Below are 216,780 nucleotides of genomic sequence, written 5' to 3'. Positions count from 1 at the left end.
GAGGGTCACCTGTCATATGTTTGGCGGCTTGTGCCATCTAGAACTTTTGGTATGAGACAACCTATAATGTACGTGCCTTCTGGCCATAGATAAGTACTGAAGTTATCTATTTTCTCAAAAAAAAAAAAAAAAAAAAACAAATAATTGTTTTATGAATTCTTTTGTTTAAAGGAAATTTGCACAACATAACAAAATAGCAATAAAAGACTATTGTCTGAACCAAATGAGCCATACAACATCAAAACTCAATCTTTGTCTTAAAAATATTTGTACAACAAACACTAAATAACTGTTGTCTAAATCTAAAAGTGGGACAACGGCAAAGTAATAACAGTTGTCTGAATAAGAAAAAGAGAAAACAGCAAAACAAATTATGTTGTCTGAATTAATTGAAAATCGGGAGAACGTCACACTTATACTGCAAATTGTGTTGCCTGAAGCAGTCTCACACAATAGAATAATTCTTGATGTCGTCTGTTACTAAGAGATGACAGTTAAAAATTCTGCAGTTGTTGGAAGTGTGTTGTCTGATTGTATTATTGGCATAGTGTAAGTTCATTTTTTGTTTTTAATTCTTTTTCTATTTTTGTGCGGTAAATTACAATTACAAATCTACAAGTCATAGATTTTAGTACTTGATTGCATGGTAAATTATTGTTTAAGGCTACGAAAGTTAACCGCAAGCACGCAAAAGGACTGGGTCGACTCGATGGCAATTTTACAAGGCATTCACATGGATTGCTAAACTTGGTTAAGCGATTTCGGGTCGCACTGAGAGCATTACCAAGTGGGATAACAATCCTCCATTTCCTATTGCATCCATAACTTGCAGGAAATTATAGGGATGACTTGACTTAAGGTGGACAGCAACGGTGCCTACAATAGAAAATTAGTATGGTCGACTAGATCGATGAGCAAAGCATTAGGCGCTAATTCCCCTAGTTGAACCCTCCGGTCAATCTTTGTCACTATTCTCTTGTAGCTCAAGGTTCAGGCTCTATGTCTCCCCATAGCAAAATATTACTATTAATATAATAAATGGAAGGAAAATGATTTGTGGCCTCAATCTTAGGTGTCATGCCATGTCATCTACACAAATCACCTATTTGTCAAATCATGTCATGTCATTATTGAGAAAAAGACCATCTTATCCTTCAAAAATCTAATGACTCTAAATTATTTTGGCTTTTTACCTCAAAAGTTATTTTGGCTTTCTTCTAAAAAAAAATTAAAAATTTGGCTTTCTTTCATTTTTTTTTCATTACACTCATGCTTAGATTTAAACAACAATTTTTTTTTCTTCAATCAAGAGTAGAAAAAATTTCATGTAACTCAGTTAATAGATTTGCACGTACATTCGATTAATAGATTTGTATAACACATGTATATGAATTCAACCTTTGTTAGATTCCTGCAAATTTTAAAAATATAAGGTGAAAAATACATATTCATATGATTGTATTTATTCTTTTGTTCATTGTTTTCTCTTTATGTAGCTAGGGTTTAAACGTTAAATCTGAATTTATTATTTTTTTGTTTGTCTTTCCCTTATATTTAGATTGCAGATGTTAATTAATAGCTGCTAACGTGTAATTTTTTCGTACCTCTTAATTTAGACATAAGTATTTCCCAAATTCAATTAACTAATGCTATATTTTTGTGGATGAAATTAATCAATATTTGGAAAGAAAAGTTAACGTCTTTTTCTTGACACATAATTCAATATATTAATGCCATTTGGGAAGAAAAATTAAAGGAAATAATTTAATTAAATGAAGAAAAATATTGATCAAAGAATCTGTAGACATATCTTTTAAATTAATATATAATTAATAACTGATATTTTTTTTGTCACCTAATTAAATTCATTAATGTAATTGATTCACCCCTAATTAACATCTAAAAGGAAATGTAAAAGGGTAAAGTTAGTGTTGAAATAGTATGATGTGGCAATATATATTATATGAAATTGAAAATAAATTTTTATTTACTTATATGGCCTGACACCTAAAATTTGAGGCCACAAATCTTAGGCCTCATTGAGGCCCTATATCATTGGAACCTCGCGTGGGGCTGTGCTTCCCAACTAAGTTGGGTTCCAAACCCCCTTAAAAAAAAAAAAAAAAAAAAAAGCCCAGCGCTTACTATCAATTATATATATTGCACTTGCTCATAATCAAGCAGTACAAGCAGTACTTGAATCATACTACTTAACTACTTCTACTCATTGCTGGAATTGATACTTAAAGAAGCTAGATCTGTGAAATTAATGGCGTCCTTACATAGGATGCTGCTTATGCAACTCTGTCTGATGGGACTGGTTGCAACTCAAACGCTGCCACCTCAAGCGAAGCTTTACTGTCTCTACTGGTGCGGTAATGTCCAGATTCCATATCCATTTGGTATAGGTGACGGTTGCTACCTACCAACAAATACTCGATTTAACCTCAGTTGCAATTTATCCACCACTCCTCCATCAACACGCTGGACAGGTATTACACTCACAATTACCGACATTTCGCTTGCGGAGAGTGAGCTGCAAATTATCACTTTCATAGCTAAAGAATGTTATAACGAGGAAGGCGAGATGACGTACAGCAAAAGCCCTTCTCTCCGCGTGTCTCCAGCTCCTTACACTATCTCTGACACCAAAAACAAATTCTTCACCGTCTGTTGCGACACATACGCACTTTTCCAAGGCTACCGGGACGAAAAGAGGTTCCAAACAGGGTGCATGTCGTTATGTGACGACCGTGAGAACATTTCAGACTCTTGCTCAGGCGTCGGGTGCTGTGAAACTGCTATCCCTAGCGGACTCAAAAACCGTACCATCAGGTTGAGTAGCTACTACAACAATTCCTATATAATGGGATTCAACCCCTGTAGTTACGCCTTCATTGTGCAAGACATGGCCAGTTCAGTTTCTCCACGAATACAAGTTTTGAGCATTCGAACAACACTGCAAAGCTTCGGATGATTCTTGATTGGGAAATTGGGGAAGGGCCATGCAATGCTGCTGAAAAGAGGGAGGACTATGCATGCTAAAATAAATAGCAAGTGTGTCGGACCACTAATGTCGAGTCTGAGGAGTTTCGTTACTATTGCCAGTGCTTGCCAGGCTACGAAGGGAACACATACCTCGGTTGCGAAGGTATATATGGTTATTTATCTCAGCAAACTTCCAAGTAACAACTTTCCAAGAGCCATTCTCCATTATTATCAAGTCCATAATGGGTTGGTTTTTATTTTTTATTTTTTATTTTTATTTTTATTTTTTTTAACTCAGTCTAGCTATATATATATACATTTATAGCAAATTTGTTTTTCATGCATATATGAATTTATGGATATTCTGATTCCTCGATCTTTTCTTCTATCCTAGATATCAATGAGTGCATCCCTACAGTTAATCCTTGTGTACTTACATGAGCATTTGCCAAGCATATTTAGCTATAATGAGTCACGTTCATGCTACCGCCAGCGGTACTAACAACCACCAAGGGTGTGACCTACGAAAGCTGCTCACCCCCAGATCACTGCTCACGTACCGCGCCAAGATCACTTCGCTGAACCATCAGAAGCTGGGAACTGAAGCATATCACTCCCACATCGAAAACAAAGAAGAGGTCAGCCTCTTCTTCACCTATAAAAAGTCCACTCCTCTCTCCTCATTAATTACGCATTTACTACTTACCTACTGTTATCCTGTCAACACAAATACATTGATTGACTTAGGCATTAGAGAAGAGAAGACCGCCCAACGCGGTCTCCCTTTGATGCCCTTTGTATTTCATTTGATAGATAACGGAAGCCATAAAAACATCACAAGTAGCGGTCCGCCCACCGGACCAGCGTTAACCAAGATTTGGCTACTGCTAAATCTTAGACATTAACACCTTGCGAGAGTGGAAAGTGCCAAAATTCGCCTGTAGGAAATTACTCTTGTACATGTAATACTAGTGGGTACAAAAATGATGGCCCGATGCATTGCATTCCATATTCCAAAGCAAAGAATACTTCCCTGCAATTTCATTGGGTACGTATTATCATCAAATAAAGCTTAAACCTCTAACATTAATAATTTATTCTTTGTGTTGACAGGTATGCACGGAGATTTATTTTGTCACGCCCCGAATTTTGAATAAATAAATTCAAATCCGAACGTGATAACTTAACAAGCACAAGAAAAACACATAGAAAATTTTTCATTTAAACTAAACAACAAACAAACTGAACTCATAATGTCACACCGACTCACTCTCTAGAGTCAAATATCACATCACCAAGTGTTTACAAATTAAACCGAATAACAATTCAATAAGTAAACGCACCCTCCACACTCACAACACAGCGGAAGACTAGAACCAAAATACCATACTACGTCCGAGCTACGACAGCAACAAAACCTCAGCTTCGATGATGATTACACTGACCTGCACAATAACCCCTACACCATGGAATAGTGCACCGGGATTGAACAAAACAAACCTGGTAAGCTTGTTAAGCCCGTATGAGTAAACTCCAATAAAATGACTCACGTCACGCATGCTTATAATTTCTCAATTCGTGAGCTAATTAAAGCAACAACATTTAAGATCCCAAACGCAACCAAACATACAATCACACTAGGTAACAATTAGTAATCCGTGCATCGAAAGTTTAGTTCAGGAGATCACCAAAGTCACCCAATTCAAATTATAGTAATCCCTTTGTCGAATTTTAGTTCAGGAGATTACAATTAAAGAAAACAATAGAATTCTTAGAAATCCCAATCTCACGTAAACACAAACGAAAAACCCCAAAAACCTTCCCTGAACAACGACAGACTCGAGCTCAACTGAATCGTAACCTGTCACCTCTGCCGAGGTTCAACCTTACGACCAAACTTCAGACCTTTCGGTCCTCAAAATAGAAATCCAGGTTACCACTGTAACCTTCAAACTTCATACCTTTAAAGAAATCCCACACGACTCACAAATGTCACAACATAACTCCAAATCACTCTTTCAACAATATAAGTCATCAAATATATCTCCGGCATAGGTAAATATTTAATTCAATAACCTGAATGAAATCACCAAAATTCCACATATCACAATGCCACACCATCCAGATATATATATTCCACGTAAATATATATATATATATATATATATATATATATATATATATATATATATACGTAGTCATTCACGCAGGAATGACCACTAATACCAACTATAGTTCATAGGCATTAAAACCAAGAAATTCATTTTCATTACCTGTGAGCCTTAGCCCTATGAACCGTAGTCGATCAAGTTCATATTATTTCAAACAAAACTTTATTTTGAAAACAATTTACAATTATCAATCAATTCTGACGATTAAATAACTCGGTTCGTAAATGAACCACATGAGATTTACTCACCTCCAAATCCTGCTGCGTCTTCACATAAATCAAGACAAGCACAAAATCATCCATACTCCGCTCACACAATTCCGTCAATCACCTAATCACATCAAGGTCACACTCAATACAACACAAAGCACACAATTCACAAAACACAATTATACGACGATCCAACAGTTGGATCCTCATTCAAGACCATCCAACGTCTTCAGAACACTTCTACGATCAATAAATCAAAACTACAAGTCGATCGAACTGCCGAATCCTCACGGATCGAAAACTGAAACGAATCGAAAACCCTAAAACCCTAACATGCTCATACGATCTCCAAAAATTACAAACTATATATCGAAATGCTTGTATCGACGAGTAGGTCAAAATCAGGAACAGAAACTGTCCCTGAGGTGGCCGGAAACCGCTAGAAAACACCACCACAGTGGCGGCACCGCTGCCAGCCCAAAGTCGAAATTTGGCAAAACTTCCAACACCAAAGTTCCTCATCTCAGCTCCAATTGAAACTTTCACAACTAGCACAAAATCTGAATCGAAGCCATATGGCCGGAATTTACCTCGCAAGGTCTGAAACCCAAAGAACCCTAGATTCCCAATCTTCCAAATTCGAGCTCCACAGGTTGAATAGTTGCAAGCCGTTTTGTGGAGAGTATCTACGTCCTCTGGGCTTCAAAAGCCCCCAAGGATCACCGACAATAGTGGCTGGAAACGTGATCTCCGATCTGGGCGATTTGCAGCGCCGCCGCCTATCTTTCCAGCCTTGTAGCGCCGCCTACGGTGCTTTCCACAACGAAACACCACCACATACATGTAGAAGGGATCAAGGAGAGCAGAATCCCCATTGGAATCGAAGCAAAAGGTGGCCGGACGAGCGAGAAATCGGTCGACGAAGGGAGAGGGCGAAACTGGCTCGGGACCGAAGAGAGAGAAAAAGTTTCCCTTTTCAGAAACTTCTGATTTTTCTTATTTTTTTCCTATTTAACCAAAATGGAAACTTTTTCCGACGGCCATAACTTCTTCATACGAACTCCGATTTCCGCGTTCCACATATCCACGAACTCGTATCAATGCGCTCTACAATATCCGTGAAGGAAGTTTTCACAGAATCCTAACGTATAAAAAGTCAAACTTCGTAACCCCCTAAAACGTGCACTTCGAATAATTATTCGTCCGAAAATAATTCCACTCCACCCTCGAACCATGAATTCGTACAAACGAACACTTTATTAATCCCAAGAAACATTTAGGAATTAATAACAAATTTCTGAGGTCTTACATATTTACTGTAGATACTCCTCGAACAAAAATTATATGAGAAAATTATACAAACAGTACCCAAACTAAGGCCGACTCCTAAATTCAGTACCCGACTATGCAAAACTATCACTTTGGTACGTACCCTAAGTTTGAAGCCCTACCCAAGAATGGTACACGCCATTCATAATGGTGTTAACTAATAACTGCATGCTATATTTAGATGGGTATTTGGGTCATTTTGTTATCTAGACCTTATCTCATGCAAGTCCCTTCTTCTTCCCTTCGTCTCATTCATCATCTGGGTTTTGAGCTTTCTGAGCCTAGAAGTTACTGATGCCCTCGTTTCTAATGTCTTCAAAAGATGAATCGGAAACAGAGCCTTGTTGCAGAGAAAAGCCAATGCCAGAGCACCGCCGCTGGTGGCTGCGAGCTCCGTCGTCCGATTCCTCTTCCTCTCCTCAACCACAACCATGGATGACCCATTTTCGGAGGTGGGTTTATCTTCATGAGAGGTTTCTTCATACTCATGTTAATCGAACCAACAAACCAACATGAACATCAAACCAAATGGCTCAATAATATCCAGAAAACCCAAAATGCCTGCAGTCTAACTTTGCATATCCAATTCTACAACTTCAACAATTCCAGAAACATCAAATCATCAATTTCTGCTCACTGTTTCATGTCATGGCCTGAAATTGGTCAAGGAAGACCAAAATCACCACTCTGAACAGTGAACCATGGTGGTTCAGTAACTCCAAAATTCCAATTTATGCTAATCTCCTCCAAACTTAAATTCAAGTATATAGTAAGGTAGAGCTCGACAGCAAAAACAAGTTTGAGACCTGAGTTGAAACCAAACGTTGCCGGAAAACTCAAACATCTTCTCCTCTTCGATTCTCTCTCCCAAGTTGACAGATGGACAAGAAGGTACCACAGCCTTCTTCAACTCCCCAAGACGAAGCTACTGCCACTGGTCTAGCTGGCAGTCGTGGCCGAAGTCAGAAAATATGTCAGAAAACTCAGGAAGCTTTCGGGCTTTGTCCTGTTGTCGTCACTGCTAGTTCGAAGAAGGGAAGACCAGGCTCTGATTCACACCACAGCGAGGAAGCTAACGAAGCCGGTGTGACTTAGGGTGGTGGTTGGAGAGTGAAGAAATCGTCGGTTCCCCATCGGAAAAAAGACTGATCGACGTCAAAGTCGGTCTGGGTTTGCAATCTGATGCATGTCGAGCTAATCCAACACCTATTAATTAACCAATTCAATATTCAATCTTCCTCTCCCTCCTTCCTTCCGTATGATCACACAAACAAGGAGCAATTATGGGGGAGAGGATATCTCACCTGTTGCACACACACACACACACACACACAGATTACAGGCATTTTAATGCGCGTAATTATGTTCTAAACACTAGAATTAAGCTAATCTCCAAAGTGATTATTATGTAATTAATCTATTTTTATTTATATTGTAGTAAATAAGAGGAGTTGTGGATTTCGGAAGAAGTTGTGCGAAATTAGAGCAAAATGGGGTTTCCGACAAAAGGACGAAAAGTCAACTGATTGACCATCGGGTCAACCAAGTCAACTTGGCCTAATAGCAAGAAGTCCGAGACCCAAGACCAAAGAAGCATACAAGTGAAGGCTCAAGCCCATTTGTATTACATCTTTGCATCCAAATTTCAAATTCAATATTGATGTAATGACAATAATAATTAGTGGACCACACACCTCACACATATCACACATGTGGATGAAGATATGTACTTGTGTTTACACTTGGCACACACTCACTTACACTTTTGTCCTCCTATTTTTTTTATATTTTCCAAATGACTTAAATACTGTTTACTTCCTATACTTATAGGGTTTCATCGTTTCAGTTCCTGACCTTCGAATTTCACCTAAAAACTCCTCAAACTCTCAATTTCCTTTCAATCAGTCCCTACAGTCAAGCTCCGTCCAAATTATCGGTTAAATTGCTGACGTGGCATTTTTTACTCGCTGAAATGATATTATACCCTTCCCTTATTTTTTTAATTTATTTATTTTCTGTTTTCTCTATCACTTTTTTTATTTATTTTTTTTTACCTCTTTCTACATCTTCTTCTTCTTCCAGCTCTTCTCCAAGATCCAAAATAGTCTGCGCCAACCAACCAAAATGACCAACCTCCCTCATCTTCTTCCTCAAGATCGACTCATCATCATCACATGAACCAATCTCTCTCACCACCTTAACCCGAAGAGAGAGAAAGAGAGATGCAGACCCGGTTCTCAGCCCTGACCCAAACCCTAAAGTCCATGACCCGATCCTTCTCCTTTCCACGTCGTCAACCTCCTCCTTCCAATTGCCGCCAACCCTGGCAGACCTCCGGGCTCGCCTAGCCGCGGAGTCTCCCACTCTCACTGAATTCGTAGAAGGCGAAGGTCCGTACTCTGTGGAGGTCGGCACGAAGAAGAAGCAGCTGCCGAAGTTGAAATGGATGAAGGAGTCGATCCCCGGCGGCGAGAAGTACAAGTAGATTAGGAAGAAGCTCAGGGAATTGAAGCTCTACACGATCTGCGAGGAGGCCAAGTGTCCCAATCTCGGCAAGTGCTGATCCGGCATCGCCACCGCCACGATCATGATTCTCGGCGACATGTGTATGCGGTTGCAGGTGAGGTGTTCGACGAAATGTGTGTGAGAGATGAGGCTTTCGTGTTTTGTGGTTGAAATGTTGACTGGAAATGTGTGTAGGTTTTGTAATGATAGATAGAGGTGTGGGATAATTATCGTGGGCTGCTCTTTCATGGTCATGGGGGCATTGGCAACGGCGGCCATGGCGCCTGGATCGGGACTTTGAAGGGATGGACCGACCCTCTGAGAGAGAGAGAGAGTACATATCTAGTAGTACAGAAGAGAGGAGAGGAGAGAGAAGGCCTATTCTTTGGAAGATCACTAATCCGACGAACAACGAAGAGGTAAAAGGGGAAAGAAAAAAAAAAAAAAAGAGAGAAAAAAGAAACTAAATTAATTAAAAAAAATAAGAGAAGGGTATAATAGTCATTTCAGCGTGAAAAAAATGCCATGTCAGTAATTTAACTGACAATTTGGACGGAGCTTGACGGTAGGGACTGATTGGAAGGAAATTGAGAGTTTGAGGAGTTTTTAGGTGAAATTCGAAGGTCAGATACTGAAACGATGAAACCCTATAAATATAGGGAGTAAACAGTATTTAACTCTTTCCAAAATGTTTTCTAAACTTCTAATTCTCTACATTTTTATTAGGTTGTTTAAGTCTTTTCATTTTACCCATTTTCTACTTGTTTTTTAGCCATTGGATCTAGGGTACAAGTCCAATCATGACCCTAGAACCCAAGAGGGTATTTAAACACCTTTGCACACACACGGTACAAGCTTAAGACCCATTTTTCTACACCCTAGGCATTTTGGCCGAATTTAGAGACCTCTCCTCCATTTTCCATCTTCTCTCTCATACTCTCTCTCCTCCATTTTTAAATCTCTTATCATTTTCTCTCAAAATTGGAAGAAGCAATTAAGGGGCTTTCACTTCACATCATCAAGGCTTCATCATCACCACAAGGGATTTTGGCTTTGGTAAAGAGTGGGGGCTTAATATCAAGTTGGGTTCATGTTTGCCTATAGCAAATTGTGAGCTTAATTTGTGTTCCCTCTCTCCTCTATCATTTCTCTTAATTTCTTATGTATTGGATGATGTATTTGAGTATGGGTAATGAGTAGTTCAATTTTGGGAGTTAGGGTTGTGAAGCCCTAACTCATCTTGTATAAATATTGATGCTTTAATTTTAATAAATGCAATTTTCATTGTGTATACTTTAAATCCGAATTTATTGGTCCTTAGAAGCATGTTTCTAGGCTTTGTCAACTTTTGAAATTATGTTGTGGGCAATTGTGATGAATAGATTGATAAATTGACAACTTATTAGTCTTGTGGCATCTAGGATTTAAGTGAGGTGACCATTAGCTAGCTTAATTGTAGCTAAGCTTGCTTGGGTCTCTATTATCTTGCTCTCTAGGCCTCTAATTTTGGATATTGCGGCCTTAACAGGCGTAATGCTCAAGTTAGAGAGTTGATTGTGGCCTTAACCGGCATAATCGATACACCGAAAGGATAATTGGTTTAGTAGCCTTAATCGGTACTAGATACGGGACTCGATACATATAGGAAATGCATGCATCTATGAAATTGACATTGATATTTGTAAGAGAGTTAGTGTGAATCACCAGACACTCCCATGTTTCCATTAATTTGAAATCCAAATTTAATTTCTTGCTTGATAATTAGTTGTTTGCTTTTATTTTAGTTTTCTTTTAATATTAGTTAATTCTCAATTCAAAACTCCCAAACAAAATTCTACCTTCCATTGTGCATAACTAATTTGGGCTACAAGTTAGTGGCTTTGAATAGGCTTGGTGTGAGCTAAACCGAGCATTGCCGAGGCTTGGTGCATTGTGAATATTATTTTACTTTATTTTATTTTTATTTTTCATTGTATGTTTTTGAGTTATTCTAGTGCCAATTACCTTAGTTAGGTTCAACACCTAATCCCCGAGGTACGATAAACTAAGGTCCAAATACTTCCCTTACTTGACACGATTCGTATGCTTGCGAGAGTTTATGCATCAAGTCACACACACACACACACACATACACACATAGAGAGAGAGAGAGAGAGAGTTGGTATATTAAAAAAAAAAATCTGGGTTAAGACCGAGTGACCAAAATATCCCTCAAAATATGCCACCTAGCACAAGACTTAACGCCGTTAATAACAGCGTGTACGATTCTTGGGTCGAGTTTCAAATTTGGGGTACCAAAGTAATAGTTTTGCATAGTAGGGTACTGAAGTTAGGAGTCGGCCTTAATTCGGGTACTGTTTGTATAATTTTCTCAAATTATATATGGAATCTCGTTATTTTCTTCAATTTTTTCTTGAAAAAAAAAATTCATTATGCAAGCTATTAATCTTTTCTTTCATTTTGTTATGCTGGAACTTTTTGAAGCCCCACCCACAAATCACAATGGGTAAGTGCAAGCCAAAAGGAAAAGATCTAGAAACAGTTCCAATAAGTTGAAGACTCGGATGTAAAATGACAAAATAATTTGAATGCGACTATGTATGAGCATATTTTTCTGAAGATAAAGACCTATGTGCTTGAGACACTAGAAAGGAAACAAAAATATTTTTATTTACCTAAAAAACCATCTTTACCAGAAAATGTACCGTTTCAAAATACTCCGCGCAATAACTTCCTGAAAATTATAGGGACGACTTCACTTCACTTAATTATTCGATAGAGAATCTAATTTCCAAACCACTACTGGTGGTTACGTTAATTTGGATGGGGATTGTTTCTTGGAAGTTAGCTTCTTGTATATTTTTGCTGTGTCTTTTCCCTTTGTAATGTATTGAACCCAAAAAACTGCTACCCTATGTTCACACATGGCAGTCTTGCTTAGCTACTGATAGCAATTGAATCGTATTTTAGACAATCATCTTCTCATCGATTTAGCTGTTGACTTTTCCATGTAATTGAATATTATCAAGTGGGATTTACATGGAGGTAATTACCAAGTTGGAATATGCTTCCTGGAACGATCGACTTGCTCATCTTCAAAGTGCATGGACTGAAAAATCTCCGACAGTAGCTTCTAGAGCTTTGATGTTTGATCGTGTAAACTGTAGGTGTCCCATGGGATTTAGTATTTAATGGTATTTTACTTCTTTAAAAAAAAAAAAAAAAAAACTAAAACATTGCCAATTCGTATAGTTGACCAGATAGTCAATTACCACTAAGGGAAGAAAACAACCGCGCAAACTAAGAGACCGAGTCTCTTCCTTCCTCTACGCCTATATAAGGGTTAAAGGCCTGGCATAGTTGCTATAGTACCACCCAATTTGTAGTTCCATGGCCTCATTACATGACAGGATTCTTGTTACGCTGCTCTCTTTGTTAATGTTAGTGGCCGCAACAACAACATTGCTAGCAGCGCAGACCCTAGTGCCCCCTCCTCAAGCCAAGCCAGGATGCCGAGAAAAGTGCGGTGATCTCACAATCCCATACCCGTTTGGCCTAGGCGAAGCTTGTTCCATGCGACCCGAGTTCACCATCACTTGCGATCAATCGACCACAGCAACCCCATCAGCAAACTTTACAAACAGTACCTTCACCTTTCCCATCACCATTACTAACTTTTCCCTTGTTGACGGTGAGTTACAAGTAATGCAGGACATAGCCAGAAGCTGCTATGACGAGGAGGGCAATCATACAAAAAGGCGCAGTTCACTCAAGCTGCCTCCTTCTTACACCATCTCAACCAAAAACAGCTTCTTTACCCTTGGATGTAACGTTTTAGCAGTCTATCAGCAAGGTGTGGATGTGGACTACCAAATCGGAGTAAATGTGGCCTTATGTATGGACATTCTTGGCAAGGAATTGACCGAGGCTTGCATCGGCGTTGGGTGCGCCCAAACTTCCATCCCTAGCGGACTGCAAAACATTTCGATTGGAGTGGCTTCACTTAACGGGTATAACGCGAGTGATCCCTGGGAATCAAAGTACAAGTGCAGCTACGCTTTCATCGTTGAAGAAGGCAACTTCACATTCGCACCGAAAACAAGTTTTGAACAACTGAATACAACAAATCAGCAGCTTCCGGTGGCTGTTAATTGGGCAATCGGGGACGAGTCATGTGCAGTAGCGAAGAACCTAACTGATTATTCGTGCAAAGAGAATACTATTTGTGTCGACCGGAGCACCATCACTAATGAGACGGCTGCAGGTTACATTTGCCAGTGCTTGCCAGGCTACGAAGGGAACCCATACCTCGGTTGTCGAGGTAATTAATTTTTTAATGCTGCTAGAAATTAAAGTTCAATTTACATATTGTACTTACGTATTCATATTGGATATAAAATCATGTATTTCAGATATCGATGAGTGCACGACCTCATCAAGGGACCCCTGCCCGAATGGAAAGTGCGTAAATTCACCTCCAGGGAATTACTCGTGTAAATGTAATAAAGGGTTCAGAAACCAAGACGACATGACTTGCATCCCATATTCCTGGTCAAACAACACTTCCCTAAAAATATCATTAGGTAAGTTCGCGTATTTAAATATTTGCCATACTTTTTTTTTTATGACAAAATATTTGGTAGACTTGGTCCTTTCTAATTTCAGTCATATTTTTAGCCAGTATAGTTAGTCAAACTCTTTGACCCTTAGGTTTCTTTTGGTTCGCAAAAAATAAACATTGGGAACAGAAAATTGTTCATTTCTTGAGTTTGGGATGCAAATGAAAAATATGGGGGAAATGATTCATTTCAAAAGAATCACATTCCCCCTTTATTTCCTTACATTTATTACTTATAATACATTTAATTTTATTACATTAATTACAAACTATTTAACAACTTTTTGGATAACTTTTCTTATATTACCAAATATCAGAATGAAAAGTTCTTCAGAAACTTCATTTCACTTCCCATGAAAAAGATAAAAGAATTACTTTTTTTTCCGCAAACAAAACGAGACCTTAATTAGTGTAGATAGCAAAACAATGTACTACATGATTTCTTTTTGGTATACCAAAAATTACCTTTAACATTCAACCCCATAAATATTGATATTTCATTTTTCAATTAAGTGCAGGTGTCAGTATAGGCTTCTTGGTTTTAGTGGTCTTAATTTCGTGGATGTATTGGGAAATGAACAAAAGGAGGCTCATCAAACTCAAAAAGAAGTACTTCAAAGAAAACGGTGGCTTAACATTACAACAACAACTCGCTAGTCATGGAGGAGCCGTGGAAACAACAAAAATCTTTACAGCGGAAGAACTTGAGAAGGCAACAAACAATTACCATACAGATGAGATTCTTGGTGAAGGAGCCTATGGAACAGTTTACAAAGGAATTCTACCTAATAAGAAAGCTGTTGCCATAAAAAAATCAAAAATTGGCGCCCCAACTCAAAGTGAACAGTTCGTTAATGAGGTTATCGTTCTCTCTCAAATCAACCACAGGAATGTAGTAAAACTATTGGGTTGTTGTTTTGAGACTGAAGTACCTTTACTAGTTTATGAGTACATTACACATGGCACTCTTTTTGAGCATATATTCAATAAGGGAAAAGGATCACCACTTTCATGGGAATTACGATTGAAGATAGCATCGGAAACGGCAGGGGCACTAGCTTACTTACACTCCTCTACTTCCACACCAATCATACATCGAGACGTGAAAGCAACAAATATACTATTAGATGACAATTACACGGCCAAAGTGTCCGATTTTGGAGCTTCACGTTTCATTCCTCTAGATCAAACTGAACTAGCAACACTAGTGCAAGGGACGCTTGGCTACTTGGACCCTGAATACTTTCATTCCAATCAACTGACTGAAAAGAGTGACGTTTACAGCTTTGGAGTTGTCCTAGCAGAGTTATTAACGAGCAGAGTGGCACTTTCTTTCGCTAGACCTGACGCAGAGAGATGCCTAGCAAGTTTCTTTGTTTCTTCAATAGAGAAAGATTGCTTGATTGAAATTCTTGACGCTGACATAGTGAATGAGGGGAACATAGACACAGCAGAGCAAGTTGCTTATCTCGCAAAAAGATGTCTAGGGATAAGAGGGGAGGAAAGGCCTTCAATGAAAGAAGTGGCCATGGAGTTGGAGGGAATGCAAAATACAGCGAAGCATCCATGGCGAAATAATGCAAATTTATGTCCCGAGGAGACTGAGTACTTGCTGGGGTCACCTATCAATCCAGAAGCTTACATTGTGAATGTTAAAGGTGATGGTGATGACGGATCTAGTGGTACAACCAGTGGGTATGACAGCATGCAAATTCAAATGTTAATGCCATACGATGATGCGCGATGATTCATTACACTGAGTTTTAGATACTTTGTTTCAATTTGGGTCCTCATAAAAGAAAGGGGCATTTCATTATACACCCAATTTCTAGAATATTTAATGGAAAAAAACCCACCTATTATTTCTTTTCAATCTACACCCAATTATTGCCAACTAGGATAAAATATTAGATTTTATTTTTCAAAGAATTACATAAATTGCCATAATTTAAATCTGACAAACATAAATCAACTAGCAAAATTAACGTCATCTTTAATACCTTAATTGTAGATCTTTTTTATTGGTCCCATTATTATCGCAATTTTCATTAAATTCATCATGATTGCTAGAATTATGGATCTTTTTTTACATGCATAATTTTCTGAATTCAAAAGTTATATAGATTTAAGTGAATGTAATATTTACTTTTTGATAATTTAAACTTTCTATTTTAAAAGTAACTTTCTGTTTTACTTGCAACCTAACCTAAAGGTAGAAGTTTAAAGTTTTTAACCCAACTAATAGATAGTATATATTTTTTTTAATTACAACCTAAAGTTAGACAGGTATGTTTAGCTAACTTGATTTCTAGAATTTTTCATATCAACCTATTTATTAGAATCATTTTTAACATCAACCTCTTTCTTAGGTATATATGCGTATACCTATATAATAAGCTAGGTATCTGATCATCAAAACACTTTTTCTAGTTAATTGATTTCAAGTATGTATCTGATATATAGGAGGTTTTTTTGTATGACACAGACATCTCTATATTACAATTTTTTTTTTTTTTTTTGTGTCATACCTCTTTATTAGGTTTTCTACTATATTATACTTATGATTGTAGAAGATACGATCTTTTTTTAGCTTGAAGGTTTATGGTATTCAAGCCTCACTTTCATCTAATTACTTAGTAGGTAAATTAGAAATGTAGTAGTTGAGAGTAAAAAGCTATCATGAGATTAATATGACAATATACCTAAAAAGAAGAAGAAAGTAATCCAAGAACAAGATACATACCTTACAATTAGAAATCTTTCGAGAATATAGAGAGGCACCGAATGTGAGCCTAAGAGTGAAAACACAATAACAAATTTTTTTTTTTCCCATTTCTTGACCCCATCTTGAATATAATCCTTTTCTTTTCTTTAAGAACATTTCTTTAGTTGTTCTTCATAGACACAAGCGAGAAGTATCATACCTGCTTGCCCCTCGCCCTTTCTTTCAAGCAAGAAAAACATTTTCTCCCAGTGATTGAATCCAAATCTCTTTCCATCTCTTGAAACAATAATTGACCCCATCAAGGAAAAGAAAATTGAAATTCTATTCGAAAAGAAAATACCTACATATAAGGAAAACAAGAATTGAAATTTGTGCTGGAAATGAACTACTATTGTAATGAGCATATGTAGAAATATAGACTCAAGTCAGTAATCAAAATATAAAGTAAGGAAGAAATTAAGGACGTAATTGATTATGATAATTAAAGTCCAAATGAATTTATTTTTTAGCTTAATATTTCAAATTCAAATGGATGATAAGATTAAGCAAGATACTTTTTTTGACTCTCCATAATCAGAAGGGCATATTAGGTATATCAAAGAATGAGAAAAACTATTAATTATAGACATATACTCTATATGGAAGGTTTGCTTATGTAGAATGGGTGTAAATTGAAAGAAAAATATCTATGGGTTTTTCTCAATAGACGCTTATATTTTTGGGTTTATATCTAATTTTCTCTATATGAAACTATATGACTTGATACATATTTACGCAAGCGTACGTATCATTGTCAAGATAGGGAAGTATAATGCCTAAAGTTATCGTACCACGGGGACTAGTGGCTAACCCACAATCCGACTAGTGGCTAACCCACAATCCTTGGGTAGTCGGAACTAAAGTCACTAAGCAAAGAAAGGAAATAAAACAAATAAAATAAAATAAAATAACACTAATCTAAGGCACCAAGCCTTAGCAATGCTCGGCTTTGATTTTCACCAAAGCCTAATCAAAACTAAGAGCCTAGTGGTGGATATGCACAAATGAGTGGAAGAGTTTAATGTTTGGGGGTTGATTCTAACTTAACAAATAATAATGAAATGTAAAGCAATAAAAAATAAAAATGAAATGTAAACAATAAAAATGAGAATGCCGGGTGTTAGGAAGGTTCCTTCACCCAAATCTCATGTGTCGGAAGCTAATCTAATATAGATGCATATTTCCTATTTTGGCGGTAGTCGTATCCAAGGCGGTTCAAGGCTCAAGGACCGAAATTCCCTTTCATGGTATTCCTACTCCGGTTCAAGGGCCGTAGGGACTCACTTGGCATGAATTAGAGCTGGTTCAAGGGTCACTAATTTACATCAAGAGGCGTAGAGATCGAGGAATTAGACTACTAAGCGACCCGCCCGCGCAATCACGCAACGGGTGTAAATCACCATGCTTATAACCCCTCGAATACGAAATTGAAGGTTTCTAGCTTAGGAATTAGAGGGAGTCAAGCCCCTAACTCTATCCTAGACATGCTCAAAATACACACTCTAGAGTTGACTAGGCTCCTAGACATGCATTTTAACCCAACAAATATAGATATAAGCATCCATCATATGAAAATTGCGTCATTACATTAAATTAAACATCTTTTACACAAAATTTGGGTTAGGGACACAACCCTAAAACCCAACAAGAAAATTACTCACAACCCATAATTATAAACATCAAAGATACAAAATTCAAAGAGAAAAGATTATAGAAGTGTGGGAGAACACAAATGTAGCCACAATTAGCTAGGAAACTAATATGACTTCCCTTGAATTACAACTCCCACAAATACCTAAAGCTTGAATCTTGTAGCTCTTGATGAATCCTTGATGCTTTGGGTGAGTAGCTCTCTAAATATCCAAAAGAAATTATAAAGAAAAGAGGAAAATGGGAAGAGAATGAGGAGAGAGAGAGAGCAGCCCAAAGGGGATGCCTCTGTTTGGTGCGGCGCTGTAGGTGTCTGAGAGAATGGAAAGGTATCGAAAGAATATATAGGGTTCTTTGTGTGGCTGAACGAGTAGACACGCAAAACGGTCCAGTGTGGTGCGTGAGAAAGAACGAAATATAAGAGCAAAATATAAAGGTTGCTGTGTGTGGTTCGTGAGGTGAGAATGAAAGGATGATGTGTCAATGTATGATTAGTTGTGATGAGTGAGAGGAAAGAGGATGTCACGTGGAGGGTGGAGAAACAACATGCAGATTTGCTTAATTAAACAAAGTTAATTAAGCTGCTGCTTCTTCCTTTCATATCTTCCATTATTATTTTTTTCTTTTTTTTCTTTTCTATTTTTCTTCCTTTTTCGCCACACTCTCAAGTGACCACATGGGTTGGATTCCACTTCATTGACACCGACCACACTACAACGGTGTCGACGATTTCGTCTTTTTTGTCTGAAATATCAAATTTCTCTAATTTCATGTCATTTTAACTCGATTTCCGCAACTCCGCTTATTTTCTGCAAAACAAATAAAATTGATTAATCACATATTAATTGACATGAGAATTAACTTATTTATAGTGTTTTAGATATAATTACACACATATAAATGCGTATAATCACTATAGTATGTAGTTTTATCATTTTGTGTAAGTGATTAATTTTAGTCGTGTGTAGGTTGAAAAATTATAACTTTAGATGAGTGAGTTTCTGTTCCAACCGAGTCATGATAGGTTGGTCCAAAAATGTAGAGTACCAAGTCATGATATGTAGAGTACATCTCACATTAGACATTTGTGACTTTGTCTAATAATTTATAAACATTTGTGTCTTTATCATTAGAATTTGGAATATGTTATTTACTAGGACATCTAAAGAAAATTTCAACTTACTCTAATATGAAGCCAGATAAACATATATACTATATCTAGGAAATCAAAAATTTTAGCGCTCGCGCACACACACATAAAGTATACATGACTTTCACCTCAAAAAAAAAAAAAAAAAAAAAAAAGAAGAAGAAGGGATTGCATACGTACATGATTCTAACAGCACTACTCATATACCTTTTATTTTACAAGACACGGGAATGGTCAAATTGGAATAGAGAGAACACACACAATTAAAAAAGGCCGAAGAATATTTTGTTGAGAATGTGTATAAATACAACTCTCACATTGGAAAAATATAAATTTACTTATGAGTTTATAAAGGTTTGGGTCACTCCATCCATTACTAATTTTCCATGCTGACGTCATACTCTGCACTGATAATAACTATAAGCATTTGAATGTGACTCAAGAGGGGTCTGTACGTCCCTTTGGAAAAGGAGGTAAGGTTTGCCAAAGTTCTCAGTATTTCATCTAGCTCCCTCTCTATTTCTTTCATGGTAGGCCATTCGTATCCTTTCACACTTAAGCATCTTTCGGCAAGCTTCCCAACTTTTTTGATGATCTCCCAGTTTCCATCCTTGATTATTTCATCATCAAGAATTGGACCCAGCGCGCGCAGACCTTTTTCTTCAATTGTAGAAACAAAGAGGTTGGCCAGGTTTCTCTCTACCTTGGATTTATCAAAATGAACTGCATTCTCGCTTGTCAGTAGCTCCACGAGGACAACTCCAAAGCTATAAACGTCACCCTTTTTTGTTAGTGTGTTGGACTTGTTTAAGGGTAATGATATTTGAGAGAGATTGTAGAGAGAATTGTAATCATATTATTGAGAATAGGAGCCCTATATATAGGGATTACAAAGTACATGTTCTAATGTTACAAGGAATACTAATCCGAGTAGGATTAGGAATTCTAGAACATTCTCTCCTATTACTACTCCTAGTTTGATTAGGCACACAAGACTTGATTTTCCTTCACCACTCCCCCTTGTGCCGCTCAAACTTGGTGGTGACGCTTCATTCGTTGCCTTGTTAAAAACCTTGCTCGAGTGAAAAACCCTATGGGACAAAAACACGCTCGAGGAGGAGAAAAAGAGTACAACACGTCCTCTACTCTTCGAGATCGAACATGTAGACATCATAACTCCCCTTGATGTTGATATCTCCCCCTGATTGCTACAATCATGGGAGTTCGGACAACTTTCTCAATCCGATGCTCTTCACATGTTTCTCGAAGGTGGATTTATGTAACGACTTAGTGAACAAGTCCGCTACATTATCCTCTTGATCGGATTTGATTCACTTCAATCTTTAGAAGTGATTGTTGTTGCTGATTATAAAAGAACTTGGGCAATATGTGCTTGGTGTTGTCGCCCTTGATGAAACCTAACTTCATTTGTTCAATACAAGCTGCATTATCCTCATAAATGCATGTAGGTTCATTCGTGATAGACTTCAAACCACAACTTCCTTGAATATGTCTAATTATAGACCTTAGCCATATGCATTCACGCACAGCTTCATGTAGAGCAATAATCTCTGCATGATTTGAGAAAGTAGCGACAAGGGTCTGTTTTGTAGACCGCCAAGATATCGCAGTGCTTCCCAAGGTAAAGACATAATCCGTTTGGGAGCGACCTTTGTGAGGGTCAGAGAGGTACCCTGCATCAGCAAAACCCATCAAAACATCATTGTCGTTTTGAGGGAGGGGAATAGGGTGAGGCCGGCCACCATGGGCGGCGGCAGCAACATGGCCGGTGGTCATGTTGTGGATAGTGGCAATTTTCCTTTTGGGGTATGGTCCCAAATTTCCGTCATTCCTTTTCTTTCTGTAGGGATAAAATAGGACCATATCAATCGTACCTCTTAGGTATCGAAAGATTGTCTTTACACCAATCCAAAGTCAGTGTGTTGGCACATAGCTATGTCGAGCTAACAAGTTCACTGCGAAGGAGATGTTCGGTCTTGTGCATTGAGCTAAGTACAATAATGCACCTATTGCACTTAAATATGGCACTTTGGCTTCTAATGATTCTTCGTCCTCATCCTTTGGACGAAACAAATCTCTTCCAGGCTCAAGACTCTTGCCGATCATGGGAGTACTCACAGGCTTTACTTTATCTTCATTAAAGCGCCTTAGAATTTTCTGAGTATAGGCAGACTGATGGATCAAAATCCCATCACTACGGTGCTCGAGTTCTAAACCGAGACAAAACCGTGTTTTCCCAAGATCTTTCATCTCAAATTAGGATTTTAAGTATTTAGCAGTTTCCTTCAACTCATCTAGAGTTCCAATTAGGTTCATGTCATAGACATAAACTGCTACGATTGCAAATCCGGAACTTGTTCTTTTTATGAACACACATGGGCATATTTCATTATTAATATATCCCTTCCCAATCAAGTAGTCACTTAGACGGTTATACCACATCCGTCCGGATTGTTTTAATCCATAAAGTGAGCGTTTTAATCTTATTGAAAATGCACTCTGTGGTTTAGAGCCACTTGATTTAGGTAATTGAAGTCCATCTGGGACCTTCATATATATCTCTGAATCTAGATCCCCATAGAGATATGCTGTAACCACATCCATAAGCTGTATGTCAAGTTTTTCAGAAACTACCAGACTGACAAGGTAGCGGAACGTTATAACGTCCATTACGGGAGAATATGTCTCCTCGTAGTCGATTCCAAGGCATTGTGAGAAACCTTGCGCCACAAGGCTGGCTTTATATCTTACCACCTCATTTTTCTCATTACGCTTTCTAACAAAGACCCATTTATGGCCAACAGGTTTTACATCTGGGGGTGTCTGTGTTATAGGCCCAAATACTTGTCTCTTTGCTAGTGAATCCAATTCAGCCTAGATCGCATCTTTCCATTTAGGCCAATCTGCTCTTTGTTGACATTCTTCGACAAAGCGAGGTTCGATATCATCATATTCTATAATTCCTTTTGCAACATGATATGCAAATGCATCATCAATAGCCATAGAATTTCTATCTATCATCTCATGTACACTAGTGTAGTTCATGGAGATCTCTTTATTCTCTAGAGTTGGTTTTGACATTGGAGTGTCCCCCAATGATGTCTCTTGGATATAACCATAATCCGGAATATTCTCATGAGATGGATTATTTACATCGATGATTAATGAATTATTTTGTGCTAAACTCGCTTTCTTTCTTGGGCGAGAATCCATCGAACATATAGGCCTCCCGCGCTTTCTGGCAGGAGCTGTAGGCCTATCCACAACGTCACCAAGGGTGGGGACGTTGGTGCCATACTTATGTACTCTTGAGGTGGTGTCATGTCCTCTAATTTTAGGGACATCAATCCTTGCAGGCACGTTTGCAGCAGGTATGTGTGATCTCGTCACTTAAGCGATATCAGAAAACTCATCAGGCATCGATTCTGCTATGTTATGAAGATCGAGAATTCGCTGCACTTCAATTTCAAACTGTACGGTTCGGGGATCAAGATGAGACAGAGTGGGGATAGACCACAACAATTCATGTCGGTCCCGTTGAACATTTATGTTCCTATCTCCTCCTAACGATGGGAAGACTGTCTCATTGAAGTGACAATCCACAAATATCGCGGTAAAGAGATCGCCTGTCAAGGGTTCTATGTAGCGGATAATGGTTGGAGAATCATATCCAACGTAAACACCTAATCGTCGTTGAGGACCCATTTTGGTGCATTGTGGCGGCGCAATAAGCACATATACTGCACACCAAAATAGGCGTAAGTGTGAGACATTAGGCTCATACCCAGTCATCATCTAGGACGCAGAAAAGGGTTGAGTGGCAGTCGGCCTCAGACGAATAAGCATAGCTGCATGCAATATTGCATAGCCTCAAGCAGAAATAAGGAGATTGGTGCGCATTACCAATGCCCTAGCGACCATTTGTAGTCGTTTAATGGCTGCTTCTGCGAGACCATTCGGGGTGTGAACATGAGGAACTGGATGTTCAACTTCAATCCAAATGGACATGCAATAATCATCAAAAGTTTTTGATGTAAACTCCCCAGCATTGTCTAATCTTATAGACTTAATAGGATGATCAGGGTGGTGAGCCCTTAACTTAATAATTTGTGCTCGGAGTTTAGCAAATGCAGCATTCCTTGTGGACAATAGCATGACATGTGACCAGCGTGTCGATGCATCAACCAACACCATAAAATATCTAAATGGTCCGCATGGTGGTTGAATAGGTCCACAAATATCACCTTGGATTCTTTGTAAGAATGGTATGTTATCTTTAGTGTCCTTTGCATAAGATGGTCTCGATCCTAATTTTGCTAAAGAGTAGGCTTTACAGAACAAATAATGGGCTTTAGAAACAACCAATAAGGATTTTGGTTGAGCCACAAAGGACTTGAGAAGTAAAATTTGGAGACGAAAGAGCATTGGTGGCGTCAAAGCCACCCTTGGGCCGCAGGGGGACGGCGGCGCCGGCCAAGGATGGCCGGATTTGGGGGTGAACGGTCCCGTGAGGCGCATGTGCTCTTTCGGAGTCCAAAATCTGATTTTTACTTCTTTTCGTTCTGAAAAATGGATGTCCGTGTGAAGTCTTTAATATACGGATCATCATATCACGACCTGGGTGTCCCAAACGGTCATGCCAAAGCCTATATGTGTCGGAATCTCATAAATCATCTCTCATAACATAATTGGATTCAATTATTTGAATAGTGGTTGCATACAACCCACTAGATTGACACATAAGTTTCTCTAAGACTCGTTTATGTCCGTAGTCATTATAGGTGATGCAAAGGAACTCTTGTCCATTCTTACAATGTGTTTCCACATGAAAACCATTGGCTCTTATATCTTTGAAGCTCAATAGGGTTCTTCTTGTCCTAGGAGCATAAAGAGCTTCGGTGACATTTAAAGTTGTACCATTTGGCAACAAAAATTGAGCTGGTCCTCGACCATGAATCAATTGAGATGATCCAGCCATCGTAGTCACAGAAGATCGAGTAGGCGCCATCCATAAGAATAGCTGCCTATTTCGAAGGATGGTATGTGTAGTTGCACTATCCATGAGGCATTCTAGCTCTACGGGAAACATACTGAAAAATAATAAGGTTCGAAATTAAAATATGTCCAAGACATTGAATAAAATAAATCGATACTTTATTAATAATAGCCAATGATTACATCAAAGTTTCTTGACCATAATCTAATCCAAAATAAACATCAAATCGTAGTCACCCTATCCGTTCGGTAACTCCAATTAAATATGACCAGGGAAGTAGGGAGAGATGTCGGTGGAGCATTGCTCTCTTAAGTACCACTAATCTCAATTACGTTCCTAGACATCATATTTAATTAGGTGCGCCACATAAGATAGAATTAATACAAATTGTCATTTATTGATTAAGGCATATTGCCATTACATAATTCTTGGAAAATAAAATTAAGGACTATACTAATCAAAATCTGCAGCATCCTTGTGCAATTCTTTGTCAGATTTGAAGTCCGCTATGGTGAGATTGACATTGGCATCATCACCATCTTCTTCTTCTTTGGCAAGATAGGCTTCATGCTCTCTAAAGTCTCTATATGCCTTGTAACGTGCAGCTAGTTGATTGCTTGCATTGCATTGCTTGAACCAATGTTCAATAGATCCACATCTATGGCATGCATCATTACGATTTCCACCCTTGGATTGAGATGCATCTTGTGCATGGGGAAGGTTTTGATGTCCTTGTTGGACAATGGTGCCACCTCTATGGCCGGTGGCCTTGTGTCCCCCTCTCCCATGTTGGCCTTTGTTGCCACGTGCTTCCGCTCCATTTTGGAGGTTTCCTTCCTTTGTAGGGCGGTTATATGGACCAAGACGTCCGTTGTGTCCCTTATTTTTAGGGTTCCTCTCCTTGCGCCCTCCTTTGGGTGCATTATTATAATTCGTCTCTTGAACGCTCTTAGTTCCTATAGGCCTTGAATTATAATTCTTCATGAGGATATTATCATGTTTTTCAGCTACAGACATAACATTAATTAGCTGATGAAACCTCGTGATCCGTCCAGTATTATATTCGGATCGATATTCCTTCGATAGCAAAATTGCTTGAGACGGGGAAGGTGGAGAGAGTTTTCTTAATTAGCTCTTGCTCTGTAATAGGCTGTCCACAAAACCCCAACATAGTTTTGAGGCATAGAACTTCTGAATTATATCCAGCTACAGACTTGAAGTCGGCGAATCGTAGATTGCTCCATTGAACTTTCAAGTCGGGGAGGAGGGCATCCTTGACATTACCAAATTGCTCTTCGAGCGCAACCCATAATTCTCTAGCATCCTTGATTGCCATGTACTCCAATTGGAGTGATTTATCCATGTGGTGTCTCATTAAGATGAGAACGGTGGCATTATTTATAGCCGTACGCTCAAATATGAGCTCGGGATTTGGTGCTTGGATTACGGGTAGGATCCCTTTTGAAGTGAGATGGTTCTCAACATTCGTGACCCAACTATGATATTCTAAGCCAGTTGAGTCAAGGATAGGAAAGTCAAGTTTTGACATCCTGAAATAAGAAGAAGAAATATATTAGTTTTGGAGTTAAAACTTCCACGATAACTAAATAATAAGATTTCCGAGCTATACTACCAAGAAATCGATTTCCAATAATGATTGGATTAGACCGAAACAATGATGTTTATATGGTCATAAATCGATGCTTGCGGACGCTCTTAGTCCGAAGTCTTACGAACACTTTTAGTTTGTTAATTGCGTGAATCCCCACGATTCCGCTTTTCAAGAATCGAACCCACGTTATAAGAAAGGTGGGATATAGAAGAAGGGAGGTTGCAAGTCCCCGAAGAAAAGAAGGAGGAATTAAATTCGGAAAGCGGGAACTTTAATTATAGATACTTGTTAATTCGAAGCTTGAAACCTTGACTCTTGAACTTATGAAGCTTGGATTATTTTTTATCAATGGAAGGAACTTTGGATGGCTTGGTTTTGATGGTTGCAGTAGGTAGTAGTTGCTGCCGAAGGTTGCAAGGGGTTGGGCTGAAAATAGTTGCTGCAAGTCCAGTTTTGGTGACCGGTTCGGTGGCTGTTTTGGCTAGCCGAGGGCTGCAGGGGCAGCAGAGATGCGTGGCTGTCCGAGGGGGCTGCAGGGACGTGCTGCACAGTGGGCGGAGGTAGCAGCGGCGGTAGAAGATGGTTTTGAAGATTTTTCTGTTTTGGTTTTGTGGTTAAAGCTCGTGCTGATAACGTATTTAAGGGTAATGATATTTGAGAGAGATTGTAGAGAGAATTGTAATCATATTATTGAGAATAGGAGCCCTATATATAGGGATAACAAAGTACATGTTCTAATGTTACAAGGAATACTAATCCGAGTAGGATTAGGAATTCTAGAACTTTCTCTCCTATTACTACTCCTAGTTTGATTAGGCACACAAGACTTGATTTTCCTTCAACATGACTGAATATATTCGGGGTCCAAGTATCCCATTGTGCCCTGCATTAAAGTTGAAAGTCGAGTTTTGTCGTCAAGAACCAGTTTTGAAGCTCTGAATTCTGACACTTTGGCCGTAAGTTTCTCATCCAACAGTATATTCGTTGCCTTGACATCTCGATGAACAATTTTCATGGTGGTGGAGTGATGTAAGTATGAAAGTGCCATCGTAGTTTCTGCTGCTATCTTGAATCGTTGTACAAATTAAAGTGGTTGTCTTTTATTTTTATGAATGTGGTCATAAAGAGTTCCATTACCAACAAACTCGTAAACTAGCATGCATAGGCATTTTTGTCTCCAAACAACAGCCTAGCAGCTGCTAAAAATTAAGGTCATGATGTTGAAAGCTTAAAGGTAAAGCAACAATGGCGAAAATTGAAACCCTAACTAGAGGTTGAAGATGAAGAAACAGAGAGAAAAGTAAGAGGTAGCTGGTATTGAACTTTTGGTAATTGTACAAATGGTTGCAACTAATTACAGTAGGAGAGATTTTCCCTATTTATACTACTTAGCTGTTGGATGCACCTTTGACTTTCTTGACTTTGACTCTTTTATATCACCTTAATATCCCCCCCCTTCAAACTGATGGTTAGGGACCAATGATCAGGTTGCATAACACAGTGACAAGAAACAAAGATACTTGCTTCAATCTGCAGGGATTAGCAGCAGCCAGTGCATTAGGTCCATGAATTGATACACCTGTCTCATTTCGTTTTAGGCTCATATGGAGGATTAGAAAGTAGATTCAAAGTGAAGTCCCTCAATATAATCCTGACTTTGCTGATAAATATTACTAGTAGTATAACCGTTGATTGCAGGGTAATGCTGCTGTTGAGCGAGACCAATAGTTGACCTGAATAAGATATTTTGATGAGAAAAGCCACTATTTGTCTGGATTGGATTGCTGATTTGATGATAGACTTGGGGCTGATCAGAAAAACCAATATGCTGACCAACATTTGCAACATAGGCATTGAGAGGCAAATTAATTGGCATGCCATGTGCAAGAATTCAACTTGAGCTTATAGGCATGGATTTCGATGATGGAAAATACTCCATTTGTGCAACCAAGATGAGAGGAACTTGAGTGAATAATTAATTAATCTTGAAGTAATTGATGCTATTATGAGCAACCATAGCTGTTGGACCATTCTCAGAGTCGATTATTGTCTATATCTGTAGGTTTTAGCACTGTGACTGAGTCTCTTGCAGATTTGACACTCAACAACAGAGGTGGTAGCCTCAAAACCATTCTTGTAATAGCATATGGAAGCACTGTGCCCTGGATTTTCACAAATCTGGCATCCAATGGGATTGTTGAAAGATGAGTTGTCGTTGTTTCTTGGACTATTGTTGTCATTCCTATTGTCATGGTTCCTGTTAGAGTTGTTTGCTCCCTTGTTTGGAAAATTGGGATAGCTCAAATTGTTTTCTGTAGAGCCGCCGTCAGAGTATGAGTAGTTTGGAGCTTGTGAAAATAAACCCTGCTATTGTGAAAATGAACCTTGCTACTGTCACACATTATTCTGAGAGATTGCCGATAGTAGTTGTGTTGAGAAGCAGGAGTATAACCACAATTCTGAGCCATGAATCCCCCATTTTGAGTTATAAAGGTGCCATTTTAATTAGGGCATGAAACGACTAGTTTGAGGTGCATAACCATAAGAAGGTGTGGGTGCAAATAAGTAGCTTCCATAACCAACATTGTTATTCAACATGTATCTAGTATTAGGCATTGTCTGAGAGAGTGGGAGGCACCAAAATTGATAGTAAATGGAAATCCCTAATATATTTTTATCCGCCCCATTGCCATCCCTACTCTTATATCACCTTAACACCCAGAAGGTCTCCCAACATATTAACGAGTAATAAAGAATTATTAATAATTCTTTTTTAGGGCGTTAGCCCGTACATGATTAGTGATTCTACTTCACCTTAATTGTTTACTCGCTAGTTATCTATCAAATGTAGCATAGCTAATTACCCGATGCAATATTCAACAGGTACCAAAACTGGAAAGAATGGATGAGAAAGTGTTGAAAATGATCTGCAACTATCTAAAGCCAGAAATATATGCTGAGGGTACCATGGTTTTTCACATGGGAGACCCACTTGATAGCATGCTATTCATTACAGAAGGTACTATACTGACCTACAAAGCTACCAATACTGATAGTCAAGCTCATGAAAACGCAAAAATGGGTCCCTCTGCATCCCCATCAATTGGCACCCTTGAGAAAGGCAACGGAGAACAACTGCTGCACCGGGCATCACAAAAGAAGGTGAATTTAACGGAGGTCCCTAGCTCTGCCGACAATGTGAAGTGCCATACGAAAGTAGGAGGCTTTGTTCTCATATATGGCCAAGGACTTGAGAACTATAATTTCCAAATGTGAGTACTGGTGGAAATTAAGCATTAGTAATCCTAGCATGTGTGGTTCTTGGACCAAACCAAATGCTAGGAATGTGCAGCAGAAACCTAGACTGAATCCCCAGTACTAGCGTAGTGCAGTGCCCTTGGTACCTAGCTATATATCTAGCGTTTGTAAATATTTCTCTCGTAAGGCTACTTGCTTGGGTTATTTTCAAACTACTTGTGTTGTCGATGTTTAAAGATGCTTTGTAGTTCGTTATTGTCAGCAGTATGTAGGGTATTTTGGTAATTTTGGTATGTTAGGAGTATGTAGGTCCATGTAAAACTGTAATTGGTAACAAAGTCTGTAACAATGTAGTCCACTCAGTAAAACAAACGCTCTCCTTTTCTTCGTCTCCCCCTTCTTCCTTCGTTTTTCTTTTTCAATAAACCATGGATTCTTTCATGGTATCAGAGCCAGGTTGATTGGTGACCTGGATGCTCTTGCTTCCTCTATCTTTTGCTTCCGCATTATCAGTTTCATTCAATTTCGTTTTTTTCCAATTCCAAGCCCTAACCCCCAAATTCACTTTTGCTCTCTGCCATGGATCCTTGCTCGAAGCTTGAGTTTTTCACTAGTGATATACGACTCAACCTCTTGAACTCCACCAGTATTTTCATGCCTCAATTGATTTAGAGTGATGTACCTTTTGCCGGAGACGGTGTGGAGAATCTCGAAGTCGAGGAATTAGTTGTATATGGTTTGAACAAGAAGAATTGAATGATTGTTTTTTGAAAAAGAAGAATAAAGTGAATGTTAAAGAAGAAGATTTAGTGAAAATTTAAGTTTGTTTTCTTTTTGGAAGTATTGTTCTGAGTGAAGGAAGTGTCTGAATTTGGAGATGCCTAAATTTGGGTTTGTGTTATATGGTATTGAAAAATTGGATGTGGAAACTAGTGAGGATGTAGAAGTGGGTTTATCAGGTTTGGCCATGAGATTTGGTTCGAGTAATACAGAGGAAATGAGATCCATGAGGTTTGGTTTATTAGGCTATGCTGAAGGACGACTAAATGAGGATGTACAGAGGAATACAAAGTCTATAGAAAGTTCCATGAGAAGTGGGGTACTCATTTGTGCTCAATCTAATGCCGTTGTTGATAAGTTAGTGTAATGGTTTATAGCCAAAGCAGGTGTGCCTTTTCTGCCTTGGTTTTGGGTACCACTGCTGTTGCTGCTGCTCCGATATTTAGAGCTATTAGCACTGCTATTCAACACCCTTAGAGCATTGAAGTGTTGTCTCCTGCCAAAGGGCCTGAGATTCTGTTAAGAATCTTTACTGTCTCTTGCAAACTTTGTCTTCACTTTATGCTGGAAAACAAAATGGTGTAGGTAATAAGGAGTTTGTTGCTCCCGATTTATCACTATGTCAATCTCAGCAGAAGAACCATGAACTCAAGGTTATTGGATCTAAAATTTTGGAGCTTATGTAACTATACATGAAACTGAAGCGCATAATTTCTCTTGCTGATGGTATTGTCACCAATGCTTATGAAGAGTTGAGGGCTTTGACTTGTGCAAGAGGGTGGTGTGAGCAGTATTTAGGGTATTTTGGTACGTCAGGGGGTGTTAGCAGTAACTCAGTCTCGGTGGTTTCATTAATTTATCTCAACAAGGTTTGGTAAAACAAAATGAATGACTTCGATTCAGTAATATGACTATTTGAGCCCAAAAGTAATTTTGGCAAGATCTGTTAGTGGATTTAGCATAGCGGGCTGATACCTGCGGCCCAAAAAATAAGCCTACTTGGGTTTGGGTTACAGCTTCGCCCATTCCGTGATCCATAAGGAAAACGAGCCCTAATTGGAGTCAAGTAGCGGAGATTGAATAGGAAACTTCAATCAATAATCCTTCTATGGCAAGGAACAATTGAAACCCTAGGTATAAATACCAGGTTTCAAGGACGAATTACAGACAACTCTCAAATCAACTAATCATACAGATTTTCAAAGCCTCTCCGGAGCAAACCTACTTGCAACCCAGCAAAGCAAGGGTAACGCCCTCACAACCCAGCGAAGCTAAAGTCATGCTTTAGCAAAACCCGTGCTTTCTCCAAACTTCCCAGTGATTGCTCTGCTCAACCTACAACGTTGAGTATCGATTCGGTGTCGCGAAGAGATCAAACCAAAGCCCTTATCCGTAAGGCAAAAAGTCCTTTTCTGAAAGGCAATAAAAGAACCCTGTGACGAGGTTGGTGCTCTCCCTGTCCACAGCGCTCGAGAAGAAGTCAGGTTAAGGGATTCTCCGACTACTGCACCCCACGGTGCTAGCACGCCTGTATATACACTCAAAAGAGACAGTTTGCACCCATACTGGTTTTGGAGCCAAACATTTTGGCACGCCCAGTGGGACTTGTGCATAGCGTTTCTTCGTGAATGTAACCATTGGGAAGTCAAGTGAAAACCCTTACCAAAAGGTTTACGCTAACTGCTCAAAGCATAAGACCTCCAGTTACAGACCGCATTCTCGTGCGGACTGTCGTGGTCTTTCTGAAGAACAAGTGACTCACTGGTTTTCTCACCCCCAATCATCCAACATGTCGACTGAATAGGGAGAGAATCACCCACCCACTACTGAGGGTCAGAATGTCACTATTAACCAGGCAAGTGAGCCTGTTAACACTATCGTTGTCTCCAATGCTGCGGAAAGTGAAGAAAGAGAGGCTTTCGTTCCAAAGCCTATTCCAGAGGGAGCAACTTTCGAGGAAAAGCTCGCGATCATCATGGAGAATAACGAGAAACATCGTAAAAAGGTAGCTGCTGACTTTGACAGGGAAATCGCAAGGACAGACCAGCTTATACGCGAACTAGATCAGCGCATTGCCCAGCGTGTTGAGGATATTAAGCAACAAATCGCACGATCAGAGAATGCAGTATGGGCCCATGCCAGAGGTATCGCCGATGAGCATTATCAGCGCCAACAGGAAGTCATGGAAGCTATCGGGAGCCAAGCCAAGCAGACTGCGTCAGATTTAGCAGGTCTTCGCAAGGATGGTTCTAACCTTGCAACAGAGGTCGCCATGCAGAGAGCCGAGTTGAACCAGGCTAAAGAGGTATTGAACAAAGCTTTAGGGGATCCTAACGCCATCCCCGGTTCACTTGGCAGCCCTCCAGTTTTGGTAAATATATACCACCAAACACTCGGGAGAAGGCGAGCAGTAGTACGGCCACTCAGTCTACAACGGCCACTGCCGCATCAACCAAGAATAAGGAAAGGGTCTTGGTGATCAGTGGCAACAAGGCCACTCCACCAGCCCCGCAAAAGGATAAGATTCGGAAAATAGGTGAAGGTACTCCTGCTGATCCTGTTGTATTTACTCAGTACGACAGCGACGGGGCGGAGAATGTCTATCATGAACTCCCAGACAATTACTATGGCATTGACCAGACAGACAACCCGGTCAAGATAACAACTTTGGTAAAGGATGTACCCGTGCCAGCGGTAACTCTTCAGCAATCTGCTAATCCTCGGACCATTCGCCTCGGAGAAGGAATAGCGACTGCCAGCCAGGCTATACCATTGCAAACTGGTGATGCCTTCTCCTCCTCCCGGGGTCAGATTATGTGAGACGCGATGTAATGCCCCGTACCTTAAAGTCTTTATTAGTTACTTTTTACCGTGGTTGACCGAGGAGTGACTTTTTCTTTAGTCCAGTAAATTAGAAAATTTATTTGAGATTGTCGTAGAATACGAAAAATCGAGTTCGTGGACACGTAGTTTGTTTAAATTGGATTTATATCGGAAAAGTTATGACCAAAAATAGAAATTTCTATTTTTGGCATGGCTTTTTGTTTGTGAGCTTCTATTTGTGGAAGGAGGGCTTATTAAAACAGATGGAAGAGAGAGAAAAGGGAAAGAATCAAAAAAAGAAAAAGAGAGAGAGAGCACGGGTAGAACCCGAGTCACCCCCCCTCCCCCTTTTTTCTTTTCTTTTCGCCGTCGCACTCCTCCGGCGAATTCGTCGCCGTCCGGCCACCCCAAGACACATCGTTGGGCACGGCGTGATCCTCTCTTCCTTCTCCTTCTAGCTATGTAAGTATTTCACCTTGGGTAGCTTTGGTTTTGGAGATATGAGGAGAATTGCAGAAATGGAAAAAAAATGGATTTTTGCTTTGATCTCAGTTTTCCGGCGATTTCCGGTCGAATTTCTTTGGGTTTTGGTTGTTGGGGAAGTACTGAATGTATTCCTAACCTTGTTGCAGCTCGTTTTGATCGGTGGAGGAAGATTTGAAGGTGTTTGAGACTGTGAACAGTACCGTGAACAGTAACTCTCGAATTCTTGGGTTTTTGTTTGATTTTTCTGGATATTCCTACTTGAATTTGGTTGTTGTTGCAGGTTCAGAGATAGTTGTGTGGGTTATGAAGTTGATTTTGGAATAAATGGGTTGATTGGAATTGAATTTAATCTTTAAGTTTGTGTTAAATTTGAAATTGTTGGATATTGAGGTTTTGTTGGTTTTGGATTGTTGAACATGGTTGTTGGATTTGTCATGTTGGTAGTGTTGGGTGAATTCTCTTGTTAAAGGACTATTGTGAATTATTTGTTAGGTAGTAGAGTGAATTTGAGAAGGTGGAGTTGGAATCGTGAATTAGAAAAAGGGAAAAATTAAGAATGATTGTGGAAATTTTTGGAAGGATTTATATTATCGATTGGTGGTAATTTGTGATGAAGGAGGTGAGATTAAATTGATTTAGTTATCGAAAGGTTCTTGTGAAGATTTAAATTAAGTGAAGTCCTTGATCGATTGAGAATCGAATTAAAAAAATCGGTTGAGTAGTTTGAGTTAGAGGGCATTGAGATTTTAAGGAATTATAGAATTAATCCCAAATTAAAGTGTGGGAGTTTTATAACAATTTGTGAATAACGGATGCTTATTCCGAGGGAAATGAGTTGTTTTTGAGAGTATTTCCTTATTATGGTTAATTATATCCATGCAATTGTGACAGGACGTACTGAGCCCTCGAGCGAGGAGGACACAGGCAGGCAGCAGGGTTAGCTGCGGGATTCACTTGTGAGTGGACCTTTATTTTTATTTAAATAATGCATGCAGCATGGTATTAAGTTTTGAAATGTGATTTTATGGAAAGAAAAGGATTAAAAAGGAAACAGTTGACAAGGAGGCCAGTTTGGCGCATGCGTATCTTACCTAGTTGGCAGACCCTTCTAGGTAATAGTCTGGTTGGCAGTCCCTTCCAGACTACAGCTCGGTTGGCAGTCCCATCCGATGCGTCATCTGGTTGGCAGTCCATTCCAGATGACTTGAGGTAGTTAGTCGGCAGTCCCGTCTACTACATGTGGCTAGTTGGCAGTCCCAACTAATCACCGCCTCCTACTCCGGTTGGCAGTCCCTCCCGATGCGTCATCGGGTGGCAGTCCCTCTCCGATGGCATGAGATGCCTAGGAAGCAGTCCTTCCTAGCCATCAAATGAGTTTCATGGAAAAAGGATTGAGTTGGAACTTCATAGGGTTCAGCTGCATGATGGTTTTGTTAAAAAGAGAAATGGGGAAGCATACCATAAATTGTTTTGATTCTAGTTTCGGTTTTGTCCACTCACTCTAATAGATTTTATATGTTTTCCCCTGGGCCCTTCGTTTTCAAATGCCCAGATTTCAGATTAGCAGAGATTGCGTCCAGGCTCAAGGACTTTGGGAATCAGCGCTTCCGTTTTTGTCCGTAGGTTATTACTTAACCTACCTTGTATGATATCGGCTTAGTTTTAGTGTTGCTCTGATAAACCTTTTCTTTTGATTTTGATGGATGTTGTTGTTCGGATTGTGGTTGCTTACGGAGGTTATATTGGGATTTGAACTTTCCGGATGTAATATATGTGCTTGGATTGTAAATATGATATTGTAGGTTGAGTAGAAGTTAATGTTGTAATCATATCCAGGTTTGTGAAATTTTTGGGTAGCCCATATTTAGGGGAGGTTCTGCCTAATTTTCGGTAGGATTTCGCTTAATGTGGGCCCCGCAGGCTCGTATCCAGGTAATTGGGGTGATTCCTGGGTCGGGTCCTGTCACGCGAAGAGGTTGAGGAGATGATCAGGCTGGCTAATCCTAGGGCCCAACTCAATGGAGTTTATGAGGGGCCTTTCCCACCGCATATTATGCTCGCGCCTTTTCCTAGAGGCTACAAAAATATCATATTTTCTACTTTTTCAAGGGAAGGCACTGAGAATGTGGCAACTCATCTGGCCAGGTTTAGGGTACAATGCGGCCAGTATCAGAATGATGAAATCCTCAAGTGCAGGATTTTTGACACTTCTCTTTCTAGAGCTGCTTTCAGATGGTTTTCTAAGCTTCGCCCAGGATCATTGGCTAATTAGCCAGCAATGGAAAAGCTCTTCTGAGAGACTTTTGGGGCCATAGAGCCTGAAGTTGACCTGGCTTCTCTCACTTAGATGGCTCAGCAGCCCATCGAATCTGCCATAGCGTATCTCCAACGCTTCCAGATTCAGAAGGCCAAATTGAATATGGTATTACCAGAGAAAGAGCTAGTTAAGTTGGCCATAAAAGGCTTGGAGCCTCGCCAGATAAAGAAGCAACATGGCAGCATGATCCAGTCAATGGGAGAACTCATCACAGAGGTAGGCAGCTTTGAACATCTTCTCAGAGAGACTGACGTGAGGAAGAATGCGTCCAAAGGGACATATGTGCCAGGAAAACATCGCACAGTAGCGGCGCTGAGCTACCAGCCGACTACTTATGATCCTTACTACCACCATCATAGTGAAGAAATTTTCCAGGATGAAGAAGAGGAAGAGGAGAATGATGTCTCTGCTTTTGAGTTGACAGGAAGGAAGAACACAGCCTTGAAGCAACTGAAGATATCCAAGGAACCTGTCAAACTCAAATCTGTGGCCTTCACCAAACCTGAATTCGCGACTTATACATATGATGCCAATAAGGCATATGAGATTTTAGATGAGATGATCGCCGCGAAGATGGTGAAGACAGATTTTGGGCCTTTCCCTCGATCAGATCAGCTAAAGGGTAAAAAATACTGCAAATTCCACAACCTATGGAATCATAACACAGCTGATTGTGTGAAGCCGAAGGATCAAATTCAGGTATTGCTCAATAATGGTAGTTTGCAGGTGGAAGCTCCAGTGACCGCGGCAGGGCTTGTAGATCTGAACCCTTTTCCTGACACCGGAGTCAACATGGTCGATGTGAACTGGACCAAGCAGAACCAGAGGAAACCAACCTTAGACTTGACCACCAAGGGAAAAGAAGAAAATAAGAATGAGGTCCCGGGAAAAAAGAAGGCCAGACCTGTCAGCGAAGCCTCATCAATCGTCCTTCGTTCGCGATGCAAAGAGGAATGTGGCATCCAAGTGTCACACGAAGAGGTTGAGCAAACATTTCGCTTTGGCTCTTTCCCGCCAATTAAGTGGGCTTCGCCATTGTGAAATTATCAACCTTCAAGCCCCAGAGCAAGAGACAAGGGGAAGTCACCGCCATCCCCAAAGCACTCAAACTTATTCAAGAAACTGAAAGCGGCCACGGCCAAACAAAAACAGGATGGCAAGGACAAAGATGTCTTGACGAAATCCTACATCCCACCTGCTTCAACCTCCACCATCAAGGAAGGCAAGTGGTACACCAGGGAAAAGGGGAAAGCTGTGGAAATCAGTTCTTCCAAGAAAAGAAAGTTGCAGCGCAGTTTGGAGAAGCCAAGCGAACGCTGGAGGCTCTGGATCAGGGTCTGATCAAACCCTCGCAACTGGTCAAATCTCCTGAGCAATATCAGAAAGAGATAGAAGCATTAGCCGCTAAGCCATTGGTGGCTCCCCGCAGTTTTCAAAAGTAAGCACGCTCGGAGTCAGGGGCTTCTAAGCCTAATGTTTTCTGCAGAATCACTAAAGAGAAAACACCTCCTCCAGCTAGGAAGGAAAGCTCACCAACTAAGCGGCCACATGTCAGGTGCAGGTTGTTTCGCGAGGAACTAGACACCAAATCCTCGGTCTTTGAGAGACTAGGGGGTAAGGACAACACTGCAGAAGCTTTATAGTGGAGACCTAAAAAGTCCAAAGTATAGTGGTCGGGCCCCCGAAACAGAATACAGCAGGGGAGGCGGTGCAGGAACACAAGCAGTGTGAGGTAAAGGCCTTACGGAAGAGTCATTGGTAGACCGGTTGGCTAAGTAGTTCAACACCGACATCCCGTTTGATGAGCCTAAGCTCAATCTTGAGGAGGATGTGGACGAGACAGATACAGTTGATACCTCCTGCAACATGGTTTACGTGCTTCCGGTAAGGTGCGCACTGCCAGTCGCCGCACAAGAATGTGTTGAGACTGAAGAGAACAGTGGACAGCCTCTGCAGATTACTTCAGCGGCAACAACACCTGCCGAGGAGGCTGTGTTTCTGGAAACAGAGGATGCCAACAGCAAGGAGTTCTTCATGAGCTTTACGAGGCCAACCCCAGCTATGGTCCAACACATGAGGCCTCTTTATATCACAGCGGAGATTGGTGGTACCAAGGTTAGCAAAATCAAGGTTGATACTGGGGCCGCAGTCAATGTCATCACAACAAGAACCATGCATTTGCTTGGGATCAAGAAAGAGAAGATCCAGTCTAATTCCCTCACGCTCAAGCACTTCTCGGGGACTGTAACGAAAACATTGGGCTTATTATTCATGCGTATCAAGGTAGGCCCCGCAGAGGGCGTTCCACGGAAGCCGCGTAGCAGTCTGTTACTGTTAACGTTAGTGACCGAAGGGGTCTCTAGTTAGCTTTAGAGAGAGAAAGAGAGAGAGTGACACGAGATGTATAGTGGTTCGTCTCCCGCCTTAGCTGGAAACTACGTCCACTTGAATGTTACACTTGTGTGTTGAGCCTTGCGGCCAAGGGGATTACAAAAGATGTAATGGAGTGTTGTTCTAAGTGGGAGGAGAGTTCCTTTTATAGGTGAAGGAAGCCATCTCCTTTACATTTTCTTAGATGTGGGATGTAGAAATCACTATTCTAGTCTAGAAAGGCCTATTATGGAGGCAACTTGGCAAGGCCGGGAAGGTGGCTTCCCGGCGGCGAAGTATTTGCGACTTTCGGATACCGTAGCATAGCTTGAACATAGGGCTAGCTACAAGATGCAAGTAGCGGTTAGGCCTCACCATGGCTTGTGGGTGTCCCAAAGAGGGTGTTACTTATGCTTGGTGAGATAGCAAACTAGTCATGCTAGTAGAGGTATCTACAAGTCCCTGAAGTCCCCAAGTAAGAGGAGCTTCTTGGTTGGGGAGTTTATAATCATGAAGTCATCAAGCATAAGTAACCGGGCGGCACGGAGCCCCTACAAGTCCCCTAACTCCGTAAGCAAGAAGGGACTCGTTAACCTGCAAAACAAAGATAAAAAACAGGCATATGTAGGATGCTCGTTGCATTGGGCAACAAATGTGAGTTGGACTTATATGCGTTGGCATATATGAACGTATGGGGTGCGTGATATATGTTGATGCATACACGCGAATGGTGGCGAGTACGATCGATTATGACGTACGAACTTGAGGACGCGTATGGTCGTGTGAGCATATGGATTGCATATGATAAATGTAAGTTGTATGAGCGCTGCGAAGGTAAGCGTTTGTAATTCGTGAATGATGAATACGTGAACGCTTGTGTTTGTTTGGTTGTCGCTCGTATTAATGGAACGCGAAAAGAATTCAATTTGTCGCAAGCGACAAATGGTAGAAGAATTCAATGTTCCATTAACGTGTGGTGTGTCGAGTAGACATGAGTGTAAAGCTCGAGGACTGTCGGGAAGGCATGAGAGGAAAGCTTGTGAGCGGGAAACTCGGGGTTGCCGGGAAGGCATGAGCAGGAAGCTCTTGGGTTGCCTGGGAAGGCATGAGCGGAAGCTCGTTGGTTGCCTGGGAAGGCATGAGCGGGAAGCTCGTGGGTTGCTGGGAAGGCATGAGAGGGAAGCTCCAGGGTTGCCGGGAAGACATGAGCGGAAACTCAAGGGTTGCCGGGAAGGCGTGAGCGGGAAGCTCAGGGGTTGCCGGGAAGGCATGAGCGGAAACTCAAGGGTTGTCGAGAAGGCATGAGTGGAAGCTCGTGGGTTGCCGGGAAGGCATGAGCGGGAAGCTCGTGGGTTGCCAGGAAGGCATGAGCGGGAAGCTCAAAGGTTGCCGGGAAGGCATGAGTTGAAACTCAAGGGTTGCCGGGAAGGCATGAGCGGAAGCTCGTGGGTTTCCTGGGAAGGCGTGAGCAGAAGCTCAAGGGTGCCGCGAAGGCATGAGCGGTAAGCTCGTGAGCAGAAGCTCGTGGTGCAGGGAAGGCATGAGCGCTGAAGCTCGGGGATGCCGCGAAGGTGTGAGCGGGAAGCTCGGGGGTGCTGCGAAGGCATGAGCGGAAGCTCGTGGTGCCAGGAAGGCATGAGCGGTAAGCTCGTGGTGCCGGGAAGGCATGAGCGGTAAGCTCGTGGTGCCGGGAAGGCATGAGCGCGGAAGCTAGGGGTTGCCGCGAAGGCGTGAGCGGGAAGCTCAGGGGTGCCGTGAAGGCATAAGCGGAAGCTCGTGGTGCCGGGAAGGCATGAGCGCGGAAGCTCGGGGATGCCGCGAAGGCGTGAGAGGGAAGCTCAGGGGTGCCGCGAAGGCATGAGCGGAAGTTCGTGGTGCCGGGAAGGCATGAGCGGTAAGCTCGTGAGCGGAAAAGCTAGGCGGTGCCGCTGGGCAGGAGCGCGGAAGCTTGGGGATGCCGCTGGGGCGAGAGCGTGACATCTCGGCGGTGCCGCTGAGGCGAGAGCGTGAGAGCTCATGGATGTCGCTGAGCCGAGAGCACGACAGCTCGGCGGTACCGCTGTGGCGAGAGCGTGAGAGCTTGCGGATGCCGCTGAGGCTTTAACGGGTAACTCGAAGGTGATGCCCTGAGGCATGAGCGTGACCGTTGCTAATTATGCGGAGCTTGTATGTACAGGTCCCCAAAGTCCCCAGTCAAGGAGGGCGTTCTTGCGGGTTGATACCAAAGCGTAGCTTTGTGCCGTATATCAAGCATAATTAGTGCGAGTGCGTCGTCCATCTAGAATTGGTCTGAGCGAACGCTTTTGCCTTTTCGGGTGGGCCCCTGCTAGGCCCTGCGAGGAGTACCCCACTCCTGGCTATAGACCTCCGGATGGTCGGAAAATTGTTTGATGAGGGGAGCTGCGTTGAAGCAGTGGGTGTTAGGTAGTGAACCTAATCTTTAGTACCCAAGCGTTAGGGTTAACTGCCGGATCAATGGCTGCCATGGGCTGTGTTAACTAGTCCCTTTACTATTTCTTGGAGGAGAAACTTGACTGCAATGCCACGTAGCGGTCATTGTCATTATGAGGCGTTGCTTTACCGCTTTGCGGTGACCATAGACTCGTAAAGTTTGTACTTGTATGAAACATGACAAACAAATAGAGCAAGTAATAATATTTTGTTTGAGTGTCCCATGTTTATTTAATTGGGTTGCAATTAAAATAGAAGCATGACATATGTGTATAGCATGTACTTGTAATGTGGATGCTAATATTATTTTTGCATTTTTGTGGATATGCTAAAGGATCATTGAGATCGGTATGTGAAGCATGGCATATCTAGCATGTGAGACCTAGAAAATGTTGCCAAATCTACAAACTGTTATAGGCATGCTTAAAAGTTATGGAAGCATGTAAAGATATATCAAGTGTGATATTCTATAAGCATGCTTAAAAGTAGTAAAAGCATGTGATTGGCATGGCATTAGCTCAATTTGAAAGAGCGTAAAAGATAAGATATCGTTACTTATCTTATGCCGATTTGGAGGCTAGCGGAGTTGGCCGAGCATGACGGTCCATTGCTTGGGGCGGATAAAGTACTCCGATAATGTCCGTTAACTCGTAGTTGCGGTTGAATGCTCAATAGAAATAGGTGAATTTCTTTGATGTATTTATGCAATAGCCTATATATGTGTATGAGCTCCTGCCCATAAACCATATGCTAGAAGCATGAGTCCTTTGTCGGTTCTTGTGTGCATACTGAAAACATAAATAGCAAATATGTTCCAGGACCACCAATATATCATGTCGTTATAATTGTCTTATCTATGATAATTGGCACATGACCCATTGTATAATGCAATGATGATTGGTAGGATACATTCTTATATTGGAAGTGCTTAGCATAATTAGCATGCATGATAGTGTTGACTACACGTGGCTAATCAACAAACATGCATGATATAAGAATAATTGACATACTTGACAAGCAGCGGTAGATGCTAACTGATCCTCCATTGAAGACAAATAAATGAGTGTTTAGCATAAACATGATTTGAATAAAAATTAAGATGCATGTGACAAGAAACTGGGTAGATGTACGTTGTACATGTATAGGTAGACAAGTGTCCATGCTGCTAGTGCGTGGCACTTGATCGTAGAGTATAGTAAAGTAAACCATGCATATAAGTGGACGGTGAGATATGACAAGTTAGAGAAAATGTGATTGATGAGCACAGTCTTGCGGGTATTTAAGTATACAGAGTATGTACAAATAAGCATATAGCGTGGCGACACTAGAATTCATGCTTATGTCCATCAGTAAGCATGTGGTGTGCAACTGTGCATATCAGTAAAGATAAGATAAGTGTGTAGCGGAGGGAGACTTAGCTTGAATATTTTGAACAGCACAGTAACTCGAAGTGCGAAGTGCGAAGCTTGAAGCCATGACTGAAGGCAGGTGCTCAGGCGAGCGTGGGTTGGTTAACTGAAGGAGGAATCAGCTTGATGGCCAAATTAGTTTCCCAGTAAGCTTCAGTTCTTGATTGGTGAATATCGCGAGCTGAGCAGATGTTGAACGCTGTGCGGTATTGTGGTGTATGTGCTGTAGCTGCGTCATGACTGCATCCGGCCAAGAAGGAAAAGCAGTGGTGGTTGTGCGATCAGTTGGGTATCCAAAGCTGGCAATGACGGTGGTACCAGGCGGAAGATGTCTAGCGGAGTGTGGCGGAGCAGCGGACTCGGAGTTCGATGGAAACCCAGAGCTCAACAGAGATGGCCGTGACTTTGAGCTCGGCGGAGGCTCAGAGTTCGGCGGAGACCCAGAGCTCAGCGGAGATGGCCATGACTTTGAGCTCGGCGGAGGCTCAGAGTTCTGCGGTGATAGCACTTGGAGGTCGGCGGAGGAAGTTGGGGCAGTGGTGCCTCAGCGGAGGAAGTTGGGCGGTGGTTCCCCAGCGGAGGAAGTTGGGCGGTGGTGCCCTAGTCAGCTGGAGACGAGCTTTGGCCAGCGGTTTGCGGCTGGCGGAGGTTTTGCCGCTGGCGTAGATGAGCGGAGAAAGTGCTGCAAAGGTTTGGCAGTGGTTAGCGCTGCTGCCATAGTTGGCGGTGGAGCTTTAACTGGTGGTAATGGCCGGCGGAGGAGCTGTTCAGCGGAGGTTGCCCAATGAAGGCCGCCTAGCGGTGAAGCTTAGCGGAGCAGAGCTTGCTAAAGGAGCTTTGGTCAGCGGTTGCCGGAGCGTTGCCGGTCGAGGCCTGCCTAGCGGTAGTGTCGTGCTGGAGTGAAGACCACAGTGGAGTTGAGTGAATGATAAAGTTGAAGCTTGGTTGTGTTGTCGTTGACGTTAGTGCTTGACATCATGTGTTAGCAACTTGATGGAGTGCCGCTGATTAAAGTTTGTGTTGATGATCGAGGTAAAGACACCTGGCACTTGATGGGCTGGCGGAAGCTGTTGCTGAGCCCGCCGGAGCTAGCAGAGGGGATTGCTAGCGGTGTACAGTCCAGCGGAGGATTTGTTTTTTTTTTTTTTGAACATCACTGGCGTTTGACCATTTTTGGTGAGTAAGGCGAGCGTTGACTTTTGAGTTGGGCGTTGACCAACCTTTAGTTGGCGTTGACTTGCCCTTGAATGGCGTTGACTGGAGTTGACCAGCCCTTTATGTTGGCGGGGGACCTCATCTTGATCTGGAATTAAGCAATGAGCCCAAGTTGCACTTGATGCAAAATTTTGCTTTTTGTTTTACCGCTAAGATGGGTAGCGGAGGATGTTGGGCTTGATTGAGAATACAAGGCAAGGAAGGTTGAGTGCTTCTAGCGCCAATGTTAACATTAGTGACCGAAGGGGTCTCTAGTTAGCTTTAGAGAGAGAAAGAGAGAGAGTGACACGAGATGTATAGTGGTTCGTCTCCCGCCTTAGCGGGAAACTACGTCCACTTGAATGTTACACTAGTGTGTTGAGCCTTGCGGCCCAAGGGGATTACAAAAGATGTAATGGAGTGTTGTTCTAAGTGGGAGGAGAGTTCCTTTTATAGGTGAAGGAAGCCATCTCCTTTACATTTTCTTAGATGTGGGATGTAGAAATCACTATTCTAGTCTAGAAAGGCCTATTATGGAGGCAACTTGGCAAGGCCGGGAAGGTGGCTTCCCAGCGACGTATTTGCGACTTTCGGATACCGTAGCGTAGCTTGAACATAGGGCTACAAGATGCAAGTAGCGGTTGGGCCTCACCATGGCTTGTGGGTGTCCCAAAGAGGGTGTTACTTATGCTTGGTGAGATAGCAAACTAGTCATGCTAGTAGAGGTATCTACAGTTACGAAGAACACTAGGGGGCAACACTCCATGCATCTAGGCCATTTGATTGCGGCCGTAATAGGCCATTACATTATGCAGTAAAGGCCATTACATTATGCAGTAAATTTTTCAGTTCTTCTCTTTTTTGAGACTTTTCTTTCAATGTTCTTGACAATATGTGTTAGGAATATATGTAAGGGCCTATACCAGAGGCCTTATTATATCGTAATTTTTCAGCAAATGACAAAACTCAGAATTTCATACATAAAGTGGCTTTGCGGCCAAAAGCAGTACAATGTGTTCAAAAAATTACATTTGCGGTTTACAAAGCCAAAAGTGGCTAAAAACCATAAGGATTTCAGATCTTCTAAGAGCTTCTGGATCTTGCTGCAGGAAGAGGCAGTGAGATGATCATTCTTACTCTTCCTCTCTTCACCCACATCTCTTGGGTCTAGGCAGCAGCTGTTATCGCCTGTACTGGAAGAAAAGGGAAGGAAATAATCCATCGCAACCCTTTCAGTTGGTTATTCTCCGGGATGGAGATGGAATCAACGCATTAGCGCAGCCCAGTTGCCTCATCTACCTCCAGGGGAAAAACAGAAGTCAGTGCGTCAGACCCCGGAGGTAAACTGCGGAAGAAAAACGGTCGGCCTCGAATGGCCTTCTGCCCTTCTTTGTTTTGCTCCACTCAGGGAAATCAGAGGAGAGGGACTCTCCAAAATGTGAGATCCTGCGTTTAGGAGCTCCTCGTGTTCTTCAGCCTATCCAAAACCTAGGATGTTCCATCTAGGCTTTCATAAACCAAAGACACGAGGTTACCTGAGATTAGGCCACAAAGCCTACCCAGGTATTGAGATTAAGCCATAAAGCCTAAAATTTAGAGGCTAAGGGTGAGATCGTGAGGAGAAGATTTCAGAAATAGAAGGAAAAAGAGTAGGGCTTGCAGAGTTACTTTTGGGTTAGCCATATTTGCGTATGTGTTCACTTCTCCGAAGTATAGATATTTATAGGGCAAACTTCAGTGGCTTCAACCTTTCGATGGGCAGTTAAAGCAATTCAACACCATCAATGGGAATATCAAAAGAATTGAATGCTATAATCTCAGAAAGGAAAGAAATTCGAAGACGAGTGCGAAGCGGAACAATTTTCGAGGAGGTAACGGCTCTATTTCGAGGTTATCTTTTCAAACGGTTTTAATATGCAATAAAGGCAAAGTTGAGCGCTTAACTGCCTGTAACTCCAAAAATATTTGGGCCAGGTAATGTGGGCTGAATATTTCACCAAACCATAAATAATGATTTTAATATTAATATTGTTCATACAAAATAATGGGCCTAATATTAGAGGCCTAAAGCCCTCAGCCTGCATAGGTTAGGCGGAGGAAATGTTCATCCAGGCGAAAGTTGGCATCAGCAGCAGCTTGAGCGGCTTGTTGGGCAGCCAGGCGAGCCTGGGCCAGTTCTTGAGACAGCGCCTCGAAAGCGGCTAAAGGTTGCTCCAGTTGGGTTTCCTCATGGGCGAGCTTGGCCATTACAGCAGTTAATTGGGCCTGAAGATCTTGAATCTGGATCTTGAGATGGTTCCTCATAAGCGTCAAATCCCTGATGAGCGTACCCCGGTCACCTAAGAAATCGCGCGAAGTGTCCGTCTGTTGAGTGAGGGTCAGATAGTGGGCTTGGGTCTGCCTGGCCTGCGCGATCGCGGCCGCCTTCTCATTAAGCTATTGGGGGAGATCTTGCAGCAGTTGATCAATATCGAGGAACTGGGCTTCAGTGATGGCTTCTTCGCGGAGAAGTACCCTCAGATACTCCAAAGCTTTTGCGGGCGCGCCGGGCGTCAGAATATCGGGTCCTAGGAGACGACGTAGACCTTCTCTAGCATCATCTATAACTCCAGGAGGAGTCACTTTAAGTATGCAAGCCAGCCTTTCCAGTCTGGAGGGAGGCGCAGGCGGCGGATTTGGGGCAGCAGCAACAGGAACCTCGAGAGACTCCGCGATAGGAACCGCTTCCGGTACCGGCTCAGGGTTCACTTCATTTCCTACTTCAAGTGCTTGGGGGGAATCAGGGACGAGTTCTTGGTTATCCGCGTCCGCGCAGTCTGGTTCAACCTGATTTTGGCCGTGCACCTCTACGGCGGCCTCAGCCACTTCCTCGATAGGGGCAGGATTCTACTTTTCAGTGAATGGTTAAAATGCCAAAAGATTAAGGCAGGAATCAGAATATAGGATAAGCAATAAGGTGTACCTCTAGAACAGGTGGCTTGTGAAGGATTGCTATTGGCATCGGTTCTTGATTGACCTCGCTGGAAATTGGAACCGAATCAAGCGGTACTTGTTCCATGATAAGAACTGCAGTTGATTGCTCGCGAGGTGTGTCCGGGAGTGATATTTGTTCCTCAACCTCAGGCGAGATGTTGTCTATGACTTGAATTGGTACTAGAGCCAACTGCATATTGTTTGCAGCACTGATGGGAGGTGGAGGATTGTTAGAACCAGTCGGCGCCTGGGCGTGTAAAGCAGACACATCTTCGCCAGTAGCGGAAGATCCTTCCCCAGCTTGTCTGGAGGACCTATGATGAACCTGTAAATGAGGAGTGTTATACAGTCATACATAATGAAACAAAGATTTCAGTGCTCGCTTTAAGTGTATTACCAATCGATCAGCGATTGGTTCATCCGCTGCCCACAGATCAGTTCGCGGATCAGAGCGACTGCATTTTTGGGCCAAAGCGGCGGCAATCTGTCAGGATTTAAAAATTAGACTTGGAAAGAAAACGTCGAGACCTTATAGGGGGGAAATCCTTACTGTTTGTGGGTCATCATCATCAGAAGAGGAAATTTAAACTTCAGGTTCCGTCACTATTGCTTTCTGCCTCGCGGCCTGTCTAGTGGCTGGAGAAGCATTAATTGCTTGAATGCCAAAAGGTGGCACACTTCCCTGATGCAACAAAGTTTGAAATAAAAGAGAACGCGGTGGGAGAGAACGAAGAATAATCCAAGGCAATTAGTTCTTGAGGGGGCTCACTAATTACAATCCCAGCCTGGACGGGGCGTGGAGTTCTCGCGGGTCACAGAGCCAGTTCAGGTGGTGGGGTCGTGCCTCGTCTTCAGGAAAGCGAGCAAGTAACTCAGTATTAGCATCGTAGGGATATCTCAGTTCTTCGAAGATGGTCGCGAAGAGTTCATCATCCCTTTATCCCCAGTAGTTGACAGAGACTTCTGACCACCATCGCTCGTATCCTTCAGCGTTCCCATCCATAGGAGCGATTCATTGGCCCAGTCAGGGAGATCAACCAATACAAGCATGCTTTGTACTGTTGGAGGCCTAGTAGTGGGGCCAATTCTGCGCCAAGAAGTGTTGTAGTTCCAAGCATCATAGAGGGGGAATGGCACTAATTGGATAAGGCCAAATTGTCGAGCAAAATGGTTGGGCACGTAAAGCTCGTAACTAAGTTCATCAGCAGCAAGCCTAATGTCTGAACAGGAGATCGCGCGGCGAAAAGCCAAGCGCGCGCGATCACTGTAGTCAGGAGCCCCGGGAAGGAACCCATTTTCAAGTGGAAGTGGGAATCTTCTACCAAGCACTAGATCGCAGTAGGGCATTTCGTGCAGAAGGTATAGATATGTGAAGTACTCAGAATAGGGAGGGGATGTGTACCTTTCCTCGCAGCTAAGCCATTGACCCAAGAGTTGATCAGCCGGTGGAAGCAGTGAAATATCGTCGCGGCGAAAATATGGAAAATAAGTTTGAATCCAGAAGTCGATGATCCAAAAAAGGCCAGAAATGCTAGTCTCAAAAGGATGCATGGTGGCATGGTATAGAGTGTAGTAGGGGGCGCCCAACACTGGTTGTCTGAGTCCTACGCGGCGGCCATTATAGAGGGTCGTTGCTAGAAAAGTCCAAGGACCAGTGGGTTTGTTGGCAGAGGTGCAGAAGATGAACTTATAGAGCCAGTATTCCAGAAAGGCAATTTCACCTGTCGCATTATGCTCTTTGTGGTAATAGGCCAGCCACCGCGGATAGGAACTGCTGTGAGCGCTGCGACCGGTTTGGGCCATGGTTGAAGGAAAGGTGACGGAGTCGAATTGGCCATGCAGATAGGGCTCGCCATCGATGGGCAATCCAGTAATGGTGAAGATATCTAGCAAGGTGATGCTCATTTGGCCAAATCGAAAATCGAAGGTGTTAGTGGCAGTATTCCAAAAGCAGAGAAAGGCGGCGAGCGGTGAGCAATTGCCACCCCGCGGAAGGCGAAAGCATAAATCAATAGTATGGGTAATACCTGCCGCGTTCCAGTGAGCCAGATCTCGCTCTCGCGCTTAGCGATACCAGGAGAGCTCCGCCGCGCTGATAGAGGATGGTCAATGCCCTATTTTAGCTCGATGTTTTTATGCACCCCAACTGCTGAAATCTCTAGGGGTCCTTTAGAGGACCGGAATGGGTCGACGAATGGGTAAGCCGTAGAGGGCAATAGCGTCGTCGGGGATGGAATCTCGCGGTGCCGGACCCAGTCCCACGTGATGATTTGGGAGTCTAAGAAGCAGAGGTCTCTGGATAGTAGTGTGGATGTGACAGTGGGCACCAATGCTGGTTCCCCAAGTGTGGGCGATCTGCTCATTGAGTTCCTCCTCTTGATCGATGACTATTTTCTTTGGGGGAGCCATTTCTGGGTTTCTGAGGAAGTTGTTCGGAATAAGAGGGTTTCTGAGTTTAGGAGAATAAAGGAGTTTCTGATGTGACAGGTTTGAAATGGTTGCGGGGTTTAAATAAGAGATTTTGTGAGGGAAACGATACGCCGAAAAGACATTTTGCAAAGCGAATGGACGCAACCCTCATTAATTACCTCGTTTCGATCACCAGGGGTGTCGTTTAAGTCCCCTTCAATCAGCTACATTTTCGCGGGCCTGATTTCAGGGCCTGGGGGGCAATGTTTAAGCCTAAAAGTAATTTTGGCAAGATCCGTTAGTTGATTTAGCATAGCGGGCCGATACTTGCGGCCCAAAAGATAAGCCTACTTGGGTTTGGGTTACAGCTTCACCCATTCCGTGATCCATAAGGAAAACGAGCCCTAATTGGAGTCAAGTAGCGGAGATTGAATAGGAAACTTCAATCAATAATCCTTCTATGACAAGGAACAGTCGAAACCCTAGGTATAAATACCAGGTTTCAAGGACGAATTACAGACAACTCTCAAATCAACTAATCATACAGATTATCAAAGCCTCTCCGGAGCAAACCTACCTGCAACCCAGTTGCAACCCAGCGAAGCTAAAGTCACGCTTTAGCAAAACCCTTGCTTTCTCCAAACTTCCCAGTGATTGCTCTGCTCAACCTACAACGTTGAGTATCGATTCGGTGTCGCGAAGAGATCACAATCAAAGCCCTTATCCGGCCATAAGGCAAAAAGTCCTTTTCCGAAAGGCAAGAAAAGAACCCTGTGACGAGGTTGGTGCTCTCCCCATCCACAACGCTCTAGAAGAAGTCAGGTTAAGGGATTCTCCGACGACTGCACCCCACGGTGCTGGCACGCCTACGTACACGCTCAAAAGAGACAGTTTACACCCATACTGGTTTTGGAGCCAAACAATGACTACAATGCGAATTTCAATGAGTTGGCATGAAAAGAAATAGAGAGAGAGAGAGAGAGAGAGAGAGAGAGAAAAGAGAAATTTACACCACACCATATTAACTATATTAACCTACAAACTAATTTCTCCTCAATAATTTTGTAATAATTAGTTAGTTGTACATACGTACACCCCGTAAATAGGTTCAACAAGCATACATGCCCGTGCGTTGCTGCGGGATTTGGATCATTTGTGGCTCTTTTGTGATCTCTAGCAAAGATACCCGCGCATGCTGCGGGATCATAGTGCCTTTTCCTACTGCCTAAACTTGGGAGAGAATATAAAAGACAGAATTGTTTTCAATATCATCACTGCAGAACATCTAAAACAAAAGATAAATTAGATCATGCCCAATCTTTGAGATCTTATCAAAGTTTCCAATTTCGATAGCAGCTGGTAGCATTTTCCATTATAGTAGCGTTCAAGAAATAGGCTATTAAGTTTAACTTGGTTACAGTTGCTGCTGGAACATTTTCCGAAAAATAGTCGTTCTAGTTGCTCCCATATCTATAGTCTGATCATTCTTCATTTCTCCCATATCTCCCTTACTTGATAAGCTTTTCATTATATTTGCTGAGCTATGATCACTTTCTAGAGCCTTCATTTTTCTTGTCATCCTTTAGCCTTTAGGTGCCATAACTGTATTCAAAAGCCAAGCTCACATTAAATTGGAAAACATCAAAATACATTCTTCTTAAAAAAGCAATCAAGAAGAGCAGATGAGTAATGTTAACCAATAGCTGTGGCTGCCTACAATTCAATAGGATGGAAAGGCTAAGTTTCAAAAGCAGCAGCACTCAAGCCAAAGTCATGGGCACTTTAGTATCAATATCAGGTGCATTGGTAGTGGTTCTCTTTATGGGTCCAATTATTACATTCACTACAGCAGGAAAAAAATGGGCAAAAGGTGGCCTATCACTATTGGGTTCCTCATGTTGTCGACCTGGTCTATCCTTAAACTTCTTTCAACTTGCCCATTTCTTAAACTCAAGTATACATATGCAGAAAATACCATGAAGATGTCATCATGTGCATTATGTTGTTCTCAATAAAGACTAATGTATTTACATGTATTTATACTGAAGCAACAAACAGTTAACATATATACGGAAACAGCACCATCAAAAATGATCCCAACACATCCCAAGCTTCAAAATTTCACTCTACTCCTCTGTTCTATCAGCAACAAAACACATCCAATATCTAAATAACACACAAAACCAGCAAAACACATCACATCAAATCGTGAAAACAAAAAATAAGAACACCCAAAAAGCTAAACCATGCAATTGGGAAACTAAATTAGTTGAATTGAGAAGAGGAGCTACCTGCAACCATAAACACTCAGATACCTGCAATATTCATGAAAACCACAAGAAAAAATCAATTAGATAGGGAATTGAAGAACCCAACAGTCAATTACCATGAAATTGAAATAGCTTACCTGAGTATTGGAAGTACTGTCAGCGTTGGACCCGAATTTAGCAACTTCAGAAAAACGAAAACATGCAAAAAACAACCTGCTCCTCTCTCTGGATCGACCAACAACGATAACTGAAAAGAACAAAGCAGTGCATCAAGAGAAAGGTTTGGGCAATCCTTAGCTATGAAATTCCTTTCCTAATCCATTTCTGCAAGTTTATGAGGTTCTCTTCCTCGTTCATATTTTTCCTTTCCAAATATCAAACACTAATAAGAAATGCACATGTATCCACATAATCAAATCCCCATTTTCAAAAACTATTCACTTACATAATTGTTAAAAATAATATAATTCTTACCAAATGTATATTTCAGAAAACAAATGCAATTATTTTCTTTGATTAGTTAAAAATAGTATAATCCTTCTCTATACCCTCTAACATGTTTTCCACACATGCCCATTACACCATCAACCCCAAAACAGAAACCAACATTCAAATCAAGATTCAAATTAGCAAATATCCATCAGGTGCTGCAAAAGCCTTGCTATCATCTACAATGAATGATCCCAGAAACATGCAAACACAGAAAACCCAAAAACTCATAAGACTTAAATGATGCCAAAAGGCATGCAAACATAGGAAACCGAAATACTCAAAGGAAAATGGGAGAATTGCGATTCTGAAACTAAAAGCCCACAAACCCAATTCAGAACACCACAGAAACCATCTCCAAAAAAAAAAAAGGAAGAATACAGCAATAGATAACTCACATTAAAGAACTTCTCATAACCCGCTTTGGAGTCGAGTCTCCTTTGGTGAAGTACTACTAAGCAACAGTCTCACTAATCACATACAGCCAAGCCTCAGACAAACACAGTATCTTCGTTCTTGGCTGAGCTTTGTGTTTCTGTTGTTGATAGAGTGAAAGAGAGGGAGAGAAACAGGATCGCGTCCGCCAGCTCAGCACATTTTATACCAAGGTCAAACAGCAAATCGCAATTAAGCCAACAAACAAACGGCAAAATAGTCATTTTACTATGTAGGAGCGGCTCGAGCCGGTACTGTTCATAAGTCGATGAACAGTTAACTGAGAATTAGAAGATTATAAATTTATTAAAGAAGGTAGTAATGGCAAAGGAAATGGGACCAACTGCAACAACCTTTCTTGTAATCTGGGCTGTTAAGGTTGCAACAACCTTCCCCTTGGCTGTTTGTGTGAACTTCTCAAACAAAAACGCATTCAGATGGACATGAACATTTTTCTTTCTTCCCCACGAAGACGCTTCGTTTAATATAGGGCTACCACTTGGTTTGGTAATTACCAAACTGACCGAATACCAACCGATGTTTTAGGTCTGGTAAACCGACTTTTTGGTAACCGAGACCGATAAAACCGAAGTCGAAAATTACCGAAAAAGTTAGTTTGGTTTTGGTAAATACCGAATTTACCGATTATCTAAATATTAGGTTTATATACTACAGTTTTCAATACATATACATGTATACTAAGAAATAAACATAAAAACTTTTATAATGGTATGAACATTACTACATATACTACATTAATAGTACATGTATTTTAAGTAACCTAGTGTCCTAGTCAAAGATGGTTAAATAACCTAGTTTTATTGCAAATTGCTAAAACTTGATGTCATATATACAAAAGAAAGCTATAATTAGTAGATGAATACAAAGTTTATGACTATAAAATTCAAATGTTCATTCTAATTTATATTATAAAGAATTAGTTGTTCTAAAGTTGGTAATACCAAAAACCGAAATACCGAATTTGGTAGATATAATTAAAAACCGAAAATTTTGGTTAGTAATTGGTAGCTCAGTTTTGAAACCGAAAGTTTTGGTTTTGAAGTTGGTAATACCTATAACCGATTCTAACCAACCGAGTGACAGCCCTACTATAATTAGTAGATGAATACAAAGTTTATGACTATAAAATTCAAATGTTTATTCTAATTTATATTATAAAAAATTAGTTGTTCTAAAGTTGGTAATACCAAAAACCGAAATATCGAATTTGGTAGATATAATTAAAAACCGAAAATTTTGGTTGGTAATTGGTAGTTCAGTTTTGAAACCGAAAGTTTTGGTTTTAAAGTTGGTAATACCTATAACTGATTCGAACCGACCGAGTGACAGCCCTAGTTTAATATGAAGTGTTCACATGTGAAGGGCCAGGTGGTCAAGTTCTGTAGCTGGCGTGCGCAGCTGGAATCAATAAAGAAGTGAAACTTATTTTAGCAACAAAAGTAGAAAAAGACTTCGGGCCAATCGACTGTTACAAACTGGGCTAATTGACTGGCAGAGCATTACCAACCATGTTTCATTGTTCAACTAACCGGAGATAACATGGAAAATTCTTTAATGGTACATATGAACCAGCAAATCTAATAAATTTTAGTCATTGATATTTAAAGATTTTTTTTTTTAATAATAAAAAAATATACTTGATGTTATCTAGTCCTTTATTTTTATTGGTGGAAGTGCACGTCGATGCACTAAACACTTTCTCAAATAATATAAAAAAATACCTCTGTGGAGCCAGGAAGAACATTATTGGAAGAGACTTATGAGCAAAGAGAACGAATTAGTTTTACCCCATGAATGATGGAAGCCCTATAAATTAAGTATAATGTAGGCACACTTATTTTTCTCTTCTGAAACAATAACACTGTGTAGTGGTAAGGTGCAATGGCCTTATTACCAGCTGGGAGGTTGCAAATCATGCATCTCTCTTATGTGGTTGTTCTATTAGTAGCAAAAGCTCAAGCCCCGCCGCCTCAAGCCAAGCCGAATTGCCCAGAGCGCTGCGGTGACGTCCCAATTCCATATCCATTTGGCATTGGTGCCGACTGTTACCTCCGACCAGAGTTCAACATCACTTGTGACCAGTACACCACACCCCCATCACCAAAGTTCTCCAACAGTACCTTCACCTTTCCTGTACGTATTACTGACTTTTCCCATGGTGAGGGTGAGTTGCAAGTAATGCAAGCCGTAGCTAGAGACTGTTATGACGAAGGCGGTTCGTACATGTACGATATGTATAGCAACAGCACGCTCAAGCTGCCTCTTTCGTACACTATATCTTATAAGAACAACTTCTTCGTGGTTGGTTGTAACAGTGTAGCAGTGTATCAAAGTTACCAGGGCCAAATCACCGATCGAGAAGAAAGCTACAAAGGCGGGTACACCGTGAGCCTGTGTCAAGATGCTCTTGGCACAGCACTTCCCACCGATTCTTGCAATGGTTTCGGGTGTGGCCAAAATGCAATCCCTAGTGGACTGCAAAACATGTCGGTGGATTTGTATCAACTTGACAGCTACATCAGAGATTGGAACCACTGGAACATAGAGCCAGACTACCTGTGCAGCTATGGCTTCATTGTGCAAGATGGCAACTTCACATTCTCTGGGAACACAAGTTTTGAAGAACTGAACACCACAAGGAGGCAGCTTCCGGTGGTTGTTAATTGGGCAATTGGGGATGAGACATGTGACGTAGCAAAGAAGTCAGAGACTTATTCAAGCAAGATGGTACTTCATCTGGAGGTTACACTTGCCGGTGCATGACAGGCTACGATGGGAACCCATACCTCTCAGATGGTTGCCAAGGTGATAAGATCTCTACACTTACATATATTGTGATATGTGCATTGGTAGTATAGATGTTAGTTGTCAGGCAGCAGAAATATTAATAAATTAAATTAATAAAACTCAGAGATGGGATTTTCTACATTTATAACCTTACTGATCAATTTATCACCTAATTTATTGGTTGCCTTTTTTCCAGATATTGATGAGTGCCTGCTAGTTCCGAACTCGAACCCATGCAACAAAGGAAAGTGCATAAATTTACCCGGAACTCACACTCGTGCATGGGTACAGATTAAATGAAAACAAGACCACTTGCGTGGAAGGAGGCAAAGGAAAGAGCACCGTCTTGAAAGTTTCATTAGGTATATGCTCTAGCTAGCTTTAGCTATTTACTGTTTGTTAGTATGCATCCTCAGCTACACATGACTTATTGATGACAATATATATATATATATATCCAGAGCGGAGCTCCGCTTTGAAAATTAACGTGTGAAGTTCGAGTTTTGGGTCACTTTTAGGTCGCATATCCACATCTCGACCGTTCAGTTTTTAGATACTAGTGTATAGATTATCTCTGCAAATTTTCAGCCAAAATGATGATCGTTAAGGCATTGATTACTGCCTTAAAGCTAGTACGGTTCAGGTTGACAGATTCAGTCCGTCCATTGGTTTAAGAGAGTTAGATATCTTAACAATTATCAATTTAGCTGAAAATTTGCAGAGATGATCTATACACTAGTACCTAAAAATTGAACGGTCGAGATGTGGATATGCGACCGAAAAGTGACTCAAAACTCGAACTTTACACACTAATTTCAAAGCGGAGCTCCGCTCTGGATAGAATTTGTGTGTGTGTGTGTATATATATATATATAGATTTTATCCAGAGTGAGGCATCGCTTTGAAATTTCAGAACGAGGTTAGAGTTTAGGGTCACTTTTCGGTCGCATATCCACATCTCAACCGTTCAGTTTTTAGGTACTAATGTATAAATCATCTCTACAAAATTTCAACTAAATTGATGATCTTTAAGGTATCTAACTCACTTAAACCAGTGGACGAACTGAATCTGTCCAACCTAAACCGTACTAGCTTTAAGGTAGTTATCAATGCCTTAACAACCATCAATTTGGTTGAAATTTTGCAGAGATGATCTATACATTAGTAGCTAAAAACTGAACGGTCGAGATGTGGAAATGCGACCGAAAAGTGACCCTAAACCCTAACCTCGCTCTGGATAGGATCTATATATATATATATATATATATATATATATATATATATAGAAACATACCAGTGATATATGTCATATTCAGAAAACATTAAAAGTAGACTAAAACAAGAGGATTTGGCTCCTCGGCAGTGAGCGTGAAGTTCGTTTAATTGCTGACGCTCAACAACAAATCAAATTTGGTTGTGACTATTCAAATGTATATGTGCAGGTACATAAGTGTAAGCAATTAAGCATGTTTGTCTTACTGGTTGGAATTTTTTGGTTATATTGTGGCTTGAAGAGAAGGAAGTTCGAACAACTGAAAGAAAAGTAGTTCAAAGAAAATGGTGGCGAGAAGTTACGAGAAAAACTAGGTAGTCACAAGGGATCTGTTGAGACAGCAGCCAAGATCTTTACCCCGGCAGACCTCAAGCAGGCCACAAACAATTACCATAGAGATGGAATCCTTGGTGAAGGAGGTTACGGAACAGTTTACAAAGGAGTACTTCCGGATAATAAAGTGGTAGCCATAAAGAAGTCCAAAATCATGGCCAAGTCCCAGACTGATCAGTTTATTAATGAGGTGGTTGTTCTTTCTCAAATAAACCATAGAAATGTGGTTGTCCTTTCCTACAAAATTAAACTCTTAACAAATGCACCAAATTTCCAATCAATAAGTAATCCAACAGATTATACTACTCAAAACTTAAATTAAATATATCGCAAGGTAAAAAAAAATATATATATAGAAGAAGACTAGGATTGAACTGAGTTGAGCGATTCACCACTATACCTTTGAATTAGAAGCTGCTAGTTTTCTTATCTGGGTTGCTTCATATCTCTCTCTCATTGTGGGTTGAAAAAAAATATACAACCCTCACATCACCATCCCGTTAAACAACAACAACAACAACAAGACCCATTACCGTAATCCCTTATAGACTTTCCTCTATAATTCAGGTCTTCGATTTCCATGATTCCATCGAAGGCCGATTAACAACAGAAACAACGAGAACTATAGCACTTAGGTACAATTACACGAACCCAAAATTTCCAATTCATTGGATTCATGAATCCCTATTCTTCTGGGCTTGATTCTTCACCTAGAATTCAGCCCAGACCTCCGACGAAGTGATCAGAGCCCTCACTCTCCACAGCTCTTCTTCTCTATCTCTCCAGTTACCCAAAACCCAGCTCAGAATCAAACTCATTCTATTTTTTCTTTTTACCTCTGCCTTCTACTTCTGCTAAATCAGTATCAACACCTGAGCAATCCCAAGCCTCACAACCTTACTGCAAAACACATCAATCCCACCTGATTCACAAAAACACAGAAACCAAAACCGAAAACAAACAGAATTAGGGTCTGACATCTTAGAGAGCTTGTTCGGTGCTCTACCGGTGATCTTGGCGACACGAAGGAGGGCTTGAATTGAGGCCGGACTGGACTCACTGAGAGCCTGGGCACGGTGAAGATCGGCCCTCGAGGCAGCTGAAGGGGTTGTGGATGTTGAAGTGAGGGGCTGTAATCAGAGGTAGTGAAAGGCGGTGTAGAGGCGTGGTGATCGGTGACAACAAAAGGAAGAAGGAAAAGAGATCCCAGAGTTGCAGAGCCATTTCGAGATCCCGGGGGGGGGGGGGGGGGGGGGGGGGGGTGAGGGAGAGGAAACCATTGAAAAATGAAAAACCTATTCTGCCCTTTCATTATGTGCGTAATGGCATGACGTCTGGTGGAGTCATTAACGTCGTGTATGCATATTGGGTTGACTTGTTTTGGAAATTGCTATACTGAAATTCATAGGGGGCCTTACTTCGGGTACTAGTCATAAATTTTTCCCTAATGAATAAGACTAATGTCCTTATCACTTCTACCCTTAACACTAATGTCCTTTTCCTTTCCTACTGCCTCATCCACTGTGTTGATAAAGTAATATGAGGTTCACATATAAAATTAATTGACAATGGATGAAGTGGCCTAAACCTTTATAAACTCATATGCAAGAACTCATTTTTCTCATGTGAGATGTATATATTCTCAATACGCCCCCGCACGTGTGACGAATTTTCAAGCCATATATGTGGATAACTTTGGGTGACGTGAAGCTCGTGTGGCCGTGAGACATACATATGTGGGATAACCTGGCTCTGATATCATGATAAAGTAATTTGGGGTCCACATCCAAAAATAATTAGCAATAGATAAAGTGGCTCAAACCCTTAAAAACTCATAGACAATATTCCATTTTTCCTATATGAGATATATATTCTCAACAAAAAAGAGATATCGAAAATATCAGGGATATTCTGGGAAATATATATTTTTTCAGAGAGTCAATTTATTGGATTTACATATAAATTGATATGAATTTCAACTTTATCTACATCCAAAAAGAAAGTCTAGGTGGTTCCATCAAGTTTTTGAACTACAATGAGTTACTTTTTGAAAGAAGGCTCCATCAAGTTTATTTTCTTCTGCTGAAATTGCTCCATCATGAATTCTCCTCACCCAGATTCGTCTTGAGAGAATTTTTCCTCACCTGAGTTCCACTTCTCACTCGGATTTCCTTCGAAGGGTATAGTACTCCTCACCCAGATTCACTTTGAGGAGATTTCTCCTCACTTCTATTCACCTTGAGGAGATCTCTCCTCACACAGATTTGCATTTAGGGAATTACTTCTTACCTAGATTCGCCTTAAGGGGATTTCTCTTCACACAAATCTATCTTCAGAGGTTTTACTTCGAGGTACTTTTCCTAAACAGGTTAATTTGTCTATTTATTAGGCCAAATCCTTATTAAAAACTGTTGTTAAAATTTTACACCCCACATACCTGCATATTCCATAGAGTTTTTATCACCACTTGGGTCAAAACATTCTTGCACCGGACAAAATGATACCAAACTTTCAAAAGTGATCAAAATGATACCTAAATTTTTTAAAAACAAATTAACTTGATACCCAACTTTCGTAAGTGATTAAAATGATACCTAAAATTTTAAAAACAGATCAACTTGATACCTCGGTTTATTTTTTGTAACTTTTTGTTAAAATTGATCACGTGTGGTAAGGTACTTTGTGGGGTTATAATAATATTTTACACAAAAACTGGTTTTCAATTATTTTTTATTTTACTTTGTTAATTCTCTTCTTCTTCTATCTCTACCTCATTCTCTCTCTCTCTCTCTCTCTCTCTCTCTCTCTCTCTCTCTCTCTCTCTCTTCCCATTTTTCTTTGTTTCTTTAGAAGTTGTGAAACATCCGAATTTTATTTGTTTCTATGATCGATGGTAGAAATTGCAATTGAATGGTAGATTTTTTTTAATTCTATAGAACAATAAGATTGGGTTATAGATGGTTGATGTCCCTCTGACCACAAATCACTTCAATTTTTGGGCTTGAATTTGCATTTGATTTAACAAAGAAGTTAGAAAAAATAAACTAAGGTATCAAGTTTATTTGTTTTTAAAAATTTTGGTATCATTTTGATCATTTTTTAAAGTTGGATATCATTTTGTCCCGTGCAAGAAAGTTTTGACTCTAATGGTGATAAAAACCTTATGATGGTATATTAAAACAAGTTTGTCGTATGAATGCCTCACAACTTAAAAAAAAAAAAAAAGGGGACACTTATGTAATAACTAATAAGAAAGACCTTAGTTTACAAACTAAAATTTGCAAGAGTGATCATCACTGGGCCTTTGTTTGACTTTCCGGGCATTTACAAACAAAACTAAAGAAAAAAGAAATACTTGGCAATTGGGCTAATTGACTAAGCATTTGCAAACAAAGCTAAAGAAAGGGAAAATGGTCCGTACAGTACCTGAACTTTGACTCATTATAACTTTTGGTACCTGAACTTAAAAAAATATCACTTCGGTACCTAAGGTTTTTTGCCCGACCGAGGATTGGTACATATGGCCGTTATCTCTGTTACGGCGTCTGCCAGTTGGCAATTTTTGAAGGGCATTTTCGTCTATTTATGTTTTAATCCTCAATAATCCCAGCCATGTCCCCACTCCATAGATTAACCCATCTTCTCATCTTCTTCCTCTTCAAACCCATCCACTCCTTGTTGTCAATCCCAACCAGTTTTGAGTCCAGGCTTCTGTTGCCGAACCAATGCCGCCACAGCACCCACCACCCCTAAATCTTCCCCAATCTTAACCCTAATTCCCAAATCCCAAGCTCGTTGACTTCATCAATCAAGCTCCACACTTTCGCCTCAGATTGAGTGATAGAGAGTTGGAGTGCAATGACCCTCGCGGCTGTAGAGCTAGCCTACGTGCCACAGCGATTGCAGCACCAGGAGCTTGTGAGCCAGTACCGGACACCGTTGCCGGAGCTGACGTTCAATTCGAAGCCAATCATCACCAATTTGACCATAATTGCTGGGGAGAGCCAATAATCACCAATTTGACCTTGCAACTTTGGGGAGAGTGATTTCCACTGGGTGAAGCTTTGTGAGGTTGAGGAGGAAGATGATTCAAAGTCGGGTTTCGACTGGTGGTGGGTTAACGAGTTGGATTGTGTTGAAGAAGCGGAAATTAAGAATGAAGGTGGTAATGGATCGATGGATGAGAAAAGGAGAGTTGGAAGATGAGGCGTGGTGGGGCTAAGGACTGTTCCAGTACAGTGGCCGAAGAACCCACAAGAGAAAAGCTGGGTCTTAAGCTTAGGCTGCTGGGTTTTCATGGTGTTTGTCTATGGTGTTGATCTGAGAGAGAGAGAAAGAAGAAAAAGAAGAAGAAGAAGAAGGTAATGGTGGCCTCCAGCACTTTGTTTATGAGAGTTCCAATCTTTCTCTGAATCTTTGGGTGTAAATTTGTAATGGGTTTGGTTTGATTTCAATTAGGTTTTTCTCAACTTTAGAAATTTCATGAATTTAATGAGGATGATTGCTTAGATCTGGGAGCTGGGTTTAATTTTTCATCCACTATTACAATTTCATTGTTTAATAATGTAAAGGAAGTTTGGAGACTTATGGTTCTTTAATGGTTGAATGTTTCCAAATAACCTTGCCTCACAATCTGTCATTATCCTTTTCATTTACTTATTCATGAGAGAGAGAGAGAGACTTAAGGTCCCTGTTATGGATTTCATCTATGGAGATGATTTGCAGAAAGAGAGAGGAAGATAAATAGACATAAAAATTGAGTTTAAGACTTTATTAAAAAAAAAAAAAAATTGTGACGGCCATATGTATCAATCCTCGGTCGGGCAAAGAACCTCAGGTACCGAAGTGATTTTTTTTGAAGTTCAGGTACCAAAAGTTATAAGGAGGCAAAGTTCAGGTATTGTACGGACCATTTTCCCCTAAAGAAAAACGAAAGACTTTGCAACTAGGCTAATTGACTATTAGCAATTGGGCTTATCTAGCAACTATTACTGCATTGCCAATTATATATATATCACAAGCCATGCTCACCTGAGAAATAATTTTTAAGCGACTATAAAGGATAGATGAATCTGAAAGCTAAAAATAAATGCACAGTTTTGAATTGTTACTTCAGATTCATTTGTCCCTCACAGTCCCTTAAAAGTTGTCCGTTAGTTGATCAAGCCTCATTATATAACATCACAATGATCACATGCATGAAAAAATAAAGAAAGACCTCAATATGGACATGGACATTATAGCTGGAAGAGAAGTAGAGAAATGAGGATGACATTTCCCCAAACCAGATGGCCCGGCATGGCCCTGCCCAGCTATAAAACACAATTCAAGCTAAGTTTAGCTTCTCACAACTTCAACACACACAATAAAACTTGCAGCAATACTATTCTCCCTATTATTATGTAGTATTAGTGGTGCCATGGCCTGCTTACATGGAAGATTGCTTCTTTTGCAACTCTCTTTGGTAGTGCTATTAGCCACTGCAGCAACGACAATGCTAGCAGCTTCTCAAGCCCAGCCTGACTGCAATGAGAATTGTGGTGGTGTCTCAATTCCATATCCATTCGGTTTGAGTGATGTTTGTTACCTTTATATGCCGAGACAAGATGCTTAGTGTTAGGCGCCGCACTTGTAATGCCGCAAGCAACCTTGTCCAAGGTCATTAGTTAAGCCTTTGGTTGGTTGGTTGTGTGGTAGGGATGTTTTGGTAATTAATAAATTATGTAATTTATTTTACATTTAGTCTCCTCAGCCCAGTACATGTTTCCCACTGCCTTGACCATTTAAGCCTGTTATGCTCTATACGGAGCGGTTCCTAGTCGGCATAGTTTGGACTACGGAACTAGTATAGGTAAGCACATGTAGTTTTGCCTCCCTTACCGTCTTACCATCAATAAAAGAAAAATTATTCAATCATCTGTGTCCCGTGAGATTATTCCTTGATCTTTTCTTTCGATTATTCATTTGTTCTTCATAGTTGCCTAACGTTTATATAATTGTGTTCTTGCTTACCGGTAGCACTATTTTAATAACGTGTGGCTTTCATTGTTCCTTGCAAGGTACCCACTTGGCTGACTTGCTTGCTAGCAAGTGCCGCACGGTCCACTTTGCGCAAAGTTCAGCCCGTGACAGTTGGTATCAGAGCCAACTCAACTTAAGACACTCGATACGATGATTAGCAAAATGACAAACCAACAACGATTCGATTGGTATGATCAACAACTCAAGAACTTGCGGGGGCCCGACAGATTGATTGACATTACTGCCATACTAGACCATGTCGACCTAGATAGTTTGGCGACGCGGGTGACTAAGATGGAAAGCTTGAAGGACCGAGTTGTGGCCCTTGAGAAATCAAACGTCGAGGAAGCGGAAGGGAGAGAAATGAAGAAGAAGCTCTCGTTCCAAATGAGAAAATGGGGGTGATGAGTGATGCCCTTGATACACTCTAGGTGACAGTGGACAATATGGCAGAAGATGTCTAAGCCACCATTGATGCTTTCAAAAACGAGCTGGTTGAGATGAATACCAAGCTGAACTTGACCATCCGTGCGATAGGAAACCAACCTGTGACGGACTACAGGAAGGTAAAGATACTAGAACCTCAAGCTTTTTTAGGGGCGCGAGATGCCAAAGAGCTTGAGAACTTCCTATTTGATATGGAGCAATACTTCAGAGTAGTAAAGCCAGACTCGGAAGAGATAAAGGTGAACATGGCGACAAGGTATTTGTCAAGAGATGCTAAAATGTGGTGGAGAAGCAAATACAATGACATCCAAAGAGGAGTACGCACTATTGAAACATGGGAAGATCTAATAAAGGAGCTCAAAGCTCAATTCTTCCTCAAGAATATTGAATACATTGCTAGACGACAATTGAGAGAGCTCAAGCACACCAACAACATCAGGGACTTTGTGAACAAGTTCTCTATGCTCATGCTCGACATCCCAGACATGTTAGAGAAGGATCAGTTGTTCTATTTCCTCAAGGGCTTAAAACCATGGGCAAGGACAGAACTCCAACAGCAGAGGGCCTAAGATTTGGCCTCTGCTCAGGCTGCTGCTGAAAAGCTGACAGATTACACATTTGAAGAGAGCTCCTACCAGGAAGACTTAGTCCTTTTTGAATACGAATGCCAACAAAACTATGAGGCCTTGCTAGAGTAGAAGTAGGGGAGCGGATTCCAAATTCACAACTCAGGAGGAGGGGATAGAAGGACAACTAATACGAGGGACACGACAACTTCTAGGCCTGGTGCCTCAACAGGGGTTTCACTCCTCAACCCTCTAATCCCTCATGCTACACTTTAAGGCCATTATCTCTCTTCTTATGCAGAGGACCTCACAGAGTGCCCTCATAAGACAACCCTGATTCAATCGAAAGAAATGGAAGACCAACAGGAGTCAGAGGAAGAACCTAGTCACATTGGATCTTTGAGATTCCTGGGTGCAGTGGAGAAACAACCACAATCACCCAAGAAGGACCAGGCTAAGGGCTTGATGTTCGTGATGGTTGTATAAATGGGAAGGTTGCCAAGAGTATGATGATTGACACAGAGGCCACTCACAAATTTGTGTTGGAGACTGAAGCACGAAGGTTGGGGTTGAAGTTGGAGAAGGATGTCAGCCGCATGAAAGCTGTGAACTCTAAGGTATCACCCACAATTGGACTATCCCGAGGGGTATCGCTCAAGTTGGGCCATTGGGAGGGAAAGGTAGACCTTGTAGTTGTCCGAATGGATGACTTCCATGTCATATTGAGGATGGAGTTCATGTTGGCAAACAAAGCTATCCCCATTCCTAATGCCCAACACTTGCTTGTTATGGGAGAAAGGCCGTGTGTGGTTTCAGCAAGAATCGAGCAACCAATTGAACCCCGTCTCTTGTCTTCCCTCCAATTTAAGAAAGGCGTGAAGCACCATGAGCCCACATATGTAGCAGTTCCTCTAATGAAGGATGAGAACAAGATGGAAGTGGTTATGAGGGAAATCAAGGGGGTGTTGGAGAGTTATGCAGATGTGATGTCGCCCAAACTTCCCAATGAGCTACCCCCTAGGAGGAGTGTGGACCACGAGATCGAACTGCTTCAGGGAGCCAAACCACCTGCAAGAGCACCTTATAGAATGACTCCTCATGAATTGGCAGAACTTAGGAAGCAGCTCAAAGACCTACTCAAGGCAGGGTTCATTAGGCCATCCAAAGCCCATTTTGGTGCGTCAGTGCTGTTCCAAAAGAAATATGATGGAAGCTGGAGATTATGTGTGGACTATCGGGTCCTTAACAAAGTCACAGTGGGCCACAAGTACCCGATTCCCTTGATAGCGAATTTGTTTAATCAACTTAGTAGTTCCAAGTACTTCACCAAGCTTGACTTCTGCTCCGGGTACTATCAAGTTTGCATTGCGGAAGGTGATGAGCCCAAGATCGTGTGCGTCACCCGTTACGATGCCTTCGAATTCTTGGTAATGCTGTTCGGATTGACCAACGCGCCAGCGACCTTCTGTACTTTGATGAACCAAGTCTTCCATGATTACTTGGACAAGTTTGCAGTGGTTTATCTTGATGACATTGTGGTGTACAACTCTACTTTGGAAGAACATATAGAACATTTGAAGCTAGTATTCCAACAGTTACAAAACAATCAACTGTATGTCAAGCGCGAGAAGTGCTCCTTTGCGCAAGTGACCATGAAGTTTTTGGGTCACGTTATTGGAAGGGGTCAAATTAGGATGGACATGAAGAAAGTAGAAGCCATAAAGGAGTGACAAAACTCCAAGAATGTGGAGAGCTGCGCTCTTTTCTTAGGCTGGCTAATTACTATCGACGTTTCATTGAGAACTACTCAAAGAAGACAACTCCCTTAACTGAGTTCTTGAAGAAGGGAGTGACATGAGATTGGAGTAGTGATTGTGAGAAGGTCTTTCAGGATTTGAAGAAGGTTGTGATGGAAGATCTGGTCCTCGCCCTACCTGACCTGAATCTACTATTTAAAGTTCAGATAGATGCTTTAGATTTTGCGTTAGCGAGAGTCCTACTACAACGGGGACATCCTGTTGCTTATGAAAGTCATAAACTCTCGAAACCTAAATACCCCCACACTTAGACTTTGCTAGTCCTCGAGCAAAACAAACTAAAACAAAATTAACTAGAACGAACACACAAGAATAAAAGAAAAGTTCCTAATCCTTCCAATCACCTCAGAGAATCAATCTCATGTTTATAGCATCCAAATAACAACAATCATCAAAGCAGGTCCATAAGAACTTTCAATCGAGTACTAATAAATTCCGATAACAACCATGCTTGTGTAGACAACCATAAATCAATACAAATTTCCACAATCCATATAGACATCACTATGCCAAAAAGGCCTTCAGACGACAGAACTGTTCTGTCGTCTGAATGAACAAAAATATGTCGTCTAGTACGGTGTCGTCTCTTGGGGGCATCAGACGACAGAAGTGTTCTGTTGTCTGAAAAATCAGAAGACATAAAAAAATAAAAGTCTTGTGTTGTCTGATGAGTTTTGCATTTTGGGAACATTGTGATCTGTATCTTTAAAAGCATTCAAACAACTGTTTTGTATTGTCTGATAAACAAAACAACCACAGTATTTTTTAAATACTATTGTGTGAAGCATATTTGCAAGACTTATTTGTGTGGTCTGAATGCCCTTAAATAAGAAATATGAAGACTCGTATGTAGTGTCTTCTCTCATACAACAACAATTAAAGGTTGTGCTAATTTACTTTAAACGACAATTATATGTGGTAGTAAAGAGCATCAGAGGACAATTAAGTGTCGTTCTAGGGAGGTTTGTATGACATTTAAGTGTTATGTGAAAGGTTTTGAAATTATACATATGTGATGTTGGGAAATGGTTTAGACAATAGATATCATATTCTTTCTGTTATGTCAGTCTCATTACGACGACAATTTACTGTCGTTTGAGATTATTTAGATGACAAATATTTGTGGTTTGAATATAAAAAGGACCACTAATAGTACATGTTTTATGTTGTCTGTAATCACGTCCAATCACACTTATTTGTTGTTGTTATACACTTTAGCCAATACTTTCATCTAACTTATGTTGTTGTTTTGCCTTTTATACTAAAATTATATGTTGTCCCAATGCCAAAAAGACAATAGACTTCTAATTGATTTTTGTGTTGTTTTTGTGCAGCTACAACCACACGTTTTGGTGTGCTTTTGTTGTAGCTTGCAATTTGAGATAACACATATTACTAGTCCCCTGTTACAATTGGTATGTATGCATTATGGAAATTAAAATTGCCCATTCATGAAACCATAATATCCACATCCAAAATCATTCATTGCAATTTTCATGAATCCACCATTGTCTCATGTACACAAACCTATTCATGAGCATAAGTTCAAAATGGCCCATATCTATTAATCTGGGCAGCCAACAAAATATATGCATGAATCAAGCTTTCATACCCTGAGTTATAGGGCACCCAAAAAATCTGACTAGGCTTCCCTCTTTAATAAGAAGCTGACAAAGAACGAGCTCGTTTAGTCGGATTTCCACAGCCAATGACACTAGTCTGAGCAGGGTCTACTAAGCCAATCATGTCAAGCATATTCAATTTGTTCAACACTTGATAAAGGAAGCTGTAAAACCACAAGTCCCAAAATATCATTACAACAGTACTGAATATCACACAATGTACAACATAACTAAAATTGCAAAAGTAAACAGAGATGTGCCAATTTTCCCATTATGTAACCATTCATTTAAATATATAGAAGGTTACATTAGAACTTAGAATGCAAGTCAGGTGTACAACTACGCACCTTCTTGTTCCTTGACAAAATTGATGATAATAGTGGCAACCAATAACTAAGTAGCAAAACAAGCAGAACCAAGAATATTTATCAGAATAAGACCCCAAAAGAAAGAAGTCGCGATTCGACAGAGAGAGCAAAAGATCACATTTTGATAGATTTAAGGATCTGACAAACTTAGGCTATTTAATTTGGATTGTAGAGCAAAAGAGTTTGGATCATTTTCATAAAAATTGAGACATTGGAGAGCAAGACAAATGCTCAAAAATAGGTAAGTTTATAATAAATAAAACAAGAAGGTGGCTACACTCACAAAGTGGTTGCCTTCTGTGATGCCCCGGAAATTCGTAATTATTTTCCAAGGAATTTCCGGAATCTAAATTATGGTTGTTGGACGGTTTCGTGGCTCGTGGACGGAGCGGAAATTTTTGGGACGAATTAATTATTTGAAAAGTATGACTTTAGGGGGGGGGGGTTCAAGGTTGACTTTTGATACGTTGAGATTCTCTGAAAACTTCATTCACGAAAGTTGTAGAGCGCGTCGATACGAGTTCGTGGATATGTGGAATGCGTAAATCAGAGTTCGTATGAGAAAGTTATGGCTAGCGGAAGAAGTTTCCGTTTTAGTAGAAATAGAGGAAAATCATAAATTAATTTCATTATTTCACTTTCCATTTCCGGAAAGGTTCTTTTCTCTCTCTTCTCTCTCGGTCGATACCTTCAGTATCGAAGATTTCAGACTGACCCGACCCGAACCCGGTATTTCGACCCGGTCGGAACTTGCATCTCCGGCGACCTCTTCCGGTGAAACCAGCCCAGAACAACTCGCCTCCTTGCTTCGGTCGTCTCTGTGGTGGCCTCTTACAGCGATTCTCCTTCGCGGTGGCGCTGCAAGGCGGCACAGGTTGTGGAAATCGGACCCGACCAGAAATCGTAGCTCCGGCGACGACACGGCTTCAAGTTTCCTTCCTTGGCTTCGTGGGGGTCGTCTGAGTCGATCTATGGTGTTTGTTTTGATCGGTTTACGTGGAAATCGGTTCAACTCAGTTTGGATTACTGTTCACGGCTTATGAGGTAGTTTTCGATCCCTTAAGCTTGTTTTCTGACTTCGAGCCAGTTATGAAAGTTCACAAGCATGCTTAGATGAAGAACTTTGATGTTGGGAGTTTTGTGAAATATTGAGTTTTGGCCGGCGGCGGTGCGCCACCGCCTGTGGCGGTGTTCCGGCCACTTAAGGAACTGTTTTTGGTATTATATATGTTCTTCTCGTTGATACGAGCGTTTCGATATATAATATGCAAATTTTGGAGTTCGTTTGGAATTGTTATGATTTTTGCAGTTTCATACCGATCGATTTATTCTATCCGTGAGGATTTGAGCGTCCGATCGACTTATGGTTTGGTCACATCGATCGTGGACGTATTCCGGAGACTTTGGGAGGTCTCGGATGTGGTTTTTCCTCGATTGGCGCCACTTTGGGGATTTTAATTAGTTCAAAACAGGGGTTTCGAACTTAAATCAAATGTGAATCATCACTAAGTTGGAACCGTATGTGATTAGGTACTTGACGAAGTTTTCTGGACGGTTATTTTGTGGATTGCAGCTTGGTGCTTTATTGAAGACGCAGCGGGATTTCAAGGTGAGTAATCTCACGAAGTTCATTCACGAACGGGCTTACCTTTATCGTTTTGAGAGTTATTTAGTTAACTACAAACTATAGTTGGTATTAGTAGGCATTCCTGAACGGATGGCTACATATATATATATATATATATTTACGTGAAATATATATGTTTTGGTGGATTGTGAATTTGTGAAACAATATGCATGAAATGATGCTTTTTATTGTTTTGGGTTGTGGCTTTTGGAAAACAAATGGTGGGAAATGGTATTTCTATTATTTTGAAAAAAGTTTGAGGATTTGAGAGTCACAGGTTGTGATTTCTCCTTTTGATTTGATTTAACGTTTTGATCTGACGACCGGTGGTCTGAGGATTTGAGAGTCACAGGTTGTGATTTCTCCTTTTGATTTGATTTGACGTTTTGATCTGAGGGTCAGGTTGGCCTAAGGATCCGGGGTTGCAGGTTGCATCCTCATGGCAATATTATATCGTAAGGTTGAACCTTGGCCGGGTGACAGGTTACGATTCAGTTAGAGCTCTAGTCTGTCTGCCATCGTACTTCAGGGATCTAAGTAAGTTACTTAAGACTCCTGGGTACATATTTTGTCCAGGTTGGACCTAATTATTGTTTTATCCAGGTTGGATCGATTTATCATATTCTACTTGTTAGGTTAACGATAGGTATGATTTATTTGTGGCTGCTTTGTCCAGGTTGGACCTAATTATTGTTTTATCCAGGTTGGATCGATTTATCATATTTGAATTGTTAGGTTAACGATTTATATGATTTTGTCACGGTGTGACTTTCGTTGTTTCTTTTGGGAAAAGAGTATTGTTTTTGGAAGCATGGTATGTTTTCTTTATTCGCGAGTTGAAAGGTTTTCCTCGTTTTTGGCGTGAGTTGTGCATGTGTGTTTTGAGTTACTCATACGGGCTTGCAAAAGCTTACCGAGTTTGTTGTGTGGCAACCTGTTGCACCATTCCAACGGTGTAGGGGTTAATCCTGCAGGTTAGGATAATCGAGGTTGAGGCAGCGAGTTAGCAGCTTTACGGTAGGAAGCCATCTTTATGACTTTACTTTTGATAAGGACTTCCGTTGTATTGTTACTCTGAGCAGCCTTTACGTTTTATTTTGTTGTTGACAATTTAATTCGTAAATTTGTGTAATATATAACTCTATGGAGCGAGTGTATATTAACTTTGAGGGTTCAGGGCATCAGTATGTACTTGGTTTAAATGGAAAAAGATTCCAGGTATTTTGTATTGATGACTGAACGTTCACGCATGTATAATTATGGGATTATATATATCGATTTTCTTGTGTGTAAAATCAGGGGCGTGACACCTTCATTTACGAAGATATCCTCCATGTGAATGAGCGATCTCCACTGACTTGAGAGATCAGATTCAAGTTTTGAAGTGTTGTTTGCATACTGTGGTCCCTTAGGATCACTCTCCTTTCACCTGAAACAATGACATGTAGATAAAAAGAACTAAGGTCACCAAACCATATGTAGATATCAAACCGTGATGGGCACTGAGAATTCGACTCTCACAATAGCACCATGCCTTAATCAGTATGATACTACGTTTAAAGAGATGATGTTTGCCAATGAGGTGATCAACCTGTATGGTAACAGCACCAGGAAGATGATCAAGAATAAAAAAAAAATCCAAAATCACAAACGAGCAAAGAGCACCAAAGTCCAATATTTTTACTTGCTATAATAGACTTGAAAAAAAAAATTTACTAATAATAATAATTGCATCTGATAAACCAGAGCTTCCTAGGAAAGCATCCTTTACATGAACCAAATCTGGTGACTCATTCAATCATATGCAGCAAAACTGGACTAATAAAACTCAGCTTTAGTGGAAGACTACCTGCTCAAGAAAGCATGATGTACATAGCCCTCCTAACTGATTGAAGGATATATCAACCACAATATTTTGCACAAGGCACTTTACAAGCTTAACCTGCCACCAGAAAACACAACAATCTTTACTGAGGACAACTAAAATTAAGTGAATCTGAATAGAAACAAAGAATAATCTCATAAACACACGTGCATTTCCTAAAGGTTTTTAGGAAAAGCAAATTAAAGGACATACTAGCGGTGAAACAAAAAAATTTTATGGACATGATGGTGCTACTGTAACGCCCCGAAAGGGTTAACGTCACAGCGCCGTGAATCTTACGAAGCTAATTAAGTATTGACAAAGTAATACTCAAACTTCTTAAGATGCACAAGGCTAAAGATAACGAAACTAATCAGGTGAAGTTTGATGACTAAGTAAGTTTTTTTTCTTTTTTTCTTTTGGGCAGCTGTAAAACTCGATATTTGGAATCAATGTATCTCAACCTTTGGTGATGAAAAAACTACATAAATTCAAGTGAAATCTGATGTTAAATAAACTCGAGATAGTCAAACTAAATAGACTACAAAGAGGTTTGAAATCTGAGGCTTCAGACTACAATTGGTGGAAAAATTTCAAGCAATGACAACAGCAATTAGGATTTATCCAATTGAAGTAACAAGCTCAGCAAGAGTAGACAAAAACTTAAAAATAGGAAATAGCAGGATACATATGCATAATGGGGTACCCACTTTCCTAAAAACCGATGACCGTTCTTAATGCCAATTACTTACTTGCCAATGTAAGTACACAAATAGCCCGCAAGAAGAAGTAAGAGTGGCCGTTTACGCCATACCACCTAGGAATGACGCCACACCTCAAAGGATGTTAGACATCCTCATCCGTATAGCCCCTCCGGAGGTTTAGGGGATCGAAACCCAAGGTAGTCGTTTTGCTCCCTTCACTCTCAGGTCACCACTTAACAACAATGCAATGTGTATGCATAAAAGCATAGAAATCTTTTCGAGAAAATAAGCTCTAACTAGTGAAGACCCCCTACCTGGAATCCTTGATGTGCAACTCCCAGCAAGTACCAAAGGACCAATCTTCAGTCCACTTGAGCCCTTGATCCTATTATGAACATGTAAACCATCATCGGTCTCAATGTTCTTTCTCCCTTAAGATGAAGCCACACTTTTATAGACTTATTTTAAAAAGAAGACACTGATCAGAATATTGCACTAATCAGAATACACAGAAAACAGAGGTTTGTAGTTACTTTTGAACATGGATGAAACCTTTCTAACTGAAATTTAAGACTCAAGGAATGCTTTGCATGTTTAGTCCAATGTACTAAAGATTGAGGACTGACAAGAGAGTAAAAGTGCCTCAAATCATTAATCTTGTACCAAAAGCTGCAAGTTGAAAAGTTCTCAGAAAACTGGTAACATGAAAGAAAAATTCACCAACAATCATCCTTTCAATGATTTTATTCACAACTCTCCAGATTTAAAGTAGACAAGCAAAGCTACTATTTTGCAAAATTTCATGTTATTCGCAATTCAAATGAATGGTCAAACAAGAATCTGAAATGACAGGAACACTGAATTTTGCAGAATTCCTGAAACAGTGCAGTAACTTCAAAATATCATAAATATCTCATTTTAACTCCGTTTTTCATGAAACCAAGTTCAAAATGATTATTGAAGAGTCTATTTTAAGTTATCAAAGACTGAGAATGAAACAAGGAGTATAGGTTTTTCGAAAATCATGGAATAGCCCACTGGTTCAGCTTGGGTGTTGTCTTTGAGGCATAACTTCAAACACATAGTGTGCAGTAATTGAACTTGACCCTTTCTAGTCCTAATCATCCTAATGGAGTCACCATAGCTAGATAATAATCAAAAGTGCATTCCACAACAATCTTGAATAGATTTAAGGACAGAGATTTAACAGAAAGTAGGTGTTCTTACCAAAAGAAAGTTTCTGATACTGATCAAAATAGAGAGGTTAGTGGTTTGAAATCTCAGAGTCCCCCATTTGTTCTGTCATAGTGTAATACGTAAATTAGAAGACGTTTATATGACACCTGGAGATACGAAAATTGGAAAAGTGCAGAAGGTGATTTTAACAATGCATAGCTTCATACCTCCTAACATGATGAGAAGCAAGGCGTAGACATAAAGTAGCTACTGATTTTCGACCTTAGATGAAAGTGAAGTAAGCAGATTCAAGTGTTTCTGAGCTTAAGAGAAGAGTGGGAGTGGAATGGAAAGAGAAGAGAAGTAGCTTGTTTTGTCAACTGAGTGTTTGGTTGTAAGAGGGTCTAGGTAATGAATATAAAGGTTCAACCAATGATATCTCATATGATTTAGGGTACGTAAAACCTACAAACCTTTGCCCGAATTAACTGCACGTCCTTCACCATAAACTCAGCAGCCATATTGTGATCTTCCCTTTCAAGAACAGCACTCTATCCGACAGATACGTCTTCAGAGGTACTAATCCAAACGGGAATACCTGAAACAAAACCGAACATGAAATCAATACCCCCCACCTAGTTACCACCCCTTTGCTTTCTTAACTCTGACAGCTCAGAATTTGCAATCAAAAACCATAATGTGGAACAAGAACAAACCTACAAGCACACTAATCTCTCAAACAGATTACTCCCTAAGTTGGTTGCGTAATCACACAGTTACTCTATCAATTCAAAGTAAAACGTAACTACATGTACTCATGAGCTGCAAACTGATTGCAATTCATACAACTGGATAGCTACATACTCAAAATCAAAGTCTAAGCCTTTGGGAGCGAAAAAGCTATACTTATAGCCAAAATTCAAGCACATTTTCATCATCACACGAAAACTGAGTTCTTCAATTCACATAAAAACATAGGGCTTTTCACTAAATTCAAGTTTAAATTCAGATATAGGGGAATGGTATGAATAGGCATGAATGCTCATGACCTAACAACCAATACAAGTTCCAATGATCCTCTGAACGTAATCAATGGCGGCTTTCCTTCTCCGCTCGGAGACGTGAGTACGTTGGATCTGAGCTATAACCCCCTGCATTGCCTCCTCCGCTCTCCGCCAGTACTCTGCGGAAACGTCCCTCTGATTTGTTGAAATTGAAAACACGGATGAAGAAGATGAGGTCGGCCTCTCCTCCAAAACGGCGCCGTTTGGCTCAGGCGACCAAGGCCTAAGATCGCCCATTAAAGTTTTAGAATTTCTCACAACGTCTCACAGAACACACATGATCCTCGCAACAAAAAGAAAAACATAATTAGAAGGTGTCACTACAATCAAATTCATTATACAGAAGCTCCCAAAAAAAAAAATCATAGTTCCAAGTTGAATTGAGTGACCACAGTCGTTTGTCAAATCAATCTAAAAAAACAAACTGATCACAGAATCCATTCAAAAGGTGAGAATTATAGACATCATAGAGAGAGGAAAAAAAACAGGAGGATTGCATACCTATATTATCAACTCATCATGTTTAACACTTACAGGCTCAGTCATAAACTTGCTAGTTTCATGGGGAAGTATAGCAGAAATCAAGCAACCTATATTATCACAATTGATTTTAGACCAACAATCTAATTTTGACAAGAGCAACACGGCAATATTAGAGCTTAATCTAATTAGAAACCATATGTACAGAGGGATATAAAATGCAGATTTAAACATGGAGGTCAGGTGGAAGATATCTGGACTAAATTCAGTGTATACTACAATATATCGGTACAGCTCCTAAATTCCAATCGTGTATAACATTACATTCAATTCAAAAGAAGCAGAATAAAGTCCACAGCACTTAATTGCTAATTATTAATAACATGTCCCCAAATTACCTAGATTGATGTTGAACTCTTCAAACTCGTCATCGTCCTCGAACATATCCACCTTGGGGTCTTCAGATGCTACCTTCTGATCCTTCTCCATTGGAACAATGCTTGTGAATTTGCAATCAATGAATCAATTAACTAACTTAGATTTAGACACAATTACCAAAAATCATTCAAAAGGTGATTGGCATTGTCAAAATCAAATCTTGAATCTTTGTACCTAGAAACAAGAAGATTGAATCAGATAACCCCAAATGAATTGCGATTCACCATTCCCAAATAAGAAGGTACAGAGTTTTGAGAGAGAGGGATAGAGAGAAACTTACTATTCAATAAAGTGGAGGATTATGATTCTAGGGCTTTTCTTGTTCCTCTGACCAATCTTGATTGTGAGCTTTAAACAGTAAGGTTCTTCTACTTATGTTTTTGCGAATGATGGAGGCCCCGACTCGGTACAACGGTTGAACTTTTAAATTTGTTCAAATGATTGAGTGGTATAGGAATTAAGGTCACATACTTCGATTGGGCAAATCCCAGAACTCGATAAATCACTCAATTAGAGACTGGGCAATAGCTAGAGCTTCACCATATGTGGGCTTATTCTGAGAAGAAAACATTGATCAAAATGTTATGATCAGAATGCATAGAAAACACTGGTTTGTAGTCACTTTCGAACTGAAGTTAAGTTTCAGGGCATGCTTTGCATCTCTAATCTAACTTACTAAAGAACGAGGACAGAAAACAAGTGTAAAGGTTCTCAAATCAATTGTTTGTAACAATAAGCTGCAAGTTTGAGAAAATTTCAGAAAACTAGTAACAAGCAAGAAAATTTCACCAACAATTAGTCTTTCAGTGATTTCAAGCAAAACTTTCCAGATTTGAAGTAAACATGCAAAGCTACTATTTTGAAAAGTTTCATGCTAATCGAAGTTCAAATGGAGGGTCAAACAAGAATCTAAAATTGACAGAAACGCTGATTCTGCAGAAATCCTGAAACAGTGCAGTAACTTCAAAATAGCACAAGTATCTCAGTTTAACTCCGTTTTCTTGAAACCAAGCTCAAAATGATCACTGAAGAGTCTACTTTAAGCTGTCAAAAACTGAGAATAAAACAAGAAGTATAGGTTTTTCGAAAATCATGGAATATCCCACTGGTTCAGCTTGGTGCTGTCTTTGAGGCATAACATCAAACACTTGGAGTGCAGTAATTGAACTTTGGTCCTTTCCAGTCCTATCCATCCTCATGGGTTTACCAAAACATAATAATCAAAAGTGCATTCCATTACAACCTTGAATAGCTTTAAGAACTGGAATTTAACAGAAAGTAGAAGTTCTTACCGAAAGGAAAGAAAATTTCTGGTATTGAAGCAAAATAGAGAGAAGCTCAGTGGTTTGAAATCTCAAAGTCCTCCATTTGTTCTGTCATAGTGAAATAAGTTAATTAGAGGAGGTTTACAAGACATGTAAGGCAAGAGAAGACCTGGAGCTGCGAAATTGGAAATGTGCAGAAGGAGGTTTGATCAATCCTATCTTCATACCTCTTAACATGATGAGAAGCAAGGCATAGAGGTAAAGTAGCTACTGATTTTCGACCTTAGATGAAAATGAAGTGAGAAGATTCAAGTATTTGAGAGCTTAGGAGAGAAGTGGGAGCGGAATGGAAAGAGAACAGAGATAGCTTGGTTTTTGTTAACTGAGTGTTTAGCTGTCAAAGAGTCTAGGTAATGAATTAACAAGACCCATAAATTAATTGGGGAAAAAGACTCCCCATAAATTTAGACAAACAAGCCTTCTGTTTTTCTGCACTACACTACAAGCAGTGAGCCTTCCCAGCAAATCCTTTTGTAGCACCAAGTTTCCCTAACAAGACCAACAAAACAGAAGAAACGTGTTACAAAATTGAAGAGCTATACCCAAACTCAAAACCCCAAAACACAAATCAGCTTTAATTGAAAGAAGAAAGAGTTCTTGTTTGACAACATGGAAGAACCCAGTCGAAAAAACCCCAAAACACAAATCATTTGCAGGAAAAAAAAAAGAAAAAAAAAGCCTAAAATCAATTGAAGATTGAACCCAGTCGAAACCCTAAACTACAAAATGATTGAAACCCTAAATTGCTTACCAATATCCGATTTGAAAACAGCTCTTGCTGGAGAGCTCCATTAATACGAACATGAAAGATGAAGTAGAGACTAAGAAGAAGAAGGAGAGACTACGAAGAAGAATAGAGAGAGTGAGAAGATGAAGGAGAGAGTGAGAATCGAGATCTGAGAGAGCACAGTGAGAAGGAGAGAGGCTAGTGTTTGAGTTTTCTAGTTTCGCGGGTTCTAGGTCTAGCTGGGAGAGCTGAGTGAGAAGGAGAGAGCGCACGGGGTAGTGTTTAAGTGTTTAGTCGTGGTCGAACTGAGTGAGAAAGACAGAAAGTGACTTAATTGCGAGGGACTGTTGAGTGTCAAATAGCACAAGTCAAAATAACTTGGGAAATTTTAAAACAACCCCCACATTCAGACAACATTTAAATGTTGTCTGAATGTCACAACATTTTCCAGTCAACTAGGGCGTGGCTACTTGAGAGGGAAAAGACTCAATCAACTTTTGGATATCCCTCCAAATTTGAGATAGAAAATCTCCACCTTCTACAACTACACAAATGTGTTGTCTAAATGCTCACCATTTATCCAAATTTGAGATAGGAAATCACCACCTTCTACAACTACACAAATGTGTTGTCTGAATGCTCACCATTTTTCCAAATTAAACCAGTATGGTTTTAGTGTATATTCAGACAACATAAAAAAAATTCAGACAACATAAAAAAAAATTATGTCGTCTGAAAAACTCATACGACATAAAACAAAACTTATGTTGTCTGAAGTGTGTCGTCTGAAGGGCTTTTTGGCATAGTGACACATGAAAATCAGCTTCAACTTCAAATCTCACTAAGGATTTCACTCAGAATAAAGCGCTCAGATTTTCTGGGTAATTCTACTCACTCATGTTTATGTGAGACGAAGGATATATAAAAGCAAAATAACTCACATAAATGTTAAGATGGAAAGGCTTTTTCTGGAAAATAAAAATAAAGATTGATCCCATGCAAGAATATCTATCACCTGAATTATAGAATTGCCCTATAGGCTCACCTCTTTGACTCATCTCCACAAGTTGCCTCACACTTTTCCTAGGATCATAAAGGTCTTTGTTCCGGTTGTAATGGGGTTAAGGGTTTTGGCTAATAGAAACGAAAGATAAATGAATTCAAAGGTTCTAAGAAATCAATAGAGCAAAAATAAACCGATGCTCAACATCGCCAAATTCTCATAGGTGTCACACTTTCACTTCTCAAATAACGAACATGGAAGGCCAAATTTCGTTGTGTTGGGCCTTGACTTCAATCTAACCTCCTTATACTCCAAAAATCTTCAAGAAAACTTCAAGACATAGCTCTAACGTTTGTGATTCCCAATACTTTAGTCTTCTGAATTTTCTCTCTTTTATTTTTCCTCACACCATTGAACAATGAAGACAGAATCAACACCATAAACTCCAAGTTTCAAATCTTACTTCTTGGTAGTTGATAGCACGTCAACTTTCTCCTTTATTTCTAACACATAGCCTCATTCTTTTCCTTTTTTTTTTTTTTTTTGTTCTCTTTCTGTCACTTTCCCAAAGCAGGTTTCATTCTTGCTTTCACATGCCAAGCTTGGCAACCTTCTTTCAGAGCTCTTCCATTGTCACGTCAAAATTGTTTTCCCTTTTTTTTAGCTCTGTTTTGCATTAAAACATTCCATATCCAAGCTGATATACAAGTTCATGCTTCAGACAACAACAATTTCCTTTGAAACAATAACCAAGGTAGATTTCCCTTCTTAACTTCGGTGCCATTCAAAAGGCCAAGGTGTGTCCAACTTTTTTTTTTTGTGTGTGTTCTTGTTATCACTATTCAGACACACCTTGCATTCAAAACTACTTCGACAATCCTTAACTGAAATTTAGAAGTATGACCTGCAAATCTGCAAGTACACATCACAACCCCCAAACTTGTTTTCTTCAGCACACATTCTTCACTCTAAAATTCCTCATATGCATCTTCATAGTGCTCCATCAATTTCTCATAACATAGGTAGGATATGTGTTTAAGGGTGAAGGGTTGGGAATATGTGTTTTATGAAAGAAAAGGCTTATTTTGGCTCAAAGGGCTATCTAAGGGATAATGTAATCAGGAATGGAGGCTATTTGGCCATGGTGGTGGTGATCCTAATTGCCTTAATCCCTTCTTAAAAATCATGTGAATCAATATAAAGTCTCGAGAGTCATTGAAGCAAGTTCTAGGACAAAATAATGAGATCATGTACAACCTATCTAACAAGAAAGATTATAGAACTAGTGTATAACACTCTCAAGAATAGGCAATAGGCTTAAAACTCACATAGCTTATACAAGTCTACACTAACTGTCACATGCTTCTCTAGATCACAGATTTTCATATTAACAATGACTGTTGTGTTTCAAGCATGATCATCATAAGAGAATATTAACAAAAGATTGATGTCTAGACCTAAATCGATGCTTATCATATTCATCAGCTCTATAGAAATCCAATTCGTTTTCTCATCCTAGCTGTTGGAAGAAACTAAAGCAAATAAGCAGAACTATTTTTTTTTAGAGTTGATTTCCATTTTTTCTACTACGCTATTCTACCACATGTGAAGCCAAAAATATAAAAACAAGAATCTAAATTCCTCTCCCCAAACTTAAGTGAGACATTGTCCTCAATATTGAAAATATTAGCTAGCAGTAATGCATCAAACAAGTAAGGGAAGAAGCACAAAAAAATAATAAAATAAAATAAAGAAAAGTAAAGAATGAGTTTAGAGCTCCTTGGATGTAGACAAAGAGGAAGAAAGGCCAAGACATGCTCCAAATAGAATCTCCATGGTTGTTGAAGTTTAACTCCCGGATCGGACACTGAAGACAGAGTTATTTGGCCAAAATTCGCCGGGGCTCATTGCAAAGTCTTGTAGCTCTCATCGAATCACATAAAATCGACATATTACATGTCAAAAACGAACATTCCTGCTGCAAGTTATCACAACCTAAATTTCACAGTGCGATTTCTTTTTCCCGAGATACCCAAAATATCCAAAATAGTAGCTTCCTTGAGATCGCAATAGCAAACATCCTACTTATATGAGAATTTCCAATTTTCCAATCACTTGTCTTGAGTATGCAATGCTTCCTCCTTTTTATTTTTTTCTTTCGAGACCACTTCATGTTTTTCCTTGCATTAAACTTGAAGTAGAGCATCAACAATTGTAAAGGAGGTGGCCATGGAGGTTGAAGTGATTGTGGGAGGAACTCAACCTTAGAATTTGAGGGAAGCTTGGGAACACACATGAGCTCAAGTCTTGGAGTTGGAATAAAGGGAAGAAAGAGCTTGGAGGGTAAAGAAGGGAAAACTTCGCAAATTTGGTGCTCCACAGATGCTTGAAAATTTGGTGCATCAACTACCACAGTGGTGACTTCATCAAGCACATTCGATGTATAAGTTCTCACAGCTTCTTCAAAAATAATTTCATCCTTTGGTTCTTTATTCTCTAGCTTGACAGCGCCTAACTCTGTAGGAACTTTAATAGAAGGAGGAAGGTTGGTGCTCTCAGTAGCTTTATCATCAATAGTTCTTTTTCTCATGTTTGGCTCAAAATATTCATCTTCCTCATCGAGCTGAAAATCAAACCTTTCTTCTAGTTTAGCAGGAAGCATTATGTCCTCTTCCTCCCAGACATTAGCAAGCCGCAAAATTTGAAGTTCAATTTATGATAATGTTTGTGCAAGTTTTGAAAGCCTTTCTTCAAGCTTTGATTGATCCTGTTTAAGAATTGCAACCTCTTGATCAAACTTTTCTGATCTCTTCAATAGTTCAACTACCACCTCCTTTATAGTAGGATCTTCTTGCAAATAGATTGGAGCTTGATAGGATGATGGGACATTACTAGAGGGATATGACCACTGTGCAGTTTCATAATATGAATTTTCAGACCATGAGTAGTTGGAATGATCTACCCATCCCAGGTTACAATTATATGGCTCTTGTTTTGGCCATGAAGGAGCATCCCATGAATATGAATTATTTCCAGACATTGAATATGTGTTGCAGTGGTACAGTACTTACTCAGAATAATACCCAGTGAAAGCCATGAAAATTTACTCTTTGCAGCTTGCACAAAAACTATTCTGTTTTCTGCGCAGATTGAGCACTGTTTGGTATTTCTCAAATATCTCTTAGCTCACAGCTCAGAATGATGATTTTCATGGAGTGTTGGAAACTAGACTCGTGTAGATTTCCGGTGATGTATCACACTCCTAGAAAAATATGAAAATATCAGTTCGTAATCAGCTTTGCACAACAGTTCCAAAAGGTAAAAGAAATAAAAGCTGGTCTGACTTATTTTATCAAAACCTTTTTTGTTTTTATTTTTTGACTCCAAAAAGTAAATAAATTAAAAAAAAAAAAAAAACTAACACAACTAGAATTAAATTAGGAATCCAATATTTTGAATTAAACTAAATTATCCCCGGCAACGGAGCCAAAAACTTGTTGTGAAATTTTAATTAAAACGCGCAAGCGCACGAATCATCGTTAGTATAGTGTGCAAGTACGAGGTCATTCAAACTGAGGATTGATAATCAATTTAAATCCTAATCTAATTAATCCAAACACAAAATTCACATAAACCATCAAGCAAAAGAAGATATTGATTTTTGGGTTTCCAATAAACAAATAATTTGAGAATTAAAGAAACAAACAAATAATGATAAAACCTAGGGTTTCGGAATCAACCACTAATAATCCTATTTACGTTTCGATGCAATTAATAGATCCTTTTGTTTCTTTCAATGACAATTCCCGTATCTAAGTCCAGGTACAGCACTTAGACCATAGTTTTCCTTAAGTGTATGATTCTCTTCAGGTACGGCAGAGGTCGTATATCCTAATATGCAGTTTATCCAGGTATGGCATAAATTTAACACTTAGGACTCATTCTGTACTAGAAAACAAGAGAATCATGCAAATCATTACTTCAGGTACGACAATAATGTAATTCACAACTCTTAATCATAAGAAGCTAATTTGAATTATATTGCAGGTACGCCTCAAATTCATCTTCTAATTACTAGATGCAAAGCCCTAAGGTGATCAATCAAAGAACTTAAACATAAAGCATCGATTCAAATAGTGACTAAGAATTCATCATAAGGAAACTATAAATCCATCAATATAACATCAAAGTACATGCATAAACAATCATGATAGGGCATCATCCTAACCCTAGAAAATGGTTTAGCAAAAGATAACTAAATAAAACATAACAAAAACATAAAAAGAATGGAAGGGGAAAAGAAGGGAAAGGCGGATGAGTCGTCTCTGCTCCTTCGACGTCTACATTGTGCTCCCAAGACTCCCTTCTCATGTAAATTCGTGCTTCCTTATATAGGGGAGATTTCTGCTCATCTTTGGCTTCATGTTTCCTTGTAAAACTTGGGTTTAGATTCATTTCTTCATTTGGAATGGGAAAAACTTGATATATCTCTTGTAGAAGTAGGAATAAGTTCCTCATTGAATCCTCATCTGAATTAACTTCCTTGAAACATTAGGATTCATGATCTTGTGCCACGGAACTTGAGTTCTCCACGAATGGTTGTAAATTCCCGAGCAGATTTCATATCCGACCTATCTTCACTCAAATAATCATAACTTTCTCCAGAAGTATCGAAATCGAGATCCGTAAAGTTCTACAGAAAGTAAACATCTGTAGCTTTCCAATGATATAAGGTTTATTGTCTAATTCGATATGATACTTTCCCAGTAATTAGGAGAAGTTGGATGTTCTGCACAGGCAGATTCCCAGTCTCAGATTGCACATTGCCTTTCAATCCTAGTTAGCTCATTTTAGCTTCTTTTCTTCTTTCTATGAAACAAACCTACAAACACATTAAAATGTAAATGAATCATAAATAAAGAGAACTAAACATAAAAATCAAGATTACGAGGCATAGAAATATAGGATAATATGAGCACATCAAAGGGAAGTACACGGCTCAATAGAAGGAGTTGCTAGCCGTAATTCATTGTTTGAGAACTTGAAGACACTATTTTTTATAGGGTCGAAGTTCATCGTGAAGACAGACAATTCTGCTGTCAGCAACTTCCTGACTCAACCTAAGTTAACCTCGTAGCAAGCTCGATGGCAAGAGTTTCTTGTAGAGTTCGACTTCCAGTTCAAACACAGTTGGTTGCACTAACCAAGTTGCTGATACTCTAAGTCGTAATGCCGACCTTGCCACCCTCAGGATGTTAGCCACTTTGTCGGGCAGTGTCATTGCTACAGACATTAAGCAATGTATCAAGAAGAGTTTGGAGAAAGATCCAATGGCACAATCCCTAATAAAAATGGTGAAAGAAGAGAAGAGCCGTCCATTTTGGATGGATGATGGTATATTGATGGCATAAGGAGGACGAGTGTTCGTTCCACGAGCAGAGGGACTACAAAGGATGCTCATGAGGGAGTGTCACGACACCTTGTGGGCAGGTCACCCTAGCTGGCAAAGAACCCATGCACTTCTAAAGCAAGGCTACTAGTGGCTTCAGATGAAGGACGATGTCACAGAGTACACCAAGACTTGCCTAATCTGCAAGCAAGATAAGATCGAGCATCAGAAGACTCCGGGGTTATTGGAACCATTATCCATTTCGACTCACCCGTGGGAAAGTGTCTCCCTTGACTTCGTTACAAACCTCCCTAAGGTGGGAGACCTATCAGGCATCCTTGTCGTAGTTGATAGGTTTTCAAAGTATGCTACCTTTGTGCCAACCCCAAAGTACTGCTCGGCGGAAGATACCGCAAGCCTCTTCTTCAAGCATCTTATGAAGTATTGGGGTGTGCCAAAGAACATTATCAGTGACCGCGACACCAGGTTTACAAGTACATTTTGGGCCGAGCTATTTAAGTTGCTTGGTTATGAGCTCAGCATATCTTTGAGCTATCACCCATAGACTAATGGGCAAACAGAACAATTCAATGGGATGTTAGAAGAGTATTTGCGCCATTTCGTCTATGCCAATAAGTAGAATTGGGTGCAATTGCTAGATGTTGCACAATTTGTTTCAACTCAAAGAAGAGCTCATCCACCAACAAGAGCACTTTTGAAGTTGTCACTGGTCAACAGCCTCTCTTGCCTCATACTATGCAAGAAGTTTACAAAGGGGCAAATCTGCGTGCTTTCAACTTCACAAAAGAATGGAAGATCAATGCCGAGATTGCTCAAGCCTATCTGGAGAAAGCGGCGGGAAAAATGAAGAAGTGGGATGATCAAGGTCGCAAGCCTAGGGAGTTTAAAGTAGGAGACATGGTCCTTGTCAAGCTACTTCAGAAACAACTCAGGTTCCTGCGCTCCAGAGACAAGCAACCATTCAGAAAGTATGAAGGACCATTCCCCATCATTTCTAAAGTGGGGAAGTGTTCCAGCAAAGTCGACATTCCCACCTAGATGAGAGTTCACCCCGTCTTCCATGTCAGCAACCTCAAGCCGCACTAGCCAGACCTTGAAGATCAAACACGCAACTAGCCTATTCGAGAGCCCCTCTACATCAGACCACCCATGCCAAAAGAAGTGGAGGAGATCCTTTAGAGAGAATGATCAAAGTGCCAAAGCGCCCATGCCAGCAGTTCCTTATCAAGTGGAAGGGTCTCGGAGATGAAGAAACTAGTTTGGAAAATGCTGAAGCCCTAAAGAAGAAGTTCAAGTAGAAGATTGAAGACTTCAAGACTAAGACAGTCATCGAGAGCGCCGACAGCTTAAGTGGGGGAGGATGTTAGGAGCTGCACTTGTAATGCTGCAAGCAACCTTGTTCAGGGTCATTAGTTGAGTCTTTGGTTGGTTGCTTGTGTGCTAAGAATGTTTTGGTAATTTACAAATTATGTAATTTACTTTATTTAATATTTAGTCTCCTTGGCCAAGTGCATGTTTCCCACTACCTTGCCCATTTAAGCCCGTTATGCTCTATAGGGAGGGGTTCCTAGTCGGCATAATATAGAGTATGGACTACGGAACTAGTTAGGTAAGCACATGGACTTTAGTCTCCCTTACCGTCTTACCATCAATAAAAGAAGAATTATTCAATCATTTGTGTCCTGTGAGATTGCTTCTTGATATTTTCTTTCTATTATTAATTTTTTCTTCATGGTTGCCCAACGTTTATATAATTGTGTTCATGCTTACTGCTAGTACTATTTTAATATCGTGTGGCTTTCATTATTCTTTGCAAGGTACTTACTTGGCTGACTTGCTTGCTAGTAAGTGCCGCACTATCCACTTTGTGCATTGCAAAATTTAGCCCGTGACACTTGGCTATTCAAGATCACTTGCGACAACACACCTCGCAACGACCATCCCTAATTAAAGTTCTTGGATAGCTAATACTTCCCCACAAACATTACTAACATTTCTATGGGTAAGGGTGAGTTGCAAGTAATGGTGACCACGTTTCGAAATTGTTGGCCCAACAGTTCATATGACTCCTCCTCGTACAGAGGCAGTGTGCTCGATCTGCCCCCTTCTTACACTATCTTAGACAAAAACAAGGTTTTTTCCGTTGGATGCAATGAATATACTGTTGGATGAGAATTTCACAGTCAAAGTGTCAAATTTTAAAGCTTTAATTTGAAATAGTTTCATAAAGATCAAAATCAGCTGTCCACATTAGTAAAAGGTACGCTTGGGTACCTAGACCCTAAAGATCTCCAGTCAAACACACTGACAGAGGAGTGATGTCTATAGCTTCGGTGTTGTCCTTGTGGAGCTAATAACGAGTCAAGTGGCAATTTATGACAAGGCGCATGAGTCAGAGAGAAACCTAGTGAACTTTTTTGTAACGTCGGTGTTAGAGAATCGCTTGGATCAGATTCTTAGTCTCGAAATAATCAAAGAGGGAAGCTTTGAAATAGTTGAACAAGTTGCCCATCTCACCAAAAGACGTTTTAAGTTTGAAAGGAGGGGATAGGCCTACGCTGAAAGAAGTAGCTATGGAGCTAGAGGGGATATTGCAAGGCATCCAGAGGGGAAGCCTGATGCCTCTCCCAAAGAGACCGACTACTTGCTTGCGACGTCAGCTGCAAATGCTTACGTTGTTGATGTTAGAGCCTTAGAGGTGATGAAGGTGAAGTTACAACCAGTATTGACTACGACCAGAGCACGCAGAATCAAGCCCAAATAATGAAGCCCGATGATGGGTGGGCAATAGTTGATTAATATTAGCTTCTCCTTTCATAGCTAGTGTTGTATTGCGTTGTACGTTCTTAATTTGGTTTGGGTTTGCTTTACATCATTTGAGTTAAGTAGTGCCTCCTAAAATAAAAAGTACGGTATCATACTGAAGGTTATGTGAGTTGTAAATTTTCTTTTTGGCCGTATGTATGAGTTGTAATTTAATTAGTTGTGTGAAATCTTTTCTTTTTGAAATGAAGCTAGCCAGCTAGGTTACTTGTAAGTTATTTTGCCTATCTTTCGAGGCAGAACTCGATTTACTTAACTTGTTTATATATATATGTGTGTGTGTGTGTATTTTTTTTCTTTAATAATGGTTTTTGTTGGTCTTCGTTTTCTCAAGTCAATAGCATGAAAAAGAAAGAAAAAAAAATCTTGCTTGGCATGCTGACTAATCTGGTGTGGAAACAATTGGTTATATATATCACCATCATCTGCTTGACTTCACACAGCAAATAAATTATTAAAGACTTAGTCCTCTCGTTTTACCACTTGGTATTCCAATTGCAGAAAACGAGGGAGTCTTCCGTATGGCACCCGCACCACGTGGCAGTGGGGCGGGCCAATCAGTGCCCAATCAGGGGGGTATTTTGGGTATTTCATATTAAAAATCAGAGGCAGTTTCAGAAAAGAGGAAAAATTTTGGAGTTTTTGATTGGAGGGCCGCACTGCCTCACCACGTGGCAGCCCCCACGCTAGAATTTTTCGCAGAAAACAAATATCTTTCACATTTGCCACACTCTGCACGGCATTGACTAGTAATGGTCCATCACTGTATCATAGCTACCTGCTTGTGATTGCAGCCATTCCTCGAAAAGGGAGAGACGAGGAAATCGTCCGCTCCCGCACTCAATGGGCTAGGGTGGCCCTATTTCGCCTTACCAACTCCAGGGAAACTCCGAATACAGGCCTAGATCGTTTGTACAGACAGACTTTTGGGGTGCTAAGATCCAAAGTCGTCTTTATTAAGACATTCGAAAGAAATGTGCCACACTTTGCACGGTATTGACTAGTAATGGTCCATCACTGTATCATAGCTACTTGTCTTTAGTAAAGACACAAGAAAATTGGCATGTGCTTTGCCACAGGTTTTGTTCTTGTAAAGAAATTAGAAGGATAAAATAAAAAGAGGCTATGGCCAGGAGATCATGGCTATGTGAATACCAAATAAAGTCCATATCAGTTCAAGGCCTAGACAACGAATAACAAAATTATCAAAAGATGGCAGCCTGTAATTAAGAAACAATGAAAGGACAAAAATGTCTTTTCGGGATGAATAGTTGAAAATAGTAAACCGGGTTTTAGTATATTTAGAATTTGAAAGAAATGTATATGATATAATGCGTGTACATAGACGGGGCTAGGTGTTCATGTCCATGAGTAAACACGTATCAATGGTACGTTTGATACGAAGTCGGATACAAAATAGTTTTCAATTGTAGTTTATAATCTATGTGATTTAAATAATTTGTACATGACCATGAAAAATATCTGAGTTAATGCCGAGCTGATGAGAATATATTAGATATAGACAAGAGATGAATTACGATTTACTAGTATTCATCACTAAAAATAAATTTATCTCGACCAAAATACATTAAGACATGACATATTGTTACAGCTTTCAAGTTAAAAGAGTGATACCTAGTTAAAGACTAACCTTAGCAACTGGTATCATAATCTCTAAGATTAGAATTCTTCACTTCTTTTCGGTTTGGGAGCTTCTATTCATACCTCCAATATTGGTATTTGGACCTATCCGTTTTTTCAAATAATAGTTGGCTTTGTCAACTCATGTCAAATTACTAATAAAGATATAAATAAGGGGAAAAAAAATCTCTTCTTATCTCTACGAACAGTAATACTCTTCAACTTGGAAAAAACTTTCTCCTTTAATGTAAACGCTAAAATATATATTGTCAAACGTTATTTAACGTTGTAGTCAAAATTTTCAGAATTTGACTTTGTCCTTGTAAAGTGATAGACTTCCTTACTCACACAACTGACAATTTACAAGATCTATCAGTTGACAATTTATAAAAATAAAAAATAAAAAATAAAATAAAAATGGGAAATACAAAGACACCTCAGTTGATGAAGTCCTATTCATTCTGAATGCAAACAAACATGTGAATGAGTGGCGACAAAAAGCAGTACCCCAGCACGTTTATATGATAAATGCAGCAATGGGTAGTTGTCCACAAGATCGATCTTCCCGCACATCATCAGTCAGAGCAATTTTATGTGGAACTATTCTATAGATATGATGAAAAATTCAACCTTATGATATAAATCTATAGAGAATGCACTAGACTCATGGTTGATTATTGTAATTTTCTTCACTATCCCATACATATCTAAAATAAAAAGAACCATGCTCATTTCAAGTTGCTATTGAATCAGTTTAGGGATAATGAAACTTAAATGCCATGAAAATAATACTTGGAAAACATATTTGTACGAGCTGATGAGCAAACATGGTATTGTTGCCTACGCTAACCAAGAGTCAACAATTCATTGAAAAAGTGCTAGCACCTCTGTAACTGGTATATGGAGGATGAACTTCCAAAAATGAAAAAAGAAAAATTGCTGCAATTCCAAATCTTAAAAAACTAAAGGAGGTCCAACTAGTGATTTTGAAAGTATGAATAGAATCTTAAAAAAAAAAAGAGTTTTTATTGATTTTATTGGACGATGGACATTTTAGGAAAATTAGAGAGGTGTAGATATCAAAATGGTTATTTGTAAAAGTAAGTTGGAGGTCTATTAAGTGGGGAGGTCCAAATGCCAAATTTAGAGGTATGAATAGAAGCTCACTTTCAATTTATCTAACATAATTATTGTTAAAAAAATGAAAAGAAAATATTATTTTCACATTTTAGATGAAGTAAATAGTCATTAATTTGACTGATCAATGAATGAGATGATTCCACAAATTAATATAACAGGCATAAATATATATATATATATATATATATATATATATATATATATATATAACCCAGAGGACTTTTCTAGTGAAGTTAACCAAGTAGTGAATCAACTTATGCCGAGTGTTTCGATTTGATCACGTTTACGTACGATTATTTGCAACCAAGACTCATTATATACACACACACAAACTAGTAATATTGTAATGCTAATTGCTAACTTGTAATATGGTTTATATTCTTCTTACAAGAATAGTTCCCGCAACTTGGGAAGACCTCTGGTACCGGTCGTCTCTATTATTCCTTTGTTTGGTCGTTTCTACGGTTTATATTCCATTATTCCACACTTGCAGCCAGAAGTTAATGCATGGCTAATGGTCCGTCGTAAGGTACTTCCAACATGGTGATATTTGATAGTCAATGAATGACAATCACCATCCCGCATGACCATACATTTCCATGTCAGTTTGTGTTTTATTTTCAGGAAATAACCCGGGACGACCCAGTCTGGAATAGAAAGCTAGCTAGAGCATAGAATGAAGTTGTCCAGAAACTTCCCATGCCATGACTACAAAAGGCCGACTCAGGAATACTGCTTTACTCATCATCAACAATACAACTATTTGATACCAATACTCCTCCTTAATTATATTCCACAAACAAGCTAGTGCTGCATGCCATGTCGATCATGGCCTTGCAAATCCCATTGGCGGCAGTCCTAATCCTATTATCGGCGGCTAGTACTGCGACAACAACAACTGCTGCTCAAGCCCTGCCTGGCTGCTCTGACAAGTGCGGCAATCTCACAGTTCCATATCCATTTGGCATGAATAGTGATTGTTACCTGCACAAAGAATTCTTTATCAATTGTAGCCATACCACCCGACCACCAACACCTTATTTGATGAATGGGAATCTCATTGTTACTAACATATCCGTAGACGGGGAGTTGCATTTACTCAACTATGTAGGGCGGGATTGTTACAATAAAGAGGACAATCGAACTGAAAGAAGCACAGAACCTGAGCTCTGGTTGGTACCTCCGTACACCATATCCGATACCAAGAACAAGTTCTACGCTGTTGGTTGTGACACTTACGCAATCATGCGAGGCTTCCGAGGGGAAGATGAATTCATTACTGGGTGCATGTCAATATGCAACAGCCTTGCCAGTGTTGATAAAAACTCTTGCTCTGGCTCTGGGTGTTGCCAGACTAACATCCCTAGTGGATTGAACAATCTTACTATGAGTTTGAGTAGCTACAACAATCATTTGGATGTGTGGGACTTTAACCCCTGCAGCTACGCCTTCATTGTACAGCAAGACCAGTTCGCTTTCTCCTTTTCCAGTTTTGAACTATTGAATGACACTGAACGGCTTCCAATGGTCCTTAATTGGGACATTGGGAATGACACAGACTCCTGTCAAGCATGCGGAGCTAATAGCATGTGCAAAAACCGGTCTATCATTGGGTCTGTAGGTTATTTGTGCGAGTGTTTGCCTGGTTATGAAGGAAACCCGTACCACCCAGAAGGTTGCCAAGGTGTGATGATTATCTTTGATTTACCTACTTAGCTACTATTATATCAACATTATTTTAATTAAAGCGCACCATTGGAATTACAATTTTGCCAAATTTATTGATTTCTGACAGGCTTTTCCTTTCCTAATTTCCCTTTCAGATATTGACGAGTGCAAGGCTAACCCCTGCGAGAACGGACAGTGCTTAAATATTCCACCTCCAGGAAATTACTCTTGTTCATGTTACGAAGGATACAAACACGACGGCATGAATGACAAGATTTGCATCAAAGACGATTCCAAAAGAGACTCAAAGATCGTTCTCCTGCTTATGATTTCATTGGGTATGTATAATTAGATATTAACATGCTTGTGCATTGTATGACCATATATAGCCTAAACTTTAATTGAACAGTAATGATGGACTGAAATTTATTTAGCTTCAGCTACTTCTGTTCCAAATTCTAATTAACCTAGTATTCTCATACTTTTTCTTCATAGAAAAGTAATAAAAAGAGAATGCATAAATCATTTCCATATATAAAGGAAGACGTTTTCTCTATTGTGTTTGTTAACGAGAGAGAATAGAGAAGAGGCTCTGTCAATTTTTGATAAACAACCATCCTATGTATACCTCTAAATAACATCATATAGAATATACAAAAGCAAACTTATTAAAACAAATTTGATCATCAATTTTCAATTATTTGCAGGTGTAAGTGTAGGCTTCTTGGTTTTATTCCTTGGAATTTCGTGGATAAGTTGGGGAATGAAGAAAAGAGAGTTCATTAAACTCAAAGAAAAGTACTTCAAAGAGAATGGTGGCTTATTGTTACTGCAACAACTCGCTAGTCATGGAAGCTCGATGAAGACAACAAAAATCTTTACTGCTGAAGAACTTGAGAAGGCAACAAACAACTATCATGAGAGTGGAGTCCTTGGAGAAGGAGGTTATGGAACAGTTTACAAAGGTATACTACCGGATGACACAATGGTTGCCATAAAGAAGTCGAAAGGTGCTGCCCTTACCCAGAGTGATCAGTTTGTTAACGAGGTGATTGTCCTTTCTCAAATCAACCACAGAAATGTGGTAAAGCTATTAGGTTGTTGTTTGGAAACAGAAGCGCCTTTACTAGTATACGAATTCATTACGCATGGCACTCTTTATGAGCATATTCATAAAAAAAGATCATCACTCCCATTTGAATTACGAATGAAGATAGCAACTCAAAGCGCGGAAGCGCTGTCCCACTTACACTCCTCAATTTCCACACCAATAATACATCGAGATGTGAAAACATCAAATATTTTGTTAGATGATGATTATACGGCAAAAGTGTCAGATTTTGGAGCTTCCCGATTGGTTCCTTCAGGTCAAACTGATATACAAACTTTAGTGCTTGGGACATTTGGATACCTGGACCCTGAATATCTGCAATCAAACCAACTAACAGAAAAGAGTGATGTTTACAGCTTTGGAGTTGTCCTAGTGGAGCTACTAACAAGCAAAGTGCCGGTTTCTAAAGATAGATGCTTAACAAGCATCTTTCTTGCTTCCATGGAAGAAGGTTGGTTGAATCAAATACTTGATGATGGCATGGTGAATGAGGAAAACATTGAGACGGTAAAGAAAGTGGCCAATCTAGCAAAACGATGCTTGAGGGTAAATGGGGAGGAAAGGCCTACCATGAAAGAAGTTGTGAAAGAGTTAGAGGAAATGAGTGTCATGGCAAAACATCCGTGGGGATTTAATGCTAATTTTTGCAAAGAAGAGACTGAATACTTGCTTGGGTCATTTAATTCAGACGCTTATGTTGTGGGTAATGGAGAAGGTGATTGCAGTTCTAGTGGTCTAACCAGTGGTACGACCACTGCGTATGACGGCATGCAAATCGAACAGTTAATGCCACATGATGGTGGACGATAGTTGATATATTGGTGTCACTTGTGATATTTCTGTAATTCATTCTCTAGTAGGTAATAATGGTTGTTTCATTTTGATAAGAATGTAAGTGCACAAAATAAAAGTGTATTTTAGCACTCTATAAATGTGATAAGTAAGTTGAGTGTGGTCTTACTTGTTCTTTTCCTGCTATTGTGCTTTATGCAACTTAACAAGCAGGTAGAGCAGTATTGATTCTAGGAAAAGGGGCAAATGACAAATGTAAGGAGGTTTAGGATTCCGAGATCTACATGCTTTTAATAGGGCTATGCTAGCTAAACAGGGCTGGAGAATTGTTCAATTTCCGAATTCATTGATTGCCAAGATGTATAAGGCTAAGTACTTTCCCGAAACTTCTTTTTGGGAGGCAGAACCTCATCCATCACCTTCCTTTTCTTGGCGGAGTATTTCTGAGGCTAGAAGCGTTTTAGTCAAAGGGGCACGTTGGCAAGTGGGAGATGGGAATGATATATGGATTGGTGATCCATGGATACCTAGAGATGCTCCATTTCAGTTATTACATGTTCAGAGAGGTTGGGATGCTTCTTGGAAGGTTCGTAACTTGTTGAATAATGATGGCAGCTGGAATGAAACTTTAGTAAAGCAGGTTTGTCATGTTGATGATATCCCCTTCATTTTGTCTATTCCTTTGAGTAGCCGAAGGGTCAAGGATCGTTGGGTGTGGCATTTTGATTCCAAAGGGAGGTTTTCAGTTAAGAGTGCTTATAGACTCTTAATGGAGGAGGAGATGGTGCAAGAGGTTTCCTTGCAAACACAAGATCTATGGACGAAGCTATGGTCCACCAATGTTCCAGGTACGGCTAAAATTTTTCTATGGAAGGTGTTGAACAATTGTTTACCTACTATAGTTAGATTGTTAGAGAAACAGGTTCCTTTGGAGATTCGGCCTTGTGTTATTTGTGGAGTGGGGGATGAGACAATTGAACATCTTTGTAGGCTTTGTCCGTTTGTGAAGGGAGTGTTGGAGGCCGTGCCTGGGATAGAACACACTGCCTATTCTTCTAGTGCTAGGCAGTTGCAGCTTATGGAGTGGTTTTGGAGTTGTGCGTCTAACTTGCCTCCTAATTTATGGGCAACTTTTGTTTATAATTTGTGGGGTATTTGGAAGGAGAGAAATAATAGGGTGTGAGATAAGAAGACCATGGATGTGAACCAAGTGGTTTTGCTTTTGTCGGCTTGTCTCCAGGAGTACCAGAGACACCATGGTAAGGGCCAGGGTGGAGGAAGTCGGCGCGTAGTTCCTTGGAAACCTCCAAGTGCAGGGTGGGTGAAGATTAACGTTGATGGTGCCTTTTACAAAGAAACATGTACTGGGGGGATTTGAGTCATTATTCGTGATGATATGGGGAGATGTTTAGGTGGTTATTATGCCTCAGTATCTCATGTTTCCTCTTCAGAACAGGTAGAAGCATTAGCAGGGAGGGAGGCAGTCTCACTTGCTATTCAGCGTGGCCTCTCTCCAGTTATTTTTGAGATCGATTCTCTTACTCTTTTTCATGCTACTAAGCAGAGAGTCATTCCCCATACTTCCTTCATTGGTCGTGTGTATGATGACATTACCTTTCATCTGCAGCAGATGTTGGGTTCTTATTTTACTCATGCTTATCGTCAACCAATGTTGTGGCTCACACTTTAGCTCGTTTTGCTTGTTCTTCTTCTAGTTCTTTATTTTGGGGCCTCGAGCCTCCAGCTTGTATTGTTGATGTACTATCCCAGGAGTTTACCTCCTAATTTATTTACGTTGACAGTTTCTCAAAAAAAAAAAAAATCATTAAAATTTATTATGTTGTTGTCTATGACGATGTCCAAGGATAAATTAGCAGAGATATGCATGATAAAACATATTTGATACTCAATTGAAAATATTTCATAGAAGACAGGTTTCCAAAAATAATAAAATCAGGATACAGTGCAACTAGCAAGTGTTCATAAGAAACAAGAAGGAAGGAGATTTAGGAGGCAGTCCCTTATTCGGATCCTATTAGGCCCATCGGTATTGAGCTTGGGGCTTGGGCCTCATATTGGTATTTGATTGGGTAGCTGCTTTTTTGTTTTTTGTTTTTTTAGTTTTAAGTTGGAAGACATTAAGATTCTGAAAAATGTGGTTTCAAAAGATAGAGCCCAAAAAAAAAAAAAAACATACCAATAGATCTCAAGATTGTTAAAGGTTCATCTAAAAAGTGGATTCTGACGATGTTCACGAACTCTGGAAAAGTCTTTGGTACATTAACGAATCTGTACAATATTAATATATCAATTTCCAACTCCCTACAATCGTAGATTAACATGAAATGATTCAGAACAAGTCTATAAATTTATCGAATTCATCTACTTAATGTATGGACACAAAAATCTATATGAAGTAGTAAACACCAGAAAGAAAACACAACTGAAAAACAAAACACACCAATTGTGAAAAGATTCATGTTAGGGATGTTAATTTCGGTTCATAAGGATAGCAAGTACAAATTTCATAAGATAGGTATTTGAAAATTTCTAACTTCACATAGAGGAAATAAAATTTCTACTAGGCATTTCTTTATTGCTGGAAAACCTGTGGGTGCAACTTTAATGTAAAACTACGGAATGTTCTTCCTTATTTCTTTGTTTTGGCCAAGTCAACTAATGAATGTTCAAACTTCAAAGAGATATTTTGATACATGTACATTGAGAATACTACTGACCTAATATACTGACCCACGTGATCAATTGAAGTCTTTTTTTTTTTTTTTTTTTTTTTCTAATCAAGGCATAATCCAATATATTGATCACAACTTATAATGAGTGAATGATAATTACATACCCTCCTGCTATCAATTACGGGTAGACAAGAAGTTATGCTAGTACCATAGTGGTATTTAGAAACTAAAGCACTCATGTAACATTAAATACATCGAAATAGCATGAATCTTCATTCGGTACTATTCCAGAAGATTCGCTAAAACTCTGTAAGCACAAAAGCGTCTCTAAAAAAACCTAGGAAATTGTTTACTAATTACTAACATAGAGTAGGCCTAAAACAAAACACATGCCCCATTCACTCAAGTCCAAAAAAAAGCAGCCCAACACCCTAGCAGGTCGGCCCACAAATTCTTCGGTGAATCTTTCTTTTGTGTGGTTAAATTTTACAACAATTTATTTATTATATTTCAAATTTTAAATGCTTTTAAATACTGTTAACTTAAATAAAGAATGATGGTTGTAAATTATATAAGGATTACACTTGGCGATGAGTTTGATCCCCTCCGATCTAACTTATTGGCACATACAGTTCAGAAACTTTCAAAATGTATTCGTGGCGGATCAGCGGATCATTCGTGACTGAATAAAATAACATAAAAACAGAGAGATTTTAATGAATTGAATTCTACAAATTAGCAAGTTAAACTTGCTAATCATCAACGCCTTCAATGCTCATCATTTCACTCATACATAGACAATCTAATAAAGCTCATCTGAATTGTTGGTTAACTCAAGGGTTTCAGATGTATAATTCAAATTGTAAATTACCAAATTTTGTCATTTTTTTTCTTCGCTAATTCGACGTGTATATATTCATACTTTAAAAAAAATATTTTTAAAAAAAAAAAAAAACACACACACACCCTTACATCGTAGTACAGACGGATAAGTTTACGTATATCTGCCATTACCTAAATTTTAAGGGTTTTATCCATTTACCCCATTTCTAGGGATTTTTTACCCACTAACCCCATTAAGTTTTTTTAATTCTCTCTTACCCAATACACTCTAAGAGAGTCTTCTCTAATACCCCATTAAGATTTTTTTTTTGTTTTTAATTTTTTTTTAATACCATTCTACCCCTAACCCCTTTGTTACTTAGAGAGAGAGAGAAAAAAATGGAAGAGAGAGAAACCATAGGAGACTTCGCCGGAGCCCGTCACCTGAATCCGATCACCAGTCGCCGGATTCAGGCCAACTATCGCTGGATTCCCTTCGCGGGCCGCCGCCCACCGGAATTTGCTGAAAATCTCACCGGAAATGTTTTTTTGCCCCCAATAGACATCTATTGCCCCCTAATAGACCTCTATTACCCCCTATTGGCCCCCCAATAGACGACTATCAGCCTTATATTGCCCCCCAATAGACGACTATCAGCCATGTATTGCCCCCCAATAGACGTCGATTGCCCTCTAATAGAACTTTCGTTAGCCGACATAGGAACTAATCTTCTTAAATTTAGACAAATAAACTTTAATTAAAGAAAAAAACGAAGAAATTATATCAATTTCAAAATGTCTATTACCCTCCAATAGACAATAGACATTCAAAACTTTTTTCCCCTCTGTCCCATTACTTAAAAAAAAAAACCTAAACCCTAAAAAAAAAAAAAAGGGCACCCAAGTCTTCTCCCTCTTTTCCCTTCGCCGGTTGCAGACTTCGACTGTGAGACATGAAGAGATGGATGCCCCAATTTCTCGATTATGTACCTTGTGGAAGCTCGCTTCGCTACAGTAGCCGAGGCTGTTGAACTGGTTGGCAACGGAGGAATTAGGAAGCGGGGTCGGAAACGATGACGTTTAGGCGATGAGGTTGAGGGACTGGCCGCAGATCGAGACTAAATTGGCCGGCCGGAGTTCTGAAGCGAGTTTAGGGATGTTTCTGGTGAGCTTTCCATTTTGTTTTTGGATGAGACGACGCCAGCTCGTTCGCCGCCGACAGCCTCAGAGTTCTTCGTCGTCGAATTCAGTCCAGGTAAGCTGGACTTGATCGAAACTGGGAATGGAAGAGAGAGAGATAGAGATCGTATGCTTCACTGGAAATAAGAGCACAGAGATCAAGACCGGCGACATCATCGGAGCGAGGACAGCGACGACTCGGAGCGAGGACAACGGCGACTCGGAGCGAAGAGGAACGATCTGATAGAGAGAGAGAAACCGGATCGGAGGAGGAGAGAAATAGAGAGTGGCAGTGGATGTAATTAATTAATTGAGTTAAGGGCAAAATGGTCATTTAGTGTTAAATTGGGTAAGTGAGAACAAAAATCTGTTGCTGGGGTAAGTGGGATCATTTTTGTTTATTTTGGGGCTTTGGGTCAACGACCCAAATTTTAAACCTTGATTTTCTAGAAGTCAATAAAATCCATAAACTTGTAGCTCTCATCATAAAAAGCAATACCTGAATGATGTAGGAACCAATTTACCACCCGTCCATATATCCTGGTTCTGCACAACTTGTTTTTTTTTTTTTTTTTTATTAAAGTTGGCTAATCGAGTTTCGCCGTCCCTATTGATTCATCTTGTACCAAGTTGGATGCCATGTCCTGTTGTATTTGCTTAATAACAGGACATTGCTGTGTACACACACAAATTGGTGCTACGAGGAAGAAGAGTTCCATATAGTTGCACGGATACTACCTAGTCTTCATTCCATATGCCTACAAAAGGACCTTGTTTGAATCCACTTTACTCGCAAGTAATACATTATTTTCCAGCTTTCCTCTGCGAGTGGTATCATGGCCGCCTTGCAGGGGATCTTGCTCATCATCCAACTCTCATTCGTAATCATCAGAGTATTGATTGTATCAACAACAGCAGCAGCACCTCAAGCGCTGCCTAACTGCCCTGACAAATGTGGTAATCTCACAGTTCCTTATCCATTTGGCATGGCCGAAGGTTGTTACCAAGGAAATGACTTCTTTGTCAATTGTAGCCAGGCAACCGATCCCCCAATAGCATATTTGACCAAAAATGGCACTGTCATCATTACCAACATATCCCTTGCTGAGGGTGAGTTGCAAATATCAGACTTTATAGCTCGATATTGCTATAGCACCTCTGCTCTGAGAACCAGAAGGAACAGCCCTGTGCTACGGCTGCCTTCTCCTTACATCATCTCTGATACCAAAAACAAATTCATTGCCGTTGGTTGTGACACTTATGCAATTTTCAAAGGATTCCAGGGCACAGAACAGTCCATAACTGGGTGTATGTCAGTATGTAACAGCCTAAAAAGCGTTGATCAGAATTCTTGCTCTGGGGTTGGGTGTGGCCAAACAAACATTCCTAGCGGACTGCATAACCGTACTATGACACTGGATAGCTATAGCAATCATTCAGGTATATGGGACTTTAACCCCTGCAGCTTTGCATTCATTGTTGAAGAGACACAGTTCAAGTTCTCTGGGAACACAAGTTTTCAACAACTGAACAGCACTACACGGCTTCCAATGGTTCTTAATTGGGCAATTGGGGACGAGCCAGACCCATGTGATGTAGCTAAAAAGAGGCAGGATTTCGTATGCCAGAACTATAGCAAGTGTGTGAATCCCACAAATAGGAATGGTTACATTTGCCAGTGCTTGGATGGTTACGAAGGGAACCCATACCACCCAAATGGTTGTCACGGTGATCTTTTCAAATATACAACAAATGGGAAATAAAGCTCAAATTGCGATTTAACCTGAATGACCTGAATAACTAATCTGGTATATGTGTGTTTTCATTTATTTTCAGATATTGATGAGTGCAAGGATCCAAACCTCTGCAACCACGAAGAGTGCAAAAATTTGGCAGGAAGTTACTACTGTTCATGCTCAAAAGGATACAAGATCGACAGCATGAATGACAAGAGTTGCATCAAAGAGAATCCCAAAAATAAATCAAAGATGACTCTCCTGCTTATTATTTCATTGAGTAAGTATACTTGCATAGTAAAATGCATGCCCCTATCCTAGAATTCTAACATAAACTCATATTCAATAGTAACTATGCATACAAACTTAGTAACCTTAAGCTACTTTTAATCGTAGCCTAGGATTTCCATAAATTTTTCCTTAAAAAAGACAGTAATATAAAACTGCTATGAGGTACACACTTGTTCCAATTTCAGTCAACTTTGATCATATATTTTTCTCTTCAATTTCAGTACCAACCATTTTTAACAAATATATGATTGAAGTTTTCAAAAGAAAAAAAAAAGAAACAAGAGAGAGGGAGTCTGCTTCCCTATGAAAAACTTTTCTGCTCAAATAGCTAGAAACCAGTCTTTCATTTGTCAAGAGCATATTCCACTAGAAAAGGCAGAATTTTAAGTTTTAATAGAAGGGGAAGGTAAAACCTACAAATCCTAAGCGCAATAGGCAAAGCCCAGCTAAACCAGACAGAAAATACTAAAACAAGAAGATAAACTATCTTTATGTCTATTTAAAGTACACACTACACAGACAAAATATTAAATCTAATTTGGCCGTGATTTCAATTACATGCAGGTGTAAGTATAGGCTTATTGGTTTTATTTGTGGGGATTTCGTGGATATGTTGCGGGATAAAGAGAAGAAAATACACTAAACTCAAAGAAAAGTACTTCAAAGAGAATGGTGGCTTATTGTTACTACAACAACTTGCTAGTCATGGAGGCACTGTGGAGACAACAAAAATCTTTTCCACAGAAGAACTTGAGAAGGCAACAAACAATTACCACGAGCGTAGAATCCTTGGAGAAGGAGGCTATGGAACCGTGTACAAAGGAATACTACCAGATGACAAAGTGGTGGCCATAAAGAAGTCAAAAGGTGGTGCCCCAACCCAAAGTGATCAGTTTGTTAACGAGGTAATTGTTCTTTCTCAAATAAACCACAGAAATGTGGTGAAGCTACTAGGTTGTTGTTTAGAGACAGAAGTGCCTTTACTAGTATATGAGTTCATCACCCATGGAACTCTTTATGAGCATATTCATAAAAAAAGATCATCACTGTCATTTGAATTACGAATGAAGATAGCAGTTGAAACGGCAGAAGCACTGGCATACTTACACTCCTCAACTTCAAATCCAATCATACATCGAGATGTGAAAGCAGAAAATATACTCTTAGATGATGCTTATACAGCAAAAATATCAGACTTTGGAGCTTCAAGATTGATTCCATCAGGTCAAACTGAAATACAAACTTTAGTGCTAGGGACATTCGGCTACCTAGACCCGGAATATCTGCAATCGAACCAACTAACAGAAAAGTGTGACGTCTACAGCTTTGGTGTGTCCTAGTGGAGCTACTAACAAGCATCTTTATTTCTTCCATGGATGAAGATTGCTTGAATCAAATTCTTGATGATGACATTGTGAACGAGGGAAACATTGAGACAGTAAAGAATGTGGCCAGTCTTGCAAAAAGATGCTTGAGGGTAAAAGGGGAGGAAAGGCCTACCATGAAAGAAGTAGCAATGGAGCTAGAGGGAATGAGGATTACAGCAAAGCACCCATGCGGAACTAATGTTTGTTTCTGTCCAGAAGAAAATGAGTACTTGCTTGGGTCACTTGATTCAGATGCTTATGTTTTGGATGTTAGAGGAGGTGGTGGTAGTTCTAGTGGTTTAACTACTGGTACAGGGTATGACAGCATGCAAATACAAATGTTAATGCCTTATGGTGATGGACGATAGTTGATTGGCGTGTCACTCCTTGTGTATTTATTATGTACTATTTAGGAATGGTTTTTTGAATTAAAGCAGTCTCCATACAATAAAATCATATGTAAGCACATTATAATGTGAAATGTAAGTTAAGTGTGACCTGAGTTTTCATTCCCTGGTTTTGTACTTGGTGCAAAAGCAAGAAGGCATATATAGCAGTGTACAGATCGTTGCATTTGAATCAGTGACCTGAGTTTTCATTCCCTGGTTTTGTACAGATCGTTGCCATTTGAATTGGGACACATTTTATTGGAAGCAAAGCTCATATGTAAGTAGCACCCAGATGACTGCGATCTTTCTGAGCCTGCAAACTGCCCAAGGTCATCCTTGTCAAAAAAATATCATCTTTTTGACAACCAAGATGGCATTACGTGCAATTTATAAATTTAAAGTTTCTGAGTTTCCCTCTTTGCATTCAATGTAATGGAGAATTCAAAGTAATGGACTTTCATGTAATCCAAATGGACATTATAGACCAACGAGAAAGCAAACAATGTACTTACATTTAATCAAAAAGCTTTAAATTAATTCTTGCCAACTGAAAAAGAAACCCAATTGCAAACTGCAATTTTAGTCAGGGTTGGGGAAATTTTCTATCCACGTACTGAAACAGAATCAGATTGAGATCGAAAACATACTAATATAACAAACAGCAAAATAGAAAGTTCAAACCTTTTTCTCTAAGGAGACGCCGAGACACGGAGAGGAAAGGACGACGGTTGTGGTCTCCCGCTTGTTTGTTAAGGAGATTTCAGAAGCAGTCTCTGTTCGTACACGAGGAAACAGTGCTTATGAATTGTTAAATGTTTGATACAGCGAAAAAGCCCAATCTTTATCCATACCTGATACCTCTAATCTATACCCGCATGTCATAAATATCTGGGTTGTTATCCCAAAAAAATAAAAAAATACAACATGTTTTTCGCGTGGTGATATTTACAGGACGACCACACAAACAACTTCCGGGAAATCGAAATTGCAGCATAATTGAGCAACAGTAACTTCAGTTTCCATTTGCACGTGTGAAAAATGGCTGGACGAAAATAGCGGAAAGTAAATCCCGCGCTGTGGTTAGTGAACCGCCGACTTCCGGGATGAATATGACAAATGGAGTTGCATGGTAATTGCACCTACTCAATGGAAATAAAAGGGACAACGACCTCAATCAACCTTCATGGACTTGAACCAATTACAATCAGTTTCAGTTGCAATCACTTCAGCACACCTGAATTTCTACATTCTAAACCGAGCACCGACCCTAGCCTGCTTGATTTGGGGTCGTAGATCAGATCATGGCGTTGCGACTCTCATTGGTGGCAGTCCTACTCCTGTTATTGGTGGCTAGTACTACTACAACAACAGCAGCTGCTGCTCAAGCCCTGCATGGTTGCTCAGACAAGTGCGGAAATCTCACAATTCCATACCCATTTGGCATGGAGGAGGGTTGTTACAGTCAAATAGAACAAGATTGAGAATGAATTTTCTGATATATAATTACACCCATTCTGTGGTATATATAAACAGATTACAATCGTACTACAATGTACTACAACTATTGTGTACTACTGTACTACACAACATATACAAGGTAAGTAGATACAACAATATATTCCTAATAGGGAACTATGACTCACACTAACACTCCCCCTCAAGTTGGCGCATATACATCAACTGTCAATGGCTACCTTGTTGTCACAATACAACTGCATGGTACTCTTGAGTTTGAAACCCAAATCACGTAACAAATTTCTCAGCCACAACAATTCACACACTCCGTGAGCCATACCCCTATACTCAGCCTCAGCACTAGATCGTACCACAACTTTCTGTTTCTTACTCTTCCATGTAACCAAATTACCTCCCACAAAGGTAAAGTAACCCGATGTTGACCTCCTGTCTGTAATGTTTCCAGCCCAATCTGCATCTGTGAAGCCACAAACATCAAGAATGTTGTTGTGTTTAGAAAACAGTACTCCCCTTCCTGGAGCTGACTTTAAGTACTTCAAAATTCGCATAACAGCATCCATATGACTCTCACTCGGGTTATGCATGAACTGACTCACCATACTTACTGCATATGCAACATCTGGTCTAGTATTAGCCAAATAAATCAAGCGCCCAACCAACCTCTGATAGCGAGCTCGATCAGTAGGTACCTGATCTGGATACTCAGCTAAACAATGGTTCTGCTCAATAGGAGTATCAACAGGTCTGCAATCCAACAAACTTGTCTCTGTCAGCAAGTCAAGAATGTACTTCCTCTGGCACAGATAGATTCCTTCTCTCCCCCTGGCTACCTCAATTCCTAAGAAGTACTTAAGTTCACCCAAGTCCTTCATCTCAAACTCAAAGGCTAGCTGTCTCTGCAGTCTATCTATCTCAACAGTATCATTGCCAGTGATTATCATATCATCCACATAAATAATTAGAGCTGTTACCTTCCCTTGTTGATGCTTAAGGAACAAGGTATGGTCTGAGTTGCTCTGTCTGTAACCAACCTTCCGCATGAACTGTGAAAATCTTCCAAACCAAGCACGAGGTGACTATTTAAGACCATACAGAGATTTTCTCAATCTGCATACAAAATCACCAGGAGAAGCAACTACATACCCAGGTGGAAGGCTCATGTACACTTCCTCGGCTAACTCTCCATGAAGAAATGCATTCTTGACATCAAACTATCAGAGTGGCCAGTTTAAACTAGCAGCGAATGAGAGCAGAACCCGAATAGTGTTCATCTTGGCAACAGGAGCAAACGTTTCATCGTAGTCAATACCATACGTCTGAGTAAACCCTTTTGCTACAAGGCGTGCTTTGTACCGATTCACTGATCCATCTGCATTATGCTTCACGGTAAACACCCAACGACAACCTACAGCCTTCTTGCCTTGTGGTGGAGGCACAAGTTGCCAAGTATTGCTCTTCTGCAACACCTCCATCTCTTCCTCCATTGCCTTCCTCCACTTTGGATCCCCCAATGCATCCTGCACTTTGTTAGGTACTGATACAGTAGATATTTGATTCATAAAAGATTCATATGACTTAGACAACCTCCTAGTGGACATATAATTGGCTACTGGGTATTTTGATTTGGCAGTAAGGGTAGGTTCATATCTTTTGACTGATTGACCCCGAGTGGTCCTATTTGGTAACACATATTGCCCAACATTAGACTCATTACTACTAGTACTAGTGGGTGGACATACCTCAAATGAGTGATCTTCAGTACCAGGAAGCTGTGGGTCAGGGGTAGAAGCAATGGTAGGAGGGACAGTTGTGTCTTCAACATCATTTTCGGCCATAGAGACTGGTGCTTGGATGTTTGGAGTTGTATCTTCAACATCATTTTCAGCCATAGAAACTGGTGCTTGGATGCTTGGAGCTTCTGCTTCTAGTGGCGAGCTAATGGTCTCAACTGGGTCCGTCAAAATACCACTTGCTTCTTCTCCTCCTTTTGATTCCTCCCCCTCTCCATGATACAGCTCTTCAAAAATGAATTCTCCCCCTGAAGAGCTGTATCTGAAGAGGTAAAATAACTCATGTCCTCAAAGAAAGTGACATCCATAGTGACATAGTACTTCCTGGTAGGTGGATGAAAGCACTTGTACCCTTTCTGATACCCTCCGTAGCCAATAAACACACACTTAAGTGCCCGGGCATCCAATTTAGACCTCTGGTTCTTAGGAACATGGACAAAAGCAACACAACCAAAGACACGAGCTGGAAGATTATGAAATGAAGGTAAGGAGACATGAGATGCAAGAACCGCAAATGGAATTTTCCCTGAAGGACACTAGAGGGAAGACGATTGATAAGATGGGAGGAAGCATATACAGCATCGCCCCAAAGATACTTAGGCATATGGGCACTAAAGAGAAGGGCACGAGCCATATCAAGTAAATGACGGTTTTTTCTTTCAGACACTCCATTTTGTTCAGGTGTTTGTGGACATGTGGTTTGGTGAACAATCCCATGGGTGTTGAAAAACTTTTGGAAAACATGATTAACATATTCCCCCCCATTGTCAGAATGAAGGACTTTAATGGTGCTATGGTACTGTGTTTGAACAAGAGTACGGAAAGTTTGGAAAGCTGGAAAGACTTCATCTTTGGTTTTAAGAAGGGCAACCCATGACAATCTCGTACAATCATCAATAAACAACACAAAATATCTCATACCCGATACAGTGGGCTCTCTAGAAGGTCCCCAAACATCAGAATGAATCAACTCAAAAGGAATAACACTTTTATTAGACATTCTAGGAGAATAAGTAGCACGATGACTCTTGGCCAAAACACATGTTTCACAACGTAAAGCAGACTCATTCACACCAATAAACAGAGTAGGCATGGTTGTTTTCATAAGACTAAAAGAAGGATGCCCTAAACGGCGATGCCACAACCAAATTTCACTTATCTTATCAGAATTCGAAGTCAAAGCGACTCGGGACTGTGCTCCTGGTTTCTCTCCCGCGTATGTCTGATCCAGATGGAACAACCTGCCCCTCAGATACCCCCGACCGACTATCTCCCTGGTGAGAAGATCCTGAAAAATCACATACATAGGATAAAAGGTTACGGAGCATTTAGACTCAGCATTCAATTGTGGAACAGATATCAAGTGATGAGACAAGTCAGGTACATATAACACATTATGAAGCTCTAAAGTGGGAGTAATACACACTGATCCGGACCCTAACACAGGAAAAGCCTCACCATTGGCATTGGTGACATAGGACACTAGTGGGGAAGACAAGTCAGTAAAATACGATTTATCATAAGTCATATGATCGGAGGCACCAGAATCAATAATCCATGTATCAGAACCAACAAAGTTAGAAACCTTTAAACTCATACCAATCTTACCACAATCCCCAAAAGAACCTCCATCTGAACTTCGCACAGACACCTCAACCTTCTAGACATCATTGACCTTGGAACTCTGACCTTTACTGTCATCACCACCCATTGCAATAATACAATAGAGGAAAACACACACAAATCTCAAGATACGCAGCGGAAATAAGAAGAACAAGCGCCTCCAACTTACTTTTTTTTCCTTTCTTTCTTTCTTTCTTTTTTTTTTTTTTTCTTTCTTCTTCTTTTTTTTTTTACCTGTGGAGTTGACTAGTTTGAACGGGTTGACCGAGTGAGACTAACTGAAGTGGACCGAGTTGAGGCGAGTTAACCGAGTTGAGGTGAGTTGACTGGGAGATCGAGTTTAGGCGAGTTAACCGAGTTGGGGTCTGGTGGATCTGTGGGAGGCGACGAACTGTAGAATCTGGTCGATGTTTGGAGAGTGATGAGGAGTGACAGCGGGCAGAATCTGGGCAGAGCTGCGACGGGCTGTGAACTGAAGAACCTGATCGATGACGAGGAGAGCGACGAAGTTCTGGGCAGAACTGTGACGGGCTGCGATATGAAGAACCCGATAGCGGTCTGGGCAGGGCACCAAAGTGACTCAGATGGCGGTGACACCGAGAATCGATCGATACATGATCTGGTGTGATATGAACTGGTCTCGGGGCACGGTCGGGCACTGCAGCTGGCTGGACAGGCTGATCTTTAGCGCTGGAGGAAGACGAAGGCAGTCTGGAGAGATGAGGCCGGTCTGAACAACGTCCAAGAAGAAGATGCACTGATCGTTCTTGGACTGACGGTGATGCTAGGAAGATAACGACGACAGAATCCCAATAATGCCGTTAAGAGATTCAATAACCCTAACAATGGGGTTTTTGAATTAATTCCTCAAATTAAAGAATTAGAAAATAAGAGACAAAGTCCTCTCGGATCTTTGCTCTGATACCAAGTCAAATAGAACAAGATTGAGAATGAATTTTCTGATATATAATTACACCCATTCTGTGGTGTATATAAACAGATTACAATCGTACTACAATGTACTACAACTATTGTGTACTACTGTACTACACAACATATACAAGGTAAGTAGATACAACAATATATTCCTAATAGGGAACTATGACTCACACTAACAGTTACCTGCGAGAAGAATTCTTTATCAATTGTAGCAATACCACACAACCACCAACAGCATATTTAAGAGTCAGCAATATCATTGTTACTAACATTTCCCTTGATGAAGGTGAGTTGCAAATATCCAACAACATGGCTGAAACTTGCTATAACGAGCAGGGCAATGTGACATCCAGCAACGATTATTCGCTCGACCTGCCCCTTCCTTATACGATATCCGATACCAAAAACAAGCTCTACACCGTTGGTTGTGACACTTATTCAATTTTACAAGGCTTCCTAGGGGAAGATGAGTTCGATACGGGGTGCATTTCCATATGCAACAGGCTTGACATTGTTGATCAATATTCTTGCTCTGGCACTGGGTGTTGCCAGACTAACATCCCCAGAGGGTTGAAAAATACGACGGTGACGTTGGATACCATCAACAGTCATAAGGATATATGGGACTTTAACCCCTGCAGTTACGCCTTCATTGCAGACCAAGGACAGTTCAATTTCTCGGCTGCAAGTTTAAAGAAACAGGATAACAACTCCTGGCTTCCAGCGGTTCTTAATTGGGCTATTGGGAATGACACAGACTCCTGTGATGAAGCTCAAAAGAGGAAGGATTTCGCTTGCAAGGCTAATAGCAGGTGCGCCAACGGGCCTATCAACGGGTTTGTAGGTTACTTGTGCCAATGCTTACCTGGTTATGAAGGAAACCCCTACCATCCAGATGGTTGCCAAGGTGTGATGATGATCAATGATTTCATTTACATATATAGTTGATAGATCAGTTTGTTAGCATTGCAGTTTTACCAAATTAATTGATTCGTGACATATGTCTTTGCCTTTCCTAACTTACATATAGTTTGTTGCATTTGGAAACTAAAGCTGAAAATCGGAAATTTACATTATAGATAATGTGATATAATATCATATGATATTCTTTTCAGATATTGATGAGTGCACGGCTTTAAACCCCTGCAATGGACTGAATGAAGTATGTGTAAATTCACTAGGGAATTACTCTTGTTTATGTCGCAAAAGAGATTTGATAGTGTGAATAATATGTAATAACTTCAATTCATTCAGAATGGTTTACAACGTTTTTATATAACAAAGACGCTAATTCTATCCATAATTATAGGACTAACTATAGTAATACAAATCTCTTAATTAAGATCGCAATAATGAAGACTCCAGATCATATGAGATTCCTTTCCTCAATACTCCCCCTCAAGTTGGAGTGTATGTTAATTACACCTAACTTGCTCAATAGTGCTGAAAATTGCTTCGAACCCAGCCGCTTGGTGAACAAGTCAGCTGGTTGTTCCTTTGTTCGAATATGCTTGGTTTTGACTAGCCCCCTCTGTACTTTTTCCCGCACAACATGGCAATCTATCTCAATATGCTTTGTGCGTTCGTGGAAGACGGGATTTGATGCTATATGAATGGAAGCTTGATTATCACAGAACAATTTAACTGCATGTGCATGTTGAACATTCAAATCTCTTAATAAACTTCGAAGCCACGTAATCTCACAGCATGTTGTTGCCATAGATCTGTACTCCGCTTCTGCACTAGAACGAGACACTGTTCCTTGCTTTTTTGTTTTCCATGAGATGGGTGCGTTGCCTAAGAAAATACAGTAGCCAGTAGTTGATCTTCTTGTGTCCTTGCAACGTGCCCAATCTGCATCACAATACGCCTTGATCTCCAATTGTCCGGTGGAAGGCAAAAGTATTCCTTGTCCTGGTGTCTGCTTAACATATCTCAACACCTTGTAAGCTGCATCTAGATGAGGTTATCTAGGGTTATCCATAAATTGACTTAGGATATGTACAGCATACACGAGGTCTGGTCTCGTGACTGTGAGGTATATGAGCCTTCCAACTAATCTGCGATACTGAGAGGCATCCTTTAAAACGACCCCTTCACCTTGCGTTAGCACCAAGTTCTGATCAATTGGGAATCGAGATGGTTTAGCGCCTAGGAAGCCTGCATCTTCAAGGACCTCTAATGCATACTTTCGTTGGCATAAAACAATGCCTTGCTTGGACCTTGCCACCTCTATTCCAAGGAAGTACCTTAACTGACCCATATCTTTGAGCTTGAAATGACTTGCAAGGAAGTGCTTTGTCTCCATGATGTCTTGTAAGTTGTTTCCTGCCAGTATAACATCGTCAACATAGACTAGCAAGGTTGTGAATCTACCTTGAGTGTGTCGGACGAAGAGTGAGTAATCAGACCAAGACTGATTGAATCCGGCAGCCTTGAGAGCACCAGAAAGTTTCAAAAACCACTGCCTCGATGCTTGCTTGAGGCCATACACTGATTTGTGTAACTTGCAAACTCTATTCTCCCCCTTTCGTCCGAAGCCAGGAGGCAACTTCATGTACACATCTTCATAGAGGTCACCGTTAAGGAAAGCATTGTTGACATCTAGTTGATGAAGATGCCAACCTTGAAGAGCTGCAAGGCTGAGTAACACTCGAACTGTTGTTAGTTTGGCCACCGGAGCAAAAGTCTCGCGGTAATCAATCCCTGCAACTTGACTATAACCTTTTGCAACCAAACGAGCTTTATACCTCTCTACTGTGCCATCTGGGTTGTGTTTGATCTTGTAAACCCACTTGCAACCGATTGGTTTCTTATCAGGGGGGAGAGGCACCAAACTCCATGTCTTGTTTTCTTGAAGAGCTTGAATCTCTTTGTCCATAGCTTCTCTCCATCGTGGTTCAAGGACAGCCTGAGAGAAAGATCTAGGTTCCTTTTCGAGTGTAATGTTAACAGTGAAAGCTTTATGTGTAGGAGAGAGTCTATCATAGGATAAAACATGAGCAATAGAATGAGGGGTACCTAGATGAGTAACCTCGCTCGTGGAAGATGATGGTGCAGTATGTGAAGGAAGGGCTGCCTCAATATGAAAGTCTTGCAATGTGGTTGGAGTTCTAGTTGGCCGTGATGATCTTCGTGGCTGTGGCAATGAAGAATGAGGTATTGCATCTTGGGATAAGGATATGTCCACGTGGTATTGAGGAGGTGTTGGAGAACTGACAGAAGGCGAAGATGTGGAGAGTTTGGATTGATAAGGAAACTCAGTTTCAAAGAAGATGACATCTCGTGAGACTAACATTTTCTTATCTTTCAGGCTATAGACTTTATATCCCTTTTGACCATGAGGGTAACCAAGGAAGATACACTCAGTAGAGCGTGGATCAAACTTGCTGGGCCGAAGTGGATGAGTAGACACAAAGCAACGACAACCAAAAACACGCAAATGAGAGTAGTTTGGAGATTTGTGAAATAACGTTTCAAATGGTGTTTTACCTTGCAAAATTGGTGTCGGTGTCCTATTTATTAGATAGGCAGCGGTGAGTATGGCATCCCCCCAAAATGGTTTAGGCAAGTTTGATTGAAAGAGAAGTGCACGAGCAATGTTCAACAAGTGCCTGTGTTTGCGCTCAGCGACGCCATTCTGTTGGGGCGTGTTGATGCAACTGGTCTGATGTAAAATACCCTTGGAAGAGTAAAATTGTGTGCATTTAAATTCTGGACCATTGTCACTCCTAACAATTTTTACTCTTTTGCCAAATTGATTCTCAACTAAATTGACAAAGTGAATGAGTAGGGCTTGTGTTTCTGACTTGTGATGCATGAGATAAACCCAAGTGCTTCTAGAGTGATCATCAACTATGGTTAAGAAATATTGTGCCCCAGAAAGAGATGGGACGTGGTAGCCACCCCATATGTCCACATGAATCAAATCAAAACAAGAATTACTAGAAGAAACACTCAACGGAAAAGGTCTTCTAGTTTGTTTAGCTAAAGGGCAAATGGAACAAGGACTTGCATTGCAAGATTTATTTTGCAAAAAGGGAAATAATAAAGACACTTTGCTAGATGGATGTCCGAGCCTTTGATGCCATAGGTCATGTGTTTTAGTGTTCACCACATTGCACGTTCCTTTCTTTGGCAGATTGAGACAGTAGAGTCCCTCACTTTCAGTTCCCGTCCCAATCATCCTCCCCGATTGAAGGTCCTGTATGAAACAAACTTGTTTAAGAAATATGGTGATATAAACGGAATCAAATGCAAGTTTGTTGATGGAGATGAGATTTAGGTAAAACAATGGGACACATAGAACATTGTGAAGGACAAAGTGTGAAGAAAATGACACTGTCCCAATGTGAGAAACATGTAATGTAGTACCATCGGGCAACTTCACTGTACGATTGTGCACAGGTTGAAAAGATGTGAGGAAAGCCGAATTACAAACTATGTGGTCACTAGCTCCACTGTCAAGGATCCATGTGACATCTTTATTATCTTGTGAGAGGGCAAATGCTTTACCCGAGAGCTCCTCATAGTTAGGAATGTTACCAACAAGATTGGCTGAAGGCTGTTTGATCGAATTCAACTTCTCTAGTAGCAGGTGGCCATCATTGGAATTCTCCCATGGTTTTGAGGTCTTGGAAGAGCTCTGGTCTTTCTTGTGTTTAATGACATGTTGTTCTTCGTCACCAGCCATGAGGTATTTTGTTTGTGTAGATTTCTAGGTTCTCAAGAGCGATCGCTCTGATACCAAAAAGAGATTTGATAGTGTGAATAATATGTAATAACTTCAATTCATTCAGAATGGTTTACAACGTTTTTATATAACAAAGATGCTAATTCTATCCATAATTATAGGACTAACTATAGTAATACAAATCTCTTAATTAAGATCGCAATAATGAAGACTCCAGATCATATGAGATTCCTTTCCTCAATAGTCGCAATGGCTACAAAAACAATGGCCCGAATGGAAAGTGCATCAAAGACAATTCCAGCGACCGTCTCCTGCTCATAATTCTTTCATTGGGTATGCACTTAATATACTCTTTCTAGTTTTGTAAGGCTTATTTTTTATTTTTTAGGGGCATCACCTAATAACCCCTTAATCTATTGACCTCTGTGACTCGCACATTCCTAATCCCTCCCGTAGTTATTCCTCATCATTACCAATTGAACCTTTACCTTAGGAAATTGTGGTATGCAAAAATAAATTATAATGACTGTTGAACTATATATGTGCAGGCATTTCTGTAGGCCTATTTGTGATTTTATTAGTTGGAAGTTTATGGATGTATTGGGGACTGAAGAAAAGGAAGTTCATAAAACTCAAAGAGAAGTACTTTACAGAAAATGGTGGTTTATTGTTGAAACAAAAACTCACTAGTCAAGGAGGATCTGTTGAGACAACCAAACTATTTACTGCAGAAGAACTTGAGAAGGCCACAAACAATTACCATGACAGTAGAATCCTTGGTGAAGGAGGGTATGGAACAGTTTACAGAGGCATATTACCAGATAACCAAGTGGTTGCAATAAAAAAGTCTAAAGTTGGTGCCCCGACTCAAACTGATCAGTTTGTTAATGAGGTGATTGTTCTTTCTCAAGTCAACCATAGAAATGTAGTAAGGCTATTAGGTTGTTGTTTAGAGACAGAAGTCCCTTTACTAGTATACGAGTTCATCACCCAGGGCACTCTCTTTGAGCACATTCACAAGAAAAAGGGTAAAGGGTCATCACTTTCATGGGAACTCCGATTGAAGATAGCATCAGAAACTGCAGGAGCACTAGCATACTTGCACTCCTCCACTTCCACACCAATCATACACCGAGATGTGTAAACAATGAATATACTATTAGATGACAATTACACAGCCAAAGTGTCAGATTTTGGAGCTTCACGTTTCATTCCTATTGATCAAACTCAACTAGCAACAATGGTGCAAGGCACATTTGGATACTTGGACCCTGGATACTTCCATTCAAATCAACTAACAGAAAAGAGTGACGTCTATAGCTTTGGAGTGGTTCTAGCAGAGCTACTCACAAGTAAAGTGGCATTTTCTTTTGCAAGGCCTGAGGCAGAGAGATGCCTTGCACACTTTTTTGTTTGTTCGGTGGAAGATGGTAACTTGAACCAAATTCTATATGATGGCATTACTAATGAAGGAGATATTGACCAGAGAGTAATAGAAAATGTGGCCCATCTTGCAAGAAGATGTTTGAGGGTAAAACGGGAGGAAAGGCCTACCATGAGAGAAGTAGTCATGGAGCTAGAAGGAATGATTATGACAAAGCATCGATGGGGTTCTGCAGATCATTACTTCCCAGAAGAGACTACGCACTTGCTCGGATCACCTAATACTTCCAAGGATTATGTTGTGAATTTTGATGGTGATGGTGGTCCTGGTACAACCAGTGGCTGTGACAGCATGCAAATCAAAATGTTAATGTCATATGCTGATGGGCGATAGAGTTAGTGGACTTTTTAATAGTAATGCAGTGTTTGAAATGTAAACCTATATCAGTTTGTGTGGTGTTTAATTATATTGTATGCAACTTTTCTCTGTGTGTATGTGTACAAATACAAGTTTAACGTGGTCTTCTCCATAACTTCAGGTTTTTTAAGCATGCACTGTCCAAAAGAATTTACCCAACACCCAGATCCACATTCCACATAAGTGCAGATATTGAACCGATTACCATCCCATTATAATCGTGGAATAAGTAGACATCAATACAAGCAAAGATTTGATGGAACTATTTGTACATGTTACTTTGTTCTGCCTCAGTGAGTTATATGACTATTTGTTCTTTATGCGAAAGCAAGAAGGCATAACTGTATTGATTCTGGGAAGGAAATTATAATTAGATTTCAAAAACGTCCAAAATTAAAGATATAGACTTTCATAACAAGGAGAAATTCCAATCAAGGTTATAATTCTAGCGATAGTGAAGGACTTGCAGATATCAAGTAGTTGCCAGTCGAATTGGGAACACAGCAAAAGACACAAATAAAGTTGTAGCCTTTGTAAATTTCAAACAACATGAGTGGCAGCTTTTCGAGCCTGCAAATTTCAAAAGGTAATCCTTGTTAAGAGAATCAACAATAGTTGAATAACTCCAAAAGATAAGTGGAGCACATTTGGAATGGATCAAACGATACTGCAAATGGTATAACCAAAGAAGCTACTCGAATAATGCTTTTTTAAAACTTTTTCAACTTCATGAAATTGAAATGGAGAAACAAGTGACCACTTTCGAATTCAGCTGAATTTAAACCGTAAGCATTCATTCAGTGTTTACCAACTTGATAGTACAAATGAAGCCCAAAAACGTAAAATACAATTTTGGTAGTGTTCAGGAAATGAAGTAGAATGATATACAGAGAAGGGAAAAGATATACAAAGTGAGTAGACAAATCGAACCTGTTTCTGAAGAGATTGGCGGCTGCCGGAGATGAGAACAGAGAAGAATGTGGAGGGTTTAATCGGGTTGGTTGACCGTTGATGCTCTCCCGCTTTTTTTGGGAAAAGATATTTTCCTTTTCCAAGAGGATTAATCACGACTCATGTCGGCCCTGCCCAGTATTGGTCCTCTTTAACATTTTCGTTCTTCACTCAGATACTCGGATACTCCCGGCGCCCATGATTGACAATGTTGAAAACAGAGAGTGACGGTAGAGTGATCTTGGTGGGAAAGAAGATGAGGGAGAGACCGTATCGGGTATGGGTAGGAATATGGATCCAATTGGTGGCAGAAGAGAAGTTCCTTCAGATGTTTGGGGGGAAAAAAAATGACACGTGTGGAGCTGTGGGAGAGACACATCATAGTTGGTTAGTAGTGGCTAACCACATATAAGAGCAAGTCCACTGGTTTGCTCTTGACTGGTCATAGTCAAGAAGAAGCTGATGTGGTGATCGACTGTAGCAAAATTCATCTTCCACTGGTAGTGCCTTGACCGGGCAAAACCCACCCCTTCTTGACTACAGCCAAGAAAATAGTCATACCCATAACTATTTCCATGACCCAGGCAACAAATCAGCCAGCTCAGCCCAGCAAGGAAACGTGGGCGACGTCAGCAAAATTGGGGAGAAGGAGACGCGCCAAATTCAGAATTGAAGGAGAGCTGCTTGACGCGTGGCGCCACAACTCCCACACGACTGAAGCAACGCGCTTGTCGCGTAGCAACATGAATTCGGCCGGAATAAAGAGCACGTGGAAGAGACCCGTTGGAGGGCTTTGAATGCTGATCCCAACGGTCATGAAATCTCAACCCTTGGTTTCAATTAATTTCCAGATCCAACGGCAAACAATTATATTAGTACTATATAGATGAACAGTGAAATCGTTGAACAGTGCCACAATGAACAGTCTTGACCGGTCAAGGAAAAAACAGGTGGAAACCCATGTCCAGTAGCAGTGAACAGTACCTTGACTGGTCGAATTCTTGACTTTTCGACCTTGACATTTCTTGACTACGGGTGAACTTGCTCTAATCAGCCAAATATTATCCCTCTTGGAGTCTTGGGTGGCCATGGAAAGCATTACTTTACTCTTGGGTTTATGTTGTAGGGGTGAGATTCAGTTCTTGGTCTGTTTGCTGATTAGTTGCATATATAGTCCATGGGGTTCGGCTTGCTCTGTTACATTTGGGATTTGTATTATCAAATAAATGATATCTCTGATATTTAGCATTTGCCTCGGCTCTAGTTGAACTTGGGATATTTAAATTGGAAGAGAAATCACCAATTATATTCTTGAAAAATACCATCACTGAGGTAATGACAATAATTAAAGTTATTGAATTGCTTGAGTTCGCGACTGAAAGTATGCGTCGTTATTAGGTGATTTATCTCATGTTCTCACATTCCTTTATTCTCCTTTTATGACACCTTGGCAGCCTAGAGTGGATGCAATGATTGTATTCATGAGATTTCTTAATTGCATTAATTTTCTTAGAGGTAGAGCAATTAATCAAGTTGTTAATGCTTTAGCTAATTTTAGTTCTTCATTTTGTACTTTCTGCAAATTTTGATCATTGCTCGAAGTTGTTATACTTACATTTGATGTCAAATTAACAACATCCTAATCAAAAGGAGTTAGACTTCCATCACGAACATGCATTTCTATGGAATAACGACACTACATTGTTTATCATTCTAGCAATAGTTATCGAAGGACATACAAATATCAAGTAGTAGCAACCATTTGAACTAGTAAGGGCATCTCCAACCCTTTAGTCAAAAGTCAAAGTCATTTGGAAAATTTGACACCCCTAGTGTCATTACTATTTATTCATATTTTGCATCTCAAATCCCTTTTAGTCAAAAGTCATATTCATTTCATAATTTTAATCATTTTATATAATTATTTAACTACAATATGAATTCATATTCATACATAATAATCTTATATAATATATCATCGGTTAAATTTTTTTTAGAAAATTTTATTTTATTTTTTCAAGTGTTTTTTAATTTAAAACTACATTACTTTATTATTAGCCGTTGAATTTAATTTATCGCTTTTTTTTTACAGTCATATTAGAAATTTAGTAATTACATATTTATTTTTTAATTTGTACAGATTATACGTATAACTATCCATACGTATAATTTGTACCTGTATGTCATAACTGCGTGATAATCTGTTTTGCGTGGTGATATTTACAGGACGACCGCACGAAGAACTTCAGCGAAATCGAAATTGCGGCATAGTTGAGGAAAAGTAACTCTAGTTTCCATTGGCACATGTGAAAAATGGCTGAATCGAAATGGAGGAAAAAATCCCGCGCTGTGCTATTGAACCGTCGACTCCCGGGATGAATATGACAAATGAAGTTGCATGGTAATTGCAACTACTCGATGGAAATAAAAGGGACAACGACCTCGATCAACCTTCATGGACTTGAACCAGTTACAATCAATTTAAGCTACAATCACTTTAGCACACTGCGCACCTAATTTTTAAATTTTAAACCGAGCTCTGGCCCTAGCCTGCTTGATTATATTTGGGTTCGTCCATCAGATCATGGCGTTGTGACTCTCATTGGTAGCAGTCCTACTCTTGTTACTGGTGGCTAGTACTACTACAACAACAACAGCTGCTGCTCAAGCCCTGCCTGATTGCCAAGAAGCGCTGGAGAAGTCATCGGCGGCAACCACGACGTTGAACCCGAAACAAACCCAGGAACCAGTTTGTCAAAACTTGATCTAATTAAAAATCTAATTACACTAGAGTGTTGAGTATGATGAGAGGATGGATTTCCATACTATATGCAGCTCAATCGGTGACCGGAGTCGCCGAAATTTGCAGAAATTCGCCGCAGCAGTCGGACCTTCTCACCGTCAATTCTTCATCCTCGTTGGGTGCATGGACGATTTGAGGCTACAAGCATGACGCAATGACGAGATGAGGAGATTAGTGGTCTTGTGTTGTCGATCAGTGGCCGGACGCCGGAGTTGTAGCCGAGTTGCCTTGCAAGTCGTCGGGTTTCTCGAGAGAGACTGAGAGAGCTCGAGCTTGCTAGTTTCTCTAGAGCAATCTAGAGCCTTCATCTGATCAAGGGGTCTAAATACCCTAAACTCCATTTTATTTCAAGGGTTAGGATTAGGCCTCATCATTTAGCCCTTCGGCCCTAAGCCCGACCCGGCCCTTGCATTAGGGCGGGCCGGCCTTACCCTTTCTCAAATAGGGTAGGGTAAGGGTCATACAAATGAAGCCCGCGCCCTACCCTACGGCCCAATCCGATTGAGCCAGTAAGTGCCAAGCCCGGCCCGACCCTAAAATTTATATATTATTTTTGTTATTTTCTATAACATAGAAATAAAAATATAAAATCTGTACATGTTATATTAGAAAATAGATATAAAGCCAAGTATCCAATTAATGTCTGAGGCCCAATGGCTCATTTTGGCCCAAGTCAGTCCAAGTCCAAGGCTCCTTAAGGAGTCTGTTAGCCAAATAGCCACCCTCAAGTATAAGAGCTAAGTTATAGTGTAGGGATTATGAGTAGAGGATATCTTACCCAAGGGATTAGAAAATCTCACTCTAGCTAAGGAAAACCTAGAGGATGCTAGATGAATATACAAATGTAAAAGTCATAAACAAGAGCTCACAAGTGAACCAAAGTTCATGGTGAATATATGCAAGATGGTGTAGTAGTTTGATTTTTGGCTTTGAAAATGTTTTCGAATCAAATTAACACAAAATGAAACTTGAAATGTAAACTAAGCTATGTTAAACTAGAAGTGATAAAATGGATGGAAGTTAGAGCTTTAGGTCGTTCATCATAGCCTCCCTTGCATGCATTGATGTTCAAACTATAAGTAATGCAATCCCAAATATCCAATTACCCTCTTAGCATCCGTATAAGACTACTAAGGCCTAAACTCCTTTTATTTTATCAATTTCCACCGGATAAGTGCAAAACTAACTACTTAAGAACAAGTTATATTACCGGATAAGTATCAATTCCTTGCTCCTAGATGCATAAAGATTTAAGTTTAGATAATCAAGCAAGTAAACCAATCCTAAATCTAGGTGATTTTAACTCACTACCCTCACATACACACCTAGTGTGCTATCATGCTTTCAATGTCCAAAGTTAGCTATTTTCTAAACATTGTTCATGTAATGACAAATGCAAAGTATTCAAAGTAGCTAAATTCAAATACAAACATTCACTTCTTGAATTAGCATGTGAAGATGATCATGGAAAATGCATGAATTAGCATGTGAAGATGATCATGGAAAATGCATCAAATAAGACTCAAAAATCAATTCATTACAAGTTTGGCTAGGGCTTTCAACCCTAGCCCCAACAAACTAACTACTCACTCATAATCAAATACATAAGCTTCAACATGTTTCTGAACATCAAACTAAAAAGTAGCGATAGAGAAGTGACTAGTGATAATCAAGTTAAGGATGGTGTAGATGAACTCATGAAGGCATTGACATGGTGAAAATGGTGATGGTGATGATGATTCCTCAAGTGATGCTAGACTCCTCTCCTTCTTCTTCAAAGGTTGATGATGGAATATGAGATGTAGAGATGATCAAATGGTGAAATGGTGGAGTAGTAAAGCTTTTTGTCTATGAAATGGAATGGGTAGATGGAAAAATGATGAAGGTTGTGGTGGTGGTAATGGAGATTATGAATTGATGGTAGTGGTGATAGAGGTTTTGTGGAGGAGATGATAGTGGATTGTGTAGAGAATATAGAGAGAAAAAGATGTTATGGAGTGGTATGGGTGGTGTGTTAAGAGTGTAATGAATGGATGCTTATATAGAGAAGAGAGAGAGGAGTAAAATGGGAGGAAAAGAAAAAGAGAGCAGCTAGCCTCATGAATGGAGCATGGAGGTGGAGTATGAGAGTGGTAATAGATCCTAAAAATAAGGGAAATAGGTATGGAAGAGATGGAGTAAAAAGAGGGAAGTAATGATGAGCTAGTAGAGTGTAGAGTAGAAAAAGATGCCTAAGGAGAAGAGAGGAGCAGGTTCTCTCTTTATTGTGCATGGGAAAACATGAAAATGAAGAGTGTTAGAGCAGTTTTGGGTCACCAAAGTCAAGATAACAAGCATGAGAACTTTCTTCTCCTTTCTTCCTTCAATTAAATCTCCACCAAGATTTCAGATTTTGCCTTTGACTTCTTCATACTAAATGTTCATTGATAAGTGTAGATTATCTTGGTAAAATTTCAGAATTTATGGCACCATGGTTTTGCTGGAATTGCTACAGGAATACGTACAGGTCCTCTTTTACAGCTTTTTTTTTTATCTTTTAGGCAGAAACTTTGACTGATTTTTGCTTTCTACTCTGAAATAACTCTTGAACTATTCATAAGAAATTATTCTTAGGATGTCTAGAATGGATCTGAAAAGTTTCAGCTCATTTGGAGTTCGTTTGATTAGGCTTCTACCCTTCCTTCCTTATTTAGCTCGTTTTCCCCTAACCGGAGTAGGAAAATGCTAAAGTTGACTTTTCATTTCCATGCTTCTCCATCATTTCCTAGCATGATAAGGAAAACATAATAAATATATAAATAAAAACAAAGGTTAAGCAAAAGTACGAGATTAGGGAAATAATGAAATTGGATTAGTCAATATTAAATTAGACTTTAGAACAAGTAATTTCCATGTTTTAGGGCACAAATATGTATATGAATTATGATCCAACAGCATCTAGGGCATCAAACTTCAACAACTTCTTCGATAGTTCGACCTAAATTTCCTAAATCTCCCAAATCCAAATCTTAGCCGCCTGTAGCTGTTTGGAGACTTCGTGGTGCACACTCGCACGCTGTCGACAATCGATGGCAAGACGGCCAAGCCGGGGCTCTCTTCTTCTCTATTCCATTTCGCCATTCTCCTCTAATCTGGCTGGGACGACTTGGCCTCCACTCTCTTTTTTCCAATCTCCAGCGTCGAATCCTCACTTCCTCAACCGTCTCGGGCGACAGCGCCTAGGAATTTATTTTCTTGATCTTCCTCTATTATTAATATCTGTTATCATTAGTTACGGTTCAAATTTGAGTTTTTGAGTGATGTTTGTGGTTTTTTGGTTGGGTTGAGAGAGAGAAGGGCTAAATGGTTGGTTTTCTGGGAGAGTTTACGGGATGGGAAAAATCATATTGTGTGGACTATCATGCTAACCGGGTACTCTCAGAATGGAGATGGCTTGAAGGCATTGAAGTGTTTTCGAGACATGCGAGCACAAGGGGTTGAATCCAATCAGTTTGCATTCCTTAGCGTATTGACTGCTTCTGCATCGGTTTTAGCCCTTAGTTTGTGGCCCAGGTGCATGGATGCATTATTCAGAGTGGTTTTGGGCCTAATGTGTTCGTTCAAAGTGCATTGATTGACATGTATGTTAAATGCGGAGATCATATTAGTGCAAAGAAGCACTAAGAAGCATGGAGGTTGAGTTTTCTGGTTGGGTTTTCTACTTTTCTGAGTTTTTGAGGAAACTGGAAACGTTTATTTCTTTTCTGGCATATATGAGATTTGTAGATATCTGTAGATCTTTTTTTTGATTGCAAGATATCTGTAGATCTTTGTAATTAACTCAGGTTCTCACATCTCAAGTAATGGATCCCTGTGGCTGTTCCATGTCCACTTCCCAGACCGCCCAACACCAATTACACAAAAGTGTGTGATCTAATTGATGCATCATGAAGGATGTGGAAATCTACGGTGGTGTCCAGATTGTTTCCTAACCATATTGCAGAAAGAATTATGTGTATTCCACTTGGAAGAAACCCTAGTCCGGATAGATTGATATGGAGTCCGGAAAAAAAAGGGCACTACTCGGTGAAGAGTGCATACTGGATTGCAAGAATAGAGATCATGTCGCATGTTCTTGTCTCAACTTCAACAGGAGACCCTTACAAGGAATTATACAAATGTCTTTGGAAGGCCAAGGTTCCTGGAAAGGTTAGTATATGTGTTTGGAGAGCCTGTATTATTTACTGGCCACACGGGATAGACTACTCACTAAAGGCTATGTCGGGGAGATACAGTGCTTATTTTGTCCACAAAGGCCCGAAACTACAGCTCACCTATTCTGCCAATGTCCCATAGCATCCACAATATTATCTGCACCTCCATTTAACCTGCAGACTGATCTACATAGAGCCTTGAGCTTTAAAGAATGGATGCTAGAGAAGGCCCTAGCGCTAGGCAGTGAAGTTTTTGAAAAACTGATGATGATTATCTGCGCGTTGTGGAAAAACAGGAACAATTTTCTGTGGAATGGTACACAACAAACTGCACAAGACATTGTTCTTAGCAGTTTTGCGTGGCTAGCTGAATTTCAAAAAGCCCGAGCACCGGCGGAGCCAAAACAGAAGCAGCCTAAACGTTTTTGGAAACAAGCTGCTTTTGGAGTTCTAAAAATGAAAGTTGACGCCTCATTTTTGTCCAGCCAATCTAAAGGAGGTGTGGGAGGAGTGTTACGGACAGACAATGGCAGAGTTGTGGCAGCTTTTGCTGGGCCCATTCCTCACATGGCCTCCCCAAAACAAGGTGAGTTGTATGCCATCCGTGCAGGGCTTGATCTTATTAATTCTTTGCAATTACAACAGGTGGTGATAGAAAGTGACTGTACAGAGGCCATTACGGAGGCCTCATGTGAGGATCATACTCTTCTTGCAAATGGAGGCCTCATCGATGATATCCAATCTGCTATGGCTACAATTCCTCAAGTACAGTTGTGCTATGCCCCTCGTTCCTGCAATAGGATTGCCCATAGACTAGCTGGAATAGGCTTTGAAGCCACCCACCATATAGTTTGGCTAGATCAAACTCCAGAGTGTATTACTGATGTAATCACTTACGATTGTAACCACCTCACTTGTGGCTCCTTCTATAAAAGTTTTACTCGTTGATTCAAAAAAAGTATTTAGTTTCATATATGTATTTTTTTTTTCGTTCCGTTTGAGTTTATAATTGTGTTTTATGTGAGTTAAATAAAGGCCCGGCCCGGCCCTTTTGGCCGTTGCGCAATGGGCTTTAAGGGCGGGTAAGGGCTTACGTATTGAAGCCCCGGCCCGACCCTAAGTTTTGTTTGACTTGGTCAAAGCCCGGCCCAGCCCTACCTCAAGCCCTAAAATTTAGGGTAGGGCTGGCCCTAACCCGGCCGATGATGAGGCCTAGCTAGGATGAAGCGGTGCTTGATTAACTTCCAGATCGCACCATAAAATTTCTTTTCTTTTTCCATAATTATTTCAATGTTTCCCAACTTTCGGAATTCGTAAAAATTAGTTCCGGTATCCGAAAAATTCCCCGAAAATTTTCACGAACTCGTCTTGTCGTGTACTTTATTATCCTCTTAAACCAAGGATTTCACTTTGTGAAAATTTCTGAAAATATTCTCGAGCACTTTGACGATTACCGAGATAGTTAAGTAGTTTATCGAACAATCTCAATTTAGCTCGTTAAACTTTTCCGGGGCTAGACAAATAATCCATCTCATGAAAATATTCTGGATTATAGTTATGTCCAAGAGACATCATTGGGGGACGCTTCGATGTCAGAATCAATTCCAGAGAATAGAGAGATCTCTACGAATTACAGTAGTGTATATGAGATGATGAATAGAGTATTATCCTTGATGATGCCTTTGCATATTCTATTTCTCAACAAATTATAGACACATGATGATATCGAACCTCGCTCTGTTGAAGAATATCACAGACGAGCAGATTGGCCTAAATAGAAAGATGCGATCCAGGCTGAATTGGATTCATTAGCAAAGAGACAGGTATTTGTGTCTATAACGCTGACACCCCCAAATATAAAGCCTGTTGGCCATAAATGGGTTTTTGTTAGAAAGCTAATGAGAAAAATGAGGTTGTTAGATATAAATCCCGCCTTGTGGCACAAGGTTTCTCATAACGTTCTAGAATCGACTACGAGGAGACATATTCTCCCGTAATGGATATCATAAAGTTCCGCTACCTTGTCAGTTTGGTAGTTTCGGAAAAACTCGACATGCAGCTTATGAATGTGGTTACAGCATATTTTTATGGGGATCTAGATTCAGAGATATATATGAAGGTTCCAGATGGACTTCAATCACTCAAATCAAGTGGCTCTAAACCACGAAACGCGTTTTCTATAAGATTGAAATGTTCACTATATGGGTTCAAGCAATCTGGATGAATGTGGTATAACCGTCTAAGTGACTACTTGATTAGGAAGGGATATATATATATATATATATATATATATATATATCAAGAATGAAATATGCCCATGCATGTTCATTAAAGGACAAGTTCCGGATTTGCAATTGTAGCAGTTTATGTTGATGACATGAATCTAATTGCAACTCTAGATGAGTTAAAGGAAACTGCTAAGTACTTGAAATCCGAATTTGAGATGAAAGATCTTGGAAAAACACGGTTTTGTCTCGGATTAGAACTCAAGCACCGTAGTGATGGGATTTTGATCCATCAGTCAGCATATACTTAGAAAATATTAAGGCGCTTTAATGAAGATAAAATAAAGCTTGTGAGTACTCCCATGATTGGTAGTAGTCTTGAGTCCGGAAAGGACCCGTTTCGTCCAAAGGATGAGATGAAGGCATTTTATAGGCTGAAATGCCCTATCCAAGTGCAATAGGCACATTATTGTACTTAGCTCAATGCACAAGATCGGATATCTCTTTCGCAGTGAACTTGTTAACTAGACATAGCTCTGCGCCAACACGTCGCCATTGGATTGATGTAAAGACTATATTTTGATACTTAAAGGTACGATTGACATGAGCTTGTTTTATTCCTACAGGGAGAAAAGGAATGAAGGAAGTACGGGATCGGACCCCATAAGGTAAAACACCGCTGTCCAAGAATCTATAACCAGCCATGTTGCCAGCACTGTCCATGGTGATTGGTGGCCTGCGTCACCCTCCTCCCCTTCATCAAAACAATGATGATGTTTGACTTGAATACATAAACTCTTCGCAAGCGTAAGAGTCGTTGTCAAGTAAGGAAAATATTAAAACCTTGATTATCGTACCTCGGGGATTAGGTGTTGGACCTAACCGAGGTAATTGGCGCTGGAGTGACTCAAAAGCATACAATGAAAAAGTAAAAATAAAAATAAAATAAAGTAAAATAAAATATTCACAAGGCACCAAGCCTCGACAATGCTCGGCTTAGCTCACACTAAGCCTAATCAAAGCCACTAACTTGTAGCCCAAATGAGTTATGCAAAATGGAAGGTAGAATTTTGTTTGGGAGTTTTGAATTGGGAATTAACTAAATTAAATGCAAATGAAAATAAAAGCAAACAACTAATTATCAAGCAAGAAATTAAACTTCGGATTTCAAATTAATGGGAACATGGAAGTGTCGGGTGATTCACACTAACTATCTTGCAAATATCAGTGCCAATTTCATAAATGCATGCATTTCCTATATGTGTTAAGTCCCGTATTTAGTACCCGGTCAAGGCTACTAAACCAATTATCTTTTCGGTGTATCGATTATGCCGGTTAGGGCCACAATCAACTCTCTAATTTAGGCATTACGCCGGTTAAGGCCGCAATATCTAAAATTAGAGGTCTAGAGTGCAAGATAATAGAGACCCAAGCAAGCTTAGCTACAATTAAGCTAGCTAATGGTTACCACACTTAAATCCTAGATGCAACAAGACCAATAAGTTGTCAATTTATCAATCTATTCATCACAATTGCCCACAACATAATTTCAAAGGGTGACAAAGCCTAGAAACATGCTTCTAAGGACCAATAAATTCAGATTTAAAGCATACACAATGAAAATTGCATTTATTAAAATTAAAGCATCAATATTTATACAAGATGAGTTAGGGCTTCACAACCCTAACCTCCAACAAAATTTCTACTCACTTCCCATAAATATATACATCATCAATTCCATCAATTTCATACAAACAAAAGAGGAAAAGGTATAGAAGAGGGAAAAACAACCAAGACAAGTTACAAATGCTAAAAAGCAAACATAACAAGCCTTGGAATTATAATCTCTCCCTTTTACCCAAGTGGTGATTAAACTTTTTATGCTTGAAGTGTTTTTCCTTTTGAAGCTCCTTCAAATTGATGAGGATTAGAATAGATGGGTGTGAGTGAAAAGAAGAGAAATTAGATGTGGAGATGTGTTGGTGGTGTGCGGCAGCAAGGGAGAATAAAAATATGGGGAGAGTGAATTGTGGTCTGGTGCTTCGGCCTTAAAAGAGGAGAAGAGGAAATGCCAAAAAAAAATAGAGTTGTGTGGTCTGGGCGTGAGGGAGAAGAAAGAAATATAAGCTGAGTTGATATGTCAGCTTATGAGAGGAAGAGAGGGAAGAGAAGAGAAGAGAAAATGGAAAAGAAAAGGGAAGGAATGGCTGCACGTGGGGTGGGGGGTTTAGTATTCTGATGCTGACGTCATCATGAAGTCAGCAAAGTCTTTTTTTTTTTTTTTTTTTTCTTTTTCTTTTCTCTTTTTCTTGTTTTTCTTTTCTTCTTCCTTCGTTTTGCTTTCTTCTTCTCTCTTCTCAATGCATTTCCGCAAATATTATCAGAGATAATTGGATTCCACTCCCTTGATGGCGTTGATCATGTTGACCCGCATTGACTATTTCGTCCTTTTCTCAGAAACTCCAATTTGCTCCAATTTTAGATCAATTTCTCTCGGTTTCCGCAATTCCACTTATTTCCTACACAATAAATAAAATTAGATTAATTACATTATAATTGGCTCAAGGATTAGCTTATTTCTAGTGTTTTAGACACAATTACATGCATAGAAATGCGTGTAATCAATGTTTTGATAGGTTTTGTTGATGCAGGGTACCTCTCTGACCCTCACAAAAGTCACTTCCAAACGGGTTATGTCATTACTATGGGAAGCACTGCAATATCTTAGAGGTCTACAAAATAGACCCTTATTGTTACTTTCTCAAATCATGCAGAGATTATTGCTCTCCATGAAGATGTGTGTGAATGCATATGGCTAAGGTCTGCAATTAGAGACATTGGAGGAACTTATAGTTTGAAGTCTACCACATATGAACCTACATACATTTATGAGGACAATGCAACTTGTATTGAACAAATGAAGTTAGGTTTCATCAAAGGAGACAACACCAAGCATATATCGCCTAAGTTTTTTTACAATCAGCAACAACAATCTCTTCTAAAGATTGAAGTAAATCAAATCCGATCAGACGATAATGTAGCGGACTTATTCACTAAGTCGTTACTAAAATCCACCTTCGAGAAACATGTTCAAAGCATCGGATTGAGAAAATTATCCGAACTCCCACGATTGTTGCAATCAGGGGGAGATGTCGACAGCAGGGGGAGGTATGATGTCTACATGTTTGATCTCTAAGAGTGAAGGACGTGTTGTACTATTTTTCTCCTCCTCGAGGTGTTGTTGTCCCACATGGTTTTTATTACTCGAGCAAGGTTTTTAACGAGGCAATGTTTAAAGCGTCATTTCCAAGTTTAAGCGGCACAAGGGGGAGTGTTGAAGAATGTTCACTTTAGTGTGTCTTGTCAAACTAGGATTTGTTCTATAGTAGTAATAGGAGAGAATTCTCAATTTAAATTAGAATATGAATCCTTGTACTCCAAGAAATTGTACTTTGTAATCCTTTATATAGGGCTCCTATTATATATCAATGAATAGACACACAATTCTCTCATCAATCTTCTTTTGCATCTCATATCCTAAAACAGAAAATTCTTTAATACATTGACAGAGGTAGATGAACTAGCAAATCTAGTAAATTTCTGTCATTGATATTTATAGGCATTTTTTTTTAATAATAAAAAATGTACTTGATGTTATTCAGTCCTCTATTTTTACTGGTGCAAGTGCATGTTGATGCACTGAATAATTTATCAGATAACATAAGAAAATACCTCTATGTGGAGCCAGGAAGAACATATATTATTGGAAGAGACTTCTGAACAAAGAGGATGAATTAGTTTTACCCCATGGATGATGGAAACCCTACAAATTAAGTATGATGTAGGCACACTTACTTTTCTCATCTAAAACAATAACACTGTGCAGTGGTAAGGTGCAATGGCCTTATTACCCGCTGAGAGGTTGCAAATCATGCATCTCTTGATCTCTTATGTAGTTGTTCTATTAGTAGCAAAAGCTCAAGCCCCGCCGCCTCAGGCCAAGCCGAATTGCCCAGAGCGCTGCGGTGACGTCCCAATTCCATATCCATTTGGCATTGGTGCCGACTGTTACCTCCGACCAGAGTTCAACATCACTTGTGACCAGTACACCACACCACCATCACTAAAGTTCTCCAACAGTACCTTCACCTTTCCCGTACGTATTACTGACTTTTCCCATGGTGAGGATGAGTTGCAAGTAATACATGCTGTAGCAAGAGAGTGTTATGACGAAGGCGGTTCGTACATGCATGTACGATATGTCCAGCAACAGCACGCTCGAGCTGCCTCCTTCTTACACTATATCTTATAAGAACAACTTCTTCGTGGTTGGTGTAACAGTGTATCAAAGTTACCAGGGCCAAGTCACCGATCCAGAAGAAATCTACAAAGGCGGGTACACCGTGAGCCTGTGTCAAGATGCTAGCTCTTAGCACAGGAATTCCCACCGTTTCTTGCAATGGTTTCGGGTGTGGCCAAAATGTAATCCCTACTGGACTGCAAAACATGTCGGTGGATTTGTATCAACTTGACAGCTACATCAGAGATTGGAACCGCTGGAACATAGAACCAGACTACCTGTGCAGCTATGGCTTCATTGTGGAAGATGGCGACTTCACATTCTCTGGGAACACAAGTTTTGAAGAACTGAACACCACAAGGAGGCAGCTTCCGGTGGTTGTTAATTGGGCAATTGGGGATGAGACATGTGACGTAGCAAAGAAGTCACAGACTTATTCATGCAAGCTAGGAACATAGCGACTGTGTGGATCGTACCATCAATGGTACTTCATCTGGAGTTTACACTTGCCGGTGCATGACAGGCTACGATGGGAACCCATACCTCTCAGATGGTTGCCAATTAAGGTGATAAGATCTCTGCACTTACATATATTGATATGTACATCCCTATTTATATTAATTGGTAGTATATATGTTAGTTGTTGGCAGCAGAAATATTAAGATTAATTAAATTAATAAAACTCAGAGATAGCATTTTTTACATTTATAACCTTACTGATCAATTTATCAACTAATTTATTAATTGGTTGCTTTTTTTTACAGATATTGTTGAGAGCCTGCCAGTTCCGAACTCGAACCCATGCAACAAAGGAAAGTGCATAAATTTACCCGGAACTCACACTTGTGCATGTGATAGGGGGTACAGATTAAATGAAAACAAAACCACTTGCGTGGAAGGAGGCAAATGAAAGACTGAAAGAGCACTGTCTTGAAAGTTTCATTAGGTATGCTCTAGCTAGCTTTAGCTTTTTACTGTTTGTTAGTTCGCATCCTCAGCTATACACGACCATAAATATATATATATATATAAGCATACTAGTGATATATGTCATATTCAGAAAACATTAAAAGTAGACTAAAACAAGAGGATTTGGCTCCTCTGCAGTGAGCGTGAAGTTCGTTTAATTGCGTACGCTCGACAACAAATCAAAGTTGGTTGTGACTTTTCAACTGTATATGTGCAGGTATAAGCATAAGCATGTTTGTCTTACTGGTTGGAATGTTTTGGTTATATTGTGGAATGAAGAGAAGAAAGTTCGAACAACTGAAAGAAAAGTACTTCAAAAGAAAATGGTGGCGAGAAGTTACGAGAAAAAGTTGAAAAACTAGCTAGTCATGACAAGGGATCTGTTGAGACAGCAGCCAGGATCTTTACCACGGCAGACCTCAAGTAGGTCACAAACAATTAATTACCACAGAGATGGGATCCTGGGTGAAGGAGGTTACGGAACAGTTTACAAAGGAGTACTTCCGGATAATAAAGTGGTAGCCATAAAGTCCAAAATCATGGCCAAGTCCCAGACTGATCAGTTTGTTAATGAAGTAGTTGTTCTCTCTCAAATAAACCATAGAAATGTGGTGAAGCTTTTAGGTTGCTGTTTAGAGACAGAAATGCCTTTACTAGTTTATGAGTACGTTAGCAATGGCACTCTTTATGACCATGTTCATAAAAGAAATGGAAAAGGTCCACTTTCATTAGGATTGCGATTGAAGATTGCAGCAGAAACAGCATAATCACTTGCGTACTTGCACTACTCCACATCAATGCAAATCGTGCACCGAGATGTGAAAGCAACTAATATAAATATATACCAGTGGAAGAGAAATTCACGGCCAAAGTATCGGACTTAATTTGGAGCTTCAAAATTGGTTCCTGAAGATCAAGGTCAACTGTCAACTTTAGTGCAAGGAACAATGGGATATTTAGAGCCTGAATATCTTCAATCACACACACTTACAGAAAAGAGTGTCGTCTATAGTTTTGGTGTTGTACTTGTGGAGCTACTAACAAGCAGAAGGGCACTTTCTTTAGACAAGCCAGAAGCAGACCGAAGCCTAGCAAACGTCTTTGTTTGTGCAGTGGAAAATGGTCTATCGAAGCACATTCTTGATGAGGAAGTTAAGGACGGACATTTTGAGACTGTCTGAAAAAATTGCTGATCTGGCCAAAAGATGTCTAAGCATGAAAGGGAGAGAAAGGCCAACTATGAGGGAAGTAGCAAGGGAGCTAGAAGGATTGCAAATTTTGCCAATGCATTCAAGGGGTGGAAAGCCTGATTCTTCTCCTAAAGAGACTGACTACTTGCTTGCATCACCTTCAAACGCTTACGTTGTCGATGTTAAGGGTGAAGGCGATGGTGGTTCCATTACAACCAGTATTGAGTACGACCAGAGCATGCAAAATCAAGCCCTAGTGTTGAGGACTTGAGGCCTTATGATGCTGGACGATAGTTGATTGATGATTGGCGTTTTCTTTCACTAGTTGTGTCTGTAGTGCCTTGCAAAATATAAAACAGTATGCACGTCGATCGTCCTGCAGGTGCTGTAATTTGGCTCTAAACCAGTGTTTGTTTCAATTTGATAAGAATGTGTAGTAAAATAAAAGGGCACTACATGGTTCCTAGCGTACTGCTGTAATGGGGTCGTAAAGTTATAATGTATTACTTTTTTTTTTTCTTCCTGAAAAATGCTTGTCTAGATCAATTGCAATTTCAATTTTATTTTTTCATACATCATCATGTAACCAATTTTAGTAATTATTTTAATGCAGGTCAAACATTGACTTGTAAACATGAATGTCAGAACATTTAAAGAACAAACATATAACCATTGCATATGGAATCTTGCTACTACTCGTGCTGTTAGGTATATTTGGCTGTTGCTGGGTTGAGAATCACACTGTTAATTAGTGTTGTTAGAACCTTAGCTGTAGATGTAATCAATGGTGATATCTAATGAAACTTTTCCTTTTGACTGAAAAATAAAAAATAATGCTAAGTGAACCATATTTTTAGATGCCACATATATCCCACCTTAATGTCGCAACTGATGTGATATAAGCTTAACCACATCATTTAATAAAATTTTGTGATAGATTGAGTTTTCTGTTACATTAGCTATTATAAGGTGGAATGCAAGGTAAAAAGGTGGTTAATAATTCTCCTCAGTCCTCAACATTGCAGAGAACAGTCGGAACTACCTATATATTTTGATATATAAACGATTGCATCGACCATACCATGGGTGTTTAAATAAATCTAAAACAAAAACTCATTGATATGGCGAGTGTTCATGCAATAATCAAAGAAAACTCCGATCTATATATGTAGTCATATACAACTAGTCTATTCTCCTAGTAGAGATAATCAATCTAGAGTTAGTGACATTATTTTTATTCTTCACGCCCTCTCACCAAGAATAAACAAATAATCAGGATATATAAAACTTAAGAAGTCAACTAATTGATCCAATACTTTAGGTTCAATTTGAGTAGTTGAATGAGTCTGTTTTGCTTGGAATAGGATTTTCAAATTTTCTTGTCAGCTATCTTGTTGTAAGTACAGTTAGACTCTAGCTTTTGACAGTTTGCCGGCTATTGATCTTAATCACTTAATGAAATCAATTTCTATTAAAAAAATAAAGGTTGAGTGGTTGAATTAATATTTCAATTCTAATTTAAACGTGATTAGGAAGCCACGTGCTGTTTTTCGATTTCAACTTTTTTGAGGCGATGACAATACTTGTGAACAAGCAATTAACCTTATAATTTTGACAAAAAATGGTAGATTGAATGGTTTTATTAGAGTATATGAGCTCAATTTGTCGTTTCCTAGTCTAATTAGGGTTAATTAGCGTAATCTGTTAATTAGCTACTGCTTCAGGATTAGTTTCATGATTCGGTAGTACCTGCTCTACTGACACATGTCTTCCTCTCATTGGTTCTCATGGTGTATATGTAACAGCCTCTCACTCTCAGACTGTAACGTTTTTCCTATCCATTTAGTAATAGACTAGAAAAGGTGCCCGCGCTTTGCTGCGGGACTTATTGTTACATGGTGGAGATTATGATTGATCTTGTTAAGGGGATCAATTCTCCCTTAACAAAAGGAAAAGCTGCGCAAAATGCTGGAGTTGTTGTTGGAGCTGGTTCGAGGCATTGGTTCTACCACTTGTAGCTGTACAATAGTTATTTATGTTTAGTCATTTTTCTGCTTGCGAGCCTGTGCTTTAGTTCCTGATGGTGATGATGTTGCTGTTCCATGTTTACCTTGCCTGTCACTTTTTTTTTTTTTGGGTTAATTGCCTGTCACTTTAATACAAAGAAAACAGAGTTAGAGCTACAGGAAGGAATTTGAAAATTGCCGTTTGATATAAAATAGAAATAAATAGTCAGAGAATTTGATAGCATATTGTTTCTCTGAATGAATAACAAAGTTTTAATTAAATCAGAAACCAAATGAAATATCAAATTTTAGTAACAGAAGACGTGCAACTATATTTCTACACATGTATTGAGTACCATACCATTTCAACTATATTTCTTTGATGCTAATTTTTTGAAAAAAATTATTTTCTTACAATACCCTAAACACTTGCAGAGACTATGAAGGTCATGAAGCCCTATCTCAAAATTAAACCCCCAAACACCTAAAACAGATAAAACCCAGATGATATTCCAGGCTCCAGAGTCCAAATTGGCTCTGAAATTAAGATCACAGCCACCCAAACCTTCAACAGAGACATTAAGATCATACAATCAATGATCCCAAAAATGCAAACAGAGCAAACCCAAAAACTCGGAAAAAAAAAAATTACAAATACCCACAACAGATCAAGTCGCGATTCTGGGGAAAAAAAAATACCGATTGTTGTGCGCAATCAAAACGAAACCGTGACAGCTTTCCGTGCCCTCTTCCTTTTCTCCGAGTTATCTTATCTACCTTCTTCCCCTGTTAATTTCATATATTACCAATCAAATGACTCAAGTTCTTTCATTAATCTTTTGTAAAACACACACACTATATTCCAACTGAACAAAGCAATTCGTAATCAATTAAAAGTTGTGAACATGAATGATGAAAAATTCAGACCAGGTATGAGAAAACATAAATTTGAAGGACTGATACGAAGTATTAGCCATTAAACAGAATTCACAAATTCACAAATTTTGATGGCAATCTAGATTTGATACAAAGTTAATAAATAACGTATAAAAAATTGAAGTTGTAAGAAAATTTGATCATAACTGTTATGTTTAAAACTAATTGAAAAGATGCAAGGTTGATCATAACTGTTAGTAAGAAATTAAAAATCTTTTTGATTATTAACAACAAAATCGATCTAGAATTGATGGAAAGTTGATAAACCGACAAAATCATTTAGTTTTATGATTTCTAGTTGAAATCAAATTTACTCACCTTTGATGTAGAGGATAGAGAGTCACCACTTGTTTGTTCGTGCTTCCCAATTGATTTCAGCTTTTGCCAGAAAGGTAAGGCTGCAGAAGGTACTATTTAAAAGCATGTTACTGGTATAAATAAAGTAAAGAGCTGGTTTTTAGTTTAGTTAATTAGTAGATGCAGATTAACAAACCAGTGAACAAACGATAAAAAATTGGTTGGAAAGAGCCTGATTGATATGATTGATAAGCTATCATTTCACAATTTAATTGATAAGAATTTGGAAGAACCAAAACTTTTAGTCATTGTAAAGTACAAAGTTGATACAGTTGATTAATTTTGATACTTATTTGTGTTTTAGTTCTTCTGCAGCTTCATTGTACAAAATCTTTACTAATGAAGAAAATTTAAGTTGTTTTTTTCTCATTGAAAAGATAAAGCTGTTTGGACTAAAAGCGCCTAAGTGTTAGAGTGTAACGATTTTCAGTTTTTCCAACATATATGGATGAAAACAAAGTCATTGTAACCAATCTGTTTCTATAAATTTGTTTCCCTCTTTTCTTGTTCCCTAACATGACACACACCTGCACTCTAACTAATACTTTGCCATAGTGCCAAATTGAATATTTCTAACTACTATGGAATGGAGTATATTAAACAAAAGTATATCTCTTACATCAAAATTTGTTCTTAGTTAATTCCAAAAGAATGAAAAGATATATAATTCTTCTTCACATGACTTACTATTCAGCTGAGCAATAGAAAAGACCTTTACAGATTACAACTCTAAAACAATTCTCTCTTTAGCATATATACAAAATGCTAACCTTGGAGCAGAATCCTTAAACTGTCAAACTTCTGCGTCAAGAAGTTTAAAAAACTGGTTTTCCCAAGTTCTTGAGTATATGCAACTTTGGAGTCTGAACTACATAAAAACAGAAAATTACATTTTCAATGCCTAAAAACAAATAAAGAAAAAATCAATGAGTCAAGAAAATGTGAAACACCACACATATAGAGAATAGCCACATAACAACTGACATTAAGACCTTCAACAGATAAAACTCCGTTATTACATATAATTATGATTGATTGCTGGCCATCTTATAAACAGGATCTAAACATATAAAAACTATTTGAAATTGACTGCTCTGAGATATTGCTGCCTTTATATACCTATTTTTGACATCGATTTCCAGACATGCATACCTATTTGACAACTGTGCAACTTTCAGACCATGATCCTATTTACAACAAATAAAAATAATCATGGAGTAAACTCTGAGACAATGATGCTATTTACAACCACATATCCAGTAGATAAACACAAATGATATATCTCCATAGTTTAAGAGTTGAATAAATAAAGAACCAAGCATGGTTGAATTCAGAAAAGGATTTTACATGCACTATTGCTGTGGAGGAAAATAAAAACAGAGCAATTGATACTGCTGAAGGTCATACCTTCTGTGAAAGAAACCAGATTTCCAAGCTTATTGCAAGCAATTGAAACCGGATTTCCAAGCCTTTTGGGAGCAATTCAACCTTAGAAAACTGCAAAACCGTAAGATCTCAATCAAAATTACTAATTCCCATACCAAAATTTCATTATAGATCTCATCATATTTCATTTTCAAGGTAACATATAAACATACATAAAGAAAAGCACAAATAAAAAATCATAACAGGTAAGCGTAGCAGAAATCACAATAGATCATATTTTCTTGTCCAATTAAAAAAATCACAATAGGTAAGCATTGCAGAAATCACAATAGATCATATTTTCTTGTCGAATTAAAAAAAATTACAAAGCTATTAGCAGGAGGAACAACACTAAAGAGTTCATAACTTTTGAAACAATAGCATCAGTTTGATAAATTTGGCCTAGAAATTACCTTCACCTTTTCGCAATCAGCCCAACCAATCGCCCAGAACCTCTACCTGCAATCAAATACAAATTCCTCATAAGCAAACTCTAATCAAACCAATCAACCCCCACTCTCTGTCAATTCAGCTCAAAAATGAAAGAAACCGATGAAATTAAACACACCCATAACAAAAATCAGAGCAAGTGTGCTCTGAAGCTCCTTTCACAAAATCCAGAATCTTCAACTGAAAGAGATATAGTCGATGAGACGAAGGTTGGAGTCGGTTACAAAGGTCGGTGGAAGCAGACCCAGTTCTCTATATTGCCTCAAGATAGAGACTTCACGAAAAATATGAGGAGGTCGGTTGCCTCATATGGAGACGTCTGGAAACGTATAGAAGCATGGCAACCCGTAATTAGAAGAAGAAGAGAAGGGCAAAAGCGTCATTCAATTGGGGCTCGAATGAACAGTAACGCCCGGAATGAACAGTAGAACAGTTGTATCCTCCTTTAGTATGAAGTATAACCTTTAGTATATAGTATAATTAGAAGAAGAAGTTAATAGGTAAAATTTTCAATTCACTTTTTAAATATGATTAACTGGTTTATAAATTTTTTAATACATCTCTGTAAACTATATTTTTTGTATACCTGTTGCATATATCGTTGTTATTATTTATTAAAATTTTCAATCCATTTCTAGATGTAACTCTTGAAAGTGCAACATATAATTGTCCATGAGTAAAAACTGGTTCTGGTAAATATACACCAACGTAATTTAGAGATTGACCCTGGCTTTTATTAATAGTCATAGCATAACAGGGTCTTATTGGAAATTGTCGTCTTTTAAAAGTGAATGGCCATTTATTTTCAGTTGCGGTTAGAACAATTCTTGGTATAAAATATTTTTTGCCTATATTATTTCCTGTTAATATTTTTGCTTCAATTAATCGACTAAATAAGTTTGTTATTATTAATCTTGTACCATTACATAAACCAGACATTTGATCTAAATTTCTTAATAACATAATCGGCATTCCAACCTTTAAAATTAATTCATGTGACGGTAATCCATTGAATTCAAGTTTATTTAAAAATTCTATAGGATATAATACCTTAAGATTTTCATTATTTCCAGAATTTAATAAAATACTATCTGAACTTAAATAAGTAGTTGTGTTGCCTGGTAATGAATTTATAGCATAATCATTTATCTCTCGCACTGTAGAATTTCGAGGTGTAATAATTGCACGTTCTCTTAAATAATTGAAATCATTATAATTGGCATTAAAATTTGAACAAGTTGCAGTAAAAATTGCCTGTATTGGATTTGTATAAGTGTGAATAAGTAAATCATTAGGAATTTCAACCCACGATGTATCTTCATCATTTTCATAATTGATTGAATGTACACAGCCTTCTCCAATTTGTAACAACCAATTTGCAAAGGTAGAAATACTTATTCTATCTTCATCAGTTAAATCAGTTCTTGATAATCTCATATTTTCTGTAAGGTTAAATATTTTAAATGATGACCAAATATATGAACTGTTTAATGAAGCTTCAACTATTTGTTCTTTCGTTCCTCCTGTAACAACAGGTAAAATTTGTCTAAAATCTCCACCTAATAAAATTGGTTTACCGCCAAACGGTTTATTAGCTACATTATCATCTGGATTTGATAAAATATCACGTAAAGATTTATCTAATGCTTCAAAACAATATTTATTACACATTGGAGCTTCATCCCAAATGATTAATTCGGTTTTATTAATTAATTCTGCAAGTTGAGTACCTTTTTTTATTGGACATATTGATAAATTATTAACTATTAGAGGTATTTTAAATCGAGAATGAGCAGTTCTACCATTTGGGAGTAACAATGAAGCAATTCCAGATGAGGCAACAGCTAAGACTATTTTTCCTTCAGATCTTAATTTACTTATAATTGTATGCCATAAAAATGTTTTACCGGTTCCTCCATAACCATGAACAAAAAAAGTATTACATGTTTTTTCTTCGATTGCTTTCATAACTTCATTATATATAATTTTTTGACCTGCATTTAATTTAACTATATAATTCATATATTGGCGTTTTAATTCAAGGCAATCATAATCTAATTCTTCCCTTAAAAGTCTATTATTTAAATCAAATAGTTTGTTTGTATCAGGCATTGGTAATCGATAATCTTTTAACGAACTTGATGATCTATTAAAAATTTGTTCTAATTCAAACAATAATTTATTTTTTAATTCTGATTCAGATAAGATTAAATTCGGATTTCCAACTTCGACTCTAGTTCTATGCAAAATATCATCTGACATATGTAACCAGTATGAATCTAATAACATTTGAGGACTTGCAACGTCACAAAATAAAATAATTGTAACAAATAGTTGACGTATTTCAAAAGCTGTTGCAAAATGTAAACAATTTTCTAATGCTTCAATCCATTCCTTATCCTCATCTAATAAACCTAAGGATCGGCAAGCTTCTTGATAGGAAGAATATTTAATGCCATTAATTGTTTTTATTGAATCAAAATTCTGACAACCTTTTTGAATATTTAATAACATTCTCATGTAATATAATTCACCTGCTACAGGATGTACATATGCTATTCGACCAATACTTTCACATTTTTGTCGTGGTGTCCAACATTTTTTATGATCATCCCATACAAATTTAGTTGGAAATTCTATATAAGTTAACTCAGATGCTCCTGGATAAGTTATATTTGCTTTAAACCATCCAGTAAGCGTAGTATCTGCTATACTTTTATGTTTTATTATTGAGTCAATTGATTGATGTTCATTAAATATAATATTTTGTTCTAAAGGCATATGAATTTGTAAATATTGAACAGCGGGATGTCGAGAATGAATTGAATATTCAAATAATCTCCAAACAGATTCATGAGGAGTTAAATATCGACAATTAAGATAAGTTGCAATTTCGTCATTTAAATCTTCACGTAATAGGATGCGAGCTCTATCTGGACCTTTATTAATATATTTAAATAAATATTTAATTAACATAGATTGAGAACATAATTCAACGTTTATGTGTGCATTATATCTTAATAATAAATTTGAGTTATAGGGTACAACAAAATTATTTCCAATATGAACACCATTTTTCACTACAAATTTTGTGTGATCATCACGACGTCTATATATAGTAGGTGTATTCGATTCGAATATAGTGTTTGTATTATATGGTTTTGGAAAAAATTTTGAACATTTTCCATTTCGCATGCAGGAAGATTTCAAATTTAATTGTCCGCAAGGTCCATGTATCATAAATTGGCTAACAATATTAAAAAGTTCAGGATTTGTATTTTTGTCTGGTAATTCTGCCGAAATGATAGAATCAACATCAATCGCTGTATAACATTTATATTCTTTTTTTAGCCAAAATAACATATGAGCATGTGGTAGTCCTCTTTTTTGAAACTCTATTGTATGAACATATGCTTCAACTTCTCCAAAGGGTTCTCCAGATTTAATATAAGTAATCATATCTTGCAATTTTATTTTAAAAATTCTTGAAATTATATCAGGCCGATCTTCAACTCTATATTTCGGTTTACTTTGAAAATATCTTTGAATTTCTATCCATTTAACATTGCAAGTAAAAGTTATAAACAAATCAGGATTTCCGTATTTTCTACAAATCGCCATAGCATCTTGATAGTTATTAATCATATCTCGTGGACTTCCTGTATGAGAGCTTGGTAAAATAATTCTTTTCCCTAAATCAGAAGCTTTATTCATTCCAGCTAAAGCTGCAGTGTAAATATCTTTGTAAATTTCACTTCGAAATTTTTTTTGGTTTTTTCTGATCCAATCTAAACGATCTTCTTCAACTGTTGCATAAGCATCAACTAAATATTGTTGGAATAATCGTCCCCCTTTTAATAAAGTACTAACCTCGTTAATTCTATCTTGAATTTGATACGTAATATATGCTCGCATAGATATTCGTTGTCTCTTTTTTCTATAATCTCCTATAATTTGTTGCATTGGTAAGTCTGGTTTATATCCATCTTCACCATATGGAAAAAGAATTGGATATTGTAATGACATATATTTCGGATGTATTCTAGAAATACGATGTAACTGTCCATTTTTTGATTCAATAATTAAATCTTTATTTGAATTATATTCTCCAATATCACCAACAACTAAACCACCAATTTCATCAGTTGAAGGCATTTCATATTGTTTACTATCAGCAGGTTGACGATTAAGTATAATCATATTTAATACAGGTAGAGAGCAATTTTCAAATTTATCCCTTATAGTTCGAAATTCTTTCACCAATTCATTAATCTCATCAAACATTTTTATAAGTCCTTGAACAATATCTAATCGAATATTTTCATTAACATGAGTTGGATCGATCGCATTAATTCGATTTGAAACCTCATTTTTCGTATCATATATGTACAATTGAGCATACTTCGGAGAGTCTCCGTCAGAAGGTAATATAGATCCCATTAAATGATGTACTTGACCACTGATTTTGAATACATAAGGACCTGATCCAGTATTTATTTTATGATCAATTGATGCTCCCATTGATGTGAAACAAAACATCGAATTGTAAACTCTAATATTTTCTCTAAATAACTTACTTTCTGGGCCTTTATCTGGATTTAACAAATTTTCAAGGAAAGTTGGTGTTGGTTTCGATTGCTCAATTTTAATTTGACCTTTTTTACAACAGTTTGTATAAATAAGAGATGCATTCGATGATGATTTTTTGATAGCTTCATCAAACCAAAAATTTGCATTGCAATGATCACATGTATAAATGTTATCACCTGAATCTTTGTAGGGGACAATCAGTCCTGCAACAACAAAAAAATATTCCGTGGTAAATAATTTACATAATTATTTGTTCAAGATAATAGCTTGAAAATATCAAAAAATAAATAACCTTGCTTGCTTCTTTGATATGATGCTTGACCAAATGATACTGAGCATTCACCTGTGTTCCAAAGAAAAAAAAAATGTGAAAAAAGAAACAGAAAAAAAAAAAAAAAAGGAGCACTTGCAGAAATAGATACAAAAATGCACACTTGATTATCAACAAAAAACTGCAACTCATAAATATAAGCGTTCAGTATAGGAATCGAGAACAAATTTTCATATTAACCTCATTATCCAAGCTAGTATTATTAATTAGTTTAACCTTTCAAACTGGTTGTCCTTCTATTTTTTTTTTTATTTTTTTTTTTTTTTTGCCGCTTTCTTCAAGTTAACCTTTGCATCTGCTGCAAATGTTTCAGATGAAGGAAGAGGATCATAGCATTATACTGTACTGGCAAGCACTACACCATTATATAAGTATGTACAATATATAAGATTCTTTATGAATAAACTTTCAGAACAACAATGGATATTCTTATTAAAACATTTAACTTCACCGAAAACATATTCAATTAGCTAAAAAGCAACGACCATACAATCTGCAATGACATAACTCTAAACATAGCTAAGCAGTCAATAATATACACTGTAAAATATTATTCAATAAAAATAAATTAAAAAAAAAAAAACAATAATAATAATCGCATTCATTTAGCAACATTCAAGCGAAACCAAGCAAAATTAACTATCACTAAAATTACATTTCTCCATAAAACCAAGAGAAAATAACTACCTTCTGGCATTGCGAACGCGTCTTCATCTCCAACTATATTCGATCCTTCAACTACTTGTTCCTCAAACACTATACCCAAAAACCAACCAATACAAATTAGTTTATACACTTTACAGATTGTTCATAGATTAGTGATGAAAAAACAACTTCCATGAACAATAAAAGCAAAGGAGGAGAAGCTAGAGCATTCAAAACCTATACACTGCAAATGAAGTAACAAACAAAAATTCAATGTTACTATCTGCCAACAATTAATCATTAACTCACCTCAATGTAGATTAATTATGTTACAAAAATCAAACCATGACCACAACCAAACAATATATAGACCGTATACCTTCATTCAACAAAAATATATAAAAAGAGAGACTCATTCATTCAAGAACAAAATTAAAGTAAATATCCTGCTTTCAAATAGAAAATAACATAAGAAAATATACCCACTTTTTTTCCATCTCTTTGAATTAACTTGATAAAATTGATTAGGTTTACATCCTCCTTCCAACAATCTTTTGACCCGTTTCGTTGTGCTGGTAGATGCCATCACTGCAACAATAGATGGAATCCAATTAAATTTTTAGACCATCATACCGAAATAACAGTGGTAAAACAATAATTCAGATACTTCTTTGCATAGATTCCTGAAATCATAGATATCAGAACAGTTTCAATAAGCAGTTCTCATTTCGATGAACTGAAAATACAAAACCCATCTTATATCGGTGAAGATAAAAAAATACCTTCCCCTTCTTCTCTCTCTCTCTCTCTCTCTCTTCGACAAACAACAAAATTCCAGCAGAAAAGAAAAAAAAGAAAAAACTCATCAGTTGAAAGTATGGTTGGATTTCATTATAAAATCCAGATTAAACATATGCCTAGAAAATCACAAATTTCTAACAGCTAGCAAACCAAATGAAGTCGATAATAATGATAGCAATAGTGATTTGAATCAAGCAATCAAGAAAACCCAAAAATTCAAGCTTTCAGTTTCTAATCACATCAAAAAGCAAAGCAATCAAAAGACACACAGACAACTTGGAAAGATAAAGAAGAGAGAGAAACAAATCGGCATACCTTGTATGCTCAAGAAGACGATCGGAGTCGTTTGGAATTGGATTTTCCTTCTTTCTTTTGGATTCCGAAAACAGAGCTCGAATCGTTTCTGATTCGTCTAAATTAGAGAACTGAATTGAAGAAACAAACCTTCTTGATAATTGTTCACTCTGGATGAATGGATGCAACAAAGATGGTGGCTTTGATGAATGACTAAACCCGCTGATATAGACAGAAGCCTATGTCGGTGTAGAAACCTCCAGATCCAACATCTAAGTCCAATACATATATTCAGGGAAAAAAAAAAGTGAGAATGGCAGCGAGTAATTATGGGAAACAGAAAGGGCAAAAGAGACAATCCCGGATGAACAGTATAACAGTGGATCCGTCTTTAGATGTATGTATAATTTGATTTCTTCTCTCCCAAATATGCAATTCTCTCGTATAGTTATCAGGTTTAACAAGCAATTAACCTTACAATATATTTTGACTAAATAAATATCTCTATCCAACTTAACCCAAGATAATTACACCTGAAGACTTTGAACGTACTGGGGGAATTCTAAGGTAACTCTCACTTTCAGAATTACATAGAAATCTGAAGAAGGAAGGAATGGGGTGTGTGATGACCAACATGAAATCTCTGTTTTACCTCATTTTTGAAGACTTCTAATTTCTTCGTCGCCGGTCTTTCTAATCTATATGGCCAGCCATACATCAATTATGTATACTTTAATCTAACTTAAACAACGTAAGACATCGCAACAAATTTTTAATCTATAGACCAATCACCAATATTTTTTTTTTTTAAATCTAATTTATATAATGATTATACTCATACACATCAACAATAATTGAGAATTACAAAAACTAATATTCCATGAGTCAAACTCACAACCATCACTTACGAATGTGAGACTTATATCATTAGATCAAATCGTACTGTATATCAATATTATTAATTATTATTGTTTTTTTTTTTTTTTGATTGAGGGAGATTAGCGTTAGATAGTTAGTAACACACACACACCATTTGGGAGGTATCCCAACAGAGCCGGACTAATCCCTTCCGAACGCCACGGGGCATTAAGCACCCATTAGCTGGCCACCAAGGCCTCATAGGGATTCGAAAACCAGACCTAGGGGTTCCAGACTGGGACCTTCTACCACCCCACTATCCCTAATGGTTATATCAATATTATTTTGAAAGGCTACACAGGTGAGTTGAATTGTGTCATGTGTTCACAGGCAGTTGAAACACTTGAACACTTGTTCTGTGATTGCTATATTGCTCGTGCTATGTGGAGTGCCTCACCATTGTTTATTCAGTCATCAAGTCTACCATGGAAAGAATGGTTCCTGGAGAGGGCTAATTCTCTGGCCTCAACTCTTTTTGATAAGTTGCCAATTCTCCTATGGAGTGTTTGGAGAAATAGAAATGCTATTCTGTGGCGGAATCATGCTCAAGCTACCTCAAGTCTGGTGGCCTCTTCCTTGGCTTGGTATGAGGAATATTTGCAAGCTAATTTGTCTGTGTGTTCTTCTCAGAGCCGACAAAGGTTATATAAAAATTGGAGCCGTCCTGTTGGTGACACTTTGAAACTAAACGTAGATGGTGCCTTTATGCCCTCTGTTCCTTATGGTAGCATTGGGGGTGTTCTTAGGAACTCTCAAGGGCTATTCATTGCTGCTTTCTCTTACAGGATGAACTTTGTTAGTTCTGCATTACATTCCGAGCTGCTGACTTTAAAACAAGGTTTGCTATTCCTGCAAGTCATGCAAGTAACAAAAATAGTGGTTGAAAGTGACTACCTAGTAGCAGTGCAGGCTATCAACAACGATGTGGATGACCTATCTCCTCTTAGTGCTTTAATTGCAGAGGTTAAAGGTCTGGTACTTTCTATTGATGATATCTGTATTAGGTATGCCTCTCGTCAGGCTAATACAGTAGCTCATAGGCTTGCTAGTCATAGCTTTGATTCTAATGTTCATCATGAATGGTTTGTAAATTCTCCAAACTTAATATTGGATGCCCTCATGTACGATCTTCATCGTATTCATCAATAAAATCCTTTCTTTTCCAAAAAAAAAAAAATGGTCTATATTCTTCTTACGGGAATAATACGTTCCTACAACTTGGAAAGACATCTTTGTCGAAAAAAAAAAACTTGGAAAGACTTCTGGCACCGGTCGTTTCTATTATTCCTTTATTTGGTTGTTTCTATGATTTATATTCCATTATTCCACACTTGCGGCCAGAAGTTAATGCATGGCTACATGGTGATACTTGATAGTCAATGAATGACAACCACCATCTCGCATGACTATACATTTCCATGTCTGTTTGTGTTTTATTAATTTTCAGAAAATAACCTGGGACGACCCAGTCTGGAATAGATAGCTAGCTAGAGCATAGAATGAAGTTGTCCAGAAACTTCCTATGCCATTACTACGAAAGGCCGACTGGGTAATACTGCTTTACTCATCATCAATAATACAACTATTTGATGCCAATACTCCCCCTAGGCCTTAGACAAAAGAGGAAGCTAGAGTTTTAAAACTTTTTATGAGCAGCAACCTTAGAAAAATAAGAGTTTTTGTGCGCAACCTTAGAAAATTTCAAATTTTTTTGTAATTTTTTTTTTATCAAAGTTGAGACATACCAATAGTATGCTCCGTTCATATATGAAGAAATAGTACAAGACTACTCCAATAAGACACTTATGCTCTGAGTAGCCTATGCCACATACAAACACCTCGCCTTGCAGACAATCTATTCTACCTAGTCTCACACACCGAGCACGCAATTGTGGTACGCTAAAAAACTAAGTACTTCCACAAGACTCATAGAGGTATCTCTACCAGCATAGACAATAGTAACTAGGATCAACCTATCAAACAACTATTGGCTCCTTACCCTTTAATGGGTCGGAACCATGAGCTGCTTCCACCACGGTGAACTCCGGTAAACCATTCACCAATTTCTCCTCATTCCTAGGAATCTTGATCTTCTTTGCCGGTGACTTCTTCATAGGGGAAACATGCACTACCTTAAGCTCCTTTGCCTTATTCTTTGCCCCCTTTGGCCTTCCCGGCCTCTTCTTGTATACTTCCTTCATGGGCTTCACAAGACACAATCCCATTGTCATAGCATCCAAGTTTGTCCTACCTACAGCTAGACTCAGTCGCAGCTTCTTTGGAGAGCTATCCTCTTCATCCACACGTTTTCGACGCATACCACAACTCGAAGCTGCCTCCAGCAACTCCTTCTCCACAGAACTACCACTGCCAATCAGCTCCTGCCCTGGACCTCCTGAAGTTGGTTCACTGCCAGTCTCCACTAGCTCAAGCACAGGTGCCTTGCAGACTCCAGAACTTCCTTCACCACCGCCGGTAACAATCTTACGCTTGATTTCCTTCCTCCCCTTTGGTTTAGCTACTGGCAAAAATCTCTCTAGTCCAACTTGTGCACTCCGCTGTGCTCAAAACGCCATTGGTCCAACATGGGGAGACACATCCACACAACTCCACACCCTATCAATGTTTCATCGTGCCGGCGACTGTTCACTCCTGACCTCCGCCGGTAAGGGCGGCCCATCACATGGTAGACTCACATGAGTAATCAAACCACAATCTTGACATCTTCCATAGAGGTTTTCAAAGAAGAAATCCAGATCTACGTCAATCCCATCATCCACCGTGAAGCTATGTCGGAAAATCACAGGCTGCAAAAGATTCATCTCAACCCGGATCCGAATCCTTCCCTCTCCAAACTCTGTTATGTCTTTCTGCATATACCGCCCCAAAGCACTGCCAATTCTTCACAAGCACCGATCGGTATGAAAGTCTGGTGGCAGCCCACGTACCTTGATCCAGAAGGCTAAGGTAAAGAGCGGGACATCCTTGATCACTCCCACCCCATCATACGGTGCTAGGGTAACCGGAGCTCTATCAAAAACCCTAAGGATCACCTCGAAGGATGCAATTACGGTCAGTTGGATCCGTCAAGGTGAACAGAAAACGGTCTCCATGTTCCTGAGCGATGTACCGTCCATTCAATCTCCATGCACGACGGAGCATGTCCATGAACGATATTTTGTTAAAACCCTAGTCGTCAGCAACTTCCCCACCAGATATGTCTGCGAACGTCGCAAACCTTCTCCACGAGATGGCAGAATATCCACCGGCCTACGCACATCAGCCAGCCCAAGAGAAGCAGCCAGTCGGACAACCATCTCATCCTCCTCTTCCATGCCGTCAAACTTTGAAGTTTTCGAACTAGGGTTTTCTTCCCTCTCTCTCTCTCTCGTTTAGCAGCTAGTCAAATTTTTTTTTGTAATTGGTTCTTAGTTTCTTACAGATATTAGAGTGATATTTAAAATATTTTCGAAACTGATTTTTGGGTACCAATAATATTGACAGAAAAATATTGAAATTTTCATCAACACTTGAAATTTTTGAACTACTGAAATTTTGAATCTCTCTCGAAGTACTAATTCAATTCAAATGGAAAGAAAATATGCAAGTTAAGAACACATGCATGGTGATAATATCATAAAACATGCAAAGTAGTATACATTGAAATTAATATTAGGGTTAATGCTCATACACCCCAAATCTGGGAAAATACTTCTCATACACCGCAGTGTATTATTTTTGTTCCCTCTTACACAACCTTTTCTCACTTTCATTCCTACCTACCTATCTTTTCAAAATCCCTACCATTAGTACCCTTTATTTCTTTCTTTAGTAATTTTCTTTGAAGCCTTTTGTCAGAGTCTGCATCTGCATGTGTCTCTTTCATATAGTCTACTATCTAATTTTGTTTAATTAACGGTTTTAGAAACGTGGTGGGCCCATCAGAGTTTTTATTTGAATATATATATATATATAATTGACAATCATCCTCTAAATTCGAAAGGTAAACAGTACGATTTACTATTCATAATATCGATTGTAGACAGACTTGAGTTGATTGCTATATGCAAAATTACTACTAAAAGAACTGCAAAAAGAAAGAGAGAAATTGAGAAAGTTGACAGCCTATAGAGATAATCTTAGTAGGGATTCTCCCAATTACTGGGATATTATTTATAGACTACAGACTAGAATCTATAGAATAGAAGAGGAGATAGAAAATCTCTTGGATGTTCTGCAAGAGGAACAAAAACCTCTTGATTATTTGAGCATTGGTTAGATCCGCACATCACTGGTATCAGAGCTTGTAAAATAGCTCAAGGAGAACCCCTCCTTAATGGGGACTATGTCCGAATTGTTATTAGAGAAAATAAATTCTCTACTAAAATCTTCTGATGAGAAATATCAGAAGCTGTTACTAGAAGTATCTAGATGTCAGTCGACTCTAGAGAAACTACTTGCTATATTCTACCAATTGGAAAGATTGGAAAATAAACTGGATTATATCAAGGAACTTCCAAAAACGGAAGAAGAAAAACTGACGAGTGTCAGTAGAAAAATCAATGAACAGCAAAAAACGCTGGAAAAGATACTGAAGGACAAGAAAGTGCTGACAGTAAAAAAGAAGACTAATGGGTTCAAACCATTAGAGAAACCAAACTCAAATCGTGTTCCAAACATGATTTTTCTGGAACCATCTACTAGTCAGACTAGTATCCGGTATGAAAACCCGGAAAAAAAGAGAAATGAAGATGTTAAGCATCTTTGGAAAAAAGAAAGGAGTCCAACTCCTAAATTCTGAAGAATTTGAATACAATGAAATCGAGCACGAGGTAAAAAACGCCTCAATTCCAAAGCTAGATTTCAAACAGATCTACAGACGGGGAACATTTGACCTGATGGACAGCCATCATTTCAAAGTACTGGAATTCACAACCCCCTCAACATTTGGAGACACAGATCTCTTGATGATCACTCCAGCTGAAGTTGCCAGAGCACAAGCAAAGAAGTACCAATTTATGCACATTGGAGCAGTCCAAGTCGGCATAAAGCTTTTGGCAAGAGAAGGCATCAACTGTTCAGTCCTGTGTGTCCTGCAAGACAACCGACTGACAGACTTCCAACCTAGTCTGTTGGGAACTCTAGAAGCATCACTGTGCAACCAAGTGGCATATTTCAACTGCTTCCCCAACTTCTCAACCAGCTTGAAGGATGCAGCCCACTGTCTCCGACTGAGAGTCAAGACAGATGGCATATCAATGAAAAATGATATGCAAGAATTGGCGATAGTATACAGAATATACTAGAAACTGATGAGTACCACAGTAGAGCCAAAGACACGGATTTCCAACATCCCTGGTCTCACTACTGGATTCCTCACCAGCCAGAAGAACCATTCACAGCAGATTCACAAAGTTGCTTGGAATGAAGTAACTTTTCCTATTGAATGGAAATTATCCGGTTCGAAGCTACCAGCAGAAAGTGCAAAAGCCAAGATCTACGAGAGTAGAAGAACTGGAGAAATCAGCCTCAACTTCGACAACCACAGAAAAAGTGATGTCGGTCCTGAAAACCTCAGGATAAACAACAGTCTTCTGAGAAGAAGCTATAGCACCAGAGAAGCCGGTGTCAGTGGTACAAAACCCACTATGGAAGAGCCAATATCAGAAGAAGATCTGGAAGCTGATCTACTCAGACCAATTCACATGCTTAGAGCTGAGAAGCTCTATGATCTTTATCAAGAAGCTGAGAATTGTGAAAGTCCTGAATGATTAGAAAAACTAATCGAAGAGATGAAAGAATTCAAATGCAGAAAGACGAGAAAAGTCTTTCCTTACCAAGATCTTGAAATGGAAGATGGAGAGAGCTCCAGAACTTTCATAAGCAGAGAAAAAGGGAAAGTAAAACTCCCATTACAGAAAGCCCCCACAGGTAAAAAAGGGGAAAGAAATTCCCAAAGATTCGTCCCAGAGGACAATCTGCCAAGAGTTCCTATCACGAACTACGGCATCTGGTTGAATCTAGACAATAGTCTAGATAAAAGTAAAACCATTGACCAATGGGTAGATAGCCTGATGATGGCTTCTGCACTTACCCTTGGTAAATTTGAAGCACCGGATTTGCAGGTGTACTATGAGACTACTCTCACAGGAGTGGCAAAAAAGTACTACCTATCTTTCAAAGAAACTGCCAGAGGAAGAGACTGGCTTGAAGAGATAAAAAATTCCAAGTCTCCGTATGATTTTGCAGTACCCCTGTACGATCAGTTCTGTGGAGATCTCTCAAATCTGAGTGAAAAAGCCAAAGAAACGGCAAAGTCGAATATCTATGCGCTCAAGATCTGCGACATGAGATACTTTGAAGAATACCTGAATGAATTTCAGGAATATTACTGTACAATTGGTGAACTAGAGAATACTGATCTAGTTAATTTGTTGCACAGAAAGCTCCCTGAACCTTGGAGAACAGCTGTGAGAGAAAGCATAGCTGAAAAACCAATTGAAAGATTTTCAGTTGGAGGAATTGCCGACAGAATCCGGCAACTACTGAAGGAGCAATGCAAAGCCAATCTTAGAGCTAAGATGGCCAAGAAGCAACTCAAAGGAGTTGAGAATTTCTGCTATGGAATACTGGATATACCCACAAATTGGGGATGTCATGAATCCAATTTCCGCAGAAAAAAGAAAAAAAATTATTACTCTAAAAAATTCAAAAAGAGTAATCAGAAGAAGGATTGGAAATTCAAGAGAAGTTCCAACTACAAGAAGCAGCAGGATGAAGATCCTAAGAAGAAATTCTTCAAGAAAAAGAAGAATTCCCATCAACATAAACAACAACCAAGCAAGAAAGCTTGTAGATGTTGGTTATGCAAAGCTGAAGGGCACTATGCCAATGAATGCCCGGAAAAGGGTAAAAGATCTACTAAAGCTCTCTTTGAAGAATATGAGCAAATAGTATAAGTAGCAAACATGAAAGGCTACGAAATAGCCTATTCTGATGATGAAGATGACGACAGGTCAGTTTATTCTGCCTGGTCTGAAGAAGAAACTTCATCAGAAGAGTCTGAGACAGATTCTGAAGTAGAGTCAAATCCAGACAAATGAATGTTTTGAGAATCAAAAACTGGGAAGAAAGCAAGACAGAAACTTTCATGTCTTCTTATCAGGTGAACCCTAGTACATTTGTTTGTGACTACTGCCTATGTCACGAAAAGAATGGTCTCCCTATGTTTTGTGAAGAGTCTAAGAAGACCTATCACAAAGAATGCTTCATAGCTGAAGCAAGAAGAAAAACCAAGAATGGTCTTGTCAGCCAGTTGGTTAAGCAAGAATATGAAGAGTATTTCGCTGAACAAAAGGCGAAAGAAGTTGAAACTCTGTTCCAGGAAACCATGGAACCCTCTTCCTCGAAAAAGGAAGAAATCATCGATGAAGAAAAAATCGATGAAGATATTGTACTGGTTGAAATACCAGAAAAGGTAGAACTGGTGAAACCATCAGAAACTGTTCATCTCTTAGAACGACAAGAGGATACTGCAACATGGGATCTACTTGGCCAACCATCCGGCAAGTTTGATTATAAAGTCAGATATGACCCTCCGTCATGGTTCAGTAATCCAGACAGCAAAGAGATAGTTCCTACAGATTGGGATGATGATACAGACAAATCACCCACTCAGGAAAATGTTCCAAAAGAATGTAAACCATTCATTCCAACGAAACAAGCGCAAGAAAATGAGCTTCATCAATCGAAGGTCGTCTCTACCAGTAGATACAGCAACTACATAGAGATTGGACTAAAATTCCCGAATCACAGGAAATATCATCTACATGCCTTTGTAGATAATGGATCGAGATTTACGGTTGCAAAGAGATTTGCAATTCTAGAAGAACTCTGGAAAGAAGATAAGAAAAAGTCAGCTACTGGTGTTACATTTGATGGGAGCCATCTCACCATGAAGAAAGTAGCAAAAAATGTTCATATCACCATTGGTGGAGGAACATTTATCATCCAGAATGTTTGGCAATCTGAAGGCCAAGGTTCTGATTTCTTGTTGGGAAATGATTTTATTCTCCAACAAAGATTCATTCATGATGAAGAAGCAATAGGCTTCAGGAAAGGAGAACGGGTATTCTGGGCAGACCGACTCACACATGCAAAAAGTGTGGTAGGTCCCGGTTTTACTACTCAGTATCAGAGATCGCAACAGAATAGTGGTGATCTTACCTACAAACCCAAATTTCAACCCATACTCCAAATCAAGCAACAAGAAGAATTGCTTGTTCAAGAATCTTCTGAAGAAGAAGAAGAAGAAGAAGAAACTAGTGAAGATGAAGAAGCTAGTTTCATCCATGAGCACAACCTCAAGCACTTTCAGAACAAGCTTGAGTCTCAACAAATTCCCACTCTTGAAAAAATCAAGAAACTACTAGAGCAGAATGTGGATACAAATCCTCAGAAGTTTTGAGAAAAAGACCCAGTGGTCTGTGAATTGAGATTACATGACATGAACGCCATCTGCCATGTCAAAGCCATTCCTCAGTACAAAGAGGAAGATCAGAAAGAATTCAGAAGTGATATTGAAGATCTCCTGAAAAAGAGATTAATTCAACGTTCCACTAGCCCTCATCATGCTCCAGCATTCTACGTGAGAAATCATGCAGAGAAACTACGAGGAAAAACTAGAATGGTTATTGACTACAGAGATGTCAATAAGAAGACTGTCAAAGACGGTTATCAAATTGCTCAAGTAAGAGTATTGATCAACCAGCTCAGAGGAGCCAAAGTCTTTTCGAAATTCGATGCAAAGTCGGGTTTCTGGCAGGTCAAAATGCATCCTGAGAGCATTCCTCTCACTGCATTTGGAACGCCTCAAGGTCATTACGAGTGGCTGGTAATGCCTTTTGGTCTAAAGCAAGCTCCCTCAATCTTCCAGAGAAAGATGGACAACATCTTCATGCATGTAGCGGAGTTCTGCATCGTCTACATAGATGACATCCTGGTCTTCTCCAAAAACAGAGAAGAACACATGAAACACCTCCATGAGGTAGTAAAGCTGATAGTTCAGCATGGAATTATCCTAGGCGAGAAGAAAATCTTCTTTATCCTTGATGAAGTTGATTTCCTAGGGATAAACATCAAGAATGGAGTCATAAAGCTCCAACCACATATCCTTGAAAAGATATGGAAGTTCCCAGGCAGAATTCCTGATGCTAAGAGTCTAGAGAGATTCCTTGGTGTCATAAATTATGGGAGAGATTTCATCCCCAAAATCTCAGGGTTAACAGCAATGTTATCTCCTAAGACAAGTTCCAAAAGAAAATGGAGCTTCACTGAAGATGATGAAAAGATCGTGAAGCAGATAAAAACTCTCTGTAAAAACCTCCCTCCTCTTCAACAACCAGAAGAGAATGATGAAATTATCCTCCAAACAGATGCGAGTGATAATTACTGGTCCGGTGTTGTTCTGGCGAGAGCGCCCGGAATTAACATTGAAAAAATCTGCAAATTTTGTAGTGGCAAGTTCAGCCCTACAGAACTGAATTATCCCACAGGGGAAAAAGAAATTCTAGCTGTCAAGAAAACGATTTTAAATTCTCCAGCATATCTTGGAAAAACCTTTACTCTCCGCACCGATTGTGCCAGAGTAAAGAATTTTAAAAATTTCAAACTTGACAAAGCTGCTGATAGAGGAAGATTAGCAAACTGGCAATTATTTCTTAACCAATATGATTATACTGTTGAATTAATTGCAGGTAACAAGAATTATCTTCCAGACGCATTGACCAGAGAAATGGCAATGTTCAACCAAAGAGAAGACGACGAAGGTCGTAATCCCAGAAGCAGAAGAGCTGGGAAAGAACAGGAACCTGAAGAGGATCCAAGAGAAACCAAGGAGAAAATCCTTAAAAGGTTTCTGCTAAGCTCAAAAGGCTTAGTCCCAACTGATCAATCCCAGGGTAAAGGATTGGCTAGCCCGTCTCAAACGGCAGACGGTAAAGGCACATCAAGACCGTTGATGGCTGCTGCTTTGCCAAAAAGCAGATCAACTCCTAGTGGAGTTATAAATGTTTTTAATTATGAATTAAGAACTTTTGACACTCCTGTATTCAGAACTGGCAGGAGACTAGCTTATCACCAGAAGGCAATCCTGGATAATCTCTTATTTGCCTTTCAAGAAAGAAGCAGTGGTCTGATGTTTCCAGCCCTCTTTGCATTAGCTGAAGAGCTTTACGCAAATGGTAGGCCACAAGGTGAAGAGCTTCCTACGCAGCAGAGTGCTGTCAGAAAAGAAAAATTTCCCTTCCTTGAAAGTCCAGAAAGTGCTAGAGTCCCTATCATGGCACTGAATGAATCAGACTGGCATGAATTCCATAGTCTGATAGGAAGGCATAATCCAGAGAACTTGGTTCCTCCAACTCTCTTTATTGTCGCAGGACCATATGTTGGCAGATACCTAGTAAATGTTCAAAGTGAACATCCCCAAGAACACAAGCTTTGGCTTGTTGAAAATGGTTTTGTCCATAATCTGTGGACTAAAACTAATGATGATATGAAAGGTTTGCCGCCTATTATAGTCAACACAGTCAAGAACATCAGGAAAAATGACTGTAAGCTTCGTCTGAAGTTCAGATCCACTCCTCCAGAATGGATCCAGAAGGCAAACGGTGAGGTTGAATATATTCCTCCATATCATTATGTGAGAATTATTCAAAGAAGATATCTTCAACCAGCCTGTGTAGCATACAACGGCCAACCAAATTCCAGCATCCCTTGGATGAAAGCCATGGCCCTTGACTACATCAAAAATATCATCTCTGAAGATGTCAACAATACCTTCCTGGCAGCAGGAGAAAAGACAATCATCACTGCTTACGATCATCCTGACGTAGTCAGCAGTGACTTATTCCTATCTCTAACCAGAAAAGAGATAGACTCGACAATGGCAAGCATTCGTTGGGTGGAAAAGCTTGAAAATAACAACCACCACAAAATGTATGTTGATACAGACGTCGAGGATAATGCAACAACAACTCGCATGGCCCAGGCAGACAACAACTCCTTTGTCTTTGGCCACCAGTTTGAAACAGATGAAAACATGTGAAGCTACAGGTGAAGAATCAGCACCAAAATAGCGACTGTAGAACTTTAGACTTTTCTAAAGCTACTTTTGCTTTTTCCTTTTCAAAAGGAAAGGACAAGTGAAAAAACATTTCACTTATCACCTTTTGCTTTTCCCTGACAGACCTCCACCAGCAGGAGCACTCAGAAAAGCAGGAGTCACGGAGTTGTTCTGTACATTTTTGTATTTTGAATTCTAGTTTGAGTTCCGCTCCCTATATAAGGAGCTTTAGCTTCTCTTAGAAGGCATTCGAAACTTTCGATATCAATTCTAGATTCGAAACTTGAGACAGAAAAATATTCTCTCAAACACGAATGCCATAGTAGCAGTGTACTTCCTTTCCTGTCTAGGTGTGAAGTAGTGTGCTTTCAGTACAAGTAAGTAACTGTTCTCATTCTTATGGATAGCTAAACAGCTTTTGCTGTTTACCTAAGAATGAGGCTCTGATTGTTTTAAATCTATATGTATATTTGAATAAATAAATTCAGATGGATGTTCACCCACTTCTTTAACTTATAAAATCAGCATTATGTTTAAATCTAAATGTCATTATCATACTCATCTTTGTCATTCATAGTTTACTATGTAAAGTTTAAACATTCGAATGCATGCATCTCATGGAAATATAAAAGTTCTAAAACTTTACTGTTTATCCGAAAGAATCAGTTTTAAAAACAGAAAAAATTAGGACAAGCAGCAGTGATTCCGCCCTGTGAGTAGCCGCTTAGACAAGGAGTCGTTAAGCGAAATGTGGCATGTTGAAGGCTAGTCTTGTTTTGTTTTGAAGTTTTTTTACTGTTCCTTTTTGTTGAATAGAACTGTAGAAAAACCTAAAGGTCAACATAGGATACAGAAGACATTTGTTTGTTTAAACCATCCCTGTTAGTCTTTGTTTATCAACAACAGTGTAATACCAAAGTGTTGGGCAGTTGGGAAAAATACCAAGGCTTTTCGGGTATACGAGAAAAGACCCTTAATATTATGTACAACACATCACTACCAATGGGGTAATTAATCAATGGATTAAATTCAGTTTACTCTCCTAAACTTTGGGCCTAAAATCAGATTAGTCCATCTTTCTGAAAATCAATTACGATGGTCCCTATACTCTCAAATTACATCACTCGAGTCTAAATTTTGAATTTAGCTCGAAACATGACGTCATGTGCTGAGTTGGAGCCGACATAGGGCCCCACTTTTCAGACTTTAAAACCCCTCAGGAGGGCAAAATAGGCATTTCTAATTTAATCTAATTTCTATTTTTTTCTCTATCGGCACGCTGACCACCGACAAGTTGACTGTGCCATCTCCGATCCATCAATGGCCTCACTCTCCAACTCTCCAACCTCCATGCCACCTCCGAGCTCCTCCACCACACTCCCCGCTCTCCGCCTCTCCAAGAAGCTCAGCAACCTCGCCGTCGACCTTGGAAAGATTGACAGCAACCAAATCAATAATCACAATCAGCCAATCAATTCATAATTCAAGATTCATAGTTTAACTTGAATTCACAAGCCCAACCAGGCATTTATCACGCTCCAAAACCGCTAGATATAAGCCCAGAACCTCCTGAACAGCTGCCAGAAAAATCCCAGAAAACCATCGTGCACAGTGAGCTTCGTCGGCACCGAAAGCAACCAAAAACCAATTCATTCATAACTCAAGCAATCGAAAACCATGTATACTATCGTGTAGAACGTGAAGAAGAGATCGATTTTTGTACCTCATGCATTGTTGATGATCGCCGGAGTCACTGGAAAACACATCGAAACTTCACCGCAAAACCCCGAAGCTTCAGGCTTCGATTCTCTCTCCTCGATCAACGATTAGACAAACCCATACCATGGGGACGTCAGGGAGGATGAGATGAAAGGTTTGGCGTGGGTGCGCCGATCAGAGGTGACCTTTCCGGCCCGTCGGCCTCCAGCTCCGAATTGGGCGAAAGTGAGAGATTAGGGCTTGAATCGGGTTTGGGGAGATAGAGAGAAGTTACAGAAGCTTGTGCCTACGCCGCCAATTCTGATCGAGGAGGATGACGAGGAACGAGATGGTGTGGTGTGGAGCTTCAGATCGAAGGGAGGTGGAGGTGGAAGCATGGTCGTCAATGTTGAGGAGGGGAGAGAAAGGGAGCGAGGGAGAAAGAGAAGAAGAAAAATTAAGAGAGAAAAAAATTAAGAAAAGAGAGAAAAAATAAAATAAAAAATAAGAAATATCTATTTTGTCCTCCTTGTAGGGTTTAAAATCTGAAAAATAGGCCCCTATGTCGGTTCCAACTCAGCACATGACGTCATGTTTCGAGCCAAATTTAAATTTTGGACTCGGGTGATCTCATTTAAGAGTATAGGGACAATCGTAATTGATTTTCAGAAAGAGAGACCAATATGATTAGGCCCCAAGTTCAGGGGAGTAAACTGAATTTTTTCCTTAATCAATTATCTCGACATTAACTTGAATATGCATATGCTATCATACCCTCTAGATCTTCCAAGCAAGATTTCCAGCAGTCATCTACGTATTGCGAGAGGAAAATTTCGTTTAAGACAACTTAAATCTACTTGGCACCTTGACACGATCTTAATGTGTAGAAATTGACATAAACTAGTAAAGCAAAACAAGTTGCAACTACTACTTCAACTTGTTACCAAGATCATCAACTAAAACGGAAAATGACTTTTCAAATTAACATAGAATAATTAGTTAGTTGCATAAAATTATCGATGAAATTTTTGATTTTAATTACTCATATCCCCGCCAGTCATCAATAGTGATATGTGTTTTTTTTTTTAAAAAAAAAAATTCAAAGACCAAATTCGATCAAATTACTGTTAAAATCAGATAGAGACCATATAAATAAGATTATTTCATTTTTTCATCTTAACCACGACTCCTTTCTCAACTCGAGTAGGTTGAGCTAATGCACCTATGGCTCATGCGGGTGCAAATTTTCGCTCAAATTGAAAGATATGTACCATATCAACGTACTTGAACAAAAATAATTTTGCCTAATCAGAAAAGTTACTCAGTAGGGTCCCTATGGACATTATTCTGGCTTGGCTAAGGGGGCAAAATTTGAGACCAATTGGTCTCACCACTTGTGCTTGACTTTGAGGGCGTACGCCATCACTCATTGTCTCATTGATGTAACATCTCTAACTCTATTTACTGCTTGCATCTAAATTAATACATAAAATTTCGGGAAATAATTAAGAGGGACGACCAAGACATTTCATTACCAAGTCTTCCTTCTACTTGTCTACAAAAAGCGAGGCTTGCAAGCACAACTTCACTCGTAAGAAATACATTTATACATTTACACCTCAATTTGAGTACTAAATCAATTGGTGCAAGCAGGTTACTAAGTATGCAATTCATACTGGTAGTGATACTGGTTCTCTTCACACTAGCGGCCGCGGCCGAAGAAGCAGTAGCAGCTGAAGCCGTCCTGCCTCAAGCCAAGCCTGGCTGCACGTACCGCTGTGGCAACCTCACCATTCCATATCCATTTGGCATAGGGCCTGATTGTTACATGACCAAAGACTTTTCTGTTCGTTGTAACACATCCACTAAACCCCTGACAGCAATGTGGGATGCTAGCCCCATCGCTATTAACAACATATACCTGGCTGAAGGTGAGATGCAAATAGCGCAATACGTAGCCTACGATTGCTATGACAGCCAGGGCTGGACTAATTCCAGCGAACCATGGCTCGCCGTGCCTCCTTTCACCATCTCTCATACTAGAAACAAGTTCATTGCCATTGGTTGCGATGCTTATGCACTTTTCAGAGGTTACCGTGCAGATGAAGAGAGGTACGTGACCGGATGCATGTCCATATGTGACAACCTTGACAGTGTTGAACAGTCTTGCTCCGGGGTTGGGTGTTGCCAAACTGACATCCCTAGAGGACTTAAGAACTACACTGTCAGACTGGATAGCTACTATAATCATACATACATACTGGACTTCAATCCATGCAGCTATGCCTTCATTGTGGAAGAAGGCAAGTTTACCTTTTCCCCGAATACAAGTTTTAAAGACCTCTCCAACACTGAAAAGCTTCCCACGATTCTTAATTGGGAAATTGGGGAAGGGCCATGTGATGAAGCTCAAAAGAAATATGATTATGCATGCAAGGCAAATAGTAAGTGTGTCAATCGGAACATCACCGATGAGCTATCTGGTTATATTTGTCACTGCCAGCCGGGTTATCAAGGGAACCCCTACCTCCTTGATGGTTGCCAAGGTGAAATATGCAAATAACAATTTATAGTGTATGCGTGCGCGCACTTTTCATTTAATTTGTTGCATTTAATATATTTGAGGGTGTTGTTTGTGTGATTCAGTTGCTGCAGCAGGAAATTAAAGCTCAAATTTGGGAATTTACCTTATTGTTCATAAATGAGTTTTCCTGGTTTTCTTTTTAGATATTGACGAGTGCAAGGTTTCAAAACCATGCACCAATGGAAGGTGTGAAAATTCACCTGGAAGTTACTCTTGTTTGTGTGACAAAGGGTACAGAAGCAATGGAACCAATAATCAAAGTTGTATTAAGGAGGTTCCCAAAAATATCCAAAGCCCACGCTCCTGCTCCTGCTTATTGTATCATTGAGTATGTACAGTTTCCATAATAGCACGCTACACGCATCATATGATCATAGCCTAAAGCCTAAAGTCTAACCTGAAATTTATTTGAGCAATTATGCACACAAATTCGTTTACCTTCAGCTAAATTTGACCCAAACTGAAGTTCTCATGTCTATTTCTTAAAACAGAAATTAAAAAAGAGAGAGAAAGAATATGCTATTGAAGGAATATCGATTTAGTGTGCCTTATCAAACTAGGAGTAGCAATAGGAGAGAAGGTTCTAGATTTCCCAATCCTACACGGATTGGTATTCCTTGTAACATTAGAACTAGTACTTTGTAATCCCTATATATGGGGCTCCTATTCTCAATAATATGACACACAATTCTCTCATCAATCTCTCTCAATACACATATCCTTAAACACGTTATCAGCACGACTCTAACCACAAAACAGAAAACCAAAACTCATTCACAAAGCAGCCCCTAGCCCGAGCTAGCCGAGCCTTCGCTGCAGCCCGCGCGCCCGTGCGCTTGCAACCTTGCACAGCAGCCCCTGCTGCCCCCCTTCCTGCAGCCCTGCGTTCCAGCCTGCTGCCATCGAAGCATCACTGCTGCGCAAACAAGCCAACGCACACCCACTGCATCTTTTTCCCGTTCCTGTGCACATCCGTCTTCTTGCAAGCCTCGAAACGTCTAGTTCGGAAGCTCAGATAGAAAAACTTTCTTCATCAAAGTTGTTCGTCTCTGTCTCTTCCATCTAACCTCCGAATTTCAGCCTTATCGGAGTTATATTGAGATCTGTAAACCAATCAAAGTACAAGCTGTTCAGAACAGAATCTGCTCCGAATTTTCAACAAGTAAGTATTCAAAAGAGTAAGTTTTGAAGTTCCTATAATTCGAAATTTAAATATTTCTTCTTTTCTCGGGGACTTGAAAACCTCCCTTCTTCTACATCCCACCTTTCTTATAACGTGGGTTCGATTCTTGAAAAGCGGAATCGTGGGGATTCACGCAATTAACGAACTAAGAGCGTTCGTAAGACTTCGGACTAAGAGCATCCGTAAGCATCTATTTAACGAACTAAGAGCGTTCGTAAGCTACGGACTAAGAGCGTTCGTGAGCATAGATTTTGACCATTTAAACATCATTGTTTTGGTCTAATCCAAATATTCTTGGAAATCGATTTCTTGGTAGCATTAAGGCTCAGAAATCTTATATTAGTTTTCGTGGAAGCATTGACTCCGAAACTAATACGTTCTTGCTTTCCTTTCAGGATGTAAGACTTGAACGAGCTCGATTTTACTCCATTGGATTCAACGGGCACGGGATATTTATTTGCCTACAATCCAAGAGCCCTGTTCTAAAGGAACTCCTCAAGACTCACAAACTAAGATAGAAAATTCCAGGGCATTTACCCTGATGAAGCGCCACATGAAGATGGCCCTCCAGTTTGAGTACATGAATGAGGATAACGCTAACAACCTTTGGGTTGCGCCTAGTGAACATTTTAGTAACATTCACAACTTTCCGAACATAGAAGCACGATGGAATAATATCTGCTTCACTATAACTTTGAAAGAGTTATGAAATATTGTTCGGAGGCTCTCTGCATCATATTATTTATGCATGCTTGTGGAAAAACACAAAATAACAAATTGATTGAGAAAACCCTAACATGACCATAGGAGTCATGACGTTGAGGGTATAGGGTTGGACACCATGGCGCCATTTTTGGCCATGATTACACTATTCCAACGCCATTGGTTCTAAGGACCATATGTATTGTGTCAATACACCTCAATCAAGAGAGCATCCTCTTCATGATAACCTGATCAATGGTAATACATTGAGCTATAAAAGACTTTAAATCTGGCGATGAAGATAGAATGCCGCAGATTTTTATTTAGAATAGTCTTTTAATTTCCAAGAATTATGTAATGGCAATTATGCCTTAATCAATAAAATGACTTATTGGATTATCTCTTTTCTTCTAGGCGTACTCAATTAAGTATGATGTCTAGGAAAGTAATTGAGATTAGTGGTACTTAAGAGAGCTTTGCTCCACCGACATCTCTCTCTACTTCTCTGGTCATATTTAATTGGAATTACCGAACGAATCGAGTGACTACAATTTGTCTAATGTTTGATTTTTCTTTGGATTAGATTATGGTCACGAAACTTTGATGTAATCATTGGCTATTATTAATAAAGTATCGATTTATTTTATCTCATGTCATGGACATATTTTTTGAACTTTATTACTTCAAATATATAAGAGCCAATGGTTTTCATGCGGAAACGCATTGTGAGAATGGACAAGAGTTCCTTTGCATCACCTCTAATGACTACGGACGTAAAAGAGTCTTAGAGAAACTTATGTGTTGATCTAGTGGGTTGTATGCAACCACTATTCGCATAATTGAATCCAATCATGTTATGAGAGATGATTTATGGGATTCTAACACATATAGGCTTTAGCATGACCGTCTGGGACACCTAGGTCTTGATATGATGATCCGTATATTAAAGACTTCACACGGACATCCATTCTTCAGAACGAAGAGAAGTAAAAACCAAAAATTGGTTCGAGGAGATGCACCTGCGCCTCACGGCGCCAAGACTGTGCAAGACCGGCCACTTAGGGCCGGCGCCGTCTACCCCCTACGGCAACAACATGGCATTGACGCCATGGATCATTGTTTGACTCCTCCTTCTACTTCTAAAGTCAATTGTGACTTCATGGCTAAACCAAAATCCTCATTGGTTGTCTCTAAAGCCCATCATTCGTTCTGCAAAGCCTGCTCTTTAGCAAAATTGGGATCGAGACCATCCTATGCAAAGGACACTAAAGAAAATATACCATTCTTGCAAAGAATCCACGGTGATATTTGTGGACCTATTCAACCACCATGCGGACCATTTAGATATTTTATGGTGTTGGTTGATGCATCGACACGCTGGTCACATGTCATGCTATTGTCCGCAAGGAACGCTGCATTTGCTAAACTCCTAGCACAAATAATTAAGTTAAGGGCTCACCACCCTGATCATCCTATTAAGTCTATAAGGTTAGACAATGCTGGGGAGTTTACATCAAAGACTTTTGATGATTATTGCATGTCCATTGGGATAGAAGTTGAACATCCAGTTCCTCATGTTCACACCCAAAATGGTCTCGCAGAAGCCGCCATTAACTACAAATGGTCGCTAGGGCATTGGTAATGCGCACCAATCTCCCTATTTCTGCTTGGGGCTATGCAATATTGCATGCAACTGTGCTTCTTCGTCTGAGGCCCACTGCCACTCAACCCTTTTCTGCGTCCCAGATGGTGACTGGGTATGAGCCTAATGTCTCACACTTACGCATATTTGGGTGTGCAGTTTATGTGCCTATTGCGCCGCCATAGCGCACCAAAATGGGTCCTCAACGACGATTAGGCATTTATGTTGGATATGATTCTCCAACCATTGTCCGCTATTTAGAACCCTTGACAGGCGATCTCTTTACCGCAAGATTTGCGGATTGTCACTTCGATGAGACAATCTTCCCGTCGTTAGGGGGAGATAAGAACATAAATGTTCAACAGGAACGACAGGAATTGTCGTGGTCTGTCCCCACTCTGTCTCATCTTGATCCCCGAACCGCACAGTCCGAAATTGAAGTGCGGAGAATTCTCGATCTTCAGAACGTAGCAGAATCGATGCCTGATGAGTTTTCTGATATCGCTAAAGTGACGAGATCACACATACCTGCTGCAAATGTGCCTGCAAGGATTGATGTCCCTAAAATTAGAGGACATGACGCCACCTCAAAGGCACTTGAGCATGGCGCCAACGTCCACAGTGGTAGTGACGTTGTGGCTAGGCCCACGGCTCCTGCCAGGAAGCGCGGGAGGCCAATAGGTTCGATGGATTCTCGCCCAAGAAAGAAAGCGAGTTTGGCACAAAATAATCCATTAATCATCGATGTAAATAATCCATCTCAAGAGAACATTCCGGATTATGGTTATGTCCAAGAGACATCATTGGGGGACGCTCCAATGTCAAAACCAACTCCAGAGAATAGAGAGATCTCCATAAATTACACTAGTGTACATGAGATGATGGATAGAAATTCTATGGCGATTGATGATGCATTTGCATATCATATTGCAAAAGGAATCATAGAATATGATGATATCGAACCTCACTCTGTCAAAGAATGTCAACGAAGAGCGGATTGGCCTAAATGGAAAGATGCGATCCAGGCTGAATTGGATTCACTAGCAAAGAGACAGGTATTTGGGCCTATAACGCAGACACCCCCAGATGTAAAACCTGTTGGCCATAAATGGGTCTTTGTTAGAAAGCGTAATGAGAAAAATGAGGTGGTTAGATATAAAGCCCGCCTCGTGGCGCAAGGTTTCTCACAACGGCCTGGAATCGACTACGAGGAGACATATTCTCCCGTAATGGACGTTATAACGTTCCGCTACCTTGTCAGTTTGGTAGTTTCCGAAAAACTTGACATGCAGCTTATGGATGTGGTTACAGCATATCTCTATGGGGATCTAGATTCAGAGATATATATGAAGGTTCCAGATGGACTTCAATTACCTAAATCAAGTGGCTCTAATCCACGGAGCGCGTTTTCAATAAGATTAAAACGCTCACTATATGGATTAAAACAATCCGGACGGATGTGGTATAACCGTCTAAGTGACTACTTGATTGGGAAGGGATATATTAATAATGAAATATGCCCATGCGTGTTCATTAAAAGAACAAGTTCCGGATTTGCAATCGTAGCAGTTTATGTTGATGACATGAACCTAATTGGAACTCTAGATGAGTTAAAGGAAACTGCTCAATATTTGAAATCCGAATTTGAGATGAAAGATCTTGGGAAAACACGGTTTTGTCTCGGTTTAGAACTCGAGCACCGTAGTGATGGCATTTTGATCCATCAGTCTGCATATACTCAGAAAATCTTAAGGCGCTTTAATGAAGATAAAGCAAAGCCTGTGAGTACTCCCATGATCGGTCGTAGTCTTGAGCTAGGAAAAGATCTGTTTCGTCCAAAGGATGAGGACGAAGAGCTATTAGAGGCAGAAGTGGCCTATTTAAGTGCAATAGGCGCATTATTGTACTTAGCTCAATGCACAAGACTAGACATCTCATTCGCAGTGAACTTGTTAGCTAGACATAGCTCTGCGCCTACACGTCGCCATTGGATTGGTGTAAAGACAATCTTTCGATACCTAAGAGGTACGATTGATATGGGCCTATTTTATCCCTACAGAGAGAAGGGGAATGACGGAAGAATGGGATCAGACCCCATTAGGCATGGAGCCACCGTCCACCATGACAAGGTGGCCGGCCATGTTGCCGCCAACGCCGTCATCACCACCAGGGGTGGCCGGCCTCACCCTATTCCCCTTCATCAAACGACAATGATGTCTTGATGGGTTTTGCTGATGCAGGGTACCTCTCTGACCCTCACAAAGGTCGCTCCCAAACGGGTTATGTCTTTACCATGGGAAGCACTGCGATATCTTGGAGGTCTACGAAACAGACCCTTGTTGCTACTTCCTCAAATCATGCAGAGATTATTGCTCTACATGAAGCCGTACGTGAATGTATATGGCTAAGGTCTATAATTAGACATATCTGAGGAAGTTGTGGTTTGAAGTCTACCACAGATGAACCTACATGCATTTATGAGGATAATGCAGCTTATATTGAACAAATGAAGTTAGGTTTCATCAAGGGCGACAACACCAAGCATATATCGCCTAAGTTCTTCTATAATCAGCAACAACAATCACTTCTAAAGATTGAAGTGAATCAAATCCGATCAGAGGATAATGTAGCGGACTTATTCACTAAGTCGCTACCTAAATCCACCTTCGAGAAACATGTGAAGAGCATCGGATTGAGAAAGTTATCCGAACTCCCACGATTGTAGTAATCAGGGGGAGATATCAACATCAGGGGAGTTATGATGTCTACATGTTCGATCTCGAAGAGTGAATGACGTGTTGTGCTCTTTTTGTCCTTCGACCAGGGTTATTTTTATCCCACAGGGTTTTTGTTACCTGGCAAGGTTTTTAACGAGGCAACGGATGAAGCGTCACCACCAAGTTTGAGCGGCACAAGGGGGAGTGTTGAAGGAATATCGATTTAGTGTGCCTTATCAAACTAGGAGTAGCAATAGGAGAGAAGGTTCTAGATTTCCCAATCCTACACGGATTGGTATTCCTTGTAACATTAGAACTAGTACTTTGTAATCCCTATATATAGGGCTCCTATTCTCAATAATATGACACACAATTCTCTCATCAATCTCTCTCAATACACATATCCTTAAACATATGCATTAAATTTACGGACTAAGTATTCTGTTTCATTTTCAGTGATTTGAATATATATTGGAAGAAGCTTTTACCTATAGATGTTTTCCCCTGCTTATACTACCGACCTTTTAAAAGAGTAGAAAGTTTGATTGATCTAAAATATTTACTAATTAATAAGAAGCAAATAAAAATAACTAAAGAATTTCATTGCGAGCTCATTATAACAAATCTCCCTAGATCGCCATTAGAAATAAAGTCTGTTTTGCCTCAACAACCACCATTATTGATTGTTGCTATATATGTGCAGGTGTAACTGGTGGCTTCTTAGTTCTATTTGTTGGAATTTCATGGATATGTTGCGGAATAAAGAAAAGAAAATTCATGAAACTCAAAGAAAAGTACTTTAAAGAGAATGGTGGCTTATTGTTACTACAGAAACTCTCTAATAATGGAGGCTCAGTGGAGACAACAAAAATATTCACCACAGAAGAACTAGAGAAGGCAACAAACAATTACCATGAGAGTAGAGTCCTTGGAGAAGGAGGCTATGGAACAGTTTATAAAGGGGTACTACTTGACAACAAAGTGGTTGCCATAAAGAAGTCCAAAGGTGGTACCTCGATCCAGAGTGAACAGTTTGTTACTGAGGTGGTTGTTCTTTCCCAAATCAACCACAGAAATGTGGTGAAGCTACTAGGTTGTTGTTTAGAGACAGCAGTACCTTTACTAGTATATGAGTTTGTCACCCATGGCACTTTATATGAGCACATTCATAGAAAAAGATCACTACTGTCATTCGAACTACGAATGAAGATAGTTGTTGAAACAGCAGGAGCACTAGCATACTTACACTCCTCTATATCCACGCCAATCATACATCGAGATGTGAAAGCAGCAAATATACTCCTAGATGATAATTATACAGCTAAAGTGTCGGACTTTGGAGCTTCACGGTTGGTTCCTTCAGGTCAAACTGAAATACAAACTTTAGTGCTCAGGACATTTGGATACCTAGACCCAGAATATTTGCAGTCAAACCAACTAACAGAAAAAAGTGATGTCTACAGCTTTGGAGTTGTCCTAGTGGAGCTACTAACAAGCAAAGTGGCATTTTCTAATGATAGATGCTTAGCAAGCATCTTTGTTTCTTCCATGGATGAAGATTGCTTAAAACAAATTCTTGATGATGCCATAGTGAATGAGGGAAATATTGAAACAGTAGAAAACGTGGCGAGTCTCGCAAAAAGATGTTTGAGGGTAAAAGGGGAGGAAAGGCCTACCATGAAAGAAGTTGCCATGGAGTTAGAGGGAATGACAATTATGGCAAAGCATCCATGGGGAAAGAATGCCATGTTTTGTCCAGAGGAGAATGAGTACTTGCTTGGGTCACCTTCAGACAGTTATGTTATGGATGTTAGAAGAGGTAATCGCAATTCTAGTGGTTTAACTACAGGTATGACTACTGGGTATGACAGCATACAAATCCAGATGTTGATGCCACGTGGTGATGGACGATAGTTGGCGCGTTCCACTGTTCCTCATGATTTATACACCACGTATTCATTAGGGATGGTTGTAATCCTTGTTTCATTTTTAGCAGTGCCTTATCAAATAAGTGTATGTAAGCATACTGTTAATGAGAATGTAAATTAAGTGTGGTCTCATATATATGTTGTTATGAATTCTTTCTCTACATTTTGTACGCAATGCAATAAAACAAGCAGGCATATAACAGTATTGATTTTTTACACTTAATTTTGAACTATACATCCTAATCAAGGGTGTAAGCTATCATCATGAACAGGCTTCCTATGATTAATTTACTCAACATAGTTCATCATTCTAGTAATAGTGAGGGACTTTCTGATCAAATAGTAGCCATTTGAAGGACTGGAACCAAATTAACAGACAAAATGAGAAAGTATACTTGCATAGTAAAATGCATGCCACTATCCTAGAATTCTAACATAAACTCATTCAACAGTAACTATGCATCCAAACTTAGTAACCTTAAGCTAATTTGAATCGTAGCCCAGGATTTCCATAAACTTTTTCTTAAAAAAAAGACAGTACGTAGTATAAAACTGCTATGAGGTACACACTTGTTCCAATTTCAGTCACTTTCTTTCATATATTTCTCTCCAATTTCAGTACCAACCATTTTTAACAAATATACGGTTGAACTTTTTAAGAGAGAGAGAGAGAGAGAGAGAGAGAGAGAGAGAGGGAAAAAAAAAGAGGGGATCTACTGTGAAAAACATTTCCGCTCAAATAGCTAGAAACCAGAGTCTTTCTTTTGTCAAGAACATATTCCACTAGAAAAAACAGAATTTTAAGTTTTAACAAAAGGGGAAGGTAAAACCTACAAATCCTAAGCTCAATAGGCAAAGCCCAGCTAAACCAGACAGAAAATACTAAAACAAGAAGATAAACTATCTTTATGTCTATTTAAAGTATACTACACAGACAAAATATTAAATCAAATTTGGCCGTGATTTCAATTACATGCAGGTGTAAGTATAGGCTTATTGATTTTATTTGTGGGGATTTCGTGCCTATGTTGCAGGATAAAGAGAAGACAATACACTAAACTCGAAGAAAAGTACTTCAAAGAGAATGGTGGCTTATTGTTACTACAACAACTTGCTAGTCATGGAGGCACTGTGGAGACAACAAAAATCTTTTCCACAGAAGAACTTGAGAAGGCAACAAACAATTACCACGAGAGTAGAATCCTTGGAGAAGGAGGCTATGGAACAGTTTACAAAGGAATACTACCAGATGACAAAGTGGTGGCCATAAAGAAGTCAAAAGGTGGTGCCCCAACCCAAAGTGATCAGTTTGTTAACGAGGTGATTGTTCTTTCTCAAATAAACCACAGAAATGTGGTGAAGCTACTAGGTTGTTGTTTAGAGACAGAAGTGCCATTACTAGTATATGAGTTCATCACCCATGGAACTCTTTATGAGCATATTCATAAAAAAAGATCATCATTGTCATTTGAATTACGAATGAAGATAGCAGTTGAAACGGCAGAAGCACTGGCATACTTACACTCCTCAACTTCAAATCCAATCATACATCGAGATGTGAAAGCAGAAAATATACTCTTAGATGATGCTTATACAGCAAAAATATCAGACTTTGGAGCTTCAAGATTGATTCCATCAGGTCAAACTGAAATACAAACTTTAGTGCTAGGACATTCGGTTACCTAGACCCTGAATATCTGCAATCGAACCAACTAACAGAAAAGAGTGACGTCTACAGCTTTGGTGTTGTCCTAGTGGAGCTACTAACAAGCAAAATGGCACTTTGTAAGGACAGATGCTTAACAAGCATCTTTATTTCTTCCATGGATGAAGATTGCTTGAATCAAATTCTTGATGATGACATTGTGAACGAGGGAAACATTGAGACAGTAAAGAATGTGGCCAGTCTTGCAAAAAGATGCTTGAGGGTAAAAGGGGAGGAAAGGCCTACCATGAAAGAAGTAGCAATGGAGCTAAAGGGAATGAGGATTACAGCAAAGCACCCATGGGGAACTAATGTTGGTTTCTGTCCAGAGGAAAATGAGTACTTGCTTGGGTCACTTGATTCAGATGCTTATGTTTTGGATGTTAGAGGAGGTGGTGGTAGTTCTAGTGGTTTAACTACTGGTACAGGGTATGACAGCATGCAAATACAAATGCTAATGCCTTATGGTGATGGACGATAGTTGATTGGCGTGTCGCTCCTTGTGTATTTATTATGTATTAATTGGGAATGGTTTTTTGAATTAAACCAGTCTCCATACAATAAAAGCATATGTAAGCACACTGTAATGTGAAATGTAAGTTAAAGTGTGACCTGCGTTTTCATTCCCTGGTTTTGTACTTGCTGCAAAAGCAAGAAGGCCTATATAGCAGTGTACACTACAGGAATTAAGATTTCAAACAAACACCCTACATCAAAAGATTTCTTTCATCTCAAGCCGGAATTCATATGAATCATCAGAATCAAGGCAACAAACATAGTTTCTAGTGATAGTGAAGGACTTACAGATTGTTGGGACACATTTTATTGGAAGCAAAGCTCATATGTAAGTAGCACCTTTCTTTCTGATGACTGCAAACTGCACAAGGTAATCCTTGTCAAAAATATAATCTTTTTGACAACCAAGATGGCATTACATGCAATTTATAAATTTTAAAGTTTCTGAGTTGCCCTCTTTGTAATGGAGAATTCAAAGTAATGGACTTTCATGTAATCCAATTGACATTATAGACCAACGAGAAAGCAAACAATGTACTTGCATTTAATCAGAAAGCTTTGAATTAATTCTTGCCAACTGAAAAAGAAACCCAATTGCAAACTGCAATTTTAGTCAGGGTTGGGGAAATTTTCTATCCACGTACTGAAACAGAATCAGATTGAGATCGAAAACATACTAATATAACAAACAGCAAAATAGAAAGTTCAAACCTTTTTCTCTAAAGGAGACGCCAAGACACGGAGAGGAGGAGAGGAAAGGACGACGGTTGTGGTCTCCCGATTTCAGAAGCAGTCTCTGTTCGTATTGGGCTGATTGTGCGGAATTGGGTTTGGGCTATCACACACGAGGAAACAATGCTTATGAATTGTTAAATGTTTGAGACAGCGAAAAAGCCCCATATCTAACCATGCGTCTAATCCATACCTGCATGTCATACATATCTGGGATGTTATCAAAAAAAAAAAAAAAGTGTTTCTATTGGGACCTTTAAATCTGCTCACTTGACCTCATTTTATTATGAAATATTAAATGACATATATAACCTACTATAAAATGACTATTAAGGACGATAATTATACTAAAAAATATTATATTTATTTTATATAGACTTTCCAATTTAATAATATTAGATTGTATTTCTTATTATTTTCCTTATCTATTTTCATTTTTCAATATCACTACATACTCATTAAAACATTCATATATATTTAATAAGAATTAAAAATATGATTAAGATCATGTGACATAAAAATGTATGATATATATGTTGAGCGCATATTGGTGAGGGAAAACAAAATAAATCCTCTTATGATTTATGACCTAAATCTAAGTCAATCCATTATATTTGAAAAAAAAAAAAAAACTAGCATTTAAAAAAATATATATTTGAATAATTAATCATGTGGTACAAAAAATACAGAAAAAAAATTAACATTAAAAAACAAGTGATTTTTTTTTAGAATAAAAACAAATGATTTTTTTTTGCACAGCTAGAATAGAAAAAAAAACAGAATAGTTCATGGCATTTTCTTATTGATTAGATATTAAGTTTTAAAACTCAAGTTTGATTAAGAAATGTATATTTAGTTAAGACTTATAGAGTGATTAAATCATTGAAATGACTAAATTTTTTATTTTAAAGATAATAATTTGTTTGCAAATTATATGAGTGAGATTATTTGAGGAAGTTTAGTGAGGTTTAGTGAGTAAATTTAGTATTTCAAAATTTGATAAGAGATGTAAAAAGCATAGAGGTCAAGTGAGCAAATTTGGAGGTTCCAACAGAAAAACTCAAAAAAAAAAACATGTTTTTCACCTGGTGATATTTACAGCATAATTGCTCAGTAGCATTTGGTATAGTGGCATAGTCTTCTCTTTGTAAGTGGGAGGTTGTGAATTCGAGACTAGTTGTGGCATCTGAATTGTTCATAAAAAAACAATAATAATAATAATAATAATAATAAAATTTACAACATAATTAAATAGAGCAAAATAACTTTTGGGTCCTTGACCAAAAGCACCAAAATGATCAAAAATTATCCCACTTAGAGCATCTTTAGCAGACTCTCTATTGTGACTCCTTAGCTATTTTGGAGAGCATGTTTAGCTTCTTATCTATTTAGCAGCTGCACCAGACTCTTAAGTGGATCTCTATTATAACTTTTAGCTATCTCGCTCCTGAATATAGAGAGAGTGATGAGGTTCTCTATAATTTAAAACATTCTTTTTAAGTTATTTTATGTAATTTATAAATACAATTAAACTATTTAATATTCATTTAAAAAATAATATAAATTCAAAACTAGCTAAAATAGAAAGCATTGATGCAGACGTAATTCTAAAGTGACTAGCTAAAATTTGACTAAAAAATGGCTAGCATTGCTAAAGATACTCTTACCCCAATAAGATATTTTTATTCCCACCTACACAATTTGACAACAAATGATCATTTTACCCTCAACCCAATTAATCAATTACAGCTACCACTCTGTCTCCTTTCTCCCTACATGCGTGGACTCTCTCTCTCTCCCCCAGACGTCTTCTTTCTCTCTCCCCGACCCTCCAGTCTTCTTCGTCGACAGCGTTCTCACCGGCGACAGCGATGGCGACGACAACCTCCAAATCAAGATGCTCCTCCGAGCAACATTACTGAGCCGTCCGGAGGCGCCGTCGCTGGGATGGCTATGAATACCAATCACCGGGCGGTAATTGAGCTTGGGGTCAAGCGTCATACACCTCTGCGAGGAGTCGGAGGCGGCGAATTGAGTGGGGAGCAGAATGTCAGCGTCAACTGGGCCTTGGCAGAGCTGAGCTCGTTGGAGAGGGAAATCAAGAATGGGATCCAGAGGACAATTTCCAGTGCTGGGTCTGCAACCGGAAAGAAGGGAGAAGACGCCGTGGGTGCCCAGAGTATTTTCTGGGTGCCCAAATCAGATTTTTTTTTTTTTTTTAAGTAATAGGGCAGAAGGAAAGAAGAAAAAAAAAGTTTTAAATGTCTATTGGGGTGCAATAGACGTCTGTTGGAGGGCAATAGACGTCTGTTGGAGGGCAATAAACGTTTTGGATTAATATAATCTCTTCGATTTTTTCTTTAATCAAAGTTTTATTTGTCTAATTTTAGTAAGATTAGTTTTCATTTCGGCGACGAAAGTTCTATTGGGGGCAATAGACGTTTATTGGGGGCTAGTGAGGGGCAATAAATGTTACGTCCCGAACCTAGATTTATCGGTTTACTAACCATTTAGATGGTAAATGTCGATTACTTTCAATTTTTACTTCGTTCCGATACTTTTAGTGGCCCTAAAAGGTTGACTTTTTGTTCGGGCCAGTTTTTGAGAAAATTTTCTTCATGAAAGTTGTAGAGGACTTTAAACCGAGCACGTGTATGGATGGTATGTAAAAATCGGAGTTTGTATGCGGAAGTTATGAGTAAAATATGAAATTACTGTTCATGGTAAATGGGTTATAAATATGGGATTGTTACTGTGGTAGGTTTCCAAAACCGGAAACCCACCTTTCTCTCTCCTCTCTCCCGAACTCTCTCCTTTCCCCTTTCGGTCTTCTTCTTCTTCCCTCCGATTCACAGCCGTCCGGCCACCAACCGGCGTGCAACCGGCCACCACAGGAGCGCCCCTTCCACCTCTACACCCTAGTGTCCTCGGATTACGGGGATTTGGCCGGAAAACCCCGAATCGAAACAAAAATAATCACTGTAGCAGTTGGAGGTTTTCCGGCGATTCTTTCATTTTCGGCCATCTCCGACCACCAAATCAGGTCTAGTAGGAGCGCCTTGAGCCAGTGATCAATTGCCCTTAAGCTATTAGCTCCAATTCACAGCGTGGGGGATGAATCGAAGGAATTTCCAAATCTAGGGTTTGAATTTTCTGGGTTTCTCTTCACCGGCCGATTTCGACTATTTCAAGGTAAAATTGGGACTTGTTGTAGTTGAGAAAAATGTTAGGCTTGTTGAATTGTTTATGTATATGAATTTTGGTGACCGGAGGTAGAGGAGGCTGCCGGCGCGTGGGCCCCACGCGCCGCCACTGTGGGTGGCGCATGGAAGTGTGTAGGACCGGAATTTTGGTTTCTGTTGTTTAGCTACATAATTATTGGTACATTGTAGATTTCGTGAAGGTATTTTGGGTAGAATTAGAGAAGCGTAGATATTGATTTCGATTCATGTCAAAATGTGGAATTTGTTAATTGAATAGAGCGCGACTCAAGGGTGGTGATGTGTAGCCATCGCAATGGAGGTCTGGGCATGGAGGTCTGGCTGGAATTATGTGGAGCAACTTGAAGGCCAAGTCGGTGGGGCCTCCAATTACAAAGCTAGTGACCACCGAGTCTGCTGGGGCCGCAACGCTGATGAATCGATCTAGGCAATGGAAGGGTTCTCTGGCCCAAAGCGAAGCAACTCTGGGGTTTTGATTTGCAAAGATCGATTTTCGATCTGATGGCAGCCCGATAGGCAGGACCTTGACGACAACGGCAGTTGCTGCAGACAATCTAAAAGGAGAGGTGATGGTCCTGTTGGAAGCCGAGATTGCTGCGGACGAGAATAAAGGGCTGCCCTCTCTTGGAAGGGTGCCCAATGCGAAATGGATGCCTAAAACAGGCTGGGTGCCGAAATTGGTCTTGGGGTCCGCACTGTTTGTAGTGTTTTGGGTGTCTAAAGCAATTAGGAAGGATACTGGGTGTATTGCCCAGGTTTGTACCCAATTGATAGCCTTTGGTGTTCTAGGGTTTCGTATTTGGGATCCTGGAGGACTATTTCAAATAACTATGCTTTGGTGGTTTTTTAGCCTACAGACTATGATGTTTCTTTTACATCTTGATATTGGAACCTTCTGGAGCACCGCAATTGAGCGCATTGGCAAAGGAAGTTTTCACACAAAATTATTTCTTTGTAGGGTAATGTTGTAGTTTGCTCGGCTCCTTGTTTAAGTGAGCTTCGATGTCTTAAGTGAATGATGCATGATTCCTTTTTGCTGGAAAATTTGTAAGTGCCGTTCTGGCCTGCGATTATCAATGAAATCTTCATTTACTCAAAAAAAAAAAATATTTGACTTGGACTTTTTGAGTTGAGATTTATTATACTCGATTTGAGACTTATATTTTATGTTGACAATTTTGGTTGAGTTATTATTCCACGGTAATTTTCGGGGAAATTTATTAGATTTGATTATCAATTCTTGAATTTTTTTATGACAAATCCGGAAATTGGGCTCTTCGAGAGAATTGCGTCTATTTTATTTTTATTTCCACTTGATTTATTTATGAATTGAGAATATTTTTGGGTGTGCGGGGTCACACCATTGGTCTTTATACTTATTGTTCTTCTTGTGAGATATTGGGGAAGCCTTTCTAATTTTCGACTTTTCGTGGCTTTAACCCACTATACCTGGGTCGATATATTTTATTGCTAGCTAGCCTATTAGTACTCCTCCCTGCTTACTCTGTGTTTGGGGGTGAGTTGAGCAAAGAGCATGGGATGCTCAAGAGTGTGGGACACTCCGACCTGAGCCTGGGAGGCTCCCTTTTTATCGTATGGTGATAACGCTTTCCCTATACTTTTTATTTATTTTGACTAGCGGGGCTAGTCCGATTTCTCTTAACCAGCGGGGCTGGTACGCTTTCATGGGATTTCAGAGTTTAAGGAATTATGTTTTATAATTGTTGCATGCATTGGTTTTTCAAAGGAACAAATGCGGGAAAGTATGAAATTTCTTTTATATTAATTACTTATTCTTTTGTCCACTCACACTAACGTTTTTATTTACTTACTTTCCCCTGGGCCCTTTGGTTTCAAATGCCCAGTTTGTAGCGTAACTGTTCGGCTTAGGAGTTGAGGCTTAGCACCATCACTGCTATCCATCATCTGTAGGTTACTAGCTAACCTACTTTGTGTAATATATTTCCTTGTTTTTAGACTGCTTTGATAACCATGGAACTGTTGTAATATTGTTTGAAACTTTGAGCGGTTGTGAACTTGAAAGAGATTGGATAATTTGTAAATCTAAATTATGAAACTATGGAGTTGAAGTAGGGTGGTTCTTTGACTTTTAGATTAATTGTTTAGATGAGTAATTTTGTTTCAACAGGTCTTAAGTTGTCCACTTTTAGGGTAAGTTCTGCCGAATTTTCTATAAACCTTTTTGACGACCTCCGGCAAGGTTTTCAGAAAAGCTCGGCGGGCGGCGACCAGAATTCGGCGACCGGTGATCGGATTCTTGCGAAGTTGACCGGAATCCGCTCGACCGGTGACTGGAATCTGGCGGTCGGTGACGGGGCTCCGGTGAAGTCTCCTATGATTTTTCTCTCTCTAAGTAACAAAGGGGTGAGGGTAAAATAGTCTAAAAAAAAATTAATGGGATATTAAGAAAGACTTCCTTAGAGTGTTTTTGGTAAGGGAGAATTTAAAAAAGGGGCCGTGACCACTTACCCAATTTTAGACTAAAAATTGTCCACTTACTCCACTAAGAGTTTTTTAACCCCATTTACCCAATCTAACAGTGTTTGATAGTATTGCCCTCATACTCTCTCTCTCTCTCACACTGCTTCACGCTCCGGTGAGGTTGGACGGGCGAGGCGTCATTGCCTAGAGCGACCTTCTGGACACGTTGGACTTCCTCACCTTGACGTGGAGCTTGCCTTTCAAGGAAGTCGCGGCCGTCGAGGGACATGACTTCGGAGTCGACCTTGAAGGAGACGATGGAGGCGGCGGTCTCCGGGAACTGCTCCATTATCAGCAGCTTGGCGCTGCGGTACTCGAACAGGAAGAGTAACAGAGTGTACCGAATGATGCACTGGAGCACGATGATCTGGACCATCAGGCTGCCGAACTCCGGGATTCAGTGGCCGTACATAGCGATCAGCAGCGGGATTCCCATGACCAAAGTATTGGGAAGCGTGGAGAGCGAGAAAATCGTGATCATCCACTCGAGGCTTTCGTTTCTGGTGAAGTTGGTCCAGAGGGCTAGGTCGAAGAGCATGATGATCTTATGGAGACTGTTGGCGACGATGAAGCGGAAGTTCATGGTGTAAGGGTTGTTGGTGGAGATGAAGTGGAAGGAGAGAAGAGGAACTACGAAGATTGCGACTAAGCTGTTGATTCCGGAGCATCAGTCCGGGGAGAAGATCTTCCACCACCGGACGGAGCCGTAGGCTAAGATTATTATTATTATTATTTTTTTTTTGGTAAATTTGGCAGAAGGCTTGTAAGGAAAGAAGAAAGAAGAATGAAAAAACAAGTTTTTGAGGGGTTATACTTGTCTATTGCGGGCAATAATATGATTATTGGGGGGCAATAATATGAGTATTGGGGGGCAATAATATGCATATAAATTGATCAATTGTGCTTGTAGTGTATTCATTTTTGTTTTGGGAGTTTATGCAATTAACTGGGAGGGCAATAATATGATTATTGGGAGACAATAATATGAGTATTGGAGGGCAATAATATGATTATTTGGGGGGGGGGGGGGCAATAATATGGTTACTGGATATTATTAGGGGCAATAAATTCAGATGTTGGAATCCGGTCACCAGTCCGGTAGCCAGATTCCGGTCGCCAGTCGCCGAAGTCAGGTCACCAGACGCCGGAGTCCGCCACCGAAGTCAAGCAAGGTCTCCAATGACTTCTTTCTCTAAGTGACAAAGAAGGAGAGGGCAAAATTGTCCCAAAAATAAATAAAATGAATAATAAAAAAATTAATTGGGTATTAGGAAAATAATCTCTTAGAGTGTTTGGGCACGTGAGCAATGTCTTAGAGTGTTTGGGTAAGTGGACAATTTTTAAGCTAAAATTGGATAAATAATCATTTCCCCTTAAAAAAACTTAATAGGGTAAGTGAGAAAAAAAATCCCTAAAAATGGATAAATTGACAAAAACCCATAACTTTTTCCATTTTGACGTGTGAAAAATGACCGAATGGAAATATGATATTTCCATAGCGGAAAGTAAAAAACTATATCGATCGGTCTTAAACTCTTGATCAAAGGCATGGCTAAATGGCTAATAGGCCTTTTAGGCCATGCCGACTAATGCCGAGATTATTTCTGTGGTACAAATGTCTTCAGTTTGGGCTTTGGTATTGATATTTTGTTGGCCCAGTCAAAAAATTGGTTAATTGTTAGGCCTTCAGTTGCTTTATATTTTTCAGTCACCTTCCAGCCTTCTACCAAAATACGCACAGCTTTGATGCAATAGTTTGTTAGCTTCTCACATTGAACTTCGGATTTTGAATTTGCAAATGCGAAATTAATCACTATTGTAGCATACCTTTAGCTTCAAGTGCAAATTAAAATACAGAGGGATAAAATAGAGTTCAAAGTTTAATAAAATTGAGATGTATAGGCCTCATTCTAGCTTGGCTCGTCTAGACCTCTGGTGGTGATGGACTGAAAAAAAAAAAAAAAAACTTCCGCTGCAGATTGAGAAGGCAACAAACAACTAAAATGGAAGAGTTTTGAGACAAAGCTAAGCTTTAGTAGCCAGAGATATGAAACTAAAAGCTTACAGCTAGCTAGGATTTATTGGTAGAATTCTGCAAAATTACAAGAACAGAACGCAAGCTACATTACAGGTCAATATGAAAAACATGATAGGAAAGGTCCGAAAGGAAATAAAAAAGAAAAACATATATGAATTATGGTTTTCAAAATAAGCTTGGAAAGGACTAGATCTCAGTCAAATAACTAAATATCTAACCACTCGTGCTTGACTTTGGACGCTAATGACTAGTAGTCCAGTACAGAAGGGACGACCCAGCACAGCATACAACCTAGAAATTTAGTACCACCTCGTCTATACTGAGTCTTCCTTCTAATGCTTGTAAAAGAACAGGCAATCAAGCACTTGCTTTTCAAAATAAACTCTCATTGTCACGAGCACTGCTCAGAACGGTAAATACAATAAGTCATGAATGGGGGAGATAAATTGCCTATAGCTAAGTGTGAAGGTAAATACAATAAGTCATGAACTACGGCTACATTAATTACACAAGATTTGCTGCAGTTGCCTAGCTTGTTCTTCATGTCAGGATTTGCTGCTGACTTTGTTCTTCATGTAGATATCAACAACATGACTCACAAGTCAACATCCTACACACCTGTTAAATAGCGACAAGCGTGGCCCGTGGCCCACCATTGTACCGATACTGTCCCAACTTAACCACCCGTTAGGTGTTGGGTTTTAATCACAAAAGGCCTCGGTACAATTGGGTGAGATCCACCCACTTATAAGTTATATTTTATTTGTCACTTTTCCAATGTGGGATCTTTCCTCTCCAACACGCCCCCTCACGTGCAACCTAACTCTAGGTCTGCACGTGAAATTCATTCATCCAATTCCCATATTGGAAATTGGGACACAAGCCTCATATCAGAGACTTGGTCAATACAATCCAAGGCCCACATTCATTGGACACTTGGTAATTTCAATGGCAATACAGGGAACCCCAATTTGGGCTCATGATACGTGCCTACGTGGAGACGCAATTGGAGAAGGACCCGCTCTGATACCATGTTAAATAGCGACAAGCGTGGCCCGTGGCCCACCATTGTACCGATACTGTCCCAACTTAACCACCCGTTAGGTGTTGGGTTTTAATCACAAAAGGCCTCGGTACAATTGGGTGAGATCCACCCACTTATAAGTTATATTTTATTTGTCACTTTTCCAATGTGGGATCTTTCACCTACGTACTATAGATCGCCGAAAGTAAATCCATGACTAATTGATTGAAGGTCGTACATCGATCACGCGTCGTGATTATTGAATTGACGACTAAAGGGACACTATGACAGAGAAGATGCATGGTAATTGCATTTACTCATTGATATAAAAGATATAAAAGCACAACGACCTCGATCAACCTGCATGGACTTGAACTAGTTACTCTCAATTTAAGTTACAATCACTTTAGAATTCCCAAATTCTAACCCGAGCTCGGGCCCTAGCCTGCTTGATTTGGGGTCGTCGATCAGATCATGGCGTTGCGACTCTCTTTGGTGGCAGTCCTACTGCTGTTATCGGCGGCAAGTACTACTACGACAACAGCAGCTCCTGCTCAAGCCAAGTCTGACTGCACAGACAAGTGCGGCGATCTCACAGTTCCATATCCATTTGGCATGGAAAAGGGTTGTTACCTGCGAGAAGAATTCTATATTTATTGCGACCGTACGACCCCACTACCAACGGCATATTTGATGAAAGGCAATGTCATTGTTACTGACATTTCCCTTGATGACGGTGAGTTGCGAATATTGAACATGGTAGCTGAAGATTGCTATGAAGCCCAGGGCAATTTGCCGTCCAACTCCCCTTATTGGCTCACGCTGCCTCTTCCTTATACGATCTCCGATTCCAAAAACAAGTTCTATGCCGTTGGCTGTGACACTGTCGCATATTTTCAAGCCTTCCGAGGGGAAGACAAGTTCTCCGGATCCGGGTGCATCTCCATATGCAACAGCCTTGACAGCGTCGATAATAACTCGTGCTCTGGCGCTGGGTGTTGCCAAACTAACATCCCCAGAGGGCTGAAAAATACGACCGTGGTATTGATTTCCGTGGCCAATCATACGCATATATGGGAGTTTAACCCTTGCAGCTACGCCTTCATTGCAGAGCAAGGAAAGTTTAATTTCTCTGTTGCAGGTTTAAAGAAACAGGACAACAGCTACCGGCTTCCAGCGATTCTTAGTTGGGCTATTGGGAAGGACACAGACTCCTGTGATGAAGCCCAAAAGAACAAGGAGGATTTCGCGTGCAAGGCTAACAGCATGTGCGTCAATGGGTCAGTAGGTTACTTGTGCCGGTGCTTGCCTGGTTATGAAGGGAACCCTTACCACCCAGATGGTTGCCAAGGTGGTCTTTAGTTTATAATTCATATACTCGATCTATCAGCCAAAATATATGGAAACTACAACTAGCTCAACATTGCACATTTGCACTTTTACCAAATCCATTGATTTGTGATATATGGCTTTTCCTTTCGTATCTTCCATTTCAGATATTGATGAGTGCAAGGCTTCAAACCCCTGCCAGAATGGAAAGTGCTCAAATTCACCTCCAGGAAATTACTCTTGTTTATGTCACCAAGGATACAAACACGACGGCATGAATGACAGAAGCTGCATCAAAGACGATTCCAAAGGACTCTCAAAGATGGTTGTCCTGCTTATTGTTTCATTGGGTATGTATACTTCCATATTACCTACGTAATATTCTAACTCAAAATTTTATTAAACAGTAATTTCAGACACATTTTCACCTCCAGCTACTTTTGGTTCCAAGTTAAACTAACCCGACTTTCTCAAGCTTTTTCTTTAAAAATAAATAAATAAACAGAGAGAATATATATAGGTAGACGTTTTCCCTTGTGATTGTTAAGAAAAAGAGAAACAACAAATTAAGGTGGATAAAGCATCAAAACCTAAAAATCATGCTCAATAAACAATGAGAGTTCCCAATTAGAATCAAGGGAAAACAAACTTAACAACCATCCTATACCTCTAAATTAACAATATATTAGATAAAACATACAAAAACAAATTATTGAATCAATAAATTTTCAAATATTTGCAGGTGTTTTTTTTTTTTGTTTTTTTTTGAGAAACTGTCAACGTAAATAAATTAGGAGGTAAACTCCTTGGATAGTACATCAACAATACAAGCTGGAGGCTCGAGGCCCCAAAATAAAGAACTAGAAGAAGCACAAGCAAAACGAGCTAAAGTGTGAGCCACAACATTGGCTTGACGATAAACATGAGTAAAATAAGAACCCGGCATCTGCTGCAGATGAAAGGTAATGTCATCATACACACGACCAATGAAGGAAGTATGGGGAATGACTCTCTGCTTAGTAGCATGAAAAAGAGTAAGAGAATCGGTCTCAAAAATAACTGGAGAGAGGCCACGCTGAATAGCAAGTGAGACTGCCTCCCTCCCTGCTAATGCTTCTACCTGTTCTGAAGAGGAAACATGAGATACTGAGGCATAATAACCACCTAAACATCTCCCCATATCATCACGAATAATGACTCCAATCCCCCCAGTACATGTTTCTTTGTAAAAGGCACCATCAACGTTAATCTTCACCCACCCTGCACTTGGAGGTTTCCAAGGAACTACGGGCCGATTTCCTCCACCCTGGCCCTTACCATGGTGTCTCTGGTACTCCTGGAGACGAGCCGACAAAAGCAAAACCACTTGGTTCACATCCATGGTCTTCTTATCCCACACCCTATTATTTCTCTCCTTCCAAATACCCCACAAATTATAAACAAAAGCTGCCCATAAATTAGGAGGCAAGTTAGACGCACAACTCCAAAACCACTCCATAAGCTGCAACTGCCTAGCACTAGAAGAATAGGCAGTGTGTTCTATCCCAGGCACGGCCTCCAACACTCCCTTCACAAACGGACAAAGCCTACAAAGACGTTCAATTGTCTCATCCCCCACTCCACAAAGAACATAAGGCCGAATCTCCAAAGGAACCTGTTTCTCTAACAATCTAACTATAGTAGGTAAACAATTGTTCAACACCTTCCATAGAAAAATTTTAGCCGTACCTGGAACATTGGTGGACCATAGCTTCGTCCATAGATCTTGTGTTTGCAAGGAAACCTCTTGCACCATCTCCTCCTCCATTAAGAGTCTATAAGCACTCTTAACTGAAAACCTCCCTTTGGAATCAAAATGCCACACCCAACGATCCTTGACCCTTCGGCTACTCAAAGGAATAGACAAAATGAAGGGGATATCATCAACATGACAAACCTGCTTTACTAAAGTTTCATTCCAGCTGCCATCATTATTCAACAAGTTACGAACCTTCCAAGAAGCATCTCAACCTCTCTGAACATGTAATAACCGAAATGGAGCATCTCTAGGTATCCATGGATCACCAATCCATATATCATTCCCATCTCCCACTTGCCAACGTGCCCCTTTGACTAAAACGCTTCTAGCCTCAGAAATACTCCGCCAAGAAAAGGAAGGTGATGGATGAGGTTCTTCCTCCCAAAAAGAAGTTTCGGGAGAGTACCTAGCCTTATACATCTTGGCAATCAATGAATTCGGAAATTGAACAATTCTCCAGCCCTGTTTAGCTAGCATAGCCCTATTAAAAGCATGTAGATCTCGGAATCCTAAACCTCCTTCTTTCCTTGGCCTACAAAGGAACTGCCAAGATTTCCAATGAATTTTTCTCTGTTCATTAGAACTCCCCCACCAAAATCTTGCACATTTCTGCTGAAGATCATCACAAAAATTCTTTGTTAATTGAAAACAACTCATAGCATATGTAGGTAAAGATTGAGCCACCACCCTGATCAAAATATCTTTGCCAGCACCACTAAGAAGCCGACCCTGCCAAGTTTGAAGTTTTTGATCCAAACGCTCTTGAATATATTGAAAAGTACTAGTTTTATTCCTTCCAACATATGTAGGCAAACCAAGGTACTTCTCATGAGACTCTACTACAGTAACACCCAGAAAACTGGCTAGCCAATTCTGAGTTTCACGGTCCACATTTTTACTAAACGTAACAGAGCTCTTACGAAAATTTACTTGCTGCCCAGATGCTTTCCCATACACCGTCAATACATTACTAATTTCCTGACAAGCCTGTAAATTAGCATTCGCATACAACATACTATCATCTGCAAAGAGAAGGTGATTAACCATGGGAGCTCCATCACAAATAGAAATGCCAGGTAACACACCTAACTCGGCCTTCTTTTTCAGCAAAGCAGAAAGACCCTCTGCTCCAAGGAGAAACAAATACGGTGATAAAGGATCCCCTTGCCGCAATCCTCGAGAAGGCACCACATAACCCAGTGGCTTGCCTCGAACCAGAAATGAATAACGAATAGAAGAAACACACTGCATAATCATCTTCACCCAACTATGAGCAAAACCCATACGCTCCATTACTTTCTGTAAAAACCCCCATTCCAATCTATCATAGGCTTTACTCAAATCCAATTTCAAGGCCATATATTCCTCACCTGCTCTTTTATTATGAATAAAATGAGCTAACTCATTAGCTGCCAAGGTATTGTCAGTTATCAGTCTACTTGGAATAAAGGCACTCTGGAAAGGCGATATAATCTGAGGCAAGATTAATTTCAACCTGTTGGCAATAACTTTCGAACACAACTTATAGATTACATTACACAATGCAATTGGTCTCAAATCTGCCATAGACTCAGGAGTAGCAACTTTAGGAATCAAACAAATATGTGTGTAATTAATCTGTTTAAGTAACTGACCAATTTGTAGAAAATTGTGCACCGCATCAGTAATATCATCCCTTATGCTCTCCCAATAATGTTGGAAAAATAAAGGCGGCATTCCATCCAGTCCAGGAGACTTTGTAGGATACATTTGAAACAAAGCCTCCTTCACCTCCTCACAAGTATATTGAGAACAAAGAGAAGTATTCATCTCTTCCGTAACCGAAGGAGAAATAGCCTGTAGAGTTTCCTCCAAAACTCCTCAACAATAGTTCCTCCAAAGCTCCTTCACCTCCTCCAGCCTTGATCGAATCTCCATCAATGCTTTCTGCCTATCACCAAACACACTTCGTTGCCAGGCATCTAGTGCAATACCTGTCCTTTCAATCTTCTTCGAGACCATAAACATAGGCTGCCCCAGAACCGGTCGCTGCCATTGCTGCTGGACCGTCACATGACATCCCTCATGCTTCAACCAGAGTGATTCAAACCGAAACCTATGGTATTTCTGCTTCTGGATAATAGGAACTGAACTAACACAGAGCAGGAGTGGAATATGGTCTGACTTGCTCGGAGGTAAATGAATGACCCGAACCATGCAGCCGTAGCAACCACCCTGTCCAACCGAACCTTCGTCTCAGAGTCACTCCATGTATACGAACACCCATGGAACCCTAGGTCCACCAATTCCGCATATCCCAACGCATCCCGGAAACCGCGCATTTGATTCTCCGATCGCGGTCTGCCATCCAGTTTCTCCGATGCCAAAAGAATTTCGTTAAAGTCGCCGAGTACAACCCACGGTAGGCTATCGTCATCACTCAAAGCCCTGAGAATATCCCAAGATTCGTGTCTAGCAGCAGCTTCCGGATTGCCGTAAAACCCCGTGAATCGCCACCGCATAAGACCACCACCTTCCTCTACTACTATGTCGATAAAACGAGCCGTAGAAGGCTGCCGGATTTGGACCTTCATATCGTCATACCAAAATAAGCCCAGACCGCCAGCCAACCCCGCGCTCATCACACCCTCTGCATGATCAAACCCTAGGTTGCATCGCAGTCGCTCGAACTCATCCTCATCTCTGATTTTAGTTTCAATCAGGAACACCAGTTTCGGTTTGTGCTGTGAAATTAAGATCTTCAGAGCACGTCGTGTGGAAGGATTGCAAATCCCCCGACAATTCCTGAACAACAGGTTCATGGCCGCAAGAAACAATACAGATCAAAGAAAACCCTAGGTTTCCGATCTCACCCTAGCTCCGAGAAACTAGGTCACAAAAACAATATTTGCAGGTGTAAGTGTAGGCTTCTTGGTTTCATTCATTGGAATTGCATGGTTATGGTGGGGAAATAAGAAAAGACAATTCATTAAACTGAAAGAAAAGTACTTCAAAGAAAATGGAGGCTTATTGTTACAACAACAACTTGCCAGTCATGGGGGTACCGTGGAGACAACAAAAATTTTTAGTGCAGAAGAACTTCAGAAGGCTACAAACAATTACCATGAAAGTAGAGTTCTTGGCAAAGGGGGCTATGGAATAGTATACAAAGGTATACTACCAGATAACCAAGTGATTGCCATAAAGAAGTCAAAAGTTTGTGCCGGCAGATAGAGTGAGCAATTTGTCAACGAGGTAATCATTCTTTCTCAAATCAACCACAGAAATGTTATGAAGCTTTTGGGTTGTTGTTTAGAAACAGAAGTGCCTATACTTGTATACGAGTTCATCAGCCATGGCACTCTTCATGAGCACATTCATAAGAAAAGAACATCACTCTCATTTGAATTACGAATGAAGATAGCAGCTGAAGCAGCAGGAGCACTAGCCCATTTACACTCCTCAATTTCCACACCAATCATACATCGAGATGTCAAAGCAGTGAATATTCTGTTAGATGATAAGTATACGGCGAAAGTGTCAGACTTTGGAGCTTCACGATTGGTTTCTTCAGGTGAAGCTGGAATCCAAACTGTAGTGCTCGGGACATTCGGATACCTGGACCCTGAATATATGCAATCAAACCAACTAACAGAAAAGAGTGACGTTTACAGCTTTGGGGTTCTCTTGGCTGAGCTTTTAACAAGCAAAGGGGCAGTTTCTAAAGATAGATGCTTAGCAAGCATCTTTGTTGCTTCCATGAAAGAAGATTGCTTAAATCAAGTGCTTGATGATGAGATAGTGAATGAAGGAAATATTGAGACGGTGAAAAATGTGGCCAAACTTGCAGGAAGATGTTTGAGGGTAAAAGGGGAGGAAAGGCCTACCATGAGAGAAGTAGCCATGGAGCTAGAAGGAATGATCATGACAAAGCATCCATGGGGTTCTGCAGATCATTACTTTCCAGAAGAGACAGAGCACTTGCTGGGATCACCTAATACTTCCAAGGATTACTCTGTGAATGTTGATGGTGGTGGTGGTCCTGGTACTGCCAGTTGGTCTAGCATTTGCGACATGTCAATGTCTTCATATGCTGATGGGCGATAGTCATTTGACTCGTTAACATTGATGCAGTGTTTGTAATGTGAATCTAGCTAGATATCAGTATGATAAAACAATGATTATCGGTCTTAATCAAAGGCATTGCCAATTGACCTTTTAGGCCATGCTGAGAGAATTTCTGTAGTAGAAGTGTCTTCAGTTTAGGGCTCTAGTATTGATATTTTGTTGGGACAGTGAAAAATTTGGTCAATTGTTAGGCCTTCAGTTGCTTTATGTTTTTCAGTCACCAAAATACGCAGAGCTTTGGATGCAATGAGTCCCGTTCCAAATTGCAATAGGTTGCAATAGGTTGTTAGCTTCTCATAGTGAACTTCAGATTTTCAAATTGCAAATGCAAAATTAATCACTATCGATCGTAGCATACCTTCAAGTGGAAATTAAAATACAGAGGGATAAATTAGAGTTCAAAGTTCAATAAAATTGGGATGTATATGCTTTAATTATTCTAGCTTGGCTTGTCTAGACCTCTGGTGGTGATGGACAAGAAGAAGGACAAAAATGAAAAGGCTTTTGCTGCAGATTGAGAAGGCAACAAGTGAACAAACAACTAAAATGGAAGAGTTTAGAGACAAAGTAAAGCTATGCTTGAGTAGCCAGCTGAGAGAATGAAACTAAAAGCCTAACAGCTAGGACTTAATAGTAGAATTCAGCAAAATTACAAGAACAGAACACATCAACCCAAGGTACATTACCGGTCAAGGAAAAGATACACATAAATTCTGATTTCCGTTTACAGATAGGAAAGGAAAACAAAGTAGAAAAACATGAATATATGAATTATGTTTTCAAACTAAGCAAGGAATGGACTAGATCTTAGTTAAATAACTATATATTCAACCACTCGTGCTTGACTTGGGACGCTAATGACTAGTACTCTGATATAGAAGGGATGACCCAGCACAGCATATAGATCGATTAGAAATTTAGTAGTCTAGAGAGGAAGCTCTCTGTGTGTATGTGTATATATACAAGGTTAACCTGGTCTTCTCCATAATTTATGGATTTTTAAGCATGCACTCTCCAAAAGAATATACCCAACACTAGATCCCCATTCCACATAAGTGCAGATACTGAACAGATTACCATCCCATTATAATCAAGTGTAATAATTAGACATCAATACAAGCAAATAATTGATGGAACTATTTGTACAGGTTGCTTTGTTCAGCCACAGTAAGTTATATGACTATTTGTTCTTTAAGCTAAAGCAAGAAAGCATAATTGTATTGATTCCGGGAAGGAAATTATAATCAGATTTCAAAAACGTCCAAAATTAAAGATATAGACTTTCATAACAAGGAGAAATTCCAATCTAGTTTATAATTCTAGTGATAGTGAAGGACTTACAGATATCAAGTAGTTGCCTGTCGAATTGGGAACGCGTACTGGAGGCAAAAGACACGATTAAAGTTGTATCCTCTGTAAATTTCAAACAACATGAGTGGCAGCTCTTCGAGCCTCCAAATTTCAAAAGGTAATCCTTGTTAAAAGAATCAAAAATAGTTGAAAAACTCCGAAACATAATGGGAGCACATTTAGAATGGATGAAATGATACTGCAGATAGTATAACCAAAGAAGCTACTGGAATAATGCTATTCAAAGTTTTTAACACCTACTCAAAAGTAAATAAGAATTCAACTTCATGAAATTGAATTGCACAAAACATGTGACCACCTTCGAATTCAACTGAATTTAAACTGTAAGTATTGAATCAATGTTTACCAACTTGATAGTACAAACAATTTTGGTCGTCTTCAGGAAATTTTTCAATTGTAAGCAGAGAAATGAAGTAGAATGATGTATAGAGAAGGGAAACCAAAGTGGTAATACACAGCGAGACTAGACAAATCGAACCTGTTTCTGAAGAGATTAGCGGCTACCGCAGACGGAGAACTAGAGAAGAATGTGGAGGGTCGGGTTGGTCGACCGTTGATGGTCTCCTGCTTTTTTGTTTTTTGGGAAAAGATTATTTTCCTTTCGCAATCACAACTCTTGCCTGCCCGGCCCAAAATATCTTGAAGGATCGATCCATTTCTTAGAGCAGCTTCTAAAAATTATTTTTTCTCAATGATAAGATTATGGTCAAGGAGAATTTCAAGAAAAAAAGGAGTTGACAAGGTTTGGCACATTTTAACATGCCTCGAATACCCCCTGATATGTCACCTTCAAAGTGCTAATCTTGAAATTTTCTAAAGTCATAATCTCACAATTTATAGATAATGGTATTTAACACTTAGGCCCAGTTTGGGACTGCTTTTGAAACTGTGCTTTTGATCTCAAAAGCGCTTCTGAAATTGTTTGGTGGTGTTTGGTAAACCATGGAGAATCAGCTTCTGACCCGAAGCGCTTCTCCCAACCGCCGAATTGAAGAAGCTGCAATTCGTAGCTTTTTGATTTCAGCTTCTGCGGGAATCAACCCTCGACGCGAAAGATTAAATGAAATTTTGATGAATATCCGAATTTTCCTCATGCTCTTCTCAACTTTACATCTTTCCCTCTCGCACTCTTCCCTCTGCAAAGATCTCAACAACGTCATCTACAGCACCTCCGCCTCTTCCTCTTCCTCTTCACTAAAATTCAAGAGAGCAACATCCCACAATTTTGAAGAGGTAAAACATCTAACTCATAATCCCAAACTCTCAAAATCAAGTAGACTCATACCCATCTCCATATCTCAAGAGCTCATCAACATCAAATTGAAACCCAGAAAAACCATCTCAAAATTCCCAAAAAAGAAACTCAGAATGGAACCTGCAAGATTGATAGCAGACTCAAAATCTCCTTCCCATCTGGGAACAAACTCAACATAACCATCATAGCATCTCACCATGGTTAAATTTCAGAACCCAAAATAAAGCATAGATCCAAAATTAATGGGAGAGAGAGAGAGAGAGAAGGGGGGGGGGGGGGAACGAAGATGAAGAGAAAGGTAGATCAGGAGGAAAAATCAACAAGATGAAGATGAAATTGGCTATTTGGCTTTTCTTCCTTGAGTTCCTTCTGCCTGATCGTTGTGGATTAGAATGGAATAAGTGATAATGGTCTTCTCTTTTTGTTTACTGTTCGTGTCTTATTTCTAAGCTTTTGTTGTTTTTTTTTTTTTTGGTAATTCATTTGTTTAAATTATCATCAAAGGTATCTATCTAGATTGTACAATTATAATAATATACGTTAGGTTGTCTACTAGACTTCGAAGGGTCTGGAGTCTGGACACGTTTCCAAATCAATAAAAAAAATGCACTAAAAAAAACAAAAGTAAAAATCAATAGAAAATATAAGAAGAGTTAGATGAACATAATTTTTTTTATTTAGTGGTGTTTATTTGGGTATTTTCAACATTTATGTCCTTTTTAGTAATTATAAACGCTTACAGCACTTTTTATTCACAGTTTACCAAACACTTCGAAATTGTTTTTTGTTCTCACAGCACTTTCAAAAACAGTTTACCAAACACTCAACTGCTTCCTCTCACAGCAAAATTAGAAGTGCTTCCTCTCACAGCAAATTTAAAAGTGATTCCTCTCACAGCACAGCAATCCCAAACTAAGCCTTAGTTCAAGTGACGACACAAAAAATCTCAAAAAAAAAGTCCCGATTTGTAATAGGAAAGATGTCCAAGTTTAAAAAGGGGACGGAAAGGCCTACAAGGAAAGATGTAGCCATGCATGGAGCTAGAATATTGAGGCATGCACTCTCAAAACAAAAAAAAAATGACCTACACTCCTAATTCTAAATAAGTGCAGATATTGGCCGGACATGTGCGTTACTATATTATCATAGAGTGGAAGAAGTAGACATTAATACTGGCAAAGAATTGATGGAATACATGGAACTATTTAGCTAGAAATGTGTTTGAAAACTTTGGAAAGGCGTTCAAACACACACAGAGATACGTGGAGTAATAATGACGTTTTACCCTGAGAAAAAAAAAAGTACTAAATACTGTTTAGTCCTTAAGCTTTTGACCATAAAATACTTCAGTCCCTGACCTTCTAATCTCACATGTTTAGTCCATGTACTTCAAAATTTCAGACGAATAGGTCCTTGCAATCTAAAAGTCGCGGCGAAATGTCTATTATACACTCAGTTCTTTTTTTTAAAATAAATTTATTCCTTTCTCTTTTTTTATTTATTCTTTTTTTCTTTATTTTCTTTATTTTTTTTTTTTTCAAACAGAAAGATAGAAAGGGAAAAAAAATTCCTTTTCCAAAAAAGAAATAAAATAATTAATTAATTAAAAAAAAGAACTGAGGGCATAATAGACATTTTGCCGTGACTTTTAGACGGCAAGGACCTATTGGTCTGAAATTTTGAAGTACAGGGACTAAACGTGTGAAATTAGAAGGTCAGGGACTGAAGTGTTTTATGGTCAAAAGCTCAAGGACTAAACAATATTTAGTCCAAAAAAAAAAAAAAAACAACAACAAACCCAAATCGAGAGTGACGAGACCTAATCTCAGATTTCTGACCACTTCGTCTCTTCTCTTCTGCTCTTCTTCGCAAGTCGCAATCTTCTCTGCTCAAGACATCTCCTCTTCTTCGATTCGCTTGGAGCTTCAATTTCTGGCTGCTTCAGGTACATTTGTTCTACAGTGCGCTTCTGCTCTTCTTCTTATATTTGTTTCAATCAGTTAAATGATTCAATTTGGAGCTTGGAGCTTTGTCTCATACTTGTTCTGTGCTTCGGATATGTTTGTTTCATATCTATCTGGAGTTTAAATACTTGGCATCGAAAGATACATGGAGTTTGCTTGTGTATACACGTTTCAGTCGGTGAATGTGTTGCCTTTTTAGTTCAATTAACAGCTGCGTCACTTTGATTGTGTTTCATTTTTTCTTTTTTGAGTTTTTCTAATTATATATATATATATATATATATATATATTTAATCGGAGTGTCAATCGAACCGAGTGACCTCCCCCTCTTCCTTGCGGAGCCACGGCCTCAACCACACCTCCACTAAGTGCGGTTGCAGTACCTCTATCTGCGGCACCGTGCCCCTTATTGGGGACTTCTAACCTTGCAGGCACATTTGCAGCTGGTATATGTGATCTCGTCACTTTTGCGATATCAGTAAACGTATCAGGCATCGAATCTGCTACGTTCTAAAAATCGATTATTCTTTTCACTTCACTTTCACTTTATGAAGTGCGGGGATCAAGATGAGACAGAGTGGGGACAAACCACGACAATTCCTGTCGTTCCCTTGGAAAATCCTTTTTCCTATCTCCCCCTAACGATGGGAAGACTGTCTCATCAAAGTGACAATCCGCAAATCTAGCGGTAGAGAGATCGCCTGTCAAGGATTCCAAATAGCAGATAATTGTTGGGGATTCGTATCCAACATAAATACTTAATCGTCTCTGAGGACCCATTGTGGTGCGTTGTGGGGGCGCAATAGGCACATATACTGCTCAACCAATTATGCGTAAGTGTGAGGTGTCAGGCTCATATCCAGTTACCAACTGGTATGCAGAAAATGGTTGGCTAGCTGTGGGTCTTAAACGAATAAGTAAAGTTGCGTGCAATATTGCATAACCCCAGGCAAATATAGGCAGGTTGGGGCGCATAACCAATGCCCTAGCCACCATCTGTAGCCTTTTGATGGTGGTTTCTGCGAGACCATTTTGTGTATGCACATGGGGTATAGGATGCTCTACATCAATCTTGATAGACATGCAATAATCATCAAATGCTTTTGATGTAAACTCTAGCGTTATCAAGCCTTATAGACTTGATAAGGTGATCAGGGTGGTGAGCCCTTAAACGTATAATCTGTGCTAGGAGTGTTGTAGCATTTCTTGTGGACAATAAAACGACATGTGACCAGATTGTCGAAGCATCCACCAGAACCATAAAGTACTTGAATGGTCCGCATTCTGGATGGATAGGTCCACAGACATTTCTTTGTATCCTTTGTAAGAATGGAATGTTTTGTTTTGGATCTTTAGCATAGGAAGGTCTCGATCCTGTTTTTGCTAAAGAGCAGGCTTTGCAAAACGAGTGATGTGCCTTTGAAATAGTCAATGAGGCATAATGGGAGGGAGGTAGTGCTTCTGGTACTTCAGAAGTCAATGACTGCATTTGAGCAATACTAGAACCGACACCTTGCAGTGTGGCGGATTTTTCTCCCATTTTTCACTCGAAAGAAGGGATGTCCGTGTGAGTTCTTGAAAAATACGGATCATCATGTCACGACCTCGGTGCCATAGGCGGTCATGCAAAAAGATTGTATGAGTCAGTGTCCCACATTTCATTGTTGGTGATAGTATAGGATTCAATGATCCGAATCGTAGTGAGGTACAGTCCACTAAATTGACTCAAAAGTTTCTCTAAGATGTGTTTCCTTCCACAGTCATTAGATGTAATATCAAGGTATTCAGTTCCATTCTCACGGTGTGTTTTTACATGATAACCGTTGGCACAAATTGCTTTGAAACATTAACAAGGTTCCATTAGCTCTTGGTGCATATAGAGCGTCTGTGACTTGAAATGTTGCGCCATTAGGCAGCAAAAATTTGGCAGTTCCTCGCCCTTTTACTAGTTGTGATAATCCAATCATCGTAGTCACAGAGGAATTATAGGCTATTAGTTCAATGAATAATTGCCTATTTCTTAATATTGTGTGGGTAGTCCCACTATCATCTAAGCACTCAATTTCTCCTCCATTCATTCCTATAAATAAATGGGAGGTATTTAGAAAATATAACTCATATTCTTTAGAGTATTTCTATTTGCGTAGAATGGTATTCTTTTCATTCTAATAATAATTTTTTTCTCTAGATGTATTGCTTTACATCTTCATAGTGCTATGTTGAACCATGTAAATATGTGTATAGTAAATAAATTTGAATAAATTCAGTGCTTCAGAATAAAATTCAAAATTTATTAATAAGCCAACGATAATCAAATCAAGGTCTTGTTCAGAAATCTTATTCATCAATCCATGATTGAAAATAAACTTTAAGACTTAAACAATAGTCTAATTAAAAATGAGGCATCATGCCTTCACAACTGTTTTTGGAAAATAAAATGAATAAAGCAGATCAGTCAAGATTGAGAGCATCCATTGACTTAGCAAGTTCCTCTTTGCCATTGGAGTCTGCAACTGTAAGGTTGACGTCTAGGTCATGACCTCCTTCTTCCATATAGTGAGCCTCTTGTTCTTTAGACTCTCTATACCTCTTGTAATTGGCTACTACTCGGTTGTTTGCTTGGCAGTTCTTGTACCAATGCCCAATGAATCCACACCTATAGCATGGTTCATTGTTAACGCTTTCCTTTTGCATCTTGTTTCCACGATCCCCATGTCCCTTTCCACGTGGTGCATGGTTGCCACGTGGGTAGGGATCAGCACGTCTAAACCCCCTTGCATTGGAGTTATTTCCACCTTTCATTTTTCCATAATTAGCCTCGATCGGGAATTTTCTTTGTCCCAGTGGGCCTGGCATTGTTATTCAAGAGAATCTTATTTTGTCTCTCAGCCACTTGCAGTAGGCTTATTAACTTATTGAAGGTTGTGATTCTTTTGTTGTCATAATCCAACTGATACTGGTTCGCTAGTATAAAAGCTGAATTAGGAAAGGTGGTAAGAGTCTTGTAGATCATATCATCTTCTGTGATTTCCCTTCCACAGAAATTGAGACGTGCCTTTAAGCGCAACATGTCCTTGTTGAAGTCATTGACATTTTTATAGTCAAGCAAGCGGATTCCATTCCACTGAACAGCCAGTCCTGGGAGCAAAGTATCGTGAATGTTCCCAAAACGTCCTTTAAGGGCATCCCACAGTGCTTTGGGTGTCTTCAACTGAAGGTACTCCCAGCGTAGGCTAGGATCAATATGTCGCCTCAGAAAAATTAAGGCATCTGCTTTCACCTTATTAGATAGTTCATCATCTTTGGGATCAGTAATGGTGGTAGTGTAGTCTTTTACCACAAAGGCAGTTTCCATATCGGAAACCCAACGATGGTACTCAAGTCCTTCTGAGTCCAAGATGTCAAACTCAGGTCGAGTTGGATCAGCCATCTACATAAAACAAGAGAGAAGATATAAATTACGCAGTCATAAAGACATCCACGTAAATTATTTTCCAAACATATGAATTAGATTTCAAGAACAAGATTCGTAACGGTCACACATTTTTTTTTCGATGCTATGTGAAAATACTTTATCACAGTAAGTGTGTGTATAATGCGCATGAATTTTCATTATCATGGCAAAATGGAATTGTATATGTTGGATTCTAAAATTAATAATAGCACATTTAATAATAAATAATAAAAACATAGCATATAATAAATTACATGGCATACTCAAATTTCACAAATATATACCAAAATATATGTATGTTACACATAATAACAGCAATAATATATCATGCGTAAAATAAAATATAAATAATAGCATAATATAAAGGCATGCTTAGGAATAATTATATAAGAGTAAATAAAATTCACAAAACATGCTCACAATTGCATAATAAAAACATAAGCAATAAAATATAAAGCATGCTTAAACATAATTATAAATCATGCTTAAATATAATGATATAAAACATAAATAATAAGGCATGCTTAAAACAATCAAAATTATCTAATTAAACATGCTTAATAACAAAATAAAATAAAGGCATAAACAATATGGTATAGAGCATGCTTAGTTAAAAATAAAATAAAATAAAATAAAGAAAACATACTTGATTTCAAGAAAATAAAACGATCCTAGCACATGCGCGTGTTGATGCAGGCGTGCGTAGCGATGTTTTTGAACTTGAGAAAACTGGACTGCTTCGTCTTTCTTTTCAGCAATGAGCTTTCTTCTTTTTGTTTCTTTTTTCTTTTTCTGTTTTTCTTCTCTGGGCCTTTTTGTCACTACTTTTTTTTTTTTTTTTTTTTTTGTGGGCCTCAGGGCCTCCTTTTTTTTTCGTTACCTTTTTTTTTCTTTGGCCACAGGTTTTAGGATTGGATGGGCCGGGTCTTTACTTTGGCCCGGTCACCCTTTTTTTTTCGACGTCTTCTTCCTCTCGTCTTCTTCGCGTCTTCGTCGGCTTGGGTGTGGAGGCAGCGCCGGCGAGCAGGGTGAGGAGGCTGGTCGAAGGCGGCGCGAAAGAGCGAGATGGCTGCAGGTGGGAGGCCGGAGTCGTGCGCTGCAGGTAGGAGACCGGAGTCTTGCGCTCAAGTCTGGAGGCGGAGGCAGGGGTTGGAAAGTCCGGCAAACTCTGCCGGAGGGTCTCAAGGTCTGGGTGGAGCGCCTGCAGCCTGCTTCTGCTTCTGATCTGGAGGTCACAAGTGTGGACGACGCAGCAGCAGGAGACCAGTGATCGGTGGCTGCATGGATCAGTGATCGGTTTCGTCTGGGTGCCCTTAGTAATTCGGTGGAGGCCGGTGGTGGCTTGTGGTGTTCGGCCGGAGAGGCGGAGGTGAGGCCGGTCTGGGGATGCCGGAGCGACTGGGATGAGTTGGGGCCTATCCGGTGGTCGAGTCGGTGCTGCTGGCCGGTTTGGATCGGTGCAGTGATGGGCGAGCAGGAGGTGGGGAGGAGAAATCGGGATTTTGGAGGATGGAGGATGGGGTTTTCGATCTGCTTCTGCAGAGTTTTTTTTTTTTGAAAGCGGCAGAAAAGAAAAACTTTTTCTTCTTTAGGGTTTGGATTTTTTTTTCTTTCTTGGCTATTTGCTCTGAGCGTGCTGATAACGTGTTAAAGTAAAATGAGATTGAAATTGGTCTACTCATTTCATTTCATAACCCCTTTATATAGGGAGAGAATTACAATGGAAAGAACAATTACAATGATGACATTAACTACTGATTGGTTCGTAATCCATGCTGATTGATGTTAATCGGTAATTGCTTGATTCCCTCTCCGTCAATCACTTTGACGAAGGCACACAATATGTTTTTCCTTTAACAATTTTCTCATTTTAGATTAAGTAAATAGTTATTAATTTGACTGATCTATGAATAAGACGATTACTTCATAGGAAATTATAACATGGTCTTGGACCATAGTACATTTCTCTTATTTCACGAATAAATTAATAATAGTGTAATACTAACTAGTAAGTAATATGGTTTATATTCTTCTTACGGGAATAGTTCCCACAACTTGGAAAGACCTCGGGCACCGGTCGTTTCTATTATTCCTTTATTTGGTCGTTTCTATGGTTTATATTCCATTATTCCTCACTTGAAGCCAGAAGTTAATGCATGGCTAATGGTGTATCGTAAGGTACTTCCAACATGGTGATATTTGATAGTCAATGAATGACAATCACCATCCTGCATGACCATGTCCATTTCCATGTCTGTTTGTGTTTTATTAATTAATTTTCAGGACATAACTTGGGACTACCCAGTCTGGAATAGAAAGCTAGCTAGAGCATTCGTTTCTATGGTTTATATTCCATTATTCCACATTTGCTGCCAGAAGTTAATGCATGGCTAATGGGCCGTCGTAAGGTACTTCCAACATGGTGATATTTGATAGTCAATGAATGACAATCACCCATCCCGCATGACTATACATTTCCAACTTATCAAGGCCGGTCCTGACATTTTGGAGGCCTGAGGCAAATAATTGTAGTCTCATATATACACCGTGTGAAGCTTTAAAGCTTGACTTGCAGGCTCTAAGGATTGCGCCACTGATTCAAAACTTTAACTTAAATCTTGTCACTGAAATCAAAATCAATATTTACTGCACTTTTGAGATATCTAGCTTTACTCTTTTGGGATTAATCTAAGTAGTAATTTTAAAACTTCTATGACACAAGATACAATAACATTTGTTTTCAACTCTTTGTATCTTTGTTACTTCTCTCTCTCACCTGCCCACCTTCTTGTATATCTAGTCCATATTTTGAATATATACACAATCTATTGCACAGGAAATTTCCCATGGTAAAGAGCCAGATAGGTGGGAGCTATTTAAATTAACTCATCAAAGGAAAGGGTCCCAAGAACCAATCGATGCGGCATCTGCAAAGGCAGTTGTAAGCTAATTTATCTTTAGTTTTATTATACTTGTAGATATTTCGTGTCTCATTTCCTTATGGTCTATCCATTACATTTGTTGTAGGCGGATTTTGAAGAGGCTGAACAAAAGAGGCTAAGCATGAATGTTGACATCACTGCTCCAGAAATCCGTGAAGAAATGTATGCTGAAGTTCTTGGTAAGGAGAAGGGGAACAGAGTGAGAGGTGTTGGAGCAGGGGTTACTTGGGATGAAGTCCCTGGAATCCATGTTGAAGAGCGAGGAGTATCAAGAGAAGTGAAACTGTTGCGAGAGCAATTGGAAGAGCAAGCGAAAAAGGCACAAGAGAGAGAATCACACATGATGGAGGAACTACAAAGCAAAATGGCTGACCAAACAAAACGGATGGAACAATTGCTTGAAGTAAGATGCGTAGAGATGGCACTCCAAAAAATGGGAGAGATGTTTAAACAATGCGAAATATCAGTGGATACACAAGAAGATGTCATGCAAACAATGTCTCAGTTTGCTCGTGACACGTCTCAAAGGCCGTCGACTGTTGTTTTTTCACCAGATGATGATGTCTACCGTCCTACAATGCCATTTGATTGCCCCAATATGCAAATTGATTAATCAAGTAAGTATATATTTATCTTTGCATTTTGACTATATTTATTGGATCTGGAACTTTTTTACAGTTCATATTATGATTTTGAACATATGCTATTTCTGAGTAGTAACTCGTCTTTAACTTGGTCCATATGTTTAGGAATCATGCCCCTATCAGTCATTATGCAACAAGAACGGGAGCTAATCTTGTGGAGATGGTGGTCATTGCTTTAAGACTATTAGGATTTCAATTCAATGTCATGTTAGGATTTCAATTCGGTACTAGATTAGGATTTGAATTCGGCATTTATTTCAAATTATGTAGACCTTATAAATAACAAAACTATTTATGTACTTCTGGTAAAATTTAAATGTTAGTGGATTTGATTTTAAATATGAATATTTCATTGAGGTTCTTCTTTGCAGCGGTGTTATAATGGTTGTAATCATGAAACAATTGATAATGAGATGTTAGATTATTACTAATTTGAATTTTCATAATAGCGGGATTTTTTTAAAAAAAAAAATTTGTTCTCAATATTAATGGTAGGTTTCAATAATATTTTTTTTTAATATAAAAATTCAAATGATACCTTTATCATAGGGTATCCAACGCATAATGGATACTGAAGAAGATTCTTTGATTTTTTGCTTAATTAACATCAGATAAAAATTTATAATATTAAATGAAATATTAAGGTATTTTGTATCGTATACGTATAAAATCAGTATTTTTATATTTTGATTAATATATAAATATAAATTAAAAGAAAATAAAGAGAGAGAAAGAAAAACATTAATATAACATTTAAAATAAAATAAAAAATAGAGACACCAAAGTCAAAAGCGTGGCTTTTGCTTACTAGAGCCTGCAATAGAGGATACCATTTTTCATTCTGTGGCTGCACCGTACCTAATGACTTTTTGATACGGTTATCCATATTCTCTAGAGCAAAAGATACAGAAAAATTAAAGTGCTCTATAAGGCATATGCTAGTAGTGAGTTAAGAACACATGCATGATGCTAATATCGTAAAACATGCAAAGTAGTATACATTGAAATTAATATTCTGTACAACACATCACTACCAATGGGTTAATTAATCAATTATCTCGACATTAACTTGAATATGCATGCATGCTGTCATACCCTCTAGATCTTCCAAGGAAGATTTCCAGCAGTCATCTACGAATTGCGAGAGGAAAATTTGGTTTAAGACAACTTCAATCTACTTGGCACCTTGACATGATCTTAATGTCTATAAATTGACATAAACTAGTAAAGCAAAACAAGTTGCAACTACTACTTCAACTTGTTACCAAGGTCATCAACTAAAACGGAAAACGACTTGTCAAATTAACATAGAATAATTAGTTAGTTGCATAAAATTATCGATGAAATTTTTGGTTTTAAATACTCATATCCCCGCCAGTCATCCGTAGTGATATGTGTTAAAAAAAATTAAAAGACCAAGTTCAATCAAATTACTGTTAAAATCGGATGGAGACCATATAAATAAGATTATTTCGTCTTTTCATCTTAACCACGACTCCTGCTTTCTCAACTCGAGTAGGTTGAGCTAATGCACCTATGGCTCATGCGGGTGCAAATTTTCGCTCAAATTGAAAGATATGTACCATATCAACGTACTCGAACAAAAATAATTTTTGCCTAATCAGAAAACAAATCACACTTAAGCAGTAGGGTCTCTATGGACATTATTCTGGCTTGGCAAAGGGGGCAAAATTTGAAACCGATTGATCTCACCACTTGTGCTTGACTTTGAGGACGACCAAGACATTTCATTACCAAGTCTTCCTTCTATTTGTCTACAAAAAGCGAGGCTTGCAAGCACAACTTCACTCGTAAGAAATACAGTTTATACATTTACGCCTCTCAATTTGAGTATTAAATCAATTGGTGCAAGCAGGTTACTAAGTATGCAATTCATAATGGTAGCAGTGCTGGTTCTCTTAGCATTTGCGGCCTCGGCCGAAGAAGTAGCAGCAGCTGAAGCCGTCCTGCGTCAAGCCAAGCCTGGCTGCACTGACCGCTGTGGCAACCTCACCATTCCATATCCATTTGGCATAGGGCATGATTGTTACATGGAAGAAGCCTTTTCTGTTAGTTGTAACACATCCACTAAACCCCCGACAGCAATGTGGAGTGATAGTCCCATCGCTATTAACAACATATACCTGGTTGAAGGTGAGATGCAAATAACGCAGTACGTAGCCTACGATTGCTATAACAGCCAGGGCTCGACTGAGTCCAACGAACCCTTGCTCGCCGTGCCTCCTTTTAGTAGAAAAGAATACTTTGATTTTAGGGTTTTCAATAATAATACTATTCATCCCACAAAGGGGTATATATACAAGGACAAGAGGAGTAGTATAACCCTAATAGGAAACAATCATTCCTATAATTACATGATAACCTAAATAAATAAGAATCATAATTACATAAGATTTACAGCTATTCTACACTCCCCCTCAAGTTGGTGCATAGATGTCTATCATGCCCAACTTGTTAACTGAGCTGTCAAATATCTTCCTGAACACTCCTTTAGTAAGAACATCAGCTAACTGCTCTTCTGAGTTTACAAATGGAAAACGAATAACCTTTCTGTCAAGATTTTCTTTAATAAAATGACGGTCAACCTCCACATGCTTTGTCCTATCATGCTGAACTGGATTATGTGCAATCTCAATTGCAGCTTTATTATCACAATGCAAATCCATAGGTTGTCTAAGCTTGTAACCTAGATCTTTCAGGACATTACGAATCCATAACATTTCACAGACTCCATGTGCCATACCTCGAAATTCAGCTTCTGCACTTGATCTGGCCACAACTTTCTATTTCTTGCTACGCCAAGTGACAAGGTTCCCTCCTACAAAAGTGAAGTACCCAGATGTAGAACGCCTGTCAGTTTTATCACCAGCCCAATCTGCATCTGTGTATCCCCCAACTTCCAATTCATCCTTTTTCTCAAACAGTAATCCTTTACCTGGCGCCATCTTCAAATACCTCAAAATCCGAAAAACTGCATCCATATGATCTTCACTAGGACAATGCATAAACTGACTGACAACACTCACAGCATAAGCAATATCAGGTCTAGTATGTGAAAGATAAATCAACCTTCCTACAAGACGTTGATACCTTCCTTTATCAGTTGGAATTTGATCAGGATAAATGGCAAGTCTGTGATTCATCTCAATGGGTGTCTCAATTGGACTGCAGTCCAACATCCCCGTTTCAGTAAGTAAGTCAAGAACATACTTCCTTTGTGACAGTGAAATTCCCTTCTTAGACCTCGCAACTTCAATACCCAGAAAATATTTCAGTTGCCCCAGATCCTTTATTTCAAACTCCTTTGACAGATACTTTTGTAACTCATTCATCTCTTTCGGATCATCCCCTGTAACAATCATGTCATCAACATACACAATAAGAGCTGTAATCTTACCATTCTTGCGCTTGATAAACAAGGTATGGTCAGAATTGCTCTATCTATACCCAAAGGCTCTCATGGACTTTGAAAATCTCCCAAACCAGGCTCTTGGAGATTGCTTCAGGCCATACAAAGACTTCTTCAATTTACACACCTTGCCAACTTCACTTGGGTAATTCTTAACACCTGGGGGCATATCCATGTACACTTCTTCTTCCAAATTCCCATTAAGAAACGCATTCTTCACATCAAACTGGTGTAAGGGCCAATCTTTGTTTGCTGCAAGTGAGATTAGAATCCGAACAGTATTGATCTTTGCCACAGGTGCAAAAGTCTCCTCATAATCAATCCCATAACGTTGTGTGTATCCTTTGGCAACCAACTTCGCCTTGTATCTATTAATAGTTCCATCTACATTAAGCTTCACAGTAAATACCCAACGACACCCTACAGTCTTCTTTCCAACCGGCATAGGTACTAGTTCCCATGTTGCATTCTTTTGAAGAGCTTCCAATTCTTCATTCATCGCCTTTGTCCAATTTGGATCCGTCAATGCATCCTGCATGTTACTAGGAATAGATACAGTAGATAATTGATCAATAACAAGTGCATGTGACCCAGAAATCCTATGGTTAGACATAAAATTAGCTATAGGGTATTTAGCTTTGGCTTTGATATCTGGTTCATATTGTTTCTTAGGAATTCCCTTGGTAACCCTTTGTGATTTCCTAGGTTCGACACTTTCTAACCCAGAAGATTCATTAAAGTTTAGGGGTACCTGAGGAGGATCATTCTGACCGGGATCTTCAGTTGGTGATGTAGAAAGGGGAATATCTTGTGTGTGAGCTTCAGATACGTCTTGATTTTGATTCAAACTATCCAGAAAAGTCGTCTCTTCTGTCTCGGAATTCACAACACTCTGTTCGGTAGTTACATTTTCTGTTTCGGAATTCACAACACTCTGTTCGGCAGTCGCATTTTCTGTTTCGGAATTCGCAACACTTCGTTCGACAGTCGCATTGTCTATTTAGGAATTCATAATGCTCTGTTCGGCAACTGTATTTTCTGTTTCCAAATTTTTTCTACCCTTAAATGTATCCTCCAAATTTTCCAAGTCTTCAAAGACATCAAAATCAATAATAGAACGAGGATTCCCTTCACAACCTCTCTCCCCCTGAAGGGAAGACTGAGAAGCTCCCCCTGAGTAATAAGGCTCGGATTCACGAAAAGCAACATCAAGAGAGACATGTAAAGTGCCAGTAAGGGGATCATAACATCGATAACCCTTCTGGAAGTCAGCATAACCAACAAAGATACACTTACGGGCACGGGGATCAAGCTTGTTGCGTTGAGGCTTGGGAATATGAACATAGGCTGTGCACCCAAACACCCGGGGCTCCAAATTAGGCATAGAAGGGATGGTCAAAAATGTATGAAGCTTCTGATGAGGATTTTGAAACTCAATCATCCGTGAAGGAGTACGGTTGATAAGATATGCTGCAGATTTTACTGCTTCTCCCCAATAGGACCGAGGTACATTCATGCCAAATAAGGAAGCACGAACAACTTCCATCAACTGCCTGTTCTTCCATTCTGCTAACCCATTCTGTTGAGGAGTATAAGAATTGGAGGTTTGATGACGAATTCCATGTGACCGGCAAAACTCAATCATAGGGCCATTCACAAACTCTCCACCATTGTCAGACTGAAACACTCTGATGGATTGTTGATACTGAGTTGCCACCATTTTGTGAAATTCGATAAACATTCCAAATACATCACTCTTATTCTTCATTAATGACACCCATGTCATGCGAGTGCAATCATCAATAAACGTTACAAAATACCGAGCTCCAGAAAGAGAAGGAATCTTTGCAGGACCCCAGACATCAGAGTGAATTTTCATAAAAGGAACAAGACTTTTATTAAGACTTGGTGAATATGAAATACGGTGGCTCTTGGCCAGTTCACAAATGTCACAATGGAAATCCAAATCACTGACAACCGAAAACAAATGAGGTTGCAGCTTCTTAAGATAACTAAAAGATAGATTACCTAAACGGCGATGCCATAACCATACTGCTTCCTTTGCATTCTCTACCCTATTAATCTGATTAGCTTGCCCCAAAAGATGCTTCTGGTTTTCTCCAGTCTCTGTCAGATCCAGGTAGTATAATTTTCCCCTTCTAACACCATAACCAAGAATCCGCCGAGTCAGAATGTCCTGAAACACACAGAAAGATGGATAGAATGTCACAATACATGCAAGTGCTAAAATAATCTGACCAACAGATAGGAGATTATAAGCTAGTGAGGGAACAACTAGGACAGATTCAAGGGTTAAGGTATCAGATATAACAATAGAACCTTCTCCGGTGACCGGAGTTGGAGTACCATCAGCAGTAGAGACAATATTTTGAGAGGAACGTCTAAGGTTTTTCACAAGACTAGGGTCATTGGTCATATGATCAGATGCACCTGTATCAATTATCCATGTATTATTCAAAGTAGCCTTACCCTTCATACCTGACTGCGCTACATTAGCGGAGGCATTGTCGAGATGCTCTTCCTCTGTAGTAGCAATAGCCTCCTTGCCCGGATTCTTTCGCGGTTTCCTGGTGAAGTCCAACCAATCAGGGTAGCCAATCACTTCATAGCACCGCTCCTTGGTATGACCTACTTCCCCACAGACAACACATTTTTTGTTTGCGTATGGGTTTGGTTTGTCATGAGGACGGCGTGGAGAAGGACCTGAGAAGCCTGGAGGAGGACCTGGTCGGCGTTGAACGGCCATAATAGAAGATTCGGTAGGTACCGAACGCCCCATAGCTTGTTTCTCTGATTGCACCTTGCGAATGTAAGCATAGCTCTGCTCCAAGGAGAATTTAGGCTCCTTGCGTAGGATTTCTCCACGCACCTGATCGTACTCTGGGTCAAGTCCACTAAAAAATAAGTGAACACGCATCCGGGACATTGCTGAAGTTTCTTGAACGACAGCTGCAACATTATCATGTTGAGAGGCCACCCTTTGATCAATCTCCTGGAACATTGCCACTAACTCATTGTAGTAGGTCAGAATGGGCCTTCCATTCTGCTTTGCTTCAAAACACTTTTTATTCAACTCAAAGATTCGGGTTTCATCAGAATCATCATAAAATGTTTTCTCTACAGCTTCCCAAATATCTTTCGCAGTAGGGAGACGAATATACCGGTTCATGAGAGAGGATTCCATGGAGTCAATTAGCCAACTTTTCACCTTTTCATTGTCCGTGGCCCAAGCTTCATACTTTGCAGAATTCATGGCGGGTTCAGCCTTTACTCCGGTCAGATAACCAACCTTCCCTCGTGCTCCAATGCGCATTCTCATAAGAGGAGCCCATATGGTGTAGTTGGATTCATTCAAGACAACACTTGTGGGGAAAGCAGAGTTGTCTTGTTGGGTGGTGTAGTGGTGATGGATGATCGGTGAGGATGACACCATTGTCTTCTCGGGATTTGACTGTTCGCCTTCAATTGCAGGTCCGGCCATTGAGGAATTTGGGGTTTGTTTGTTTTTTTTTCAGGTTTGGTTTTTCTAGGGTTTCAAAAATTCAGGGATGGCTTGATTTTAATGGTGGTGGTACGCATCGGTTTGTGGTGTGCTTTGGGATTCAGGATTCATGATTCAGGATTCAGGATTCAGGATTTAGGATTCAAAGGATGCAGGCAAGTTCAAAGGATTGAACCTGCTTTGATACCAAGTAGAAAAGAATACTTTGATTTTAGGGTTTTCAATAATAATACTATTCATCCCACAAAGGGGTATATATACAAGGACAAGAAGAGTAGTATAACCCTAATAGGAAACAATCATTCCTATAATTACATGATAACCTAAATAAATAAGAATCATAATTACATAAGATTTACAGCTATTCTACACTTTCACCGTCTCTCATACTAGAAACAAGTTCATTGCCGTTGGTTGCGATACTTATGCAATTTTCAGAGGTTCCGTGCAGACGAAGAGAGGTACATGACCGGATGCATGTCCATATGTGACAACCTTGACAGCGTTGAACAGTCTTGCTCCGGGGTTGGGTGTTGCCTAACTGACATCCCTAGAGGACTTGAGAACTACACTGTCAGACTGGATAGCTACTATAATCATACATACATACTGGACTTCAATCCATGCAGCTATGCTTTCATTGTGGAAGAAGGCAAGTTTACCTTTTCCCCGAATACAAGTTTTAACGACCTCTCCAACACTGAAGAGCTTCCCATGATTCTTAATTGGGAAATTGGGGAAGGGCCATGTGATGAAGCTCAAAAGAAAGATGATTATGCATGCAAGGCAAATAGTAAGTGTGTCAATCGGACCATCAGCGATGAGCTATCTGGTTATATTTGTCACTGCCAGCCGGGTTATCAAGGGAACCCTTACCTCCCTGATGGTTGCCAAGGTGAAATATGCAAATAACAATTTATAGTGTATGCGTGCGCGAACTTTTCATTTAATTTTTTGTATTTAATATATTTGAGGGTGTGTTTGTGTGATTCAGTTGCTCCAGCAGGAAATTAAAGCTCAAATTTGGGAATTTACCTGATTGTTCATAAATGAGTTTTCCTGGTTTTCTTTTCAGATATTGATGAGTGCAAGGTTTCAAACCCATGCACCAATGGAAGGTGTGCAAATTCACCTGGAAGTTACTCTTGTTTGTGTGACAAAGGGTACAGAAGCAATGGAACAAATGATCAAAGTTGTATTAAGGAGATTCCTAAAAATCAACCAGAGACCACGCTCCTGCTTATTGTATCATTGAGTATGTACCATTTCCATAATAGCACGCTACATGCATCATATGATCATAGCCTAAAGTCTAACCTAAACTTTATTTGAACAATTATGCACCCAAATTCATTTACCTTCAGCTAAATTTGATCCAAACTGAAGTTCTCATGTCTATTTCTTAAAACAGAAATTAAAAAAGAGAAAGAAAGAAATGCCTTAAATTTACGGACCAAGTATTCTGTTCCTTTCTCAGTGATTTGAATATATATTGGAAGATGCTTTTACCTATAGATGTTTTCCCCTGTTTATAGTACCGACCTTTAAAAGCTTAGAAAGTTTGATTGATCTAAAATATTTACTAATTAAGAAGAAACAAATAAAAATAACTAAAGAATTTCTTTGCGAGCTCACTATAAAAATTCTCCTTAGAGGCCATTAGAAATAAAGTCTGTTTTGCCTCAATAACCACCTTTATTGATTGTTGCTATATATGTGAAGGTATAACTGGCGGATTCTTGGTTCTATTTGTTGGAATTTCATGGATATGTAGCGGAATAAAGAAAAGAAAATTCATGAAACTCAAAGAAAAGTACTTTAAAGAGAATGGTGGCTTATTGTTACTACAGAAACTCGCTAATCATGGAGGCTCGGTGGAGACAACAAAAATATTCACCACAGAAGAACTAGAGAAGGCAACAAACAATTACCATGAGAGTAGAGTCCTTGGAGAAGGAGGCTACGGAACAGTTTATAAAGGGGTACTACTTGACAACAAAGTGGTTGCAATAAAGAAGTCCAAAGGTGGTACCTCGATCCAGAGTGAACAGTTTGTTAATGAGGTGGTTGTTCTTTCCCAAATCAACCACAGAAATGTGGTGAAGCTACTAGGTTGTTGTTTAGAGACAGCAGTACCTTTACTAGTATATGAGTTTGTCACCCATGGCACTTTATATGAGCACATTCATAGAAAAAGATCACTACTGTCATTCGAATTACGAATGAAGATAGCTGTTGAAACAGCAGGAGCACTAGCATACTTACACTCATCTATATCCACGCCAATCATACATCGAGATGTGAAAGCAGCAAATATACTCCTAGATGATAATTATACAGCTAAAGTGTCGGACTTTGGAGCTTCACGGTTGGTTCCTTCAGGTCAAACTGAAATACAAACTTTAGTGCTCGGGACATATGGATACCTAGACCCAGAATATTTGCAGTCAAACCAACTAACAGAAAAAAGTGATGTCTACAGCTTTGGAGTTGTCCTAGTGGAGCTACTAACAAGCAAAGTGGCATTTTCTAATGACAGATGCCTAGCAAGCATCTTTGTTTCTTCCATGGATGAAGATTGCTTAAAACAAATTCTTGATGGTGCCATAGTGAACGAGGGAAACATTGAGACAGCAGAAAACGTGGCGAGTATCGCAAAAAGATGTTTGAGGGTAAAAGGGGAGGAAAGGCCTACCATGAAAGAAGTTGCCATGGAGTTAGAGGGAATGACAATTATGGCAAAGCATCCATGGGGAAAGAATGCCATGTTTTGTCCAGAGGAGAATGAGTACTTGCTTGGGTCACCTTCAGACAGTAATGTTATGGACGTTAGAGGAGGTGATCGCGATTCTAGTGGTTTAACTACTGGTATGACGACTGGGTATGACAGCATGCAAATCCAGATGTTGATGCCACGTGGTGATGGGCGATAGTTGGCATGTTCCACTGTTCCTCATGATTTATATACCATTTATTCTTTAGGGATGGTTGTAATCCTTGTTTCATTTCTAGCAATGCCTTATCAAATAAGTGAATGTAAGCATACTGTTAATGAGAACGTAAATTAAGTGTGGTCTTATATATACGTTGTTATGAATTCTTTCCCTACATTTTGTACGCAATGCAATAAAACAAGCAGGCATATAACTGTTGTAGGAGAATAGAATTGTGTATATTATTGATAATAGGAGTCCTTTAAATAAGGAGTTACAAGGTACCAAAAAGGTAATAAAATCCGATCACAATTGAATACCTAGAACACATTCCTATTACAACTCTAAACCCTAGTTTGTAGAGGCACACATTATGTCGACATCCTTCAACACTCCCTCTTGTGCCGCTCAAACTTGGTGATGACGCTTTGATTGTTGCCTCGTTAAAAACCTTGCCAGGTAACAAAAACCCTGTGGGACAAAAATAACCCTAGTCGAAGGACAAAATGAGCACAACACGTCATTCACTCTTCGAGATCGAACATGTAGACATCATGCCTCCCCCTGATGTCAATATCTCCCCCTGATTGCTACAATCATGGGAGTTCGGATAATTTTCTCAATCCGATGCTCTTCACATGTTTTTCGAAGGTGGATTTAGGTAACGACTTAGTAAATAAGTCTGCTACATTATCCTCTGATCGGATCTGGTTCACTTCAATATTTAGAAGTGTCTGTTGTTGCTGATTGTAAAAGAATTTAGGCGATATATGCTTGGTGTTGTCGCCCTTGATGAAACCTAATTTCATTTGCTCAATACAAGCTGCATTATCTTCATAAATGCATGTAGGTTCATCTGTGGTAGACTTCAAACCACAAGTTCCTCGAATGTGTCTAACTACAGACCTTAGCCATATGCATTCTCGCACGGCTTCATGTAGAGCAATAATCTCTGCTTGATTTGAGGAAGTAGCAACAAGGGTCTTCTTTGTAGACCTCCAAGATATCGCACTGCTTCCCATGGTAAAGACATAACCTGTTTGGGAGCGACCTTTGTGAGGGTCAGAAAGATACCCTGCATCAGCAAAACCCATCAAGACATCGTTGTTATTTTGATGGAGAGGAGGAGGAGCACGGAAGGTGGCATTTTGCCTTGTGGAGTCCGATCTCACACTTCCATTATTTCTCTTCTCTCTGTAGGGATAAAACAAGCCCATATCAATCGTACCTCTCATGTATCGAAAGATTGTCTTTATGCCAATCCAATGGCGGCGTGTTGGCGCAGAACTATGTCGAGCTAACAAGTTCACTGCGAATGAGATGTCCGGTCTTGTGCATTGAGCTAAGTACAACAATGCGCCTATTGCACTTAGATAGGGCACTTCAGCCTCTAATAAGTCTTCGTCCTCATCCCTTGGACGAAACGGATCTTTTTCAGGCTCAAGACTATGACCAATCATGGGAGTACTCATAGGCTTTGCTTTATCTTCATTAAAGCGCCTTAATAATTTTTTAGTATAAGCTGACTGATGGATCATAATCCCATCACTACGCTGCTCGATTTCCAGTCCGAGACAAAACCGTGTTTTCCCAAGATCTTTCATCTCAAATTCGGATTTCAAGTACTTAGCAGTTTCCTTTAACTCATCTAGAGTTCCAATTAGGTTCATGTCATCGACATAAACTGCTATAATTGAAAATCTGGAACTTGTCCTCTTTATAAACACGCATGGGCATATTTCATCATTGACATATCCCTTCCCAATCAAGTAGTCACTTAGACTGTTATACCACATCAGTCCGGATTGTTTCAATCCATATAGTGAGCGTCTCAATCTTATTGAAAACGCACTCCGTGATTTAGAGCCACTTGATTTGGGTAATTGAAGTCCATCTGGAACCTTCATATATATCTCTGAATCTAGATCCCCATAGAGATATGATGTAACCACATTCATAAGCTGCATGTCAAGTTTTCGGGAACTACCAAACTGACAAGGTAGCGGAACGTTATAACGTCCATTACGGGAGAGTATGTCTCCTCGTAGTCTATTCTAGGGCGTTGTGAGAAACCTTGCGCCACAAGGCGGGATTTGTATCTAACAACCTCATTTTTCTCATTATGCTTTCTAACAAAGACCTATTTATGGCCAACAGGCTTTATACTTGGGGGTGTCAGTGTTATAGGCCCAAATACCTGTCTCTTTGTTAGTGAATCCAATTCAACCTGGATCGCATTTTTACATTTAGGCCAGTCTGCTCTTCGTTGACATTCTTCAACGGAGCGAGGTTCGATATCATCATGTTCTATAATTCCTTGAGCGATAGAATATGCAAACACGTCATCAAGGATAATAGAGTCTCGACTCAACGTCTCATGTACACTAGTGTAATTCATGGAGATCTCTATATTCTCTGGAATTGGTTCTGACATTGGAGCGTCCCCCAATGATGTCTCTTGGACATAACCATAATCCGGAATATCTTCATGAGACGGGTTATTTATGTCAATGATTAACGGATCTCTTTGTGCCAAACTCGCTTTCTTTCTCGGGCGAGAATCCATCGAACCTTTGGGCCTCCCACGTTTCCTTGCTGGGAGCCGGGCCTGAGCCACATTGCCATCACCATTAGTGGTGGCAGCGCCATGCTAAATACCCCTAGAGGTGGCGCCATGTCCACTATTTTTAGGGACATCAATCCTTGCAGGCACGTTTGCAGCAAGTATATGTGATCTTGTCACTTTAGTGATATATATCAGAAAACGCGTCAGGCATAGAGTCTGCTATGTTCTGAAGATCGATAATTCTCCGCACTTCAATTTCGGACTGTACGGTTCGGGGATCAAGATGAGACAAAATGGGGACAGACCATGACAATTCCTGTCTTTCCTGTTGAACATTATTGTTCTTATCTCCCCCTAACGACGGGAAGACTGTCTCATCAAATTGACAATCTGCAAATCTTGCGGTAAATTGACCGCCTGTCAAGGGTTCCAAATAGCGGATAATGGTTGGAGAGTCATATCCAACATAAATGCCCAATCGTCTTTGAGGACCCATTTTGGTGCGCTGTGGCGGCGCAATTGGCACATAAACTGCACACCCGAATATGTGTAAGTGTGAGACATTAGGCTCATACACTACTAAAAAGAATTGCAATTGCTTCGCTTTTTTACTTCGGCAACAGTTGCCGTCGCAACAGAGACCCTATTGCTACCGAAAATGTTCCGTCGCGATTTAGTCTTGTTATTTGCGATGGAAAATATTTGCCGTAGTAAGTTTGTAACCAATTACGACGGATTTTTATCTTGCCGTCGTAAAATACATGTGTATGTTTACTTTACCAAAAAAAACAAGAGGAAAGAAGACCTGGCAACACATAAACGTCACCGTTCTTGGCGCTAATCCAAATAATCTTCCCTCTATTTTTCCCTCTGTTTTTTTGGGCAAAATTTCCTACTAACAAAACAGCCCTAGCCCTAATTCTTTTTCCGTCCCAAACACAACCGCTCTCTCTCTCTCTCTCTCTCTCTCTCTCTTGCCCAGTACCTCACCACTCTCTCTCTCGCCCAAAGTCCCAAATTGAAAATTTCTCATCTCCGGAACCTCACCATTCCCGCCGTTATGAACATTCCGATGACCGAATCTTCTTCTTGCCGTCAGCTTACAGGTGACTCTTTGATTTTTAGCTTTTTGTGTAATTCGGCTCTTGGTTGTATTCGTATTCTAATTTTGGGTCTGTATGGGATAGAACAAAAACTTGAGGAGGGAGGAACCCCCAAAACAAATTTGAATAAAAACCCCCAAAAAATTCCAACTTTGAAATCAGAGGACTCCCAAAACCTATAAAGTTTCAGACTTTGAGTCTTCTTCATGTATCTGCAACTTAGAAACCTCGATTTCTTGTTCTCTGTACCATCAATTTGGCTCTGTAAAAGGTAATTAAGCTTCTTTTTTTTTTTGCACGAGGGGTTCGGTTAGATACTTGAATACACATGATCTTTCACTATATTCAAATTAGATCTTGTGCATTTCTGCTGCTGAAATTTGTGATACACGTGTGACTGACTGTGCTTTTTGGATTTTCAGGGAAGCAAGTGCATACTGGACTCGGCCACAGCTTCAGTTTCAGTCAACCCTGTGTCTCTCTTTTTCTTTGATGAAGCAAATTTGAAGGTTGAATTTCAATTCAAAAACTTGATTGGGAAGAAGATCTAGTATGTTGATTACGATACAACAAAAACTAAACCCTAAGGTTTTTTTTTTATTGCAAATTACAGTAGCTTGAGGAGGTAGCTGGTTGAGTTGTGGATTGTGGTTTTGATTTTGTATGCTTTGCAGCTCCTCGAACTGGAACAGAACAATTGGGCTACTCTTCCTATTGAGTAATCTCCAAGGTAGTTTTACTTGATTTCATCATTTTATTTTGCTATTAATTGCAGATTTTATTGGAGTTAGGTTGGGGTTTATGGCTCAATTTGGTTCTGATGATTGCTCGATTTCGTTAGGTTGGGGATACTTGGCTGATTGTTAGCTTAGAGTATGAAGTTTTACTGTTTCTATATATTCTTGGGTTTTGTTCGAGTCAAATGATTGGAGCAAAAGTTGCTGAAACTAAATTAATTTCCAGAATAAGTAAAACTTGAACAACAGCTGATGTCCTCTTACAAATCAAAAGAAACCATGTCCTGTTTATTATATCCATCTTAATCTAGCAGTCTTTTATTTGAGATAGAATCCTTAGAAACACATTGTACCTACTATCTTTGCTTGTCCCAGTCTAGCTATCGACAATAGTCGACTTTACCATATGAGTCAAGCTTTATCAAGTGACATTCTTCTTTAATTAGAATGATAAATGGGGCATCAAATATTAACATTATAGCACAAAATGAAATAATCATATATACACTCACTTGAATCCCATTTCAAATTTCATAAACCTTACAGACCATTTTAGCAATGAATTCCAAAGTAAATTTCTTAGTAAGTAAGCTTTGCAACTGTCATAAACTTTTAACAGAGGTTGTACAAAGCACATTTGATAGAAGAATTGTGATAACACATAAATTAGTGCATGTTTTCATAAATTAGTAGTATTTGGATGATTAAACATGAACATCTATGAAGTTATTTTGAAATGCCCGCTTCCAAGAATTCTTGGGTACCTTGGTGTTTGCCATACCCTCATTTTGTTAAATATTTTGGACCATTGGATTAGTAATATATCCAATGGTTCAAAATATTTAACAAATTGGTAACTTGTTTAGCTCTTAGCCTTTCTAATTATGCTACTCATTTCCAATAAGCAAAAATGTTAACACAAACTACTAATTGAATTGAAAACAATAAAGATAGTGAAAACAATAAAGCCAATTAATGTTTGATTATCAATTGACAATTACATTTTTTCCTTTTTCAAAAAAAATTAAAAGAACCTTCTATCCTAGGTTCACCGAATTACTATTAGTTAAATAGTCTATATTACTAATTAATTTTATCATTAGCGAGTTAATGTTTGATTAATGCTTGTTATCAATGGACAATTACACAATTGAAAATTATGTTTTTTCCTTATTAAAAACAAAACCTTCTAACCTAAACTCGCAAAATTAGTATTAATTAAGTAGTCTTTATTACCAATAATTATATCATTAGTAGTTTCCTTAACCAAATATAATTCTTTGTACATGCATTTTATGACAACCACAACAATTAGTGTAAAAATAAATAATATTTGTTTTAAATGTAGTCAAATGAGAACCTACTTTAGGACTTATTTACTCAAATGAGAATCAACTTTACTCTAATGAGAACCTATTACAATTACCACTTTTAGGACTTAATTACTCAAATGAGAACCTACTTTACTCTAACGAAGACCTTATTTACTTTAATGAGGATTTTTTTTCTAATTATCACATGTGTCCTCAAAGTGGTTACATGAGTCCTCATAGTGGTAAATATTATATAAAATAGAACATGTATGAGAAATGTTAATGTCCATAGCTTTACACGTCGTCATTTGTGTAATAAAGTTCTCCCTTGCGTAGTGAAAGTAATATATTGTGTAATGTCCATAGTCGAATTAGTAATTACTCTTAATCGACGTAATTTACCACAAATTCCAACAATTGACCGAAAAACGAAAAGTTTTGTTCTAATTATAGTAATTATTTCACCTAAACTAATGTACTAATTTATGGACAATTTAACAAGTATGACAACAAATTTGTTGTCAGAGTGGTAAATTTTTATGTTTTTATCATTAATGAAATGATTACTACAATGTCTACATATTTGACTACAATCACAACAATTGATGTAAAAGTGGTAACTTTTGTCCTACTTAAAGTAATTACTTAACCTAAACTAATGTACTAATTTATGGACAATTTAACATGTGCAACAACAAATTTGTTGTCAAAGTGGTAAATCGTTATATTTTTATCATTAATGGAATAATTACTCAATGACTACATATTTTACCATAACTCGCAACTATTGGTGTAAAAGCGGTAACTTTTGTTCTGATTGTAGTAATTACTTCAAAAACTATACCATTTAAAAGATTACCAACCATTTTACAATTCTGACAACATTTGTGTTGTGAACATGGTAAAATTAAAATTAGACCAAAAGATATGTAATAACTCAGTATTGTAAGGAGCTTCTCCACTTGATAATCAATGTTCTAAATTTGATAAAAGTTGTCCAAATATGACACTTACATCTTTGCTGACCACTCAATTACAAGAACCACAACAACTGTTGTCATAAGTCGTAATTGTAGTTCAACTATGTGTAATTCATTATTTTGACAATACTTGTTACATGATTTTTAACAATGTTACATATCAAGAAAGAGTGTGTTGTTAATATGGTAAATTTTATTTTTAAAAATGACACATGTTGATATTTAATTGGGTAACCTGTTGACCAGTTCAATAGGTTTCCACTATATTAATTTACTAAAAGTAAAAAAAATAAAAAAATAAGGGTATGACATACATCAAGATACCTAAGACGACCCCCTAATATATTATCTTATTCTGATTTGGATTCACAATCAATAATGACTTGGACCCAACTTCTGGTTAATTAAAATTCCAAAAACGCAATTTGCTAATATCCAAACTGTAGGTAACTTTTATTTCACTTCATCTAATCCACTATTACCATTAAATATTTCTTAGTGCAGGCCAAATTATTTTGTTTATAATATTAAATATTTCTTGCCTCTAATTATATAAGTTGATACACAGCCCTTGTTACAGTTCTTGGCTCCAGTATGTAAAATCACTCTTTATCTTTTCTGTTGTGCAATATGTTTCTGATTTAGTGATTGAGTTGTGCAATATAATATTAAATGAAGTTAAATATTTCTTCTGACAGAGGAAGTACACAGCCCTTGTTACAGTTCTTGGCTCCAGTATGTAAAATCACTCTATCTTTTCTGTTGTGCAATATGTTTCTGATTTAGTGATTGGGTTGTTTTGTTACAGTTTATTGTGTAAACAATTCACTATATCTCTAACATTGGTAACATTGTCACAGGTGGAAACTTGTAAGGACCGTATTGGATCAGCACTTGAAACAATTAGACCAACAACTTCATGGGAGAGAACAACAGTAGTAGGGCAAGGAGTAGATGGTGTTCTGATGGGTGGGCGAGGTTTTGGCGTGGCAATTGAAGCCCTTTTAAACTACCTTGGATCTGAATATGGAAGCACATTTGCACTAGGTAGGTGGTGAATCTCAGAGCTCAATATTTTCTATAGCAGTGCTCTGTTATAATCAGAGGTTAAACTCGTGTTCTTATCATCACATGACATAGAAAAGCATGATATAGGTTGTTGTCTCCTTTGCAAGTAACCGCAGGTAGAGTCTTTACCTTTTTGTCTGGTCCTCCTGACTATGGAGCTGGGCAACTAGATACAAGACGGTACGATAAACAATATGCTAGTAGAGGAGAGGATGCGGACCGTGCATTGCTTCCTGAGCAGACACCTTTCTATAAAGATTTGGTAATTTAATCTTACTTGTCTGTGGTCATCTGTTGAATATCTTTCTGTAAGTGTAAGCATTGACATATTTTACAGGCTGCTGTCGCTATTCAAGCAGGTGTTTGCGTAGACATCTTTGCTGTTACAAATGAGTATACAAATTTGGCGTCTCTGAAGTTTCTTAGAGTAGAAAGTGGAGGCTCATTGTACTTTATTCAAATACTGATGATTCAACACTTCCACAGGACATGTGAGTAGTCCTTGAAATACTGTAGATTTATATTGATATTCTAGTGTGTGATGTGGGATAGAACTTAACTAGACCAATTAACTTCAGTATTAGTTAAGACTTTGAAGCTCATTTAGCAGGCGTGCTGCACTACAGATTAGAAAATTCAAATAAAAGAAAGCAGTTTTATTCCCACGTTAAGTTCCTTAGAAGATCAATTCAAAGTGCATCCTCCTTTCTTTTAGGTTCTTATTTCCTCATATTTCAGTGCAAGTCTTGAATCATTCGTTTTGTCATGTGCTTGGATTATCAGTAATAATTATAAGCAATTTATAGGATTCAAACTCAGGTGTAAAGATGAATGAATATAATGGAGGATTGCTTGGAATTTCAGAATGAAAATGTTCTCAATATAATAAATTATCAAAGAGCATGGGAAAGTCAATACATGTGATATGGTTCAAAAGGCCAATTTTTGTTTTCTCATCCATGTGTATGCATGTATATGTCTGTGTTATTAGTTATTAAATATGTTAGCAAGTGATGCAGTTAAATTCCATCTAGTATGTATTATGTATACTTTAATGAATATCTTATCTTTGCTTCTAATTTTGATGGAGATAGATATAGTAAGCCATTGGATAGAGTGACAAATAAGTTTTTAGGTTTCGAGAATATTAAATTATCTTCGAGGGTGCCCTCATTGGAGCTGGGCCAATTCTCACTGGTTCTTACCCTTCTCGACAAAAGATGTAAAGGTTCTAAGCATACATAACATATCTAGGTTCTAGTGACTGAGATGCATGATTTGCAGGTACTGGATGCCAAGTCGACCATATGCTTTTGGCTGTGTACTGCGATTGAGGACATCATCTGAATTCAAAACTGGCCATTCTGTAAGTGTCCTGTTGTTTGCTGTCAGAGTCACTGCTAGTAATGCACCATTTATTATTATAATAATAGTAATAATAACATAATTCATTATTATTATTATTTGCAGTATGGTCACTTCTTTCCAGATCCACAGTATGAGAATGTTCAACACATTATCTGTTGTGATTCTTACGCCACATATGCTTATGACTTGGAGTTTGAAGCTACCAAGGAATTTGCAAAGTAAGTATGTAGCTCAGATTGCCATCATGGTGTCTTCCTTTTGACTGAAACAAAATAATGCTTGATTACTATATATGATTTTGAGTTGGAAGATACTAAGGGATTCCAGTGCTGTTGGTTAAGGTTAATTTTCATAGTGAAAGCTATACTTGAGAATCATGCATGTTCCATGATTTCTACTTTCTCCATTTGTCACTTTAAAGAGCTCTGGAAGCACATTTAGATCCCAAACAACAGCCCACTTCCGTTTGTAGGAAGCATCTAGTAATGGATAATTAGCTTATTGTGCAGCTGTTTTGACTTTTATGTGGTATGCCCCTCGGGTTAAAGGTTGTCCGTATTTTTAGTGCAGGAAACTCCCTTATGGCTTATTCCTCATCAATGCCGAAGCTTAGCTCTCTGAATTTACAGTATGAATATTAGATTGCTTGTAAAGTATTAGCTACCCATTGCGATAAGATGAATCTTGTGGACATGAATATGATAGACAAGCACACACAACGACATCCTTGTGCATTACAATAACTGTTACTATTGATTGAGGTCCATCAATGCCTTAATGTTTTTTGTTTTGTTTGTATAGACACCATCACGAAATAATATGTGCATTTTGTTGTGTATCTTGCTTACTGGACATTAAGGTAACATTGGTTTTTTTATGTTTATATTACAGGTTCTCATGGCAAAAAGAGCAAAGCAAATGAAAGCAAGTGCAAAGCTCACAAAATGACAAAGTAAAATGGTGCACTTGTGATTATTGTTTTATTTCAAGTGTGGTTATAATTTTCAATACTTGGAAATGACAACACATTTATTTTCATTTTAGTGTTTGTATTTGAATATGGTACGATGACTCAATGGATATGTTTAACTATATTTTTCATGAATTAATGTTAATTTCTGCAGATATTTAATTGCTTAACTATTACTATTATTATTTATTTGTTTAATTTTGTGGAAATAGGCAAAAATAAATAAAATAATAATAATAATAAAACAAAATTAGCGTTTGCAACGGCCATTTCAGCGTCGCAATTGGTATAAAATTATATAGTTTTATCTATTTATCAAAATATTTTAATAAAAGTTTATAAATATAATTGCGACGGCAAACTAACCGTAGCATCAATTTTGGCGGCAAGATTTGGCGGTTATTTTGAAAATATACACATTGCGACGGCAACATAGCCGTAACAAATACCTCCACCTGGGCTACCCTAATGGAAATTTTGCAACGGAAGCCTGTGTAGCAAAT

At 39.2% G+C, this 216,780-nt stretch overlaps 11 protein-coding genes, 3 long non-coding RNA genes and 3 pseudogenes across 38 annotated transcripts; 14 read left to right on the top strand and 3 right to left on the bottom strand.

Annotated features, from left to right (window-relative positions):
• The first annotated feature begins 12,592 nt into the window (after positions 1-12,592).
• On the top strand, positions 12,593-15,668 carry LOC112164590 (wall-associated receptor kinase 1). The gene is made up of 3 exons (XM_024300829.2): positions 12,593-13,523; positions 13,615-13,785; positions 14,339-15,668. The coding sequence occupies exons 1-3, from the start codon at positions 12,593-12,595 to the stop codon at positions 15,565-15,567; spliced, it is 2,331 nt and encodes a 776-aa protein (XP_024156597.1). The 3' UTR covers positions 15,568-15,668.
• Positions 15,669-49,929: 34,261 nt separating this feature from the next.
• Positions 49,930-51,600, bottom strand: LOC112167421. The gene is made up of 3 exons (XR_002923772.2): positions 50,891-51,600; positions 50,775-50,798; positions 49,930-50,085 (listed from the first exon to the last, which is right to left on the bottom strand). It is a non-coding gene; the product is annotated as an uncharacterized LOC112167421 (long non-coding RNA).
• A 23,006-nt stretch (positions 51,601-74,606) lies between these two features.
• LOC121049040 lies at positions 74,607-75,936 on the bottom strand. The gene is made up of 3 exons (XR_005799199.1): positions 75,778-75,936; positions 75,578-75,658; positions 74,607-74,841 (listed from the first exon to the last, which is right to left on the bottom strand). It is a non-coding gene; the product is annotated as an uncharacterized LOC121049040 (long non-coding RNA).
• Positions 75,937-88,637: 12,701 nt separating this feature from the next.
• On the top strand, positions 88,638-92,165 carry LOC112167174 (putative wall-associated receptor kinase-like 16). The gene is made up of 3 exons (XM_024304150.2): positions 88,638-90,038; positions 90,178-90,360; positions 90,730-92,165. Exons 1-3 carry the CDS (start codon positions 89,174-89,176, stop codon positions 91,941-91,943), a joined length of 2,262 nt encoding a protein of 753 aa, XP_024159918.1. The 5' UTR covers positions 88,638-89,173; the 3' UTR covers positions 91,944-92,165.
• A 5,047-nt stretch (positions 92,166-97,212) lies between these two features.
• On the top strand, positions 97,213-100,397 carry LOC112203155 (wall-associated receptor kinase 3). Its single transcript, XM_040519378.1, is given in 3 exon segments — positions 97,213-98,635; positions 99,211-99,978; positions 99,981-100,397. Coding segments are annotated over 3 exon segments (1,245 nt in total). The 5' UTR covers positions 97,213-98,559; the 3' UTR covers positions 100,382-100,397.
• LOC121048797 (wall-associated receptor kinase 2-like) lies at positions 97,456-98,382 on the top strand. The gene has a single exon (XM_024344163.1). The coding sequence runs from the start codon at positions 97,456-97,458 to the stop codon at positions 98,380-98,382; it is 927 nt and encodes a 308-aa protein (XP_024199931.1).
• Positions 100,398-111,172: 10,775 nt separating the features above from the next.
• On the top strand, positions 111,173-112,700 carry LOC112203152 (annotated as a pseudogene).
• A 7,879-nt stretch (positions 112,701-120,579) lies between these two features.
• On the top strand, positions 120,580-121,619 carry LOC112203151. The gene is made up of 2 exons (XM_024344161.1): positions 120,580-120,666; positions 120,852-121,619. Exons 1-2 carry the CDS (start codon positions 120,580-120,582, stop codon positions 121,617-121,619), a joined length of 855 nt encoding a protein of 284 aa, XP_024199929.1.
• A 6,914-nt stretch (positions 121,620-128,533) lies between these two features.
• On the top strand, positions 128,534-128,932 carry LOC112203150 (putative wall-associated receptor kinase-like 16). The gene has a single exon (XM_024344160.1). It carries the CDS (start codon positions 128,534-128,536, stop codon positions 128,930-128,932), a length of 399 nt encoding a protein of 132 aa, XP_024199928.1.
• A 2,216-nt stretch (positions 128,933-131,148) lies between these two features.
• LOC112168203 lies at positions 131,149-141,442 on the bottom strand. 24 transcript variants are annotated; one of them, XR_002924136.2, is made up of 12 exons: positions 141,212-141,442; positions 140,582-140,683; positions 140,138-140,206; positions 139,412-139,462; positions 139,296-139,322; positions 134,648-134,848; positions 134,493-134,538; positions 134,062-134,151; positions 133,425-133,517; positions 132,616-132,695; positions 132,061-132,147; positions 131,184-131,507 (listed from the first exon to the last, which is right to left on the bottom strand). XR_002924136.2 is itself a non-coding variant. In XM_024305323.2 (8 exons), the coding sequence occupies exons 2-7, from the start codon at positions 140,679-140,681 to the stop codon at positions 134,091-134,093; spliced, it is 348 nt and encodes a 115-aa protein (XP_024161091.1). In that variant the 5' UTR covers positions 140,682-140,683; positions 141,212-141,438; the 3' UTR covers positions 133,268-133,522; positions 134,062-134,090. The 24 variants fall into 24 exon arrangements, 12 of the variants coding, with proteins under 12 accessions (XP_024161091.1, XP_024161090.1, XP_024161092.1 ...); XR_005799972.1 differs by having other exon boundaries at positions 134,499-134,538; XR_002924142.2 differs by lacking the exon at positions 134,648-134,848 and having other exon boundaries at positions 132,616-132,725; positions 133,425-133,522.
• A 15,149-nt stretch (positions 141,443-156,591) lies between these two features.
• Positions 156,592-165,670, top strand: LOC112203149 (wall-associated receptor kinase 1). Its single transcript, XM_040505721.1, has 3 exons — positions 156,592-157,474; positions 157,656-157,727; positions 164,460-165,670. The coding sequence occupies exons 1-3, from the start codon at positions 156,592-156,594 to the stop codon at positions 165,668-165,670; spliced, it is 2,166 nt and encodes a 721-aa protein (XP_040361655.1).
• A 571-nt stretch (positions 165,671-166,241) lies between these two features.
• LOC112203148 lies at positions 166,242-167,907 on the top strand (annotated as a pseudogene).
• A 9,989-nt stretch (positions 167,908-177,896) lies between these two features.
• Positions 177,897-178,784, top strand: LOC112203147 (wall-associated receptor kinase 2). Its single transcript, XM_024344157.1, has one exon. It carries the CDS (start codon positions 177,897-177,899, stop codon positions 178,782-178,784), a length of 888 nt encoding a protein of 295 aa, XP_024199925.1.
• A 4,291-nt stretch (positions 178,785-183,075) lies between these two features.
• Positions 183,076-184,635, top strand: LOC112203146 (annotated as a pseudogene).
• A 13,549-nt stretch (positions 184,636-198,184) lies between these two features.
• LOC112203145 (wall-associated receptor kinase 2) lies at positions 198,185-210,708 on the top strand. Its single transcript, XM_024344156.2, has 8 exons — positions 198,185-198,355; positions 203,678-204,134; positions 204,315-204,494; positions 204,962-206,107; positions 206,222-206,298; positions 210,264-210,391; positions 210,516-210,571; positions 210,617-210,708. The coding sequence occupies exons 1-8, from the start codon at positions 198,185-198,187 to the stop codon at positions 210,706-210,708; spliced, it is 2,307 nt and encodes a 768-aa protein (XP_024199924.2).
• A 2,675-nt stretch (positions 210,709-213,383) lies between these two features.
• Positions 213,384-214,719, top strand: LOC112203143 (uncharacterized protein C4.03c). 2 transcript variants are annotated; one of them, XM_040506180.1, is made up of 3 exons: positions 213,384-213,918; positions 214,056-214,201; positions 214,299-214,719. In XM_040506180.1, exons 1-3 carry the CDS (start codon positions 213,837-213,839, stop codon positions 214,308-214,310), a joined length of 240 nt encoding a protein of 79 aa, XP_040362114.1. In that variant the 5' UTR covers positions 213,384-213,836; the 3' UTR covers positions 214,311-214,719. The 2 variants fall into 2 exon arrangements, with proteins under 2 accessions (XP_040362114.1, XP_040362113.1); XM_040506179.1 differs by having other exon boundaries at positions 214,277-214,719.
• Positions 214,720-214,726: 7 nt separating this feature from the next.
• Positions 214,727-216,216, top strand: LOC121049351. The gene is made up of 3 exons (XR_005799698.1): positions 214,727-215,305; positions 215,410-215,525; positions 216,199-216,216. It is a non-coding gene; the product is annotated as an uncharacterized LOC121049351 (long non-coding RNA).
• The last annotated feature ends 564 nt before the right edge of the window (positions 216,217-216,780 follow it).

The sequence above is a fragment of the Rosa chinensis genome, chromosome 5, assembly GCF_002994745.2.
Source record: "Rosa chinensis cultivar Old Blush chromosome 5, RchiOBHm-V2, whole genome shotgun sequence".
NCBI classification, from domain to species: domain Eukaryota; kingdom Viridiplantae; phylum Streptophyta; class Magnoliopsida; order Rosales; family Rosaceae; genus Rosa; species Rosa chinensis.
Note: the sequence above shows the minus strand (reverse complement) of the source record. Positions and strands in the feature narration are given on the sequence as shown.

Bases quoted from the DNA above. Each gene is read 5' to 3' on its own strand.
- LOC112203145 (XM_024344156.2), top strand. From the start codon at position 198,185: ATGGTAGCAGTGCTGGTTCTCTTAGCATTTGCGGCCTCGGCCGAAGAA. The intron at 204,135-204,314 runs GTGAAATATGCA...TTTTCTTTTCAG, and splicing joins CCTCCCTGATGGTTGCCAAG to ATATTGATGAGTGCAAGGTT. The intron at 206,108-206,221 runs GTATGACGACTG...TTTATTCTTTAG, and splicing joins TTCTAGTGGTTTAACTACTG to GGATGGTTGTAATCCTTGTT.
- LOC112203149 (XM_040505721.1), top strand. From the start codon at position 156,592: ATGCAATTCATACTGGTAGTGATACTGGTTCTCTTCACACTAGCGGCC. The intron at 157,475-157,655 runs GTGAAATATGCA...TTTTCTTTTTAG, and splicing joins CCTCCTTGATGGTTGCCAAG to ATATTGACGAGTGCAAGGTT. The intron at 157,728-164,459 runs GTTTGTGTGACA...ATATATGTGCAG, and splicing joins TTCACCTGGAAGTTACTCTT to GTGTAACTGGTGGCTTCTTA.
- LOC112203151 (XM_024344161.1), top strand. From the start codon at position 120,580: ATGTCGCATGTTCTTGTCTCAACTTCAACAGGAGACCCTTACAAGGAA. The intron at 120,667-120,851 runs GTTAGTATATGT...TTTAACCTGCAG, and splicing joins AGGCCAAGGTTCCTGGAAAG to ACTGATCTACATAGAGCCTT.
- LOC121048797 (XM_024344163.1), top strand. From the start codon at position 97,456: ATGGCCGCCTTGCAGGGGATCTTGCTCATCATCCAACTCTCATTCGTA.
- LOC112203143 (XM_040506179.1), top strand. From the start codon at position 213,837: ATGGGTGGGCGAGGTTTTGGCGTGGCAATTGAAGCCCTTTTAAACTAC. The intron at 213,919-214,055 runs GTAGGTGGTGAA...AAGTAACCGCAG, and splicing joins TGGAAGCACATTTGCACTAG to GTAGAGTCTTTACCTTTTTG. The intron at 214,202-214,276 runs GTAATTTAATCT...CATATTTTACAG, and splicing joins CACCTTTCTATAAAGATTTG to GCTGCTGTCGCTATTCAAGC.
- LOC112168203 (XM_040506625.1), bottom strand. From the start codon at position 140,681: ATGGCATCTACCAGCACAACGAAACGGGTCAAAAGATTGTTGGAAGGA. The intron at 140,207-140,581 runs GTGGGTATATTT...TTTTGGGTATAG, and splicing joins TTCAAAGAGATGGAAAAAAA to TGTTTGAGGAACAAGTAGTT. The intron at 139,323-139,411 runs GTTATTTATTTT...TTGTTGTTGCAG, and splicing joins ATATCAAAGAAGCAAGCAAG to GACTGATTGTCCCCTACAAA.
- LOC112167174 (XM_024304150.2), top strand. From the start codon at position 89,174: ATGTCGATCATGGCCTTGCAAATCCCATTGGCGGCAGTCCTAATCCTA. The intron at 90,039-90,177 runs GTGTGATGATTA...TTTCCCTTTCAG, and splicing joins CCACCCAGAAGGTTGCCAAG to ATATTGACGAGTGCAAGGCT. The intron at 90,361-90,729 runs GTATGTATAATT...AATTATTTGCAG, and splicing joins CCTGCTTATGATTTCATTGG to GTGTAAGTGTAGGCTTCTTG.
- LOC112164590 (XM_024300829.2), top strand. From the start codon at position 12,593: ATGGCCTCATTACATGACAGGATTCTTGTTACGCTGCTCTCTTTGTTA. The intron at 13,524-13,614 runs GTAATTAATTTT...CATGTATTTCAG, and splicing joins CCCATACCTCGGTTGTCGAG to ATATCGATGAGTGCACGACC. The intron at 13,786-14,338 runs GTAAGTTCGCGT...AATTAAGTGCAG, and splicing joins TTCCCTAAAAATATCATTAG to GTGTCAGTATAGGCTTCTTG.
- LOC112203150 (XM_024344160.1), top strand. From the start codon at position 128,534: ATGACAAGGGATCTGTTGAGACAGCAGCCAGGATCTTTACCACGGCAG.
- LOC112203147 (XM_024344157.1), top strand. From the start codon at position 177,897: ATGGCGTTGCGACTCTCTTTGGTGGCAGTCCTACTGCTGTTATCGGCG.